This window comes from Fusarium musae, chromosome 4, assembly GCF_019915245.1.
Source record: "Fusarium musae strain F31 chromosome 4, whole genome shotgun sequence".
In the NCBI taxonomy this organism is placed as follows: Eukaryota; Fungi; Ascomycota; class Sordariomycetes; order Hypocreales; family Nectriaceae; genus Fusarium; species Fusarium musae.
The window spans coordinates 2,051,822-2,268,984 of record NC_058390.1 but is presented as its reverse complement, the minus strand read 5'-3'; the positions used below and the strand labels follow the sequence as shown (position 1 = coordinate 2,268,984).

Sequence of the window (217,163 nt, the reverse complement as noted above, 5' to 3'; positions counted from 1 at the left end):
CTTATAGGTATTTCTAGAAAATTAATAGCTAGCTATTCCTTATTAAGTATATATATTTTTAATTATACTTATAAAAATAAGTATATAAAAAGCTTTAAGTTCTTAAAAGTATTTTAAAAAAAGATCTGCTTTTTAAGAATCTTTTTATATATTATAATTATATCTTAAGGTAAATAAGTATTAAAATTAATATTATTATATTTAAAAAGCTTTTTAAAAAGCTATAATTAATTAAATAATATTAAATAAATATAACTTTTTATTTTATAAATCTTTAGCTAATAATATAAGACTTAAGGCTAATTAGGAAAAATATATAGCTTATTATATTATTTATAAATATAATATATATTTTATATATATATAAATTTAAAGAGCTTTATATATATAATTAATATAAAAAGATATAAAATAGTAATTTAATTTAAAATAAAATTAGTAAAGAAATACTTATTAGCTATAATTCTTTTAAAATACTTTTATAAGTAGTTAATATATATATATATATATATATATATATAAGTATATATATACTAGTGCTTTACTTAACTATTATTAAGTTAATACTATTAACTTTTAATCTTTTTATTATATATATTTTTACTATATATTTAATAATTATAAAATTATATTTACTAAACTGTAGTATCTTATAAAAGGCTTTATATTTATAAAAGGTAAAAATAAGCCCTAGCTATTATAAGAATCTTATTACTATAATCTAATTAAATAATAAGTAATATACTTTTTTAACTCTTTAAGATATAAAAGTATTATTTAAGTATACTTTATAATATATTAGCTAATATATTAATATATAGCTATATAATATACTATAAGTATATATTAATTAATATATATATTGTAATCCCTTAAGCTTTTAACTTATTATAAGTATTAATTAATTAAATAAAGTTAGGCTTAAGTACTATCTATTTAGTTTAATAATATTATATTATATTTTATTAATTAATTATATTTATAAGTATAAAGTCTTAAAATACTTTATATAATATATATTAACTTAAAAATAGCTATTTTTACTAAATATAAGTATAAAAATATATTTAATTAAATAATTAAAGCTTAGTATTTAGTAAGGTATTATTTTTAAAAAACTAATATAATTTAATAAGTTATTCCTTTTTTTACTTAAAGGTCTAATACTATAAAAAGCTAAGGCTTTATTATATTTTAATTAGCCTCTTATTAGTTATTATAAAGCCTTCTTTTTATAACTATAAAAGGATATTTTTATCTTTAAAAATATTTTTAAAGAAAAGCTTTTTAATATAATTATATAATACCTTAATATTTTCTATTTAAGCCTAGGTATTATTAAATATTATTTAATTTAATTATTAAATCTAAAGATATTAATATAATATTTTATAAAAAGTAAAAATATTAAATTTAGTTAAAATATATTATATAATATTATTTATAATTATTTAGTTATAATACTTTTATTATTTAATTTAAATATAAAAAGTATTAAAATTAATAAGAAAGTAGCTTTTAAAGCTTATTATAAAATATAAAAAAGATAAATATAAAATAAAAAAAAGAATTTATAGTAAAAAGCTTAAAATAAGGCTTTAAAGAATAATATATAGCTTTATACTATAATATATAGCCTTATAATATTATATATAAATATATTATACTAACTATATTTAGTAATACTTAAAAAAAACTTAAAAAATAAATATTATAATTACTTATTATAAAGTATTATAGGATATTATAAAATACTATAAAATATTATATAAGTATATATCTATTTATAGATATATAATTATATTTTAAAAATATTTTTAAATAATAAAGTAAGTTAATAAAAATATTAAACTTTTATTATTAAATATTATAATTCTTTATAATACTTTATAGTACTTTATATATCTTATAATACTAGTTATAAGTTATAAACTATAAGCTATATCTTTATAAAAATAAAAACTTAAAAACTAAATATAAGTAACTAGAAAAAGTTAATATTATTTTAAATAGTTATATATAAAATTAAAATACTTTATTTTTTACTTTTTACTTTTTTAAATTTACTTTTAAATTTCTTTTTCTTTTTATAATTAATAATCTTATAAAAAAATTAAAAGAGTTTTAAGTACTACTTTTAATTAAAGTCTTTAAATATATTTATAAGGTCTTTTTTATTATTAAATAAAGAGCTATTACTATTATTAAAGATAGAAATAGTATTAAATTAAGCTTTATATTTCTTAAAATAGGCTATTAAATAAATTAATATAAAAATATATTAAGTACTATAAATATATATACTTAATATAGCTATAGTTTACTTTTAAATAATTTTAAAGATAGTTAGTATAGCCTTTAAATAGATTTATAATATAATAATAAGTAAAAGTACTATTATTAGCTTAATACTTAATATATAAAAGTAATTAAAATAGTATACTTTTATATATATAATAAAGTATAGTATTAGTATTTTATTATAAAAAATTAAATATATACTTAGCTTTAAGGTTTTTATTTTTCTTTTTATATAAAAAAAGTATATTAAGCTTTTTAAATAACTATATAAGTTAATATAATATAATATAAAATAAAAAGTAATTAAATAACTTACTTTATTATTATTAAACTTAATATATTTAAGGCTTTTATAAGAATACTTTTTTAATATATTTATATATATTTAAATAATTAACTATAGGTTTATAGAAAAGTATTTAGCTTTATAGTTAAAAGTAAAGGTAAGAATCTTATTAACTTCCTTAACTAGATACTTAAAAGTATAGTTATTAAAGTTATATTATAAAGCTTTTTTTATAGTTTTATAATTTATATTTTTATTATATTAAAAGATATATAATTAATACTTAAATTACTTTTTTTTTTTAATATAGTTTTTTTTAAGCTTTTTATCTTTTTATTTTTTTTTAACTTTAGTAATTATAGCTATAAGTTTATTATAATATTATTATATTTTAGCTTACTTTATTTTAAACTTTTTAATAATAATATAGTTTACTTTAGCTTTTTTTTTTTAAGTAATAATATAATTTACTTTAGCCTTTTTCTTTTAAATAATAATAAACTTAGCTTTAAGCTTCTTTTTATAAGTAATATAATTAGCTTGAGCCTTTTTTTTAATAATAATATAATTAGCTTTAACTTACTTTTTAATAATATAAGCTTTTTTAGCTTTTTTAATTTTATATACTTTTTATACTTTTTAAGCTTTTATACTTTTATATACTATAATATTATAAAATAGTATAAGTATTTATAATATTTAAATAGGTTTTTTAATTAAATATTAACTTAAAATTACTTATATAATATATTAAAATATAAAAAATAGAAAATAAAAGAAATATTAAAATAAAATACTTAATTATATAACTTTAATTAATATAATATAAAAGTATAAAAAGATATTAAAGTAAAATAAAAAAAAAGTTAATATAAACTAAAGCCTAGTATTTTAATAATTAGGCTTTAAATATAAAATAAAAAAAGAAATATACTTTAAATTATTTAAAAGTAAAATAAAAATAAAGCTTTAAAGTATATAAGTTTAATAAAGTATATATTAAGTTATAAAAAGAAATTATAAGTAAATATAATATATTAAAAATAAGGATTTTTTATTTTATAAAATATAATAAATTTAAAAAATAAAAATAAAGTTAAATTTAAAATTAATAATAACTATTATAAAGTTATATAAAGTTATATAATTTAGCTAAGTAAAGGATTTTAATTAGCTAGATTTACTTATATTTTACTTATATTATATTATAAGGAATATTAACTATAGAATTATATAGTATAGGGTTGGCCTACTAAGAGATGAATTTTAGTATAGATATTGATTTAGCCTTCCGTAATATACACAGAATCACCGAAACAGAAACGCCCTGAGCTTCTGGAGGACTTTTCTTTTGGCGGGGCGTTTTCAACTAAACTAAACTAACGTAGACCCCTGCTATGTACCTGGAGGTCTGTCTGTAGACTGTACCACCTTGGGTGCAGAAACAGTGCCTCCCCCACGCATCTCTTTTATGTATGCAATCAGGGGCAGGCCATTTGTTTGTTGTATCGAGATGCTGCACGTAATGAGTGGGATGCAGGACAAGAACAAGGATTAAAAGTACGAAGGGCCTCGATGGCGTCATTGGTCTTCAAAGTCGCTCAACGCTTCTTTGCTGAAGAGGAACATGCAGTAAAGATTAAGAGCTTCATGGTATTGTATATATGGATTTTGTATATAATTCAACTCCGTTTGGGGAGGCAATGCTTCTAAACATCCAGAAAAAAAAACGATTGTGAGCATGCACGTGTTTTCCTCCTTTCCTTTTGATCCAATATGTACTACAGTATGTATGCTCAACAACCGTGAGTGGTATCTCCTCCAAATCCCTCCATGTCAAACAAGGAAAATTGAGATCCATGATTTTTGTGTTCAAAAACAACAATAACAATAATAATAAAATCATTTGCCATATGAAACAGCCATGCAATGCAAATCTTGTAATGTTCAAAAACACAAACGACAGGTAAGCCTCTATAAGCAGAAATCAATAAATGACCGGCCAAACCAGTAAACATCCGCCGACGTATATACAACAGGATTTGTGTTCGAGATCGGGGTTTGCATCCCAAGAAGGTGTTCTTTTGCTGTCCACTGCTAGTGATACAGTGCACAAGAGCGAGCCGAGAGAGGGCGTTGGATAAGCTAGAACCGATCCAAAACACCCGTGCTTGACATGGATAGCGATGCACCCATGTTTGTCCTCAGTCGCCATTGAAAAAGGCGCAATCCATGCGCCTGGGGGTATAGTCGCTCTATCCGTCGAGCCCATTGCGTTTGACTGAGCGTCTAATAACTACCTGCCAAAACAATGGCACTCCTTCGTGGTCTCTCATGGCGCGTATGAATCAGTCCCCAAACGCCACGTCATCATGATGATTATAAATGATAATGAAAGTCATCAATATAGGTCTCCCAGTCACGGCGGCAAATATCGTCGACTCCATCACTGCCCGTGTGAGGAGTTCATCTGTAAGTGATGAGGCATAGATCGTGGGTGTCCTTGATCGCCCATCTGATGGGGCACCTGAGGCGGCGCAGCCATGGGAACAGGTCTTGGAGTGTGGTAGCCAGGTGCGCTTGTGCCGCTCGAGAAGCTCGAGTTGGTCCTCGGATCATAGCTGAAAAGATCTCTCTGTAAGCCTTCAAGGATGTGCATGTCAGTTCGAAGTGCGCTCGTTGCCGTTGCCGACTGTCGCAAAAACTGGATCGTCTTGTGGAACAGTGTTCGGAGCAGTTCCTCATCAACATATGTGTGAAGGATTGGGTCACGGAATGCAGCAGATAGAATCAACAGGTTACCCCATTGGCTAGAGTGTGGTCAGCTTGAGGCCCATCAGTTGAAGACGAAAGACTTACGCGTGAGCTGTGCCGAAAACATTGGTGATGATCGGCCTCCTATCTCCCAGACCGTGGAAAGCACGGGTGCTTTCAATAAGCGCTTTGATACCCTTCTTAGCCAACTCAACGACTTGAGGATCGATATCGCCATGCGTTCTAGCCTTGGGGTGAATAACGGGCGCTGTGATGTCTTGTCGAAATTCGGAGCTGACGCTGGGAAAGTTGGGGCTCGATGCATGGTTCTTGATTGAGTGCGAGAACTGTAGAATCTGTCGTATGAATGGGCGATAAGTGATCACCTGAGCTCCCCAGTACTTTGCCCGCAGTCTTGCTGCCAGAATATCGTCTGCAGGGGGATCATCCTCTCTGAATGCAAAGCTAGGGGCAACCCAATGCATACCCGAGACAGCATCAGACACGACGCCGACATTGCGGAACTTGTCTTTGCCAGGTTTGGCCGGATCTTCGGGGGCGTAAAACATTCGATGGATGCTGTTGAGGTGGGTACGCAAGTATAGCTGACCTGGGTAGCTGTCCAAGATGCGCTGGTTAAAGCCTTCCAGGAGACTCATGTTAGGGTGAGGCATGTCATCTTCATATGAGAGTAATCCTGATGGGGGAAGTTGCATCTCTGCAATGAGATCACTCTCGAGCTGCAGACAAGTCCAGAACGTAAGAGCAAGTTGGTTATACTTGGTTTCCTGGATGAATTCGCTGTTGCGCTTGATTCGTCGCATCTTGTCCAGGCTCCTGCAATATTGTTAGTCACTCCCGATCTGTGCTCTACTAAAACTCATAGCACTTACGGTCTCATGATGACTTGGAGCTTGTGGCTGGCCCTGTGGATGAAGGCAAAACTCTCCATCGGTCTGCCCAGCTGACCATGATACAGCCCGGCAAAGATGTTGGCGTACACATTTTTCATATTGTTATACGCGCCGGTATGGTTGCCAAGGATATCCGTAGCGTATGCAAAGTACTCCAGGCCAGGGATTACCTCGTAGTTCTTCTTCAGGCTGTAGCCAGAGCGGAAAGCACCTGTGCCATGGATAGAGGATCGACGACTATGAATGTTCCGGTCTTGCTCTTTAGGTGATGGCAAACCTGATGAATGGGAATGAGATGAGTACCCCGGCGGGGAGCCCTGATTGGGCGATGGCGGAATGACTCCATTGCGGAGGGCAGGGCTTCCGTGGGGAGGAAGAGGCTCTGTAGGATGGACGACATCCGGCACGTTGTCGCGATGAAGGCAAACTTTACCCAAAGCCAGAACCGTGAGGACTAGAGCGGTATGGATGGACCGATCTGGTCGACCGATACGTTGTGGCGCCGGTGTGGGTGGCTCGGAGCCATCTGGTCCTGGCGATCGTTTCCTCTTTGAACCTGCAGCTTCTGGTGTCGAAGAGCCTCCTCCAACCGCGAAGGTGGGCTTCGATGTTTGTGGCTTTGCTGAACGTGGCTGTGATGCAGGAAGGTTATCCAGAAAGTGCCTAACCCAGTAGTCCAACAGCTTTGGTTGAATGATAGGGTGCATGTTGAGAATGTTTTCCTTGAAACTTTCGACGTACGCCCACACTTTCGGCTCAGAGAAATCAGGGTTACCATCAACCAAAACACCTCCCTTGTATTCCACTTGGTCTGGAGGGCTAAGCCCACCAAGCTGGCCCCAATCAGCCGCGGGCGAAGGAGATGCCATATCGGACGAATCGTCGGCCATATCCAAGTTGCCATGGTCGGTTGGTTCTCTAACATGTCGCGAAGGGTGGGAGTCTTCACCTCGACCGTACACTATCAGAACACCCCTGTTCTGTTCTTGGCTGATGGGATATTCGCTAATATAACGCACACCTTCGCGCTCAACGTGATGTTTTGTAAGCTCCCGGATGGAAGGCCATTCCAAGAGCAGACCTGCCAAAGTCGTATGGTTGATGGGAATCGCGGGCTCGCCAGGGGGAACGGGTGGGCCTGGCTCTACCTCCATCTCATCCTCGGCCATCATACGCAATGGCATAGGCTCTGAGGATGGGTGATCGCGATGGGCGTCGTTATAGTACGGGTCCACAGAAGCGCCATTGGCGACGTAAGGCGATGCTGGCGCACGTTTGTACTCGTCCTCCACAGAAGATTCTGTCTTGAGAGCTGATGTCGCAAGATGTTTGGGCAAGAGGGATTCCATCTTGATCAATCTCTGATCAAATCGGCCCAGGTGTGACATGATCGAGTTAAGTGACGTCTGAACGGAGCCGAGACCCTCTAGAATGTCGGCTTGAGCTTTATCCGTCCTGCAATAATTCTTAGTTTTCTGCTATCAAGCCGATGTGAATCTCTCAAAAACCTACGCCTTGGGCACCGGATCACGGTATTTGCATTCCACGCCTTTTTCCTTGCAGGTTTTACATGGCTTCGTCTCGTCGCACTTGGCCTTCAGCTGCCGGCAGCTATCGCACGCCTATATCCAATTAGAACTTGCGCGCCTCCAAATCACAATAGGGTCGTACCTGAGAAGCTCTCGTGTTCTTCTTCTTAGCTGGGACGGACGATGAATAAACACTATAGAATGGTTCGTGAGGGGTTGAAGGATAGCCTCCATGTTGCTCGTAGGGCGTCTGATGGGGCACGGGAGTAGGCGGCGGGAAGCTGGGCGCACGGTAGCCACCCGGTGTCGGGGGCATAGAAGGTGCGCCTTCGTAATTCATGTGTCGTGGTGGGTTATCTGGGTATGCGCCAGGAGGCGGTGGTGGTGGCAGCGAGGTCGGCGGAAGATGTGGTGTTGACGACATCCCTTCGGGCGCATGGCCCGTCGAGTTGGGTCGGCGTTGATCCTCGGCTGGGTCTCGTTTTATGGGAGGATCTCTTGGACCGTAAGGCGGGTATGGGTGATGCGCTGGATGCGCCGGCGACGGAGGTGGATGTGGGTGCTGCTGCTGAGGGTGCTGTTGCGGTGGATGTTGATGTTGATGCTGCTGCTGCTGTCGGTGGTAGTCTTGAACGGGAGGATAGGGCTCTGGCTCATGATGGCGACGATCGGTGTCGTGAAGCGATTGCGCAGGCGCAGCGTGAGAAGGCGTCGGCGGAGCTGAGGAATGCTCGATGGGTCGGGGAGGGTAATGCTGATACGGGCTCGGTGGAGGATGAGGAGGATGATGTAGAGCGCCGGGCGGAGGCGGAGGCGGCGGTGGAAGTTGATGAGCGTGAGGATGTGGTAGTGATACTCCTTGTTGAGGTGTGCCGACTGGCCACGAAGAGAGGCGTGGACGTTTACTATCTGGAGGTGCTGGATCCATGCTTGAGTACTATATATGTATGGTAGTACTTGCACACATAATCAGGAACAAGGCGAAGAGAAAAGCAGGGACCACGTAGAGGCGGTGGCCATGGATAGGTACAATACAATAGTAGAATGGGATAGGATAATGGCAGAAGCGAAACAAAAGACGACCCGGGGAGTGAGGTGAAGCTTCCAGCTGCTCTGGAAGCTGGAGGGGCGGATGATAATTGGGCCCTTCAGTAATAGAGGTAGAGGTTGAGAGGCATGGGGGTGGGTGTGTCTGAAACGACTGGGTACAATTACATGTACGTGTACGAAGTACTGCACTGTATGTACCGGAGGTGAAAGGTGAAGTTTTGGAGAGAGATTCGGGTAGGTAGGCAGGTAGACAGGCAGGTATCCGTAGAGAAAGAGATGGGATGCCGAGTAGACTCTTCCAGCCAGCCTGAGCCCCAGTGACGCGGTGCGGTAGGATCAGCAGTTGGGCAGAGACGAGATGGAGATTCGACAAGCTCTGGCTCGCTCGCTCGCTCGGTACCTGGGAGATGGACAACGGTGGGGGGCACAGACACAACGGCGGTAGCGAAAGGACTTTCGAAGGATGGGATCGGATGGTTGGGATGGCGGGAAAAAAAAAAGGGACGCGCTCGAGACTGAGAGCTGGAGATTGAGGGAAGAAAGGCGCAAATTTGGCGAGCGAACGGATCGGTTCTTGGGCAGGTATGATGTCGACTCGAAGTCGAGCGCAATTCTGGGACCGGCAGCCTCAAACCTCAAGGCACAAAAGACGGTCTGCCGGGGGGTAGGCGGGCCTGGCGCAGGCAGTTTTGGAGCCAATTGACGAACCGACCCTGCCGAGTTGACAGTCGGAGGAGGCTAAACAAGGCCAGGGGGTTTAAGGAACCTTGATGCTTGACTGGGACTGGGGGGGATGATGTCGGCGAAGACTTTTCTTTTTTCTTTGGCGGACCCCTGCTGCCCGTTTTTCTCTCCACCCCTGCACCTAAGAGACTACCTGGAGAACAGAGCAGATTTTCCAGCAAGATGGAAGTCACTGTACCGGTACCTGGAACCGCGAGTTCGTTCTGCGTTGCTGGGTGCGACTGGTACGGAGAAGAGACTGACGTCGGTCGCTACCCGCTGCCTTGGTTCGGGCTTGGGGTTGGTCTGGTTTGGTCTCTAACATGTTGTCCTCGCTGCTAGACAGGCAGGCCCTACCTCTCTTCTCTGCTAGAAGGATCCTTTTTCTATGGCTGAGCGAATATTGAAGTATATACATACAAGTCCGCCGGTTGGAGACTACCACATATGGTCAACAAAGCGGGCGGAGGTGTTGCAGTCGCCAAAAAAAAATATGGGTGTGAGAACAGATCAAGCTTGCAGAAGCACGTAATGGCAAGAACAATAGTACAGCATGTGCCAGTAAAAGCAAAGAAGCGCGGTAGGCGAACAACTCAGCACCGCAACTTTGCTGATACGGTACCCGCGCCGTACCGTACCGTGCTGTAATGGATGCTCACGAGTAGCGGACAAGTGAGAAGTGAAAAAAATCAGACCTTGGGTAAAGTATCTGGCCATGCGACGGACCGCCCAAAAGGTACAAGCTTCAGATGGGAGATGATGGCTGGGTGGAGGTGAACGAGATTGTGGTGGTGCGCTGAGTTGAGAGTTGAGTTACAGTGGAGGCCTCGTGGCCGCAGCGTGGAGCCCAACACCTCGGAGGCGTCTAGTAGCGCACGACGGATTTGCTCTACTCAATGTCTGACTAGCCTGATTCTCACAAAGAGATTTTTTCTGAAACTCCAGTGGATACTTTATTAGCTTGGGAAAATCATACAGCTGACTTGACTGTAGGGAGGCTCCAGAGGCATTGAGTGTTGTACGTACGTACGCAACTCCAGCTCGATTCAGTCACAGTGACAGTGCACTCGACTCAAGATGCAACGACTCGCCAGCAACAAAAGTACTCCGTACATACTACTCTTAGAGTCCCAGTACGTCAGAGTTTAGGTTAAGAGTCCCATCCATTCCTGGTTGAATCTCGGTTACTGAAAGTCCATTCTCGGTACTAGAGTTTAGTAAAACATCAAGCGAGAATTAGACGGATAAAGTAAGCTCAAAGTCCTACTTACTGTTAGAGCTCCTGGTCATTCCCGACCAGCTGCAGATCATGGAGAAGAAGGTTTTGCCGGTCCTTGCTTCCACATCACGGGCCGTTAGAAGAGGTGAAAGATAACGGAAATCTTGATACCCAACGCCAATGCTAACCAGCAATGCCCGGACACGCCGTCTAAGTAAGTAAGGTATGGATATATGTAGGTACTGTAAAAGCGAGCGAGTGAGTGTAAGTGAACGAACGTATAATAATGGACTGTGGGCGGGCGTAATAGAGAGCATATACAGAGGAAGCGGTTAAAAGTTTTATCTTAACCCCTGGCTTATAACAGGGGCTATAATAAGAAACTATAGTAAAGTTAGAAAAAGTAAAAAGTTAATATAATAATTCCTAACCTATAAACCTTTTATAACCTTTTTATAAGCTATTAACTAATTTTTTAAAGTTTTTAATAATTTAATAAGTTTTTAAATAATAGCTTTAAATATAGATATTATAACTTAAGCTTTTATTATTTCTTTTAAAGTATTATATAATAAAAAGTTATTTTTTAAAATAATAAAAATTATAGGACTTTTAATTTATTAAGTTAACTAAATATATATTTATATAATTAGTAATGGGTTTAACTTTAATCTTAAATTACTAATTTTTAAAAATAAATATTTTAAAGATTATATTTAATTAAAGTAGTTAATAAAAGTAATAAAAAAAAATAAAAAGCTTATATTTATAAAAGTATAATATAATTACTATAAAAAAGAAAAAACTTATATTAATATTATTAGTAAATTTAATAAAGTAAAAATAGAAATCTTAGCTTTAATTATCTATTAAATATTTATATTTTTAAGATTTTAAAAAATAAAGCTAATAAAAAAACTAAGCTTAATAAAATAAATAAAAGCTAATTATTTTACTTAATATATTACTTACTATAATTAAACCTTAAAGGATTAAAAGTTAATAATTTAATTAAATAAAACTACTATAATTTTCTTATATTAGTAAAAAGATTATTATATTTAGTAAAAAGTAAATAAGTAGTTTTTTTATAATTATATTTATAAGTATTAGAAAGGTATAATAAAGTTTATATTTTAAAGCTACTTTTTTTATAATAAAAAAGGTCTTTATTATTACTAGCTTTTAAAAATTAAAAAAAAAAGGTAGATTTTAAATTTATTATTAAAAAGCTTAATTATAAGCTTAAGTTAAAGAAAAAAAAAGAATAAGAGCTAGAAATAGGGATTAAAAGAATAAGTTTAAGAAATCTATTAAGTAAAAAGCCTAAATAGAAATAAAATAAGAAAACTAGGAAATTTATAAAAAAGGAAAGAAAAGAAGGGATTAACTAGTAGTAATATTAATAAAAGATTCTTATTTTAAAATTACTTCTTTTTATATAAAAATATAAAAAAAAAAGACCTAATATAGTTATTTAAAAAGATAAGGTATTAGTATATAACTATTATATATAGTAATAGGTTTTTAACCTTACTAATATATAGTAATTTCTTTAATATAAAAATAGCCTTAATTTAAATATAATTAAATTAACTTAACTTTATTTAAAGAAAGTAATAATAAAAAAAGATACTTTAAAAAGTAAAAGTAAAGCTATTTATAAGTAAAAGGTAGTTTAGTTAGATTTATTATAAGCTAAGATCTAAGCTTAAATTAAATATATATTTTATTATATAAAAAAAATTATTAAGCTAAAAAGAGAAAATAAGTACTTAAAAGGTAGAGGTAAATAGGTATAAAAATTAAAGATTTAAAGGTACTAACCTACTTTTAATAGTACTAGTTATTTTTAACCCTGCTTAGTGTAGCCAGGGGTCGAGATAAAACTTTTAACCGCTTCCTCTGTACTGTAAGGTAAGGTATAGTTAGGTACTTTGAGGGGTCAAAGTCCCCCAAGTACATTGCAGTAGGTACAGTACCACCAAGACCCTTGAAGATCTTTGAACTTTCCTGCGTACCTTGCCAGGTTGTCTATCCGTATTCTCGGTACATTCAAGCCCGACAAGTCTCAGATCTCTGTTGTTGAACGTACACGTACATCATTGCGCTCTGGTAAATTGCTTCAGTACCTAAGTACCTCGAAGATGCAGAATTCCCTCAATGCCCAAAGCTCGGGATTACTGTGTCGATGAAGAAGCGAAGGAACATGTATGTATGTACAGCACGGACAATGATCACCATGACGGGACCTAGGTACCTACTAACTAATGCACAATCATTGATCGCAGCAGCAGCGCAATGCAACGAAACTCACCAGCAGAGCGAGCAGCCGGCAGCCTCGTTCAGCCACTAGGTGAACAGTGATCCCCCCCTGTAATGTCTGTACGTACGGATACCTCCTGCGGAGCAGTTTCTCGGCCACGTGAAAGGTCGCAGGTGACTCTTGTAGTAGCGGAAGCAAGCATGGATCGATATGACGACCAATGATGGGGGTTACTTTTTTTCTTATGATCTCGTAGGCGGACAGTTTCCGCCCCAACTTGCAAGTGAGGGAGGTTGGCAGGGCACTCCAGACAGAAGTGAAAGTCGCAAAGAACCTTCGGTCAACAAGGGCAGGTGATTACTTCAATATCAGTATCCGCACATGAAAGTACTACGTTGCTATTATCATCATCAATGCGAAGTATGTATATGTACAGTAGATGCGGTTATCCTCGTTTTGAGCAGTGGCCACTCGTTGTCCAATGCTATCCCAGCCGCCTCTCACTCACAGACTCACGTTGGCATCCTGTCCAAACCTGCCAGAAACGTCATTTCCTTCCTCTGTCGGACATTAAGTTGTTGACAAACATTGAAACCGGGTCATGTCAACTTAGCAAGCACAAGCCACCTATCATTCAGTAGTCACCTGCCGGGAGGTTGTAGCAAACGAGATCGTCGATTTTCGTATATATACATAAAAGGAATAATTGTGAGAGTCTCTGTACCAGTGTAAATTTGAATCCAGTCTCCTTGTGAACGTGATTGATTAAGGTAACAAGAAGCAAAAACGGACGGATCACTTCTGGGGTACGGAGGACAGATTAGCCAATCATTACTGACCTACTGCATCAACAGCCGCACGTTACAGCTTGTGCTAGTCGCTACCCATGCTTATCGATCATCTGTCTGTCACCAGTCTAACTAGAATGCAGAATACCGTAATACTTTTACCAACCGCCAACTTCTTAGGTAGCCTTCGGGTCCGAGCTGTTAGTTATAGCAGATCTGACTCAATGAACCAAGAGTCATAACATCCGAGCAGACTGCCCAGTTGTGCAGGCCTTATTTCTACTCTGTAGTACACCTTACTCTTCGTTCCGATGTGACAGAATTTCCTTATACTCAGAGGCTTACATAGGTACTATGTATGTATGTCGAAACTTGACTCCAGATGGTTGACAGATCGACCAACAGTCCATCCACGTTAGACTACCTTACTGTACGTTTTGAGTTCGTGCTGCTTCGAAGGAACACTTGGGCCTTCACTGTCACAAGCTGTGTCATGATGACGATCTTCAGCAGGACGTTGAGCACTGCCATGTAGAGTATATCCATATAACGCTGATGATCTGCCTCAAGTGCCGGTAAGCAGAAACTTGAGTTGAAATAATGTAGTATAGGTACTATGTAACCCGAATGTCCACATCGTGTCTCATATGACGCTGTATATTTGGCGAGATTTGATGGAACTCCACAGGACAGACCCCAGGCGCGACAATTTGGATCAACCAGGGTCTTTTATTCTACTAGTTCTTCTACGAGTCCTTCCAATATTGGACATGATTTATTAGATACAGAATCCGCTCAACCCAGCCAGCCCGGGCCGTCCAGCGGCTCTAACGTCTCTTATTGATGAGATTTGCTGAGAGCTAACGTTTATTATGGAATCAGAATGCACCCAGGGCCAGGCGATGACACTGAATACCCGCCTAGGTACGGAGTACCTTGAGCCTCGATGTAATCAGACAGATGCGAAAGCCACTCTAGTGACGATCCAGAAGCTCATTCATCCAGGCCCACGCTTTGACCTGTCACACAGCGAGCGAGCAAGCGTTTATGTTGATCCGATCAAGATTTTCAATTACCGGTCTGCCATTTAATTATTCCTATTCTTGCTTTCGCTTCGAAAGCCAAGCCACGAATGGAAGTCGAAGCACAATCCTCAGCTTCTATGCTCTCGCGTTGACCGACAAAGTGAGATAATGATGGGCTTGGGATGACCTAAGTCGCCAGCTAATGCGCAACTAACAAGATTGATGCTCCTCTCGATGCATGAATACTTGGTCACGATGAAGCGACGGCCGTCACCGCTTCTTGCTTGTGCCCTTCACCTATTGATGTATGTACAAGTATGGATGGATGGATGGATACGGTGAATCTCTTCCTCGGTCAGTGGATCCATCTATCGTCACAGGTAGATTTATTATTACAGTCCGCAGGGGTTATAAATGTGCATTTCCGCGATTTAAATAGGTATTTTTGCCACAATAGAATTAAAGAAGACTAATAAGAGGTAATTATTCTTATATATAGATAGAGATAATACTGGAGTAATTAGTATAGATTAGCTATTAAGAATAACTAATCTAAGTACTTGTAATAATATTTATAACCCCTGCGGACTGTATAGGTACGCATAGGGCACGGTGCACCTAAAACTGACTTTCTCTATAGAAACATAGGTAGGTACCTATAGAGGAAGGATTTAAAAGTCCTCGCTTACTAAAAGGGATTAGCAACTACCCTTATAAGCCTTAATAAAGTATTACTATTAAATTTATTAGCCCTCTTCTCTAAGCGATTTTCTTATAATTTTAACTTTCTTTAACTTATAAAAATAGTATTACTAGATATTATAACTTAAGTAATAATTATAATACTAAAAGCTTTTATAATTAAAAAGAAATCTATACTTAAAATCTATAAAATAATAAAAATCCTTAAATATATAATTAATAATATATATATATAAGTAAAGGAATATAACTTTAATTTTAAAAAGTATCATTTTTTACTTATTAATACTTAGCTTAAAGATAAAGCTTACTTAAAAAGGCCTTTTAAATATATACTTAAAGTAAGTACTTTAATTATTAATAAAGTTAATAAAAATTAATTTAGTAAAAAAAAGACTATTATTAATATTATTAATAAGCTTAATACTAAAAGTATTAATATTTTAAAAATAATAATTTTAAGATTTTTAAAAATATTAAAATATAAGAAAATAAAGCTAATAAAAAAGCTAGGATTAATAATAATAATAAAAAAAGAGTAATTTACTTAATATTTTATAGCCTTAACTTAATAATAATTAATAAATAAGACTTAAATATTTTAATAATAGCTATAAAAGTATTAATTATAAAGTCTTTAGCTAGACTAAAATCTTAATAAACTTAATTAATAAAGTTACCTTTAGGCTATAGTATTTTAAGTAACTTTAATTAAAATAAATATATTACCTAACTAGCTAAAAAGCTATAAAACTTAATTAATAAGGTCTATAACTCCCCTATCCCTAGTTTAATTACTGTTTTATTATTAATTTTACTTTATTTACAGTTTAGATATAAGGGCAGTTAGTTATATGCCTAGGCATATATATTTAATTAATAAAGTTATTATTAACTTTAGGTTAATTTAACTTCTGCTAACTAACCTACTTAAAAGTTAACCTTATTCTTTTAATTCTAACTTTAATAGAACCTTTAGTCTAACCCTGCTATTACCCTGCTTTTACTTAACTCTATTTATAGATATGCTTTAATTTTATATAATTAAAAAGATATAGTATAGATAATTAGCCTTAATAATTATATTCTTAAGTTACTCTTTATATAAAGCTAAACCTATTAATATAGTAAGGAAAGCTATCTTTTTTATATTAAGAGGCAGGCTTTCTTTTATAGCCTTTTTTAGCTTATTTAATCTAGCTAGCTCCCTAGCTAGCTAAACTAGATAAATAAGATAACTTAAGTAAACTAGATCTATATAACTAATTAAATTAATTAAAGTATAGTTAAAAATAGCTATCTTAACTAAGCTAGATAGGCTTTTAGATAAGAAGTTCTTCTTAATAGCTATAGCTATTATATAAAGCTTATAATAATCTTTACTATTAGCCTAGCTTAATATTAATTTAATTATAGTAATAAGGTTATAGTTAGTTATATAATAGCTTTAATTAGGCTTTAGGCTTTTATATATAGTAGGTATTTTACTAGTAGCTATAATTAATATTAGTAACTGTAATTAATAAGGAAAGTTAGATTAGTAAATATACTTAAGTATAATAAGTATACTAAGCCTGGTATTAGGGGTAAAGGAAGAAGGTTAATATAGCTACTAAAGGACCTACAGGTAGTACTTATATTACTTAGTTAAAGTAGTAATTGCACTACTTAAAGTAAATAAACCTTAATTAATATTAATTCCTATAATTCTAGCCTACTATAGGGGCCTTACTATTTAAGCTATTATATAAAAAGTTAAAAGCTTAATAGCCCTAAATAAGGCTAATAGTAACTAAAAAAAAAAAAAAATAACTTTTCTATAACTTTAACCTTTTTTAATCTATCTATTACTTAATAAAGTTATTATAATAATTATAAAATTATTAAAGAATTAACTAAGCCTAAGTTATTTATAAGTTCTTTACTTTAATTATATTAAATTAATACTACTAACTTTAATTATAATTAAAATATTAAACCTAAATAGCCTATAACTTTAAACTATTAATTAATTAAATATATAATCTTTACTTTTACCTAGCTATAGCTAAAAGATTAGTAATAATAATATTATAAACCTTATTTAAAGTATAACTCTAAAAGCTAGAATATAAATATAAAAGTTAGTAAAAAAAGTATTTATAATTAGCTATAATAGTTAAATAAATAAGTAGTTATTTAGCTTAATTAAATTTAAGTATAAAATACTTTATTACTTAAACCTTAATTCTAATACTATTTAAAGTTAATACTAAAATAAGATACTATTTTTAAGTATTAAGTAATAATATACTAATACCTTAAGCTTAATAAATACTTAAATTATTAAATTAAAGGCCTATTATAGCCTTTAGATTATAATAATTATTAATCTTATAATTATAATCCTTATAAACTTAAAAGTATACTTTCTATAAGTAATATTTAAAGTTTATATATAATAGAATTACTTAAAAAATTCTATTAAAGTTAATTTTATAAAATAAAAAAGATTTTATATATAAAAAAGAGTTTTATTTAAAAGTTAAAAAAGCCTTTTAGTAAGTAAATAAAGCTATAATTAATTAAATAGAATTTACCTAATTAAGTATATTTACCTTATAAAATAATAACTAATACTAAGGTAATAAATAGTAATATTAATAGTAAACTTACTTAATATATTACTTATAAAAATTAAACCTTTAAAAATTAAAAAAATATAATTTAATTAAATAAAATCTTTATTATCTTTTTATATTAATATAATAGCTATTATATTTAAAGGCTTTTATATAAGTAATTTCTTTATAACTATATTTATAAGAAATAAAAAGGCTTTAGTAAGTTTATATTTTAAAATACTTTTTTTTATAATAAAAAGGGTTTTTATTATTACTAGTTTTTAAAAACTATAAAAAAAAAGTAAAAAGTAAAAAAAGCTTTAAAGATTATAAATATAAAACTTAAATTAAAAAAAAAAAAAGTAAAAATTAAAAAATAATATAAAAAAACTAAGTCTTTAAAACCTATTAAAAAAAAAACTTAAATAATAATTTAAAAAAAAGATTAATAAGCTATTATAAAAAAGGAAAAAAAGAAATATTAATTAATAATAATATTAAAAAAAGATTTTTATTTTAAAAATAATTTTTTTTATAAAAAAATATATAAAAAAAAGGCTATAGATTATTATTTAAAAAGATTAAGCTTTTACTTATAAATATTATATTTAATAAGCTATATATAATATTATAAATATTTAATAACTTTTTTAATATTTAAATTTACGAAATCTAAATATAATAAAAGTAACTTAACTATAAATAAAAAGATATATAATAAAAAAAGATATTTTAAAAAATAAAAAAAAAACTATTTATAGGTAATAAAATAAGTAAAAAGAGCTTTTATAAGCTAAAATTAAAGTATAAATTAAGAAAATACTTATATATATAAAAAAAATTATTAAATTAAAAGGTAGAAATAAGTATAAAGAAAGCAGGGGTTTTTTAATATAAAATCTATTAAAATTAAATACCTAATTATTTACCTTACTTTTCCTAATTTTAGCGCAAGTAAGGACTTTTAAATCCTTCCTCTGTACTTGCATCTTATACGTGATTATGCGCTATCTTGCCCTAATGTTCTTTCAAATTCGATCGTCCCGAAATGCTTGTAGGGTGCCCATGTGGTTAGACAAGCAGTCAATATCACTTATTTATCAAGGACCATCCGTCCCCCTTAGCCACAAAAAAAGCTTCTGGAACATCGGGTTGTCTTATCTCCCTCCACCAAGGCCCCATTAGCATGCAACTGGGGGACGGATACATATAGTTAGCTAATGGACACTTCGCCGGTTGTCCGATACTACTGGAAAAGGCAATTGGCCTGTAGGAAGAGCAGTGTCCCATAGTTTCCTGCATATAAGGTGCATGAGGCTACCTACATACATCTCCCGCTAAGTTTTTTGGGTGTTTCTTTTGGGGCATCCCTGACTGTACGCGGATTAATCAAGGGAGGACGCGATGAACAGATACATGTTACCGCCGACTCAAAGGCGCGCTGAATCTGACTCGCCGAACGATTCAAGACCGCTTGCTCCGTAATAGCCTCGACCTGGTTGTCAAATCGGCCGAGGGGATCGCATGTATGTACGGAGTACTGTACATCTGGAGAGAATCATCCCACAGCCAAGCAGGCAGGTATGTATGTACTATGTATCTCTACCTGTACCTTGCATGGCACCGCGCCTGGCTGGGATTGATCCCCTTCCTTACTGTAACGTCGCCTGCTAGCATTCATGGATAGTACTTTCGTCAGTGAGCCTGTCGGGCATTCATACCCAACATTTGCCTCTTGTCAAACAAGACACAGATTCGATCTCGAACCGAAAAAGACATACAGTACTCCATACACATCCAGGGAGCACTGCCGTCTCCATGCTTCCAAACCCAATTGTGGCCAACATGGAGAAGGGTGTGTGCTTATACATGGTTTGACTCGATGGAATGGTTTTTCTTGAATGCCACTACTCCGTATTTTGTGTTACGATCCCTCTATTGAGATGTCACACCGGCTTTTCTGCCTGTCTTCGGCTTGACATCCGCTTGTAATCGCCAATTGGCCCAGCCCTGCTTCTCAAGTAATATATCAAGTTCATGTCATGGTCAAACCATTGATCTGAGGATTTGATATTCTTGGCTGTGCTGTGCTACCTTTGTAGCATCGATCTCAACATCCATTGCTCAAAGCTCGGGCGACGTCAGAGGCGTGGCAATAATCAGAGCGATGGATACATAGCCCACAGAGCAGCGAAATACTTAATACAGTAGCTACGTTAACTACGGATACCTGGCATACAGGTTACAATTATTACTGGTTACCAAGGTTGCTGGCAATTTGCCATCAACCCAGTCGTTGGCGAGCTCAGGTGTCAAACCCTGGCTGAAAACGGTGAGAGACGACCTCTCTTCAGAGCTTTCCAGATCGCCGGGACGACGCTAATGGATCAACTCCCTCGGGGTTCGTCTGGCAACGTTGGCGTCGCTGAATGCGACGTCATGTGTGTGCGAAGGCAGTGAAGCGATGCAGGGGGATCGCTCCAGACATGGGTAACCGTATGAGAGAGTCCCAACACTGCTGAGCGGACATGAAATGTTACTGTTAGTCAGTAGGTCTAAACCGGTGACGTCCCTACTGCAGACACTCACACTCTAGGCATGTACATACCTTGGGTACTGTAAGGTTTGAGAGGCGGTGCGGTAAAAGGTATGGTACGGCACCATAGGCGTATGTACAGTACTGTACATAAGTAGACGTGGGCGTAGTCTACAATGAGACAAGCCACCCACACACCGACAGACCACGACGGGCACCGACAACATGGAACTGGGTCAAGCTGACCTCTCAGAGCCGTCACCGACTACACAGCAGCAGGGGGTCGTAAACGACTGGGAGAAAAAGCAAAAAGGCCACGGCAACGAGTCAGTCGCGGCTCGTCGGCGTCCCCAAGTGACCCGGAGGTCAAACACACACAATTCACAACTTGGAAAGTTTAACAAGGGGCTCGGAGCCGCCTGCGGGCCGGTGCGGACGCGGAATCGGCTTATTCACTTTCCGTCCGTACGCTACCCAAGTACATACATACAAAGTAGTGGACTGGACTGAAGGCATCGTATCGTATCGTATCGTATCGTAATATCGTAGATGCTCGTGGTGATGGAGCAGCGCTAGAACAAAATAAGTGCAAGATGGTGACCTCCAGTCACGTTGGATCTAAAAGTATCCGTATTCCACCTTATCAAGGGCCAGATCTTTCTTCTGACGACAGGCCACACTTAGTTATTCGTATGCTTATTTAGCACTTCTCAATCTCCCTCTCTCTCCCTCTCTCCCTTACGCCGGTTGGAATAAGCTAGTCAGTCTAGCCGTTTCGTGAAGCTCGTTCATTTCTATGTACGACAGAGTAACATGGAGATACAGATTACAGTTGATCCTCCCACAAACTTAATGACACCTCGCTTATTTCTATGTGTTATTCTTGGTTGCCCTGAAACCTTCTTGGAGCTTTGCTGCCCTTGCTTGAAACTCAGCAAAGCAGGGGGCAGCCAATTCTTGAATCGAATCGAGACCCATTCAACCCGCTGAGGGCTGAGACACTGCAGGTGCCGTGTCCATGTCGTCGGTGACAGTAGAAGCCGTCGCTTCAGCATGTCATCGTCTCGTCTTCCTTGCTCGGCCACCAGGCCCAAGATGGCTCTGCGCCGTGATTGTATCCAACAGTGTTCACCAGTCACCAGTTGTTCCTCTTGGCGGGTAAACAAGCCTGAATCGTACAAGTAATTGGGGGTAACATTGGGGGGGGGGGGGGCGGGGGCTACAACAACACGAGCTGTGTGTCTGTCTGTTCTTGATGTTGATGGCCCCCATAATAATTCTTTTACCCAAGTCTACGTTGTTACCCTACATTTCAGAGCTACGACATAGATTCGCAAACCCATACCTATTCCAGTGATAGTAGCTATTAGCCGCCTTGCACCGTCTTTTCTTCGTTGTTCTAGAAGACGCACTTTTATGACCTATCGACTCTGTTCAGCTCCCCCGAATACAGTCAGTCCTGGCGTGTGTTGACGCCGCTATTTACCAGCCGGGCATCAAGCCCGACTCCGCACAACCCAGCTTGTACATGGAATTCTTGTCAACATTGACCCAACTTCCATTATGATCAGTGATTCCTTCAGATACATCCATTTGGGCATGGCAATAGCAAGCCCAGTTCTCAAGTACGTATGTAGTATTGAGTTGGCTTACTCCAAGCGCTGAAATATCAATGGCTGAAATGAATGCCCTTGCCCAGATCCCAATATCCGACATACGACATACGGAACGTGATAACAAGTTTATTACGGAGTACCCTAAGCAATATGCAGGTTACCAATTGCAAGTATATCATTACAATACTAGGGCTGAGTTGCTTTCTACACATACAACCCAACGAGGTCATGTTCGTGTGACAATATGTAACTACCTAACCGGAGCTTCAAATCATGGTGGAAATGGAGCTCATAATCCGAAAGCGTCAACGGAGTTTCCTGTGCCGTTGGTCGATTTCCTTGCTAGGGACCCTCAACACTCATTAGAGTCAAATAAGACGAAACCATGCCACTATAATAGACGGGTGCTATCAGCCCAGGTACCCGACGCCACGCCTATGGAGGGGGACAGATCAGTCAGTACTGGGACGCGGATCTCAATCGCCATCTCTCTGGCTACGGCATTTGATATTTCCTGACTGACAAGCATATGTATCATCATCATCCGCACCGTGTTACTGCAAGTCACGAGAGACAATTTGCACACCGATGCGGGGAAAGTCTTTTGTTGGCACCAGTCACAAAAGTTGCAGAGCAGGGTTCTGATAATGCCCGCGGTGAGGGCCTGCCTGTTGATGTATGAGTTCCAAGTACTGCAGTAGTTACTGTGTTCTGTACGGATACAGCATATCGCGTTGTTATGATCAGCAACCACATGACCCTGAGATAATGCCCAACACATGCAAACTGATGCCAGTAGAGGTGCAATAGCGCGGGATGAGAGATTGATATCAGGCCATCTAAAAGGGTCCGAGCGGTGACCAAGGTCAAGATCGTTTTTATCAACCATATCAACCAAAGCAAATCAACACATGAGGGCTGGCACTCGCTGCTGAATCCTGATGTCTTTACTTCATGAGCAGATTTTGCAACGATTTGCTCCAGTGTGTGCCTCTCGGCGTGTTCGTGTTCAACAACGAGACAGATAGCAAGAGTAAGAGTAAGATGAGATGAGATGCCATATCGGTCCACACAGACCACGCGACGACGTGGCTAGGCCAAGGTTGCAGCGCCAGATTGATCGTATGTATGCGACCTTGTTTCGGCCGCCTTTTGTTTCCTGCCATTTAACTCGTCGCAGCTATACGAAGTCCTGGCGATGGTATCTGTACCACCCATTTCAACGTCCCGAGCCTGCTGAGCGAATAGCTACAGCACAATTGAGCAATGTTCATGGTATGGTTTACACATACACATACACATACATACATGGTCAAGGATCTCGGATCAGGTCGCGTGGCGCGCCAGCAGCCCACAACGCGGCTGTTTTCACCGTTTCCGGTTATGTCGCTGAACCTAGTGCCACGAACCGAGATTGAAGAGACCCTGATGATATGATAGCGATAGCACCCCTAGGCACTCTGTCGCAAGCCATTCGTGTGATCCGAAGTCATAGTGAAAGCAACGTTCTGCTGATGGCCTCTAGATGATTGGTGTTTATCTTGCTGAATGGATTGAGGCTTGCTAGCTGATACACGCAGTGCACGCACCAGTTCCAGTTCCAGTTCCAGTTCCAGAGTCCTTAGCATCTAATACACATGAAAAGAAAACTTTGTGTCGATCATGAGCTGGAGGGGTTGGAAAGTGTAATAACTCTCTGAGGACCTTGGCCTAGAAGCTTTGCTGGGGCATGAGCGGATAATGAGCCGGTCTTTTGTTCACCACGATGTATATCATCATATCGAGATTGAGAGACAGCATAGCCTCGCGAAACCTTCTCGGAGATAACCTGTGGCAACTAGACTCGACCTCGACAGCCCGATGATACAGTCCGCAGGGGTATCAAATGTGCATTTCTGCGATTTTTTAGGTATTTTTTGCTACAACGGAATTAATAACACTAATAAGATATTATATATTCAGTATATCTATAGAGATAATACTGGACTAATCTATAAGCAGATCAGTTAAGATTGGCTATAAAAATCCTTAGTTAGAAGTACCGATTTTACATTTGATCCCCCTGGGGGCTGTATCGCTCCTTTAAGGTCAATGCTACATCATCATCGTCAAGCGTTGAAATCGCCGACAAAAGGTCCGTGCCAGGCACTCTGAAAGCTGAGGCTTGCTTCGTTCCATAGACCGTTCTTGGCCGAGACGGAAGTAAATTGCCTCTGTTTGTTTCACGTTCAGGGTCAAGATGACCTGCTTCTTCGGTCTATAAGTTCAAGAGTTAATTTGGCTGTACTATGTACAACAACTGCGGCCGCTGAGTACAACAACAATAACGGCACAAAGATGTCGTTGGCAGTCGGTCCTTTTGCTCCATTGATTTCAATTGGCGGTTGTGACCGGAGGTTAGGAAACAATCGGTGACGACGACCTGCTGGTACATGTGTCGAATTTCACAGCAGGGATACTTTGTTCCAGTAATGTGAACCGATCGTCGAGATGTCTTGAGAAGATTGACCGACTTCCATTTTCTGAAACGGAAAATTCGTTTCTGGGGGGCCAATTCTACCAGTGTGATGACTGCCAAGCTGTTCCCCCGGGCTTCAGGCTGAACTGTAGGTCTGGGGATGAGCCGACAGCATCTGGTAGATCTGGTATGAAAAGGGAAGTTTCATGAATAGGCAGCAACCAAAGAAAATGAAAGCTACAATTGCGTTACCCAGGAATCCGGTTCATCCCAACAAGCCCAGTCAGGCTGGAATACGATTATGATTCTTGTATCTCGTAACTGACAGAGCTAGACTATTGTTACTGGAAAGCTCGAACCTGCAAGGCAAAGGTCGAAATAACGAATCTGCTCCTGATATCTATTTCTCTTTCGGAGTTTCGCACCTGTCCTGGCCTGGGCTGCGTGGGTGACATAGTTGTGTGACAGTTGTGATTAAAGACTTCCTTAATGTCACCCATCCGTCGTCTCGTACTTCGGGGCCATTTTGCCTCTTCAAACAAGGTCCCTTTGCACAAGGCGGTTCCTCGGCGCGAAGATGCGACTCGGCCGTATGATGATCCTGTTTGTGAATGCTCATCGCCTTCCCAATGCGAGCTGTTGACGTTATATTTTGTGTAACCAAACTGATGCTACCTGCCCATGCCGCCATAGTTACACAGCTATAGGTAGGTAAGAAGGGAAGTTGATAAACCAGCCCCATGTTTCGTGTCTTTGGCTGACAATTGACGCGAAGTATATGCCAGCTGTTGGTATGTTTATTCCACCACTGAGGTTCAGTGACTGCAGAGTGCACAGCTTTTCGGTTCGTGGGTCAGAGTTTTTGGTATGATCCGAGCTTCAAGCTCAGACTTGTAAAGCCATCCATTATCCATATTTGCCAGTTGTCTGGCGCAACAGATGATACTATCTGAAGATGGGTTCCCTGGCGGGGTTTGTCGTCCAAGCAAACTCCCCCCTTGCGAGAGCTTGGACAGACAGTATGCAAATGATGGTCCACGTCGATCCTCAAGCTGTACAGTCGTTCAATGCTGGAATATTACCCCGTGTCATTCAACATCACTTGCGCCAGTCTTTCTCCGCTTAGGACGTCCCCGCAAGGAGATGTCGTGATGCCCAACGAGCCGGGTCTCATCTTGGACTGGCTCGGATGCATCAACAGGGCCGTCATCTGCACCTTCAGTGAAGACTAGGTCGCCTCGTCGACCAAGGACCTCCTTGCCAGCTTCTTCTAAGAGGATACCAAACGCCAAGAGAGCTGTCTCATCCATGCTCCGTTCAGTAATGTTTCGGCTATCCGGAGGTTGGCGCTCGCGGTTTCTGACGCTGTAAAAAGCACTGGTATAAGCGTGAATGGCTTTGAGGAGGTCACTATCTGGCAGGACACCCTGCCCCCCACAGGGCAGGTCGTGTTCATGAGCGTAGTAGATGTCGTGCTCCAAGTAACGCACGGGTGCATCTTTCCGCCTGAATAGAATTTCGTCAGGAGCCAAGGGGATATCTTTTGTGGAGTATCTGATTGCCTTGGGGTGACGAGCTGTATACTGTAACTCTTCCGGTTCCGTTACGGGACCTTGGTCATATGAGACTTTGCCTGATTTTTGTGAGCTTTGAATCGGACGATCACGGGAGAGCAAGATACCTGCTACAGCATCATAGACAGTTGCATGTCTGCGTTTTGATCGCTTATTAGGATCCTGCTCGGTAGCCACAGAATCTCGTTTGGACGAGACGCCACTTTGATACAATGGTGCTATACGTGAATCGCTCTTTGAGATGTCCATGATGTGCAATGAAAAGCTATTGGAGGTTGATGTTTAATCTGTTGCTCTCTACTGTTTCAGGGTGAAAAAGGTGTTGAGATTCTCAGACGCTCGAGATGTGCGCGCAGAAGCATTGTTTGTTGCGCAATATCGAGGATGTTGACTGAGGCGGAATGGAAGATCTGAGCGGAATGGATAGTGAGTCTGAAAGGCTTGATAGGCAGTCCGGTGCTCACTGTCAATGTTAAGTTGAGGCTACTAGACCTTGATGAAGATGGAAAGTTTGGATATCTACCTTAGGTAGTTCAATTGTGGGGTAGCTGCAGACATACCTACCTAGGGTAGGTGCCTAGAAGTACCTGGGTACCTCAGGTAGTGAGGTCCTTTGCAAGTTCAACAAGCACGTCTTGCATCTGACATCACCACCGGCTCCAGGCTGAAACCACATTCCATAGGCTGCAAGATTGTGACATTACTGCCATTATTCACTCCTTTACATTGTTTTGGTTTATACTTCAACTTGTGATATTGTCTTTAAACTGTCATCGTCTTGGCACAGATGAATGCAGTCCAACCTTCTCGCTCGTGAAACGGGCGATCTCCGCCATGAAGACTTTACTCGGTCCATCACTTCTGAACTCTTACGTTCCTTTGCGCCGGCTCCTCAGCACCGCTTCAATGGTGAAAGAACGTCCAAGCATAGCCCTGCAGATATAGACGAGCGTGCGCACAATATAAGAGCACATGGCGCGGGCGTTAATACACTCGCCCTTGAGAAGTTCGATGGACGTATCCTTCTCTCTGGGGGAGCCGAAGGAGGCATCAAGGTCTGGAACTTGGAAGACGCTGGAAATCCCAACAAGTTGCACACTTTCCGCCCCGTGAGCAGCATCGCCAGGTCTACGAGAGAGGAGTCTTCCCCCGGGCATAGTCACGGTGTCACTCATGTTGCCTTTTATCCTTTCGATCCGGATGCTTTTCTTTCAAGTTCTTACGACAAGAAGCTGAAGCTATGGGCGACTCAGCGTTGCACTCTGTCGGCCACCTTCGACCTGAACGCAACTATTTACTCCCACTCCACAAGCCCTGTAGCAGATCATCTTATTGTGGCGTGTGCCACGCAGAACCCAGCAGTTCGTCTGGTGGATTTGAAATCAGGGTCTGCTGTACAAGCTCTTGTAGCGCATGGCGGCCCTGTTTTGTCAACTGCATGGAGTCCGCGCCACGAGCATATTCTTGTCAGTGGCCATGCAGATGGGAAAGTCAGAATATGGGATATTCGTCGTTCTGGTGGTGTTGTGGCACTGCTCGACCAGGAAGACTCGCTGGGTATCGTTCACAAAATGAAGCATCTCAGTGCCGCAGGGGTGGATTCCAGCCAGATCCCACACTTCCGTAACTCGGCACAGGCGCACGATGATGCAGTGAATGGCTTGCAGTGGACTGACGATGGGAAATACATCATCTCAGCTGGTCTCGACCGTCGCATTCGTGTTTGGGACGCTGCCACGGGGGCCAATACTCTCGCCAGTTTTGGCTCCCTTATTCAGAACCAACACGCCAAGACAGCAAGTATTTTGGTTTCTCCGGCGCATCTCACAAGTGGCAATAATCTTCTCTTCTGGCCAAATGATCAGGAAATTCTTATCCTCGATCTTCACGATGGCCATGTTGTGACACGGCTCCGGAGCCCTGGTGTGACGAACCCTATAGGGCCACGAGGGGGCGAGATGGGAAGAAACAGGATCACGAGTATAGTTTGGCGCGCATCAGGGGGGACGGGACGCCCAGTTGGTCCTACTATGGGTGGCGGCAACTCGGTTGGGGCCGTATATAGCTCCCATATGGACGGGAAAATTCGAGCTTGGTCACCCCAAATACCTGGGCCTGAGGATGTAGCTGCGGAAGAGGAGACGCATGAGGCAGAGGAGGCTAAACAGAAGAAGAGAAAGGCTGTCGACGATGCATATAGAAGTCTTATGGGCAAGAAGATCACCTTTACGTAGTGTAGTTATCATGTCCGAGCCTGGAGCTTGAGCCTGTATGTGTTAGTAAATTCCCAGATATTGATTGGATCGAAGACGCAGTCTATCATGTCGCAAGTACGGTTCTGGAAGCCAGTGTTATACGCTGCAGAGCCAATGATAAGGACAGTCCCTAACGCCAACCATATGCCCTATTCGCTAAATGAGCCCAGTATCCATCACAGCACAATAACAACCAGGCATATCCATCCGTCGGGGTATGAGGCTTCCCGCATCAGTTCCTCTATGGGTGCATCAAATGGCACCCCAGCTCCGTGCATCACCACCTTGGCGAGAATAGGATCTCGGCTATTTGGGAACAGCTCTGGCAACATCTCTTTGAGAGCCTGACCCAAGATTTTAGGGCGGCGGTCTGAATTTGTCGCTGGTACAAGAGACTGGATGACTTTGAAGGTGGCCTGCTCGGAAGACGCTTGTGACGGCGAGTCCGAGGCGGTGGTGGGGATGTAGACGCGAATAGGGACATGTTTGAGTGCTGTTGGTGCGTTGAGTAGATGGCTATTGATACGGTTGAAGGATGATTGGTCATTGTCAATGACAGCGTTCCAAAGTTGGGTGGTGTTGTCTTTTGACATTTTCATGATTTGGTTTGCATTGCCATTGCGGATGAAGTCAGCCTAAGCGAGTCAGCTCTGCGTTGTCTTGAGATGAGCAGTTCCAGATCTCCGATGCGAACATACACACCGAGAGTATGTATCTGGCTGCAGGCTCGCATGTGGCATATGAAACTCACCTCTTTCACGCAGTTGAGAAAGGTATCCGCAATGTCCCAGCCTACTCCATCGTTCACGGTCAACCTCCACGGCAGGCGGGGTTGATACAGGTCTACCAGCAATCCCACAGCCAGGTTCCTCAACTGCACATCTTCAAAGTGGAAGCTGGAGCAGGGCGAGTTAAAGAAAATCGACAGTCTCGGGATGAGAAGAGCCAGGTAGCTGAAGCGCGGAATACTAGTGATGAAAGGCGTTGTCGGTGAGGCGGGATGAGTAATGTGCAGTGGAATCCGGGCGTTCCATAAAGCTTGTGGGATGGAAGAGGACATTATGGCGAGAGCATGGTGAGGGGAGTGAGATGTTGTGATGCTCGGTGAAAGTGTCGGTTTGGTGAGTCAAATCATAATATGTCTGCGACGTTCGGTGCCTACCTCAGGTAGGCATGCGTAGGGTAGGACTCGCTCATGTGATTATTAAGCAGGCGACCTACTATGATCCCTTTCAGTCACTTTGAGTTGTGAATAACCTGCGAATAGGTGAAAAGTGATGGCAAGTGATCAGTGGTGACATCGTTCTTAGATAGAAACGGTTTGCAAGTTCAGCCGTTTGTATAACCCCAAGTCTAAAGCCTTCGTGATTGTTCTTGGTAGAACCGCTTTGAGTGGTGCAAGCAAGCAGGCATATGACTGATGGTTAAAATCCCGAATGGTTTGGTCGCCCAGGTCAAACAAAGTGAAACCTACTCTAGAGTTTCGGTTCATGATATATCCATTTATCTCATTAAAGTGTGAGAGAAAGCAAGCACAGCCCATGTATCCTCTCTCAGTGTCGCTTCATTACACAGCCAGGTTGGTTGTTAGCACATTTCGGTGTAGGTAGCAGTGCCCAATCATGCTGGAAAACTACAAGCCTCATATCTGTCGTCATCTCGTCACGAAGGAAGAAGCATTCGGAATGTTAAAGTACAGGAGACAGGCTTATGGTTCTGTTCAAACAGCGTCACATCGTATACTCGTTGTTCAGCTATGTTAAGTCCAAGCGCTACCGATCAGCAACAAACTTTTGAAAGTCATGATCGTTTCGTCAGCCTAGAGGTTGCATGAGGTTAGGCAACGTCAAGGTTCTACTAAATCACAAAATTCTGGTTTATTCATGAGGTCGTCACGAAATAAGAGCCTTGGACGATGCAAGCGGCTCAAGGGTAGCCTCCTTGGCATGATGCGTGGCACGATTGGTGGCATCTCGGCACCTGAAGCTATGATTTCTTCCAAGACTCAGAAGCTCAGTAATTGTCCAGTCGGGTCAAAAGGAGAAGGGTTAAAAGGCCTTGGCCTGCGACATCATTTTTGTTTCAGAACAGAGAAGGGGTCCTTGTCGGGCTGCGATACAAGGTGAGGACTATCGAATGGCAGATGTTCACGCTCACCACACCTTAGCTGAAGCCTGGTCCGCATGACCTCATCTGGCAACTCGTTGTGCTGGTGACCTGTTATGAGCCACGGTAGACGTGTCAAAGAGCTTCAGGACCAAGGAAACGGTCTCAAACAGGCTTCGTTGGATTTTCCCTTTTTTTTTTGAGGGAGGGGCGTCATCGTCATGTGGTAGAGAGACCCGTGAGTTGTATTGCTGGATATCTACTTGTAGTATCTAGATAAATAACGAGCCTCGTCCCAAGGCTGTTGCTTGTAAGGAGAAGACAGACAGATAAAACAGTTTAAATCTCAACTTTGAACGGAGTACCACAGCCCTACTACACCAAACCTCTCCTGCAAAGTAGCCATGGCTCTCGATCGTGTCGTCAGCTTGATCCTGCGTGCTGCAGAGCTGGTATTTGCAGCCATCGTTGCAGGCGTTAATGGCGAATACCTGCACAATGTCCGCGGCGCAAGCTCCTGGCAGCTCGGCCGATTCATCTACACCGAAGTCGTTGCCGCGCTGGGAATATTGTTCTCTCTGCTGCTCCTCATTCCATTTTCGAGCACTTTCGTTCACTGGCCTCTGGACATCTTCATGTCCATCAACTGGTGGATTGTCTTTGGTCTGCTTGTCGATGTAAGTCACAACCTTGTTTGATACTCTACTCTACTCTACTCTCGGTAGTTGTGCATGCACTAACGGCACTCAAAAAGCTCATTGGAAATTCTTGCGGCCGTGTATTCGACTGGGACAACGTGCATCCAGTTCACGGAGATCAGTGTGGGAAGACCAAGGCCGTGATCGCCTTTAGCTTCCTCTCGGCACTTCTCTGGCTTGTTTCGGCTCTCGTAGGCTTCTTCTGGGTGCGCCGACGTGAGCGTACTGTTGCTCGTGCTGAGGCGGCTCACCACAACCGCCGCCGGGGCCCCTGGTTCCGCAGCCGTGTCTAAGAGCAGATGCAGGTAGGCGTGAAGCACTCCAGCTCTGCTGAAGAACCTCTGGGAGGGTAGGGTAGTTGCTGGCTACTGCTACTTAGTGAGGAAGAGGAAGAGGACGATCTCAGTTGGCGATTTGTTGGTCTTGGCGACATGATTGGATTGCGTGGAACATTCCGAAATGCCGTGTCGGGTGGGAACTAATACGTGAGATGTGGATGGATGATTTCCTTGTTTTGCTTTTTGTTGTCATTTGAGTTGGAACTTGGCGTTGGACGAGGCAAAGCAAGCAACGTGAAGCTGACGGGGGCGGATCTGGATATCCTTCGATACGATTGACGGTCACATCAAGTCCTTACTGTGCTTATTTACCTAGGCTGGAATTAATTAATGTATACTTTGCTGCTATTTTTGTCTCGTCTATATACGGAGTATGCACTACCTACTCCGTACTACCTAATCGATCAACGTGGGTGGATGAGATTTGAAACTTGTAATAGTTGGATGCTCTTGATGTATTTCGACGTCATTTGTGCGAACGCAAAGAATATTTCAAATATGAAACAATGGGGAACAGTGTCATGATCTGCAACTCAAAATGGACAAGGGAATCTGATTTGAAGTCCCTGATGATGTCTGTTTTCCATATTTGTACGCGCAGCACAGTATACAGTCACCTGTACCGTACAGTCCATTTATGAGATGGGTGAGATTTGGTCACAAGCACCGTTTGATCTTCCTCTGGTCGACCTAATTATCATGCAGGAGATGTGCCTAACCGCGTCAACTGTTACTGTCCGTCTTGTTTCCATGATCATCGAGATCTACAACCAGAGATAACTCCTAGTCCCGTCCTAGGCACAGGGGCAGAGTACGAGGTTAACTACCTACCTATGTACCTACAAGCCTGCACCGCCTGCGAAAACACAAGCCACCATGGCATGCATTCCGCACAACAGGGCTTCCTTAGTCTGCGCGACTCAGGGCTGGATATTCCCGTCACTGTGGGACCTCGTGATCCTGGTTTTTAGCCGTGTTGCGTTGCAGAGGTTCTAGACCGGCCATGGCCAGAAGAAGAGCTCTTGGCCCAGCAGATTCAAGGCCTGGAGAGGCATCAATGTTGTCATAAGTCGATTTCTTTGTCTCGTTGGCCGGAAAAACGGCCTTTCTCTTGGCGTCATTTTGCTTAGGTTGCCTGGTCTGGCCTGGCCTTGGTGGCTAGTCGGACGGTGGACCTGCTGCCAACTTTGAGACTGTGAGCGCGGGGTAGCTTGGTTTGAGAACTGGGGGGGGGGGGGGGGGGGGGGGGGCCTCTCTGGACAAAAAACATCAGGGCTCGCTTCCACTGTGAACCACGCTAAAAGTGTCGCTAGATTTCGCCGTTTTCTGTCACCTTCTGGGGTAGCTGACGCCACGCACTACAGCCATGATACACGCCACAGGCCCTAGCTTTGCATCATCTTCTTGTAGATCTCACTTTCAAGCCACGGAGCCTCTTCGTCATTCTCTTTCACATCCCGTCTCCTGCTCCACAACATGAGCTTGGCGCATTGGAAGAGCAAGAAATCCCATGTTCGATGCTTGCTACCTTTGTTGTTTTCTTTCTCATGTGCTTCTGCCCTACGAGTCGTCAACGTCATATCTCGCGTGGCATGACGCTAGATTGTCCATGCAACAAGCCTTCACCAATCGTCGCCAAGCTCAGGGCTAGACTTCTCCAAAGATCGGGGGTAAATGCTATGACGCAAAGTGAGGTCGGTGGAAGGGAGAGGAGAGGAGAGGAGAGGAGAGGGGAGAGGAACGAGGAGATAGGTCGAGATCTGAGGATCGAAAGAGCTTGGGCCTGCCAGGTTTGCTGAGGATGGCATCGAGATTGAGGCTCCGGGATGACAATCTGCAACTATATAAGATTCATGATGTCTCTCCTCGGAACTGTTCTTTCTTCTCATCATCAAACAACAGCATTCAAAGATACCCAAAGCATCTTCACTTCAACTCAACTCCCACACACACCATCTTCAAGATACCCAACCCCTTCAAAGCAACAACCCAAAAACTACATTCATCATGTCTGGTCTCATCAACAAGGTCAAGGACGCTATCCACTCCGACAAGGACAAGTCCCACGAGCAGCCTACTGGAACTCACGGCGGCCATTCGTCCCGTGCTGCCAACGCTGCTGATCCTCGATATGATTCGGATAGAGACCATCGTGCGAACCCTGGCACCACAACCACTGGTGGCCTGGGATCTTCCACCCACAACGCTGGCACAGCTGATGGCTTGACTGGAGGCACCTACTCCGAGAACATGCCTGGCCATACTACTGCCGGACGCACTGAGAACCTGCCTGGTCAGACCACTGCTGGCGGCATCGGCTCTCATTCTTCAGGTCTTCCCGAGGGAACCACGGGGCCCCACGGAAGCCGCCTTGCCAACGCGGCAGACCCTAAGGTGGACAGTGATCTTGACGGTTCTCGACGTGTTGGTGGCTCCAATACTTATGGACAAACTACTACTGGAGCTTCGGGTCTTTCAAGCCACGGTGCTGGTGCTCATGGTGGCATTGGAGGCACATCTGCTGGTTACAGCACTGGTCCTGGAAACACTGTTGGTCCCCATTCCAGTGATATGGCCAACAAACTTGATCCCAAGGTGGACAGCGATCTTGATGGATCCCGAAGACTTGGTGGTTCTAACACCCACGGTAGCCAGGGCGGTCTCGGCGGCGGCTCTGGCACTTACAGCCAGACTACTACTGGCACTTCAGGCTTCTCCAGCCATGGTGCTGGTGCACACGGCCCCACTGGCACCCACACCTCCGGCTTGGGCGGAACTGGCTCCACCGGTACATACGGTTCTACCGGCACCGGACCCGGCCCTGCTCCTAACACCGCTGGCCCCCATTCTAGTGATTTGGCCAACAAACTTGATCCAAAGGTGGATAGCGACCTTGACGGTAGCAAAACTCTTGGCAAAGACAAGACTTTCCAGCAGTCGTAAGTCCACCTCCGACGATCTCGAAGCTTGGGACGTTTCTCATTACTGGCGTCCCGTTACAGAAACAGCAACTATGGTCAAAAAGATCCCACCGATGCTGCCCAGGTTCCTCCTTCTGTTTTACAGAAACACGTTCCTTCTGAGATCGCTCACGATGATCCTCATAGTGACCACAGTCGACGACACAGCAGCACCCACCAGGAGACTCACCGGGGTCTGTAAATAGGAACCGAGGGCTTAATGATGATTTATGGATATGTACAGCAGCATTTCTTTAATGATTATTAATGAATTATCTTACATGACAAAGCGTGATCGTGTGACTTGCAGAGCCAGTGATGTAATTGGATTAAGAAGTGTATGCAATTGACTATGGACTGACTTGTCGATAAGAGAATCGGACAAGAAGTTGAAGAGTATTTTATATCATGCGAATGATGGCCAAGAGTACCTAGCTTAGTGCCTTTCAAACTAACGCATATTCAAATTTTACTGCCAACTGGTATTTTTTAAACCGTAATGCATTCTGAATATCTTTAACTATGTGTTGGTTCACTACAAATATCCTGAATAGTCTCCCTGTCGATGGTGGCAGAACCGCTCACTGAGTCGCCTATTACACTGATCCTGAAATCGTCAAAGATATGCCCAATGTCGGATCTACTGCCACATTCTTCATGGACGCCGAGTATAGCGATCGGCCCGCCGCTGATAGTACTCTCGTAGTTGAGCAAAGTGAGTCAGGCAAGGGGTTTCTCGTCACCTAGAGGTAATATGGAGGGTGGTCAAGAAGATGTCGTATTTCTCGAGATCATTCTCGCTGGGTTTCCATGTAGAGTATTCATCACGCCAAACAACAGCTCGTATGGACGTATTGAGCAGTCTGGACGCACGGTCATCACGCATCTCTTGTTCTTTGGCAGCACTGGCTAGTAAGGCGACAGTGTGATGCTCGGCACTAATGAAGAAGGTAGAGGCCTTGTTTGGACGATCAGGTCGGTCATCAGGGTCGATTGGGCCTAAGTTCCTGAAGGCCAGGTCCGCGTAACCGTAACGACTATCCATAAGATAGTCTGCGTATGGTTTGGTGAACTGCGTGACATCAGCGAGGATATCTGGCCAAGAACGATCAAATGATTCCTCATGGATGAACCGTGCCTCAAAAGATCCCTGGCTATTCTTTCTGAATTGGCTAGCGACGGCAGAAGCGATGTTCTGCATGACAGGAGGATACAGTTTGAGATTGCGTTTAAACTCCAAGTTGTCAATGACAAAGACCTCGGACCGGTCAATGTGAATGTGAAGATGGCGAACTTTCTCAGCCGCGAGGTGAATGTGGTTGACAGGGTTTGACATATCAATATCCTCTGAGAACATCGGATCCCTTGACATAGTTCGCGAGCCCCGAGATGTCGATAGCATTGAGCATACGGAGAGGTGCGAGAGAGTTCATGTTATCTGCATTGATGCTGTTGAGAGTGATCGCATCAACAATGTAATCAAGGGGGACGATTAAATCCATGAAGATCACAGGTCTACCATCATTGCGGATGCCAAACTTGAAATGAATATGTGGCTGATGAAATTTCCTGACTATGATTTCAAGACGGACAACGAGGCCGGCACAAGGCCCGACGCCAAGTCGTGCAACGGTGCCATCATGAAAGCCCAGGAGTAGCTGGCAACCAGCACTGAGCAGATTATGGAACCAACCGGTGGCTTAATCCTTCATGTTAAAGGTGATTTGATTGTCTCGGTCCTCCTTCAATTGGCCGATGTCAAGTCCATGTGAAGCTGGACCGAGAGGCTTTTCGGCAAATGGGTGCTGCATGATCACAGCAGTTGCAGGCATACGTCTCTTGCAGCTAGTCTGGGGAACGTGAATTGTTTTGTGTGCTTCTTTGACAATATCCACAATCAGATCACCGATATCTTTATCGCTGACCATGTAGCTTTTTTGAGAGCGCAATATCTTGAAACTAGGTCGTCGACACCGTGCTCAACAAGGTCATCTCTCATAAGTGCCATGAGATCGGCGGCTCTGATCACTGGGTCCTGGGGAGGAAAGGGAAGGGGATGGTGATGCATCGGCAACATCGCGAGATGAGGGCGAGCGGTTGACATCGGATGCGGAAGTAGTGTAATATAGAGCGAGGTAGAGGGAAGTAAGTGAACTTGAGTGATGCGCGGCTCAGACTTGTGTTGTGAAGTTCTATGCAAACGCGAGCGATGATGATGCGCGGGTGAAGAGAAGAGGAGAGGAGAGGAAGCAAGAGGGTGGTGATTTCGAACAACGCGGTGCTCAGGCAATGATGAGTAAAAATTGGAGTGTAAACAATAGCAAGAAGGGGAATGAATCACTGCAAGGTGAGGGAATACTAAAGGCTTCAGTGGTTGACACTGTCGGGCAGCTGGCGGCTGTTGACAGTCATGATAAATGAATACGGCCGTCAACCCCTGAGGGCCTCTCCAGGGGAGGGTGCAACTGAAGACCGGCGAGGATCTCTCATACATCACGCCCGAATGTATGCCCTAATTATCGCAGTATAGCATCTCAAGGCATTTTTGGGGTGATGCGTTGCTGTGGTGAAGCTATTCCAACATTGTGTCTCTGCTTCACCCAGTCTCGGTATCTGACGTACTGCATGTAGCCCAGCTGATGAACATGATTGGGGTGACGGCCCACGCTTGGTTTGGGTAGAGTAGCTGCTCAATTTATTCCTCGAGACAAAAAGGGACTCGAAAATGAGAACAAACAATACCGCTGTAAAGTACGCACAGGGCCTTGGTTCGAATTTGACAAAAGGGAAATAAATATATGACCTTGCACTAGGTACATAGATTCAGACGTGTGTGCAAAGACTACTCGGGTGGTAAACTGCGGGAGCATAAGTTTATCATAAAATTATCCTTAGGCTCGTCATATGCTCCGGTCAACGTTGGGATTGTGGTGCTCAACAACGATGGGACGAGGTTTCGTACAGTGTCTCCAATCGCAGAGATGGGATGGGAGATCTCGTTGTGACCCATCAACAGGTTTCGGAAATTGGCGGGTGAATGGTCGACAGACAACCAAAACTTTTTCTTTGTAGGTCTGTTCGAAGCGGTCTCGAGTCGGCGATGCGAAGATGGGCACTGAGGAAGGCGGGTTCCCATCAATCATCACTGCGAGCTGAAGTGGGATGCTGCGTTGACGTTCGCTCCGGAGTTTGAGAACGCAAGCAAGTTCATCAACCGACATGTTGGATGAGCCACTGCCCTGAGAAATTGCCATCATCTGGGCATATTCTGGGCTATCAACAAGAGACTGAAGGTCAGTTTTTGTACGTCAGATCAGTGTACCTGGAACGAACGTCGGTAAGGTATTCCGCGTACGGGTTTGTGAAGACCTGAAGATTTGCGAGGATGTCACTTCAGTTATGGTGTTCGAAGGATTCTCAAGGAAGAAACCAGATCTCCAATGATGACGAGCTCTGTTCCTTGAAAGTTGCACGGACAGCGGTGGTAATTTGTTGTGTGGCAGTAGGGTGCATCTTCTAACGTTGGTTGCGATCAGACTCCGTGTTGTAGATGACAAATACCTCACTCCAGTCGAAGTCAACGCGAATGTGACGAACTTCGGAAAAAGCATCGCGAACATGCATCGCTGGCTCTTCCTAACAAGGCCCCTATCTTGCAGGTTCTCGCCTAGCTCGTCTGATCCTTTGCCATGATATCCAAGTTCAGACAAATCCATGACTTCAAAAGCATGAAGGGTTGACAGAGCAATTTCATCGTCAGCGGAGACATCGGCGACGGAGATTTTGTCGAGGATGGTGGCAAGTGGGATAATCAACCCAGAGATCTTGTCGAGAGATGAGCCGTTGCGAACAAGAAACTCAGTGTGTACATGAGGTGGGTGAATCAGATCATAAATGGAGACCAGGACATGGCCCAACGCCAAGACGAGCGACAGTGCCTCCATGAAAGCCTCCATGGAGTTGGCCACCAATACTTGACAGGTGATGGAAATGGCCAGTGGTCTGACGCTTCATTGCGAAAGAAAGGTTGGGGTCTGTCTTGGTGGACATTGGCTGACCAATATCCTTTCCGATGAGAGCATTGCCGAGCGACCCTCAGCGACGGCCATTGCGGCGTTGTCACGAACCCAAGTGCTCAGGCGCTTGTACCAGACGAGGTTATCTTCTGTCTGGCGTCGGAGCTCTAAGGTCGGCGAGCTAGCAACAGCCAAGCAGAGTGAACAACGTATATATATATATATAATATGCCCCGAAAGTTGCTAAGGTGAAGTCAGAAGGAGGGGAAACCTTTGATTATATGCTAAGAATGCTTCCTCCTTGCATACCTTTGTGTTTGTGGGGGAGTTTGTTGCTGCTTGTCACTCTGCTAGAACGTAGCAAACTGATACTTTTGATGGCCGTCAGGGTACTAGGATCAGATTATCTGTGTGAACACTGGCTAGAAGTAAACAAAGAACTATTATCGTCTTGTGAAGAGTTTAGGTAAAGAAGTCAGCGTTTGCAAAAGTTTTATGAAGAGTTTAGGATGTGGCTGGATGAGTTACCTAAGCCATGTTTGTTATGTTATATAAGTCACACATAATAGAAGCAAAGCTGGCAAGCACTGACAGACACTGGCAAATAAAATATATAAATGAGCTTTGCTAAATAGGTAAGGTAGGTAGGTAATGCTAGAGTGTCGGCCCTGGCATAATCCCCCTGAAAGCTCACCGGGGGGTTCAGATGAGCAGCAAAGCTGACAGCTGCCAACACTGACCTATTGTTATACTAAAGCCCCTTAAAACAACCTATCCAAACAATCAAGGTAGTGAAGACCAAAAGATTGTGGAAGATAAAAATCACAGACTTGGCTTCGCCCTTCGCCATCTTTTCCTCTTCGCAACTTCCAGGTGCCAACGCCACTCACTGGTTGACATTTTCACCAAAATACCCAGCGTTTCCTATTCCCGGATTGACTGATGGCCAAATGAGATTCAAGGCTGTGTTACAGGGTTGCACTCGTGGATTTGCTTGCTCACATTGAAGGCATCAAGGGTTCAGTGTTCCCGCCCTCGATTCGGTCGAGCCATCATCCTCACCCTCGCCCTACTCTCCTCATTATCACCTCTCAACCTATTGTCACTTTTCACCAGAGGTCTCGGCTTACGCTCGTGGCCTCAAGGAGTTTTGCGTCTGCTTCTAGTATGTCTCAAACGAAGGCAAAGTTGGGTCATCCGCTGATGTCTGACGCGTCTATCTAGAAATCCCTCCTCAGCCATGGACGATTACCCTCCCTTGTCGCTGGCGGAAGATATCCCATTAACAAGGCTGTTTCTTGCCTTCTATCCGGGCTCGACAGCCGTCACCGATGGCATGAGAAGGGGGCTAATGCGGGAGATCTACCGAGATTATAATCCCTCGAAGAACAACCTCATCTTACCCCCTTCGAAGCCAGCGTCTCCAGGTATTGACGGAATTGGTGTCAAAGCCAGATTCTGGAATAAGGATTTGAAGCCATCAAAGCATCCTAATGCATATGGAAAGAAAGAAATGTGAGTGTCCCCTTGGGAGTCGAGCACTCTGTCACTCGGACCTCAATATCTAACACTCGGTAGACCATCCAAGGCCCAGGAAAGAAGAGCCCAAAAGAGCGCTGAGGATGAGGCAGCAAAAGCCGAAGCTCGACAAAAGAGAAAGACTGCCTATTCACTGTCAATATAATCAAAGGAACCACCATGCGTTTCCAATGGAAAGACAAGAAGGGGATCATCAGGAGCGTTGATGATGTCACATTCAAGCCTGGCTGTGACCTAGACTGAGCCGAATTTGAGGCTAAGCTGGCCTACGACACGTACTGGGACCCTGAGAGTGAACAATACAGACATCTGGGAACCCCTCCAACACAGACTCCCTCACTGACAAAGTTGCTTGGACTGCTGGTCAGAACAAGCTCGCGGCTCGCTGATGATGCAGTTCGTCGCTCAGCTGCCAAGTTTCCAGAGAAGGTTGTTGCTCGTGTTCTCCCATAGAACAAAGGAGGTCGTCAACCTTTAACGCGTGACCAAATCTGAACCTTTCAGCATCGACGTCTCGCTCCAACCAACCGCGGGCAGGGGCAGTCGCACACTAGCACAATATCTTAATGCTAGCAACGCCCGAAGGTTCGAGAATACCAACCCTTCACGTGTATTCGGATCCTTCTCTGAGTGCGCTCGCAACATTGTTGAGACCAACGAGAAAGAGTGGCTGGCGTTGTGCAGGCTTGGAAGGAGAAACGAAAGGACCCGGACACATACGCGGTCAACATCACCAAGCACAAGGAGGCGTTTCGCAAGCTCATGGAACATGCAGTCTCTCGCATCGACCTCGCTATTGCGACTCCTGCGTCCCTGGTTGAGTCTGCATTAAAGTGTACACTCCTAATCTTCATCCCCTATCAGGGCTATTACAGTGTGCGATGGCGGTCCCCAAGGCAATGGCCCTCAAGGCAACGGTGGTCATGAGCGCCCCCAGTATATCGATCCAGGGCTTACTCAAGAGCATGTCTTGAGCGATATACATGTGCTGCCCCATCGGCCCGCTGGTCAACATGTTACAAAGCACGCACAGATGACATCCCACGAGAAGGTCATGCTCTCTTGTCTTCCAACGGCTCCGAGACACAGCAAACCCGCCTTATCGACTGACTGTGAGCGACTGGCAGTCTTTCCTCCACGCACTTTTTGACGATTGGAACTCCCGCTTTGATCCTCCTGCCGACCTGGAGCTACCTGCCCGACAGGGGAAACAAACTCAGTTGGAGGCGGCCACTCTCAACCAGGATCATCCTCCTTCCATTGCAAGGCAACTATTCGGTGATGTTGAAAGGGGCAATGTGCGAAAAAAAAAGCCGACAAGGTCTCCCTTGGGCTGTCACTGAATTACGAAACTGGTTCAGTCCCGTGGACATGGTCCGACTCGCAAAAGCAGGGCGTCAGCCACCAGTATGTGACTCTGGACCGTGGCAAAACTGAGGTCAACATCCGCCAGGCACTCATCGGGCAATATGGCTATTGGGAGCGCCAGCGTATCAAACAGTACACCAAGATCTCCTTGTGGCATGTTGCCGCCGAGCCATCAAGCGATGGGTCCATGATGGCACTGGGTGTCTGAGTGTCTTGGACTCCGACGAGCACCCCAAACTGCAGAAACTGGTTCTTGCCTGCGACATTGCGCGCTCCGATGCTGCCCGACTGACAGAGGTCTCGCGACTGGCTGATGCTAGTGGGCTCGGTTATGGAAATATGTGGTAGTTCTGAGTGCACCAATCGGTGCGGTTCCATTCTCATCTGGCTGGGCTGTGACAGTGAAGGGTCGATGAGTGCAACGGGCCATGTAGAGGGGGCTAATACTACGAGACGGCATCTGCAATGTCATCCCTTATCTGGAAGTTAGCCTAGGTCAATGAACCCTATACATAACTTGATGAGCTCTCTGGCCGTGTGGTTGTTGTGATACTGGTTGCAGAGTGAAGCTCTGAATGGCTGTACGATCTTTCACTATACTACCTAAGTTACATACTTGGTTTACTTTTTCAGTCACCTTCGAGAGAATGGTCATGGGGTATTTCGAGTAGAGCCAGAAGATGACTCGGTGATGTTATTCGACTCATCGTCCATCAAAATTCAGTGCTTGGTTCCTCTACTGCCAAGATCATACGGGTGCCAATCTAGCGACGACTTCAGAGATCTAAAGAACAGTTTAAGCCAGCCAGGCATAACCTGGTAAGACGGCCACTTGCTCTTGAGTCTTTTCTCGAGTAAGTGAACGGAATAGGTCAGATTGGTGATCTGTTCGGCCACGCGCCTTGACTGCGGAACACACTTTGCGCTGGCATCGAAGTGTGTATTCTTCAATTTGACTCTCTCTCTATCACCGGCATAATCACAGACAATGCGCCACCAACTGCTTTCACCTCATCATCTTCCTCTTCTATCCTCTATGACATACGACCAATTAAGGTACTCTCGAATCCACTCTCAAGTGAATAAATCGGCTATATTTATTCGACTACACGCATTGGCAGCTGAAAACACTCTGCGCTAGCATCATAGTGTTTACGCTTCAGTTTTACCCCTATATCACTGGTACAGCCGCGAGTCACAGATCACACAGCCAACTGCCTTCCCACGATCACTTCCCTCTCGGTCACCACCAAGGACAAAGACTCTTCTCCGATTTCGCTACCTTCGAAAAGAAAGAGAGAAAACTCTTCCCCAACTTGGCTGCATTCCGATATCGCAAAGAACTACCTGCATGTGCGCTGCCAGCTGCCAGCTGCGAGCACCTGGCAACTCTCAGCAACGCCCTGCCACGAAAAAGCCCTTGGCTTCAAAAGAGCTTCGCCCCGAGTGCCCACAATAGCAAGACAATAGGTAGGAAGCAGAAAACACCCTGGGGAAGTGAAAACTACCTTAGGTGCTTAAATCCTTGCCCTAATTCCATCTCACCAGAACCTTAAAAGAAAAAAGAAAACCCGGCGCATTGGGCTATTCCTGACATTGCGTGCCTTCTCTTCACGAGTCTCTGGACTTTCTCAGAGCCTTTCTTTATTCTCAAGCCTCGCATCTCTATTGAATCCCTTTCCTGCCTTTCTTGCTAGCATGCCGCCCTCAAGCATTCTATCTATGCCCAGCCACCCACTTTCACCTTAGATCAAGTCGGAGAGTGGTGGCTCTGAAGCAGATATTTCTCACCTGGATGAGGTCGAGGTACCAGCTTAGGTAGGGAGTTATACTTCGTGATCATCCGGGCATTGAAGTTATCGGTGAACGTCGGAAGGCACCAGAGTTCCAGTCCAAGGCTGGTCAGTCAGTTGAACCTGAACCCACTCCAACTTCCGCAAAGGTTGCTTGGATTGCGAGCCAGAACAAGCTGGTAGGTAGACGATGCTGCTCGCCGAGCATCCAAGGCCTATCCTGGCAAGGCGGTTGCCCGAGTCCTACCATGGAAGCGAGAGTTCGCAAATCTCCAACGCGTAACCGACGCAGAACCTGCCGTGACTCACACCGAGGGTCACTCTCTCGCCTCCAATGTCGACATGGCGGCAATGGCTCACCATCTCGACGCCTTCCGAGCTCGTCAATTTGAGAACAGCCACCCGTTATGTGTCTTTGCAACTCTCTCAGAGCACGCTCGTGGCATCGCGCAAGCTGACAAGCAAACTTGGTCAGAGGCTATCGCAGCCGGGAACGAGTAGAGGAAAGACTCTCCTAAGACTCTCCTAAGACTCTCCTAAGACTATTCTAAGACTATCCTAAGATTATCCTAAGATTATAAGATTATGGCCCTTTAGAATACCTTATGATGAATTTTGTTCTAACTAGGATGATGTCCGTTACATTTGACATGACGCTGGGCTTGATGCAGGAAATATATCGAAACGAGCATCCTTTGGGTGTGAGCCCCGTCTATTTTCCTGCGGAACCTCGATCTCCTTCGATAAACCAACCGGATTGGAGTGCCAGCCAGCGTTTGGAGTGAGTGAAGACTTGGGCATACCCAAAACATCATCTATGCAATATGCATCACGACGCCCCAAAAGATATGTACGCATGTGTATATATTAATTAGCATAGGTACCAGCTGATTATCTGTAATCCCGTGTACCTGTTCACCTTTACCGTTTTTAGAAAACTCATACACATCACAACATTGCTTCCGTCCCTTTATCAGCTGATGCCATCATCAGCTCCCTAGCTGCCTGCTTCCTCATTAGACACAAGATCGACCTGTTCATCAGTCCCAAGATCCTGAACGTCTTGGTCCTTCCTGACCTTACGAAGCGCCTGCAGAGCATTGCGATAGGCCTTTCGCACTGCGTCCTGGTGTTTGTTGGACTTAGCAAAAGCTTCCTCACGAGAGGCGCTGTTCTTCTTAGATCGCCTCGAATCGGAGAAGTTGACCCGCGGAGGGTTGAGAACATCTCGTTGAATGCCATCTTCAGCAGTGATCGGTTCGGATGCGGATGCGGAGATTGCGTCTTCCTCCGTGCGAGGACAGTTGCGAGTCGCATGGGGTGCTCCATCGCACCGAACACACTTCGGCTTGAATTTGCAGTCGGTGGCAAGATGGCCAGTCTTACAGCAGTTCTGGCACATCAAGCACCAACGGCAGCAGCCCCTGAGACTGATAACTGCATTTCGTTCCTCGAGGAAAGCAACGGGGTTTTTCAAGGGCCACTCAAGGGGATTCTTCTTGCCCGGATTAATAATGAACTGGCCAAGACGAGCACGAGTCGTAGCGACATTCATGCGAGGGGCCTCGTTGATGAAACCCTTCTTTAGAGTGCGCACTTAGTCGAGGATGACGAAGTCCGCTTCATGGCTGGGTGAGTCGTCAACAGTTCGGACTTCAGCCAGATCCTGAGGAACTTCGGCCTTGGTCAATTGTCGCAGCAAGATATCATATAGGTGTTTCTGCCCTTTGTATGGAGTCGGGATGAGAACAGACGCGCGCTTGGAGAAGTCACGAGCGTCGACAAGAGCTGCATCTCGATGGAGCTGGACGACGAGCTGCATTGCGAAGTTGGCGTTGGCGGGGTTTGCGAAACTGTTCCCGGTCTTCATCTCTTCAGCGTTGTCGGGTCGAATCATCAACGTTGTCGAGAGACAGCCCCATGAAGACACCTGAGAAGCATGTGTCATCGTCCAGAGTGGCATTCAACTATGTATTTCAGCGAGTTGAGCCGAAGGGATCGAGTTTCATTTGCACCTCTGCCTGAAGATGGACAATCCAATTCGTAGAATCTGGGCTTGTCCCTTTCATAGAGATCGTTAAGAATGATTGTGATTTGTGCTCTTCTGTTGTTGCTCGCGAAACCAGGGTTTTCTTTTTCTTTTTCTTTTTTTTTTTTTTTTTGCCTCTTCAGCCCACTCGATCACGCAGAGGTTCTCGAGTTCTCTGAGGATCACGGCCTTGTGGGCATGACTGGCTTTGACAAGGACAGTACTGTACGTCAGAAACTCCTCGTCAGAATCAACGCCGTTGAAACTGCTTATGTTATCTTCGAAATTTTGGTTCGCAAAGTTCCAGCTTTACGGCATCCTTTGGTGCGCGAGACCTTTGGACGAAAGGATGGTGATGTGGTAGAAGCTTGTGATCTTTTATCAGCATTGAACTGGCGTGCAACTTGGAGGCCCCTTTCAGTTCAAACAGAGTCATCATCCACACCATCGTTGACAGTCCCCAGGATAGATTACTGGAGCTCGCATCGGCCAAAAAGTTCAATGTTGGCTGCCATACACCAGGAGAGGTCGAGATCCGTTTCTTAAACTTGGTTCTTATGGACTGCACCTAAGGTCTCCATGTTCCTGTGAGTTTCGGCTTCGAGAACTCCAGAGGAAAGGATCAATTTCTAGTTTTTGACATCATATTTAGAGTAGGTGCAACTTCAGTGCCATCACGCACCCATTTCTTGATGGCTTGGCCGCTGTAGGGGATATGAAGCTTGTGGTTAGACTCGACAATTGAGATGTGCTCAGAGTTCAATCACGGCGTGGCGCGCCTCGAGAAACTCCCCGAGATGACGGATGGGGTGGACGAGGGAAACTTTGCTGCCCGGACCGATGAAAAAAGAGCCGACTGTGCGCGAGAGGCTGGCACATTGATTCGCTGGGCGTTCTTGAGGCACCCGTGTTTGACAGTTCGAGTGAGATCGATAAAGACGTAGTCAGCCTCGTGATTGAGAGAGTCATCAATGGTACGAACGTTGATGAGTGACTTGGGCAGTTCAGCAGATGCGACCTGATCCAACAAGAATTGGTCATCATGCATCTGCGAACGATAAGCTGCGATGGTAGGAACTGAGGCCCTTCGCGACTCGTCTCGCACGTGGACAGGCTTGAACGGTCGATAAAACTGGATGATCAGCTGGATGGTCAAGTTTGCGTAGCCATCATTATAGAACGGGGTGCCGTGGGGTGCCTCCGAGCAGTTGTCAGGTCGAATCATGATGGTGGACGACGTTGTATGGAAGCTTGCAAATTCCTTTGCCAACCCAGTCAGCGACGATTCGGGTGGCCAGAGTATGGTTGCGGTTCACCACTCGTTGCCATAGAATATGTTCTGTGCGTGGACGTAGGCACTAAAGTTTTGGCGCAGTTGGAAAGTGATTTTCCCAGCGCTCTCCATTCGATGGAAGAGGCTGGTTTCTCTTTGATGAAAGAAGTCTGCTTTGAAATCATCTTGATCAACAATGAGACCAATGGGCCCAAATTGTTGGGTGTCGCCGATGAAGATGCTTAAGGCAGAGAAGCGGACGCCAAAATAAATTTAGTGAAGACTCCCCTAAACTTAGACTAAATTACCTAAGTCTTTTCATCACTTAGGATAAAGGGTGCAAGTTTTCTTGCCTTCCCCTGAAAGGCCAGCGTGCGAACTTCGGGCTGGCCTCACAGTGTGTTCGGTGAACCACAGTCATGTTGCCACCATGGAACATGTTTTGGGCCCATGAGACAGCGTTGACACGCGCATGACAGTTTCGACGGAGGCGTGCTAGGATTCTGCCAGCATTTTCTATACGATGGAAAAGGCTGATCTGCCTCTGGTAGGAGTAGACAGCCTTGAAGTCAGGCTGCCTAACAGAAAGCCCCATAGGCGGCAATTGCTGAGTATCGCCGATGTGTATAAATAATGCAGACTGCCATTCTGCTTAAAAGGCGAGCGATAGATCCTCAGTCGGGCGAGTAGCTTCATCCACGACGATCAGCTGTAGGGCGAAATCGGTATGCTGAGCAAGCTCGACCAGAGCAACTGGAGTGCCGACGACAATGTCAAGTAGTGGCACTGCATACACCCTCAGCGTGCGAATCTCAGCAGGAATGCGCTATGAGCCGCTCCATTGACGACCTTATTCTGAGCAGCAGTCCAGGCAACTCTGGGTTTGCTGGAGCTCTGATCAAATGATTCGCCGTCGTCATCCTTTGCAGATATGAGGCCTTCCGCCTGTTTGTACTCGCCAAGCTTGGGCTCTTCATACTCCGTGAAAGGTGCAGATGCTTCTTCATGTCCATCGAGAGCAGGAACACTGACCAGGCCTTCGACGTGTGTCATGCTTTCGAGAACTTGATCTCCGCGATGAGCCTTTGTAGAAGGCAAGCTTGAAGTGAGGAGCTTCACACCAGTGAACTAGTTCGAGTCAGTGTCGAAGAACTCCACGGCGTTGTCGTTGTGGATCCAGATTGTGGTGCAATCATGGATCTGTGAGAAAGAGCACCTATAGCTGGGCACGCTAGGGTCTTAATTCTAAATGACAAAAAGACTTAGGTAACTTAGCATAAGTTTAGCATGAACTTAGGATACCTTTTGCTGAGTTTGTTTTTACACTCTTTATTAAGGTCTGGTGTGGCATTCTCCTGACGATGACATACGAGGCACACTGGAGGCTAGCACCACTTGGAGTGGGCACAACTTCATAACGAGGGATCGCTGGGAGATCAGACTTGTCATCAATGTGTGCATCCGAAGTGTCAGACTCATCACCGATGGGAGGTTGAGGAGTTTGCCAGTCATCCGTAGCAGGCGGTGGTTCACCCCAGCCATCGTCAGCAGGAGTATCAGAAAAAGTCCCACTCTTCTGGATATGAGGATGCATAGTACAGAGCTATGTTTGCCTGGCGCCAGCAGGGTTAGGAACTCGAACTCCATGGTGCTCAAGGCCTCTGTCCATAGCTGCACTCTGGAGAAGACAACATCAAAATTACTCTCTTTCTCTCTCCGCTTGAAGTCGTCGTGAAACTCTTCCGCATCATATAAAGCGTGCAAGAGCTAAGAGCCGACCTATCGTGGTAGATCAGATAGTGCTCTCGAAGCGTTCCGGGGAAAACTTACCATCGAAATCAATTCTCGCCTCAGAGAGGCAGTGCCGCATCAATAACTCTTCGTGGACCACAAAAAGCTCCTGGCCAGCAAGTCCCCCACCGCCGAGTGCAAGAGGTCTCTGCTCCAGGTACGAGTTCCAGAGGATATTTATGTCATCCCCAATGTTCATGGCAATAAAGACGATGAAATGTTTTGCTTTGAGAGGTCAGTCCACAAATAAAAAGAAGAGATATGGACAGGTGAGAAAAAATCAAAGGCAAAAATCAAAAGCAGAAAGTGGGGATGACGCGGCTTTATAAAATCAGAAGGCATTTGCTTGCCAGTGATTGCAGCTGGCGATTCACCCAAGTGCCTAAACACAATATAGCGACTATAGGTATTATTCCAATGCTGGGTCGGTACCTTGCCTTGCTGACCTGCCTGGCACCCGGGGCATAGGAAAACTTCCGATATTGAGCATAGCCTGAGTGGAATCATTGAAACATATTGGGAGCCAGTGGCCTGAGCTTGGGGATAAAGCCATTGAAAGATGGTCGGCCTCTTAAAGGATATCTGTAGCTACATATGCCGATGGCAAACCAATACGGTACTCAAAACACACAAACACATACAAGGAACCGAATGTGATCAAACCAAGTCAAATATCTAGGCGCGGTGTGCGCCAGAGTGACTAAGTCGTATGGCGTAGATATAGCGATTCCATGATATCAATCTCACACAACCAACATTCAATCCTTTCGGCCGCCCTTCCAAGTGCAAGCCTAAGCCTCGTACTAGTTTCACAACCATATATTCCCATTTTAATCCGCCGTAACGCCACGCGCAATGCAAACTGAGCCCAACAAACTCGGGATATAATACCACACACTTCGTGTCTATCTATTAGAGGGTCCCGACCATCAGACTCTCGAGCATACCTCCGGTTTGGCATGCTACCTGAGCTCTCTCCACCTCGACCCTAACTCGGCGGTGTAAAGTCCTAAAGCCTTCATGCAGCTCTGCTGAACCACCTACGAACTCTGCGTAGAGCTCGAGAAGGTGGAGGCCAACTTCTACGCAGACACTAACATATCGAGGGTCACAGATGTGACTGCAAACCCATTTCAAGATCGGCTGAACTGTGTGCTCGTCTCGAGACTCCAAGGCATCTTGGAGAGCACTGCGATGGCGAAGGGCCAGGAGAAGGGTCAGCACGTTGAGAGGTGAATGCTCAGGTGAGTCTTTGTCGAGGACTTGATCGAGTGCACGCGCATATCGAGCATGTCGTAGGTCACTCTGCCACGGGCGCTCCTTTTTCTTGTAGGCGCGAGACTCGTTTGCAATGACAACATCGGCCCCCTCGCCAACCATATCCAACTTCTTTGCTGCGGTAACTCTCCTCTTCCGCTTCTTACGTTTGGCATCATGGGCTTCAATGGTTCCAGCAACCAGAGCAGCCATTTCCTTCTCCCGTTCGGCTTCTCTGTTGGCCTCGGCTCCAGTGAGGCGGGTTCGCACACTAAGAACACCAGACTGCATACCAACTGCCAGATGTCGGTCGCTTGAATCGGCATCATCACTAGACGGGATAACCTTGACGGACAGGACGGGAGATTGATACTTGGTGCTCGAGACAACGTTCCATCCAGTCGTTTCGAACACTTTAACATGACCCTCCAGGCCACCACTGACAAGTCGTCGGCCATTGGACGCGAGGCTGAGAGAAGTGACTGTCTTCTGGTGGTTGGTAATCATGTGCAGAGGGCGCGCGGCAACAAGGTCGAGAACGCTGATGGATTCACCCGCAGCTGCAAGAACTGCGGTTCCAGTGGGCATAGACAGCACATCTTCAATAGGCGCAGCATGCTTGAAAGTCATGACCGCACTGTTGCTTCCTGCCCTGGGGTCCCAAAGCTTGACAGTCGAGTCATAGCTTCCTGAGACAATCATGTTGGACATGGTGCCAGGCATGAAGTTGGCGCATCGAACGTAGTCTGAGTGACCAACAAATGTAGTCGTCGGGTCGTTGCTTGGGAGATCCCAAAGTCGAACAGTTTTATCGTCGCTAGCGCTCAACAAGGTCGTCAGCTCAGTCGGCGAGAACTTGGTTGTCCAAGCTGGCTGCTTATGCTGCGTCCATGTCTTGAGGATCGCCCTAGAATTGACATCGAAGACCTGAATCTTTCCCGTATCATCACCAGCCGCCAGTACCCTTCCATCTTTCCTGATCTCACCGCTACGTGCGACGTCCCCAAAGCGCGTAATAGTCTTTTGAAGCTTGCGCGTTCGATTCGAGTAGATCTGAATGCGTGTGCCTGTGGTGACTGCGAAAGAATCGTTATTGGCCGAGATGTGAACGACGGGATACGATGTTGGTGACGGAATCAGAAGCTGGTTCTTGAACGTCTTCCAGTATCGTTGTTCGGCAGTGATTGGCGTAGGGCCCGAAGGCAGCTTGAGCTGTGGCAGAGGTCCCACCTGAGCAGCCATTGTCGAGTATCGCAATGATGGGCTTTCACAGTGGTGGTGTTTAAAAGTCAACTTCCTTGAAGGTCGCTATGATTTTTTTTCAGAGCCTGATAAGATAAAGAAATTCTGATGGCCAAGGTATCTAGGTACTTGATGATATTAGGTGAAGCACTAACCCTTTTGGGTTAACATTGGATCGTTTAGCATGAGCTCCAACTGCCTGTAGACCTACCTAAGTGTACAACTTTCTTGCGACTATCTCCTGACAAGAAAGCCCAAGCATCTAATGGAGATACGATGTCAATGAAGAGGGAAAGAAGCAAGTACCAGAGGGATTATAAATATTTTATCTTGGGTACTCTGAGGTGTTTGTACAGAGCTTCTAACAGGGATTCATCATTAGATCCTTTGTCCATATCACGTAGTCTAGTCCTTGTGTTTGGTAGCCGTTGAATGAAAGAAATCTAATGGTATATATATGAGAATTGGTTTCTAATTTCGAACAATTTTGTTAACATGAATGCACAAAACTCCAATATTACCTTACGCATCCTCCCAAATGTTGCCTTGTCCAACGCCGAAATCAGTACCACCGTGGATATAATATTATACACATTCCCTCTGGGTCTCGTTACCTTCGTTGATTTAGTATCCTCCCCTGCGTCGGGACCTGCCTGTCCCAATATCAATTCGCTGCATCTCCTGTACTAATGCTAACTCCTGCCCCGTGCCATTGGCACCGCTCATCATGGGCAGAGGGATCTTTGCTGGAATGGGAGGACCACCATATGCACCCCGATTCTCGTCTTCAAAGTCCCATGTTCCTGCACGAGGTAGGCCGCGAAGCGAAGCATTTCCGTATGGAGCCCTCTCCTGGTAATTATCCTTAGAAATTGGAGCCAGTGGACTGGAGGCTGCTGGGGAGTTGCCAGCCGAAGTGCGGTTAGTGCGCTTCTGAAGACGGGTGCGACCGGCCTGTGGGGGTGTGCGTGGTTCGTCGGAGAATGAACAAGATGGATTGACGGCGGACATCGAATGACGCCCACTACGAGGTGGCCTTCGAGTGCTTGGAGGCATTGGTTGTGCCCCTGATAAGGGAGGTCGTGAGCGTATTTCGGTCGGGGTAGACTCCGGTTGCTTCTTTTCCGGTTCAGGGGCCCATGTCTCCATAGGAAGATGGTCAGAAGGATCAATCTCCCGTCCGTCGTATGTGATGATTTTCTTTGGCTCCTCGTCCAAGAAATCCGGTGACGGGCTTGCTCCGTCTTTGGACGAAACAAGGCTGGGGTTCAATGCATCATATGAGTCTGGTCCAAAAGGAATATCTGACTTTCTCCTCTGATCTTCGAGCGGTGGTGCAGGACTGACCGATTTACGCTTGATCCTGTGTTGTGTGTTGGGGCTTGTGCGTGGATCGGGCGAGACGGCTCGAGGCTTTACAATTTGTTGCTCCGGCAGGTTGTAAGTGATTGCCCGCCGGTTGTACGGCTGAACAGCATAGGCATGCTCGGGTGGCGGCTGGCTATATTCTTGGAACGACTCGTCCCTCGGGCGCCCTCGAGGAGGCGTTTGCATACTAGACATGCTCTGAGAATGCTGCCTTCGGTCATGTCGGCGGTCCTCATATATGAGATTCGTCAATTCCTGAGACTGGCCTGCATCCAAACCCGGCACGAGAGCTGCTGGGAGAGGCGGCGGAGCATAGTTGTGTGGGTTTTGCCTATGCGCGACAGTCATGTCAGTCGAGTGGCCTTGGTAATGGCCTTGGCCATTCTGGGGATAATAGGAATTATCCCCGGCGTTTCTTGAATAGCCTCGGCCATGAGATGGTGACACTGTCACCTGCCAGTCCTCAGGGTTGTGGTAATCTTGGGGCGCGTGCGATGGCGAGTAATCGTCCCGGAATGGAGCCGGAGCAGGAACAGGAGATCGTCGCAGGACGAGAGGTGCAGGGCTGGGGTTGTCATCGAAGCAAAGCTCATCGGAACGCTGGAACTGTGAGCCATTTTGGGCAACGTTTTGACCAGGTGGACCTGAGGCTTCAGGGACATCCTCAACTGTGGGCTGCATAGATCTGTAATGGGGATCATAACTGGCGTCATAAGAGCTATGTCTGGGCAAAGCATCATAGCTGTTTGTGTTTGGCGGGGTGGATTGATTGGCGGCAGGGGCTGAATCATATGCCCGAAATGCCGGGCGTCCAGGATAAGCCACCATTGACTGTCTCTGGGCCTCATGTCTCAAAACGTCATGTCTCATCTGTGGCATCTTGTTTGGTGACGTATCAAAGCTTCCTCTGGGCACAAGTTCCTGGCCTGTGCTGTTGTGTCTGCTTCTGTGGGCGGGTGGTGGTGGAGGACGTTCATTATCTACTGGCGAGTACTGCCTGGGATCATCTGGCAGTGGCGGATGCTGCTGGTAGGGGTCCTGTTGGGGAGAGTAATGGCCTCGAGGATCCATCTGATCTGGTTGAGGAGAGTATTGAACTCGAGGGTCCATCAGCTCCTGTTGTGGTGTGTATCTTGAGCTATACTCCCGCTCATCGTACTGCGGGTGAGCTCCCTCATAAGGAACCATCGACCTCCGCGACTGGCGGGGTGCCTCACGACTTGGTGTTATATACTCCTGTGGGACAGACCCGTGTGGAGAAGGGGGGTATTGCTCCGTGTGACGGCGCGATGAGTGTGACGGCGGCGTGTTGTACTCGACAGCTTGCAAAGGGGACTGTGTTGGGACAAAGCTTCCTGAGTGTGAAGCTTGTTTGCCGTGAGTTCGTAAAGGCGTGCGGTGATCAGGACCACTAGGTGCTGCTGTAGGCGCCGGTAAGGGAGCTGGCTGGGGTGCTGTCGTTGGAGCTGGAACAGGGGGTGGAGGAGTCACAGCTGGAGCCTCACCAGTAACAGGATCGGACGGCAAAGGACGTCTCTTAACGGGCGTTCTTTGCTTAACAGATCCCTGGTCGGGTTCGCTGGGTGCAATCTGCTTTTGTTTCGGTGCGGGCTTGTCTGGCTTTGGTCGAGTATCGTAGAAAGTGATTTCAACTCGGATCTCTCCAGCATATTTGCCTTTGCAAGTTAATGTTTGCCAAAAGTCATTTTGGCCGCCCCCAGGCACAATGATTCCTCTGAGGTCTATCCAGGATTCTCCAATCAGATCTGTCCGCTTGTCGTCTGTGAAGATAGATAACTTGAGTTGGTAGTAATCCGGGCAGTCATGGACTGTGAAACGAAGTTCTTGATCCCTATTGCACCGATTAGTCTCAACTTGCCTTCGATTAGCTCCGCGGGTGCAGCTAGATCTTACCATTTCGGTGTTTGTCCACCTCTGATATCTGTCGTTGTCTTTCTGGCTTCCTTTCCTAATCTGGCTGCGCAGTAAGGGTCCTGCTTCCCGATCGTCTTGCGATTCGGCAAGTTCTTGGCCCGATCGACGATAGCGACCAGGGTTCCAATCTCTGGGCCGTCCACCGCAATATCGGCAAAGATGCCCGCAGTGTGCGCTGCACTCATAAGATTCTTGACTTTGGCTGCCATTACAGCTATACGCACCAGCGCCCGGGCGAAAAAGCAATGGGAGGGTTAAAGAGTGAGGTGGTTGCTAAATCCAGGCCAGGTTTGTTTATATGAACAATTGCTGCTATTGATCAAAGACAGCTCGATTTGGGTAGCTCGAAAGTTGGTTGGGTTGGTGTCAGTGACGACTGACTAATGGACTAGCGCAAAGCAAAGGCAACGCCTGGTAGAGAAATCGAATCGAACAAAGGTATTGGAAAGACCGGAAAATAAAGAGTTGAGAATGCGAAGGGTAAGGTTTGAAACGGAGCAGAAGGCGTTGACTGACAGAACCAGGCGAGGCTAGGAGAAATTCGCGAATGAATGATGTGGAATTAAACTTTCGAATAGTGAACTTTCCGCTCCAGAGTGTTTGGGTTGGGTATGAAATTAATCGAGTCCAGACTGGAAAACAACACAGGCCGAGTAATGCAGCTCGAGTGATGACGGAATGATAGGCAGAGACAGAGCTGCTCGCGATTAGAAACCGCTCCAAACCGAATTACACTTGAGAGCCTGAGCAATCGGGAGTATTGTAGAGAAGCTGTGACGTTAGTAAGCCCTTGGATAACAAGAGAGTGTGTGTTGAGAGCAAGAGAAGGAAGAAATCTTCTCTCTCTGTGACAAATGAACAGGAACGCGATGAAGCAGGATATCAAGACGTTGTATACGTCTGACTTGCGTGTGGTTGGGGGCCGAAAGCGGTAGTCCAGTGGGGCTCTGTGGAACAATTCGAGTGGAGCCTCTGACGGGAGGCTGGGCTTGGGCTGGAAACGGGGAGGCTGGTGCAACTGCTGCAGGGGATGAATCTACCCCTAGGGCCGCCCATTCGCCAAACACCTCTGGGGGATTTACAGGGATCTATGCCCAGATTAACAGGGGCGGGGAGTTCTAAAGTTTTGGCGCGTCCAGGGGACTGGGTCCTTGGCAGTTGTTGATAGTGACAATTGGATGGCAGATGGCAAGCAGAGACGGTGAGGTCGCGTCATGATAGGACAGAGTCTACAGGTATTAATGCAATGCAATGCGGTCCAAGTCGATGCCGGTGTCGATGTCTCTTCCGACCTCCCGCTCTCATCCGATTCAGGGGATCATGGATCATTCAGGGACGGAATGACTGAGGTGAAGTGGCTCCCGTCCCTTGGACAGTTCAGGAACAGGCACTGAAGACGGGCAGACCCAATGGTTTCAACTGAATACGTTACCTAGCTCGCCTCGCCCTAAAGAAGACCAGTCGAGCTGAACTCATGATCCTCCAATGGCTACACTGCCTTTGGCTCATTTTACCACACCACATTCGGGAATATGTAGAAAATGGAAATGGTACGCGCGTGTTTGGCGAAGCATGGTCACAGCCACACAGTTATTGCGTACATCCATCCAATCCTCCAGAGACAGACTCCCTCGGGCTCGCGATTGCCAAGTCCGCTGACGTTGACGTTCCACTCGCTCGATTCATTTCCATTTTGTTATAGTTGAGTTGAATAATGATGATGGATCTCCTGACATCCCTTGGTTGAGTGCTCAGACCATGATCGATACGGCGTTGGTTGTTTGGTTTTCCTACCAAGATCGATTACCAGATCGATTTTGCAAATCGAGTAATCCCGCTCAAGCAAACAGGAACCAACCTCAGGACCTTATGAAAACATGATCGTGCGCTCCAGCCCGAGGCCCATCTAGACTGCGGGCCCAAGGGCAAACTGCTGAGGCGCCCTTAAACCCAAAAGAAGAACCGGGATAATGGGCTGGACGTTGAAAGACCCCTGCTCCTCATGAGCATGTCACTATTTTATTAGTTGGCCCTTGTTTGAATGTTGGAATAACGGTCCTCAACCTCTTCGAGTCCAATTGGAACAGCTCTACCGATTGACCCACTGACTGATGCCACTAACTTAGACTCTACATCATCCTGTTCCTTGGCTGGCTGAATTAGCTAGAAACAACTTATTTCAGCCTTTCATCATCATGATACCGGATCGGGTTTGATGTCACAGAATGATTGCGGCGTTAAAGGGACCCTGTTGCCATGGGAGATAAAGATAGTGTCTCACCCCTACTGTCTCTGTCTCGAGTATGAAACCCTATGTAAACTACTACAGAGTACGCACCTAGTGAATCCGTCACTCCAATTATGCCGACGGCAGCATGCCCATGTTTCACGCAAGAGGCATGTCATGCCGTAGCGCTCCAAGGTTTTTGTCTTCCACCAGTGTCTCCGTTTCTGATACAAGTGGGTAAGAAACAGAACTGGGTCAACAATAGACATGCAGTATTACCTTACAAGTAGCAATGATGACGGTTCGAACGCTACCTCCAGGGCGCAAATCAACACAAACTCAATTCCAAACAGGGAAAAGAAACATCTACGAATAATCCAGCACAATTTTGACGTTGGTAGTTCTATCTTATTGCTTTTGTATAAAATCGCTACCAGTCACAGCTCTTGGCAAGGAGAGCTGCCAGTTGCTCGAGATGGACCTTGTCAACCTCGTCAAACCCATTCAGCTCAGCGCAGTCGATGTCGATGATAGCCACCAGCTTCTTCGAACCGTCGTCCTGGGTAACCACAATAGGCACGACGATCTCACTCTTGCTGTCTCCATCACAAGCAATATGTCCCGGAAACTCCTCCACATCTTGAACTAATTGTGTCTCTTGGGTCGCTGCCGCTGCTCCGCAAACACCTTTGCCGAACTTGATGGTCTGGCAGGCAACCTTTCCCTGGAAGGGCCCCAGAATGAGTTGCGGATCTTGGGATGATTTGTCAAGCACGTAAAAACCTGTAGTTGAACACAACATGTCGTCGTTACTACTTGTGTCTGGGGCTTGGGGTTTGTGACATACCAGCCCAGTTCACATCCTTGCTCGGTGATCCCAAAGATTTATATGCGTGCCACAATAGGGAAGCAGCATTTGAAAGGTTACTATTGAACTGTTAACCATGGCCTGAACCAGCGAGCTCTCAATCTCCATACCAGACCTGTTACAAGAATGAGTTAGAGGGTAAGTCCAATAGTTCCGGCGACCGAGATTGTTTTACGAACCCAGTTACGCTGGTCGGTGATCAGGCCCTCGGCCTGCCAGAGCACTTGCTCATAGGCGTCCTCTTTTGTTATGCCGTCGGCAAAGTTTGATGCATCAGCATGAACCTGCAAGAGCAAAATCAGTTAACCATGTGTCTATGCTTGACTAATAAATATGGACTGTGAACAAACCATCTTGCCGGTTGGAACTCTCAGATAACTTCCTCACCACGGGATACTACAGATCAATGCAGCTTTCAGGGGATTCGATAGCATAGATGAATATGTTCTAGAAGAAATTTCGAAGTTGGTAATCAGAAACTTGGTGGAGTTTACGGGACTTGATCGCCAGGATGAAATTGATACACCCCGCTAAAATGTGCGTGTCGTTTTAGCGGCTTTGGTGCTAGCAATTAGACTAAACCAACAAAATCGCAGTTCGATAATAAGCCGCAAATATCACATATTTCCATGCCTAATACGTTCTGTAGCTATGTACCCAGATATAAACTTGATGAATAAACCCAGGATATAGTTACAGTTATATCTGGGGCGGGACGCCAACTGGAAGACATCAAACAACCTCGGTTCCATTAGATCTGGTAGCTGATAGGCCCAGTAGTCAGGTAATAACAGGTAGGTATATTGGATAGCGAAGCTGAAGTTGCAATAATTAGGTAGGTAGGCATTACGACTATGGTGGCTGGTTCAAACTCTCCGACAATACAGCGTCTGCCGATCCTTTGTCTTATAGACTCTGATCGCACTCTTCAGCTTTCTCAAGGCTGCACTCGAGCCATGCTTCTCAAAAAAGCCGGATTTTCCCTTACAGTGGCAAAATTTACTCCAAGTTCAATACTGTGTGACACTTGCTTCAGGATAGTCCAATTGTTGAGCCGGGGAAGATGATCCCAAAGTAACCCATAAGTGTAAATCGTGTGTGAAAGTCATTTACTGATCGTTGTTTTTCATGCTATGAGAATTATTTTTGGTTGAGAATTTATCGTAAAGTATTTAGGTTGTGTGAATTGAAATACACAAAAGCTGCACTCATGGGACAAAGGGACACAATTTTAAGACAGAGAAATAGGGGACAAGAGCCAAATTGAAGTCTATGGAGCATGCAATACCATGACAAGATTGCTATGGATGCATTCCCAACTTTAGGCTGGCCAATGAAAAACTGCAGGCGGATTGTCTTTTTTGATAATGGTTCCTGAAAATCGATCAGACCATAACGTTAAGGGAAGAAAGCCAAATTCGCCGACGTCAAATAACAGCCTGGCCAATGACGCAGTGCATTTTGGAATTTCCGACTCTTGGCCGTCAGGGCCCATCCCCAGCACACCTAGACTTGTCTCAACCACAAACTCCTTGAACATGAGCTCTCGAGCAACATGGCGACTCTGTGGGCGTAGTCAGAACACACGCCATTGGCCACTCCTGGCGACAGTATCCTCTACACAATCGCCAGCTTTGCTACGGATACAGTCACGTCCCATCCACAATGACGGTCCAAAGAGCTTGAATCCGCTGGTCAACCCACCCGATGTCACGCGACCACCACCGCTGACGCTGCCTCGACGCCGAGACTTTGAGTCGCCGATAAAATACTACTTCGAGCTGGGAAAGGGATATCTAAAATTCTACAAAGGGGGCATAAAAAATGTCTGGACGAGCCGACGTCTCCTCCGCGAGAAGCTTCAGCGAACTCCAGTCGATGACCGGCCATCGATATTTAGACCGCACTACGTCCCAAAGACGTTTTCCAGAGCAGACTGGGTTCTTCTCTGGAGGGTACGGCATGATATGATCAGACTTCCTCTGTTCGGGCTTATGTTGATTGTCATTGGGGAATTCACTGTCCTGGTTGTTGCCTACGTCGACAGTGTAGTGCCGTACCCTTGCAGGATACCAACGCAGATCTTCACGGCGCTTGAAAAGGCTGAGCAACGTCGCAAGGCTGCTTTCGATGAGTTGGAAGCGAGACATCCTAATGGTGTCCTTAGCCCGCGCGTCACCCAGGCAATTGCTCGGTCTCACGTCCTCAAGAGCTTGCATCTGAGCGGTGCAATCTGGGACCGTCTAGGCTTCCTACCACCAGGAATGTGGCAGGCCAAGGGACGATATCGTATGGCGTATCTAGAGGGTGATGACAGAAATATCGTCGAGGATGGTGGACCCATGGGACTGCACTACGAGGAACTCAGAATTGCATGCGCAGAACGAGGCATTGACACACTCGGGAAAAGCGAGACTGAGTTGCGGGGGTGGCTCGGCGACTGGCTGCGTCTGACAGCCTCCGACGATATCGATGAAAGGAGGCGACGCATGGCAGTGTTGTTCCTGACCAGGTATGTGCACCTTATGAGTATGCGTCCGTCTTCACTAAGCACGACTAACACTGGAACCAGACCAGAGAATTGGCCTCAGCATAGAGATTTTGGCGTGCCTGAATGGCAACTATGAAATGTAATGTAGCATATGAAGTTAGGAACAATACAAAGGACCAACGGGAGCAGTCAATTGATGTTGTCGCGTGTAAATATTAACTACTTGACCATACGCTTTTGAGTGACTGGTCCCAGCTGTTTGGAACGACTTGGTTTGAAATCGCCAACAGTATCTTGGCTGGTGGGTTAGTAGCCAAGTCGACAATGCGCCCATAGAGTATAGGTATTAAGGGAAAAGGACTATATGGATCTGTACCTACCTGTATACGGAGTAAGAATGGATCTCAAGTATCATTCTGAAAAGCATGTCATAATAAGCTGGACCTTGGCTTCCTGTCCATGTCATGTCAGCCTCATAACCCACGCACGTACGGAGTATTTGAGCCACAGATGGAGTCTAGGTTCCGAGTTGGTCGGCTGTAACATGGCTGATCAATGGCTTGGAGGATAGTTGGCGAAAAGCACGTGGTCAACTTCTGCCGACGACTGACTCGGCCATTGAGTGTTTCGGAGCTACCCCCGCGTACTCCGGATACTGTATACCTAGTCTAAACCGATTGTGTGAAGCAGTTTGTGGGGGAGAAGAGAAGACAGACATGTGGATGATCTCATGGCAGATCCGCCGAGGTTCACGTCACATGCAATGGATCCAAATACCTATTGCTATCACTTTAACGTTGCAGCGCGCCCCCGGCCTCTTTGCAACTTCAATCCATCCACGACTATCTGTCGCATTTAAAAACCTCGCTCGATTCCCATACGATTTCCTCGCTTTCCTTTCTTCCTGGCTACTATTTTCTTCTGTCTTTTTCATCCGTCAATCTCCTGTAAATCTGTCCAACCCTTTAATCGCAGCCATGTCTCTCAAGAACGGTACGTCAGAAAAAGCCACCCTATCAAGATCAGCCTTTCGGGAACACAAGCTTCCCCAATTCCTCGTCTTTGATACCCACAGGAAACTGACTGCAAGCCACAGACAAGTTTCCCGCCTCAGCCGCCTTCGACGCCATCCAAGCGGCCATCAACGCCAGTGATGCCGATCGCAAGGATGCCATCAAGCAGGGCAACGGCGTCTACGCCTTCACCCTCAAGAACGCGAGCGGCGATGAGGCCAGCTGGCACATCGACCTCAAGGAAACCGGCAAGGTCGGAACTGGCACCGGCGCAAAGCCTGATGGTACGTCGCGACTCTATCGCGCTCCAGCGCTGTCGGAACATACATGACTGACTGAGATGCCTCCAGTCACACTCATCCTCTCCGAGGAGAACTTTGGCAAGCTTGTCGCTGGCAAAGCCAACGCTCAGCGTCTCTTCATGGGCGGCAAGCTCAAGATTAAGGGCAACGTCATGAAGGCGACCAAGCTTGACCCTGTGCTTAAGAAGGCCCAGGACAAGGCCAAGCTGTAGTTTAGGCGTGCTTTTCTGACGTCTGGATAGCATTTTTGTTTATTTTTGTATGATATCAACTTGCTTGTCACTAATCGCTCCGTACCACCCGGATGCGAACGTATAGAGGAGTATTTGCGTCAAGGTCAATCTATCATTTTATACTGTGAGACAGCCCGTATATATGTCCTCAATTGTCCAGATAGCTCAGCGGAAAATGTCTCATTCTGAGTCCATGTACTAAACGAGACCGGTCGCTCTTTGAAGCTCACACCGAGCCTGTTCACGTACTTCACGAACAATCTCACCCGTAGGCTGGACCTTATTGATAAGCCCGACGCCAGTTCCCCTGCTCATGTTAGTTTAAACATAATTTACAAGACACGGACTACTCACGCCCAGGTATTAACGAGATAGCGAGCCTCCTCCTCTGAGTAGTCCTCTTTGAGCCTCCGTTGACATTCTTCCAAGCTTGCTCCCGCGAGGAACCTCTCATGGATAGGGCCAACGATGGCACGTCCGTCGTAGAGGGGCCCCCAAAGAGGACTGTTGACTATCCTGTCATGGAACGTGGACCTAAATCATATCAATCATCGGCTCATTCTCTAGGGCAGATTATAACCATACTTGAAAGTTGACACGCCACCATCCACAGCCTCAAGGACTTTCCTCTTTCGTATCTCGGGATAGTTTGATTCGGGCGCAATAGTGAACTGCAAATTAGCCTAATAGGTAACACGAGCCGTTCCAGCTTTCACTTACTTTTGTCCCCATAACAACACCCTCGGCACCTATATCTCATCAGTCTGTCTTTGTAAACCATGGTGTCAACTTATGGTACTCACCCAGAGCCAATGCTCCAGCAACACCCCGCCCATCAGCAATACCTCCTGCAGCCACGATGCTTATTGGTCTGTCAGGAAACTCTCTATCCAGCATATCTCTGACTTCAGGAACCAGGCTCACAATGCCGGATCCTTGACGAAACTGGTGGCCTCCAGCATCTACACCCTGAGTCACGAGTACATCGGCACCGTCTTGGACTGCCTCTCGCGCTGCAGCAACATTTCCAACCTGGACAAACACAATCGGAGGATGACTCAGAGCCTTTAGGCTAGGGATTATCTTGCTATGAGGCCTAAGGTCTCCATCTGGGGCAAACAACCATATTGCAGCAGGACGATACTTGGCTATAAGAGGCAGAGCCGTCTCCTCAAAGTAGCTCAAGGAGCTATGACTTGTTATGAAGCTAGCCCCGACACGGAGTGGCCCATCAAAAGGCTGGTCGACTCCCAGAAGTTCCCGGACTTCATCAAAGTGGCCAATAAGTCTATTGATGTGCTCCGAGTTTGGTTCAATGTATGCCAACGAGGGGAGGAATCCTGTCGTTGAATGTCAGGCCAGCTTGGAATGGTTTGAGGCACATATTTTGGGGTGAGAATACCAAGGCCGCCAGCTTTTGTGACCTCCGCCGCCATGAGAGGCGTAGCAATGCCGAGCATGGGCGCATTGCTGATGAGGGGACTCTTCGCCCAAGGGAAACGGTTGAGAAGCTGTGAAGAGCTCATTTCGACAATCCGATATGCTGCTGTAAACTCGAGCTTCAAGATTCGACTGCAACTGGGTCATGTACAAGGAGCGGTCCAGCTGCAAGTCATCTTTTGCAGAAAACCGAGATGTAACCTCGGCTGAGCTGATTTGTAAGACGCCGTGAGTTAATATTGTTCGATCTCTCTGTTGTTACGCACATGCATACAAAAATAATTAGACTCAGCTGGGATTTAATCATTTCTTATGAGCAATAATGTCCCAATTTGTGAGTACGGCCATCGCGTGTATTGTCGCCATGGTCAAGTCAAGTCAAGTTAGTACTTAAAACCGCTCTACAACCTCAGGTGGTTTGTTGTTGAGAATCACATCAATCTCCTCCAAAATCTCTGGAGTCAACTTTCTGACAGCAGCCACAGCTCTGACGTTCTCATACACCTGCTCAGGACTGCTAGCGCCCGTTATAGCAGAGCTGGCATTCTTATTGCTTAGTACCCAGGCCAAGGCGAGTTGGCTCTGTTTGAGACCAAGTCTATCCGCGATAGGCTTCAGTTGGTTGACCTGCTCAATAATCGCCGTCCAGGTATCTTTCCCTGTTTGCTTCCAGAAACCATTAACCCATTTGATCTCTTCGTTGGTGCAGCGAGAGTCACCAGGAATGCCGTCATTGTATTTTCCGGACAGGATGCCTTGGCGCATAGGTGAGAATACAGTCAGACCAAGGCCAACTTCACGATACAAGTGGACATATTCCTGCTCTACCTTGACTCGATCCAGTATGTTGTAAGCGTGTTGCTCCATAATTGGGCCTATCAGACCCAGTTTGTCTGCATATCGCCACGCCTGTGCGATCTCATCGGCATTCCACATCGAAGTTCCCCAATAGAAGGCCTGTCAGCCAAGTCAGTCAGTCAGTCTGATGCAGCCAGCCATCACAGGTGAAATGGTCGGTTGGTCTTTAATGTGATTGAACGCACGAACGATCTCTTTCATGGGCGTTCGACGATTAGGCCTGTGTGCATAAATGAGATCGACATACTCGAGATCCAACCGCTTGAGAGCACCATTAATCCCCTCGACAATGTGTTTTCTCGAAAGTCCCTTGTTTTTGACGAGGTTGTCTCCAAATGCTCCTCCCCAGTAGAGCTATACGGGGTTTCTTAGTATCATTACATGATGAACCATGCATCTATGGCACAAGTGCGGTGGGTTACCTTGGTAGAGACCACCAGGTCATTTCGTTTCCAACCGAACTTCTTGATAGCCTCGCCCATGACAATCTCGGATTCACCATTGGAGTATTCTTCGGTACAGTCAAAGAAGTTGACACCGCAGTCATAGGCGGCCTTCATGCATTCAAATGTACGTTCTGTAGAGCTAGTCAGCTGATGTCTCCTTGAGTCTGTCCCTTTGAATACGAACCTTTATCGATATGGCCACCATATGTCAGCCATCCTCCGAGGGAGATTGCAGACACCTGAAGACCTGAGCGGCCCAGGAAGCGGTACTCCATCTCGGGGATGTCTTCTGGCTTAGCCATTGCCGTAATATATAGTGATAGTGTTGCAGTTTTCTGTTTCAGCGTAAGCCCATCTTGCGTCTTTGGTAGGATTTAGAGCTTTTTGTCATATCATCAGTAATCAAGCTACAACCCTTTTAGGTAGACCGATACTGCCGACTGTCCTTCTACTTCTGACAGCTGTCACACGCGGGGCACCATTTGCCATGATTTCTTCTTGATGGTTGATTGTGAACTCAACTTCATAGAGTCGGAGCCAATACCTCGAAGCATGCGACAACAAACAACACAGGCACAGCATTTACTCGACAATCGACACCACTGATGGGATGATCTCATCCTTTTAACAATACGTAACTATATTAGCTCCTCATGACGTTGAACGTCGCTGTTGTCTCATGTCAATAAACTAGTCAATACTCACCCTGGTTACCCTATACCACTGAAACGACACCTCGCATTATCACGACGGCAATAGACATCCTTTGCTACTGATATCGGTAGCCGAAATTTGACCCAGTGGCTTGGGCATTAGCATAGAACGGAGTTTATTACATCCGAAATACGGGGTCTAGAACCTGATGCCAGACCAGACGTTATTTCGTGAAACCCAGCTCTTACACGACAAGTTAAGAACTCCAACTAAACTTCATGTGTTAACTCGGCAATACTGCAAACCGACTACAGTGGTGTCACACCCATGGTCAAGCTTTGATTCGATGGCAGTGATCGATGAGACAAATGATACAGCTTATGGCATACGCATGCCTGAAGCACACCCAAAGTGACAACTAAAATCAGGGAAATAAAGCTTTGAACTGGCAAGAATGAACAAATTTACCGTGTTCGAGATTATCATTGGCCGATCTTGAGCTGAAAGTACGAATGACAGTGAACATCTAACTTCTAATTGGACCAAACTGAATTTATACATGTACCTATTGTTAGTGCTAGGTTGGTATTTCGGAGATTTCGCAGGGAAGAGGAAACCAAATCTCCGAGTGACGAGTGACACGCCTGTTTCTGGCAGAGAGAAGAAGACAATAATTAGATCGCCTGAAACAGGGAACATCACTGATGACGAAGTTCTCTAATTTCAAAACCCAGGTTGTGTATTCTGAGTGGAATGCCAACGCCATACCTAGGACCTAGTTCGGCACTCAAACTATCGTAGGCATGAAGTAGTGACTGACGTCGTGACACTGACCAGGCAACGGCTTCAAGAGGTGAACCCAGCCTCAACCACGTAACACGATGTGGTTCATACATACTTCACTCTCTACTGAGCGCCCAAGGGGCCGTTGAATGAGCTTGGTGTGGCGAAGATTTACGCGTGCAGCGATTGTGTGCTGGCAACTGTGGCGAGTGTTGACTCGTAAGAAACCTGCGATTACTGAAAATTTACGGATACAGCTGACAGACTATGGACACAACACATCGATAGCGCAGCAAGGGACACACGACACAGGAGAAAAGGGAGGTGGATGCATGTTGAGATCCGAGTTGATGAGGACAAGCCGACAGGGCATAACAAGGGAAGAATTAGAGCCGCTTCTAGCGGGGACTCCTAGTCAAGATATCTCTTTTTTAGGCCAGTTGCTCTGTTGGGACTGGGGTAGCTTAGCAAACTTGCATTATGTATTTTGCTGTGACTTATTGGATATTTAGTCTCAGGATTGAGACCTTGCTCGAGAATCACATGGTGGAACATGGACACAAATGCCCAGAACACCAATTCTCTGCAGAAGACCACAAAAATACATTCATACAGAGTCTATTGCTTCGTATACGATAAATGAAGTGAGGCAAAATAAGACTGGAAATAAGGATTGGGAATTTGGACCGGGTGGATGGGCAACGGAACTATTCCACCATGAGCCAAGTGCCATGAGCCAGTCTTGTGATAGACGGGCGCTAACAACGTCTGAACTCTTGGTGTGGCTTGTTGCCTCCCGTCGTGGATGCATGCTTTTCTTCAAAGTGTACTCCGTACACACTAGCAATATCCTTTGGCAGGGAGAACAGTCGAATGAATCGCTAGGCTGGACTGTAATAGCAGGAGAGAAGAATCTCAAACAAACGAACAGACCCGAAGTTTGAACCTTGATATCCACCAGGTAGGCACATAGTCGAGGCTGTCGGATCTTGCGGTCAAGGGCATTCATTCGTAGAAGCGCGGCATTTTGATGCGTTGCAACGACGAGTCTTGCCTTGTGTTGTACATACACGAAATAGTGCCAAACACACCCGCAGAAGCACATGTCCATATGTACGCATACACAAGGATACACAAGCAGGACAAGCTCCCCATGCACAAGTCGTCGATCTATTTGCTCTCTGGCCATGCTCGAAATTGGACTTCGTTTATTGACCGGCTGCAGGGTCTTGAGTGACGACGGCCAGAAGCAGTTTCTCGCCGACAAGAACCTTGAATCTCAACATCCAAACCCATGTCGATAAAATCACAGACCAGATGATGGGCAGCCAATGTTAAAGCAGGGTACCAGGCAGTACCTGACCAGAGGCTGGGAAATTGCTCTTGGGCCAAGGTAGAGTTTTGTACCCCGGCTCTGCCGTTGGGGCATCCCGAGTACCCACTGTCTAGTGGCCAGCGCCGAGTCAAGTCCTTTCATTCATTCTGCTGTAAGAGCACAGACGGACGCCCGGAGCGGTAGGGAGTTGGACGGGACGAATGTTGTGATTAGTTCACATCGAAAGACTTTTGTTGTTGCAAGAGCGGACGGACGGTCTAAATGATTCGGTGACCAGTCCTCAGGACATCCGGATAATCTCTATCAAGGCCTCATTGAAGCATCTGCTTCTGAAGCGAAGACGCATGAGCTTGAACAACCAAGGTAGGTTACTCACCGTCAACTTGACGTCGACGGCTGCGTGTCACTCCCATTGCCATTGTGCAGGTGATGTATTTAAGGCACTCGCTGGCAATAAACTTTTCATGCCTATTGTCTCTTGACCTGCGACTCGAGGTAGGATTGGTTACGACTATTGTTGCTTTTTCATGCTTGGGACCGAAACAATACCATTCATTGACTCAAGGGAAGGGAACTAGAGCTGCAAGAGAGGCTCACGGGAAGGGTTAAGAGAGAATCTAAACTCGAGTTGATTTAGACAACTTTTAAATCAAACCCTGCACAGTGCTACTATTGAAGAGTTTAAGGATAATACCTCCATATTCTACGGAGTACTCTATGAAGCTTGAGTTTTGTATGGGCTGGAGCCCAGACGATGCTCACAGTGCTGAACCTTGAGCCTTAAAAACAACGGACACTCCTTACCTACTGAATCCGGCTGGTCTTGGTCTGGCCTAGACCCTCTGGAAGTCGGGGCTGGCAGCCAAATTGATTGTCGACTCCTGGTTGGCGTATGCTTTCAGGCCCCTTCGCTTGTTTCTGTAGCGTTTCCCATGCCTGTGGCTGGGGGCCGGGGGCTCCCTAGCAGTGGAGTTGTCGCTGATTTCTTTGAGGTGAGGTGCCTGGGCTAGCCTGGCCTGGGCTTCTCGTTGGCTCAAGTCAGGTCAGGTCAGGTCCGCGCTTGGGGGGCCCGGGGGCAGGTGCTTCTCTCTCCCTCCCCGTCCCCGTCCCATCTCTTGCTTCTCTTTCCCCTTTCCCAAACTTGATCTCCCCATCAACGTTACCGACGTCGCCTTCGATCTCTCTTGGGGCTTTCCCCTTCGACCGCCTTTACTTTCGACTCGAATCGATCGCCTCTGAGCTGCCTGATTCTATTCTTTTTTGGCATCTCTTCTTTTAATTGAGGTGAGTCAATTTGATTTTGACTTCGATTTGCTGGAAGTGGTCTGTTCAGCATTGTTGTGGTCCCTCCGACAAGGAGACAGCTCCCGAGCCGTGGATATCGGGTTGGCTGCAGCGTCTTGTTGTGTGCAGCAAGTTGCCAATTCTTTCTGGCCAAACCGTTGCATTTCAATTCTCTCAGCATACTTGGAACAGCATGCAGCGCTTGACAGCTACGTCGCCTCATTTCTTATACATTGCGTCTAAAAGGATCTTCTCGGCGGCGCCTTTAAGGGGCTCTACTGCGGCTGGCGGCTGTGCCCTTGGACTGGCGGTGCCTATTTTACCGCGCCTCCAATCAACATCCCAGTACCATGCCAACAGGACAGTCCAACTCTGTCAATTCATCGCCTCATCCTTCAGTCGTCCAACCGCAAGCAGCGCCACAGCTTTCGTTTCTTTTCCTTCTTCATACACTCGCGTGCATGCTGCATCGCCACCATCAGTTTCATCAAAACTAACCGCTGCCTCGCGCACATTCTTAGGCATCGTTTTATTGCGCCAGTTTCGACATTAAGTACGAGTTACGCCTCTATCCTAACGACCAACCCTCCTGCATCTGTTTCGATATATTGCCGCGGTGGTCCTCTGACCGCCTTCCCCGCCTAAATGGCTTCGTCATCATCCAACGTGGTCGGTGTTCACTACCGAGTTGGCAAGAAGATTGGAGAGGGATCTTTTGGTGTAATTTTCGAAGGCACCAATTTACTCAACAATCAGCAAGTCGCTATCAAGTTTGTTAGTACAGCAGTAGCCCGGCGTTTCTGCGCTGCCATGGTGTTGGCTTTTCTGACATTGTATTAGGAACCTCGCAAGAGTGATGCCCCCCAACTGCGAGATGAGTACCGGACGTACAAGATCCTTGTGGGCTGCCGTGAGAAGACCCGTTCCCAAACAGAGCAGTTCGCATGTGCTAATACAGATTCAGCTGGTATTCCGAATGTTTACTACTTCGGCCAGGAGGGTCTCCACAACATTCTCGTGATCGACTTGCTAGGTCCTTCCCTTGAGGATCTTTTTGATCACTGTGGCCGAAGGTTCTCTATTAAGACGGTTGTCATGGTTGCCAAGCAAATGCTTTCGAGGGTTCAGACCATTCACGAGAAGAATCTCATTTACCGCGATATCAAGCCCGACAACTTCCTCATTGGCCGCCCTGGCACCAAAGCTTCCAGCGTGATCCACGTGGTTGACTTCGGCATGGCCAAGCAGTACCGTGACCCGAAGACGAAGCAACATATCCCATACCGCGAGCGAAAGTCCCTTTCTGGAACTGCACGATACATGAGTATCAACACCCATCTTGGCCGTGAGCAGTCCCGCCGAGACGATCTCGAAGCTCTTGGTCATGTCTTCCTGTACTTTCTTCGAGGTGGTCTTCCTTGGCAGGGATTGAAGGCGGCCACCAACAAGCAGAAATATGAGAAGATTGGCGAGAAGAAGCAGACAACTGCTATCAAGGATCTCTGTGAGGGTTTCCCTGAGGAATTCTCCAAGTATCTGACGTATGTCCGAAATCTGGGTTTCGAAGACACTCCTGACTACGATTACCTCCGGGAGCTCTTCACACAGGCTCTCAAGAACACTGGTGAGGTTGAGGATGGCGAGTATGACTGGATGAAGATTTCGAAGGATTCGGGAAAGGGATGGGATTCGAAGAACCACAGCGGCGCGTACCTCCACAACCCCAACGTGCGGCCTGGCCCCTCTCAGATGGAGCTGCACAGCGGCCACCGTCCCGGGAATACCACCTCTCACCAACAAGCACAAAACCTTACTGTCGGCCGTTTAAACGCCGCGCAACCCCCTCCTCCGTCTCCGATCAAGCAGATGGGCAAGCAGAGAGATCGGCCAAGCGCCCCCGGCGCCTTGTCAGCGCAGAGGGGGAGCGGGGTTGGGGGTCTTCGGGACATGGCCACACCCACTGGCTCGACCCAGGCTCAGTTCCAGAACAGTGCCCAGAACCTGCCTCAGCAGCCGAGGACGTCCCAGCAAGGCCAGGCGACTCAGGCCGCCCAGGCTAGCGGCCAACAGGCCAATCCCCAGCCCAGTGGCTTCCAGAAGTTGATGAAGACCCTATGCTGTGGTTAAGCATACTCTGGTATACGGCTAAGAATTTTCTTTGTTTCTTCATTGCTGCGGCGTTGTGCATCAAGATCTGTATTGTGTCAACAGACTCCGGTTCAAGAGGATTGCCCAATTTACTCAGAACCGGGTCGTGGTTGATGGTTGAAATGCCCAATTGAAGCTCAGTCCAGTTTATAGATGCATGAGGTGGTGGATGCATAGTAGAGCTTACCTCGACCGAGTTGGTTCGAGTCACAAACGAAGTTCATGCATCTTGGCCACCTTCAGAAGCGCACTGTTTTCGAACACGAACCCATCATCTCGGCATTATAGAGCCCTTTGGCCGCCTACGAACCGTTCTTGGGAGTCGATATACTTGCCTGACACCCCTTGGAGCGGAAGCAGATCTCGTTTGGGACTACGGCGGAGGGCACTCCTTTCTCTTGTCTGACAAACCATCACGAAATATACTAAAACCACGTTTAATCTTCAGCGCAGCGCAGCAAGGCGCAAGGAGACGGTGCAGGGCAGCATTTCTGGGTTTGTCTGGGTTGTTTCTTCTCTTTTTTCTTATGACGCTATCCATAATAACTTTGTGTAATCGCTCACGAGACGAAAGCCATCATTGGTGTGCCTGATGGCACCCAGTCTTGCCTGGTGTAGATGGAGAGATCATCTAGCGTGGGGATGAGTTTGAGGTTTACAGGCTTGGTGATTTGTTGTGAAACGAAGATAGAGCACTATAGGGAGTTCTCGTTCTTTTGGCAATTTTATAATGGGAAAAGAAAAAAGGCGTCGCTATCTTTATCACAGTTCTCAGTTCCACTCTTTCGAGTATTCATTTGAGTAAACCTTATAAACTTCATCATGTGCATGTAACATTACACAGCCATCTTGAATGAAAGATGACTTCCCCGCTGTGGCTTGGATGCCCACCGATCTCTTTTATCCTTTTCTTGTACGCAATCCATCGACACCCGACCCAATGAACGACAGTTGGCTCGTCCTGGACCACTGAAACCCAAGACTCAACTCGCAAACAAAAAATGATCGACCAATCACTCTAGGTGAGCTTCTGCTTGATGAAGAATGATCGAAGGTGGGAAAGCTGCCAGGTGCAGGTGATGCCAAGCACGATGAGCTGGATAATGATCCATCGAATGACACGGGCGTTTGTAGACTCGGATTGATCTCGGAACTCGGCCTCTCGTTCCTGTGCACACATAGTCAGTTTCCTGCTCTCATAAAAAACATGTTTACGGTCGCACATACACGTTGGAATACTTGCTCTCTGCGGATATCAGCGAGACGAGCATTGAGGTCCTTGACACGTGATGTGATATCCTGGATCTTTCCCTTATCGCTGCTCTCGATTTGGTTGGTCTCACCAATGACCAAGTCAAGAGTCAACTTGATGCCGCCGTTGGGGTTCTTGGCGGAGAGCCACGAAGTGCGGCCAGAGCTGGACGAAGGGGTGAAGCAGATCTTGTGGTCGCCAGCGTCGGCGGCAGAGAAGGTAAAGCGGCCAGAAGCAGCGCCGCGCTGAGAAACGACGCGGTGATCGTTGTCGAATATTTCCTGTGAGCCATTCTTAGTAAAAGTTCGAGAGACAGTGCAACATGCTTGTGGACAGCTGTCCATGAAAAACATACGTCGACGTTGATGTAGATGCTGATGCCGTCATGCTTTACCCAAGCTGATACTCGGTCATCCCACTCCTCAGCAGTGTAATGTCCAACGACAAGTGTATCCTTGGGCAACTCCTCGTAAAAACATCTGGGGGTTGTGCCGTCAATGAAGAAGTGCAGCGCATTCGTAGCGGCGCTGAGTGACAGGAGAGGAAGTAGGAATTTCATGATGGCGACGGCTACAGGACTGATGTCCTTGGGGAAATCGCACGGGTCGGTTTATTGGTAGGTCCTTGAAGAGAAGTGTCGTTGATGGGAACAGAGAACGATCTGATAACGTGACAAGGTCCAATGCTTGAAGTTGTTGTAGCTGTTCCCACCTTTGACTCTGCTTCGACGTTGGCGCCCGCGAAGCTGCCACGTTCAATGATCGGCTTTAGGCCAGGGGGTGATCTAGCACTGTCACGTGCAGATAGCGCAACCCGTTCCAGATTCTGATCCTGGCAAAGGCGGCGCATCCTACCATGTAATCCCAATCAGTTACTCCGTGCTCCGAATTAATTCAAGTCAACGCCAAATTTTCAGACGCGTCAACCAACACCAGCGGTTCGATCTCCACGAAGAGCATCAATAAGCAGAATACGGACCGATGAATTATTGTTAGGAGTGGACCCCGTACTTGAATTTGACGACTTTGGTGATGGAAGCTCGAGTCTAAAGGATTATTGGACCAGTTATACTTGTCCTTTCTTTCCGACAACCTATCTCCGCGAAAAACCTGCACGATGACCTCTTCCGACGTCCGTGATGTGCTAAATCTGGGTGATGGCGTATCGGGTCCGAGGCCGAGCAAGAAGCAAAAGATTGCTGCACCAAGGCCAAACTTGAAGGGTTTGGCTCGTGAGGTACACAATCTGGGGGGCGATAACCCCATTGCTATTGTCCCTGAAGTCACACATTTCAAGAAGCGACGCTTTGCAAGTCGCAAACCTGCAGCGAGATGGGAGATGCGATCGTTCAAAAACTCGGCGCGTACGGATTCGGATTTCACTTTGCGGCACTGGAGGAGGAAGGATGAGAAGCAAGATGGTAGCGACGTATTACCGGAACAAACGAGCCAAGGAGAACAGCCACAACTATTTAGAGATGGAACAGAGGACTCTGCGTTTGCAAAATACAACGTGCAGGTCTCAGTCCCGCAGTATAGCGAAGGCCAGTACCAGCAGTCATTACAACACAATGACTGGACCAAGGAGGAAACGGATTACCTGCTAGAGTTGGCGCGCGACTTTGACCTTCGATGGCCTCTAATCTGGGACCGCTACGAATGGAATCCTCCCGCGACGAACGGAGAGGCTGACGCCGATGGTGACGAGAGCAAGGCCATCGTTCCAGCAACAAGGCCACGTTCTCTGGAAGACCTCAAAGCAAGATACTACGAAGTCGCCTCCAAGATGATGGCAGCGCAAAAGCCTGTGCAGTATATGACACAGCCCGAATTTTCTTTGCATGAACTCATGGCGCATTTTAATCCACAGCAAGAGAAGTTAAGAAAGGAGTTTGCGCTCAACGCATTGACCCGGTCGCGCGAAGAAGCTCGTGAAGAGGAATCGCTCTTGCTGGAGATTAAGCGTATTCTGGCACGTAGTGAGCGGTTCAATGAAGAGCGTCGCGAGTTATATAATCGTCTCGATTATCCTCGGGCGGACACTGATATCAACGCCTTCAAATCTTCTGCTGGCTTGCAGAACCTTCTTCAAAACCTAATGACTGCCGACAAGTCCAAGAAGCGCAAGTCGTTGATGCCTGGCGATGGTACCAGCCCTTCTGGCACCGCACCACCGCAAACGGCGGCTGCTGCATCTACCGCAGCAACCGCCGCCGCCGCAGCGCAAGAAGCTGGGAGGCGGGAAAGCACAGCTGCATCCACAGGGCCTCGCGATTCAACTGGACCTGCGGCTACACCGACAGCCTCGAACAACAAAAAGGGTCAACAACAGCAACAACAGGAGCGCCGTAAGCTTTCGACACAGGAGGAGCTATTATACGGCGTGACACATCATGATCGATTAGGCTCTGGACCGACTTTCCGAACTGAGAGAATCAACAAACTGTTCTCGCACAAGTCTAATCAGCAACAGAACCGCATCACAAATGTTCTCAACGAACTGGACGTGCCTAACAAACTTGCCATGCCGACCGCGGCTACGACACATCAGTACGAACAGCTCCTTGCGGCTGTCAATAGTCTGCTTGATGCCCGCAAGGTATCGGACAAGCTTGATGCCGAGATCAAAGTTGAACAGGCCAAAAAAGCAGAACGGCAAAAGGCTATGGCTCCCCCTGAATCTGATTCCACCGTCGAAAAGGACAAAGCAGGCCAGGAAACAGGGGCCGGCATCAACTCAGAGGCAGGAGATGCTACTGGAGCGACGGCCGGGAAAGCAGATGGCGACGTCACATCTGCACCCGGAGATGCAAACAAGGATGCCTCAGAAACGACAGTCCCTGCTATTGAGGCCTCGGACGCCTCGAGCAAAGAAACAGAACTGCTCAATGAAAACGACAAGGACGGGCGTCCTGGTAGCAGCGGTGCCGCGCACAAGAGAAGTGCCAGCGTTCTGAGTAGTGTCAGCGATAAGAGCAATAAAAGACAGAAGAAGTAGGGCAATGTACATGTATCCTCGAAGTACCACGGTACATGACTCTACGCGCCAGTGACTTGCTGCAGGCAACGTTCCTGCAGGAATACAAGCATCTCTGCACCGACCTGATGGCTAGATCTGCCAGGGCCGGCAGTTGTTGGTTCGAGATATGTCAAAGCATGGACAAGGGCTCCAGCGAGACAGGGTTGCACCTAATTTTGGATGTGTACCTGAGATGGGAGATGTCTACAGGCCAGGACGTTATACAAACCATCTCTTTAACATACTTTTGCTGTGCTGTAGCGCCGCCTGTGGAGCCAAGCTGTGTGACTGTTCAAGACATTGCATAACCCATAACACAGATGTGCACCTTTTGAGGAAGAACCTGGGATGTGGGCATATGGGCGTCTCGGCCACGTGGGGGAGGAATGATATTGCATCTGCATCTTGTGTTTGCAAACAAGTGCTTCGAAGGAAGGACTTGAAACGGCCAGGGATCCGCGCCATTAAAGCATACCGCGAGGGATACAATGGGCGCTAGGAAACATGATAAACAATAGGAATGAGGTTGTGTTGAAGAACATGCAGCTCATCGGCGGCTACAGTGAGGCTGCATCCTAATTTAGCAACATGTTCCTATTATTATAACTCTAGCTCCCTGGACAGCGACCCGTGTCCCTGGTAAAAGACGACCCCTAGGGCAGACACGATACATGAACGACCAGGGCGTGTAGGCCATCCAATGCCTTGGGCCCGTATGACTTACATACGACTTGCTTACTGCCGACCCTCGACTTGCCTAAACGAGCCCAGGAGCGCCAATCGAGTGGCTCAGATCGACTGAGATAGTGCTGCCGCTCCTCTGCAACCTGGCTCTTTGGCGCCGGAGACAAGTGGATGTTGATGTTGATGATGGGGTGTGTTTTTGGAAAAGGAGAGTGTGCATGGCCTCTAGATCACAGGAACCTCGTCGAGCAAGGGCCAGCGCTTGCGAAAGATGAAGTCATCTCGAGCGAGACGCCCAGTGTTATACATACTTGCATGCTGCATGTTGTGGTCGGGCGTCTATGGTCCAAGAATAGACTCAACTCGTGGCATCCCGACATGCAGGTGTAATGATTCGCATCAAAATATCTGATCTAAGATTAGATTGACCCCTGTTAAGCACCAAGATCTTGGTGATTCTGGAAAGCAGCGAAATAGGATGCGACGCGAGGCCGGCGCTTAGCTGGCGGCTAGCTGTGGACGTATGAAGCATTATTGGATACTGAGCACGTGGAGTTGGCATAGAATCGCTGCCGATGTATTTTTAGATGAAACAAGTGTTGTACAATCAGAAGTTCACTTGTCGGGATATATTAAATGGTTCATGACTTGCTTCATGGTGTTGAGGCTCTTTGAGTGACGTCTTGAGCATCCACCTTCACAACACATGATTGGCTGTTGTAATATGCCGGTTCCTCATGGTGCAGCCTGTCGTGGAAGCAGGGTCTCTGATAAGTACTGAAGACCCAGGCAATTTGAACATATAATTCAGGTATTATAGGGCTAATTTACGTGCCTCTACACATGATGGCGCTGGAGCACGCCCAGGCATCAAGACGAGAAGAGACAAGACCAAACAAACATCAGCGTTAGTCTGAGGGTGGCCTCGACGTCCTACTGAATGTTGTCTCCTTTCTCTATGCCTTTCCAGCAGGGATATATCGATGCATTGGGACAAGAGGCGAGAACAGCAGTGCGTGCTATTCAGTGCGCTACCGGCCAACATCATGCATCTCACATCATATGCGCCGCCGCGGCGTGATGCTACAAAGGACAGCGCAGAAGGCAGTATTCGGTGCACGATAGTGGCAGAGTGGCATATTTCAAGATAAGGCTTCATAGAGGCCACATCCGATCCAACAAACCCATCGCTAACAAACCATTCAAGGCTATCCATGGACTTGGCAAAGCATTACGTGAAAGAAGGGGTTGGCTTCCGCCTTGTTGGTCTTCCGGGATCTCATAGTATGCCGTTGACTGCTTGCGGCTTGGCTCCGACGTGTACGCACAATCACGCCACGCTTGATCATGATAGTTACTTCAATTGCACGTCTTCCGCGGACGCCGGCGGTACATACCCTCGAGGACGTTTGTGTCAAAATAACAAAGCGCCTAAGCACAGGTCTTGAATCCAACAGCCAGGGTCGGGTTTCCTAAATCCTGACTCGAGCTCAGAAGTAATGTCTTCCTCGGGCAGTGTTGAGTGTTGATGGGCTAGGATGCAACTCGGCAGTCAACTACACTTCGGCAGCCTTCAGAACCACATTGGCAACGAGAACAGCCCCAGTGCTCGCTATGTTCCGGGCTGGTTACATAAAAGAAAGGGAAAAAAGCTAACATGCCGTAAAACATGCAATGATCGCCAACAATGCTATCTTCCCAGTCACAGGTTGAGCATGCCTATCATATTACCCGCAGGGGTAGTATTCGGACCCGCTGACGGAGTTATTTTTGCCATGCAATGGATGGATGCTCCTTTGGCTTTATCGTGCCGATCAACCACTAAACCTCCGGCCTGCTCTGCCCATGGATCAGATTGGATGACGGATGAATCACCTCGAAACTGTTTCGCATCATTAGAGAAACTTGGCGAAAATGTGACCTGGAGTGAACACCTTGCTGATTGCCCGAGGTTTGCCAAAACCCCTTGTCAATGGGATGAAGTAGGTGAGTGAGTGGAATACGATGCCAGAATCAGCCCTCCACTTCCCCGCGCTTTCATTTCGAAAGTTGCAGCACCGCTGTTGTGAGGTCGCAACCAACACGGCGGTGTGCCTAGGAGAAGACAGAGTGCAGTAATATAGAGCTGGCTATTACCTGCTTGGCCATGGGTTTGGAGATAGAGGCGCTAAAATTCCATCATTCCGTTCTTGGGGCATTAGCTGTCTGCTGTGACAATTTTAGTCACGACGGGCCAGCCCCTTGTCTTCAATAATGAGCCAATCGCAGGTAGGAACCGGCTTGTTTCCATCACAGTGAACAAGGAATAGCTGATAGCGTCCCTACCTAGCCATTGGCGGCACAGGAGTCAAAACGCACAATAGGTGAGTTAGATACTGCAGCTAGATTGAGGCGTGGCAAGCACTGATTTAGATCTGGCCCCAAGCGAAATGTGATGCATGCACCGAAAGGTCAGGCAGGGAGTTTAGCATTGTTGGTCAATGATGTTCTGCTGGCGGAGAGCAACAAAGACAAGAATAGGAACATCGGCAATCGATGAGCCAATCAAATTCTTCAAGTCTGGGGCATCATGCCGTTAACCATGACGTGAAATGTGACCAGGCATTCGAACTCAACTAACGGGGCGCAGATATTGAAATGTGACAGAGCCCAGGGCCCATGCTGGCTCACTAGCTGAGACTGAGGATGCTCTCCAAGAATGGGCTGTTTTGAGGGATGTATGCCGGTGCCCTTTTGCGCTTAAGATATTTTTGGTGCTGCTTCAGTTGGGCCACTCATCGCTGACAGAATACGGGCGTGCAAGATCCAGCTGAGCAACTCTCTTGGACATTCAGGAAAGGGCCCCAGTATCTCTAATAGGGTTATGAGTGTTGGATGAGGCCGCCAAACAAGGGTGACCTCCTGCCTCCCCACACAAATGTATCAACTGTAGAAATGATTTGAGCTAGACGCAGGACCAGCTTCAATTATGCCAGGAACGGACTGGGATATGATACTGGCATACCCCATAGCACATACGTACGCCCGAGCTGTCATTGCGCGCCTCAGTAAGTAGATTATGTCATATAGAAAGCTCAATGTCCTGTCTGGCTCTCGCATGTCATTCCCAAGCATCAATCGGCTCACACGGGTTGAGGGTGTCCAAAGTCTGTCCGGTGAATTGGAGACTGGGCTAGGTCCTGGCACAGCCGCGGACGGCGGCGATTGTCCGCACGAGACAGGTCTTAGCGTGTTAGACGCGGCGTTAATGGCTCTGTCTCGCCTAGGGTGCCTGGACAGCCACATCCTTGTAAATGCCCTGATCTGGTTCCCGATAGAAGCTGCTCATTGGCCCTTGGGGCGAGGAGGCGCACAGTCCCGACACCACATCCGCCGACATGCGGTGGACGGTAGGATAAAGATTTGTGGTTGGCTCGGGAGACACAGTTCGCTTTTCGAAGCCGGTGTTGTTCAAAGTCCAGCCATGTGTACAGAGAAAGGCCTCTCTGATCTCTCGCCAAGTGAAAGTGGCCGAGAGAGAGGACAACAGGCCCGTAATGAGATTCAGGAGACTGGAAAGCCGTGGTATAGCGACAAACTTGACTACCTTACGGATACATATTACAGTTAACTACTGGACCCTGTGGACTGAAGCTGAAGTTCAGTTGGACGACAAGTGGAGTAGCATCTGGTGTGGTTGCCAGTGCCGCGGCAAGAGCGAACGGGGCGCCGATTTTCTCCACCCAACCAACCGTATACCGCAAGGAAGGGGCCCGTTAGGTTAAGTTTTTGAGGCTAACTCCAAGGGTACTAGCGCTGTTTCCCAGTTAGGTTGGCAGTTCGTCGTCGTTTTGAGACTGTACGAGAAAAGCAGGTGCCAGTTCCTCCTACCATATAGGCAATTTGTATACTATTACTTAGAAGTTCGCAAAAGGCTAACTTACCTTGTGCCCTGGAGTTGAGCTTTAGTGGGAGTACGGTAGAATCAACCAAGGTAGAGAGAGAAGGAATATCATACCAAGCTCGACGAGGAGAAATGTCTTACGATTATTTTAAGTCAATAAATAAATATATAATGAGAATGCTTACATCAATGTCCAGGCGCAATATGCATACGGAGTACATCTCAGAAAGGTATCTATCATATATGGCTTCATCAGCAATTCTACGTTTTCCCAGAAGAGTATGTACTCGAAGGCATGGCACTCATAGGGATCCATGGATATCTGATACAATAGAACTCGTCGAGAAAGCGAGATTACATCAGAGGATAATCAATGATATGCGCTAAAGGATAGCTCCTGTGGGCACGAAGGATTTAGGAAGACAGCCAACAGCTTTAGTTTGCTCGGTTAGGCTTGTTTGGAGAGTCGCGCGACTAGGTTGGCGTCAGTTACAGGATTACAGGAGTCCAACACGAAGTTTTATCTTGCTAGGCTTGTATGCATCCCTCCCTAGCCTGGGTAGGTATTTATTTCTCTCTGGAGTTGATCTCTTTGGAGGCATACAAGGGTCGCCCATTGGATCCGGGAGTATTACCCCAAGGGCGATCCTGGTGCGGGTACTGTACACGCTTGGGGCTGTTGCCGCGTAGGAGGCATCTGACTGGACTGCTATTATCGAGTGAGGTGAAGTGCTTCTGTCAGAGATCGGTCGGCAGCGGATGGTATTCCTTGTTTTAAACCCAAGGTCTGGGGTTTGGCGGCGGCGCCGACAGTGTTATGGGTGGTGATGAGGATAATGGAGCAGGAAGAAAAGCTTGCGAAAGGCACATCTCGAGGTGGAGTGCCATGCCAAGAGGCGTAAATTTACCTAGGTGGATGGGTGCTCGCGACACAGTCTTCTGAGTGCTATCATTGTCGCGCGTGAGATAGACGAGATGACTCAGATAATTGAAACGACCAACAACTAACTACCTTACTTCCCTAAGGAACGGTAATTACTAAATTGCCATATCCTAGAAGTTAATTCGGGCATAACTCTAGTCTCTCAGAACGACCTGGATAGATTCAAATTTCAAGTCATTCCATTTGTAGCATGCTCTTGACTTTATCTCGTCTAATGCGCTTAAACGAATCGGCATTGCTTGTGTTTATGCTACTCTAGAGGTACGATATTGCGAAGTTCGCTTTTCAAAGCCGCCCAACCTGAAGAAAGACCGCGGCAGAGCAACGCGCGGTGCGGTCCTCGATCCGCACCCGAGGGTGTCTGGCTAAACACACACCGCACTAAGCGTGGAGGAGCCTGTTAGCGGCCCTTGTCACTTCTCGACTCTACCTTACCTAAGTGGTCTCTGGGCGGTCGAGGGCGGCGCCGTCGTCACCCAGCCAGTCGCGCGGCCCATGGCGACAGTTGAAAAGCGCCCAGTGAAAGTGTGAGCGCGCCAGAAGGATCAATAGTGCGAGAGGAATGCAGCGCGAGAGTCGAGTTGAAGATGAAAGGGCGGACTCTGAGGATGCTGAACGCTCTGCATACCTGCAGGCGATACGCCAACGCAAGCGACAATACCAGTTGCAGTGAAGAATGAAACAGGAAGTGCAAGTAGTTGATCGGAAAGCACGGTGGTAATTCAGGGCGGACAGATTCCGTACTCAGGACCTTAATTGTGCGTGTTCGTTGATATGGATGATGAATGGATGGATGAACAGACAGGTACAGAGTACGGGTCTGTCTCATCCAGGGTTATGGCTGGAGATGGGTTTCCAACATTTGGATCCATCACAAAAGACTCCTTCTGATTCTGGGCGATGGAGGCATTAATTGATTTACTAGGAGGATCGCCCTCGACCGGGTAGTGACGTGATATGCCCGATCAAAGTCGGGGATGGACAGCATTGCGTAGGTATCGGGCTGACTTCGAGGTTGACAACGAGGTTGAGGTTGCTCAGACCCTTTGAGGCGAGCAGAGCCATCCCTCCGCGACCAACTCAGACCGACCGACCAGGGTACGCACTTTACCGTACTCTGCAGTTCCGGCGCAGGTACCTTTGGGGCCGTAGGTACTTGAGGTCTCGTAGACGAGGTACCCGATGCCGACCGCACCCAGTAGGCGAGTGACGCCGTAAGAAGCGCCACGCCGCCGCGACTTCGGAGGAGTTGGACACTCAAGCACAGAAGCATGATGTGGATAATTGGTGTTTTTATTTTATTTTTATTTTTATTTTAATAGTTTTCAGAGAATGGCCTCGTTGGCAGATACGAGCTTTATGATGTATTGACTAGAAATGAGAAGTGCTGGCTGTCTGCTTCTCGTTATGGACAAAAAATCCCACCATGGATCCTCATCATACCAGAGATGATGTTAGCCGCATCGAAAGCAAGCACACACTGAAACCTGCTCCATTCACTCGTTCGGTAAAAGACTAGAGCAGCCAACTGATGAGCCCGTGGATGGGGATACTGCACATCACTGTACATACTGATGGTAGTTCTTAGTTCAAGTGGCTGTTGGAATCTATCCTGCTAAGTTATACGACCACCATCAAAGTCCATCAATCACCAGCAGCACGAGGGAGGCCACAATGCACCAGCACAAAGCACCAATGCCCAAATGCTAACAATCCAATAGATACACTAACTACTACGGATACTACAGTACTCCTACGTACTACCAACCGCGCGCCCCGGCTACTGTAACTTAGCTTGCCTTCCCACGTCTCCTCCACTCTTCTTCATGGGTCCATTTCCACGTCCAAGGGTCCCCCCCGGCCCCCAGTCTCCTGATTCATCCACCCCCTCATTAGTGAGGGTGCGGTGTGAGCATTCGAGGTGTGGGATGTTGTGCTTTTTCTTCTTACAGCGAAAGTTCTGTTTCGAGTCTCAAACTCCACAAGGCTCTCCTTCTCTCTCCCAAGTTGCCGCACTGCACTTCAATTCACATAACCTCAGTTCAAACAGAGTCGGCCTGTTAATTATCCTCTTCTCAAGTGATGAACTCGTTGATCGATGTGGCTAACGTGAGATGAAACAAATCTGGACTTCTGGTGTTACTCGAATCTAAAGTGAATCTCGCTGTCTGTTTGTCCCTTGCTTGTCTTGTCTGGCCATGCTTCCAAGACTGTCAGTCACCGTTCAATGTCCCTGTCATTGCCGCCGTCTCTCTCTTAGCTTGACTTGACTTGACATGACTTCGACTTGAGCCTGGCTTCTATTCTAGCTTTCGTCTCCTCGTGTTGCTGGCTCCTCTTACTCTAGAGGCCCTGCACTTGTCTCTCTCTATCATATCCTACCCGGGTTCCCACACCCTCACTTCATCTTGGATCTCATTCTAATCTCGATCCTTCTCTTCCTTTTCCTTTTCCTCTTCCCTCTTCATCGTTCAGTCTTTTTGACTTCGACACTTCCCCTCCCCTCCACCTAATCCCAAGGACCCCCCTCCCTCCTCCCTTTCTCCTCTCCCGTCCCGCCAGGCCAGCCCAGGCCTGACTGATCTGAGCTCCCCGCCACGAACACCCCCAGCCAGGCTCTTTTTTTTCTCGCCGATTACAGACGCTCTTCAAGTGTTAATCGCGCGTCAAAAACCTACCGACGCCCCAAGCGCCGTGACTCTCGTCATTTCCAAACCTCAACCACCCGACTTTTCGCAACGGATACTCTTGGAGCAACTACGCTTTCAACCTTACCTATCTTTTATCTGCGAGCGCGCATGTGGAAAAGGCTTTCAGGCCACTAACTTAACTCCGTTGATTCACGCTCTTTTACTTTGGTTATAGCTGCCAAGTTCAATCTCGGTCTCAAGCCAAAATTAGAAAGAGAAATCAGTCTGGCTACTGTCTCATTTCGCCTTCTCTCTACAACCACTGGATCAAATCACCTTACCCGGACTCACCTTCTTTAACTCCCAATCTCAGCGTCATCCAATCCCAATCACAAATTACCTTACTTTCCGCCAAGCACGGCCTCAATTTTGGATCCTAGAATCGTAACCGCAAGGACTGACTGACTGTTGATCGATTTACTTGTGTTGTGTGGTGGATATTCGTCTGAGCCTGCTGCTTTCTCCAAGGCCACTGCGCCACCCAGTTTGCTTCAGCTGTCCCGATCTCAGCGACATCATCCTCATTAATCAACAGGCACTTCTGCCAGTTACATATCGTTCAGCGAGTTCGGTCCCCAGCCTCGCGGCTTTCACGGCCACCTGCGGAACGTCCGGAGTGGCTTCAATTGCGCCTCGTCTCCACGTTCTGGAAAACCGCTCTGAGTTTGCAGGCTTCTAGGCTTGGCTGTGTGGCCTCTTGGCGCCCCTACGACTCACTTGTTCCCTTGTGCTGTGCACCGTCGGCGAGTCGTTCTATAATGTCAACTTTCACCGCCCTTAATGGGGGCTCACCCAGAACTACCGATCCGCCTACTGTGACGATAGAGAAGCCAGCCATGGAGGAGCGCGCACTTAGCACATCGACATCTCAGCCTCCACCTACACCAGAAGTTTCATCAAATCAAATTCCCAGCCAAAGTTCGGATCGACCACCGTTTCAATCACCCGGTTATCCTGACGTAGAAGGATCTCACAAGCGAAAACGATCAGACTCTGTTGAAATTCGTCGTGAGCATGCAGTGCATGCTCAGACACCGGAATCCGCTCACCCTCATCACGAATCGCGAGAGCCTTATGGAACCCCCTCAAGAGATTATCGTCCTTATGGTGACGAGCACCGAGACAAAGAGTCTTGGTATTCTCATCAGGCACGCGATGAGCGAAGTTACGACTCACAGCAAAATTCGGCTACCACTCCTCATGGCCAAACAGAGGAGCAGATTGGCGATGCGCTTCGCAGGGCTACCGGTCAGATGGACCATAATGATTACTCAAATGCCAGTCCAGAAGGTGATGACCATTCCATGATATATGGTAGCCAATACGGATCCGAGCAGAGGCGTGACGGGGTCTTGCAGCATGATCCCAAAAAGAGAAAGAGGAACTTCAGTAATAGAACCAAGACAGGTTGCCTGACCTGCCGGAAGCGCAAGAAGAAATGCGATGAGCAGAAGCCCGAGTGTAAGTCATTTATACATAAGTTATTTGATCCATGACTGACAAAAAGGTAGGTGGAAACTGCCTTCGCGGAAGTTTTGTGTGTGCAGGTTATCCACCTCAACGCGGGCCAGGATGGCAGAAGCCGGACAACAAGGCTCCTGCAGTTCCCCTTGAATCTAAGGATCCAACGTACATTCCCCCGGGAGCTTATGGGATGCCGCAGCAAAGCCCTTACGGCAATCAACCTGTGAAGCGCGAATCCCTGCCACCTTATCGTGGCCAGGCTCTTCGCATAGACCCCCCACAAGGCCGCCCTTTGGTGACCGACGACGACCGGCCAACGGCATCAACATTGCCCAGCGCGTCTGTGGCCAGTCCTGAAAACAAACTCTCTGCTCTTCCTTATACTCCTGCAAACGTTTTCCCAACTCCAGTCAGCGCAAATCCTCAACCACCGCCACCTTTTGGAGAAAGGATGACAAAGGAATACCAGCGTGTGCCTCCGCTGCATGATCTCAGCAGGACGGAACCCGAGTCTGCCCATTTAGGGAACCAGCTTCCACAGATCAATATACTTCACCCGACAAGAACCAACAGTCCTGCTCCTCCCCCGCCGGCACCGACTTCAAATGCCCAAGTTGCTGCTCAGCTGGCTTTATCGCACTCGCAGTTCCCTCAGAGGCGAACTCAAAAGGAGGAGATGTTGTCTGGGCGACATTACTATCCTTTCGACAAGGAGCTTTGCTTGGAGCGTGAACGTTGCTCTGCGGCTTGCTGGAGGTTCAACAACCTCACTCCTCCTACTAACGGTGTATCTCCCGAAGAGCGCGCTCGCCTGTTCCTCGAAATTCTGCAGCCTCGTGATCCCGTTCGAGTTTCTCCCACAGAAGCTTCCCCAGTCACCAATGTTGGCCGTGTAGGCAGGCATGTTGCTGTTGAGACACCCTTCATTTGCGATTACGGGTACAACATCACTATTGGCCACCACGTTGTCATTGGACGCAACTGCACGATCAATGATGTATGCGAGGTCAAGATTGGTGACAACTGTGTTATTGGACCAAATGTCAGCATTTTCACGGCAGGGCTCCCCATTGACCCCAAGAAACGCCAGGGCGGTCAAGGACCTCAGATGGGCAAACCTATCACCATCGAACAGGACTGCTGGATTGGCGGAGGTGCCATTATTCTTCCAGGGAGGACCATCGGCAAGGGCAGTACTGTTGGTGCCGGATCAATTGTCACCAAGGTAAGCTTACAAAGACAGGTCGGTAATAAAAACAGACAGCAGCTAACTTATAGTAGGATGTTCCTCCTTTCACCATTGTAGCTGGAAACCCTGCGAGGGTCCTACGTGGCATCGCTTCTTAATGCTTATATTTGGCGTTGCCTGCTTTTCTTTCCTTTTCACCTTCAGACACGATACCCAGTGTAATCGCATGTGTAAAGTTGGCACTGTTGATGGCCCCCGGCTATGAGGTTACAAAACTGTCAACGTTATACAGGTGGAGCGAAACGTTACAAAAGCCTCAGCATTGTGTTTATTACGGATTTTTCTTTTCTCTCTCTGTCTTTTTTGACTACATTGGAAGGATTTGCTATTGGAGCGGGAGCCGAGTGTGGCGGGAAAAGCAAATATTGAATGGGGGCGCCATGAGTTTTAATATGCGGAAATACGGGCCGCTATAGGGAGGTAGAAAACCTCATGTGACGAGACGGAGCGTCGGACGTGCTGATGAATCGGGATGGTTGTGTTTGTATTTTTCTTTTTCTGGTTCGTGTTGCATGTGCTACGACTTATGAGAGATAAACAAGGCGGGTCGAGACCTGCAGGAAGATGATATCCATCTATGTTATTGAATGTGCGGAGTAAGCATTTTACAATTTAAAATGCCTCTTGAGGCTTATTTGATGCACCTTGTGCTCCCAATCGGTGCACTCACTAACTTAGGTGACCAGCGTGAGCTATCATGGTGTAGCAATAAGACCTTCGTTCAACGATGGCTGCAAGATGCGACCTGTTCCTGGGCCATTCGCGATGACAACAATTCCGCGTCCTGACCCAGCTCTTGTTCTTGGCCGGTTGCCATAGTAATTGATCGGTGTTTGTGTCTGCATGCGACCGTGTATGCAGCCTCAGGATTGACCGATGGAAAACTTGTTGTTGTTAGTGAGCACTGGGGAGTCAAAGGGCGTACGTAGGTTTGAACCGGAACTAACCCATTCGAAGCCATCATTAGGGCCGAAGAAACTGTTCAATGGGAAGAATTCTTCACAATTGGTGGGGTAATTGAAATCTGCCATTGTAAAGTCTGGGATATCACTGCCTGAAGTCGACTCGCTGTGGGAGTCTGCGATGTTCATCATACCTATAGTCTTCACTTTAGATGTCGTACTTGGTGTCGTGATGCGATTTAAAATCGCTCTGATGACCTTTGCGCCGTGTCGTGCGTCTTTGGAGTGGCTCGCTCGAGTTTCCCAGGTCTTGCAGGTGTCTTCCAGTATCTGCGTGCGTTGTCTTCGGTCTTGTGGTCTACGGCTTGAATTAGTAGTCATGCTCGGAGATGGTAGGTGGAGGATGTACGTTATGTCGGCGGACTCGTGAAGGTCTAAACATAAAATCATAGACGCGACAAGAAAATCATGCAGAGTCAGGCTCGATAGCAAGAAGCGGTCTTCATACATGCGGCCTCCTTCTCGAATCTCATGCTCAAACTCGAGATGAATCTCGATAATCCGAAGAGCGGCAGTTCGACAGAGTTCACGGGATGCTTTGTACATTTCCTGATTCTTCTCGGCCGCAAGGTAAGGCCGGTGGAGGACACAAATTGTCTTGAGATATGACACTTCTATAATTAACCTGTGCATGATGGTATGGGCCGGGATATCAAATGGAGTGGCGGCGATGGGGCGAACGCGCAAACATTCGGGGACACTGTTGTGGTATACTTCCAACTCAGCTTGGAGAGCCATGGTTTCTTCATAAGGCGGGGACTCGACTCGAAGAACATGCCGGAGAACGCGGCGTAGTAAACGGCAGAGATGAGATTTTGTCTGCCATGCCAACATGGGAGTGGGATATGTTGGGGGGCGAGACTCGGGTACTTCAGAATCCTCGTCAAAGTCATCATCTGATAAATTTCGAGGATGTCCAGCGTCGCAGACTTCTGGGTATACCATTGGAGGCATACCGAGCTGAAAGGAGAAAAGCAAATCTGAAGTCTGTACAGTAAACCACGTCCGCCTTCTCATCTCAGCCTCAAATGGCTTAATATTCGGGGACACTCTCGCCGCGTCGAGGTGGTAGCCTCTTCGCTGAGCAAGCCGAACGGCGAGTGAATAGAGGGACCATGTGGTAGCCTCCGAGTCCTTTCTCTTGGCGTTGACCGCATGAGCATATAGGGTGAGTGCCTCGACAGAATATGGTCTAGCTTTGAGGTACTCCCCCGTAACCAGACATTGAGCAGAACGCTGTATGTAGAAACCTGGCCCTTGAAGCAGCGCGAGATGGGGCTGCTGGATTTTGCACACCATTGTACCGAGACTGAGAACAGAGAACATTATACTCAGCCATAAGAAGTTGGCATTGTGAGGGCAAGTCCAGAAAAGTTCATAACGCCGCCAAAAATGACGCTCGTGAATGAAGGGTACAGCGAGGAACTTGGCCTGGAAGTACGATTTCACGAGAGCATTGGCCTCTTGACGAGATGGGACGCTGTCAATGATCTCGCTCATAGCGATTGGAGAGATTCCCCCAGTTGCAATGTCTGGCGCGGTGGATAAATTCTCAGGCTCGCCGTGATGATCGGGGTCATCTTGTGTACTGAGAACACTCTGAATATCATGTATGCTCTTGAACACGGCCTCCCAAGACGTTTCACCGTGGTATGCAGCATCAGACCCCTCTTCAACTACCTGCGGAGAGGGCAAGTTCATATGCTCCGCCATTGCAATGCTGGGAAGGGCGTTTGAAGCTTCTGAAGCCTTGGCCAGACGCATCACTATTTCCTCAAGTTGAGCCATTTTGAGTTGCATCTCTTGCTTGTCTGCGAATCCATTTGCATCTCCATATACGCACAATCTTGGATCGCCACGCTTGTGGCAGGCACCGCAAGTTGGCTTCCCACGGTCACATTTCGACTTGCGTTTCTGACACGCCATGCACGAGACAGGCTTTCGATTGCGCGTGACTTTGTGGTGGCCTGTTGCTCGGAAAACTCCGGTGAGATGTTTCATGTTGGCTTCAGGCATGTTTGAAGATATGTCCAGATAACGAGCTCTGATGTATCTTTCGACAAGATAGAATAGTTCCAATGGTGAGCTTAGCAAAGAGTCCAGATAGTGATGTGAGGGCGGTTGATTGATAGGTTGAAATTGACATGGGCTGAGAGAAATACAGTGGCTTCCACAACAACGCTTGATTGAGGCTCCCCGAACAGGGCTGTCTATAGTGCTTCTCGTCTCGTCTCGTCTTGTTTTGTCCTGTCGTAATAGAACGTAGGTTGACTCGAGATTAGATTGGATGCTTGAATCGAGCGGGGATAGCCTCCACTACAACAACGATTTCAATCCGTTACGCCACACCAAGCCTTCTCTAGCGAGGGCCATGATAGGTACAGATGCTATATGAGACAAAACAGAGTGAGTAACCCAAGCAAAGAAGACATCGAGTTGCGCTTGGTAAGTAAATGCTCGAGCTACTAGACTGATCAGGTCGTCGCCTAACAAGCATGATCAAAGCCGATAGTAATGGATCTCAATGCCTATTCTATTATACAAATACGATGTTCCTATTTTCAGAAATTCAACCATAAATATGCGGCTTCCAAAAAACAAATGCCCATTCTCCAGTTAAACACAAAACCCTCCCTTGTCCACTCGTACAACTAAACGTCCCGAAATAGTATGTCAAGGTCACATAATATGCCAATAGTAATACATGTTGTAATCGTGAATCCGCACCATCTCAACCTCGCTATACTATCGTGTTATCGAATCATTGAGAGTGGTTTTGCTCCAGCCTCTTCTTGTTCTCGTCAATAATCTTTTCCATCGTTTCAAGTGCCCGAGTCTGATCCTTCAGTCTCGAAAACGCCTTGAAGGTATATGCGTCAGGCTTGTACCCAGCCGCCTCAAGGTCCTGTAGTGTGCCCACCGTCTGTGACAGATTCTGCATTGACGCATAACCCTTCACGAGGGTATTCCAAGTTACGTCGTTGGGCTCCAGATTGTGCTCCCGCATGACCTGGAGCATTTGCTCCCCTAGCATTTTCTCTTTTCGCATCAAAAGACCATGCAAGAGGATAGTGAATGTGAACAGGCTTGGCGCCGGGTGAGCCTGTATGCCATCAGGAGGCGAGGTTTCTTCAATGCCCTCTTCCTTGGTCTTGGAAGTCAACGTGCCGCGAAGCATGTCACCGAAAACCTGTAGCGCGGGGCGTAGTAGAGACTTTTGCCCGAGCATGACCTGGATCAATGTGTCATGGACCACGCTCCCTTGATCTTCCACAAGCTCTCGACCCCAATTCTTTTCAGCCCCATGCTCCTCTAGACGGGATTTGAAGAAGCTGTAAAACGACAATAAATCATAAGGTCGGTAGAGGGTCTTGATATATGCACGTAGCATGATAGCTAGAGTCTCTGCATTAGGCTTCTGTCGGGGGGCCTCGCGCTCGAAAAACTCATTCACAACAGGAACAATGGTCGTCCTAAACCCCCACTCTCTTCTTGGGCCAGACCTGAATTTCTCAATACCGTCCACATCTTCCTGGCTGAGAATCAGGGGCAGAGTGTCTGGCAGCAGCCATTGGAGAGGCTCCAGGTTGAATTTCTTGGCATAGATGCGAAGCATGGACCCAAAGATGGGAACGGTCCATGGCGAAGGATACTGCTTCTCACGGCTCTCCATCTCTGCAAAGTAAAAGATAGAATGGAGTGTGTTGTTTAGCACATCAACATATGGTGCTTTAGCCGCTCGAGCGACGTCGAGTGCAAGTTGTACGTTGGATGCTTTAAGGCTGGCCTTTGCGCCTCTGAAAACAGTGGTATAGCACCGTCGATCCAACTCAACGCCGTTCTCTGCGAGCAGCAACGGAAGCCGAACTGCTTCTGCAATGTCCCCCTGCAAGCAAAGGGATTCAACCAGAGACGTGAAGTTGATCAGGTTAGGGGAGAAGCCGCGCTCGAGAAAATACTCAAGAGCCCGCTGAGGCGGAAAACTTTCATCAGATGTGGACCATCCATTTTTCGCTTGCCTAGAAAGTAGCAAAGTCGTGACAACGCTCGCGAACCCAGCCGAGTTCAGATCGTGGCCCTTATCTGCGATCTCGCGAAGAAGCTCAAATGCCTTGGATTTGTATGCACTGCTACTCGCAAGGTTTCTTGCAAAGTGCAAAAGCGTATTTCGATGTAACTTGATGCCTGACTTTTGCAAAATCTGGAGCATCTCAACTGCTTGCTCAAGGGGCAGATTCTTCCCGAGGCGACCCAGGGTAGACTGACGGATTGGAACGTGGCCAGGGGGGAGATCCTCAATGAGCTTTGCGAAAAGCTCGAGTACCTCGTCAGCCTTCGTAATACGATCTCGCATATTCTTGATGTTGTTCAATCTGAGATTCGAGATGCAGAAATGGGCAACATCGAGGATTGCATAACCATGGGGTAGAGGATCCAACGTTGACTCAAGGACTTGGACGGCCTTTCCCGGACATGAATGCAGAGTCGATAGCATTGCAGTGGGCCATATCTTCTTCCGAGATTCCATGTCCAATTCGTGCCAGGCCCTTCTCATGTCTGACGCACTCTCCAGTCCGTACAAGAATTTCCCGTGGTCGAGCCATGTCCATGATCTGGGCTTTGAAGGAGCCTCAAGCAGTTCGATTCTTCGCTTCCAGATGTTGAACTGCCGCCTTACGGCAACCAACTCATCTCCAGAGTATTGGTGACGCAAATAACCCCATTGTTTATATATTTCCTGCGTCCTCTTCCTCTTCCTCTCTATGGCCTTGCGTTGCTCTTCGGCAGTCTTTCGAGTGAATTCCGGGATTTCCCGATGCCTTAGTTGATGGGAGTGTTCGCTGCGCGAGCGTCTCTTCCTTAGTGAGAGTCTATGTCTATGATTAGATGCACTATCCCTTTCTTGAATCTGTTTGCGATCTCGTAGTGAGGGGGGAGTGTATGTTTGCGTCTTGAAAGGGTTCGAGGCTGCATTACGAGGACGCAGTTGTGATAATATTTGAGAACCGACTTCCGGGACGGATATGTGCGTATCGAGATGGTAGGAGCGAATCAATCTTGGACAACTTTTCGTAGTGTTGTATCGTAAGGCAAGAAAAACAGCTCTTCGAGTCCATGCTTGGGGCGTTATAGGAAGCTCAAGCCTTGCACAGGCGCGGAGTACAAGGGCCGTTGGCATATCCTCCGAGTCGGCATCAACTTGAGGCCAATCGTCTGCATAGTGATCACTAGACGAGTAGCGAATTCGCCGTAGTCGCTGGTAAGAGCTGAATGTCGAGGTCGCTAATTGCTCTTGATTGCGAAATTTTTCAGATTTATGCCGAAGTCGCTCAATGCGCCTCTATAATTTTAGCTCTCCTCTGCGCTTAACGCAGGGATCCAATGGATGTTTCTTAGTGGAGGGGCTTATTTAGTGGCAACCCCTACAGAACTCTTTCCAGTGAGTGGCCCGGGCGCTTGATTTGAATCGTAGCGGCTCTGCGGGTGTAGAGCAATGGATAGACGCGCTTGAGAAATGTCCATCTTGAATTCCCACCTGTTTCGCATTCGCCAACCTCGAATCTCCATAACAAAAATAATACTCCGGCTTCACCCCGGTTTCACACTCTCTCAGCGCCCGTATACTGTTTCATGACAATCTGACACCATGTCTTCATCACACGCCAGCCTCAGCGCTGCCTCAGACGACCGCAAAGCCAGGCTCGCGAAGCTGAAGAACCTCAAGCGCAAGCAACCTGGAGACGAAATTGTTGCACCAGAATCAGAAAGAGCCCAATCCCCTCCAGTAGAGCCAGATGTCTCACGACTCCATGTCTCTGGCCGTAACTACGACCCTGAAACCAGAGGTCCCAAGCTTGGCTTTGAACAGGATCCAACCCTCAACCTCGACAAGCCAACGCTCGAAGAGCAAGCTGCCGAAGTGGAAGCGGAGGTCAAGCAAAAGGCGGCAGAAGAAGCCCAAGACGATCAAGGTGTCGATTTATTCAAGCTACAGCCAAAGAAGCCGAACTGGGACTTGAAAAGGGAACTTGATAGGAAAATGGAGGTTCTCAACGTTCGGACCGACAACGCCATTGCGCGCCTAGTCCGCGATCGTATCACGGGTGCACAAAAGGCTGCCACGAAGAGAGACGCGGTCGTGGACGCGCAAGGCACTGGAGAAGCAACCGGCATGGATGGTGTGGCATTGGTAGAAGGCTTGAGGGTCAGGGAGAAGGAGGAGGAGGAGGAAGAGCGTCGCGAACGGGAAGAAGATGCTGCGCTAGGGGTATGAAAAAGCAACATCTAACCTTTAGATGTCGAGGTTCTGCCTCGCCGCCCTTTTTATTACATCTTAGGGGTCTGGCGCATTGTGCGATGACGGTTACACTATATTTACATTTATACCCAACAATTCATTATCTTCCACCCTTCATGGCTTGCGTCATAGCTAACCGTTGACTGAAAGGACTCAAGCTTCGTTCTCGTGCTTGATTCTCAGGACCCGAACCTCCGTGCCCATGTCTTCTGTCATCAAACCTTCCACGAGGTGGCAGTCTCTCACGGTCATGCCTAATCCTGGATCGATCCGGTCTCTCATCAAGTCTGCCTCTCGATTGGGGCGACCTTGGGCTCCCAGAACGTCGACGACTAAGGCTATGTGGGCTCCGAGATTCTGATGGATTCTCCCTAGGATGCCTCGCTGGCGCGATCCTTTTGACAGAAGGTAAAGGGTCCCGGGACCTGTACTGGTCGCGAAGGTCAAAATCTTCAGGAGATGAGCTGCGACCAGAATGGGAACGCCTGTGCTGAGCTTCCACACGAGGGCTTTGGCTACGTTTCAGGCTAGGACTGCGGCTGCGACTGCGACTGCGACTGCGGCTATCAACTCGCCTGCCACGCTGTGAGCCCTCTGAATAGGGGCTTCGACTTCGTGGCGACTGGGCAGGAAGTCTGGCCCTGTCTTTACCAGGTGATCGTGATCGCGAAGCGCCAGTGGATATGGTAGAAACTGAATGAGAAGACACTGACCCTCGACGTTTTGCGTTTGGCTCAATCAGCTCATCGTCTCTCTGTTCTCGCTCGCGCTCGCGGGCGCGTTCGGCTTCTAATTTAGCCAGCTCTTCATCCGCCACACCTTTCCTGTATGGCTGTTAGTAAGTAAACAGACCTTTGCTACTTTAAACCAACTTTTGCTCGAGAGGGTTCAATGTCTCATTTGTGAGCTTAGGCACCAGTTTGGGATTTCGGAACTGCTGAGATCGCGATGGACGTGACACGTATGGACGCTCTTGAGCAGTGGCTTTACACTCATATGAGTAGTGGCGTTCTGGGATGGTCAGCATGATTGCAGAATCACATCGAGGTCAAAACATATCTCTCTTCAAGCATTTCTGGCACTGGACGCTAGAAGGTGTCGACCGGGATGGGCCACCGCGGCCTCTGTAGGTGAACATCGGAAAATCGGAATGGTCTCTGTGTAGCGGAAAACCTCTCAAACTATCGTGTACGAACGTGTCAAAAATATGGCGCCTCTGTGGGTATTATGAACGGCAAAAGAACTGATGTAATTATTGAGTCGTGATTGCTTGAATGGCCTCCTGGTGATATCTTTGAGTCACGTGACGCATACTCCTAAACTGAGGATGCGTGATCAAAGCTTGAGTAGACTCCATTCCAAGGCACGTAGCAGGAAGAACAGGTCAGGTAACATTTCAAAATTTCCAGGCATTCTAAAGGTAGATAAATACCTTATTAATAATTATCGCGGGCTTCCTTATTGCATTGAGTGCCGTCAACAGATTCCCGCCCAGAATTTCTGCAGCCTCCACTATAAAAAGTGACACTGACCTGTGACTGGTCCGCCCCCTTTCATGTCAGGCGGGACGCATACGATCTTTAGTGATTCTTCCAATGTCTCCCAGCGTATCCTCTCGCTGTGCCCTGCCGTGCCGCTCGCTCCACAGCGAAGTAGCAGCCCAGGGCAGGCGGCCAGACTGACAATTGAGACGCCGTCCTTGAGACAACCTCCTCCCACGGGTCCCTCCAGAACTTCAACTAACCAACTACATCCAATCCAGCACACCAGCATCACATCACATCGCATTGCTCGTCTTTGCTGCCTTGTGCGCCTCGGGCCGCCTTTCTCAAGAATTGGCTGTCGTCAATTTTCAGTCGTCTTTCGCTTTTCCGCCCTTTAGCCTTGTTCGGAACCTGGGCGGTGCAAGGATATTACTTAACTTTCCTCTTGACCTCCATTCCCCGATTTCTGGTCCTGTCTCATTGCAAAGAAAGAGGGCCGCACTGCAGTATCACAGGTTGGGCAGCCAAAAAGGCGTACGACAACCATCATCTCTTCCTCCGAACAGAATCAGTTGGGGAACAATGCATCTTACTTTACGACGATGAGCACCAAGACTCTGTTTTCTTTCTGCCGGTCCGCTTCCATTAAATTCGCATCCTGATTTTCCTGATACTGTCCTTTCTGTTTCTGTCATCACCGGTGCAGTCTCAGCCGCAGCCTCATCTCGTACCTGGTCAACCATTGCTCCCAGTCTTCTGTCTCATATTTTTATCGACATTTCTACCGCCTGCACTACTGGATCGGCCTTGTAACATTGACCACAGCCCATCATGACTACTACCCAAATGTCTCCTGATCTTCCCAAACCCTCGTTTGCCAAGGTAAATACCACACCGTGCTTGGCTCCTCTATAAGTGGTCCTTATTTGTCAAAGGAGCCATTCTTTTTCCTACCCGGTACTAATTCATGCTACTTGGCAGGTCGCTGCCTCCGTCTCCAAGGACTCCGCACCTCCAGCGATTCGGCGGATAGCCACACCATCTAAAGAAGGAACCATGAGCTCGACGACAATACCATCCACATCCACCGCGCCCGTAATCGCAAACGGCCGATCTGGCAAGGCTCCAGTCGCAAGGTTGCCCTCGCCGCAACGGGAATCAAATATCAACCTGACCAATATCGGAAGCGGTGAAGACAGCCTCGAGAGATCTTTAAAGGACTTGAGCCTAAGGGATAAAGCCCCTAACCTTGTCGTGAACGGTAGTGGACCTTTGGCTCCCGAGAGGCCTGCAGTCGTCGTTGGTAGAGACAGCGGATCCGACGATTCTCAACGAGCTGATTCGAGTTCCGAACTCGGAACTAAGCCTCCTAGCCTGGATGGAAAGAGCATCACTTCAGGCACAACATTTGCACTCGATGAAAAGGAATCGCTAAGACCTGACGATAGCGCCAGTGTCAAGGCCGCTGCAGAAGATGACGATGCTTTCTCTGTACGCGGTTCATTAGTTGCTGGATCTCGCATGGGCTCAGAGGTAGCCGCACGAGCTCGAATGCTTCACCTGGGCGATATTCCGGAGCGAAGGCTACCACAACCAGTTCCAGGCACCGCAGCTCAAGGAGTTCTGACTCCCCAGAGCTCATCATCTGAACAACCCCCCGGTGCACCCATGGGTACTCCTGGCTCCTCAGATGCCCTTGGTGTCATCTATCGACAGGCGCCGGATGATAAACTTCTAGAAGCCATGGCATCGCCCAAGGACAGACTCTTTCTATTACGGCTGGAGAAACAGGTCATTGATTTTGTGCAGGATTCCAAGTATGTATATGATCACAAATTCATTCATTTTGCACTAACCATCTTTTTTTCTTAGAGAGCCCTACATGGACCTTCCACCGTCCAACTCGTTCTGCAGAATGCTAACACATAAGCTGGCGGACTACTACCATATGACACATTCATTTGAGCCTCACGTGGGGTCTGTACGAATATTCAGGACGCCATTTTGTCGAGTTCCCACCTCATTGGCACTTATCAACCCCAGCCCTACTGTGCCAAATAGCAGCACTCCGCCTCCTGTTGTTCTACCCAAGAAGATTATGCGACGCGGCCAAGATAGTGAAGGTGGCCCAAGTGCTAGCCCCTCGAAGCCAACTTCTGAGACAGGCAGTGATGCTAAGGATAAGCCCGCGGCGAACCAGAAGTACGTACGAGTCCATGATGTGTTAACAGTCACTCGAGCTCACCTGCTTTAGACTTACTAGGGAAGAGCGAGAAGAGCAGTATAAATTGGCACGTGAGCGCATTTTTGGTAACTCAGAAGACAGTGTCACGGGTAAGTAATGAAGCAATGCCAGTGAGGAACACTTTTTGACAGGAAAAATAGAAGAGGGCGACAATGGCGTTTCAAGAGCCAGTTCAGTGTCTGCCAAGGACAAGTCCAATATCGGAAAACGAGGTAAAACTGGTAAACAACGACGTGATGATTCGGACAGCTTCGATTCACGACATCAGTACACGCCCTATTGGGGACCTCAGCAACAGACTTGGATATCCCAACCGCAGTACATGCCGCCCCCCAATACTCAATACGGCGCACAAGCACCACCAGGGCCAGTATACCCAGGTCAAGTCGCACCTGTCTACACACATCAGGGTCCCGGATACCCTGCGATGCCAGCTATGCCACCAAATCAGGCATATCCTCAGTACTCAGCCCCTCCGGTAAGTTCCATATGAGAACAACATGAGCAGAATAGCGACTGATCTGTCCCACTAGTATGCCCCTCAAGCCGCCCAACAGCGCTATCCTTCTGGTGGAAGCCCTATGACTAACTACGGTGCACCTGTTCCTCCGGTTGGCCCGCAGCAACCTGGTTGGCAACCGGGCCTTGCTCCTCCTACTCAATACCAGGCGAGGGGAGGCACCCCAACCGGTCCTCAAGGGCATATGGGAATCCCTTATGCATACGGGCAGCTCCCAGCAAATATCAACCCCCATGATCCCAAGAGCCAGCACCCAATTCCCGGTAGTTATAATCGCAACCACGCCTTCAACCCAAAGACACAATCGTTTGTGCCTGGTGGTGGGGGTGGCATGGCTCCTGTCCAGCCTCCACAGCCGCCATTCACCGCTCCCGGATCCCATCATGGCAGTCCTCAAGTTGGCTCACCTCATCTAGCCTATCCTGGCGGTTATCAACAGCCAATGTCTCAGCCTTATGGGGGCGGATATGGTATGGTAAGGCAGGGGTCTAGCAACTCGATGCCTGCATATTCTTCTCCTCGCGTTGCTCATATCCAACACGCACCGCCGCCGCCGCCGCCTGTAATGCCGCAGAACCCCCCACACATGGCTCCCCAGCCTCTGCCCCCTCATTATAGTATCCCCAATCGACCTAACATCCCACAAGTACCTAGCCAGCCCTTCTCGCATTTGCCAACATATGGCAACCCCGCCACTCTACCCCAGAAACCAGCTACTGGAATTTAAACATTGTCATTGTAAAAAAGGGGGGAGCATGACGTGGTGTTTACAAATTGGGAGAACCACAAGGCGTACACGGTATATTAAGCATCTTGGCGTTATCGGTGGACAGGATGGACGACATGAATTTGTAGGCCAAGGGCCAATTTACTAGACGAGTTCAATACCACTTTGATATAATTCTTGGCGATGAAGATAAAACCAATGGCCTGGCGGAGAAGAAGATAGTTTTATATGACGATTGAATTCGATTCTATGGCCAGGAATGCCAGAATTTTCATGCCTACCACAACGCCATGATTTTATTGAAACAATTGACCCATGCTTCATCTCACATCCATGCATGCCAGGGGGAGATATCCTAGACTTTCCTTGTCTTCGGGACATCGCCTTGCTCTAACCTGGACTCCAATATCTAGTTCCCATTTCTTCTTTTCACGAAACCTCTCTACTCAGCAGGCTCCCGAGGTTCCCTTGGCTCTCGGGGTTCACGCTGCTGGCCACCACCTCGGCCACCACCTCGGCCCCCTCGCTTGCCTCCCTGTCGGCCACCCTTGTCCTCCGATTTGCCCTCACCCTCCTTCTCGTTGCTGGTCAGGTTGGCAACAGCCAACCGCTGTGACAGGTCGATCTGAGTGCGAATAGTGTTGGCCAAGTAGCTGACCATGAGAACGTCTTGAATGTGGTTGTTGAAATCATGCTCGATCTGAGAAGGATCAACCTTGGGGGCGAGAGACAGAGCGTTGAGAAGGTATTGGGCAACAGTGTTGTTGGGTTCCTCGTCCTCATCCAGAACTCCGTTAATCCACTCACTCGCTCTGTCGAGAAGGCTGATGGTCTGCTCAATTGATCGACCGAGACCCTCAATGTCAGAGACAAGAGGTGCTGTTCGAGACTCAGCGTCCTTTGCGCTGGCGATAGCCTCGAGAGCACTTCGGTCGGCGTCGCCGTAGAGAATCTTGTGGGGGACCTGGATGAAAAGGCAACTGTCGGCAGCACGCTCAGCGTTCACGGCAACGGGAGCGCTGATATAGCATCGAGATTGTATGTCCTCGCCAGGCTCGGTAGAAATGGTCATGTGAATGGCGGGGTGGGGGAATGTGCCGGTGTCAGGGCTACCGAAGAAGTTCTGGATAAGGGCGCTGAAGCTGTTGAGCTCATGAGAGGTGGTGTACCAGCCGAGAAGGGACTCGCCCCTGTTGGCCTTCAGGGTCAAGGCGAGCATGTTCTTCTGGTATTCGACATCGACCTCGACCTGGTCCTCTTCCTCGGTATGGGGGATAGCGAAGCACGAGCGAACCTCGACTTCGGTGCCATCTTCAGATCGGGTGCCGACAAGGGCGCCAATAACTCTGGTAGATTGCGTATCTCGGATGTCTCGTCGAACGGCGTGGTCGAGGATAGAGAGGACAGCCTGTTGGGCAGAGGGCAGATCATGTTAGCCAAAGTATATTCCCTTTGACGAATGTTCTGATCTCAGGATAGAACACAGATAGTCAACCGGAGGGGGGGTCATCGCAATCGTACCTGAGGCTGGATGTTGACAGTGAGCGGGGCAAGGTTAGTCTGGATGCCCACGGTGTTGGGCGCCAGAGGCCTCGCCAGGTGAATGAAGCTCTCAGAAGCAGCAGCGGCCATAGTGGGCAACTTTGAAGCTGAAGCTATTGGGAGAGGAGTGTAGATGTCTGCGGAGAAATGGGTGAGCCGGGCCGGGTCGTCTTGGGTCACTCTCGCGAACCTGTCCTATAACAAATTTCGCCGATTTTGAAGAATTGCAGGTTTGGCGGGACGCCGCTGGGGTTGTGCGCGCTAAGATATGCGATAAGACTGTTCGTGGCGTTTGCGCTGAGAACCCCACCAAGCCGTGGCTTGACAATGCAAGGCTGAAGGTAGCCTCATAACTTTTTTTAACCATTTTTTTGTTTGACGCCGACAGGCTCTTCGGCGCAACTTGACCGAACTCTTGACATTTTATAACGTTCCAACAAATTGAAATCTGCTGGTAAACAGGATAATGCCGCCGCGCGGAAGAGGTGGAAACTTTAGAGGCCGTGGTGGTCGTGGCAGAGGAAGAGGTGGCCGAGGAGGTAAAGCGACAAGCCGATTTGGACCCAACCGAAGATTCGACGGAACTCGACTTGCCGACAATGATGAGTATGGGCATAGATATAACTGGTGACTGGGAAGTTCACTGACGCATGGTAGATCCGAAAGTTCTGGGTCAGAGTCGGAATCTGCGCCTGAAGACACAGTCATGGAGGACATCGATTCAGATGACGACGATGATGAACATACAACATCGTCAAAGCCATACATGGCCCTTCTTCAGAGTTTCAATAACGAGAGCAGTGCCCCAGATGCAAAACGACGAAAATTGAACCACAAAAATTCCACTCAATCTCAACCTGAACAAGACTCCTCTAGGGAAGAATCACACGCAGACGACGACACTGAAAAAGATATCGATCGTGCTGAGGACGAGGCAGAAGAAGAAGTCGAAGAGAAATTGGATGATGATGAAGATTCGGAAGACGAAGAAAACCCAACAGATCCCTTCGACGTGCATTTTGCGCACCCCAACGACGATACCGTCTCTCAGAGAGTCAAGTCCGTACAAAACAACGATTGGGCAACGAAACGAGCATTACTACAAAATATGAGAGCAACTATTTTGTGCCCAGGGTCGGATACAGGGTCTGAAATACCAAAACCCATTGCTGGCTTGGATGGCCTACAGCTCAAGCAGAAGCTTAGAGAGACTTCCACTCGTAAGATTGGAGACTTCGATGCTCTCCAGCGCAACTTGGGCCCTTTGATCTTCAATTATTACGATGTACTGTTTTGCGATCGAACAGTAAGGAACTCAGACTCATTGCGAGAATTGGCATGTCTACATGCTCTCAACCATGTCTTCAAGTGAGTCGATCAATTTGACATTTCATATAATCCCCAGTCGCTAATCAAAGAAGAACTCGAGACCGTGTTATCAAGAATAACTATAAATTGGCCAAGGAGGGCCAAGATGCCGACCTAGAATTACGAGATCAAGGCTTTACCCGTCCCAAGGTGCTCTTCCTCTTACCAACACGTAACTCAGCTCTTCGGATGGTGAACATGATCCGTGATATCTGTCAGCCAGATCAGCAAGAGAACCGCAAGCGATTTGACGATGGATATGTCGACAAAGAGGCCAAGTTTGGCGCCGATAGACCGGCTGACTTCAAGGATCTTTTTGAGGGAAGCGATGATGACATGTTCCGTCTGGGCATGAAGTTCACTCGCAAGACAATCAAATACTTTGCGCAATTCTACAACTCAGACATACTCTTCGCCAGTCCTCTCGGCCTTCGTATGGCTATCGGCTCTGAGGAAGACAAGAAGCTTGACTTTGACTTCCTGAGCTCTATTGAGATGGTCATTGTCGATCAAGCGGATGCACTTCTCATGCAAAATTGGGAGCACGTCGAATTCATCTTTGAACACATGAACCTCCAGCCCAAGGATGCACACGGTTGCGATTTTAGTCGTGTTAGAAACTGGTATTTGGAAGACTGGGCAAAATATTTCAGACAGACTATCATCATGTCTGCCTTCAACACCCCCGAGCTGTCCGAGCTTCTTCGATTACACTGTCACAACTGGACTGGAAAAGTCCGGCTGCAGCCCGAGTACCCAGGCATGTTGTCGCACCTTGGTATCAAGGCGAAGCAAACCTTCTCTAGGTTCCAGTCCAGTTCGGTCGATAAGGATCCTGATGCACGATTTGAGTATTTCACTTCTGCCATTGTTCCCTCACTTGCAAAGCGGGCAAAGGATGCGACGGGAACACTTATTTTTATCCCCTCCTATCTGGACTTTGTCCGAGTGAGGAATTACTTTGCGACGTCAAGCGCGGTCGAAAACGTCACCTTCGGCGCCATCTCCGAATATGCAGACGTACCAGAAGCCTCGCGGGCGCGGTCACATTTCCTCAACGGGCGCCATCGCGTTCTGCTCTACACTGAGCGAGCGCATCATTTCCGACGATATCAGTTCCGTGGTGTGCAGCGAGTCATATTCTACGGATTACCTGACAACCCCATCTTCTACACTGAAATTGCGGGTGGGTATCTTAGCAAGAGTGAGCAGGATCTCAGACTTGAACCTGGTCAGGGAACTGTCAAGGTTGTGTTTTCAAAGTACGATGTGATGAAGTTGGAACGGATCGTGGGTTCCAAGAGAGTTGGTAAGATGATTCAGGATCGCGGCGATACCTTTGAATTCATTTAGATGCATCTTGTGTCAGGGAGCATAATTGTATGGTTGAAAGGTTATTAGAGCCAGGACAGCGTATCAAGTGCGCCTTTTTGAAAGCACCATGGTTTGGCAAAAAAGACAATCATGTCGTGATGCAAATAATTTATACAGATTTTGTACAGAGTCTGGCCCCCTTCGTAATATGATATACATGTCGCTTCTATGGCGAGTTCTTCCGTTGCGCCGCCTTTCTCACTGACTCCGGTACGATGCCAGCGGCCATTTCCTTTGCCCGCTCAGCATTCTTGTCTGCCGCCTTCTCGGCCTCAACTTCGGCCAAACTACTCTCATCCCGTGATGGTCCAGTCTTCTCACCAGTCTTCAAGATCATAAACCTCCGCACCATCTCCTCAAACGGCACCTCGCCGCGGAACTGTGTGACTTTCTTGATGTTGGTTCTGGTGACAGGAGTATGCTCTTGCCCCAGCATTCGGTCGCGGGCAACTGTCTTGGCAGTCATCATGAACCGTGAGTCCTTTGGGCCGTCGACGAATTCAAGGATGGCGCTCTCGCCCTGATCATATGTGTTCTTTGACTCGGTGCGCACGACGCGAGTATAGCCTCCCTCTCGGGTCAAGTATCGATTTCGCAGCTCGCCCAGCAGTTTAGGTAGGGTTGTGGTGGGTGTCTAGCGAAGAACCTTACTGTTAGCATGGCTTCTCTGAATAAGCCCCTGTGGTATACATACATATAGGATACCCTGTGCTGATCTCCGTGCAGGCTCGTTGTCCCTCTTCGCCAGTGTGATGAGCTTCTCTGCCATGCGCTGGGCTTCCTTTGCCTTGGCGTAAGTTGTGTGGATATGTTCGTTTTGGACGAGCTGAGTAACCAGACCGCGCAGCAGGGCCACACGGGCTGCTGAATTGCGACTCAGATGTCGGTACTTGACAGTACCACCAGCCATTGTGACGGATGGTTATAGCGGTAGCTGGCCGGGGAAAGGTAAAAGCGGTGCTCGAATTATTAAAAGGTTTGTTCGATGGTTCGTCGCTTTGCACGTGGGCAGCTCTAAATCCGTCCAAGATACGGACGGTATCTTGGTGGTCAGTTTTTGGTGGAGGGAAATTTTTGGTTGGGCCTTTTTCGGAGCCGGCTTGTCTTGTCCGCCGACAGAGCCTTTGCACTACGTCAACCCACCACCAACAGAACCTCTTCAACAGCTCTCCAAAGGGGAAATCGCACGCGTCACGAGGGCAATTGGGCTCGCGCACGCTATGAAACTCTGTATCTAAGCTTCATTCGACCCTCACTCCCGGATTGGTCGTCTCTGATACATCAAGAACCCGGCAAATTACCGCATCTCAGTCAACCGGGCAAAGGCTCTACATCATGGGCTTCACCACCGGTTTTGTACGCAACTCGATGAGCCATGCATGAGATTGTATGCTAACTTCGACTATTAGACCGGCGGCGTCACTCTCACCCTCTCCCTCGCCTACCTCTCTGTGCTTGCTCACCAGCGCACCCGTGAGCAACAAGGCTCTGCCCTTCGCGCACAAGCTCTCGCCATCCAAGGGTTGATCGATCCTCTTCCCCCCCTGCCTCCGCCCACACGGTCTGAAGTCGCCGCTGCTCAGAGGGCTCAAACCGTTGAGATTGCCAAGGATCGATGGAACACCGAAGTTGAAAACGCCGTGCGATGGGTGCAGCACACTGACTGGGTTCAAGTGCGCGAAGGCCTCGAAGATACTGCCTCACGGCTATGGGCCCGAGCCTTTGGTGTTAGCCCCTCGGAAGCTGTTGGCGAGGCCGGAAGAAAGGTTGCGGAGGCTGAGCGGCAGGCCAAGCCCATCGTAAAACAGGGGGCTGCTAAGCTTGGTGATGCTAGCGGAAAGGTAGCGGCAGCGGCCAAAAGCGCTTTCCAGAAGGCCAAGGCCGAGAGCAAGGATTTCGCCAGTGTTGTTCTGGATCACAGCAAGGATAAGGAGAATGTCGATATTGCTCAGGAGGACGGTACTCTTTCAGCATTGACTCCCGTGGAGAGGGCGCTTCAGCAACGATTCGGCAAACCCGAGGACAAAGTGAACAAGACAGTTGAAGAGGCGCTGAATGACAGATACAAGCCCATGGACGCGAGGGATAACACTCAATTGAGAGGAGTCTAAAGGAAAGTCGTTGAACAAAAGGTTGGCTGGTTGACGATGAGTGGGTGAACGGTGTGAATATTTGTTGTACATTGCTACCTGTACCACCATTTCTTAGAGTCACTCGAATAGAAACCAGGCTTAGAAATGCTTGGTATGATAAACTGAGTTGTTGCGTCAAGTGAGTAATGTGACAAAAGCTACTGACCACCTCTCAATGCGAACTACCTTTATACAGACCCCCCTTACTTGCAAACAACTCCTCTTTCTATGCGGTTAATTGCGGCTTTCCCTTTACACATACCAACAGTCATATATTAACACTGAACTTTTGAATGAAGGATCAATGACTGGCGATGACTCCAAAGGAGCGACAAGCAACTGCAAAAGCCATGGCAGTAAACGCCAGCATAGCAGCAGTCATGCCGAGGGCCACCACAACAAAAGTCATCATGATAAGAGCAGTAGGCCGGATGCAGGCACCATGGCCACCGAGGACTTATACGGCATTGAGTCGGGGGCAACGAAAAAGAAGAAGCGCCGTCATCGTCATCCCAAGCCTAATCCGAGACTCCCAACTGACTTCCTTGCCCTTCTGTCCTGGGATTCTTGGCTCCCGTGGCCAATTGATTCCAAGAAAACCCATATGGGCAAGACATCGCGCAAGCATAAGAGGTCTAGGAAGAGAACATCTCACTCGGGCACCTCACACCGTGTGCAATCTTGGGTTCAGGAGGTGACTTCTCAAGTGACGCTCTCCGAGCCCCCAATACCGCCAACTGTGCCATCTCTAGCACCATCAACCCCCCCTTCACATCCAGTTTCGTCATCCCCCGGGCACCAGCAGGGAGCAGAGGTCGAAGCGGCTGAAGAGGCTGAAGAGGCTGCTTCGAATAGCGGTAAGAATATGGTTAGAGGTGCACCCCCATCATGTAATACTAACTTTAGTGAAAAGGGCGGACCAAAAAATAACTCAGCACCAGTGCCATTGACTCTAGGAGCGCACAACGGCTTGCAGGTCAAATGGTGGTCTCAAACCATGGGCCTAGCTCCTGATAGAAAGAAATGGGACCTCGAAGTGTCTTCTGATGCCCAGGATGATATGGATGTGATAAAGTTCGGAGAAACGACCTTACAGCTGATCCTTTTGATGACAGGACTTGCCTATGCGAGAGAAGGGTGTTTTTGGATATAAGTTAGTAGACATAAAAGACTGTTACAGTTATTTTTGATCAGTAATATTATGTTACTCTAATATAAGTAAGGTAGTCGGATATTAGGGGTAATAAAATAAAGTAGATACTCTTTTCTACCTTTAAACAGATATCTAACCTCCCCTTCCCGCTACTAATGATATACCGGATAACGCTGATCTAACTTTAGGTAAAAGTATCATTCATGGCTTTGCTGGTTGATGCCTCAGGTAAACGGCCGCAACGGACCTACCTAGGTAAGGTACCTCACCTTCTGACATGAGGTATGTGTTTTTTAGGTATTCTCAGATATTTGCTTGTCTTTGTGCTTCATCCATTACTCACCAATAACATGCTTTTCGGCACACAGAGAACCGGCCTTGACGTGCTGTTGGAGCGTCCACGCCCCAACAAATGGCAACAGTTCTGGTCCAAGCCGTACATCTTTCTTGCACATTTCTTCTACTCTCTTCGCCAGATTACCCACGAGCCTCTCGCAAATCCCATTTCTATTGTGTGCATATCAGACACGCACAATTCTCAACCTCGTCTACCATTTGGAGATGTACTCATTCACGCCGGAGATCTTACATAGTCAGGGTCATTAGGAGAGCTAAAGGCTACCATCGCTTGGCTCAACTCTCAACCACACACACACACACACAAGATAATCGTGGCAGGAAACCACGACATACTGCTCGATAAAGGCTGTGAGCTTCGAGAGGAATCAACGGCTGAAAGACAAGGTCTAGATTGGGGAGGTTGTATTTATCTTCAGAATGAGACTACAACTATCACCTGCAGCAACGGCCGAAACCTAAAGATACATGGAAGTCCTCTATCACCTCGCCACGGGAATTGGGCATTCCAATACTCGCGGAGCCAAGATGCTTGGTCAAATACTGCTCCGAACGGTATTGACGTTCTCGTCACTCACGGCCCTCCTTTCGCTCATCTCGATCTAAACCTCTGGTGCCATTATCTTCTCAAAGAGTTATGGCGCATCCGTCCTTTGCTGCATGTTTTCGGGCATGTACATGAAGGATATGGTCAGGAAACTGTGTTTTTTGATAGATAACAGAAGACATATGAGAAGGCTTTATGTGACGAGACCTTCTGGAGCTTAATGAAGGTATTCAAGGAGTTTTTAAGGTCTCTCCTAATGAGAAAGAAGCCAGCGATGACGAGTTGTCAACTTGTGAACCCAGCAATGGTCGGTGGGCTTAGGAATGAAGAGAAGAGAAACCCGATCCAAATCATTATTTAATTATCTTGTCAAAATGACTAGGAGAGTACTTAAATATCTTGGGCTCAGTTCTAACAAAGGCCACATGCAGCCCAGAAACAATTAGACTCATAGCCAGAAACTCAGCGCTTCGGGGCCCGACCTTCGGCTTTTCAGCAGAAGAGGTTTGGATGGCGGCTTGGTCATCTAGACGACGTACAGCCATGGCCCAGGGTGGTTGAAGTTCAAGAAACCCTTCACGGGTAGTTCCAACTCAGCTTCTACGCCGGCGATGATTGCAGGACGACACCGTGGTAAGCCTCTTCCGATACGTCGGCTGAAGGCCGGCCTTTGCGAGGCAGATCGCATAGCGGGCTGGGTCCGCATCTTGGGAATGCCAAGATGGACGAAGTTCTCCGGGCCATTAACGATTTATATGCGAAATCCTCTAGAATCAGGGCTCCTATCACCTGAAGATTTGCAAACTGATAAAGCTAACGGTGATGATATTGACACAATGAAGCTTTGCTCTCTAAGGAGCAATGAATGTAAATTATACTAGACTTTAGAGATGCCTGGATACATCTTTCGAGGCTGACTTAGAAACGATAAAAAAGGAAATTCTAAAACTCAGAGATGAAATTAACGCACAGGCAGAGGACACTGAGAAGCATCGCTTATTCATGAGAAAGTAGTCCACCTATGATTCCACGATCCGAGGAGATACCAAACATTGGATCACGCGATCAGGAGCTCGCTCAGGAATACGGCTGCGAGTTGACCTTGATGATAAAATAAATATTTAGGCGATTTAGTCTAAGTTTAGGGGGCTCTTTGCTAAGTTTATTTTAGTACCCTCTTCCCAAGTCTTAAGCTACCTTAGCTCCCCAAGAACTAGGTATATATGGCATGTCTTTGCGGTGACATCTCCGGAAAACCCCCCACTTGTTCCGGCCTAGGTACCGGCAACGGCCTGAATGATGGGGGCATGGACGGAATTAGAAAAGTCGGGACCGTTATTGGCTTGCGGGGTTGAGGGCTCGGCTGGCAGTTTTCCACGGCTTCTCCTCTTAAAAATGAGTCAATGGATTGATCTAGGCAATGGGTCTATGGAAGGCTTTAGACAAGTTCCCGGACATATATTTCAGAGATTCATCAAACTTGAGACTATCATCTGGCGGCAATTGGTCGAATTGTCTTACCCATCAGAACGGCCACTCCGAATCTACCTTTGTAAGAAGAAGAAAGAAAACCCGGGTCTCTCTGCTGGTTCGATGGCAGTGAAGCGAGGTCGGCAGTCGCCGGCGCAGCTCAGCTAAGACAGTTGAGGAAATTTTCCAGTGGCAAGCGCATGCGATTGGACAATAAAATGGAGTCAGTGGGTGATCGTACCTTCTGATTGGATGGGCCACAGACTTTCCGAACTTGACCGATCACGCCGCGTGCACATGCGCAAGACGGAAATCGCTGACGGGCTCAGTTATACCAACGCTCTCATTGGCAATTGCTGTTCTATCTAAGATTCTGGTCCCCGACGCTCAACCTTTATCATCTCTTCTCCCCAACGGTCAACTTACACCTCTTGTCTTGCTCTACTCCTTCACTTCAAGTCCTCTCGATACCCCTTGTCTCGCTGTTCGTGATTTGCGTTGTTTCGTCTTCCAATTGTCATCCTTCCGACCTGTTCCGCTCATCACAAGGACCCCCAGTTAACCGTCCGTTGAATTTTTGGCCACCTTACGCCCGAGGCCCGCCATCTATCTGTTTCGCCCTGAAACTTTGGCCGCTCTTCATCCTTTCAAGATCAACCATCGTCTCTCCAAAACACCATCAACCGTAGTCGACATCATGTCTTTCTCCAGCCTTGTTCAAGACTTGAGCCTTCGCGACTCCAATGGCGCTCGCCGCCCTCAGATCCCCGGTCCCCGCTCTTCCGTCTCGACTCTCGATGACCGAGCTTCACACGTCTCGCGTGCTATGTCCTACACCAGCACTGCTGCCACCAGCGTTAGCATTTCCGGCGACATTTCAAGCCAGCTTCATGGTGGCTACTTCCACCCTCTAGCCCGTTCATGGCAGGCCGAGCGTCAACTCACAAAGGTATGGAGCGTAATTGAGCCCTTAGTAATTGAGGCCGAGGTGTCTAACATGATGTATTTAGTCCATGCTCATCTACCCTCTCTTCGTCACCGATGGTGAAGGCGACATGATTCTCGTTCCTTCTCTACCTGGCCAGCACCAGCTTAGCTGTGACAAGCTGATTCCGTTCCTCGAGCCTCTCGTTCACAAAGGCCTCCGCTCTGTTATGCTCTTCGGTGTCCCCATGCAAACTGGCACAAAGGACGCGCTAGGTACCGCCGCCGACGATCCCGAAGGACCTGTCATCAAGGCCATCCAAATCATTCGCCGCCGTTTCCCACAGCTCTTCATCTGCTGTGATGTCTGTCTTTGCGAATACACTTCTCATGGCCACTGCGGTATTCTCCGTGATGATGGCAGTCTGAACAACCAGTTGTCTGTCGACCGTATCTCTGATGTCGCCATCGCTTATGCTAAGGCTGGTGCTCACTGCGTGGCTCCTTCAGACATGAACGACGGCCGCATTCGCGCCATCAAGCTTAAACTGATTGAGGAGGGAATTGCCCACAAGACAGTTCTTATGTCGTACTCGGCCAAGTTCTCAGGCTGCTTGTATGGCCCCTTCCGAGATGCCGCCGGTTCAGCACCTTCATTTGGTGACCGCAAGTGCTACCAGCTTCCTCCTGGTGGTCGTGGCCTCGCACGACGTGCCATTGTGCGAGATATCAACGAGGGAGCCGATATTATCATGGTGAAGCCTGCTAGTCAGTATCTGGACATTATCAGTGATGCCAAGGACCTGGGTAAAGATCTTCCCGTGGCTGCATACCAGGTCAGTGGCGAGTATGCCATGATACATGCCGGAGCCAAGGCTGGAGTCTTCGATCTCAAGGCTATGGCTTTCGAGTCAACAGAAGGCATTCTTCGAGCTGGCGCTACTATTGTGGTCAGCTACTTCACCCCTGACTTCCTCGACTGGCTCGAAAACTAGGGTTTGCAAATTATACATGATATACACTGAGATTTATTTCAAGGCGTTGGCAGGTGTTTGGGACGAAAATATGGGCGTTTCATAAATGAAGAAAGGGAGCAAGGGATTTGATTATATTATGTCAAAAAGGACTATACGATTGGAAGCAAGAATCACTCGCTAATGAAAAACAATATATACATACGAACTTGGTGTTAAAATATCGAATTTGTGTCACTGGTGCTTGTTATACATGACGACACCCATGATCTCAGCAACTTTCAACAAATGTAGCTAGGTAATGGATTGACAGCAGTGCAGGCTCGTTGAAGATGAAATACAGATTGTATAGCGCGGTGGGCCATGACAAGGAAACGAAGCGTATCTGCCAGGCTTGACCAGTGCCACTGAGATTCGGATTTGGGCGAATGACAAGCACAGATGACGTGTCGTTCGTTCAACTCATATCCAAGATGAGGTCGACGAGAAACTAGATGGCTGGCAATGAAGCGGGATAGTGATAGTCGTGTCGATCACAGCACACCTTGAGGCTTGGGGCCATGAGGCATGAGCAGAAGCAGGTCCACAGGGCGATCCTACAAGATTAGTATCCGTAGATGCGAGACAGGACCTGGCAAGCTTATATGTTTTACGGCACGAGGTAGCGAGGGTTGGTACCTTATGATCAGTTACTTAGGTACTTACAGTATTTTGCAGAGTGAAGCACATATGGAATGATCAATACTGAGGTATACAGTGCATAGCACCTCATGCGTGAATTCAAAAATACGGTATCAAGATGCAACATGAACGCTGTCTGTCTATTCGCTAGCCCCTATCGTCTACGTTGGAAATCTGGGTCCTCTTGTTTTTGTCGTCGTCAGCTGTGAGCTCATGATGCGCCGTGTTGACGCACCGGTAGCCCTCTCTCTCTTCCCTGAAGCAAAGCCAAGTTTTTCTCCACATGAGAGTTCAGTTATCGTGTCAGAGAGAGCGAAGAGGGAAACAAGCTTTATTGTTAGTTTCATGTTGACAATTGAGATCGGTCCCAGAGAAGAGGATGTGAGATCGAAGTCTGGACGAACCAACAAGTTTGCCAAGTATTGATCGACTATGCGCCATGCTAGTATCCTCAATGATCTCTCGGTTCACATAGAGCTTGACTCAGCTCGCCGCATGAGTTATGCTAGAGGTTATACATAATTAGCTCTTTACGGTTTACTAGGATGGTGTTATGTTTGAGTTACGCTTCACCGGGAATTTAGTCGAGCTGTAACGCCGGGAATACTACCTTGTATGCGGCCGACCGTTCGTCTTAGATGGCAGCTTGAAGTGGTGCAGACGATAGATGATGATGGGCCGTGTGCTCATCAGGACGGATTTCCCATCTTGCAAAACCGAGGATGTGCTGTTCCTCAATGGCTCTGTCGTAAAGTCGAAGCCGGTTAGCCGTGTCAAACATTTACATGTAACCCTTGAAGCTGTGTACTGTTCAGATGAGACAATATCTGGTGCACTGTTGAATGCCTGCACCAGATTCCAGGTCTCCATAGCAGTTAAAGGGTATGGGAGGCTATAGTACCTCACGTACGCGCGTTTCTAAGGGAGCATCCCAGTATCTGGAACCCTACATGTCGTAAATAATTGGGCCTGCAGGGACATTATCATATTTGTGTGGTGGGTCCATGTTGAGGCCGGTTCAACGTCAAATGCAAATGAAGAATAATAATAGAGCCATTGGACTGATTGGAAAATATCTGAGAGCCTATAATTGCTAGAGTATGCAACAACAATCAAAGTTTATAGTATTAAGAAGTCAAGAATCATCCTACGAAAACAGGTACGTACCTAGTTAAAGTTACCTATCCAATAGATGGAAATCAAGAAACAGCTAGATTTACAGGGGTTAAAAAAAAAAACCTTGGCTTTTTCTTAGCCAATGCTTAATTACTTACCTGAACTGACACCCCAGTTTTAAAATAGATGTCTCACCTTAGGTTGGTGTGGAAAATCAAGGTACAGTACCTACTGTGTCATGGCATTATCTTTGTCAGCGGATGCCGTCGGAAACCTCTATCGTCTTTTGATACACACATGATGTTTTAGGTGTGTTTCTTTAAGCCACATTATCCATCCATCTACCTGTCTTATACAACGATAAAACGTTTTGGAATTCTACTATCACGACAATTTCTATTTCATGCTTAAACTAATATCTGAGAAAACTTGGTTATCGGCATCATATCAAGCACTTGTCATGCAATCATCAACCATCTTTTGCTATACAAACTCCACAGAGATGCTGCAGATCTCCATTCTTTGCCCCTGGTCCTGACTAGTATGCGGCTTGAACTGTCGAAGATCGGTAGTTGGTTGGGCGCAGTGTGGATATGCATTCATGGCATTTATAACCAGTGTTATACTATTATGTATGCATATGAGGAAGCGAAGCAGGGCGTTTCAAGGCGAATCAAGACGTTGAAACACAGCATGTCTCCATTGATAGACGTTTGGCTCACGGGACGGTGCAAGTTGATAGGCTCCCTCTATCCGTTTGAGTGAACAACTGGAGCTGAAGCTGGAACTGGAACTGGAACTGCAAGTGTCTGTCACTTGTATAGTAGTGATACTGTGAGATACTGTATGACCCTGACTCCCAATCCCAACCCCAACACTATGTATACCATAGTCTGCCGTTTCCCTGTTTCCTTTTCTTCTACCTCGTCGCCGCCGTCGTCGTCGCCCTTTGTTCTCTACATCAACGGCCGTGTTTCTTCAGTACCTACCTACATACAAGAGATCCCCTGGTGGCCATCTCTTGGCATCTCTAGTCCTCGCTCTCATACTCGTTTCCTCCTCCACAGCTGATCTCTCGGCAAACACTCGTCCAGTTCCTCCAGTTTTTGTTTTACTTTGGTCAAAACTGTTCCGTTTGTTTCCTTTCCTACCTACACCGGTGATTGAACGACTATCACGCTCCTTCCATTTCTGTCGTCTTCTGTTCCACGCTTTCCACTTGGCTACCCATGCCCTCTTTCCTTCCCTCTTTCCTTGCTAGGCCACTTCCTTCCTCCTGTCGTTTTCCCATCTCTACCAGACCAGGACCGTCCAAAACGTCTCTCTGGACTTCCATTTCAACCATGAGTCGTCATTCTCACTCAATACACTCACTCTCTGACGAGGAGAAGATGGGATTGCTCGACAACAGGTCTGTCTCCGACGTTGACAGTGACAGCGGTCGAGATGATCAAGACCACCATCGGCTTCACTTTGAGAAATGGGCCGGCCCCATTCTCGCTCCCGTGGACTACGTTCGTTCAACCCCTTGGAGAGTTTACCTAGTTCGCTTCGCTTGGTTCTTCGTTCCCAGTTATCTTCAGGGACGACATGCTCGGGAACAGATTCGACCGGCCAAGCTCGCTCCTACAGCCTACCTCGACGGCATGCGAGGCGTTGCCGCCCTCGTCGTCTTTTTTTGTCATTTCTTCTACCAGGCATTCGTCATCGCCAAAGGCTGGGGCTGTGACGACGCCCACTACAACATCTTGAAGCTACCAATTATTCGACTGTGGTACCAGGGTCCTCCAGCTGTCTGTCTTTTCTTTGTCATCTCGGGTTATGCCCTCTCCTATCGACCTCTCAAGCTCATCCGGGGCAGGAACACCCAGGACTTCTCGACTACCATGAGTTCTCTAGTGTTCCGACGAGGCATACGTCTATACCTTCCAACCGCTATCTCCACCCTAATGATCGTTTGCTTCATTCGCCTGGGTGTTTACGAATGGACCAGAGAGTTTGCCATGGACCGTACCTACATGAGGAACGTCAGAGAACCTCACCCCTCACGTCTCTCCACAAACTATGCCCAGTTCACAGAATGGGCAAAGGATATGTTCGATTTTGTCCATGTCTTCGGCTGGAAGACCCACGGGGGAAGTACCAGTAGGTCAAACCACCCGCTTAAATAAATCCTACTAACCATTCATCTAGACTATGACCAGCATCTGTGGACCATCCCTGTTGAGTTCCGTTGCTCGCTGTATCTCTTCCTCACCCTAATAGCCACTGCTCGACTTCGAAGTCAGTACCGATTCATCACAGTTGCCGTTATAATGCTCTTTACCTACCGAAATTCGCGTTGGGAATTTCTCATGTTCCTCTGCGGCATGGTCCTGGCTGAGATTGATCTTGTCCGCGGCGCCCACGTCTCACCTCCTGCTCTCCCCATCGAGGAGAAGACCCAGTCTAATCAACGCCGTTGGTACCAGAGCGCTTTCTGGGCAATTTTCAGTGTCGCGAGCTTATATCTTATGAGTCAACCCGATGAGGGCGGTGATCGAACTCCGGGCTGGATCTACCTTACGTCGCTGATTCCTAAGTGGTGGGCGGCCGAGAAGTACAGATACTGGCAATGTACGGGTGCTGTTATGTTTGTTCTCGCAGTGAGCCGCTCGTCTAACTGGCAGCGCGTGTTCAACTCTGCTTTCGTGCAGTACTTGGGCAAGATCTCTTATGCCCTTTATCTTATGCATGGACCCGCCATCCATGCCGTTGGATATCATTTCGAAAGATGGTCCTATAGTGTGACAGGTACTGAGGGGCACCGCTTCACTGCTGGTTTCGTCCTGAGCTCTTTCTTTGTGATTCCAACTATCTTTTGGTGGGCTGATATATTCTGGCGAGCGGTTGATATCCCAACAGTCAAATTCGCAAAATGGTGGGAAAACAAGCTTATTGTTAAGTCGGACTAGAGTTCATGGCACCAGAAGAAAACTGATTCGTGATATTCGGCGTTTGAGGTTAGCGTTTTGCAAGCTTTGGTTCTACAGAGGCTGGTCTTCGGGACGAAGACCTATTCCGCGGCGTTTGGGTGTTTGATTTCTATCGCACAAGAGACAGAAGGGGGGAGTCCATTTCTTTCACCCCGGGAGAGGTCTATGAGATGTCGTGACTTGGTGGCATCCACACGTTCCGTTCAGTTGCTAAAACAGTACCATATTAAAAGAACTGTTAGATCATTTTGGGTGCGAATATAGGTGCAGAGAGGTCAACAAAACACAACTTCTATTTCTAGCTTTGTCATATGTAACCTCGACAATACCTTCTAGATGATTTTTCTATGGTAAATAGGACCGGAAATCTAGCCATGGTTAGATCGTGCATATACTTTTTTGCCTGCCACCCATGTCTCCTTAACTTTTAGGGTGCGTAAATCATCTATATCATAAGACTCAATAGGTCTATCAAGGACAACCCAATCAGCCAAAGCACCGTCCCGGATGACACCGGCGCGACTATCAAGGAATGCCCCATAAGCAGGAGCTCCAGTGAATCCCCACATAGCTTCATCTAAGCTCAATGTCTCTTCTGTGTGCCAGCCATCAGGGCTATCGTCTGTTCCACGACCCGTATGCGGGCTTCGACGGGTTACGGCGGCGTAGATGCCCTGGAATGGGTTGGGGGGCTCGACAGGAAAATCGCTACCCAGAATCGGATGGGCAGAAAGAACAGAACGCATCCGGTAGGCGGAGGATGAGAGACGGTCTTTACCGAGACGAGCAAGAGCATACTTCATGTCTGATGTTGCATGTGTGGGTTGGATAGAGGGGATGATGCCAACCTCCCGAATCCGTTGCTGATCATCAGGGTGAATTATTTGGGCGTGCTCAATGCGAAAGCGATGACGAGCTTGACAAGCAGCATGTGCTTCAATCTGGTCGGGAGACTCGTTTGCGGACTGGTCCGGAGTCGAAGGGTGTGCACCCTGAGCAGTAGCTTCATGAAGACACTGCTGGGCAAGAGCCGCCTCAAGAGCGTCAACAGCGTTACGATTGGCAAGATCACCGATAGCATGGATATTGACCTGGTATCCGTCGGCAGCCCAGCGCTTGGTCACATCAGTAAGAGCAGAGGCGTTGATAAGGAGCGAGCCCGAGGTCCACGGGTGATCGGAGTATGGCTCGAGCATGGCGCTGCCCCAGCTTCCGAGAGCGCCGTCTGTATGAGGTTAGTCACTGCCTTGGATGATTTGGATGGAGAAACGTACCTGCAAATAGCTTGACACTCTGAACTGCAAAGCGATCATCGTCTCGGGCAAACTTGACAGCTTCCTCTGGGCAGTACGAGTTACGCTGAGGACATTCCAACATTGCATAGACACGAAGAGTCCAGTCGTCTCCCGAAGAGAGCTCGTTATAGAGATTCAAAGTATCTGGAGTTGCTCCAGCATCGTGCATACCAACAAGACCAACCTCGTTAAGGCGCTTCATGGCGGACTTGACTGTAAGAGCCTTGAAGTCCCGGCCAGGTTGAGGCCAAATCGAGATGACCATTTCCATCGCGTTATCGCAGAAAACACCGAGGCCAGGGTCACGGATGATCTCACCTCCCGGGACAGTTTCAGGGAGGTCTGATGGAAGGAGATCGAGAACAGGCTGGGAAACCCAAGTGCAGTGAACATCGATGCGATCAAGCATGAGATAGATGCTGCTGAGCTCTGTATCATGCGTGATATCTGCCTGTGAAACTTCTTAGTGTGTGGCGGGAAGCTGATAGATATGAATGAGTGTCTTACAGCTGTGGGCATACGCCCAAAAAAGGTCTGATCCCATCCAACCCCGCGAACCCAATTGTCTTTCGATCCGGCCCCAGGGTTGGCAGAGATATAGTCTTTGATCCTCGTACGCACCTCCGCGAGAGATTTGGCACCAAACAAATCAACCGAGTGGAGGAACTCCCCGTACTGCAGCAAGTGACCATGTCCGTCCCAGAGTCCTGGGATCACATAACCATCTATCACAGACTGATCAGCGTCTCGTGGGCCAACAGCGGTAAAGGCGCCATCCGCAACAGTGAAGCATTGAGCTTCAGCCTGCTCAGGATCATGTGTTCGGATGGAGTTATAACAATATGTTGCTGAATCTCCCTCGTCCGGAGCTGTGAGTGGCTGTTGAAGGCGGTATGCAACAGCAAAAGCGACAACTATGAGGGGCAGAACTAGTCCCCATCTGGCCAAAGAGGCTGTGACAGCCATGGCCGAACACGTGGTTTATAACTGAACTGCTTCTCCTGATGTAAATAATAGAGCCCAGTTCTGTAAAGGCATTAGATCTTTTGGAGATAGTGATTGTTGGGGGTGATGTGGGAGCCATGATTTGATAACTGTGTGTTATCGATAAGGATTTCATCGATCTTTGTGGGGGAAGCTGCATGGTATGTACCTACGTGAAAAGAGGTTTGCGTCTCAAAGTTTGATTCAGATAGTACGCATCATAGAAAAGAAGATATTATTTATTTATCTATAAGATATATCTAGAATTATCGTATGTGAAGGTGCCTCGCTTTCCATTTAACTTTACCTATGAAAAAGATGTGTGTCAGCCAGGGATCCTTACCTAAGTGCATCTTGATCGTGACGGGAGCTTACTTACCCCAGAGTCCTGGGTTAGGTAAGTTAGTAGCTAGCTCTCCACATTAATTCGTACCTTAATTGACATCACTACCTACCTTAGGTTCTCTTAAGCTCTTATTGATTTCACAACTGTTTCCCCGTGTGATGTACTTTTAAGGATACATATACAAGTGCTGCGAATAGCAGCTCTATGGCTCGCTCTCAAACACCAAACTCCACTGGTCTTAAACGATAGGAGATATAGACTTGGGGTCACCGTTTGTGATGGCTTGCGATAACCACTGGCTGAATACGGGAAAAAGGATGTTGCTGTAGCTGATGCACTGAAGATGTAGCCTATCTATATCTCTAGATGCTTACCTAGGTAGGTAAGGTATCTAGAGCTGCCTATATAACCGCATGGCACTGGCAGACTTGACCCGACAGTGTCAGCTTGAGTTTCTTTCCTACCTATCCACCACTATCATATCAGCAACAACAGTAACGAACGATAGTTTCCATCTTTACAATTTCGCCATCTACAAAGAAGAAAAGGCTAAACCCAAGCATGACTCTCTCGCGAGCTGAACTTGAGTCCGTCGCGGCTGTCCACGTTCGAGAGCCCCTTCCAGCCGACACCCTCACGGCCGCTTTCAACTCCAAACCTTTCATCCCTATTGAATCTATCATCAACCTCCGCGATCTAGGTGGTGTCCCCGGCAGCGCCATACGCCCTGGGTATATCTTCCGTTCTGGTATGCTTGACGCCGCCGCCGCCGACCCAGAAGCTATGGCCTGGATCACTGCCAATGTCAAGACTGTTTTTGACCTTCGCAGCAAGGAGGAGCGAGCTACGTATCCCAGTCCAGAAATAAGCGGCGTCAATTTTGTCTTCTGCGAGCGCGTTGCTGAATATCCCCAGCCTAATGCCGCTGACTTTGCTGTTGATGATGGCAGAACTGCTTGGAGGGAGCAGCTGATGGCAGTCATAGCGGCGTACAAACCCTCTATCCGAGCAGTCCTCGAACACGTGAGGGACAAACCGAACGAGCCTTTTCTCTTCCACTGCACTGGTAGGAAAATAAATCAAGTTTGTGCTCAAAGGGTTGTGAAACTAATCGTAAAACTGAGCTGCAGCTGGCCGTGACCGCACAGGCGTCATGGCAGGGCTCCTGCAGACCCTTGCCGGCACCAAGCAACAAGACGTCATTTTCGATTACATGCTATCACGGATTGGTATCGAGCCAGCACGCAAGCGTCTACTCTTGTTCGTATTGGCAAACATCGACGTGAAGAGCACTGAGGAGTCTGGCTTTTGGAACATGGTCAGCCTACGCCCGAGCTTTTGGGAGGCTTTTGGTCAAGGTGTCAAAGCCGAGTATGGAGGATGGGATGGCTACGTGAAGAGCCTTGGTTTCTCAGCCAAGGATCTAGAGATCATCAAGAATAACTTGCGGGCTTAACGATGTCATGCCCGATGCTATTACCCTAGAGGCAGGGCAGTATCGTATTGGAGAATGTTTCAAGTTGGTTAAAATGAGGTTTTCCATTGTACAATGTTACGATATCCGTTGGATACCGTGACCTAAGGGATCTAGGCTCGAGGGAAGCAATGGAAGTTGGAAATATTGGATATTTTCTTGTAGGCCATCTGTCATGGTTGATTCCATGCCCATCTCGATCTTGCTCATCATCATCGTCGTCATCCCTTCTCCAAACCTCACTTGGGTAGACAAGAAATAATGAGTCCTATTAATAGATGCAATCATGACCAACTTGAACATACCTACTCATCGTCCCTCAACTCTGTAAAGCCAGTCATTTACGACTGGGTACCTCATCCACTCTAATTCATCTGCAGCCCTATGACATCACCCCCACGGCCATGGGGAGGTAAGAAAACTTGGAGAGCTTTATCCTAAGTGATGAAAAGACTTAGGCAATTTAGTCCAAGTTTAGGGGAGTCTTTACTGAATTTATTTAGGCACCCTCTTCTCAAGTCTTATGTTTTCTTGCTCCCTGGGGACTGCTAAGGCCCCTGTCTGGGAACCCGTTGGACCCTGCATCTTGAACAAGGGTTTACTACCCGCCTACCAATTAAACTCGATTGCATCCCATCTAGTGACGTTTCAGTACATCTTTAAAACGTCAATTCCGCCACTGTCCTTAGACCAACAGCCGATTCGTCCCCAACCTGTTCTGTATTTCCAAGTTTTGCTCCCTCCAGGATCTTTTTGGCCATTTCCCTCTTTCAGGGTCCAAGTTAGAGGTGGTTGATAGTGGTATCAAACCCATTGGATCTGCAGACAACGAGATCCGATGACCAGGTTTCCCTACGTATTTCATCAATGATCGTAATAGGTGATGCAATAATTCTTGGCCAAGCATGGTTCCATGCTCAAGTACGTTTGTTACCTACAGTACCTACTTAATGTTGGGCAACCATCCAAATGTGTATATAATATCCAGTTGCAGCCATTTCTCAATATAGATATCAGAATCAGACTCAGAATCATCAATACACAAAAGCACAAACACTAGCACAAGCACACTCTACTTGACCTCCACATCCAATCCACTATACAATAAACCATTCATCATGCCTCTCACACGAACTCACCGTCACACCGCCCCCCGCCGCTCCATCTTCAGCACCCGCCGCCGTGCTCCAGCCCATTCTCATCGCCATACAACCACCACCACAACCACAACAACAAAGCCCCGCCGCCGCGGAATGTTCGGCGGTGGTGCTGGCCGACGAACTCATGCTACAACCACTGCTCCCGTTCATCACCACCAGCGTCGACCTTCCATGAAGGATAAGGTCAGCGGTGCCCTACTCAAGCTCAAGGGTAGTTTGACTCGCCGATCTGGTGTCAAGGTATGTTCATTCTAACTGCTCTCGGGCCAACGGTACACTAACGTCATTAAAGGCTGCTGGTACTCGACGTATGCGCGGTACTGATGGTCGTGGTGCGCGTCACCACCGTTATTAAACATCCTAAGTAACTTGCTAGTTACCTACCTTATGCCAAGCGGTCATCAAGCAGACCGAGCATACAGGAAATCCTGCAAGTCGAACGGAGTATGGAATCACGGACATTTAACTTATACACAACATGTACGATTATGATAGCGTTGATACCCTCTACTGGGAGTTGAGGATAATAGTATTATTTGTTACACGGCTATACATAGACAAGCATAAATTTGCACTGCCACTACCAGAGACCTTATCCATCACAATCTCGCAGCTCGTCCTGACCACATAGCCTTTTGGCATTCTAGTCATCCATATAACAATGGTTGCTGTTGTTTTTGCCCTTTCGTAAACCACAATTTGTGCCCGTATCCTCACGGCTTTCCATCACCTACGATAATTTCTGACGAATGCAAAGGTTTACTGGCTATCGCCATGTTCCCTAAACTTGCTAATGTAACTCGTCTACATCAGAAGGGGAAACACCAGCTGGACGATAAGGGGGCGCCAGCCGAATATCCTTGTGCAACTTGTCCGAATTTTGTAGCACGTAAGGGCTTCGTATCAATTGGAGCATCGATGTTGAGGAGCCTCGGCGATGATGAACTTTCCCGCACACAGGATCGACCAGTTCGTCAATATTGGTAACCGACAAACGAGCTAAGCTCAATCTTCTCCTTTCACATGCCCTTAGAGATGGGCTTGCGTCCAAAGATTCCATTATAAGCTCATCCATATCGCGCTTGACAGGCTCAGAGACACGAGCATGAGTATACTGCTGGAATTGGAGTTCCAAATTTTCCAGAGCTTCTTTGCTGGGTGACGGGTGTTTCTTCCTCCAACTAGAGGTATGTAAGCTTCTCTTCGCTTTCTCCGAAACTTGTCGAGCTTGAGTGGCCGGATTAGCCAACGCATCGCCACCAGGATCTAAAATCTCATGGCCCGAAAAGTGGCCGAGTACTTTTCGCCCAGTCGTCGATATGGATCCCGGTTTCTCATTGAAATGCTTCTCTGGTATGTGCATATCGCGGCTCGCGGAGCAGCAACCACTGCTCGACGTTGACGTTGATGGACGCTCGACTAGAATCCGAGGGGTTGAAGATCCGACTGGTGTACTGTTCAAGAACCTATCTTCAATGTTGTCGTCGAATCCCACCTCGGATTCGAATGGATTGGATAGCGAAGGGGGAGGCGTCTTTGGACCATCGTTTGCGCCTTGATTCAGTCGGTTTTCGAAACATATTAGAGCTCGCTTGTCAGCTCGTTCAGAGAATGGATCCTCCACAAGTTTGCCATTTCTGAGTGACTTTCCATCGTCTGCTAATGGTTTTCTGTTAACGCGACCTCCAACGATTTGCTGGACTTTACTCTTATTGAGATTATCCCCTTCATTCAAGCGGAGCTCAATGTTACTGATCGGAGAAGCATTATCAGTTGTTGCATGTGAGCGAGGAGTCGGAACAATGCTCCCTCTGATCCACCTATCACCTTGTTCATCGCCTGAGTGGGACAAGGCCGGAGCCTGTGTTTCCTCGTGATTCACGGCTTTCGGATGGAAGCGATCCCAAGCATTCGAGACTTTTGCACGTACTTTCGACGGTACCATACGCGTGAATCTTGAGGTCGAGCAATTGGCTTGTTGTGGCGAAGGCTTGAGTGCATTGGTCGCGGCCAGCATAGCGGCGAGTTTCCCAGTAATCTCTTCACCAGCACACCGGTCTTGGGTGTGAGTAATCTGGCATCCTTCTGCAACTCGATCTCTCGCATTATTGTCACAGGCATCGAGCGTCACAGATGTCGCCACTGCGAAGTCTTTCGTAGGGTGAAATTTGAGGGGGTCATAAGACAGCGATCTGGTAGACGCATGGCGGCGTCGTAAGCTTGTGCTTAGTCGCGTTTGTGATGTATCCCTGTGTCTACCAGTCGTGGCAGCTCGTCTAAGAACCCTTCCCACGGCTTTCGATGGCGAGTGCTTGCCCATGCGAGAGGCCCGAGTGTGAGTATCTAGAGATCTGAGTGGTTTGATAGGTGAAGGGAAATCCAGTGGCGAGATAGCTTGATTGCTATCAATCGAAACCGAGTTCCTCAGTGTAGTGGTCCGTCTCTTTTTTGGAGACAAGTCTTCTCCTTCATTGGAGAGGCGCTCTGGTGTGGAATCGTCTAGTAACCAGCTTGCCATTTCATCCGCAGTTTGCGGTTCAACCATTGCTCTCTTGCGGGATGCTTGCTCAGGGGACTTGTTTATATGGAATTCTGCTTCCGAAACAGTTAGAAGTTGACCAGGGAAGACATGTGGGCTAACATACGCAGCCGGGCAGGTAGTAAAGGTTTTGGTATGGCTCTTTGGCGACGTGTTCCCAGCGTCCTCAGGATACGTCTATTCCTCTTCTTGCCGTATGTGATGGCGGCTGGCATCGTTGGTATATGATGTGATTAGAGTGTAACGAGTGAGAAGAAACGAATCAATGGCCCTATTCAGTAGTGATGAGTTGGGAAATTAGTTATTATCAACTCAGGCCATCCGTTGAGTGTGATAGGATTTGCAAGAGGACAGTGATGGTCGAATGTGGTTGACAGTTTGTCGAAGTAGGGTCGAAATCCTGTACCTGCAATATGTCACTCGAACACCTTCATTTTTCTGCTAAAATGGACTCGTCAGGTCCAAGCACAGGAATTTGATCGAGAAGTGAGGTTGCAAAAGTTTGATACCTGTGAGAGTTGAAAAATGAGTGGATGAATGGGTAAAGAATGGGAGAGGAAGGTTCACTTCATATGGGCCATGCCTAGGTTGGTGCCTTACTTTACTTACGGGCATATGCCGGCAAATGAAGTTGGAATTGCAAGAAAGAGGTACCTTTAGGTTGGAAAGGTACCTTGGTAGCCAGGAGGTATAGGAGCTGCTTGGAAAAGAGCAGGGGAAGAACGCTTGCTAAGTGATATAATATGTAGGTACTGGTTGAGAGTCGATATCACTGCTAAGCAGTGCTCGCAACAGTTGCCTGTGGTTTCTTCAGGCAACTTCCTTGTATTTGACACTGATCTGATCTGGGCCTAAGCAGGTGTCTTTGTATGTCTCAATGTGGAGATCGCGATTCAAACAGAAGTTCATTCCCGTGATACCTCTATGTGTAGTCGACGAGACTAAAACCACGCTCCCTTAATGGATATTTGTGAGCAGCCACTTGCAGCACCATCGCACAATAGCCGTCATACGCCAAGATGCATAGTACTATGGCGCCTCTTCGCTCTTTCCCGAACAGAGTTCAATATGAAGGCCACAGTGCAACGTTGCACTGCATATTATGTTCTCGATGCGATTTGACCATCAGTACTAACTCAGAGCCATGCTACCCCTGACTTACATCAAGCGACTTGGAAGGCGAGAAATGTTTAATAACAACACGAGATCCCCATCATGGAACCGAGAGACGAGACCTCCAAGACACAAAGGGTTTGCTGACTCAATTTTGGCTTGTGTTCATAAGTGTCCAAGGAAGCCAAATACTGAATAATTCTCAGTTGTAGGTTATATTCACCAGCTATGAGTGTCCTATCGATAATACCGCAATACAGTTACATACTCATATATGGCAAAGGTAAAAGATCTCTTACACAACCATCAACTTCAGAATCAGGCAATCATAGCTTGAGACACTTCCCATTTTTCTGCTCGTGCAACTTTGGTAACCTCATCCTGAAAACTGGCCCGAGACTTGGGGGCTCAGACGATGTACTCAAGTCTAAGGAGCTTCGCAAAATCTCTGAAGGCTTTATTCACCCGAAATACTGTTCCAAAACGAGTCACTTGCTTTGCAGATTGAAGGATGGTTGTGGTGAGAAGATCTCAGTTGCTCGCTGCTGTGTACCTACCTACATAATAGGTATGAGGAAACACGTGATACCACAGCCACGAAAACCACTGGTGGCTTAACTTAGGTTGGACTTGATCGTGGCGCAATTCCGCATCATCGTCACCTCGCCGAACCTCCAGAAATTTTCTCTCGAACGACGGGTCGCTTGCTATCAAACGAGTTCGGGAGAAAACGGCAAGATAACCTATTACGGTTTGCAATTTCATTATCAAGAGTCACGATGTTCTGATTATGAATCTGGCTGGTTTCCCCCATCTTGTAATTACTTGAATCCAACACATTAAATCCGAAAGCTCCGACCAGTTACGATTAATTATCGCCTCTCGCCCGTTTCGACCGATCACGAAGTTTCTCAACCACCTTCTCTTCGACTGTGAACCTACGACTCAGGAGGACATTGGATTTTGTGACTAAAACGACCTCATTTGACAATCATGTTAAGGCAACCTGTTCGCGGCGTGCGTGCGCCTTTGCGCGTCTTCAGCCAACAAGCTCAACAGGCAGCTTGGAGTGGCGCATGGAGGAGACTCTTTACATCACAGTCGCAAAACAAGACCGCGCGTCAGCTGTTGAGATGGAAGACCATCCCTTGGGATAGTATGATGGCCAGACTGAGGAGCGCTCGCTTCGGGATCGGTTCTACAACAACGCCAAGCATGCTCCAAGGCGTACTAAGACGCGGTTTTCGATTTACCACAAAGCGCAAGACAAATAAGAAGCCGACCGTTGGCGAAGCCGAGGAACCAAAAGGCCTCACCGCCAAACTCAAGAAGCTTACAAAGGAATACGGCTGGGTAACCGTTGGCGTCTACCTCGGGCTGACCGTTCTCGACTTCCCGTTCTGCTTCCTGTTTGTTAGAATGGTCGGTGCTGATAAAATCGGTAAGATATTGTCGCGGCCTCACCTAGATCCGTTAACGAGGTCATGCGGACCTTTATTCTCAGTGGGTTGCTAATTGATGCCGCTGGCGCATTTTAGGCGAGGTCGAACATCGTGTGATGTCGTCAATCAAGCAGATGATCCCCGATACTGTTCGGGAGGCCTGGCACACCTACTGGCAGTCGTTCAAGAAGGCTGAGGCGAGAGCACTTGGCGATGACGATATCAGTGACAAGATGGAAATGGCCACATGGGGTGTCGAGAAGGCTGAGGAACGCAATCGTACCGATGCTAGTGAGTACTATCATTAGATTTTGCCCCTGGGCGCATGCATTAGATGCTTATCATCGCCCCTAACAGCTCGTGATGTGGGCAGTAGAGGAAGCTTGCTGAGTTGGTGAGAAAGGCTAACGACTCAATCTGCGACAGGTTTAGCAACTCAGCTGGCGCTGGCGTACGCCATTCACAAGAGCTTTATCTTCATTCGGGTGCCATTAACGGCCGCCCTAACACCCAAGGTCGTTAAGATCCTTCGATCATGGGGCTATAAGATCGGAAAGAAGAAGGCTTAGCTGGTCAAAGATGGCATCATAACGGTTCGAGACTGGAAACTCACAAGCCTCCAAACACAGAAACGCTCCATTTCTGAAACGGTTGGCTTGGAGTGTAAGCCACTTACACGGTATTTGTATATTTGTATAACTAGTGTAGTCAGTCCTTGGTGTTGGCTGGAATTGTTGATAAATAGACCTGATTGTATAGTACAACTCCCTACCTCTGAAGCACACATCTGGATCTGAGCGTTTGTTTCCCGTGGCTGAACCACACAGGATGAAACATATTGGCCATAGACAGATCCAGCAAAATCGGCGGCGCCGAGCCAGTGATCAGCCAACAGAATTACTGTAGTCGGGGATCTTATTCAGGAACCGGCTTCGGATGGCATCGAATAGGAGTGACCTGAATGGCACAATGGGAAACAGGTGTGAGGAAGCCCAGACTCTAAATGATGGTCGTAAGAAGCTTGGCGTGCCTTTCGTCCAGAGGAGGATAGTGCGCCGATAGGTCTGCAACCGCAACGTTTTGAACAACGCCATGTGCTCTGATGGGGCTTCGTTTGAGATTGTGTAATTGCCTCGAGATGCTTGGTGGTGGCTAGAACTCCAGAATGGGCCTCGAAACGCCAAGAAGGTCACCACCTCAAGCAGCGAGCGGGGCGTCAATTGTGGACATTAGACAAGACGAAGAAGGGAAAGAAGGCGACTAGAAGTTCTGGAGGCGCCGTTGGTTGTGGATTTGGCAACCTGTCTCAACCGTGTTTGACCCACGGCGTTACGATTCAGGCTCAAGAGTCAGTTTGCTGCTGATTGACTTTACTTTGCCCTGGCCGATGTCATAGCAAAGGCCGAGCGAGTCGCGAAAGGATCCTCATGATTTCGGGGATCTGTAAAAGACTGGAAAGAAACCCGTTCGGGGGAAGTGGAGAGCTTCGATGGTGCGAAAGTAAAAAGATCCTATTGTCTCTGAATATCCAGAACTGGAGCTAGTCCCGGGCGCTCATGTTTCCGTTGAATCCATGCATGACAGGTCAACAAGCAAGCACAAAAAGTCAGGGTTCAAAATCAAGGTTCAGGTAACGTTGACCCCCCTGCAGTAATCAATCAAAGAACCGGGGCGGGCTTTAGCGAGCGGGAATAACGGGCTGGTTAAGTTGGCGATTGTTTCGAGTGCCTGACTCTTAGCGGTGGGAACTTTACCAGGGTTGGCTTTGTTCCCCTGTTTTCGATAAGGTGGGCTTGATGATATGCATGGAAGAGACTTGTGACTGGGCATTGTCCACCTTGGGGTCTGGAGTTTGGAGACAAAACCTGACATTGACAGGCTCACTCCCTTGAATTCCTGAATTTCCCATAGTACATCACCTTCCATGATAGGTACCTACTTAGGTACCTAGGCATTACATTAGGTACCTTACCTTAGGTAGGCAATCGGCGCCAAACAGCCGCTCCGAGAGGCGGGCCTGATACTGTACGTATGTACCTAGTGCGATCCGCTGTTGGCCTTGCAATGTTTAGACGCACGCGAGATGTCATTCACCGTTCGATTCAAACCTTGATTTGGGTTTTTGGTGTTTTCGCCCCTACTCATTTTCTTTTTCTTAGTCTAAGCCCTGAAACTCGAGCCGTTGAAGTGCAACTGTTTGCTTATTGTGGTGGCCTAAAACGGCAATCAATTCGCCGTGAGTAAGACAAAATAAGCTGTCTACCGTAGGAGAACAGACAAAGTCAAATAAAAATCGAGATGCCCAGCCAGGTACGGAGTACGGATAGATGGCATCATGGCAATCAACTATGTATGGGTGCGATTGCCCGTGCAAGAGATCCTTGCAATGATCAACCCAACGGCTCAAACAAAACGTGGAGCATCCAGTTCACGTACGACGTAGTAAAGGCTTAGCAAGCAAACAGGGAGGCAAGCAGTCCAACAAAGCAGGGAGAACAATTGGTGCTCAACAATAGAGTTTGGCGATGAAGCAGCGGTGGGCACGCCTAGCCCAGTAGTGGACGGTCCGTGGAAATTACATGACAGGGCGAGTGGAACTCAGGATAATTAATGAATGAATGGTTGTCTAAGACTGGCAGACAGTTTACAATCACAACCGTCAGCAGAAACTGAGAAAAGCGTCTGGCTCAACCATCAGGCGGCGATTCACCATGCCATGTGGGAAAAAGTGGCTCCTAAGGTATTTAGTACGTATCTATACGGATAGCAAGGAGCACGGCCAAGGCCAAGGTCCTACTAACTTAGTCGGCTACTGTGACATCGACGGTTGTGAGATGTGATGCGAAATCAAACCGAAGCAGGGGGCCAGAGGCTAAAGGTGTTCATCATTAGCCTTTTGATTCGTGACTTTGCCGCTCTACGGACGGAAATCTTATGTAGTTGTCCCGGCGCGTAGCTCGCCAATTCTCTCGTGCTTCAACATGCACCCAGGTCCCAGGACCTGGTCTGGTCTGGTTCAGGTGGATAGCCATAACTCCGAAGCGTCAGGGTTGGCATCGACAATCACATGGATCATGATCCCCCACATGTTTTTCGGGACGGACAAAGAGATCTGGAGTTGGAACAGTCTGTGGACCACTGCGGAAGAGGCCCGGTCCAGCATTCATCCATCTCAGCTGACGATTGGAACTTGGGAAGTGTGTCCGTGTACCAAACTGGGACTTGTAATGACGCTTTTGGCGCTGTTGCACCGCCAATTGACTGGCTACCGGGCCGGCGAGAAGAAAAGGTTGTCTCAATGCAAAGGACGGACATGGCAAGTGTTGGTTGTTGTCTCAAGGGTCACAGGGCACTCTTATGACGATGTTGAGTCAGGCTGCTGCAACGTCGGAGAGAAATGGAAATGAGACTGGGAATAATAGTGCCACTTAGTGGAGGTGTCACTGATCGTTACATTAGCTTGGTGTCTTGGCGATGATCCGTATTAGGCGCCCTGCTGAGAGATTGCAACAACCACGCGCCCAATAACCCGGAACACAGAGTACTGTAGGTATCTAGCGGTAGAGCAATGGAATAGTGGCATTCAGCAGAACTTTCTAAACACGAATAAACTTTGCTGTCCCCAAACGCTGGAACAACCAATACACGAGATGTGTGCTCAGATGGAGTCATAATAAAGTCAAACTTTTGGATCCTCAGAATTGTACGTACAGTTTGGTCGGAGTTTGAATAGGTAAGAGAGCACAAAGTGAATTTTTGCTGTGGGACCTCAGACCATTGATAATGTCTTCACAACTGAGAGTTCATCAAAGCCAGTCTTGAGCCAGCCGGCCGAGCGGAGCCAAATACATTGGAGTATTTTGAAGAAAAGTATTGTGGCATGGCATGGATCTCTTTTCCAGTCGACGCGGCTCGCTCGCTTTATTGCCTGCTAGACTGTTTAAGGTGATAAGGAGTCGTATCACGGCTGACTCAATCATATGGGCGCCAAGGCAGGAAATTCGAATAAACCAAATTACCACGACAGATATAGTTCGGATAGTACCAGACTAGATAAGCAAGCGCCCCATCGTCAGAGACAAGCGCGTGACAGATGTGCGAAGCAGTGCATACTCAAGAAAGTTAGCAACAGTCGGTGAACATTTACATAAACCGCCATATGCAACCTCGATGTGTTGTCAAGTACCAAGAAAGGACAACACGACGGATGGATTGGCCAAACATGATCTATGCCGAGGCTGGCGGAGTTTGCGAGTTTTAGAGTTTTAGGCGAAGTTCTCAAAGTTCCAACCCTTGGATAAGGGAGTCCTCCGAATCCATGCCCGGGTTGAGTGGGGAAGGACGGAGGTTGTGGAGTATGAAAAGCGGAAGCAAATGTAAGTACAGCATTGTAGTACGGACGGGAGTACGGAGTAAGGAGTAAGGAGTAAGGAGTAAGGAGCTCACATCTTTTGTATCTGCCTTGCGCAAAAGAGCTCTCTTCATCGTTAAAGTTTTTGTCTGTCAAAGTCGGAGCGGGTGCAGGTGACAAAGTGCAAAACTTTCTGGTGGGCTAGTGCGCTAGGAGCAGCCAACCTGCATGTTGCAGCCCAACCGTCGTTCAATCATTATGTTAGCGGTTTGTGTTAAGTACGACGTATAAACCCTATTTGTAAAAAAAAAAAAAAATAAAAAAAAAAAAAGGAGAAAAGAAAACCTCTCGTCAGAGGTGAAAGCGCCGGCCGAGTGACAGGCCCTGTTGCCTGCCGGGATTCTTGCCTTCCTGCATGCACATGCATGCAATTCTGTTCACGCTGTCTTACAAGTACATACATAGAGAACAACAATGGCGTGGCGACTGCTGCATTGCATTCCCGGCACATCGCCGTCGAGCTCCCAAATGCTGTGTCGTAATTGGCACTGCACCAAATCTGGATGGATGTCAACAGTGCGTCTACCGTAGTTAGGCCATCTATGGAAATTGATGTGATGTCATAACGCTAGCTAGGTAGGCAAGGTACGGAGTACTGTACATACAATTAGCCCTGAAGTACAGAGTATGATGACACGACACCAAAAGGGACAACCAGAATCAATGGCGTACGTGATGTTGCGAGGAAAGCTTTTCTTTACTGGCCCCACAGAGGCTGAACTCTGGCTGTCTGGGAATTTCAGGAATGGAATCGACAGGGACGAAAGCCACAGGAATGGGCTATAGCTTAATCTGGGAGGAAAGGAGAAGCTTGGTGTTGGTACTAGAAAGAATCCAGAAGCATAGTGGGTATAAGGGTCGTCCTCAGTGACGCCAGGTGGATGGCGCCGTTAACCAAGCGCCAAGGGCTTGGAACAACTTACTGGTACCAACTGTGTAGGACATAGGGCTGTTTGGAGTTGAGCTGACTAGGCTGAGTATGTATCACATAGAACTCTCTCCTGGGAGTGATGAACAACTACTCGATTTACATACAGAGTGCGGAGTAGAGTAAAAGTAGGTATCTAGGCATGCTATCGAGACAAAAGGGTATCGATCAAGGTTATGGGCTGTGCTTCTGGTACGATGTTCTCACGAGATCAGGCATTTTAGTATTTACACGAGCCCGGGAGCATCCATTCCGCCGCTGGCCAGTGTTTTGAAACTTTACTATCCCATAACCTTCACCGCATTTTTATGATGACACAAAGAACGGAATTGTATCCGTAACACCGCACTATTCCGAAGGTTACGGAGCTTAGGTAGCCAACACAAATCATCAACGCGGGAGTATAAGATTCAGGCCCCCATTTCAAGATTCACAAGCTCCAACTGAGGTGCATACGAGCGAGCTCCCTGTACCAAAGTCTATCAGGCCCAACAAGGCAACTACTGCTTCACTAGCGTGGCTCTTTCGGTCATGGGTAGGCGGCATGCGTGTACTTGAGGTTCGCCGCGCTTGTGAGACCAAGAGGCATGTACCTTCCTGATCCTTTATACCAATTGAGTAAGCGCTACTGGGCTCCGTATTGAGCACCCCACGGGGGCTTTTCTGTTTCAGGCATCCCCAAATCGGCGACTGGACTAACATCATGGAACCCTAGTTAAGGCACAGCAGAGAGGAAAAACACAGCAGGGGGGGGGGGGGGGGGGGGGCAAAAAAGCCATATTTCAGTCAGAACACGCAAAGAGACTTTTACAAGTACAGACGGGGGAACCAGTCGGTACTACATACATCCATCCATATCTCGGCGAGACCTTATTACATAGAACTGACTAAGACGTCAGGATCATGCTACCCACTGTACCATCTCCATCATGGACTACCAGAATCAAAAGTTTACCAGCAAACCAGTACATACACAATTACCACCAAACGTTAACGTTGAATGCACATACGGACACTTACATACAGGATGGGCACGACGGGCCATGACGATAGGTCAGACCAAAACAAACTCCACTCCGCCACAACTGACAACTGTCAGTTACATGTCAATCTCAACGTCAACATCAGACCCGGGGCCAGATGCCAGGCGCCAGGGCATGCTCTGAGCGCTGTGCTGTTGATCCTTCTGTCAGCCCCTGCTTTGAACTGGCGTCTCGTAGAAAATGACCTGCTAGTGGTTGCATTATCGACATGATACACAACGGGTCCAAGACACAAAAGCCCGTTGTACCAGTATCGCGCCACTACTGGAATGGATATGTATGTATGTATGTACATACCCAGATCTGAAGCAGATCTACGGCGGTACATCGCGCTCTGCGAGTTGAGTAGTTGAGTTACTAATTCATTAATCAACCAAAATTGACCAGGGTCAGGTTCCCAGGCCACGACTGCTACTCAGGTAGTCCCCAAATTCCTTGCAAGGCCGAGTCACGCTGGAGCTGGTCTCACGAGGGTCTGAAGCCTGAAGTTTGAAGTCTGGAGCGTGCTGATCTCTGGTGCGATTAGACTTCGGGCCTGTCCACTGGTTACTGGTATACATACATACGTATTGTATTTGCAGCCAGGTTCTCGTTACAGCGTAGCCTCCTTTTTTGCCTTCGCTTTTGCTTTGTCTCCTATATTCTCCGTCCTTCCTTGGCTGGGCCGATTTCCTTTCTGGACCCATGGTGTATCATGACACTCCCTCCCTTGTCTACAGTACACCCTAGGCCAAGGGAAGCAAACCTTAAACTAGAAACCAAAAATTGTCAACCATCTGTACACCCAATTCCCTTAGACTAAGTAGGGTAGTCAATACGGCGTACACTTTGCTTTGGCGGCTTTTTGACTTTTTTTTTTCCCTTTCCTTTCTTTTTGACCCCCCTCCCCTTCCCCTGCTTGATTTTGTGATTGTCCCCTTTCTCGTCTATTGCTAGTTGTTGTTATTTTCCCTAACAATTGTCATCCAGACTGGGTCGTTCAGACACACGCCCCTGTGCCCTGGGTCGATCACGGCAGCGACTATGGCGTTGGCGTCGGCGTCCAAGGGGAAAAGAAAAAGTGGAATACGTACCTACGTAACACGCGGTCAATGGCAAACGACGACAAGATATTATCGACACCTCAAGGGTGGCGGCTTGGTGAGCTTGTCGCTCATGAAGCCGAGAAGAGTGAAGCCATGATTCAAAGTTGTTTCTTTCCAGCCCAGTCGGCCATTGCGGTTGTGTGATATGGAGATATCTATAAGAGAAAGCCGCCTACTCCGGTGTTCTGGTTTGATTTCCTCGACCAACCTGTTTCAATACATACATACATACATATATACATACATACATACTCAACCACATTCACCCGTACAAAACACACACCTTATCAACTTACTTTTTGTTGCTCAGCTTTTATCGACGCTTGCAGGGTTGTACTGTCATTTTGTATAATTCAGTTTTGCTGCTGCCCATCCGTCTCAATTACCTTTGATCAACAAGCTCCATCCATACACATATCAGCCACTCTTGCTACTCCCCCGTCATCAGTCACACAGACAGGACGAGAAAGGAAAAAGACAAGCCAAAGCATAGCAAGGACAGGGACATCTACCAGGATCAAAGTGACAGGGGCCTCATCAACAACTCAAAGACTAAGACCAAGTCAAGGCTAGGACCAGGACCGACATTACTCGATCTCTGTTTGGATAGAGTGAAAGCAACTATCTATGCCGGTGTAAGACATTCGCCAACTCAAAATCCCCGAGACGGACGGATCAAACCCGTGCCAGGCCTACCAGTGCCGCCTACAGCACAGCACAGCACAGCACAGGCGACAGACAACACCACTACCATCCTAGAAGAGGACATTCCGCGCATTACAGTTCTTTGGAACAAACCTTGAGGACGGCGTTGACCCCTGCCATAATTCGATCCACTTGAGACCTTGTTCCAGATCTGGGACAGGCATTACTCTCATCACCTTCAGCCTGTCAACCCACACGAGCCACTCGCCCCCCCCCCCATCACACTTCTCCACTCGTCTAAGTAACCTACTTTCCACAAGGGCAGCTCTATTTCCAACTCCCTAGCCTGGAAGTCTGTCTTTGATACATGCACGACTCGCCTGCATCAACCCCATCCACTTGGCCTGCTTATATTAGACGTACAAGTACTACCATGATGACCATCACTTCCCACGATTCTCCTCAGTATCTGCCTTATTGCTTCCCCTCCAACCGCCCTGTCTCTTCCCAAAGGCCACAGCCTCAGTCTCTGTTTCAGCAAGAAGCCCCATACCTACATTACTCCAATATCAACAACGTAACATCCGCCCTTGACTCTTTCAACGCCGAAGACATGGCCGCCGCAACTGTTAGTCACAGACGCCATCATCAAGACGACTCCAGCGTCGCGCAGGCTCTTGAGATTGCTCGTGAAAGCCCTGATGGCTCATCAGACCCTACTATTAGCAAGATACTCGAGAATGCTCTAAAACGAATCTGGTCCAAGGTGGAATTGCAACCCGACTCGTATGTCATGACTCGAGATGAGTTCGCTGTCTTCAACTTCTTTCAGGACCGCTTCGTCAACAGCGTCAACACTAAGAAGGCAGTGGACGCTCGAAAGCGATACTGGGACAACACTCATGCTTGATTGCCCACCGGGTCTCATTGCATAAGACGTCTTTGTCTTCCCGCATCCTTTGTTCTGCTCTTGTACATATGAAGGGCTTCTCTTGCGCATCGGGCGGCATAATACAGCTACACGGCTGAAGGATGATGAGAGACGAATTTTCTTTCCCTTTCTTACCCGACGAAACACGACAGAGAAGAGCCAGCCAGGGTTCCGCCTATACCCTTACCCGTCTGAATATCCACAGAGACAACACGGCTTGGCCCAAACTTGATGCAAACATCCGAATTTCCGACTCACTGCCCATTGATACCTACTGCTCAGCGAAGTGGGCAAATTGACAAGAAGCGAGAGCTGAAACTTGGGGCTCGTATCAAGGACTCAAGTCCGCTACAGAGAAGTGAGGCTCATGAGCCACGAGGGAAATGAGCCAGTAGTCTGTCCCTTCTTCGCCTGGAACACTGGTTTCCCACGGTGTCTTTCAGCGACTCGTTGATGCATTCAAACTCTGCAAGCCAATGATGCCATCAGCAATGTCAAGTCATGTTGGCCAACTTGAACGGACAGGATAGTGAAAGAATCGACGCCACTCACTGGGCAGCCCTGGATGATCCGCCACAACGCTCCAAACCATGGTTCCTGAGCCCGTTAACTGAGTGGGTCTTGCGAACATTCATCGTTCACACGGCGCCCCGCTAGCCCCGCTATTCTGTTCCTTGTGGCTTCAATCTCCGAGTTTCTCTCTAATGGCTGGTGTTGTTACCGTGTTCTATACCTACACATGCAACCCAGTCATCCTAACACTTCTCGCAGGGCCACAGAACCAGAACCAGAACCTCAACCTCGTCGTGCAGTGGCGAGGAGTGGCGCGGCTCTCCAACCTTGGGCTTGTGTTTGTTTCAAGCTTCTTTCAGCCAACTTGACTGGTCAAAAGTCAAGCCCGCGTTGCATCGTCTCAAAACCACGAAGGATAATTCTGGCATCCACAATTTCGTCATTGCGAACTCTGTTCCTGACTCGCTGGCACTTCGTATCATTCACAACCCACACTCGCTCAATTCTTGATATTGTGGTATATATCTTGTTCGGCATTGCCCCTAGGTTCTCTGGCCTTTGCCGAACTCTTTCTTCTCTGGCTGCTGGCAGTCCCGTATCTTTGAAGTCGCTGCACATACTTTTTCCCATTCTTTATTATTAATTCCTTTTTGTCGTGCTATGGTTGATTACCCTTTTGGGTTATGTCTCCGTAGTAGGCAACTTTTATCTTTGTATTTCTTATCATATATTTTTCCCCGCTATTTGTTATGTTGCAAAATGCTTTATACTATAGATATACCAGTAAGCATCTTAGCTATTCGTGTTTGGATTTATGTGTATATAGAACAATTTAGGGGATCGTGCTCTATTCAAGGGGACCATCCTAATAACTTGAATTTGCCCAAGCTGAACTCGTATAGTCATGTTATGTTAGTGCATCTTGTTTAGTATGACGAACGAGCAAATCCCTTGAAGTTTGTTTATCGCCACTGGAGGAATATGGAGGGTGTAATTTAATCAATGAGAGCAAACTCGCTCGGACAGGGATATGAATGCGCGAGGGAAGACGATTACGCAGCATCAAACTCAAACGAATGACCTTATGACAGCATAATAAACGTTGAGAATTAGTCGGGTTGGGTGTTGCGTCTTTGAGTTTGCCCTTCCATCACTAACTCTCGATAGTTCGTCACTAGCACCCGGGTGCAGCACACAGCATGTATCGTTATATACCTACTTACGTGGCCGGTAAGGAGTTAACGTACTCGCCAGTCTGTAGACCAGCTTGGATGTGCTAGAATACGTTATGCTAACTGTGCATATCATTAGCATGTCATCTAATTCAAACGCCATCTAAAGCCCACGTATAGATCTCTGAAATATCGTTAAAGAATAAGTCTCGTTTCATGCGTCCAGGATACGGCCAAGTAGACTATCTCTAACGGCGGTAACGGCGGCAGCGGGAGCAGAAGCCCCGCCGTTATATCGCCCGTGATATTAGGCCTGGGCGTTGATCATGCATCTCTGCCGTATTTCGCAGTGTTGGCTAAAACGTCCCACAATCGTGGCCATGACCAAACCTTGGGAATGCCGTGATCCACTGAGAAGTGCTCGAGAGACCACCCAATGATGACTTTTCTCATAAAGTATGTACCTCTGGAAGACTGTTGCAAGTAGAGACCTATCTTGGGTAAAGGTGCGGTGAATCTTGCGACATCTCTCAGGCTACTCTAGGCAAACGTTTGTGAGGGAATGGATTTATATGAGGCGTTTCACTTCAACATTACCTTAACCCACCAAGGCCATATTCGACAAATGCCCTTATGTGCTGCCTTGGGATATATGTTCTCTTATGGCGAGGCGTAGGCCGATTCCTATACTCTGGCTCGGACATAGTGTACGAAAACATAAGGGATCAGCGTTAGAGGCTGCCGCGAGGCCTCAAACTCGGGTTCACAAAGGGGAGCTGAGCGTTTGTACAACGCCGCTTCAATAACGTCGCGCCACAAGATTGCCCTTTTCAGAGCCCAGGCATCCAGATACGGGTTGATGCTCTTGGAGCAACGTCATGGTAATATCACCGTCAGAGGAAGAGGATGCACCAGGAGCTCCAGTAGTCTGTGAGACTGAATAAGGAACAAACCTACCGGTACTGATAATTCACTTTTTGAGCCACCGATGATCCTCTTTGCACCCTTTAATAGATATGATGAGCAGCGGCCGCTTGGCTGATTGCTTGAAGATGTCGGAGAAAGGACGTTGTAGCGCTCGCGCCAGGAAAGTATATCTCCAGACCATTAGCAGGCCTGAGCCAGACAAACTTAATCCCAGATCTTGACCATCGTGATGCCCAGAATGGCGGACTTGAGCTCCGGGGGCCAGCAGGCAAAGCAAAAGCATCCAGGTCGAGGTCGAGGTGATGTGCATCAAATGCTTGGCTTCCCCAGCCAATATCAAGAAGCCAGTTGAGTGAAACGATCTACTTTGGCATGCAGCACATGGGTGAAGAAAAGTACAGTTGCCCCAGTGGTACTAGATATCGTGTTTGCTTGTTGTCCGTCGCTTCCGGCACCAAAGACAGGTATTCCCGGTTTGAGGCTCGGTAAAGGCACTTAGTTCAAACGTTTGGATCTCGAAATATCACTACCGACAGTCACGATCCCACTACGTATTGTGTTTTATCTGATGTTGTGCCCGTAAAGCCTGTTGAAGCGTAGCGTAGAATCGAGGCTCGGGGAACACCTACTAAGATATGGGCGTCTCAAAGCCAGGCCAAGCCAAGCCCTGTGCCATTTTCGTTGGCAGTGAAGCTTTTGGTGAGTCCGGAAAATTCGATAACTTGATGTTTGGAAACTCTAATACTCGGGGAAGCCTAGTAGAGCATGACGTGAGTGTATCAAGCGAGCGGCTATGGAGGTGAAGATGGGGTTTCCAGAAGACTTCCGGAAGAGGCAATGCGTGTTGATTCAAAGAGGAAAGTCAGGCTGTGCGAAGAGCATGACGGCGGAAGCGAGACCGAGAAAAATGGAATACCTAATAACTAACTCGACGCTAAGCAACTAAGAGTTGCTTCACACCTCTCGCCAAAGGGCGCTGCTAGCCAACGCCCATGTATCCAGTACACCGAGTCCAAACCTGCCGTAAGAGGCCTAGAGAAAGGGGTAATGTCGAATGCGGAAAGTTCTCTGGTCCTGAGCCGCGAGTTTAAGCCCGATACGGCGGGGATGGGCATGAAATATTCCGAATCTGCGGTACGTAAGGACCCGAAAGGTTGGGCGAAGTTGCTAGTGATGCTGACAAAACCTCTATATGGGCGGCAGCTACTAGATTTCTGTTAAGTGGCCGCGGACATGACATGATTAACAAACTTTGTGGGCGAGCCCAGTGGCTCGGTACGTGGGAGCAACGTCTTTTAGTGAATCGAAGCGGTGAGCAGTAACACCGCCGCGCTACTGAATCTACCAAGGCATTGGCATTTCCAAGCTGTTTCTCCAATGCCTACTTATCCGACTGATGAAGTTGATGAGGCTCTTTTTTTGCTGTGAATCATGACAGCGGATCTACCCAGGTATCTTATCCTGGTCGGCACAAGGGATTGACAGTTGCAGCAAGGGTGACCTTGTCCAACAACGAGCGAGCAGCGGTGGGTGTTGCATTGAGGGGAAGAATTACGAGGGATGAATGGATGGATGGCGTAAAGTGATGTTGACCTGGGCTGCTGCTACGCAGTCAGTATGGCGCTATGCATGCCACTGCACTGACCGCCCTTTTTTAATGAACGATGTCTTGCAGCTGACCTACCTAGCTACGACTTGCATCTTGGGCCTTGGTTCTTCAGATTGCTGTGAATTGTCGGGGTTCGTGATCCACTAGATAGGTACTACGGTAGATGGGCTCGTTCAGTCTTACAGATCCATGGAACGCCATTCGGCCTATCTAAAACACAGTGGTAGCACGTCTTTTACATCTGGGGGCATGCATATGTACTGTTTCTGAATCAAGCGCCAGCCTAACAATTAACCCCAACGTCATGGGCGATCTCGTTGGTTACTGAGTTCACACACAAGAAGACATGTTTGATGTTTCAACCAGCTGAATGATCGACAGCAAGCCCCACCCGTCTCAAGCTGAGTGAAACAGTGAAAGACACAATGAGGGCTGATAGACTATGCGAACGTTAGATCTGAAGATGGTTTAACGGGGCAGCCAAGCCGCGAGAGCGGTGAAGGGTTCTTTGTGATGGGTGCGCAGTAGCGAATTGCTTCGTTTTGTCATGCTGTGTTCATCCCATGGGCGTTTTCTCGAGCCGGCTGGTTGGAATGGCAAAGACGCCACCGAGATTCGACAGCCAGATGGTCTTGATGGCGTAAAGATGTATCGATGGGTCCCAGGAGGACGGATGAGCCCATGTCGGATAGCAGTGCCTCCTCCATCAGCGGAGAGAGAAATTCAATTCAGTGGCCCAGAGTCATAATGGCTTCACCAAGGCTAGCTGAAGACGGAGGATGTCGAAACCTTGTCTAAGCCATTTATCTGGCTGAAGGCGAGATTTGGTATGTAAAGTATGCACCTATCCTGAGACAGGCATGGATTACGATTGGGCGATGCTAGTTGTGGTTTCGAGAATGATCAAAGGTTTGAGTACTACATATGCCTTGGTACGTATGCAGATGCGCTCAGACATCAAGTATTTCGACCAGTGGATGGATGGATAACGGGGAGGACTGGGAGTGGGAGGGACGGAATTACCCTTGTTCTTAGTTGCACCGTGTTCGGACTGGTGATTTAGGTAGCAGACTGACTTCTTTGGAGCTTAGTAGGATTTCTTGAGAACAGTAATAGTAGCTAATCGTTGCATCCGATGTCTGATTCTGTCTTGTGATCATCACCTGTCATATTCCCGAGCACGGCCACGGGACGTGTTGGCCGCCCGTAATCAATCACTTACTTCCGCGGACTATCAGTGGTCTATCCGTAGCTACTAACCTTAGGTAAGGTATTTACATCTACATATAAATACATCTGCCTGGTTCACCTGGCAACCGTAACCGCCATGATTGGTGTCATGCGACTATAGGGCACAGCACAGCATGGACTTTGTTTGGCCAAAGATTGGATCAACATGCAGACAGAGCGTTGAGCTTTGCTGTGAATATATATGAACCGTTCATGGCACAGCTGTTTGAGAAGAATGCGGCAAACATATGATCCAATCGACCATGTTTTTTCCAATTCAAAGTCGGGCTGACTCAATGCCAGCGGTTATGGAATGTCAACTCATCTGCAGGGCATGCGTGGTTTTGATTGGTTCACGCCGAATGGGTACAGTTGGTGATGATGCAACAGAAACTCTGACTTGATCAAACGTCTGCAAACGAATTGTATGAGAGTCAGTCGTCTGAGAATCTGGTTTCATGTAGTAGCGTATTCGTATCGACAATCAATCGGGCGATTAGAACAAAATAATTATGTGAGAGTTTTAAACATAACATACGTAAGGTAGATAGATAGATGATGCCCTTGTCCCCTGCAACAGCTCAGCTACCCTTGCTGAGTTTATTCAACGGTTGCTTGGGCAATGCGCCAACAACGATATAACCCACCACGACCCTATCGCCAGACGCCTCGAGCACCGCATCAAAACGACTCAGTTCAACTCCACATGTAAGGTATCCTCCACCGGATATCGCAGCCTTCTGAGGTAACTAGACATCTTCATCCCCGCATTGCTCCAGCTTTGCTGTCGATCAATCATAGGTTCAGACTGCCTTCGCAAATCACCACTTCCATCACTCGCATCAGCTCCTTGGACAAGGTGCATAACCATAGTCTGTGCAGTCGCTTCGACATCTGTAATAGTGCTACGGCTGTTGTGCTACTGCTACTACTACTACTGTTCTGCACCTCGTATCAACCTTACCAAGCACTGCTATCCAGCATCCGTTGCCCACCATGCGATACAACCTCATCCAAATGATCCTGCGCAGCGTCGCTCTGCTCATGACACTCCTCCTAACGGCTCTCATCGGCAACGTCATGGCGTCAAATATCGACGCCGCAGGCTCTGCAACGGCTGCCGTCAACTTTATCATGTTTATCGCCATTGTTTGCTGGATCGTTTGCATCATCGGCCTTCTCGCTTTCTTTGTTTCAGCTCTCGACAAGCCACTCATGCAGCTACCGTTGGATGGCATAGCTGTCCTCTTCACCTTCATCGGTGCCATTGTTCTTGCGGCAAAGCTGCGTGTCGTCAACTGCGGAGATATTAACCCCAAAGCTCTGCCTGGAGACTGGATCGGCTGGGGCTCAGGGAGTGATGAGGGACGGTGCCGTCGACTGCAAGCAAGCACTGTCTTCATATGGTTCCTGTTCGCCTGCGTATCTGGAAGTCTCCTTTTGACCATCAGAACTGCACGCAATCAGTTCGGCTCTCTTCGCAGTGCCGCTTCACGGCCATCAATGTCTCAGATTTCTTCAAGCGTCTGATGAGCACTAAACACATCAGAAACCCATAACATAGCGGCTCAGCCGTGTTAAAGGGGTCCGGTCATGATCTTGTTGGTTCTTTGCTCTAATACCATCAGCGCGAGCGTCATGGCCACAAAACTCTGTGGAACACGATGTATGTGCTTCCCTGAGCTCCGTTACACCAAAACCGCCCTAGGGCATCACCGACTCTTGAGTGCCGGTATCAAGTTGCATTAGGATATAGAGAGCGTTCAGCATTAAGTATTATTATACCAGGATTGTTAGATGTATTAGTATTTTGGAAGGGGAGTTGGGACGGGTAGTTCATTCAGAACAGGTGTTGGATCAAGGGCAACGATCATGCAGAAAATGAAAGTTTAATACAAGGACGGCTTTGGTTTTCAGCATTTCACTGGGATATCTGGTTGTTAGTACAATGGGTTCGTGCTAGAGTCTCTTGGTTGACAGGAGGAACAAAACAAGCGTATTTGGAATCATATATTATTGAAAGAAAGAAAACATATGCATATTTATACCCCAACACCTTATGAAAGCCATGCATGTTATTCAGGTCATCCATTCATATCGAGATCGGATCGTCTGGTTTGAAGTATGTCTATAACGTTGCCGCTGTTTCCACAACGCCCGCCGCCTTGAAGGTCGCCTTATTTGTCAATCGAATATCGACGTTATGCGCCCACTCCATGTATCGTGACCAACCTAACAGCAATTGGTTAGAATACTCCTCATCTTGGATAGATGGTGATATAAGTCAGTAAACAAATTACTCACTCCAATAGGCGAATTTGCGACCAAAGTATTTACCCATCCATGGCACAATCATCATTGTCAGTATCAATTGTAGTTGTTCGAGGCTGCGCTCCCACTCCGCTTGAGCATCAGTATCGGAGGTATCGGAGTAAATGTCGTCGGTAGATATGGATGGGAGCGAGTCCAGATCGTCCTTGTCATCAGACATGGAAGCATCATGGAGGTCAACAAGGGAGGAGTCGGCGGCCATGTTGACAGTCGATACGGGAGTAACCTGAGTACAGACTCGCTCGGCCAATTCAGCTCAGGATATGTCTGTAGGCCACAGGACGTTGAGGATGTCTTCGGAGGTCGTGGGCGGATATTAGGCGTCAGGTTGAGTGGTAGTTGGCTATTTTAGAGTAACTTCTTTGTTCAGAGACTGCCGAGTCCCAAGTGTTCCAAGTATAGAGGAGCAAACGGAGCCCGCTGCCGTATCTTCAGATGTAATTGCGTTGCGTTGCGACAAGCAGCAATGGAACCTCGCGTCGATAGAGATGATTGATAGTCGTTAGGATGTAGAGGCCGTAGTCGCATCGGGGCCCGGAGCTAGGCTCCGACAGGAACTGGGGAGCTCTGACAAGCTTCCCGCTTGATTGGGTGCAGACCACTTTGTAAAGCATCACGTGGGCATTCCCGTGACTCTCTACCGTGAAGCTTGGGGGCCGCCTGCGCTATGGTTTGGGCTCTGGTTGACTCAAGGTATCGCTCACCCGGCCCATGACGTTGGACTGATCTCCCTCTACATCCTAAACCCACAACTAAATCCATCAGAAGAAGCATACCAACAGTGCGCGCAAACTCTGCGATCCAAGAATACAAACGATATATCATTGCGCGAGAAGCCCCAAGCCAAAGATCTTCGCAGTACCTTATACGAAGAAGCCGCCCATTTGCGACACCCACATCCAGCAAAAAACCCCAATAAACCAGCAACCGGCCATTAACGGCAAAAATCAAGAAGCAGCCACATAGCAATCATGGAGGGCGAGGTGAGTGACAAGCCTGCAACAAATTGCACATACCTGTATATTTCCTTCCCACCAACCCTTATTGAAGAGGCTGCTGGGACATGACACGAAATACGACCTACTACATATACCTACCTACCTACCTACCCACTACCATACAGGCCTGCCTGGCTTTGAAGTTCAAATGCTTAGGTTGTGCCATGCTTTTCATGGCCTGTCTTGTACCCTCCTGACCACACAGGCCCAATCTTTTACCCCTCCAAAACCCTCGAGTGCTTCATCAACGAGCCTATCAGGTCTCTCTTGTCGCCTTTTAACCCCCACTACCTCTTGTTGGTGCGAAAGTACCTCTGGTATTGTCGACACCACTTTCTGGGGGGCAGCAGGCGATTCAATATCGATTTATTTTACTGTCTAGGCCTTTGACTCACATTTTCCCAACCGCCACCTTCACATCATCATCTATCCTCCACAGCCACAAAACAACACCGCGTCCCTCAATCGAATTCTTTACTAACCCGTTTATTCTTTTTGTTTTATTTACAGGTACCAACCGAACGCAAATCACGCAAATCCGTTGCCTTCACCGACGAACAAGTTGTTGTCGACGCTGACGGTTCAGTGACCATGGTTAACGCTACCGAAGAACCCAAGGATTCGGCTCAGTCCCACACGCCTCGTACGCCGCCGCTTTCTGCCGCCCTTGAGTCCTTTACTGATTCGCAAACGACAGCCGCTGAGGACCTTCCCCCAGCTGAGGATGGTGGTCTCGACCTTTCCCTGCTCAAGAAGAAGAAGAAGAAGTCAAAGAAGGTCGACGATGCCGATGCCGATGCCGACGCCGACGCTGCCCCCGCTGACGATGCTGCCCCCGCCGAGGATGGGGGCCTTGACCTGACTCTGAAGAAGAAGAAGAAGAAGAAGGCCCCCAAGGGCGACGATGATTTCACCAAGCAGCTCGAGAAACTTGAGCTCAAGGAGGGCGAGGAAGTCGAGGAGGTTCCCCAGGAGCAGGAGGGTGATATGAACGAGGGAACCGGCATTTGGGCTCACGATGAGACCAAGACCATTGGCTACAGCATGCTCCTTTCCCGCTTCTTCCACCAACTCACCGAGAGAAACCCCGACCACACTTCCCCGGGAACCAAGAGCTACAAGATCCCTCCTCCTCAGTGCATGCGAGAAGGCAACCGAAAAACTGTCTTTGCCAACATCGCCGATATCTCCAAGCGTATGAAGAGAACCGAGGAGCATCTCACTGCCTATCTTTTTGCCGAGTTGGGTACCAGCGGTTCCGTTGACGGAAGCCGAAGGTTAGTCATCAAGGGTCGTTTCCAGCAGAAGCAGATCGAGAACGTTGTCCGAAAATACATCAGTAAGTTTTTTCACTTTCACGACTGCGGGTTTCTGTTTGCTAATCATCGCCTCTTTCAGTCGAGTATGTTACCTGCAAGACCTGCAAATCTCCCGACACCGAACTCAACAAGGGTGAGAACCGTCTTTACTTCATCACCTGCAACAACTGCGGCTCCCGACGAAGTGTTACCGCTATCAAGACTGGTTTCTCCGCCCAGGTCGGTAAGCGAAGAAAGATGCAGGGCTAAGCTGCTCTACGATCTTCTCTTCCTTTCGATACTGCCCCGCCCGTTGCCAACGAAATTCTTGGCTTGTAGTTTTGGGGAGGGCATATATCTTGGCAGTGTTCAGTTCTAACTATGCAGTTGAGTCTATGCTGCAAATGAGCGGCTTCTTTCTTCAACTGTGTAGTCTCGATGACGGATGCATTTTTCGGTTTTTGCTTTAGGCATTGCCAATGGCCGCCTATTCCGCAAATTATGGTCTTTGGGGTCAAAAGGAGTGATGCTGGACCGTACAACGGGTACCGGGCTGATGATGTGGCGTATGGATTATGTACATGATGCCGAAATGAATCAAAACTGCAGCCAAAACCACAAGTCGCTTATGCAGGAGTGACAGCAACGAAGATGCGTATTTGAATATGTTGAGTGCCATGGCTTTATAGAGACGTGGGGTAGATGTGTACACAAAAAGTATGGAAATACATTACATACCGAAAGGTCTTTATTAACGCGAGAATGGCGTATTCCACACGCCTTGATGTGGTAATCCAACCACGAATTCACCCCTTACTCCTATCTCTGGAAATTTGAGAACTAGTATTCACACCACTAGGGTGTGAGAAACAGCTTGTACATAAAGGAGAAGCTCTGTAGCAACAGATGATTTCCCTCAGACGCAAAATAAGTACATAAAAACGATGCCCCGGTTATCCCCCTAGGCCAACAATAAAATCCCCTTTTTTGCTGTGCATGTATGCGTGTTGCGTAGTAATGTGTATAGAAGTCATCTGCGTTGATATATGCCGTAATCATAACACTGGCAGCCATTCATGTCTTAATGCCTCTTCGGGCATATCTTGAATGAGCCTTGTACTGTACAAGTGAGGAGAGATATGAGAGAGCGACGAGTCGAGCATCAACCTCCCCAGCAGCTGACCCAGAGCTGCCCATGAGAATTGGCGAGTTAGCTGCCATAATCGAATATTGAGCCACTCATTACAGTATTGTGCTCAGCAACTTGGGGGGCGGCAGCAATCTTAGTGGCGTTATCCAGCGTGCTGTCTAGCTCTACTCGAGCGGCTTCGAAGGTAGAACGGACCCATTCACCGAGACGATGCTTCTCCACATGCTGATGGAGAATCTTATCCTCCAGCTTCATGATATCGATCAGCTTTGTCCTGAAAGATGTCTCAAAATCGCGGAACCGGCGGTCGAGGTTCTCGGTAAAAGCACCAAGAGCCTCGTGCGGAGATAGAGGTCGGAAAGGCTCATGTGGATCTTCTGTATTCAAGTCAGAATGTGTTCCCCAGAAGCTAGATAAACATTTCACTTACGGAAGCTGATGCAGTCGGTTAGCATTGAATAGAGCTCAGTCTCTGCCAATCTCTCAACCACCTGACGATCATCCTTGAGCTGTGTGTCGTTGATCTTAGCCCAATCATCGCGTATAAATAGTCGCCTCCAGATCATCCGCTTAGCCTCTTTGACCTCGTCACTGTGACAGCTACTCTCGGCGACCAAAAGAGCTAGCCAGAATGGATTTGGAATCTCAGCGCGGGACTCAGGCTTCAGGTAAATCAAGGTCAAGAGGTCAATGAGTGTCATTGCGTCCAGGGCCTCATGCTTTAGAAGCCGCCTCATGCCATCTTCAAATATCTGATGCTGGGCCTTCTGACGCCGTGGTATGTTCATGCTATGAACTTCCATTGCGAAATTAAGCGCTGCTGCGTCATCCACAGCGTCGTATGTGCTGGGGAGAACCTGGTTATATAGTTGATCTTGGATCCTGATGGCAACTAACTCTTGGTCGACCTTCTTGAGCTTCTCCTCAGCACGCGCCTCGTCAGCGTTCACCTTGAGGCCACCCGAACCAGTTTTCTTGTCCTCGAGCTCAGCAAGAAGAGCAAGCTTTCCGAGACTCAACTCAATCTTCTTGTTCCACACTTGCTGTTCTTTGGTAAGTGCGAGGGTCACGAGAGTGTCTGCGCTGTGGCCGACGTCCTTCTCTTGCTGCACATCGTTGATCCACGATATTCGCGCCAGTTCAGGCTTGCTACGCAGAAACTGGGTCTTATAACCCAACTTGTCGAGATCAAATTCCAGGACAGCTTCAACGCCATGTTTTTGGAGCAGGAACTCGTATGCCGGGAATGCAAATGACTGGCCGTAGACGGAAAAGCTGTTCTCCAGCTTGGCCTTCTTGTTGTCCCTCAGTCGTTTAAAGGTTTGCCTGTCAACAAGTGACAAGTCTGGCTCAGCAAGACGATCTTCGAGCATTTGTATATGATCCAACAAAATCATAGGGAGAGCACGGAGACATTCGTGCTTCTCAGCGATAGAGGCTCCCTCTTCCCACCTGCCTGACCGCGCTAGGGCAAGGGGCTTCTCAAATGAACTCGTCTTGTATAGCTTGGCAAATTCCTGGGACATGGTCTTCAGCTCAGGGCGCGTTGCTGACCAACGGGCATATTCCAGAACCGAAGTGAGCATCCCATCGACAAGTGTTGGCATTTCTTCAAAAATCTTGGACTTCACCTTATGGTCCTGCTGATTTGAAGCCCTGGTCGGTTCACCTGCATCTTGATCCTTAAGCAACCATTGATCTGCGAGATCGACCAGACGTTTAATGTTGTTGGCAACGAAATGAGAACCAGTCCATGGCTCGGGAAGGTCGTCGTATCCGTCGCGAAGAATACCTAGGCGCAGTTCTTCAAAACCAAGACCATAAGCGCCTAAGTTGTTCTTCCGGAAATCGAGCGCTGCGACATGCGTGCAAGTGTTGATTTGGATGGCTTCGTGGAGCATGGCAGTTAGCTTGGCCTCGTCAAGCAAATGCTCCCTATAGAGCGTCTTGATGACTTGATACGCCCAAGCTACAAGTATCTCGAGACGGAAAACATCCCGTGTAAACCAGTATCGAACTCGATCAACTTCGCCAGCCTCAGCAACAGGGTTGTGTTTATCATCTTGGTGAATGAACTCGACAATATAACCAATAAGGCTCTTCTTGGCATTCGCTGGTCGTGATGCAGTGAAGGCTTCGTGTCGTTTCCAGAGCAATGTAGCCACATGCATCTTCTCGGCATCATATAGCAAGCTCCAACGTGTCTTGCGATCGAGGTCTGCCCCCATAATGTTAAGCTGAGCTATCAATCTCTCAAGTGCAGTCGACCGAGCTCGGAGATTATCCTCTAGCGAAGCCGGGAGAGTAGAGATAAAAGGAGTGTTTGAGCTCAAGATCTCGTGGCTAACTTCCAGTGCAGCATGGGCAACTTCTTCGTTGGAAAATTTGATTTCTTGTCGTCCGTCGAAGGCCAGAGGATTGTCTTGTTTAACGCCGTAGAAGACGGACTGTTCGATCTTGCTCTTCGCAGAAACCTCCGGGGGCTTGTCACTAGCAAACTTATCCACGTCAGTTGTCACGATTCGCACTACGCCGGCACCTCGAACCATGAGAACCACAGCGGGATTCTTCGTCCTGGGTCGATGAAGTCGATGCTCTTCATGGCTAAGGGCAGGCGAACCTTCTTCAAACCCTGAGCCGATGATTTCGTGTACATCATCTTCGCGGAAATCGACAACATCTTCGAAAGCGGCAGGTAAAATGTGACTGTCGGTTTGGAGCTGTGACTCAGGAGACTGTGGTGGGACAGCAATGGATGCGATGACAGTGGCGCGATCGAAGACGACGAAAGCAACCAGGGCAGGGCGAGGAAGATATAGACGTGGCCGTGCGGTATCGGAGGGTGAAGATGGTGCACTATATGAGGTAATGGGACGAATCATCCCTATTTGGCATCCTTGGGGCGTCAGGATAGCTTCAACTAAGGCGTACCGAGCCGTGCTTCGCAAAGTCAGGCTGACAAGTATCAGAAGATGTTGTACCGAGGAATCGTCGGTGGCCATAGCCTCGCTGAGCCTACTCAACTCAAGGTACTTGGATTCCAAGCCCTTTGGCACGTAAGTAAAGTCAACTGCCTCGAAAGAATCATGGGGGTATTCCTGGGATGCGGGATCGGTCTCCTGGAGCGCGGCGATGATGTTTTCACGCACGTCTGCGTCGCCGATCACCTCGTTATGGCCTCCGCGGTGGACTCTCCATGCATGCAGTCGGCCTTTGCTGGTGAGGGCCACAATGTTTCTCTCGCCTGTTCGAGAGGATCGGTCCGCACGGACAGCTGCAACATCTCCTTTGAGAGACAAGTGTTGAAAAGCATGTCGAATACTGCCAAAGATTCCACCTGTGGAGGGCGACAGGCTGTTGCGAAGAAACTGTACAGAAATGGCAGGGCGACCTTGGCCGTCACGCACATTCATGTAGGCAAGGCGGCCAGAGTTGAAGGTGAGAATGAATCCGGCGGATTCGGCGTTCGTGATAGCCACAACCTTTTCCCCAGTCTGCATTCCCGATATAGTGTACTCGACTCCAGTCCGATCCTTCTTCATGAAGACAAATGTAGCCGCGCTGGCAATTGACTCCCAATAGACGACTTTTCCACTACCTCCCATGACCACAACCAGTCCAGGTTCCGCGGATGACGCAGACGGCGATACGAGGCATCCTACAGGAAGGGAATCGTTGGGTTTGGACGTTGATGGGAGGTTGAAGGAAAAGGTTTCGGGTGACTGTGATGTCGATGTGTAGGGCCAGACAAGGGCGTGTGTTTGGGTGAGAGAAAGAGCATAGCCTGTGGAGAAGATGTCGGCAGTTTGGTAGGCTGTGATGATACGGATGAGTACGTTTTTTAGGACCAAAGTTGTGGTATTCAGACTTACCTGACCAATCTGTACGAATCCTGTCAGGTAGAGCTGGGAGCTTGCTGACGCTGTATGCGTTTGTGCTTGTCTAGATAGTCTCACTGTTAATATGCAGCATCATCGAAACAAAGAAAACATCAAGCCTTACCAAAACAAGACTTCCGTCGCCTTTGTTAGCGGCGCGGTCGCCATGCTTTGCCTTCTTCGCGCGACCATTCAATTCCTTGCGCAGCACTGGGCTGGGGCTCTCGGGAGGAGGCTCGATGTTTTTGTTTTTGTTTTTGGCGGGTAGAGTTGCGACCTTGGCATCGGTCTTTACCTCGATCATTTCCTGCTGGGCATCGGGGTTGACAAAGGTCTGCTCTGTCAAGGGAACTCTCTGCCTCTTGGCTTTTGGCTGCTGAGCGACATGTTCGGAGCTCAAGGGACGTTGGCGGCGGCGTGAACGAGTTGCCGTCGCAGGGCCACCCTGAGCGACAGATGGAGAAAACATTTTGGGTGGATCGCAAACTGAACACGGAAGAGGTCGATATCGATGGTTGTAACAAAGAAAAAGGTCGCGAAATAAAACGTGTAGTGTTAAAATGGCGATGGAATCAGCCGCGTGTTCATAGAAGCATCTTGCGGCGTCAACGTGACGGATGGTCGTGACGGATCGTTGACGTGAACGGAAGAGTGTGAGCGGTGGACTTTGTGATGGATGGATGGAGAGAAAACTGGCGCGGCCGATGTGCTGGTCGAAGCCTGTAGAGAGCAGTGACGAAGCGTGTATCGGGAGCCAATCGAACAACAATATAGCTGGCTGGTTAACCTAGCTACGGAGTCTGGCGCGCTATGATTGGCTCAAAACTGGACAGTGCTTTCTCGAGGTGTGCTAGAGCTGCTACTATGAGCTGGCATTGCCTTGAAGCCCCTTGAAAGCTTCAGTTGGTTAGTCACACAGCTACCAATCAGAGCCTTCATGTTCAGCCGCTAGTCTTATGTACCCCACTGGAGATCGCATGCAGAAGGTTTGTTGCAGAGCCTCTGCTTAAGGTAGGTACCTTTTGGCTTGTGGTACCTTACCTTAGTCAGAGCTGAGGTTGAGACAGCGCCTTGCGCTCAGGTATTTTTGGCCTCTCGATACATTCATTCTCATGTACTCCAACTCGACCTTGGGTGTGTGTGCAAACAACCATCATGAATGAATTAGTTCTTTCTGTTCGGGTCACAAACGCATCTAATCAATTTACAAAGGTTTCCTATTTTTTCCTTTTTACTGATGACTTCCTTGCGAACATCCTGCTGTCTTACTACATGTGGAGGACCTTGATGTAGTAGACTACCTATGCTGGGACATTGTTGCAAAGGAAGTCTTAGGGGCAAAGAAAACTTGAGACCTCAACAGGGGATGCCGAAATAGACTTATAATTTCCTAATTTTGTAGCAGTTTGGCTAAGTCTTTCTGCCATTTGGGGTCAATGTTCCTGGTTTCTTACATCCCCTAGGTCAGGTACTTTAGGTATCAGGCAGGTCACTGGTAGTCTCGTAGGTAGGGCTTGCAATTATATCTTTCATCAAGCCAGGCTGTGATAAGATCTGGTTATGATGAGATGTCTTGATGGAGATTGCAGGCACAGTAGATACAGCAGGATTCTTCATGTTATGATAGTATATATTTAGAACCCTTTGAACTGTGTGGGATGTGCTGTCCATGATAACTTTTATATCTCTAGGGTAAGGCACCTAAATTTAAGTCGATGATGCACATGGCTTTTCCGATCTGATAACGACCAAATCGAATAGATGATCGTGAAATTCACCAATCACCACATGGCAGAACGCCCAACGGTTTCATCTTCACTCCAACGTACAGTTTCCATGTAAATTTCCAAAGTTTATATCTCTACCAACGTCTGCATCCACAAGATTGAAGCCTCAATCTCCAGCGAAACCACGCGGCCAGCAAAGATCCTGTTAAATGCCTACCCTGTGCCGAAACCGCTAGATCCATCTACTTATTAGCTCATCATTCAGCGTTCATGGTGGCAGGCTGATAAAGACCTGAAAATGAGACGGTTTTCCACAGCGGTAGTCATAACTGATCCACTCGTCAAGTATCAGGCTCATGTTGCCGCTGGCCTTTACGCCCCTGACCCGTCTCAACATAGGCTCGCACGGCACTTACACAAGATATACAACCGAATCAAAGACTACACTCCCCAGGCAGAGTACCGCCAGCGCCTGAATCAAGTAGCCCGCCTTACAGAGGCAAAGCCTGAGGAAGAAGTAAAAGACGATAGTGGAAATATCCTTGCGTTACGGAATCACTCAATATGGCGGAACCCACTGTTTAGGCACCTCCTCTCGACACCCGAAGGAAGAGAGAGTCTTGCTTTGACACGGACACTCACAAACCACGAGTCTGCCATTGAGATAGACTCACCTCGGGGATTATTCTTATCAGGAGAAGTTGGTACTGGGAAGTCAATGCTCCTTGACTTACTCGCTGACGGCCTGCCAACTGAGCGGAAGAGGAGGTGGCACTTCAATACATTTATGCTATACACTATTTCACAACTCGAGCAGCACCGAAAGACAACTTTCAGAGCCAGTGAAGGCGAAACAGACTACTCTATCCTATGGATGGCAAAAAAGCTGGTCGACGAATCCCCAATACTCTTTCTTGACGAATTTCAGTTGCCTGATAAAGCAGCCAGCAAGATTCTCAGTCATCTTTTCATCTCATTCTTTCAGCTTGGCGGTGTACTTATTGCATCCTCTAACCGTATGCCGGAGGAGCTTCAAAATGCAATTGGAGTTGATTACACGCCCGCACCGACAAGAGGACTGATTCGCAAGTTCTTGGGCAGTGCAGTTCGGGCCCGAGGGGAGCTATATGGATCTACCAGCGACTTTGCAAACTTCCTTGAAGTTTTAAAGGCTAGATGCGACTTTTGGCAAATGGAAGGAGCTAGAGATTGGCGAAGAAAGGAGGAAACGATCAGTCCGCAAGCTGTGATTGGAGATGCTGTCGAAGGTGAAGCCGGCGATGAAGCCGGCCTGCAAGAAGTGCTTACTCAGGACAAGTCTGAGTCTGGAGCCAAGAAGCCAGTCAACTATTATCTATCCAAAGGTGAAAAGGACCAATGGCGAGAACGAGTCGAGTCGGCTGTGGCGTGGACGGGGCCTCAACCATTGCCATGGGAGCCATCGATTATAGTGGTATATGGTCGACAGGTACACACCCCTAGACATTACAACGGCTATGTATTATGGGACTTTGAAAGCCTTGTGGAAACATTCGGCCCAGCTGATTACATCACAATGGCCTCTACTTACCATACCTTCATCATTGATAATGTTCCCATTCTCACGCACGCAAAGAAGAATGAAGCTCGGCGTTTCATCACGCTCTTGGATGCTCTATACGAAGCTCGCTGCAAACTGATAATCCGAGCTGAAAACCCACCAGATACTCTCTTCTTCCCAAAGATGAAGACCCCTGCGATTGACAAGACAAACAGTGCAAACGAGCCAGACAACCTCATATCCGAAACGATTGCCGAAGTCTATCAAGATCAAATGTCTCCATTCCGACCGAATGTTGCTTATTATGACACAAAGTCGAGCACCTCCTCATATGATCCTGACCAGGACTCTGATTTTGGATTACAAAACAAGGCGGTTGATTTTGCAAACACCAGTGCTTTTACTGGAGAGGATGAGCGTTTCGCGTATAAGCGAGCAACCTCTCGTCTATGGGAACTATGTAGTGCACAGTGGCATGCCAGGACAGGAGATTGGTGGCAACCGCTACCTATCGAGGCTCGGCACTGGGAGGGAGGTGAAGTCTCAAAGCGCCTTGAACATAAGATCGGCGCTAAGCGACTGAGCGAGAATGAAGGCATGGGCCAAAGTTTGGAGGTTGAGGAGATGGCTGGGCTATCAAAATGGAGGGTCGAGGATCTCAGGAACTCCGACAAGAGAGCGTAGAGCAACACCACCCTGCTGAATAACAGAGAAGATATGCACACAGTTACTCCAAAACAAACAGACATAACTCATTCCGTGAAAAATCAGTTGCCCATGCAAGAGCAATATCTAGGTAGTCTATGACCGGATATACCGTTATGCCAGACTCCAAAACGCCATGCACCTGTATCTTGCTTGGTCTACTCATACACTACCCAATCCAAGCTGAACTTAGAGGTTTGTAACGCCCGGGGTCCAGCCCTCTCCTATCCTCTTCATGTCATCAGCAAACTTGCGACTTGTGATCTTCTTGCCCCCTCTCCCGCCCAGTGGAGCATGGTCGTCCGGGTCATAGAATGGGTTCTGTAACAACTTGACATATGCATGCTGCATGGCGCGAAAGACGGGTTTAAGCTCAGCATCGCGTAGACCTGCAGCAGCGCCCCGACTTGCAGCTACGGGGGCATTGCCATCGACACGCCGACCGCGCATATCGACAAGACAGACCATTCGGACGCCTGTGTTGGTCTCAAAGCCGTAGGCGGCAAGGCGGTCATCGACAGCGTGGAGAAGTCCAAAGTCTCCCGAGAGGCCAACCCCTGAGACTGCGTTGGTCTTTGCGCGCAGATCAAAGACATCGATAGTGGAAGAGAGCAGGAGGGAGAACTGGAGAGGTGTGCGAATCGGAGCGAACGTATTTGTTACTGGATCGAGCGAGGGGAAGATCGAGATATGGAGGGGGTTGTTCTGTGTGTAGCCATGGCGCGTCAGCGGATATTCAGTGAGAACCATAGCAATTTGGTGTTTTATACTAACATTTCGGCCGATAACGCCTAGGCAGGCGATTGAAGGTATTGCGGTGGACATGGTTATCACAGCTTGTTGACGAAGATGAAGGTTGAAAGAGGAAGCTCGGCTTAGTGGGAGCCTCCATGCTCGCTTGGTGCCTGCGGGCAACCTTAACTTGTAATCCCCACCAGTCTCTAGAGTCAACATAATGAACACTCTGCAAGGCAAATGAATATTTAGATTGTAGTAGATATGAGATTCATCTCTGATCTCAATACTGGAAATGTCTATTCTAGTTATAGTCCCAAGCTGGAAGCATGATGAGGCGGCTGGAGGCTGGAATGTCTCTCTTTAGTTCGATTGTCTGAAACCGGCCATCAACTGAGAAACCATTAATTGTCCCTCCATACATGGATGTCTATTATTCTTCACAGGATGGGTAACTGAACAAAGTCTTCAAGTACGTATATAGCACTGCTTAGCATCCATATGTTTATGCTGTCAAAACAATTCAATAATAGTGAAAATTCATAATCGCTTGCTTGATGCAGCATATCCCACCCTATTAAAACACATCCCGAATTCATAATAGGTAGTGAATAGTTCCCAATGCAGAACTATGTGACTACTCACTCAAGGGTTGTTCAGCCGTCTCCTATATCCCGGGCACAAACAAGCTCGTGCTTTTACTCTGAATACTCATCATCTTCCATGAGATTCGCCGTATCTTCAAGCCCTCTCAGAACCTCCTCAACCTCAGATGGATCTGTAATAGCCCATACGCCCCCTCCCTTCACAAGGTCCTTGCCACGCATGCCGACCTCTTTTCCGACAAGATTACGGCCGACCTTTCCAGGTCCGACGCCCACCCATCGTCGTATGCGCGCCTCTTGGTCTAGGTATTTGATGCTATCCCACCAACGAACTGTATCCAGACAGCCGCGGGCCAGCAAATCCTTGAGTTCCTTCTTACAGCAAACTGGCCGCGCAGATACGTTGCTCACGATGGGCAATATGCCTGGGAACGTCACAACGTCCTCCTTTTCACGACCCTTCACCCTGCTGGGTTCTTCTAGAAGCTGGCGCATTACGGTGACTGCTGGTTGCATGATGGGACTGTGAAAAGGACTGTCGGCTTTGAGACGGACGGCGCGCGGGTCGTAGCCAAGGAATTGACGGACATGGGCGATGAGCGTCTTTATACGCTCGATATTTCCACTCAGTACAATCTGATTCTTGCTGTTTATGTTGGCTATCAAAACTTGTTCAATCGGTGGCAGGTCGGCCTGGTCTTCAGCTGAGATGTTGACAAACTCTCGAATGGCCTGAATCAGGCTGTCCATGTGTTCCGGGTGAGATATAACTGCCACCATGCCATACTCGCCACCATAGTTTTCAATTGCATGTTTCGTGGCGTCCGACATTGCCTCTGCCCGTTTACGAACGAGGTGTAAACTGTCCTGGAAGGAGATGTAGCCGCCCGCGACGACAGCGGCAAACTCACCCAGTGAGTGTCCCAGCGTCACATCGAAGTGGTCGGTGACTTTGAAGTTGAATTCGCGTTCGAGGATGCGCAGGATGAAGATGGACGTAGCCATGATGGCCGGTTGCGCATTAGGTGTCTCAGTAAGAACCTTTGATGGCCCGTTCTGAATTATGTCGGAGAGCTTGTAACCCATGTATTCGTCGATCTCGTCCCGTAACTGCGATGCCGTCGAAGGGAAAGCCTCGAGCCATGGATTCAGCATGCCAACCCGCTGAACGCCCTGGCCGGGGAAGAATAGGGCTGTCCTGGTGCCGCCGCGATGTGTAGAACGCCATCTTTGTTGTGACAGTTGATGCTTTGGTTGTTGTTGTTGTTGGTGGTGGTGTTGTGAAGCCTGCAATGACGGTCGACTTGGGCTTTGTGGGAAAACGGGAGAGCGAATAGGGTTGGCTATCGTGTAAGTGCGACAGCACCGCATCGTGGACATCGCGAGCTTGTCCATTGCCGTCTGAGCGGCGGGGCAGAAGATAGAGGTCAGGATGGACAAAGTGAAGATCTCATGCTGAGGTGAAATGCGTAGGCAAGCGGGACACAAAAGAGGTCACAGGAGGAGAAAGAGCATCCCTACTTGCAATCAACGAAGTGCCTAAGAAATCAGTCCCAGGTCCCAGACCAAACCCACGAGACTGATCACCCTTTGGGGGCAGTCTTCTCGGTCTAGGTCTGGGGTTCGGGAGTTTGCGTGACGTCGGGGTAATGTTAGTGGGACAGGGTACGTACTGATTCCTCGGAATTGGGGGAGTTCTTGAATTGTCGTGAAAATCATCGGGACGGGTTCCCCCTTCGTCCATCCAATCATATCGCGATCGCATTATCCGTTGCGTGATGCCTGGGGTCCCGGCCCCACACTTAGAGCCGATGCCCCGACCTCATACGGCTTCGGAGCTCCGTCGCTCCTTGGGAGGCTCTCCGAGACGATACTTCCTAAATTTCCCTTTCTTTCACTCCCGCGGCAACGAGCCATTGCATACATACAGAAAGAAGTACGACAGGACAGGTACATACGTTCTTTTTGCTTTTGTCATGACCTCTACCTCTTCTCCTATTGGCCCGCAAGTACGACTATCGAGACACCTGGCTCAGCACAGCATCTTTAAGTCTATTGCTCATGTTTGTGTGTTTCCCCGTCTCCTTAATTAACATCGTATTTCCACACCTCCCTTGCTGATTGTCAAGTATTTGACACCCTTGTATGGCTTGACACTATCTCCTAGGCCCTTACTCTTGCGTGTGTCGAGTTGAATACTCTCGACCTTCAGACCACTTGCCAACCATCCCTTGACCGAAAAGCTTACTGAGGCCGATGTGGGCATCAGGATTTTGTTCTGCGCGATCTTCTTGGCGTCCTTGTCGTCGCCTGTGCTCCCCGAGTTCTGCGCCGCCTTGGCAACAGGTACGCTCTGATATGGCCCGTCAAATGTGTAGTCGGTTCCAAATCCAAATCCGTTAGGATCGAATCCCCCATCACCCTCCTCTGTCAGCGGCCCCACCACAGTACCTCTGAGTCCAAAGTAGCTTGTTCCGCATGAGAGCTCCTTTGCGGGAATGTACCATTCCAAGACTTTCTCTCCTGGATTAAAGCTGGCGTCGCCCTTGCTAGGCCGGATCTCAGATAAGTTCCTGACATCTGCTGGGAGGGGGATCGTCACAGTGAGGTCGTCCATCAAAGGTGCTCCTGGTGATCCAGGATGAGGCCCGCCTAATCGGCCTCCACTGCCGCCTCTTCCCAGTCCCGATGATGCTGGCGAAGGTGCTCCAAGAATCTTGTTGACCTGTAATCGGACTTCGAAATCTGACCCTGTCGCACCTAATCCTGTTTTTACTTCCATATTAATCGGTAACTTGAGGTTGTTGGAGCTGAGACTTCCGCTCTTCCCGCTTGAAAAAGGCAGTAAGTCAACTTCATATCCTGCCAGGATAAATCTTCCATCAGGGGGAATGAAGCTGAGTTCGCCTGGTCTCTCTTTCCACCGGTTGAGCCGCACGCACGGGTGGAACACTGGTAGTTCCATGATGCCCCCGAGGTTGTGTTTTCCTGATGGGCTAGTAATATTAAGCGTAATATCAGGAACACCTGATACCTTTGAGGTGAATGCAATCGTTCCATTGGCAAAGGCAGCGAGAGGTCTTCCTGATGGAGCAAGCGTTACTGACAATGTTTCGACGATATCTGCGTACATCTCATTGGACGTGTGCCGTACGTTGGCTCGCCTCCATGGTAAAGCGGTTGAGTTCGAGGGCAGTATGGATGGTGTGCTTGAATTCGAAAAATTGGCGCCCAGAGGAGCTTTTCTGGCCACAGGTTAGCTCAAATACCCCCACAGGCTCAATGGTTCACGAACCCTGGAAGATTGATGCTTCCCAGTAGTTTTCCAACCCAGCCTTCTTGCTCCACCACTTCACGTAGGGCATTCGGTTCTGTTGTGCTTATCGTACCAGCGTCACACATCTCCGTTAGGAGCTGTGCAACTATGTCGTAGTTGTTCTCGATCTTGACAGCCAGAAGTGGCGCGCCAAGAAAATCCTCAAATGCATCTATTATACGGTGTAGGAACTCAAAGACTAACAAGGGTTCGATTTCGGTCGACGATGTAGCAAGAAATAAGAGGTTCGCGTGCGTCAGACTGAAGACGAGCGTTGGGGGGCTCGTATTGGGGAGGTAGATCAGGTTCGGTCGCGGTAGAGGGTGTTCTAGGTAGAGGGGCAGGAGATGAGTTGCCGACAACGGCCTCCCTGCGTAGGTATGTGATAGAATAGGGTTTCTGCGGGAAAACGTTAGATAAGTAAGGTGCCTGATCGTTCAAACGCTTCTACGAGACATACCGGTTATCATCGTAAATGTGAAGTGCCTCAATAACTCCGTTCATGGTGATGACCTCCCTGGAAGTCAGTGCGTTAGACAAGGTAAGTACAGTAGCTTCGCTTTGCGCCGACGAGAGTCCAAGCAATGACGAAACTCACACTAAGACCCAAGACCCTAGGGCGGCTCATACCCGCACAGCCGGCTGTGCGATTAGTGTCACGTGCTTATCTGCACAGCTGGCCTAGTATTTTACTTTAAAGCTATTTATCTCTTTTAATTAGGAATATAGTATATATATATAATATATTAGAATATAGCTTAAAAACAGGGCTATTTATTAATATATATATTATAATTATATTAGCTAATATAATTAAAATATAAGCTTTTAAAGTTAAATCTTACTTAAATATATAAAAAGTTATATTAATTATTATTATATAAATTAAAATAAAATATCTATTATATAATTTAACTTTTAAAGTATTTAATAAGATTTTTTATAAATATTTATTATCTTAATATAAATAACTATTAATTTATTAAATAACTTTTTTTTAAATAAATTATATATAGCTTAATATAATAGCTATTTATATAAAGTTTTAAAATTAAAATCTATAAAAATTTAAATAAAATTATAAAAAATCTATAATTATTATATTTAAGTTATATTAAGTTTAATTATATTAATACTTTAATTACTTATTATAGCTTATATAGCTTATATATAATAATTATAGATTTTTATTAATTTTTTTCTATTTTTTATATAATTTAATTTTAAAACCCTATTTTAATAGCTATTTTATTAAATTTAATATAATTAAAATAACCTAAATATTAATTAGCTATATTTACCCTTAATTTATATTCCTTATACTACTCTATATTACCTTATAACCTAATCTAATCTATTATTAACCCACTAAACTAGCTTTAGCCTACTAATATTTACAGTTTTTCCCTTAATACTAAAACCTTTATTTTATAATTTACCTTTTTATCTTTCTTTTCCCTTTTACTTCCTTTCTTTTACCTTATAATAGCCTTTAATTCTTATAATATAATATTTATACTATTAATTTAATTACTTTAACTATATATTTTAACTTTATAAACTATACCTAATATTAGCTATTACTACTACCTAATCTAATAACTATAATAAAGGCCTATTACTCTATTAATAAATCTTAATCCTGCCTTAAGTAATTAACTAGGTCTTCTAAGGCCCTTAATTTACTTATAATAGTTAATATAATAAATATATTTTATATATCTAAAAGCCTTATAGTATAATTAAAGATTATAAAATTAACTTACTATATTAGCATTAATTTATTAATATATAGTAAGTCTTTACTTATAATATTTAAATACTAAAAGAAAGTATATAAATTAAAAATATTATTAATATTAAGATTATTAATATTAGTTAGATTACTATTTATATAGGTATTAATTACTATAATAGGATAGTTATAGCTATTAATATTAATTATATAATATAATATCTTTAGATAGTCTTTATAGTTTCTAGCTTATTTAGAATTAGGCTTTTAAAGTTAAAGCCTTAGTATTAATTACTTTAATTAAGTAATAATAGAGAAGGCCTTTAGCCTACTAAGGCTAAGGAAAATATCTTTTTATACTTATAAATTAAGGCTACTTATTTAGTTAAATTATAAAGTTAAAGGCAATACTATATAACCTTAAGACTTACTTTTAAAGTTATTATATTTTTTAGTATTATATATAATACCTTATATATAATATATTAAAAAATAAGTATTATATTATATTATTTTTATTATAAGACCTTATTAGCTATACCTTATATATTACTATAGAGACATTTTATCTTTTTAATAATTAAAATAATATTAAAGGGCTGTGCAAATAAGCCTTTAGTCCTTATTCACACAGCCAGCTGTGCAATAAGCACGTGACACTAATCGCACAGCCGGCTGTGCGGGTATGAGCCGCCAAGACCCTAGACAAGCATGACTCAGCAAACAGCCCGAAGTTCATCTGCCCATCTGCCCAATCAAAGTTTGGTATCACGCGGCCTCAACCTTTGTACATAGAAGTTGAGATTAAATCAAGCGTCTGTTTGTACGAAAACACCCAAAATGTCTGACAAAATACCGACAGTTCAGGCTCTTGAGAAGCCAGAGAAGCTTGAAAATATCCTGCGCCAGGACAGAGGAGATGATTGTTTGCCTTGCAAAGTCGTCGGTCAGTTTTTGGAATTTGGCTGTTGCGATTTCTTGCATTTCAGAATAACCTAATATAATGATAGGAAGCGGCGCATTCTTTGGCCTTGGAGCTTACAGCTACTTTTCCGGAATGTCACAGCTTGATAAGCAAAAGGAGCTGATCCTACGGAGCAAGTCGCCATTCGGTATGAGAAGTCGCAAGTTTGGAATCACATCTATTTCGCTTGCTCTGGTGTGGATGGGACTATGGCGAGCTTTCAAATAATCAGAAAATACCCACAATACGAATCATGCAGCGAACTCATCTCAATTCCAATACGCATCCCCTTGTATGATCTCTCCCGGTGCGGCTCCCTTCGGCCAGCTCTGGCTTTCCAACTATCTTCTATTTCAGAAAACCATGTGTTAGTACTATTATGCAAGTGGTTGGGTGCTTGTTTTGTCACCCAGTCTGCGTTACTGCACGCGTACCATGCATATGCCCATCTTCGTACACTAGTAATTAAAGCATAAGGAGCAAGAAGGGGCAGAAGGGGCAGACATGATGATTCAATGGTGTTTAATAAAGTGCAACATCTTACGGTACATACTGCGAAACTCGTAGCTTTGGTCATTTAGTGTCGAGTCACTAAGGCCCTAGAATTAGTTAATAAAACGAAACTCCCAAGAAACCGAATAGAACCCTAGTGACAGTTTACCAAATTACAGTTGTTTTAGGTCGTTGATGGGTTGACGTTGTGTCGCTGGAGTTCCGTATAAGCTGCTGCGCTGTGTCCTAAAACACTAAAATCTCAACTTGAAAGCCCCACATCGAATCTTTAACCATACTCATTCATCAACCCCAAAAAAGCGACGACAGAGACCGTGAGGCTCACCAACCAGAAACTACAGAATACATCTTGTTGTATGCGAATACAACATACTGAAGGACCTCTTCAAAGCCTTTGTACGGTCATCTGGCCGCAATAGCTAGCTCATACCTTGCTTACCCATCTCGCCATCATCTCACCATGCCTATCACAATCCTCAACCCTCAGCCTCCCACGCCCCGGAGACCACAGGCTGTTGCAGCTACAAATTCCGACTCTGACTCCGACTCAGAAGGCGGTGCTGGTGTTGCGGCCGACGACATTCTCACTCCAGGCGCTGAGATAACTTCAAATGCCCAATGGATGCGGTAAGCTTTCAGCACGTCAAGCCTCACAATTGTTTATGTCACTAACTTCTTCTTCAGTGGACACGGCACTTACATACCGCCTGGGTCATCGTCTATCAAATCTTCTCTTGCTGGTACTCTCACAAAGACAAACAAGCTGCTCTCTGTGCGGCCTCTCCGAGCCCGCTACACTCCGGAGATTGGTGACTTGGTCGTTGGTCGAATCGTCGAAGTCCAGGCAAAGCGGTGGCGTGTCGATGTAGCCGCGTCTCAGCTTGCCATTCTCCAAATCTCAGCCATCAACTTACCCGGTGGTATTCTCCGCAAGCGTACTGAAACTGATGAGCTTCAAATCCGCAGCTTCTTCGCCGAAGGTGATCTTGTTGTCGCCGAAGTCCAGCAGCTGCACCAAGACGGTGCCGCGAGTCTCCACACCCGCAGTTTGAAGTATGGTAAGCTTCGCAACGGTGTCTTCGTCGCTGTCACTGGAACCGGTGGTGGCGGTGGTGTCGTTCGATCCAAGAGACAGGTCTGGACAATGGATGTGGCCAACGCCGGCGGCAAGGTCGATGTCCTTCTTGGGGTAAATGGATACATTTGGATCAGCAAACACATAGAAAGCGACCCGGCCGCTGAGGCAGCGGGCATCAATCGTATGGAGGAGAATGTTAGCAGCAAGGTCTACTCGAGTCAGAATGATCCCATGGAAGTGTCGACCATGCGCGAGATTGCGCGAATCCGCAGCGTCATCCTGGCCCTTGTTGAGAACGGACTCAGGGTGGATGAAGATACAGTCACCAGAGGATACAGTGAGGCAGTAGATATGGTTCGCGATACTACTGACGACGACCTGTACCTGGGAGGCAACAAGGGACAGCACCTAGCAGCCGTTTTGACTGGCCGTTAATGCTTATACACCTATTCCAAAATTCTCTGGCCTATTGGCAATCTAATACAAGATACCATAACCAACCTCTAGTTTTACTAGACATGGAGTTTCAGTCGCGCAATATCAAGCTTTTATTTCATTTAGTTCGAACCATCAACACCTTCATTAGATATATTAGGGTGTACTTCAGGGAGTTTAGATGTCGCTATGATGCTTGACAGAAGCTAAGGTAGGACTATTGATCATTTTACATGTAACCGTACATACGAGGGTATCCTCCGCTCCAATTACCACCGTAACTGCTTTCCTTTTCTCAGCAAACATTGCTAGACCACCGAATCTTGGGGAGCCCTCTTGTTTTAGCAAGGTCTTCTCAAGTTATGTAACTGGCTAATAAGAGGGTGGCATTATCTAAATGATTATCGTGTGAGCAATTGGCTCAGAACACCTTTCTTTGCTTCCAGTATGGCGGCTGCAACCACAAGGACGGCCCACCTGAGAAGAGCGCCCTTGGACTTCTTTGATCCGAGACCGAGGACCAACGCAAGGAAGTATGTGACTCCCTTTGTTTTGTTACCGTTGCGATCAAAGTTAGGCTTTGCGTCGGCAACAGCCTTCATCCGATTCATAACGGGCCACTGGTATGGCATGTATCGCACGCGAAAGAGGAAGTCAGCCCAGTAAGGGACTTCGGCGATAGTACGCTGATGGCTAAAAGTTCTGATAGAGTAGATGCCATGATAGTTGCCCATTCCAGACTGACCAACACCTCCCAAGGGAGACTGTGGAATCTGAGAGTGGAAGAAGGCATCATTACATGTGGCGCCGCCAGAGGTAACATTATCAAGAACTGCAACGCGTCAGGTATACTTTCAAAAGGATTGGAGAAGTCAACGTACTCTTATTGTTCTCGGCCTTGCTTCCAAAGGCGCTAAGAGAGAGAGGTGTCGGGTCAACTGTATTCGCAATGTCGATGGCCTGGTCGAGGGAATCAACCGGCATCATTGCGAAAATGGGGCCAAACGCCTCTTGGGTCATCATACTGTCGTTGATGTCGTCAACAAGCACCGCCGTTGGCTCCATGAAGAGAGTAGATTCGTCCATGGAGCCACCGAGGACAATCCTGCCGTTGGTGCCATCAAGCATCTTCTTGAGGCGGTTGAAGTGGCCAGCATTGACGATGCGGCAAAGGTCAGGGCTGTTTTTGGCGCCTTGGGGGAAGAAGGTGCGCATCTGGTTGTTGAGCTCACCCAAGAATTGAGAAAGAACACTTCGCTCGACGAGGATGTAGTTGTGAGACATGCAAACCTGGCCTGCATTGAGAGACTTCTGCCACAGAAGTCGTCTGGCAGCCAGTTTGAGGTTGGCGTTCTTGGTGACAAAGGCCGGGTTCAAACCACCGAGCTCGAGAAGCACTGGAGTCAGGGTTTCGGCGGCCTTCTGGGCAATAATCTTGCCGACTGCCTTGCCACCGGTGAAGCAAATCTTGTCGAACTTTTGCTCGAGCAGAAGTTGAGTCTCGGGCAAAGCACCATTAACATACGTGAAACATTCGGGGTCCAGGGACTCGTCAAAGATCTTCTTGAGCACCATGGCACAGTTGGGAGATGATTCAGAGGCCTTGAGAACAACGCAGTTACCACAAGCGATCGCGCCAATGACAACAGGGAGGTTGAGCTGAAAAGGGAAGTTGAAGGATCCAATGTTGAGGACAACGCCGAGTGGTTCGAAGCGAGTGCGGTGCTTCATGGCACGGAACTGCAAAGGGACATTGGGGACAGGCTCATCGCGTAGCCATTTTTCCATGTTGTTGACCATGTCGATACATTCTTGCTTGCACCAATCAATCTCGGCCAGAACAGCCTCGTACTTGCACTTGCGAAGATCTTTGATGAGAGCATCCTGCATCAGTTCAGTGTTGTCGACGATGGCCCAGTACAGCTTGCGAATCTGTTTCATGCGGAACTCGATGTCTTTGGTGCGGCCCGATCTGAAGGTCTTCCTCAAGAGATCGACCTTGGCGGCGATCTCATCGAGAGGCGTGTGCTCCAAAGGAGCAATGGTATAGGATGAATTGCTGCCAGCCATGTTGATGAGTGAGCGATGTTGAAATGTGGTTGGTTGGCTGGATAGATTAAGTGCTGACGCCACTGCCTGTGCTTTTGGTTGGTGTCGCGCGCAGGTTGGGTTGGGGGCGATGTATTTATGAGATCCCCAAGATGTGGCTTGTATGATGCGTAAACGCAAAAAGACAACTCCTTGTCCGAGAAGAGAATGGGGACGTTTTCAGTTAAGTAGATTTGGAAATTTGGAACCTTTGGTGATGGATTGTGTTGATGAGTTTGAGAATGCGATGATAGAGGACTTGTCCTAATTAATCAGTGGAGGTTACCTTGCGTAGAAGTCGAGATTGGGTGAGTTCGTGGCTCTAGTTAGGGAGGTAGTATTTCTGCGCAGCCTCAATATAACGGTCATAGACTTCAAGCAAGACCGAAACAGTTGCTGATGCGTCAAAGACTACCTATGTGTGTATGTAGGTAGATGAGATGTAATCAAGAATATAAAGGAGCCAGGACAATCGATTCCAGGGGATGGGATCCAATGCAAATGAGGGGCTCGTTGTATCGAACCCCGGATCGCCTCCCTCGGCAGCCCATCCACATCCACGTGCTGAATCATGCCGAGGCACAGTGTCGTCAAGAGCTTCAAGTCGTAGTACTACGTAGCAGTCTAGGTAGGTAAGGTACCTAGGGGAGATGGGATGAACTGGTTCAATGGATGACGATGACCATCAAATGCATTCCCCTATTAGGTAGGTTCCAGTCGGTGCCCGCGCGCATTTTGGGTGGTCCTGCACGCTCTAAGAGCCACCAGCCCTACATCAGGTACGCCCGCCGCCTGTTTAACTGCTACTAGTGCTTAGTCGGACGGCCGAAACTCATGAATTCAGTAGCTCTTCCAATGGCATCTTAGACCAGTCCTCTCTTCCTGGCGTATAATTAATAAAGTCGACTTCAATATTATCATTGGACTTGGTTATCTCTTCTACCACTATTTTCCTCGGTATGCACGGCTCGAATTAAGTTGACACTTAACGTTCTCGCTGTTGGGTTACTCTGTACTTTAAGCCCTTCCTTTTAGTATAGCACATTGCCACCTATAGTTAACGCACATCTCGCATAGTAGGTCTGAAACCGGCATAGGGTGTTTTTTGGGCTTTGCCTATCAATTATACCAGCATTTTCCAAACCGGCATGATCTTCATCCTTCTGTTGTCGGTACTCTACTGTCAGAAGCAGCCCAACCCGGGCCCACCTTTTAAGCTGGTGATAACCTCACTTCAAGCTCCTCGTGACAAAGGTGACAACTTCACTTATGATCCCGCTCCCATCAACAGGTCTTTCTCGATCCCCTTCCTTTCCAAAACCCTCGCCGCCAGCTCCTCTACCACATCCTTGACCCCGTCTCCCCAAAGTGCTGACACAACCCCAAACTTGGCCCCTAGCAACACCGACAGTTCCCTCCCCTCTCCTAACCCCCGCTCCCATACGCTCCCCGCGGCCTCCGCGCCATCGGCCTTGCCAGCGACCACGGCCGTGGGTGGCGCCGCTTCTCCCAAGTGCGGAGCCAGCACTTGAAGCCGTATGCGGCGAAGCTCTTCCAGGCTCTCGATGGAGGAGCCGTCGTATAGCAGAATCAGAGCATCCGCTTCCGTTGCTATGCGGCGGGATTCGGGAGCAGATTGAATAAATGTTGATGGGATGCGCTCAAGGTTGATGATGGTCGGAATGCCAGAGATGTTTGTGAGACGCTGGTCCCCGGATGTTTCGGTAACAGGATCGTACAAGTCTGTGAAGACATCTTGGCAATACTGGTATCTTGCTCAGCAAGTGCTCTCTCATACTCATAACAACGAACATCAACGCTGCAGTATCTGTTCGTCTTTTTGCACTGAGTTAACTCACTCTCCGTATGAAGCTCTTCTTCCCAGAGGCCGGAGCTCCAAGGATAATAATGTTGACTAGGTATTCTGTCTGCATCATGTAGTAAGTCGCCCTTTATCCTTTGTTGTTTTCTCGAGGAAAGCGAGTAATGAACGACGCTTTTTTTCAATGACAAAAAACGAGGTTATTTAGATGGGAGTCCATCATATGTTTCCTCATAATTGCTTGGCAGTCATGATGCTCTTAGTCAGCAGCCTCAACTTGCATGATGAAATGACATGAGTCTATTGCTTCATAAGGTTGGCTGTGCAGGCATTTTGATCACGAACGTCCTCCTAGACTGGGTGTTCATTCTACATTCGCTCCATGTGCACTCTGGGCAGTTAACTCAAAATCGCCTGTGACGGCTCAATATCCGTGTGCCTTTTGTTAATATCCGCTTATATATACACCTGCAGTTGTACATGCTCCGCCTATTTCGGCGTACGTATAATACATATCATCCCACGTTAAACATTTGAGGGTTTGTCTATTTGTTTCTCATCTCCTCGCACGGCTACCGCCTGCACTCTTACTGGGCGTTGCAGGCACAAGCTCCGCAATCTTAGCCTTCTTCTGATCCTCGGCGGCCCTCTTGATCAGGTACTCGTCGATGGCCTGTGTCCCATCGATCAGCCGACCACTCTCGGCGATTTTAGCATCCTCTATCGCTAAGCGTTGGCGGTGGGCATCAAGCTGTTCACGGCGCTCAGGAGACATGCGCCACTCCTTAGGGAATCGCGGCTTGGGCTGAATCTTATGATGTCGGGTATCAAGAGGGATATCCTCAAATGTGTCCTTGGGGTCTTTGGCCGCAGCAATGAGGTCGTCAACTAGATTGGAGAGGTAGCGCTTGTTCTGTGCTTGGTGTTCAAAGCTATCGCTGCTCATTTTGATGATTTCTGTCTCAGGGTTGTAGCGAGGGCCAGCAAGCTTCTTCAGCTTCTCGGTTTGAACCGGTGTGAGCTTCAGGTCATCGGGGGCGAACTGCACCACCACCTTTTTCTCCGCAGGGTGGAATTCACCCATATAAGAAGTGTACCGCCATCGCAGAACCTGGTTGTCGCTAGGAGGGACGAAGGGTTTGGCATACTCTGCTATAGTATCAGTATAGGCATGTTTTGTCAATTTCAGTCACACTCACTTGAAAGAAGAGGCAACTCCCATACTGCCAGTCGTGCGTACTGTCGCATATCTCGAATTTCGTCAAGCTTGCCATGAGCCATAGATGTTATGTCGTCCTCGTCGAATTCCTCAAGTTCTTCAGTGTTGGTTTCGGGATCCTCCTCGTCGAACCAGAATGACTGTTTATTGGGCCTTTCGCCCTTGTCATCTCTTGTGATATCTTCCAGCACTGACCTATCCTCTGACGCCCAGCCAGGGTGCCATTCCAGCTCATTTTGCAAGTAGTGGTCAATGGAATTATAACCATTCTCCTTGGCCAGCTGATCCAATTGTTTCAGCCCATCCGGTGTAGAAGCCTCAGCTAACGCGGCCTCCAGCTTCTTCAGCTCTATAGGACCGAAATCATCCTCCTCAGCGTCGTCTTGGCGTTGATCTTCCTCGCGCGCCCATCGTATTGTTGAGGTGGTAAATGCCCGTTGAGCATGCGGCTTCGGGCGGATAAGCTGCTGAGGCCGGACAATGTGTTGTATTCGAGGGGCCCGACGGCAAGCCGCGGCGCATAGCCTTGCGGCTATTGATACTGAAGCCATTGCAATTCGTCCAAGAAGGCAATGCCAGCGTCGAATTGTCGTCCGTCTCAAAAGGTGGGTTGGCGGGCTTTCAAAAATTCGGCTGCACCAGCAAGCTCAACTGGAGTTGGCCAAGTTCCGATGATTAGCCGCCATAGCTTCTTCCTCTTACATGAACCGGCTTACCTACCTACCCTATTGCGGAAACATGGTATAGTTTCAAGATTTAGAATCAACAACTTATCTGACTTTCTTTCACCTCTACTGATTTTCTCACGGATATGGAGAGGCCTCGTCTTGACCGCGTGTGTCTTGTCACGGTCGGCGCGACCACGGGGTTTGGAAAACTCGTTGAATCAGTACTTCAGCCAAGTTTCTGGCAATACATGCATTCACAGAGTTTTACTCAACTGCGCGTACAATGCGGCCCTGATCTTGCCCGGGCGAGGAAACAACTTGCCGATCGCAAAGATGACATTCCATCGGCCCTATGTATCGACCTATTTGCATCCAGAAAAAATCTCATGAAGGAGGAAATGTCTCTATGCAAGGACGCTGATGGCAAGAGACAACTTGGCCTTGTGATATCCCACGCTGGTAAGTCACCCGAGTATCTCGTGACTTGAACTTACACACCCAAGGTACGGGAACAATCCTGGATGCGTGGAAGATGGGGTTGCCTCTTATCGTTGTACCAAATATACATCTTTTGAACGATCACCAGACTGAGATGGCTAAACATCTCTCCAAGGAGGGGTATGCAATCATGAGCTCTGGAAGGTATTAAACCCGGACCTTCGACTGAACCTTCTTCTCATATTGGACAGTGCCGAAGATCTTGAAGAAGCTATCCATAAGGTGGGACTTCTCTGGGAGGAGAACAAGACTCGTTGGCCTCCACACGTTATTCCCTCCCAACAACCCAAGAGGCTTCGCTTGTGGGATCTCGCCCCTGAAGACGTCGCCAAAGAACAGAAGGCCACGATGGTGCATGATTAGGGCTTTGACATCCTCAAGCGCGCCGTTGGCCTCTGATCGGACAACAGACCACTTGGCAATGAGACGAGATGTATATACATTACGATTTGGGAGGAAGGCATATGTTTGGTGTTTAGGCGTATCTATTCTCGCACAACTTGTCAAAAGGTGCATCTATCTAATGTAAACTCTGTTGCCCGTGCCACCCGGGTGGGGAAATACTTGCCAGGTGTAGAATATATCTTGTTCAAGGCAAATTCTGAACCTTCCAGATCTTCACGTTGGCATCCCCTCCAGCGCTAGCAACTCTGCCACCTTCGACCCAGGCAACACCATTGACGCCGTCCTTGTGAGCGTTAGCAGCCTTGATTCGCTTACCCTGGTTCTTCTTTTCAAGACACCAGATAAAGACGTTTGTATCAAGACTACCACTAGCAGCGTAGGCGCCTGTGTCGTCCCAGGCAATAGCTGTTACCCGAGCAGTGTGAGCAGACCAGCGATCTGCGACCAATTCCCAGCTCCCAGCGCTGTAAACATAGATCTTTCCGACACTGTTTCCAGCGGCTAGATGCGAGCCATCATTGGAAAAAGCAAGTGCAGAGATAGTGCCAGTTGGGTTACTCAGCGACTTGACTTCTTCGAGCTTACCATTTGAACTGGCGTTGTATATGCGGACGCAATTTTCGTTGGCTCCAATGGCAACAAACGATCCGGATGCCGCAATAGCACCAGGGGTAAAGTCAAAAGACTGCTCGCTGACCAGCTTTTCGCCAGAGTACACGGAGACACCAGAGTAAGTCGCGACATAGACAAGTCCGTTCGCCGCACTTACACCTTTAGGTTGTGCTTGTAGCTTGATGGAAGTGCCCAAGAAGGTCTTGGCCGACTCGTCGACAATTCTGAGAGTATCGTCCCAACCAGCACTGAGTACCTGGCCATCGGCAGTGGCAAACTGAGCGACCTGGTTTGTATGTGCTTGCCCATCGACAACCGTAGCAATCCCTGAATTAACGTCCCAGTGGCATACGCGGCCGTCAAAGCTACCAGACCAGAGGTCAGCACCCTTGCCGTCAGATCCAGTCGACAGAGCGGTTATGCTCTTTCCGTGACCATATACAACGCGGACAGGTTCCGGCTTGCCCTCAGTCAAGTACGCGAGGTTGCCTGAAAGGCTGAGACTAATAATGAGGCCGTCGCTACGGCCAGGAACAAACACAATACCAACTTGCTGGTCACCCACGCTAACATCCTCTCCAAACTTCCAGGTTTGGATGACGCTGCCTGCATCGACATCCCAAAGCTTGACAGTTTGATCAGCACTAGCGGTGACGAACTTCCTGCCATCTGGCGACCATGATACGGCAAATATACTTCCCGAGTGCTCACCCTGCCCAATCTCTCTGGTGGGCTCACCCGTCTTCCCATCATAGAGCTGTATCCTCTTGTCGGCACCAACTGTAACCAAAGAGCTTCCATCAGGGGAATAGGCAGCGCCCAGAACAAAACCGGTATGTTGAGCGCTCTTGTTGTTGAACTTGTATGGGGCTCCATGATAGAAGACCATGTTGCCATCGTCGCCAACCGTAGCCGCACGGAACGGGCGCTGAGGTTTCATTGCGACGGCATTGACAGACTTGGAGTGACCGATGATCTCACCAACTGAGTTACCGCTATCGGCTGTAATGCAGCGACCGAATTGCTCGCGACCATCGCCAACAGCAATAACGCGTTGCGACTCGCCGTCCCAGGCAATATCGTTCAGACGACCAGAGATGATTCCGTACTCGCCCCTGGTACTCTCGATAGACTCGGGCTCCCACACCTTTAGCATTCCGCTTGAGTCGCCACTGGCGACCTTGAAGCCATTAGGAGCAAATCGAGCGACGGTTGTAGGGGCGGTGTGGCCGGTGTATTCCTTTGCGTCTGAAGGGTTGTCGATGGAGCGAACAAATATGGATTTTCCGCACTACATGGGTCAGAGACATCATCTACAGAATGTAGTCTTCTGGCAGAGGGAAGATCATACAGGATAAGCTATCCGTTGACCCTTGGAGTCGGCCGAGATCTGAGTTGGCTGACCACGGTTTGTAACTGGGACTGCCGCAAGGATGCGGTCGAGAGTGATGGATGGAGAGGCCATGACGGAGGCAGCGGCGGTTATGAAGTATAATTGTGCTTCTGGAAGGTAGAGAGGATAGGGACGCGAGACAGATGAGAAAATGCACCCGTATAAAGCCTTGAAAGTCAAAATGCCGTCAGTTTCTAATGCGAAGTTGTTGTAAACGTGGGGGAAACGTTTCTTGTTTGGAGGGGCACTTCTACGTACGTCAACAAGCTAGTGTGGGGCGCCTTACCTACCTTAGGTAAGGTAGGTGTTCAGACTGTGAATGGTCTAAGGTACTCAGTACTCCGTAGTAGTGAATACCTAGACTATTTACTCGAAAAACGGTCTTATTATTGTGACATCAAACTTTTGAATATACATCTAGACGTATGACCGCTACTTAAGCAGGCATTCTTTCCATTACCATGCACCTCCATGTCACTAGTTTGGAATTCCCAATTAACCTCCTTCATGACATACAATGAACTAAAAAGTGAATATTTATCGAGCTGCTTAACGTCTGCCTATCTTACTCTAGGCAATAATGAGAAGCTACACAAATGGGACCATAGCAACAGAAGCGGTCTCTCCTCTGCTCCAAGCCTCTAGGCATCAAGTACCAATATCATGCCTATTCAAATGACTTGACTTTGTAGCAATATCCAATGGCCCGGACGTCAAATGGTGTCACAAGTGCCATCACCTCACAAGTGCAAGCTATAATATGGAAGCTCAGGGCTACATTACCCCAGTTTTCTAGCCAGAAAGAGCATGTACTTTATTTGGATACGATGCTGGCTGCTTGTAATATGGGTGGCATGTTCTGGGCCCCCATCTTTATCCCCAGTATGATACTTGTGCAGGTTGTACTAAAACAATACGAGGCGAGTGAGGCATCCATATGCACGACGCCTGCCATCGAAGGCTGCGTCTGTTTATCTCGTGGCATCACCACTGACTTCTAGTCTGCATTGCTCGATTGAGTACCGCTCTATGCCAAACAAATAGCCCTCCAACTTAACACTCAAGGAACCTGAGCTGTAATAAGTCCACAAAGGCTGCTTATGGCGCGTCAAGATACACACCGTTGTGTCTGACTGGGCAACCGAACTCACACCACGAGAAGGACATACGATGTTGCAGTTGTGCAGACAAAAATAGCCAACTAATCCATCGCTTCCACCCACTCATGAACTGCATAACACAGCATAACGCCGCACAACATCGCACTGGTTCGGTTCAGCCTCCTTGCCCCCCTGAAAGCACGCTAGTCATCTCCCCATCTCCATGCAGGGACATCTCCCGGAGCAAAAGCTAGGATAACAGCAGCTTCAAAGTCTCCCGTTGGAGGAAAACAGACCGAACGACACAGGCGTAGTAGACAGGCACAAGGGTAACATTATTCGACGGTGGCCACAATTACTGGTATGTTTGAATCCCCACTCTGACTGTCGTTACTCCCAGCCAACGCAGGTCAGCAACCCTGCCGAAATCGTAGAAATCAATGGATCTGTACTGAATCGTGTGAATACTGTTGACCGCCACGACTTCAAAGTCATTTATGAGGTGCGACTGAGCATCGGTTGGGATATGTCGGTGAAATGACCATCGGTATGAAGTAACAACAGATAAATAAGGTACCTTAGTAGGTAGAAACAGGACTTTGTCCAAGCTCAAGCCACTAATAATACAAAAGACACGGAACGGCAACATGCAATCAGCCATTTATCCATCCCCCTCAACACTCTATCTCCAACCCAAATTCTTGAGCAAAACCCGAGCAGCCCTTGTCAGCCACGATAACCCATGCCATGTACGGGGTACAGTTCATACTTGTTATGGGCGCGCATTGGTCTCGCCTGGGGGTGGGACGGCAGAGCATCCTTACCCATGCCCATGCCCATGCCCATACAGCACGATGCTAAACAAGACCCTGTTGCTAATATCCCCCGTACTCGCCTGTGTGATTAAAAACGCCTCGGACTCCTCAGTTTATATATATCTGCCCTTGATCTCCCTGTGCCAGGACCCGTCTTTTCTCCTTAACCTCCTTAACCTCCTCTACATTCTCCAGTTCTTCCTACTACATCCTCGAACGTCGACCCTCACGTAATTGCCATCATGAAGTTCCTCTGGTCCCTCGCCCTCTTCGCTGCTGCGGCTTCCGCCCAGTCCTCTACGGACTCTGGCGCTGCTCCCTCTGCCTCTAGCGAGTGTGAGGCTGACTACATCGTCAAGAAATGTCTCGAGACCGAGAACGCAAAGGTCGAGGACTGCAAGGCCAACGATTGGGACTGTCTCTGTGCTGCATATGAGGCTGTTGCTACGTAAGTGGAGCATGCCTGTACACTTTGAGCTGAACTTGTCGTCTAACATATACTTCCAGCTGCTTCAACAACTGCCCAGACGACCCTCGCGTCAGCTCCGCCCAGAGCCAGGTTCAGGTCAACTGCCAGCAGGCCTCTCTCTATGGCACTGCAACCAAGGCCACCAAGACCAGCTCTTCCACAGCGACAGCTGACGCATCAGATGCTACCGCCACTGGTTCCGATGCCCCTGATGCGACCAGCTCTGCTACTGAGTCTGCCGCCAGCGCCGAGAACACCAACAATGCTGCCGACAAGGCACGCAACACTGCTGGTGTTCTTCTTGCCGTCGCCGGTGTAGTCGCCGCTATTCTGTAATTGCATGTTGGACATGGTTTATGAGTAACATGGAGGAGTTTGATTTGGTCTGAGCTTACGGCCGAAAAGCGTGCCATCAATGATCTATCTAAGTAATAATCTAATTCATTAATACATACTCGGCTAGGTAAATCATCTTAGCCGGTTGATGAACTGAATTTCATGTACGATGTACGATGTACGAATACTCAATGTGTTTTGCTGAAAATACTGTAATTCCAAGATCTGCACTACTATTACGCTTTGCCTCTAACCTTAATTAGAGACAAACATTCGTTGTTTAATCCGATTGGTCGCCATCGAGCATTCGCAGGGATTACCTCAGCATGCCCATACCTACCTTGTGTAAGAAAGATAGTAGTCAGGGGTCCTCCGTAGAGATGACCGTTTCTTGACCGACCGACCGGGTCAAGTTGTGAGTCTTCGTAGTCGTGGGGAAGAATTGCTACGCTTTGGGCCTAATTCATCGTGCATTCACACTGCCAGCTTGCTCCCATGACAAACCATGCTACAAACAGTAAACTGCTTGGAACTAAAATCTTGATATAGCTATTCCGATCGTACATGTCCCTTCTTGTCTAGGGATATTCGCTCAACATACTAACAACGAAAACAAAACAGAGGTGCAACAACCAAACTGCATTCCAATAAGAAGTCCCGTTCCGTAGCGCCTCAGTGAATATACTTAATTCTCTAATTCAAACAAGATCGCATGTTTCCCGTACTGTAATCCCACAAAGCGCCCCCAATAGCCTCAATTTTCGTTTGTGACAGACTGAAACCAAGCAGTTGTCGTTTCTCAATCGTGACCTGTTCCCAGGGTTGTTCGTAAGATGACTAAAAAAAATATATGGTTGAAAATCGGTGGTTCAAGAAGAAAGGCGAATCCAATGGTTTGTGACTGTACGGCGTTGGCAATGATGAATCGGAAGATCGGTACACAACGTGTAGATGCTATGTTTCAATAGTTCAGAGTTTACGCGACCTTCGTTCCCTGGCATTACTCTTGACTGGCGTCATCAGAGTAACATGCTTGGGGTCGTCCTTACGAAGCCTTACGGCGCCTGATGCGCCGCTGGATCCCCGACGCAGTGAGCGCGAATCCTGGTCGTCATCCAACGTGATCTCTTCTACATCCGACACTGACTCGGTTTCAAGATGATCACTTGTGCCAGAAACAGAGGAGCCATCATCCGTATCATCGTACTCTCCATCATCACTAACAAGGGAAGGGGCATTGTTGCTGACCATGGTATTGGGGCTCATGTCAACATCTTCCATGTCCAAATCTTCGTCTGAAAGCACAGGATTCGCATTACGCGATCCGCAGTTTGCAGACGTCTTGAAAGCGATTGGTGGAGCACGGCCTTTGCTACTGGCTGAATGAACCGATGCGGCCATGACAGTTGGAGAATGAGTAGCCTTTGCGGGCACGCGCATAACGACTGGTTTCCGCACAGCAGACGGATCTCCCAGTTCTATTTCGTCAAGTGACGTCTCAGCAGGCTCCGATTCCTCACCGGAGGTCATATCGTCCAGTGCGATCTTTGTCTTTGCATCTGCAACCAGTTCACGCAGATTGCCGTCGAACTTCCGACTTTGCAGGAGATGTGAGAGAAAGGGCACATCCGAAGCTCCGGCGACAGAGCCAGTCATTTTCACTTCACGACCACGGGGTTTGCCATGAAGCGAAGGGATACGAGTGACGCCAGGCAGCTTGCCTTGGTGATAAAGCCTAAGCGAATCGGCAATTCTTGATCTGAGAGCAATGTATGCCTGCTGTTCCGTCATACCTGGTTGGGCAAAAGGATGCACAGAAGTGGAAGTCAGAGTTGGGATGATCGGTGTAGGCGCCTTTTCCTCTCCAGCAACCCCCCCTTCTGTTACTTCGATTGGATGACCGCTCTGTACGGCTGCTTCCTCGTGGCTCTTGAAGTCCCTCTTGTGAGCAATGCGGCAGTGGTTGATAAATCCCTGAGTACTTGAAAAGTTCTCCCGGTTGCAATCAAGACACACCAACTTTACCGTCTTCCCATCGGCGCGCTTCAAGATACATGGGCCGGCCTTGTCTTTTGGTTGAGGATAGCCACTTGACAAAGACTGTAACTTCTGGCTCCCAGCTCCACGACCTGAACGGGCCTTGAGCGAAGTTCCAGATTCGGTAAAGCTATTTCTTGTCGTCCGCCCTTCAGCAAACGAAGCTCTCGCGCGTGAGGCTTCTGGAGTAAAATGCCACTCGGGCTGTATGCCATCAAATGAAGGATCAGGAATAAGCCACTTGGCATAGTGTCTGGCATATGGACCATCAACGACACCAAATGGGGGTGCCCACCTTGGCACAGCTTCCCCCGAACGTGTCTGAATAGCAGGTCCCTTTCCGGCACTGACATTCAGCATCTGTTCAGGAGTTGGGCAATTCACGGGGTATGGGATGAGATGACAACGTCTGAGCTGCTCCAAAGCAACCTGGCATTTTGCGAGTTCCTGGTTAATGAGCCGAAGTTCATCATGCTTTAGCAAAATTTCAAGACCAAACTGGTGGCGAATCTCATCCCGGGCATCGTCCAAACTAGATGCCGTGGGACTTTCTTTTGGTTTTGGGCCGGATGCTGAGAAACTGTCGCCTATTACATCTAGGTCTATCTTGGCGCGCTTTATAGGCACGTTCATATCGGACGTTTCATCAGCGACATATACGCTTGGCCGTCTCCGTTTGGGAGGCTGCGCCTCGGGCAACGCTGATATCTCCGTTTTTGGTAACAGAGGTGACTGAAATGGCTTCAGTAGGTCTGCGATGGGTGGTGTTGCCGGCACCGTCTTGTCGCTTCCCCGTGATTCAGATGTCCAGAATCGAAACATGAGGATACCTCGACAAGAAGTCAAGGAGAAGACCAAAAAGTCACGACGGAAGGGCCGTAGCAAGCTTTTGTATCAATGTGATAGGCAGCAGCAGTGTGTGGATTTGAAGGCGGGTGAAAAATTATGGGAATGGGTGCCAAATTTGTGGCGCAGGTGAGGCTGACGTAATTGGAAAGTAGGCTTGCGGATCGGACAATCGGAGTCGGGCGCAAAGGGGTTTGATGATGTGGCCCTCAGAACAGGCCAGAACCGAAGAGGAGTTTGGGTCAACCAGCGACAGTAACGACAAGTACTCAAGAGTGACAATGTGCCGGAAGAGAGGGAAGAAAGAAGTGATCGAGCGCTAGCGAAAGCCTCGACTCTGTGGCCTCTGAGAGACAGCAAACAAAGAAGTGTTTTCTTTGAGAGGGAGAGTGTGTTGTGAATAAAGAGGGAGGGAGGCGAGACGAGATGGGAGAGCGTGTAAGAGGGAAGATTAGGTGGGTTGTGGTAGTGAAGCAGCAGCAGCAAAGAGAAAGGTGGGAAAACGGGGGTGCAAGCGCAAATGAAGGTGCGAAGAGGAAAATCGATAACACATGGGAGGGAAGGTGCGTCGAGGGGGGAAATGAAAGTACAGAAGTACAAGTAAGTGTTGGTGCAAGCCCGTGGAATTGAAGCTTTCTGTTGCGGGAGTCTGACACGACTCGAGGGAAATGGGGATAAAGTCAAACTGGAAGAAGGAGAAAGTGGGTGGTGCAGTCACTGCAGCGTGCGTGATGGGAGCACCTCAACCTCAGAGTTCAGTCCTTCACAGTCAGTCAGTACCCGAGAGTGACGCTTGGGTCTCGGTCTCTTGTTTTGGTGCTGCTTGTGTACTGGGTTTCCTCCCTGATTGAATGAGCGATCGGCCAGAGACTTGATTTGATTGACTGGCCGATTGAGTGCCCACAAAAAGCAGACCTGAGGCGAAGCCGTCGAGCAGGCTAAAACAAGCCTAGGAGTCAAGGGAGTCAAGTGTTGGCTGGCTGTTGGTGGGTACCCAGGGGCGAAATTGGGGTTTCCTGTCTCCTTGGGGAGTGGACCATCAGCCAGCCAAGCATGGAAGGAGCCAGGGGATTGTGATTGCGGTACGACGACGCCCAGAAACTCAGAACCACCATCCACTAATAGATACGATGCAAGCTGGAACCCTGTCAGCATTAACTATTAGAAACATCGAATCTTGAACTCTGACTTATCTAGTACATACATACATGCCTTGCGATCCCTACCAAGACTGGTAGATAGGCTATCATAAAGCAATCCAAGAAACATAGGGTTTTGTGGTGGTCAAGTCAGTTGTTTGTTGCCTTGGATAAATTTCGCCGTTTGTCTCCTGCTATAACCCCAGTCACTTCCCGGCTTGTTAGCAGTGATAACAAACGAGTGCCCAATTAACTCAGGACTGGACAGGAAGAGATCCGTCAGATCCAGTCGATAGCCTAGTCCGAGCTAGTGCAGACTGTTGCATATGTAGAGACACTGCTTCAACGTATGCAGTTTCAAATACTACCAGTATGCGCTCCTCAAGTAGTAACGACAAACAGCCCGGAACAGCCTGGCGCTGCCTGAGAATGTCCTTTACGACACCTTTCCAGGTACAAAACCCCACCGTAGATACTTCTAATCAGAGGATTTGGCTGTAACCCTAATAACTCGAAGTGCGATGGTGAAGCATGTTCCAAACCCAAATCCATCTTATCTCGCGCTTGGCAGCTACACTACGGAGTACTAGGCACCTAGCTACTAGGTAGGCTTGTACCTCTCTTGATCAGATTTGACAGGACTGTCTTGCTCATTAGTTCTCTTGGGCCTTGGAGTCCTCCTTCGCGTGTCTGTATCACCCGTCTCTTATTCCCATCACATGCTACTGGTTTTGCATCTGGGCAATCAGTCCTACACTTGACTTCGGGACGAGTCTTGGACGTCTGACAATGCAACCATCAGTGAGACACATTTGGTTAGAACAGAGCAGGATGGTGTACCTAGGTTGTGGGGCTATCTTTCTGTAAGTTGCTGCAGCCACTTCCAACCAGCTCGCTTATATTCCACTTGGCTTGGAAGCCAAGCTGCAATTGTTTAGACTGTGCTAGTGTCCTGTGTCTGTACCTTAACATGGATGAGTGTCTTTTTCTTAGAAGCCTCACTCTGGTTGGTCATTGTGCGCCAATCTGGTGCAAGCTCCTTGATATTTTCAGTTGAGAGCATCAACAACAATGCAATCCCGGGCTGTATCCAGTTACTGTCGTCCGGCGAGCGCTATCTGAGAACTTCGTCTGTGTCATGCAGAGGCTGCAGATTGAAAGCTAGGTGATGGGGTATTTTGAAGCGCAATGAGGTGATTCTCTCGAGTTCCTGGGGAGCTACTCCGTACCCTCAGCCCCACTAGCGACTACGGTCCAAATCGTCATCCATGACATCTTCAGAAGGGAGTGCTGCCGTAAGTGCTCATTCATCTGCTCATTTCTGTTACAAGATGATGGAGGAAATCTGAGATGAATAGCTTTGTGAGAGATATCCAGTAATATTGACAGTATGTCGCCTGAGGTGCCTAAGAGTTAGACTTAGATAAGTCGAGCGAGCTGTGCTTATGCATTCAAGATCTCAACGCAACTTTGGAGTTGTGGCGCAAGCCTCGCCAGCCACTTTTTACCATGTTCCACTCCACAATCGATACCTAGCCTTAGTCAGCTGTCTCTCAACCTAAGGTACAGCCATGTGCTTTAAGGTTTTGGACATTTCAGGAAATCACCTTGTAAAGGAAAAGAAGAAAGAAAAATGGGAATCTCATGATGCCTTACCAATGAATGGAACCCTTTGAAGGTGCTCAATTAGACTGCCTACCTAGGTATCTTGTGTAGTGCAGTCTGGCAGAACGTTCAACGAGAGGTTCATGGAAATTATTATGTGTTAAGCAAGCTAGGTATAAAGTGCCAAGCGTTTGATCCAATGAATAATGTCACTGCACTCCAAAAGTACGGACTTGCATGTGCCCGCCCCGCAAAGCTCAAATCCTGGACCGCAATTGTTTTATCCGCTAGAGACACCACGTTCTCTTCACATCATCACTCACGAAGATGCCCACTGCAACATCCAAACATGCCTCAGGCAAAAGGAAGCCAGATACGAATGCCTCCAAAGACGCCCATTTGACGAAGCGACCTCGAAACAACAATCCTAAGACTCCAACACCAGCTCTGCTAGCTCCCCACGAAACCATCATCGCTGAGCTCAACTCCAAATATGACATCCTACCTGCTTCAGTTATCTCATCAACGAAAATCAAGAAGCGCATCATGCAGGCCACAGATCACATAATGACTCAAGGCGACCGACCTCGAGTAGCACTGCTGTATGCGCGAACCGCCGATGTTTGCAAGCTTATCACAGTGGTGGAAACATGCAAGCGGATTGTCAGTGAGGAAGGGAAAGCATATTATCAATACAACCAGCTATTTGACCAGCCAGAAAGGTCTAAGAGCAAGGATATTGTTGAAGAGACAATTCTCGAAAAGAACATCCAAGAAGACAATGATTCTGACAATGACGACTTCGAGGTTATGCACAGCCGTTTTGAAGACGCAGTGCTACCTCAGCCCTCGCCACGACCTTTGAAATCAATGAGGGTTTTCATCTCGACTATGCCCATACAGGAATTGAAAATAAAGAAGGGTGTTACTGTCCAGTCTGGTACAGCCAAGCAGGCTTGATACAATCCAGATAATTCTGTTCAGGCCGTTTTGTCTTCCTTAATTTTTCTAACATACTTGACTGAACGATTCAAGAGATAGTTCATTGTTGAGTAAGTCGTTTAGCAAATCACAAGATACCCAGCGCATGCAAATAGAACATTCTCTTTTTGTGCCACTACAATCGTGCAATACTGTGTAAAGAAAATCTGCGATGTCCCGGCTCCAACGCCAATGGCCCAGTACACCCTGAGATTCCGTTCCCCGCTGAGCCATTCCCGCCTCTTCCCATATAAGCGGCCCTTGGATGCCGCTGGGTGACTACAATCGCTGTGGTCATGTCCAGTGAGTCTCTAGTTGCCATTGTTCTTGGACTTGTCGGTGATTCGGAGGACAAAGTTGACAATGACGGCCAGTAAAAGAATAATGGCCAGAACGGTGGGACCAAAACGGTCATCAAAGCCAGCCTGACCCTTCATCCTTATAGACTTGGCTCGCCAATGGTACGTCACCAATGCATATATCATGGTCAACATAGCGACACCAGTGAAGAGGAATGCAGAGATGAAGGCGACTCTATCACCGAAGTTCAGCATGCCGATGGCGAGGGCGCCGAGGATGACGGTGAAGTTGAGCCATGACAGGAAAGTTCGTTCGTTCGCGAAGAAGACCTTGGGCTCGACGCGGGTTGGCAAAGCGATGCGCTTACCTGGGAGATATGTTAGATAGCAAGATAACCAAATGTGAATTGCAAGATTCAATGAGGTTTTGGAGCGGACGTACCGGGAGTGGTCTGAAGGAGAGGTTGGGAAGACATGTCGGAATTGCTCGAAATCGGCGAGGTTTTATTGTTGACAGCTGTGGTAGCGAGTGTTGTGTCCCCGTTGGCGGAGGAGGAGTAGGAGGAGGAATACTGTCAAGTAGAGGGTATGAGATAACGCTCAATCGGTAATCCTGGTGCGAGCGATTGGCGAATGACTTCACTTGACCAAAAAAAATGTTTGTGATAATTAAAGAAAAGGTCTACAGTCTGTTTATGTACGACATGGACTGGAGTGCCGAAACGAGGACGAGACGCTCGCCCCACTTATCGGTGTGTTCCTGTAAGTAGCAAGCTTGGATCCTGCTTCGAAGAGCACGTGGCTCATTGGTTGGACACAATAGCAACACTCGACCGCCCTATCAACTGCTGAAAACTTAGCATTCAGAAGCAGGTACGGATATTTACAGGTACCGCCGGATCTGTCTTGACGTCCTCAGGAATCACCAACTTGTACGATGATGAAAGACCACATTGCAACTTTGTGATGAATCTCACAATCTCATAGACCTCATTGGAATGACGAGTCATTTCAAAGGCCACGATAATTTTGTTATTTCTAGCAACGCTTACAGGTACTAATAAGACATGGGATCAGTGCGTAACTTCGTATCCAATAAGAAGAAAACTGTTTCACGAAAGTTTATCATGAGCTATCATGGCTCTAGCTTCACTAAAAAAAAAAAACCAAGCATTGACGTCGCTCGAAACGAAGCGAAGACTTGAGGTGCTTATAAACATGTAGACACAAGAGTACGATACTCCAGTAATGAAGACCATATTACGGATAGGCATATCAAATTTCATAATAAAATCTTGCATTCTAGATCAACGCCGTTATCTCAGACTGTTTAGCTTTCTAATACCGTAGTTAGCTACTTGACGATGGATGTTGTCTACGATCGATTGCACTCAACATTGATCACGTGTCTGACTGGCTTCCTTATCTGGGTGACAGGTAGCCGCGATAGAAAGACATTCTGACACAAGCTGAGCTAGAATAATCATGATAGTAATATGGTCCTATCTATGAATAATAAATAACTAGATTTGGCTGCCTTGACCATGAGAATTGCTCAGCGAAGCATGATATTGAAAAAATGAAATAATAAAAGGCTGCTGTTACTAAAAGGTCCTAGCCATGGTTTGTGCATGAATACATAACCCGGTTCCTCTGATAACGAGGCTTGTTTTTGTTTACCGACCGTTTTCCACCTGTCCAATCCGATCCACGACGCCATCCATCAAACATTAACTCACCCCTAACCATCCTCTCGACCCCAAAACGACACCAATCTCGACAATGGCCACTCCTGTATGTGCACAATCGCTGGAGCGATCCTATGTCTGTGCAAGAGTTAATCTTTATCTAGCCGATTCCCCCCAACCGCCTCAAGCAGATCGCTACCGACGTACGTTGCCCATCCATCTCTGCTTACCGCCAACAACAAGACTGCCGCTTCTTTCGACACGTACTAATCACAACAATCACAGGCTTGCAACAGCGCGATTGGAAGCGCTGAATTCTACGATCATGACAAGACCGAGCAATGGAACTCAACAATCATTGTGAGTTGAAGACACAACTTTACACAGCCGTGGAAGCTGAAATGCTGACCATGATTGCAGAGCTCTGTTCTGAAAGCCGTCATCTCCGAGTCAACCCCCGAGGGCGCTTCTGCTCCCTCGTTCAAGTTCGCATGCAACAGCACCATCGTGCAGCACCTCGTCCCTACGTCCGCCCTGAACAAGCCCCGTGGTGGCACCGAGATCAAGGCTGAAGAGCCTCACATTTCTACGAGCTCCGAAGCGACTGCCACTGACGGAAAGCCCCATGTCGGTCGGCGAGGAATGCACAGTGCCACAGGCGCCTACTGGGACCAGAAGAAGGACGGCATGTGGACCTTCAAGTATGATGGCGGTGAGGGCAAGGGCCTCGATGTAGTTGTTATGCTCATCTGGGTCGCCATTTGAACTCCCAAACGGGCAGTGGACGGTCAGGTGTTTTCGTCTTGTTCTAGCCCCAAGTCTGCTCTCTGCGGACGTGGATGGCACCCTAATTCAGCTATGGCGTTGAGGGACTTGGAAAGCGTGACATTAGGAATACGAAGGGTATGATGAGGCTTTTGGTCAAGCTATCCGCCGACGACTTTAGTATCCATGCAGACCTGGGATGTAAAAATACGCTGGAGTTGGTAATATTCTCCAAAACCAGGGGGATTGGGATCAGCCAAGTTTCTTCTTTTCATGGGACTGTATGCTTTGCCGACCTGAGGTTGGAATTATATAACTAAAAGACAGTGTTTTCACACACATCTCGATGATCAAGGGTCTTTTGTGCTTCTTTGTGTGCTCGTCAACAGTTTTCTCAACTGTCGCGGCAAATACTCCTCTGTTGTCCAAGAACGTAGCAAAGTTACAAATTTCAGCTCGATTGTGCTTATCATAGGCAATACTCCCGAAACAATTCTTAGATAATTGGAGGTTTGCTACTTGGTGTCCTAGACTATTAACGGATGCTTCCTCAACTCCTGTTCACCAGGACTACACCCCCAGGAAGCATGATGAGCCTCATACGCCAAGGGACAACAGTTCGCTGTCGCCTCGCTCCCACTATGTTGCTTTATTTAGCACATTGTCCAGTATTAAAAAAAAAATGTTCTTCTGTGACTCTGCCAGCGTACAGTTGGCAGACTTTTTGTCAAACATATCTATGTACCGTTCAAACGAGCATCAAGTCAGCACGATCTATCAACAGAAACCTGGAATTATCTTGAGTCTGGTTCATTCTGATCAAAAATATTTTATGGCAACGGTATTTGTTTGTCCAGACGCGAGTGATCACAAGATCACAGCCTAACTCTTGAGGACCACCCGCATAACGAAAGTGTGTAGGCTATGCAGTCACAGTGAAATATAAAGATGCTACACAGCGGATGCTTCATGGATTGGAAATGATCTCAAACACAAAGAACACAAACAAGACGGTATGAGCTAAACCCTGACGTAGTCATCAGTGAGATTTCGGGTCTGATTCGATGCTCAGATCAGATCATTCTGTCATGTATAGTTTCATACTGCAGTGACGCCAGCACCGCCAATTCTTTCTACTTATCCAGGCACCACGTTGTGATCTTGGTGTGGCTTGCAGTCCCGTCTCACGTTGGGAGTAAACAGCCAGGGTTGGACAAAGAATCCAGCTTATTCCAGATGTACCCTTCACTAGAGAGAGAGCCTTGGCTCAGGTTTAACACGACGGACTCAGCAGGTGGTATTGGCCATGTCAACAAATTCCCAACATAATGGCACCTTGTTTGCTGGTATCTGACCTTCTTGAAAGTAGGTCTCAGGCTTGAGCCTAATGTCCTTCCTTTCAAACAAGTGTTAGGCGTCATACAAGGCAGTGTGTGATTCTATCTAGTGTCAGCAACTGTACGCCTACAATCGTCGAGTACCCTGATCAGCGCGAAATCCGATAATCAGAATCAGGAGATCTTACGTGTGTGGTCCCCCATGTCAGCTTGCATCAGATAATCTCACCACTGAGCAACATCATGATCCGTGTAGGGGAGACCTCAGATCATAGCATGCACGGACACACTGGCGGCTCTTGGGCATGTTTCGTTCGCGCCATTCCGGTTAATACATGCATAAATGTAACCCAAGTTGGAACACCAACGATCCATACCTGCATCTTTGTGGTACACAAGGAGCGATGCTTGCTGAGCTCCGATTTCGAACTTAGGAGGCTCAATACGTTGCAAACTGGCTGGAGAGCAACCGCAGACAAGGTTGACTTTGTATGGCTTCATTTTGCACAGAGGGAAGCCGATATCATACGAATTGTATAGTCGACTGGTATATGAAGATGGTGGCAGTACACACCTACCAGTGCATTTGATGTCTACAGCTTCCTGTGCATGTCTTGTGGGGGTCTTGTGCCTTGGTTTCTAACTTCAGTAGATACGAAAGACGGATGAATTCGAAAGAGCCGCAGCACATACGAAGAGGAGAGAAAATAGAGCCAGTGAAGAATGATGCACTGGGCAAAACGACTTGCAAGAGATTCTGAGGCAGTGAAAGGCATGTACATGTACCACCATGAAGAGGTAAAATGCAGCCAGGGATCGGAGAGCCCGACTATCAAGATGATTGTTTTAGTCTCTAAAAAGGACCATAGGCCTTGATGAGTAGACAGTAGTTTCATCTTCGCCATCCGACAGACTGATATTGTTCTTCCAATAGTGAAAAATTCCGCTTCTAGACTCCCGTTTCAACACTCTGTGACTGATTGATCCCTTCGCCAAAAACAAATGTCAGCATCGAGACCTCGCACGACCCTGACTTAAGATCGGTCCCGGTCCGCTCCCAGCGGGGTTCTCCGGCCCCGTGCCTTTGAGTTGAGGGGACATGGCCGGGGTTAATCCCCATAATGACGTTGATACTGGGGTTATTAGCGCTCCCATAAACGTCTTGGGTTTGATAAAGAGTGTGCTTAATGATCAAAAGGCAGACACTCAACAGAGAGTTGGATAAAGTCGATGCCGCTCGTTGGTTGCTACCGCGTTGGACAGTTGAAGCGAGTTGCTGCGAGATTAGTTGTCACCCTTTCCTTCTTTCTGTCTGTCTGCATCATGTCCAAGGCTACCCCTCCAAGAGAAGACAGACTTCTCGTGTGTTCGCGAAGCTTGGAACATCTGGAAAAGGGTGCCTGTCAGGCTCAATCTAGGCATGATTTCCCCCCACATGACACACTGCACGACACGACATCACAATCGTCTGGGGAATGGTTTTCACCTCTTCCCGTCATACGATGATAGACAAGATACTCCTATGTATACCACTGAGTACAGTATACCGGGCCGGCACGCTGCACAAATCTCGAGTTGTGTCTGTCTATGTATGCAATTGGAGTTGGAGTTGGGTTTGGTGTTGCGTTTGATAGACCATATGATCAGCAAAGAGGCCCACGCCCAATTCCTCCATATCCATAAAACGTGGGATCCGTGAAATGATCTTTGAGTTGCCACCATCCATACCTTAGGTACGTACCTATCTATGTAACTTCTTGAATCAGGGTCTGTCCTGTCCCGGTATCGTGGCCACTGGCGGGTTTCGGCATCACCATGTCATATGGCCCAGTAAGACAAAGCTAAAAAGAGGCTGCGAGGTAGAAAAGAGAAAAAGCACACACACAGGCTTCGGCTGTGCCTCAGACAAACTAGCCGGACCAGGATTAGCTTATCATTGTTTTTTCCCGGAACTCTGTGTCCCTAGGGTGCCATTTAACCCCTGGACGGACAAGGACAGAACTCGAATTGGTCGATTCTGGTCCCGGGACCCATCACACCACCCCCCAAAACCAAGCAACGGCATCCACCGACCTTCGGACTCCGACCGGCTCTTGGAGGACATGCCCGGCCTTGTCGTCGTCTAGTCTATCCATCGTCAACGTTTTTATAACCGGCCTGCGTCGCCACTCCTTTCACACTTGCCTCTGCCTGGCTCGTTAAATACAAGAACTTCAACTTACACCCCTTCACTGCTCATGAACGTGTTAGTGAGGCTCTCTCTTCACCAATATACTTACAACCGACACCGGTACAACATCGTCAACGCAACATAAGAGACAAACTTCCTGGAGTGGATCACTTCCCCTCCTAGTTCACCGCGTCTCCTACTTAACGATATTACATCACAGCAATTGTGAATATCTTCAAAAAGGACTGCCATCAGCAACGCGGCTCCCGCGTTTTGACCTCAGCCGCATTTAGCATTACCCAACGGATATATACAGCAGCATCTTTGCCAGCCAACCATGGTTCAATTATTGGCTGATCCCGCATTCTCGCCCGCTGGAACACCAACACATGAGGGCACTAATGGGCCCCTTACGAAGCGTCCTGGTCCTGTCAGGGCTGACTCTTCAACACCAATGACCAGGGAGGAACATGCCAAACGAATGCAGGAGCTCAACAAGAAGAGGGGACTGATGAGGGCACCCAGAAGAGGTTGGTCAATGACTGACTACCAAGGCGACCATGTTGCCGGGTCGCATTCGGGCGCCTCTCACATTGAGCGACAAGCACCCATTCCCGAAAATGAGTCGCCTCCTCCATCCACGCCTCACCAGCACTCAACTCCTGAAGTGCCAGCCGAGGATAAGGTAGCCCAGCTGCCTCATCGACCCAAGCTGCCTCCCCCTCGTCGCTCATACTCCGTAATGGATTATGAACCAGTTCCTCAGACACAGCCACAGCCTCCCAAAGATCACACACTGCTAGATCTTCCTTCTGAGCTCCATTACACCATATTCGACCACCTTGATCCCATTGACAGCGTTTGCTTCGGCCTCACAAACTCCAACTTCTATGAAATTCACCGACGGCTTCACGGCACAGTTCCTCTCTCCAGCCGTTACTCTGGACCAAACGACATGGAGTGGGCTTGGCGAGGAGCTGGCCCCCTTGTCCATCGACATGAGCGAAACCCTGAAAAGGAGGATCCTATGGGGCAGATGCGTGTCAAGGGCCAGGTCTACTGCAGAAAGTGTGGCATTTCACGATGTGAGCTGCATCGTCACCTCAAAGACTGGATGGGCGACGGCTATGAGTACTGCTCCATCAAGGAGGTCTTTGGCAAGCCCGCAGGAGAGGACGCAAAGCCATACTGCTACATGAAGTCGCCGAAAAACCCGCACCGATGTGGACGTCACGGAGGAAAGCAGGGTACACTATAATGAATCTAGACGACAGCAAACTAAGATAAACGATATGATACAATAACTCACCCCCGTGGGGGTATGACGACATGAAAGCAAAATCCAAGCAAGATAAAACCCCGGATTTGCTTTATTCTTTTTGGGACACCTACGGGAGCGTTACGGTTAAAGGACTTTTGATTTCAGGGTGTATTCTCTCTTGAGAAGTAGGCATTTTGGATAATGGATAATGGATACTGCGATTTAAGTCAGATCATGGATAGCAAACATCAGGAGGGGTGGCACCAAAAAGGAAAGTGCGGAAAAGAGCTTCCTCATATCATATCATAACATGACGCAATGAAAACATTTCTGATATCATGAGCCATGCCTTATCGTTACTCCAAGGTTAATGAGCTTTGTGTTGCCTTATTTGCACAGATGACACAGATTACACAGATATGTGGAATTACTGTGGAGTAGCAACTGCTAGATATCGATCTACAGTAATAATTACCACTGCGGTTGACTATAGACGTCATGGACCACTCTTCGCGGCATACGCGCTTCGTCATTGAAATACGGGAGCTTGCATCTGATAATCAAAATCAGTACAAGAAATACATCTAGAACCTCTTACGTAGGCGAAGGGAGAGAGTGTCATTCAAGCTGTTGCTAGTAATACTTTGTACGCCTGCTATTGTCAGGATCAGGGAGATAGAAAGAGAAAGTAGACATATCAATCAGCCTTATCAACTTGTCAATGTCACAAGCAAGGTCATCTTTGCAACACTTTTATCCTTATACACCTGTCAGCTTGCTTCCAATGATTCTTTCGAGGCAGTTGTGTGCACAAGGAGCTATTGGTATGAATATGTTCCCGCCGTATCTCTTTGTCTAACAGTTGTGAACCTGATACTTGCTCCTCTGGCCTGCTCTACTCTAATCTGACAATCCATGCAACAATGCGCCGACCCAATACCCAAAAGAGTAAAATAAATAAAAAGGTGTTCATCTGCATCCAAGACATATATCCCTTTATCACGGTGCAAATTACCCAATTCCTTTAACGCCGATCCCACGAAAGGGGTTACAAAACACCACTCATGATCTTGTTCCACTCCGGTTGATAGTAGTAAGAAATGCACGGCGAGTGCTGTCGTTGTTTAGTCCTTCCACTTTGGTGTACAGTCACCCTTGGCGTCGATCCAATCGTTGATGCCTTGGACAAACCAGCCACTCGTCCACTTCTCTTCCGGCTTTTGCTCTTTGCGAGGCTTGCCCCTCTTGAAACTCCTGGCAATACAGCACACATTGTTGTGGTAACGCCATTGGAAACAGCGGCGGCCAGCGTGCCACTCCTTGTTGCCCTTCTTCTGGCTGTAGCGGGATCTGATCATCTCGTTGCGTTCCTTGTCGTCCTTGAGATTGTAATAATCGTCTTCCGAGATATCAAGGTTCTCGGCCTCGCATACCATAGCACAGTGCTCCTTGGATCGGTGAGCGTGTTGCTCAATGGCATTCTTCTCTTTTTCCTTCTTTTGTCGGCCCTTCTGGTGGTCACTGGCCTTGCCCTGAGCCTCAGGACCGAATCCAATATAGCAGACGTCGTCAGACAAGTTATCCCACTCGTCATGCTCCGCCTCCAGCTGAGGAGCCCAAAACTGGTGATACATTTCTCTGATTTGAATGAAACCCTAGCATTGATGATTAGCTTTGTTTCCGCAAACATCAACACATCTCTGGCAAACATACCTTTTTCTGGCGCGTCTTCTCGAAATGCCAGGCGTCGCTGACTTCCTCGGGATTCATGTGATGCATGGACAAGAGGGGCTCACACCAGTGATTGTTGCCAAATGGAAGGGTCATGGGCTTCTCGCCGTTGAACATTGGGTGTGCTTGTTTCACCTTCTTACCGGTTTCCATGACAGCTAGGGACATGAGGTAATCACCACAGCATTCATGAGTAGCCATCATATCGTACTTGTGTGCCAAGTCAGGGATCTCAACCATCTTCCTCATGGTGTCTCCATGGATCACATAACCACTGCCGCCATGGGCGAATGGCTTTCCCTTAAGCATGGCAACACTGCCGACGTACGGTGTCTCGGTGCCATTGACCCTGTTGCGAAGATACCACACAAGATTCGACCAGAAGACGTAGGTGTCGGCTTCAGCAAACACGTACCACTCCTTGTTGGGACGCATCTCCCAGGCTTTCTCCACCATATGGAGGAACTTGTACTTATCAAGATTCCAGCCTTCCTTCATGTTCTCGGTACAATACTGCTGAGCAATTGGGCACTCGGTTTGGGCTTTGTAGAGGTCAAATTCCTTGCGACCTCTTTTGACGTCATCCTTCACATCCTTGAGGACGTCGTAGATTTGGTACTTGTCGATTTGTTGGTCCTGTCCGGACTAGTTAGCCGCAACCCTCTATGGAACGGTGGCTTGATGTAATTTCATAGGTGGCGCCAAAAAGGGACCTCCCTTGCGCCGCCCTTTGTGGGAGAAGAATGCTATGTTTACTCACCAGATCAGAAAAGAGAAGATAGTCATCCAGACACTGCAGGCTCGTCAAGAGATGGGCCGGGAGCTTGGTAAATGCTTCGGTGGCACCGGTTTTCATGACAAGCATGATACCATCGGTGTTGGGGAATCCATCACAAACTCCAGTCCAGTTCGATAAAGGACCCGAAGGAACATCCAAGTCTGCTGTTTGAGACGGTATGAACTCACTCACGATGCTGGTTGTCGCGATATCTTGATAGACTTGGGTCTTGGCCGCACTATCGCCGTCTCCGTTCTTGTGGTCATTGTTGTTTTGCGACTGATCAGACAACTTGATACCATCAGGTTGCTTGTCTTCCTTGTCCTCGGGTTTGTTTTCATCCTGCTCATGCTTGTTCTCACTCTCTTCGGTCTTGGTCTCGCTGTGTGGAGGTTTGTTCTCACCGCCTGAGGCTGTCTCATCAGCCTGGAGTTTCTTCTCGCCAGTCTGAGGCTGCGTGTTGTCCTGTGGCCGGTGTTCCTTATCTGCCTCACCAGGCTTGTTTCCATCATCTTGCGACTTGGGTTCACCACTTTGTACAGCCTGCGATTCGGTCTCACTACTCTCGGGTTTCATGGTCTCCTTTGGCCCCTCGCTGTGGATCTGGTCGGTGTTTTGAGGTGTATCGTTGTCGCCATGATCAATCTCAAGAACCGCTCCGTCGTCCTCTGCATCGTCTGCCTTCTTATCGTCCTCTGGGTGTTGAGCTCCAGCAGGCTTTTCAGCGCTGCCAGGAGCTTCTTTGTCTGTCTCGCCTGTGTATTGCGGCGAATCCGTATCGTATGGGATCTTTTCGGCAGGCTCCTTAGCAGGCTCCTTGTCGTTCAGTATTTGGTTGGTAGTCGTCTCGTTGAGATTGGCGACAAAGCCTTCTTCGACATCGTATGCGGCACCTTCATGGCTGAGATAATTGGTCAAATGTCCATAAACGCCCGGTGAATCGTCGCTGAGCCGATGGAGGGGTACAACGAGCAGCAAGGTCAGGGCGACGAGTGTTACTGTAATCAGCCTCCAGCCCCTGGGGGTGCTCCAGGCAGAGCTTAAGTGAAGACCCATTGAGAAGGGGAGAAAACTGGTTATACAAAACAGGAACACATGCAAGAAAGGACTCGAGTATGAAAATACAAAATAACACAAGGGAGAGTGGCGCCTAGAGGCTTTAAGATGTAGGTAGGCTCTGAGAAAGAAAGAGAAAGATGATAGACAGACAAGATGGAGGCTGAGGGCGGGACAGGGTAAAAGAAAGTGACGACAACCCAAGAAATCTGTCTACACACGGAACGGGAATCACGCTGTTTTGTGCAGCTAAGATGGCATGGTTCTTTTCAAGAACCTCGCTCGTCTCGTCCGGCCGACGTGTCGATAGATACGATCGACTCCACATCAGCTTATCCTAACTCCTTGGCTTCCGTCGCATACTAGACGTACGTACGTACGTATGTACAGAGTATCTGGTCTACATACATACATGCGAATCGCGAGTTATTTCTCCAAGGAAACAAAAATCAGCCAGGGCCCCTCCCTAGTCCACTAGCTACTAATCGCTAGTCAGGCCAAGGCTTGATGAGGCGTCCCGTACAGGCCGGATGGGATTCATGGGAGGACAAGACGCTAGACATGCCTCCACTGTAGAATGAGCTGAAGGCACATGCTGACAGGAGTGGACAGCTCGCGTGCATACAGTACTGTACTGTACGATTCAGGGGTGCTACATGCGTATATACCCTGCTGCCGTGACAGGTAAGGTAACAGCAGCTTTGGAATGGTCCATCTGGCGATCACCCTTTTCAAGGACCAAGCGCCCGCATTCCAGACAGTTTGAGTTTAATATAATACCGCAATCCATTGCCGGTAAAGCTTCAGAGCTGCGTGCCTGGAACGTTGGGCTTGGAACGCAGCTACACAAAAGCTTTCCGCAAGCAGACACACAACGGTCCGGCTTGGAATTCAAACTCAGCTTCAACCACGCGGCCAAACGGCATTCTGCGCAGATTGCTCACAGCGCCAGGCGTCGCCCCAATGCCAATAGTCAAGGTTGTGGCTGAAAGTCATGGTTTTTACACGAGGCCCGAAACGGGCAATTCGACATTGATAGTCATGACGAAGTTTGTGCCCCTTTTTTCATGGCATGTGGGTGGACATTTGATCTGAAAGCAACCATTGAATATCCGTAGAATAGAATGATTTGAGATGGGGAAAATGAACCCTGGATCCAGACTTCGATAGTTTCTCATGAATATTGTTTCGTTTACACACGCAGCCGCCGATAGTGTCACTATAGCGCCTCTCTGGTCAGCTTTAGAACATGCCAAGCGCTGGCTACCTTGGGGGCTACTAAGGTGGGGTCCTTTGTCCTTTTTTTTTTTTTCCTTTTTAGTTAACCTCTATCTTTCGCAGCTGTTCTACCGTTGTAATGTTTGGCAACAAAGTGCCACCAAGTTTTTCAGCCCCTGAGGCTTGCATTCAGACCCCGTTGGGATCCTGGCTTGCAAGGCACATTATTAGAGCAGCCGCTGAGCTAGGGCTGACAATGTAATTAATTATTGTCAATCCCCCTCGCCTTTTCTTGCAATAGGATCCACGGTACAGAGTAGTCGTCATCAACCTTTCTCATCAGCGGCTGCACAAGAACCCACGTTTCAGACGTGTCTGAAACTTGAGTCGACCTCCATCTGAATCCGTCACAAATCCCAGTCGTGGCGATGATTATTTCGACTAATACCAATCCGGCCATCAAGATCGGGTCTGGACAGCATATACTTTGGTCGAGAAACCTTGCTGTTCAATGGCCAGTCCACATATCAAACATGTTAACATGTCTTTGGATGATCTGGAGAAGCTATCGCGAACCTTAAATGTTCTGATTTCGGCAGATAGCTTAGGCTGTAGCTTTTTCCAGGGCCCAGACTCTCTGACTCACGTTATCTCGAGCCTGGGGACCATCGACCAAGTTGTTGAATACGGCAGTTACTCGAGTATCTACGGATACACTCCATATGGCTTGACCAGGCGACAACGGAACAGCAAACATCCTGTTGTATGCTGCCAGTCCTTGCTGTCAGCGCTCTCACTTGACATTGATCAACAACATCAGTAAGTCAATATCAGGTTTGTGTTATCCTTAAGACAGTAGACACTTGTGATTGGTCATGCAGGCGGATGTTTGATGCACGATGTTGCAACGGGATCTATGTCTTACAGAAGAGCAGTGTCCGCATGGGATAGCACTGCAGGAACATGGGCCCTCGACTGTCTGACAATTCGAGAGGCTCATTTGGGGCACTTATCCGCCAAGTTTGTAAGGGTCATCTCGAGAGGCCGTAAATGGTTGCACAATCCCTCAAAAGTCTAGTGATTGCCTGTCGCAGTTTTCGCTTAGGTCAAACAATTACTGTGATTGATTCAGTAACTTGTGTATTTTGTGCCTTTATTAGTAGTTAGGTACCTTAAGAAACCTAAGTACTTCTAGTGCCAGGTAACCTGTAACTCATGTTGGTCTCTACGAGGGCTTCCTCATCAAGGCATTTCCATTCATAGCCGAGTTGAGATGGGATTGGAAACCATGTCAATCGATATGTATGCTAGATCTCTTATTCACGGGCAATCATGATTGATAAGATGATAAGTAGCCGTCAACGATAAGAAAAACAGCAACGATCGACTCCTTTGGGCTGGGGGAAAGCGCTAAGGATCTCATCAACCACGTGCTGGTATAAGGTAACTGATATGAGTACGGGCAAGAACAACGGTTCTCAAGATTACCCTACAATACCTACCTAAGGATCTCTTCTTCTCCCTTTTCTTGTGTGAATAGCCCAACCTTGTCTCGCCTCCTCATCAATGCAGATATCAGCGACGTTGCTGTTTCAAAAACTCGATAATCAACATTTGTTTAGGGACCTGTCATTATACTTGCTCGACCTGCGTGAGTGACTTGCCGATCGAGGCATCATATCCAGTGCGAGGAAAAGGCCAAGTAATTACGGTCAAACTGCTTTACTCAGCACGGCATTGAATCGCACCGCTTGCGCCATTCACTTAGGTGGTCCCGAGCCGAGCGCTGGTTCGCCCATCGCTCTGCTTCATGGAATCATAGACTTTTGATTCCTCCCTAGACAGGGTCCCGATGCCCCGCCCCCCGTCGAGCAACAATCCGAACAGGAGGACCTGAACCGAGCGCTATTGCGCCATCAATCGTAAATCCGATAACGAGACTCAAGAATCGATGATGGAACGTTCATAAAAAGCCAGGATTCTCTAACGTTGACGAACTCTAAACGCGACGCCACTGCTCTTGTTGTACTTGCAGGACCTCTCGATCTGAAGCAAATATCTGAGGAACTGTCATGGGAGGTTGACATGCAGTTCGGTACTCCGGATAGAGCCGGGCTCCTATCGCATCCACTCAATCCAGGGACTATGTCTAGATCGGGATTCTTGAAGTCGCTCGCAATCGGGGATCACAACCAATTGGACAGACCCAAGCTCGCATCCTCCCCAGATCTCGCTTTCAGAAACGTAAGCTTTACCCATGACTCTGGCTGGGGATCGAGCACTTCAATTAAATATGCAGCCCACCGTTTGTGGTTCCTTTTCTTCAACATCATTTACCATTTTCTCTGTCGGACGTCGAGTGAATTTTGTTCTTCAAATAGGTCTCTGAAGAAACACTCGACTAGTTTCTTGGAGTTCGTGTATGAAAGACCTCTATCTAAATGTGATAAGGCTTTTGTGGGTTTTCCAAGTCATAACAACAAAACTTGAAATAAGACCAGAGACCTTTCACTTGCATATACAAGGCCACCCGCAAGCAGCCATCGTTACAGTAAAGAGGCGCTGTGCCTTGTGAAGGAAAGTTCCTCACTTTCAACTCTGAGCGACTTTCCGCACCCGACACTCAGCTCATGTTCAACCTCTCAACCAGCAACTCACATCAAGGGCCTTGAAGACATGGCAAACCTGTCGCAGCCTGGCCATGGACCAGTTCAGACGAGTGCAGTCGTTGTGCTTGGTGCCTCCTCATGCCTTGCAATACCTCCTCCCTCGCCTCCTACACCATCCTCATCACCACCCGGGGACACCTTCTGTGAACCCATCGATCCATTGAGTTTGGAACGAGAACTGAGAGGAGACTCTCAAATCAAGGATCAGCGTCTGCGAGAAGGGGTTCATGTGCTCAATACAGAGGCATTGGCCTTGAGAAATCTTTTGCGGCTGTATGAAACAGATCCTGTAGCCCGCGACGGCTTCAACTTGTCGGTCCAGGCTATTACCAAGCAGCAACGGGCGAACGGCAAACTCGTTGTTATCGGTGTAGGCAAATCAGGACATATTGGACAGAAACTCGTGGCCACGTTCAAAAGTCTCGCCATTCAAGCCGTCTTTCTTCATCCAACTGAAGCCTTACATGGTGACCTTGGTATCATAGGGCCTAGCGATACTCTGTTGTTCATCACGTATTCAGGCAAGACTCAAGAGCTGCTCATCATGCTGCCTCATATCGATGAGTCACTCCCGACTATACTTCTTACATCGCACACTTCCCCGGACACATGTGAGTTCATCAACCATCGGCCTAACACCATCTTGCTCCCGGCCCCGATTCCAGAACCTGAGAAGACCTCATTTGGCGTTTCTGCTCCCACCACATCGACGACAGTGGCGTTGGCTCTTGGTGATGCAATTGCAGTTACAGCAGCTAAGGAGATCAATGCCAGCATTGCGGCTGTCTTTGCGAAGAATCACCCTGGTGGTGCTATCGGTGCCGCAGCTCGACAACCTCGTACCATCAAAGATATAGCAGTCAGTTGGCGTGATATACCGATAGCACCAGAGTCAGAGGGGGTGAGTCTGGGGTTTGACTTGCTGCGTGCTGGCCTCGATTCGGTCACTGGTTGGGTCAGAGTGCAAGATCGAGTTGCCTCGCCGGGTACAATACGAAAGATCAGTAAAGACGACTTGAACAAGAGTTTGGAGGAGATCCCGGATGCCTCAATACCGAATTCTCTGATGCTTTCGCTATCCTCAGAGACTACTATTCGTCAGGCATGTGATATCTTGAAGAACATGCAACTGTCACCGAACGACGAAGATCTGCCATGCGAGCGGGAATCTGCCATAGCAGTGATGGAAATGGGAGAGATAGTGGGCGTTCTGGAAGTTGGTTGTCTCTTGGATTTTGAAAGATGATGCATCGGAAGACATGCATGGACGATATTTATGGCTCCTTACATTCGGGGCTACACTTATGACTGGAAAGGCTAGATATCGACGCATTATGGCAGCGCATTGGCGATTGTTACTAGGAGTTATCATAGATGACTGCACAGCGCATCTTACGGGGAAATTGGCGTTTTATAGACAAGTCTACACATGCACCCAGACTAAGGGTTTACGAAATGCAGATCCACGTTTTGCTATGAAACATTATACTGAGATTTCGGGCCATTTCTCTACTCTCTTGAATGGTGTGATTGTCATCGGCTTTAGTAGTAGAGCTTAAAAGTGTACTCTAAGTCCTGACGAGCGTTCAGATTCATGTCGAAGGGCCTCCCGGGTCACTGCCAACATGTATCATACTATCGCGTGCAAACATATAATATTAATATGCCCTTTGCCCTAGAGGCTTCTGGATAGCCGTTATTCATATATCTTCAACTTGCTCTTGAGACACTGGACAGTGGATAGTTGGCGATAGAACACATGAAGGAGATGAAAACTACCCTAGAGCATGATGGCTGATTTCGAATACACATGGCTTCGGTAGTATGTATACCCAACTGAATCATGAGAACAGTCTCGATTATCAAGATTGTGTTATTGATTATGGTACTTAATGGTCCAATAAGCTATCGGAATAAACACTTTGCGGAAGATAGGTATAAGAACCGGCAAGATTGTCCTTTCCGGTGATAGAGCAGGCCTCTGCAGATAAGAGTCGAAGAGCCAAGATAACCAACCACCTTCCACATTAGTCCTTTATGATAGTTCATAGCTCACGTAGATAACTCTGACTTGGTTCATTGATAGCGAGCCTGCCAAGTTGGCGCTATCATATTGCTCTAAGCATAACGCAGGAGCTCGATAGTGTAAAAACTGGCCTCGTATAGTGAACCTAAGGACCTTGAGCCTAATAAACGACGAAGATGTTTAGGCAAATTTAGCCTAAGCTTAGGGGACTCTCGACTGACTTCACTTTGGCATCTTCTCTTTGAGTGTCTTTAGGGTTTCTTACTCCTTGAGGTGAACTATTTCGGGAACAATCATGTCTCAGAACCCAGGACCAATATCAGTTCAGATATCACAAGAAGGATCCAGGTTAACAGGTCACATGCTCAGCCATGGAAAGGATCCCCACGGTCCTGCTTCAGATCCATGTCGATTAGGGTTAGAAATATATTTCTCCGGGGGTCGTTACACCGTCAGATAAGCTTGTTTGTTGCATCCCTTGACTCAGATGTTTGACATTCAACGGGGCTTTCGTTTCACACATTGGGCAAACAGTCACTGGACATCTTTCCCATTCTGGACAGCTAGGCAATAATTCAGTAATAACAATCTCATGCATGCAAAACCACGCTGCATCGTGGGCCTTCTATTCATTCACGTGCTTGTCTAGTCAAGTCTGAACCTTGCAAGCTGTTCCCAGCTAAAGCGTACGGCAGAAGTTTCTCACGTTTCTGGTGAATAACAGGATACTTAATAGAGTATTTCAAGTCTGATTCGCGCAGAAATTGAAGCAAAACCAAACAGCATAGGCCCTTGTCTAGTTCTGAGAGACAATGCCGTAATGATTTTGGTTGATGAATTAATAGAAAGGTGCCATAATTGAGTTACAGGTCGCTGTGACAGCAGGGCCCTTGAGTCATAACAGGAGAGGAGCCATGTGAAACACGAATCAAGTTGGCCTGGTGAGAAATCCAGCAACTGGCTACCTCTCTGCCTACGGTAGTGCCCACCAATTCATGAAAAATCTAGAACGTGACACTCACATGGAAAAGAACAATTAGCAAACAAGAGTATAATGTGCCGTCCTATCCGGCCTCGAGGGGTATGACAACTGATTTCGTGGATGCGGGCGTGACCTATTTACCGTTTTTGGGCTACGAATTGCATCTCGTAAACTCTGCGATGCGATGCAATGCAACTCATGCGCACGGGCTGCACATCGCTAGGGCGGCTGAACGGGTTATGGACAGATACAAGGGTTAACTCATGTGGCTGCATACATACCCCTGGATACTCAATTCATCCATCAGTGGCCAGGTAGGGAGGGACCTTTGTACAGGCTATTCACAGACTCTTCGTAAACCGACCAGCGGGCTATCCTATCTTAGTTGGTGGACAGCCCTTCACTCCTCACTTTCAAATCCGAACTGGGGCAGAGTCAGGGTCTGCGATGTTTGTACGGAGTAACGGCATCAAGTCTATCACCGGCAGTGTATCACAAGGTGGGCTTGGGCATGTAACCCACAAGGCGAGATTCAGCGTGTCCTCTTTCGATATCAAGAGCCCTTACTCCGTACGGCATTAGACGAAGAAGCTGCAGACTAGTGCAACAAAATGCATCTGGCCAGACCGAGATCCCAATTCGGCAGATGTGCACGAGATTTACGTAGAAGCTTCAACGACTGCATGCGACTCGACCAATAGCATGTTGTAGAATTTTTCCCTTTTTTCCCTTTTTCCTTTTTTTTCTTTCTTTTGACAACATGACACCCTCCCCATGCAGAGCCGACGATTCGCGCCTTTTTTTTCTTCCTCTGGTTCCCGCGGGGGTTTGATGGCCTCTTTGAGCTGGTGTCGCCCCATTACGCCGAAGTAATAGCAGTTCCTTGAGACGGAATTTACAACCGCTTGAAGCTAATTTGTCGTTGACACGGGAAAGTTCAGTCTTTGGGCTGAGGTGGAACTCCCAAGTGGATATAAGGGTGTTTTAGCTTACAGTCAGTCTCTAGTCTTTAAGCCTCAAGGAATAGGGCCAAAGACCAACAACGTGAAGTTTCTACCGTCAACCCATTGAAGCCACTAGGTACTTACCTAGGTAGTTAGACATTTCATGAACGCCCAACCTGGTCTGGTAGCGACGCTGAGAGAATGGCCTACCAGTAGCGACACTTGGGTATTTTGGGCGGATAAATTCGAAGGCGATCTGCATCGATCTTTGGAAGCAAGTGTTTTTGTCTGTATCATAAATTACAGGCCCACAGTGCCATTCCCGGCTGCATGTCTCTGTTATCCAAAGCATTATATTCTATGGATGTAGATTAGAAGAAGGCCTCTTTGTGCCCCGGCTGCATCAAGAGAAAATGCATTCTGACCACGAAGCACTCAGCTTCTGTGCTACCTAGGTAGTTAGTGAGCAACTGAATTGTGGTTGTTCCTGTCGAGTCGCTAATAATGGAATTGACTTTTGAGTTGGGTGGGCTCTTTTTCGTTCTTCGTGGTGGAGAAGTTTTCTCTGGAACGGCGGCTTAAAAAAAGAGCCAAGCCTCTGTCCAAGGAGAGGAGAAGCGTGAGGGGAATTCTGGAGTGATTATTTATCTACCCCAGCAGCGCAGCAGCCAAAGAAAACTCGACAAGGATGACAGGGATACTGTCATCCCCATGTCCCACAGGCGTTGTACATACATACAAATTCGGGAGGGACCTGCCAAGCCTTATTGTCAACACGACAGAGCCAGTAGAGGCAGCACATGGTCCCTGCTGGTCTGGAGAATGGAGGAACTATACTGCTCTGTATTGCGCTAATATTTTCTAGGCGAAGCACTATGACGGAACAAACCTGGACCCCATGGCTCAAGAACAATGAAGAAGCCGTAGAAGTTGCCCATCCATCATCAGTCAGACCCGACCGGTTTTAGCTGCAGGCCAATCTAGGCCAATGCCTATACTGAAATGATGTTACATCCCATATGAAATCATCCAAGCCCTAGCTAGACCTGCACAATGATGGTCAAGACTTAGTTCGACCGAGAGAATGACGAGGGCACGCCACTGTCCATGCGAGCGAAAAACGATCCATAACATGTCAGAGACAAGGATGCGTATACAGTATAGTATATCCGTAATGGTAATGCATGGGTTCTGTCCAGACTCCTTGTCTGGCGCCAACAGACAGGGAAAAGCTGGACCGAGCCAAGTTTCCACAAGCAGCGGAAGCGAAGCGAAGCCAAGCTAACTAGACGGCGATGTCCAAGAGAAGACATGCGCATGCCTTGAACATACAAGCAGATTCTTTCCAACAACAAGCAATGGAACAAGCTTTCGAGTGAGTCGAGGCTAACTGCTGGCAAATACCACGTAGTGTAGTGTATGTAGTAGTGCACTGTAGTAGACCAGGAGCTGGGTATTTGAGCCGCCTCAAAGGCACTTATTCTGTTTAAAGTTCTCGCGTGACCAGTAACCATCGAGTACTCACTCGGTCGCTACCGACGCTGAGGTAATGCCCGGAGGATCGGAGATGTCTTGCATAGCCCTCTATCTAACTCAATACCACACCGGTAGTAGTGAAAGTGGCCAGTGGCATCACGCAGAGAATCGTTGACGAATGCTATGGTCTCGGCGGTCCTGCACTGTGCTTGTCTTGGTTATTGCATCTGCTTGCTTCTTGTTATGCCGCATGAAAACCTGGGCGCTCGCGAAGGAAGTCTTGATGTTGAAGCTGGTAGGTACTTGTAGCTCCCCAATGCAGCGTAGGCACCAACTTTCTATCTCAAGCACCTGTCATTGCCTCTTCTCTACCTTAGGTTCCGACTTGGCTACGGCTGCGGCTGCGGCTGCGGCTAGTTAATACCCGTACGGCACAGTACAGACAGGTGTGTCGGCAACAACTCATTAATTCTGCACAAGGGTCCATTATCATAACTAGGTAGTAAATTATGAATTAGTGGCCATTGGGCCTCGACTCACCCGAGTGGTTACACAATGTATGGCGGCCACTTGACTTGACAAGTCGTGTTCATGGACCAAGATATGCACGTAAAGAAGGGCGTGAAATGTTTCCTATCCAGGTAACCTGAGGAGGCATTGCTATGTTCTCGCCGGTGCCCTGCCAACTTGTAAGTTACCTATGGTACGCATGTGATGGTAGGAACTGCGCTCTGTATTCACCGAGTTGCTATAGCGCTCTGTCTAGAGTAAAGTTTAAGGTAGGTTGGCATAATAGCGGTAAGGTTGAGCGGTATCTAACCTGGCCAACCGAGGAAAGTATGTACTGTACGGGATGTTTAATTCGAATTTCACTAGAAGGAACTGAACTTATCAACGAGAAACTTGCCTTAGCCGGATGTAGGCAATGATATCTGGTCAAGGTACAGTGGGATGATAGGGTGGCACAGGATGCAAGTTTACTGATACCGACAGAGATAGATATCTTGGTACTTATCACTTGAGGTGAGGTGATTGATTGTGCAGGAACTCAAGAGATGCATAAGTTTGAGGATTTACACAGTAGCTAGTATGAGCTGATGCTTGACAGAATCAATAGAGGTACTTGTTGTATTCATGCGTAAGGAAAAAGATTATCATGTGTCTGTAGACCAAGAGATGACCAAGTAGCTAGGTACCCATGCACATAGTAAGGTATGGATGCTTGTGTGAATGCCGCGGCCACCACCACCACCACAACCACCACGACGTTTCCCAAGCTTCTTCCACTAAACTCAATTTCTAATGTGCCGAAGCCCAAGAGCCGAGACTTGTGTACATGGCCCGACTTTGCAGTTTGACTTGGCCGCTAACTTAGCAAGCAGTAACTAATAATAATAAAGTTCTCCGCGGTAACGACACTGTACCTGTTGCATCGTGATCTCCATATCTTTGTCAACGAGGTATGCACCTGAAGATTAGACATTCTTTTGCTAATGTTTGTTATCTTTACCCGTCAGTGTTTCCTTCAGTGTCCTGTGTGACTTGAAAAGCCGAGGCATGATGAGTTCCCTTCAGATTATTGCCAAAAGGTCCAGATCATGGCAAACGATATTTGCTTTCCGTCTTATCAGATATCCGGTTCCCAACTGTTCCGCTAATCACGACATCGGAACGGAACGACACTCATCAACGTCTGGACGGGGACCCAAAGACCCTTGAGGCTTGAGGCTTGATCCTCTGGGCCCTCCACTCCACTCCACTCCCCCCTCCCTCTCTCCAGCACCCGCCCGTGAACCCACCTACCGCCCCGTCCGTCAGGTCAACAGGGGCATTGTCGCTCGCTCTGGATCGCTGTAGCACGTACCTAATGTAACCTGCTGCAGTGCCCACTGGACTATAGCGAGAGAGAGAGATGCAGATTGCTCTTCGTTACGCTACTGGCCCCTCCACTCTGCTGTGTACGATGGATGGATCATGCCAAGTCCAGGATCTTGTCCGGGTGGGCGTTACCGATGCATGTGAAGCACGAGGTTGAGTGGATGGACCCGACAGGAGTGGTAAGAGGCGGTTACAAGGGTGAAGAAAGAGAGTGAGAGAGAAAGAGGAAAAAAAAAAAAAAAGAGAGAGAGAGCGCACGCGAATGGCTGATTCAAAGATATAAACTTGCAAAGTTTCCCACGCATTGTCGTCGATTCCTTTCTAGATTGTTCGCTTACCAGAACTTTCCAGATCGCTCGCTCGCTCACAACAAACAACAGTCAGTCAGTCAGTCAGTCAGTCAGTCAGTTCATCGACTCGACTCAACAAATCTCACGAAAAGAGGGCAGTGGGTAGAATTCTTCTTCTGGTTGACATCAGGCTGCCTGTAATTGTGCTGTGCTGTCTGATAAACCAAAAGATTTACCAAGAGACCGTGCCTATCCCTGAGACAACACTGCCTACCTACCTAGCCCAGAAACATTTCTGTCTCGGTCGTTGCATATTTGGCGTGCTTGCTTGTTGATTGTGGTGAACCTTTTGACATCTTTTTGTCTTTCCAAACTGCTGAGACTTCTTATCTCAATACGAGCGACTATCCTTGTCAGAGGATTGAGTTCGAGGCTACTGTCTGTCCATACGTACACCATCCGCGCCAGCCACAAGCAGGAGGGAGAGAGAGAGAGAGAGAGAGAGAGAAAGAAAGAAAGACTTTTGGTCAACAGGAGCGCATCTGATAAGAAGCCCGGTAGATCCCGACTTCTTTGTCTTTCGTCTTCGCCCTTGCTTCGCGAGCGAGACAATTGCAGCTGCTTGCGAGGCTCTCTTGTGCAAAGTTCCTTTCGAGCAACGGAACCGTCGCAGCGCCAACGCCCGCAGAAACGAAACTGTTCAGGCCAAGGACTAACTAAACAAACCTGGCTCCTGGCCTTGCGAGGGCGAGGTTACAATCTAGTTAGTCTAGAGTTTGACCCCACCCAATTGCTCTTTGGGCGTTACCACGACAAGCTTTAATCTTTAAATTGGATCTCGAAGCGGGCTGTGTCTCAAGCCAAGCAGGGTGTGCCTACGGATACATACTACTACTTCTACTACTCAGAGTCATATTTGGGTACGTCATTTCCTGCTTCCAATTGACATCGTCGTTCCTCACATCCTCCCCTTGTCTGTCTGTCTGTCTTGTCTCTCTCACAAGACAAACAAGTTACTACTCTGTTTCACTTGTGGATCAAATATCGTGACTGTGTTGGATTGCGCATTTGACTTACAACACTTTCTGCTCTGTAGGTATAAAGATATCAAGCTTGATCCACCTTCCTCAATTGAAGTTTTCAGTTCGGCGTTGAGCAGCATCTTCCGCTCGCTTCTCCCGCCGCCCAACTCACCTCAATTCGACTCAGTTCGACTTGTGTGATCCTTTCTCTACGGCTCGCATCTCATCTGTACTCTAGGGCCTCGCCTGAATACTGTCAAGAGACAGATAGCACGGCGAGCCTTAGTATAGGGGATATCATCATTCGCTCTTTTTCTTCTTTTCTCTCTCTCTATCTCTCTGTCTCTGTGTCACTTTCGTTGACGTCCATTCATTCCCTTGATTGCCGAATTTTTATTATTATTGATCAGACATGAAGTTTGGCGACCATCTCGAAAGAGAGTCTGTTCCAGAATGGAGTCTCCGTAGGTTTCAATCCTCTCCCTCCAAATATTTCTGGTATACTAACCAATCGCTTCTTGATCTAGATAACCTCGACTACAATTCCATCAAGCATGAGATCAAGATGCACACGACGCGCGACCAGGCCACGGCTATGGCCATCCCCGGGCAAAAAGACGAGGCTCTTTCGCGATTCGAGGATGGCTTATACATGGAGCTCGATCGTCAGCATGAAAGACTGCAGTTATTTGTTTCAAGCAAGGCAGATGAGATTTCGCGCCGATTAGGTATGTCATTGACTTGTAGTTCTGCGCCACGTCTCAAGTGGCACACGACCACATACCAGGTCTAACACCCCATTTCTATAGAATACCTCGCCAAGAATATTGATCGTTGGGCATCAAAGAACCACGAACAGCTCGCCGGTGAGTCTGCCATCAAGCACCATAGGCGCTTCACCAAGTACGAGCGCGAATTGGTTCGTTGTGGCAGTGACATTCAATCCCTCGAGCGCTTCGTCAAGGCTCAGACTGTCGCCTTTCGCAAGATCACAAAAAAATACAAGGTACGTCATCATGACTGCTCCGTATGGGTTTGACATCTGGGTCAACGTACTGACCGATCACTTGCTCACAGAAATGGACTGGTTCTACAACCCTCGGTGTTCGTCTCTATGAGAACGTTCTCTCCGACCCCAAAAGTTTCACTCGCCGTGACTTTTCCTCCTTACAACAACGTTATGACGACATCACATGCACACTCAATTCTGCCGCCCCCGTATTGAGCGAACCTAGCTCACCAGAATCACCAGCTCAGTCATACCGACGTCAATCCCTTGCAGGATCTCTCAACTCGACAAATCGTCACGCCACCAGTCGTGCTCAACCTACGTTCGATTTCTTACCTCCACCGCAGATGGAAGAACCTGCCAAGTACTGGAACGAATATGACGACGGGAGTGAATGTGCAGCTGATGATGATGGATATGCTATCTATATAAACCCAGATGAAAGCACCAGTTTTCCGGGATTCGACTATCTGCAGAATGCCCTCAAAGCACCCATGAAGAAGGCAAGGGGTTGGTTCAAGCACAACAACACCCGGGAACGCCAGTCTCTACTCGGTGCCAACCATTCACCTTACCAATACTCCAGCACGACCTTCAACAATAGCAGCGAGTCGGACGCGGAAGTAGGATATGCTAGTTCAGATGGCTTCCCCACGACTGGATATGCCACGCACTATGCCCTTCCCAGCCTAAATCAACAGCAGGCACACTTGTACCGTGAGAAGACCTTGTTTTGGGGTACGATCTGCTCCTTTGCCGTGTCTTTCTTGCTCCTCCTTGTGGCAGGCACGCTTATTTCAACTGGCCGACACAGGCTTAGAGCTGAAGTTGACGCGGGCGTCACCGTTGGTGTTGTTGCGAGCTTGTTCACCGCCTGTAGTGCCCTCGGTATGACGTTATACCGGCACGACCGACTGTCATTTCCACATCTGCTGGCGGTGTGGACTACCTTCGTCGTCTCATGTATCCTCAATGGCATGCTGCTGATTTTGGTCGTGGGAAACTCCCCGTAATGCGTAAAGGACCAAAGGTTATCCTGAATCCATCGAAACTTGATGATCTCGACAAGAACGAGCCACAGTTGAGATGCTTAATGTTTGCATGTGAGCGATTATTTTGACGGATTGTGTTACTTGTTGAGCGATTTCCAAGTTATAGGAGCGATGCTTGGGCATTTTGCTTTCCACGCCGATAGACTGAGAAGCCGGCCGTCTAGTTGGAGATGTTGTGTACTATAATCGCGCCTGTGCTTTGGTATACGCATTTATCTTCGATTGTAAACGAATAGAAATAATTGAAGCCTCGCGGTATGCCAAGCTAGTGAGGCAATATCTCGCCTTGTAGAACTGTGGTATAAGAGCTCAAAAAGATGTCAATATTGCCACAGAGGTCTTGCAATTCGTCCTAGCCAATACCCAATATTTAGCCGTTTCGGTTGGATGGCATGATGTGATAAACATGATGCGTCTATATAGCTTTCGTCGTGGTTGCCTCATTCATCCATGAAGCACCATTGTGTCTCGTCAGCGTCTGCTAGAAACATTTCAACCTTGTTGACAAGTTGTCCTGTATAGAGTCAGATGCCTTTCCACTATGTCGGTTTCTGCTCCGCGGCTCGATCCTGAACTGCGAGTCTTGCTAGTAACTTCAGAACTTACCAGCGACTCCCCATCTCTTAGCAAAAAAGTGCAATGACGCAAATATGTTGTGAAACCTTGTGTCAGCTTCGGGGATTAGATGCTCGAGGTGGCTCAGGACCATGAGGCAGTGATATGCCGAGTATGGCGTGACAGGTGAGCAGGGGGCGAGAAGGTGAGGGCGATGGGCGAGTTGGTCGTTCAAGTCGGTTGTAGTGTCGGCAATAATACGGATTGTGAAATTAAGACCGGCGATGGCTTTAGGGGCGATATCATCGGCGGTCGGAGAAAAGGGCCCTGCAGCGGATATGGTGTTGGCGGCGCGAAGTTGGCGACAGTAAAGGAAAAGGAGGAGGCTAGGTCAATTGTCAGTTTGTTTTCAACTACTAAGTACCTTTGGAAAGAGACAGTGTTTGGCTTTGCTTCATGTCCCAGGGTCCGTCTTACCATGTACAAGTGGCGAAACACTCGTAGAAATCTCCCCAACGAGAAGTCTGCATGATCATAGCCTCGACTAGAGCACGTGTTGCGATATCTAGTTCGACATACTCCTCTAACAAGGCATTGGGGTTCCCTTGGGGTTTCGGAGAATAGGCTCTCGTATAGAGCATTGCACATTGACAATTTCTCTGGAATGGCCCCAGAGGTACCGAAGGGGCCACGCTCGCAGGGTGTCGCTGAACAGAACGCGTGGGCGATTGATTCTGATTGTGCCAAATGAGATTGCTTGTTGGCAGTAGATCATCGGCGGCTGGGGACGGTACTTGAAGTGGCATATGGATGAGAGAGCAATCGACATGGATGAGACGATCGAGGACGAAAAGACTCCAATAGACACAGCGGCGTTCTTCCTCCTCATAAGGAATATTGGCCTCTCGTTCAGCTTCGATATACTTCCCAGGGCCGATGCGCAAGACCATGGCCATGGTATTTGCATCTCCAATACTCACATAGGCACGCATTACATCACCGTGGCCAAACTCAAAGAGTGCCAGCAGGATGGAACATTGGACAAGTTCAATGCTAGGAGCAGAAAGACCACGTAAGACGCTCAGGACTCGTTTGGCAGCCCTGTACGCTGGCATCTCGATCATGTCCTTACCCTCATTGACATTGGTGCTCGCGGCAGCAGCTTCATCATCGTACTGAGAGACGAGCTGCATGCAGACGATTAGGAGAGCAACAGCAGGGTCGCGGGGCCCTTGATCGGCATTGGAGCTGGCCCCTGACCCTAGGTTGTCCGTACGGATGGCAAAGAGTTCTGGATGGATTACAGAGAACCAGGGATTCATAGTCTCAAAGTAGCGTTCGGTTGCCTCGCGCCAAGGAATGTTGCGCGATGACAGCAACGCCATTACCATTGAGCTGGAAACATCAAAAGCAGGGTCAAAGATACCCTGTCCATATGCTTCTTTGGGTGTAGATCCTGCAAGATATCCAGGTTCCACAACAGCGGTTGTTGGGGCCGTGTAGATAAAATCATAGGAGCACGTAGTTGCAAGCCTGGCGAGTTAGTCATAGAAGATCGGAAAATCGAGTTGCAAGGGCAGTTACACACCTCGTACAGCGAGAACAAGCAGGCAATGCTTTATCACATTTCTTTTTGGTACGAGTACACTTTTCACAGGCTCTGTGCGCACGTTCAGGCTCCATTGGAGACTCAGAGCCCCGTGAAGATGACACGGAGCGAGACATAATGGTTCTTCTTCTGGGATCCGTGGTGGTTGATATGTAGCCCGTAAGATGGGCTTGTACTTTGAAGAGGTAGTGTGTGTGGTGGGTGTACGTTAGAAAAAACGACTTATGCTGACTACGCTTTTATTATGTCAGACAGCAAGGAGGTAATGGAAGAATTTGAGCTACCTAGACAGAGTGGTTTGATAGGCGTATACCGTGAGCAGGAGCAGGAGCAGGAGCAGGAGCAAGATGCAGATGTAAATGTGAGTGTATGTATACGTGTTGTTGAGCTTGATGCAAGATTGAGACTGTAGTCTGATACTGATAATGAGACTGATGGTAAGGAAAGAGAGGAGAACCGAGACATCGAGGCCGGGAACGAGGGCTATTTGACGTCGAGTCTCAGTACGAAGAGAACATGATGCCCCCCCGGGCCACAGAGTTGATTAGATGTCGATGGGTCTCTTGATGCTTCCAGGCCTGGGGCCAGAATAGGCCGAGGGGTGGTTGCAGATACGCACTGCAGAGAGACCACAGTAAATGCGCAGCACAGCGGGCGGTAAATAGGTAACTGTACGCTGTACGCTGTGCCGTGTTGTACATACGGCACTCTAGATGGCGAACCCGGTAGATGGGCGCCGGGTGCCAGGTGCAAGGTCAAGATTGACAGGGACCAAACCAAGGATGACGTCTAATCGGTTAGTCAGCCGCTGCAGGGGGGCAATGGTGATGGCACCCAAGGCTGTGAGAAGAAGGCTGAAGATGTTGATTTGAAAGGATCAGGTAAATATTGGAAATTGGGCAAAAAGGTAATGGGGCCTAACTAAAGAAGAAAGCAGACAGCGGAAAGAGCGGGGGCACAAGGGCCTGCCAGCTCAGGGATGATTTCAAATAAGGTGTAATGTCGCAAGTAACCTGAAAGGGAAAGACACAGGAGCCAAAAATCCACGAAGAAATGGAAGCAGGAACATGGACAACACATGCCTGATGGATGGAGAGTTTGGACTAGGTAGGTACCTAGTATGCTCCCTTACCTTACTTGCTAACGCAGGTAGTCCAGGATATTGATCATGGAACGATTCAACTACAGCCCTAACGACCTTAAGAATTAAACCCAGACTACAACTGCATCCTCAAGAGGCATGATTAATCCTCAATACCCACTAACATAGTGGAGAGAGATACAGGGCCTAGATTGATTGACTAGATAGGTACCCAATCAGTAAGTACATGCTGCGCTGCTTGAAATCTGAGAGGAATTAGGTACCCATCTAAGATCGAATCCGTCCATCCATCAATCACATCTCATGCGTCCGAAATGCCGGGTCACGCTGCAAATCCCCCCCTCCCGATTCCCCGGAGAGACCGTTACCTCTCAGCCCAGTGAGGCCATGGTCATGTCATGCCCATGGTGGATGCATCTGCCATCTACAGCGATGTCATTTGCAGGTTAGCGCGCCCGGGCATTACGTGCCACCCTAGCACCCGAGCTTACCTTACGCTTAGAATTAGGTAAAGTAGTTTGAAGGGACGAGCCCTCCGCTACGGGAGTTGTAGTTGCGGGTTGCGGGTTGGCCTGAATTAATCATGCCCATCTAAGCAAGTTTGGTGACAATCTTGAATGGTTTTCTGAAGCAATCAGTCCCTCACATCTCGATCATGCATGAATCGAGTTTACATCAAATCACTTATGAAGCATCTTCAAACTGGACTCTTCAAGTCCATTCTAGCATCAGCTTCGACTGCTCGCGATAGGTATTCTAATGCTTATGACATCACCGCCTCGCTTGTCCCTGGGGTAGCATTGACAAAGATATGTAAGATGCCACCATGCGACCTTTTTCTTTCTCGTACAAACAACACGAGAACCCATCATATTCTAATAAAAGAAACACTGGGATCTGGTGTTTTTTTTTTAAACTAATCGCAAGCTAATACCTTTCCATTCAAACATCAACTGCCTACTACTAATGCACTAACAATGACCTCCCTCAACCCTGGATATTGGCCCATCACCACTTCACTGATGCGATCCATAGCATCCAGGGACCGTGGAATTGACCTTGCTTCAACTACCTGAGACAGGAAAGAGACCTATCGAGATTGCGAATCAACTGACTCTGCCACGATGGATACGAGATGTCACTCCCAGCAGGGCCGTAGACTAAGGCACCTACTTCCTTCGCGCTCTTGGTGCTGGTATAGCCCTGTCTTATCTTTCCATGTCCAGCAAGTCGTTGCTAAATTAAGCCCACGAAACTCTAGTGCATGTCTCCTGAGGTAGCCGTTGAATATTTCCCGCAACACCAGCAGGTTTAGAAGAGAAAAGCCGCGATGTCAGCCAGATGCATGCCATATACACTCCCTAATAGGCGCTTAAGCGAGAGGACCCCTGCTCTCCATGTCAGAGCAAAACCCGAGCGTTTTCGGAATTAACATGAGCTACTGACTCATCCGGCGTAAATCCCGTTATGGCAGCTTCATAGACTTATCCCCGCCTTAGGCCTTGCCTAAATAGCTGCAAATGTCGATTGATATTTGCTTGAGGTGCAAACCTTTCCAGTTTGACCGAAACCAAAGTCCATTGAATGGAGAATATTGTTCGCCAATCACTTGGTGACTACCTAGGTCCATTGATCCCTCAAAAGCAAACCCCCTACGTTAATTCAGCAACTATATATCTACCGAAACGCAGCTCCAGAGGCTGAAGCTGTGCAGTTGATCTCCAAAACACTTCCCCAAGACCGATCTAAGACCTATTTTTATACCGGACTGACACTCGGGTCTTATCACTGGAGTCAATACTCACCTTCAAGGGCCATCATAGCATATGACAACCGCAGAGATGACCCATCACATCCGCCCCGGCACCACTGCCGATCTCACTGTGGCTACAGATCTCTATATGCAGAGCTTCGACAAAGAAACTCTGCTCGACTTCATGTTCCCAAGCCGTCACACCGACTCAACTCCCTTTCGTGAGTGGGTTACTCGGCGCTTTCGTATGCGCTACTGGACGCCCGGCTACGTTCTCACTATGCTGGATGATGCCAGAGGCAGGACTGTGGCATTCACTTGGTGGCATATACCGGACAACTCCCTGTCTTTCCGTGAGCGATGGCTCTCACTTCGTAAGTCTCTCCATTAAATCTCTGCCAACTATTGCATTATCCACTCAAATCCTGCGAATAACAAAACCTGTTTGAAGCACTGACTCATTCAGATGCTTGGGTTGCCCCAATCATGTTGGCGGCGCTGAAAGTACACTCCTACATATTTCCCCTTTGTCACGTAGACTCTCATCGACTCGGTATTTACGATCGCGTTTTCACTACCATTGAACCTGACATACTCAATTCTCCCCGGCGTCGTTCAGCTTGGTATTTGTCTAGCCTTGGGGTCTCTCCTCATGTCCAAGGTAGCGGTTATGGTTCCCTCCTCCTTCAGCATGGTCTGGAGGCGGCCGATCGTGCAGGAGTTCCCACTTGGCTGGTGGGATTGCGTGGGCTCGACAAATTTTACAAGCGTTTTGGCTACGTAGAAGTGGCCAGGGCCAATGTTGGAGAGTTGAAGGACTGGGACGGCGGCATCATCATGTTCAGGGGGGGATTGATCATCAGGACTGTGCACCCATCGCTAGATCTCATAACAGTCACGATCATCTCTCTCCAAAAAAAAAAAAAAAAAAAGAAAGAAAGAAAGAAAGAAAGAAAAGCAGACATCACACAGGGCCATCAACCAGAATCGCATCACGATTCCTCATCGAAATATTGTTCAGATGTGTCATTCATCTATCATCTATCTGGCTACTTATGGCCACTTCAGACCAGCAAGGTTATGAACTTTTATGTCATGAGCCACTCCATAATAGCAAATCCCTATCCCAGACGATGGAGCAATCATATCAAGCAAAAAGTCCGCCCTGTGCCAAGTCCTGCAGAAACATGCCTGATTGTTGTATCGCTGTGCTTCCTCAGGTGCTTCAAGGGGCGATATACTCATACAACGGGCCGGAAATACCAAAAAAGGGGGTAAAGGGGGGCAGGCGAGTGCTAAGAGAGCAATATTTTCAGTTCACCAGTGATGAACAGCCCCAGACGGGGAAGCAACGCAAATTAGATAAAGTCATTAACGTCGTGCAGCTCGTATCAAAAAGAAAAAAGAGGCAAAACAGGAAGCTTCGCAAGTGGCATACAAAGCCAGGCCTCAAAAACTTGCGCTCCCTACCATCATTCAGGAAATCTGTTCCTTACTGGCGATTGCTGTCAGAAGCTCGATCACCGTGGATGTGCTCTTCATCGCCATTGGTTGAAAGATTGTGTTGATAGGCCTGATAATTGCCTCGAGCGAGAGTGTCGTCAAACTCGGGGGGAGAGGCGTAGCCGTGTTGGAATCTTGGACGGTAGGCCATTGCTGATTGCGTGGTTGGGACACCTTCATCAGTAACCAGATTAGCAACGCCATACTCTGGAGCTTCTTCATTAGGGTACTGGCGCGAGGAACGGAGGCTAGCTTGGTCAACGGAAGCCAATGTGTACTGCTGGTATTGGTTCATAGAGCGGCCGATCCTAGTGTTCGACCCAGTCTCGGCAGAAAACCAGTAGGGCTGGTGGATTTGTGAACGCGGAGCATCAGAGTACGAGCGTTCGTCTGCCATGGAATGATGCAGTGAGTTGTCTACTCCGCTCATTCCAAACTGAGAATGACGTTCTTCCGGGACTGGATACGAGTAACCCGCTCCTGAAGCCTGGGAAGGAGGAGTCCCGTAAGAGGGATAGTTGAGCGGCGCGGGCGTGAGTTGGTTATTGACTGTCGACGCAGGGAAGTGGTGGTTGTCTCGGCTGTGTTGGGCAGCATAGCCTGCGGTGCCATACATCTGATCCGCTCTGGCCACCATTGGCATAGCGGCGGTATGGATCGAGAGGTTTCTATCAGTCAGTACGAATCCACTCGGGCCATAGTAGTGACCGCCGCCACAAGACTGTTGGTAATAAGGGGCGTTATCGCAGGAACCTCGGTGATCGGTCATCGGCGCCTGCATATGACGATTAATACTGGAATAGCTCATTGAAGGTGCTGTTGGGTTCTGACTGTCATAGTACCCAAGACTGGGTTGTCGATCACTGTCTGGCCCGATGCCAGAGTTCGCGAGGGGAGACCGAGAGCCGAATGAGTAGGGAGCAGTCCGGTTGGAGATATCGTCGGTATACGATCGGGAGTGATGAACAGGTCGAGATCCGCTGAAAGCAGCAGGAGGTGTGGCCGACGAGGACGATTGCTGGCTAGAATGCTCACTCGCAGATCCCTCTTCTTGAACTGGTTCGAGGGGCGACGATTCCTTGACAAATGGGAGGGGGGATGGAACTGGCTCCCCAACCATCAAAGACGAACGGCCGGATTGACTGCTGGCCGATGTCTGATGGGCCTGGACTTGAGCAGGCGAGTTCGTGAAAGCATCAACAACCTCTGGGAGGAACTCGACAGGAGGAACTTCTCTGAGATCGCCGTGATCGATCTCTTGGCAAAGACGTTCAATGACATCGAGAATCTCATCGTGCGTCTTGCCTTCGCCGAGGCTCTGCATGATCCAGTGAGGGATGGGGTCCCGACTGTTAGTATCCGCCAGGCGCTTAACCTCACGTCTTCGAATCGAGAATGTCCAGGATCGGATTGTTATGCCCTCCAGATTAGTTCTACTGGCATTCTCCAGACCTCGGCTCCAGAAGATCATTCGGATGATCTGCTCGTACACCAGGTTGATTTGAGTGAAGCTGAATCTGATACCGGTTCGGTAGCGAATCCTCTGATAGTGCTTGCGACACATGCAAACCCAGACACGCTCCGGGATGCGACGAGTGCAGACCTTGTTGCGGCCAAAAAGATGAGAAATGACCTTGCGTGGTACCGAATTAGTGTTGCATTCGGGAACTGCCATACAAACGTCACCACCCTGAAGGGGAACGTCGATGGCCACATCGTCCAATGTATGCAATGCAGCAAGCACACGATCATTTGGGTTAGCATGGGACGCTGCCTGTCCAGATGCACCTACATTCGTTAGTTTACTTCAAAAGAGAATACCGGGAAGGGGTAGATTACCTGGAAGAGTCCCGTTGGACTGCATCCTCACAGTCTCCGGAGGCTGGAAGGGAGATCTTGTTGATGCACTACTAGTTGCAGGAGAGCTCTCTCCCGTAGTGATCCAGGGATACTTCTCGATGCCGAGACGATCGTGAGATGCGTTGATCTGTGGTGACAGTTGCGTCGGAGGATGAAGCTGTCGGGACGTAAATTGTGGCAGAGAAGTTGGTGCTTGAGGAAAAGAATGACTAGAGCCCTGGGCGGGGTTTGGTGCAGAGATGGTTCGCTTGTGAACGCGATCTAACGAGTTCAGAAACTGATCTTTTGGCTTCAAATAGCTGAATAAAAGGAACAGAGTCAGTATATTCCGGGTGGGAAATTTATAGGTTGAAAGTGACAATAGACAGCGAGGGGAATGTGCGAGGACATAAGGAGTGAAAGGTGGACATGGGGCTAGAAGAACGCAAGCGTTTTTCAGACTGCCTGAGCAGAGCTATAAACACGCAGTGTGATTCACCGGCTCGAGGCCAAGTTGGTAGTGGGACAATGCTGCTTTCGAGGGCCAAGTTCCTCCCGCTTAACGGACCAGCTTTTATGACTAGACATAATCCATTCAAAATGCGTCTGCAGCTGGCAGTCGTTTTTCTCCTGACAATAGGAACATTGTCTGTCATTCACGAACTGCCAAAGATGCATCCCTGAGGCTTCCATGCAGTTCGACGCTGCTTTACCACCCTTTTTTTCTTTTCCGGGGTGTGCAAGCAAACGATACGTATGCATGGTTTGGACGATTGACAAGGGGCAAACAATGAACGAACTCCGATTCATGCTGACAGCCATCCTCTTCTGCATAGGAACAAAGAGATATTAACTTACGTTTGATCTTCTGACAAGTGGTTGTGCTTTCTTCTCATCATCCTCGCCTCTAGAATCGTGTCAGATGGGCTACCCAAGTACAACGACCCAGCACCATTGGTACGCTGACGAGCATGCGACTTCACAGACAGACCGACTGTCACTGGAGGGAGAGGCGCTGTTATCCTTGGAAGCCGCTCCAACTTTGCTTCCAGGTCAGCGATGCCAGAGCCTACCGTATTGCCCCCGTTGATGGTAGATACCGATGAGAATCTGGAATGGCCAGCAGAGAAGGTCGATGAGCAACAAGATGAGAAACTGCTGCGGCTGTCTGATATCTTATGGCTCGCTGAAGCTGGCGACGTGTTGTATTCCGTCCAGAGACTTGATCTTGATTCATTTTAGTACGTGCACTCCTGCGATTGGCCGCCAGTGTGCAAGATGTCATTCATAACAGCAACACTGATACTTGGCAGGACCGCAACTCACCTTCTCATATGCTGAGAAGCACGGCGCTCGCTGTGGTTACTAGTATTGTTAGTCAAGCTAGATCGTCAAACACCGGCCGGAATATACACCAGCGTGCGAGAAAGGGAGTACCTTTTCGGCGCCCAAGCATCTTGATGGACTTCTGGGGTGGAAGGCATTCTACTTGAAGTAATGTCAACCTCAAGCTTGCCATGCCCGCACCGGGTTGTGGTTTTGAGTTTTCTTACCGGACTGGTAGCGCATATGATCCTGCGGAACCAGGAAGACTTATACTGGCTGATGTATCCATTGATACTTGTCTGGAGTGGTGATTAGATGCATTCTGACGTCTCGCAGATTCCTGCTGCTCCTCCCAAGTCACTGGCGTGAAAGGATGCCGCGAGGAGTTCTTGGGGCCAATATCCCTTGGCAGAGAGTAGCCACCAGCATCCCAGGGCGTACGAGTTCGACTGTCGGATCGCACACTAGATGTTCTAGACTGAGTGCAGTCGGGTGACGGAGTCGACAGTGACAATGACGGGCCTCTCTGTTCCTTCTGCTCATTGAAAAGTTGTAGGCTTTCTCGACTATGTCTCGCTTCCGTGTCAAGTTCGCTGAACTGGTTTAGAATTGACTCAATCTTCATGATTCAGGTCTGTGTAGAGACTTGTCCGAACAGAGGCCGTATTAGAATGGAGTGACTATGGAACCGGCAGAATATGCAATTGGCGCCACTTGATTCGTAAAAAAGACTGGTGGTGGGCGTATGTATTTTGCTTGATTACAGCATCGGGATTCGAAGTCGTCTTTCTGGTAATGGTAGAGGTTCAGGGGATCACAATCTCATGACAACCGCCGCAAGGTACTAGAAACAGGATCAACCTCGTTCCGGATTAATTATCGATTATAATGCGAAGACACTCCACAGATAGGTGAAGGAACAAAGTAAAGAGGATGAAGAGCGAAGTGATTGGAGAGACAATTCGTTTAACTGTCAGGGGAACGGCTGTTTCTTGTACGTCTTCCAGAAGACTGGGGTCTAGGTTCGGTGCAGAGTAACATGAAACTTGGCAGACGGATGCTATTTGTTTTTTTCACGCATAGCGAAGGGGTGAGAAGAGTGACAGGAGTGTCAGATAGATCGAGTCTGACCCGCTGAACCGAAGATTTCAGGTTGCCGATCTTGTCAAGGACCAGGATCAATTACTGTTCTATCGCTGTCAAAAAGGGTCCTCTCAGCTTCAGATCATCGGAGCCGCTTTGATCAAAGGTCCAGGCTCCAATTAGTGACGGAGGAAGACGGGGAGGATACTGGAAAGCGAGAGATCTGATTCAAACCCAGTGGCTATGCCAGGGCTTGGTAACATGCGACAAAGTAGGGGAATGGGAAGAGATGAGACGAATCCACTACGACAGAAAAGTATGTAGGTCGCTCAAAGCTATGACTAGATGGATAACGCATGAAGCGGCCGGTAGGGTTCTGAAGACGGTAGTCGTTTGGGGTTGCGACTGGGGCCGGGGGGTCAAGAAC

General features: G+C 47.8%; 65 protein-coding genes across 65 annotated transcripts; 32 read left to right on the top strand and 33 right to left on the bottom strand.

Moving 5' to 3' along the window:
• Nucleotides 1-5,033: 5,033 nt before the first annotated feature.
• J7337_005640 (uncharacterized protein) lies at nt 5,034-8,208 on the bottom strand (the record flags this gene model as incomplete). The annotated part of the gene is made up of 5 exons (XM_044823315.1): nt 5,034-5,397; nt 5,447-6,178; nt 6,235-7,710; nt 7,768-7,877; nt 7,927-8,208. The coding sequence occupies 5 exons, from the start codon at nt 8,206-8,208 to the stop codon at nt 5,034-5,036; spliced, it is 2,964 nt and encodes a 987-aa protein (XP_044681806.1).
• Nucleotides 8,209-8,300: 92 nt separating this feature from the next.
• J7337_005639 (uncharacterized protein) lies at nt 8,301-8,738 on the top strand (the record flags this gene model as incomplete). The annotated part of the gene is made up of 1 exon (XM_044823314.1): nt 8,301-8,738. One exon carries the CDS (start codon nt 8,301-8,303, stop codon nt 8,736-8,738), a length of 438 nt encoding a protein of 145 aa, XP_044681805.1.
• Nucleotides 8,739-25,858: 17,120 nt separating this feature from the next.
• J7337_005638 (uncharacterized protein) lies at nt 25,859-26,593 on the bottom strand (the record flags this gene model as incomplete). The annotated part of the gene is made up of 1 exon (XM_044823313.1): nt 25,859-26,593. One exon carries the CDS (start codon nt 26,591-26,593, stop codon nt 25,859-25,861), a length of 735 nt encoding a protein of 244 aa, XP_044681804.1.
• A 585-nt stretch (nt 26,594-27,178) lies between these two features.
• J7337_005637 (uncharacterized protein) lies at nt 27,179-28,578 on the top strand (the record flags this gene model as incomplete). Its single annotated transcript, XM_044823312.1, has 2 exons — nt 27,179-27,217; nt 27,241-28,578. The coding sequence occupies 2 exons, from the start codon at nt 27,179-27,181 to the stop codon at nt 28,576-28,578; spliced, it is 1,377 nt and encodes a 458-aa protein (XP_044681803.1).
• A 197-nt stretch (nt 28,579-28,775) lies between these two features.
• Nucleotides 28,776-29,659, bottom strand: ATG5 (autophagy protein 5; the record flags this gene model as incomplete). Its single annotated transcript, XM_044823311.1, has 2 exons — nt 28,776-29,234; nt 29,351-29,659. The coding sequence occupies 2 exons, from the start codon at nt 29,657-29,659 to the stop codon at nt 28,776-28,778; spliced, it is 768 nt and encodes a 255-aa protein (XP_044681802.1).
• Nucleotides 29,660-31,109: 1,450 nt separating this feature from the next.
• Nucleotides 31,110-31,696, top strand: J7337_005635 (uncharacterized protein; the record flags this gene model as incomplete). Its single annotated transcript, XM_044823310.1, has 2 exons — nt 31,110-31,382; nt 31,460-31,696. 2 exons carry the CDS (start codon nt 31,110-31,112, stop codon nt 31,694-31,696), a joined length of 510 nt encoding a protein of 169 aa, XP_044681801.1.
• A 2,052-nt stretch (nt 31,697-33,748) lies between these two features.
• J7337_005634 (uncharacterized protein) lies at nt 33,749-34,903 on the top strand (the record flags this gene model as incomplete). Its single annotated transcript, XM_044823309.1, has 2 exons — nt 33,749-34,680; nt 34,744-34,903. 2 exons carry the CDS (start codon nt 33,749-33,751, stop codon nt 34,901-34,903), a joined length of 1,092 nt encoding a protein of 363 aa, XP_044681800.1.
• Nucleotides 34,904-35,440: 537 nt separating this feature from the next.
• On the bottom strand, nt 35,441-36,073 carry J7337_005633 (uncharacterized protein; the record flags this gene model as incomplete). Its single annotated transcript, XM_044823308.1, has 1 exon — nt 35,441-36,073. One exon carries the CDS (start codon nt 36,071-36,073, stop codon nt 35,441-35,443), a length of 633 nt encoding a protein of 210 aa, XP_044681799.1.
• Nucleotides 36,074-44,414: 8,341 nt separating this feature from the next.
• Nucleotides 44,415-44,972, bottom strand: J7337_005632 (uncharacterized protein; the record flags this gene model as incomplete). The annotated part of the gene is made up of 1 exon (XM_044823307.1): nt 44,415-44,972. One exon carries the CDS (start codon nt 44,970-44,972, stop codon nt 44,415-44,417), a length of 558 nt encoding a protein of 185 aa, XP_044681798.1.
• A 42-nt stretch (nt 44,973-45,014) lies between these two features.
• Nucleotides 45,015-46,671, bottom strand: J7337_005631 (uncharacterized protein; the record flags this gene model as incomplete). The annotated part of the gene is made up of 2 exons (XM_044823306.1): nt 45,015-45,347; nt 46,285-46,671. 2 exons carry the CDS (start codon nt 46,669-46,671, stop codon nt 45,015-45,017), a joined length of 720 nt encoding a protein of 239 aa, XP_044681797.1.
• An 846-nt stretch (nt 46,672-47,517) lies between these two features.
• J7337_005630 (uncharacterized protein) lies at nt 47,518-48,313 on the bottom strand (the record flags this gene model as incomplete). The annotated part of the gene is made up of 2 exons (XM_044823305.1): nt 47,518-47,847; nt 48,080-48,313. 2 exons carry the CDS (start codon nt 48,311-48,313, stop codon nt 47,518-47,520), a joined length of 564 nt encoding a protein of 187 aa, XP_044681796.1.
• A 1,109-nt stretch (nt 48,314-49,422) lies between these two features.
• Nucleotides 49,423-51,009, bottom strand: J7337_005629 (uncharacterized protein; the record flags this gene model as incomplete). Its single annotated transcript, XM_044823304.1, has 1 exon — nt 49,423-51,009. One exon carries the CDS (start codon nt 51,007-51,009, stop codon nt 49,423-49,425), a length of 1,587 nt encoding a protein of 528 aa, XP_044681795.1.
• A 624-nt stretch (nt 51,010-51,633) lies between these two features.
• On the bottom strand, nt 51,634-54,521 carry J7337_005628 (uncharacterized protein; the record flags this gene model as incomplete). Its single annotated transcript, XM_044823303.1, has 2 exons — nt 51,634-54,229; nt 54,292-54,521. The coding sequence occupies 2 exons, from the start codon at nt 54,519-54,521 to the stop codon at nt 51,634-51,636; spliced, it is 2,826 nt and encodes a 941-aa protein (XP_044681794.1).
• A 2,448-nt stretch (nt 54,522-56,969) lies between these two features.
• On the bottom strand, nt 56,970-57,341 carry J7337_005627 (uncharacterized protein; the record flags this gene model as incomplete). Its single annotated transcript, XM_044823302.1, has 1 exon — nt 56,970-57,341. One exon carries the CDS (start codon nt 57,339-57,341, stop codon nt 56,970-56,972), a length of 372 nt encoding a protein of 123 aa, XP_044681793.1.
• A 1,604-nt stretch (nt 57,342-58,945) lies between these two features.
• On the top strand, nt 58,946-60,034 carry J7337_005626 (uncharacterized protein; the record flags this gene model as incomplete). Its single annotated transcript, XM_044823301.1, has 2 exons — nt 58,946-59,919; nt 59,980-60,034. The coding sequence occupies 2 exons, from the start codon at nt 58,946-58,948 to the stop codon at nt 60,032-60,034; spliced, it is 1,029 nt and encodes a 342-aa protein (XP_044681792.1).
• An 841-nt stretch (nt 60,035-60,875) lies between these two features.
• On the top strand, nt 60,876-61,425 carry J7337_005625 (uncharacterized protein; the record flags this gene model as incomplete). Its single annotated transcript, XM_044823300.1, has 3 exons — nt 60,876-60,891; nt 60,995-61,195; nt 61,262-61,425. The coding sequence occupies 3 exons, from the start codon at nt 60,876-60,878 to the stop codon at nt 61,423-61,425; spliced, it is 381 nt and encodes a 126-aa protein (XP_044681791.1).
• A 219-nt stretch (nt 61,426-61,644) lies between these two features.
• J7337_005624 (uncharacterized protein) lies at nt 61,645-62,972 on the bottom strand (the record flags this gene model as incomplete). Its single annotated transcript, XM_044823299.1, has 6 exons — nt 61,645-61,753; nt 61,801-61,980; nt 62,032-62,117; nt 62,167-62,195; nt 62,250-62,786; nt 62,849-62,972. The coding sequence occupies 6 exons, from the start codon at nt 62,970-62,972 to the stop codon at nt 61,645-61,647; spliced, it is 1,065 nt and encodes a 354-aa protein (XP_044681790.1).
• Nucleotides 62,973-63,276: 304 nt separating this feature from the next.
• Nucleotides 63,277-64,492, bottom strand: J7337_005623 (uncharacterized protein; the record flags this gene model as incomplete). Its single annotated transcript, XM_044823298.1, has 4 exons — nt 63,277-63,843; nt 63,934-64,098; nt 64,167-64,321; nt 64,375-64,492. 4 exons carry the CDS (start codon nt 64,490-64,492, stop codon nt 63,277-63,279), a joined length of 1,005 nt encoding a protein of 334 aa, XP_044681789.1.
• A 4,400-nt stretch (nt 64,493-68,892) lies between these two features.
• CKI2 (Casein kinase I 2) lies at nt 68,893-70,374 on the top strand (the record flags this gene model as incomplete). Its single annotated transcript, XM_044823297.1, has 2 exons — nt 68,893-69,021; nt 69,088-70,374. The coding sequence occupies 2 exons, from the start codon at nt 68,893-68,895 to the stop codon at nt 70,372-70,374; spliced, it is 1,416 nt and encodes a 471-aa protein (XP_044681788.1).
• Nucleotides 70,375-71,413: 1,039 nt separating this feature from the next.
• On the bottom strand, nt 71,414-72,206 carry J7337_005621 (uncharacterized protein; the record flags this gene model as incomplete). The annotated part of the gene is made up of 3 exons (XM_044823296.1): nt 71,414-71,563; nt 71,623-71,928; nt 72,003-72,206. 3 exons carry the CDS (start codon nt 72,204-72,206, stop codon nt 71,414-71,416), a joined length of 660 nt encoding a protein of 219 aa, XP_044681787.1.
• A 557-nt stretch (nt 72,207-72,763) lies between these two features.
• Nucleotides 72,764-74,644, top strand: SWC4 (swr complex subunit; the record flags this gene model as incomplete). Its single annotated transcript, XM_044823295.1, has 1 exon — nt 72,764-74,644. One exon carries the CDS (start codon nt 72,764-72,766, stop codon nt 74,642-74,644), a length of 1,881 nt encoding a protein of 626 aa, XP_044681786.1.
• Nucleotides 74,645-83,623: 8,979 nt separating this feature from the next.
• On the top strand, nt 83,624-85,676 carry J7337_005619 (uncharacterized protein; the record flags this gene model as incomplete). Its single annotated transcript, XM_044823294.1, has 3 exons — nt 83,624-84,326; nt 84,413-85,554; nt 85,611-85,676. The coding sequence occupies 3 exons, from the start codon at nt 83,624-83,626 to the stop codon at nt 85,674-85,676; spliced, it is 1,911 nt and encodes a 636-aa protein (XP_044681785.1).
• A 765-nt stretch (nt 85,677-86,441) lies between these two features.
• On the bottom strand, nt 86,442-88,556 carry J7337_005618 (uncharacterized protein; the record flags this gene model as incomplete). Its single annotated transcript, XM_044823293.1, has 1 exon — nt 86,442-88,556. One exon carries the CDS (start codon nt 88,554-88,556, stop codon nt 86,442-86,444), a length of 2,115 nt encoding a protein of 704 aa, XP_044681784.1.
• A 745-nt stretch (nt 88,557-89,301) lies between these two features.
• On the bottom strand, nt 89,302-90,894 carry J7337_005617 (uncharacterized protein; the record flags this gene model as incomplete). The annotated part of the gene is made up of 1 exon (XM_044823292.1): nt 89,302-90,894. One exon carries the CDS (start codon nt 90,892-90,894, stop codon nt 89,302-89,304), a length of 1,593 nt encoding a protein of 530 aa, XP_044681783.1.
• Nucleotides 90,895-92,187: 1,293 nt separating this feature from the next.
• J7337_005616 (uncharacterized protein) lies at nt 92,188-92,814 on the top strand (the record flags this gene model as incomplete). Its single annotated transcript, XM_044823291.1, has 1 exon — nt 92,188-92,814. One exon carries the CDS (start codon nt 92,188-92,190, stop codon nt 92,812-92,814), a length of 627 nt encoding a protein of 208 aa, XP_044681782.1.
• A 546-nt stretch (nt 92,815-93,360) lies between these two features.
• J7337_005615 (uncharacterized protein) lies at nt 93,361-93,865 on the bottom strand (the record flags this gene model as incomplete). The annotated part of the gene is made up of 3 exons (XM_044823290.1): nt 93,361-93,460; nt 93,552-93,662; nt 93,711-93,865. 3 exons carry the CDS (start codon nt 93,863-93,865, stop codon nt 93,361-93,363), a joined length of 366 nt encoding a protein of 121 aa, XP_044681781.1.
• Nucleotides 93,866-95,153: 1,288 nt separating this feature from the next.
• On the top strand, nt 95,154-97,814 carry J7337_005614 (uncharacterized protein; the record flags this gene model as incomplete). Its single annotated transcript, XM_044823289.1, has 6 exons — nt 95,154-95,204; nt 95,304-96,139; nt 96,195-96,524; nt 96,586-96,656; nt 96,708-97,045; nt 97,125-97,814. The coding sequence occupies 6 exons, from the start codon at nt 95,154-95,156 to the stop codon at nt 97,812-97,814; spliced, it is 2,316 nt and encodes a 771-aa protein (XP_044681780.1).
• A 442-nt stretch (nt 97,815-98,256) lies between these two features.
• J7337_005613 (uncharacterized protein) lies at nt 98,257-99,446 on the bottom strand (the record flags this gene model as incomplete). The annotated part of the gene is made up of 2 exons (XM_044823288.1): nt 98,257-99,222; nt 99,336-99,446. The coding sequence occupies 2 exons, from the start codon at nt 99,444-99,446 to the stop codon at nt 98,257-98,259; spliced, it is 1,077 nt and encodes a 358-aa protein (XP_044681779.1).
• A 376-nt stretch (nt 99,447-99,822) lies between these two features.
• On the top strand, nt 99,823-102,077 carry UTP25 (rRNA-binding ribosome biosynthesis protein utp25; the record flags this gene model as incomplete). Its single annotated transcript, XM_044823287.1, has 3 exons — nt 99,823-99,962; nt 100,014-100,724; nt 100,778-102,077. The coding sequence occupies 3 exons, from the start codon at nt 99,823-99,825 to the stop codon at nt 102,075-102,077; spliced, it is 2,151 nt and encodes a 716-aa protein (XP_044681778.1).
• A 187-nt stretch (nt 102,078-102,264) lies between these two features.
• Nucleotides 102,265-103,008, bottom strand: J7337_005611 (uncharacterized protein; the record flags this gene model as incomplete). The annotated part of the gene is made up of 2 exons (XM_044823286.1): nt 102,265-102,732; nt 102,793-103,008. 2 exons carry the CDS (start codon nt 103,006-103,008, stop codon nt 102,265-102,267), a joined length of 684 nt encoding a protein of 227 aa, XP_044681777.1.
• Nucleotides 103,009-103,433: 425 nt separating this feature from the next.
• Nucleotides 103,434-104,209, top strand: J7337_005610 (uncharacterized protein; the record flags this gene model as incomplete). Its single annotated transcript, XM_044823285.1, has 2 exons — nt 103,434-103,454; nt 103,508-104,209. The coding sequence occupies 2 exons, from the start codon at nt 103,434-103,436 to the stop codon at nt 104,207-104,209; spliced, it is 723 nt and encodes a 240-aa protein (XP_044681776.1).
• Nucleotides 104,210-104,672: 463 nt separating this feature from the next.
• On the top strand, nt 104,673-105,383 carry J7337_005609 (uncharacterized protein; the record flags this gene model as incomplete). Its single annotated transcript, XM_044823284.1, has 1 exon — nt 104,673-105,383. The coding sequence occupies one exon, from the start codon at nt 104,673-104,675 to the stop codon at nt 105,381-105,383; it is 711 nt and encodes a 236-aa protein (XP_044681775.1).
• Nucleotides 105,384-108,454: 3,071 nt separating this feature from the next.
• HEM2 (Aminolevulinate dehydratase) lies at nt 108,455-109,676 on the top strand (the record flags this gene model as incomplete). The annotated part of the gene is made up of 2 exons (XM_044823283.1): nt 108,455-108,706; nt 108,768-109,676. The coding sequence occupies 2 exons, from the start codon at nt 108,455-108,457 to the stop codon at nt 109,674-109,676; spliced, it is 1,161 nt and encodes a 386-aa protein (XP_044681774.1).
• A 3,119-nt stretch (nt 109,677-112,795) lies between these two features.
• Nucleotides 112,796-114,406, top strand: J7337_005607 (uncharacterized protein; the record flags this gene model as incomplete). Its single annotated transcript, XM_044823282.1, has 2 exons — nt 112,796-113,597; nt 113,646-114,406. 2 exons carry the CDS (start codon nt 112,796-112,798, stop codon nt 114,404-114,406), a joined length of 1,563 nt encoding a protein of 520 aa, XP_044681773.1.
• A 389-nt stretch (nt 114,407-114,795) lies between these two features.
• On the bottom strand, nt 114,796-116,688 carry J7337_005606 (uncharacterized protein; the record flags this gene model as incomplete). The annotated part of the gene is made up of 3 exons (XM_044823281.1): nt 114,796-115,652; nt 115,702-116,173; nt 116,230-116,688. The coding sequence occupies 3 exons, from the start codon at nt 116,686-116,688 to the stop codon at nt 114,796-114,798; spliced, it is 1,788 nt and encodes a 595-aa protein (XP_044681772.1).
• A 925-nt stretch (nt 116,689-117,613) lies between these two features.
• On the top strand, nt 117,614-118,508 carry J7337_005605 (uncharacterized protein; the record flags this gene model as incomplete). The annotated part of the gene is made up of 2 exons (XM_044823280.1): nt 117,614-118,118; nt 118,183-118,508. 2 exons carry the CDS (start codon nt 117,614-117,616, stop codon nt 118,506-118,508), a joined length of 831 nt encoding a protein of 276 aa, XP_044681771.1.
• A 1,136-nt stretch (nt 118,509-119,644) lies between these two features.
• J7337_005604 (uncharacterized protein) lies at nt 119,645-120,041 on the top strand (the record flags this gene model as incomplete). The annotated part of the gene is made up of 2 exons (XM_044823279.1): nt 119,645-119,926; nt 119,979-120,041. The coding sequence occupies 2 exons, from the start codon at nt 119,645-119,647 to the stop codon at nt 120,039-120,041; spliced, it is 345 nt and encodes a 114-aa protein (XP_044681770.1).
• Nucleotides 120,042-124,331: 4,290 nt separating this feature from the next.
• J7337_005603 (uncharacterized protein) lies at nt 124,332-125,349 on the top strand (the record flags this gene model as incomplete). The annotated part of the gene is made up of 3 exons (XM_044823278.1): nt 124,332-124,779; nt 124,877-125,071; nt 125,207-125,349. The coding sequence occupies 3 exons, from the start codon at nt 124,332-124,334 to the stop codon at nt 125,347-125,349; spliced, it is 786 nt and encodes a 261-aa protein (XP_044681769.1).
• A 7,976-nt stretch (nt 125,350-133,325) lies between these two features.
• J7337_005602 (uncharacterized protein) lies at nt 133,326-133,802 on the top strand (the record flags this gene model as incomplete). Its single annotated transcript, XM_044823277.1, has 1 exon — nt 133,326-133,802. The coding sequence occupies one exon, from the start codon at nt 133,326-133,328 to the stop codon at nt 133,800-133,802; it is 477 nt and encodes a 158-aa protein (XP_044681768.1).
• A 6,468-nt stretch (nt 133,803-140,270) lies between these two features.
• J7337_005601 (uncharacterized protein) lies at nt 140,271-140,804 on the top strand (the record flags this gene model as incomplete). The annotated part of the gene is made up of 1 exon (XM_044823276.1): nt 140,271-140,804. One exon carries the CDS (start codon nt 140,271-140,273, stop codon nt 140,802-140,804), a length of 534 nt encoding a protein of 177 aa, XP_044681767.1.
• A 598-nt stretch (nt 140,805-141,402) lies between these two features.
• J7337_005600 (uncharacterized protein) lies at nt 141,403-141,807 on the bottom strand (the record flags this gene model as incomplete). Its single annotated transcript, XM_044823275.1, has 2 exons — nt 141,403-141,506; nt 141,579-141,807. The coding sequence occupies 2 exons, from the start codon at nt 141,805-141,807 to the stop codon at nt 141,403-141,405; spliced, it is 333 nt and encodes a 110-aa protein (XP_044681766.1).
• Nucleotides 141,808-142,576: 769 nt separating this feature from the next.
• J7337_005599 (uncharacterized protein) lies at nt 142,577-144,171 on the top strand (the record flags this gene model as incomplete). Its single annotated transcript, XM_044823274.1, has 3 exons — nt 142,577-142,588; nt 143,114-143,942; nt 144,002-144,171. The coding sequence occupies 3 exons, from the start codon at nt 142,577-142,579 to the stop codon at nt 144,169-144,171; spliced, it is 1,011 nt and encodes a 336-aa protein (XP_044681765.1).
• A 940-nt stretch (nt 144,172-145,111) lies between these two features.
• Nucleotides 145,112-149,398, bottom strand: J7337_005598 (uncharacterized protein; the record flags this gene model as incomplete). Its single annotated transcript, XM_044823273.1, has 4 exons — nt 145,112-145,428; nt 145,482-148,865; nt 148,924-148,993; nt 149,054-149,398. The coding sequence occupies 4 exons, from the start codon at nt 149,396-149,398 to the stop codon at nt 145,112-145,114; spliced, it is 4,116 nt and encodes a 1,371-aa protein (XP_044681764.1).
• Nucleotides 149,399-150,954: 1,556 nt separating this feature from the next.
• On the top strand, nt 150,955-152,880 carry J7337_005597 (uncharacterized protein; the record flags this gene model as incomplete). The annotated part of the gene is made up of 1 exon (XM_044823272.1): nt 150,955-152,880. One exon carries the CDS (start codon nt 150,955-150,957, stop codon nt 152,878-152,880), a length of 1,926 nt encoding a protein of 641 aa, XP_044681763.1.
• A 210-nt stretch (nt 152,881-153,090) lies between these two features.
• On the bottom strand, nt 153,091-153,726 carry J7337_005596 (uncharacterized protein; the record flags this gene model as incomplete). Its single annotated transcript, XM_044823271.1, has 1 exon — nt 153,091-153,726. The coding sequence occupies one exon, from the start codon at nt 153,724-153,726 to the stop codon at nt 153,091-153,093; it is 636 nt and encodes a 211-aa protein (XP_044681762.1).
• A 608-nt stretch (nt 153,727-154,334) lies between these two features.
• On the bottom strand, nt 154,335-155,469 carry J7337_005595 (uncharacterized protein; the record flags this gene model as incomplete). The annotated part of the gene is made up of 2 exons (XM_044823270.1): nt 154,335-155,439; nt 155,465-155,469. The coding sequence occupies 2 exons, from the start codon at nt 155,467-155,469 to the stop codon at nt 154,335-154,337; spliced, it is 1,110 nt and encodes a 369-aa protein (XP_044681761.1).
• Nucleotides 155,470-156,330: 861 nt separating this feature from the next.
• On the bottom strand, nt 156,331-158,061 carry J7337_005594 (uncharacterized protein; the record flags this gene model as incomplete). The annotated part of the gene is made up of 4 exons (XM_044823269.1): nt 156,331-157,481; nt 157,537-157,612; nt 157,762-157,927; nt 158,018-158,061. 4 exons carry the CDS (start codon nt 158,059-158,061, stop codon nt 156,331-156,333), a joined length of 1,437 nt encoding a protein of 478 aa, XP_044681760.1.
• Nucleotides 158,062-160,132: 2,071 nt separating this feature from the next.
• On the top strand, nt 160,133-160,484 carry J7337_005593 (uncharacterized protein; the record flags this gene model as incomplete). The annotated part of the gene is made up of 2 exons (XM_044823268.1): nt 160,133-160,238; nt 160,303-160,484. 2 exons carry the CDS (start codon nt 160,133-160,135, stop codon nt 160,482-160,484), a joined length of 288 nt encoding a protein of 95 aa, XP_044681759.1.
• A 745-nt stretch (nt 160,485-161,229) lies between these two features.
• On the top strand, nt 161,230-162,282 carry J7337_005592 (uncharacterized protein; the record flags this gene model as incomplete). The annotated part of the gene is made up of 2 exons (XM_044823267.1): nt 161,230-161,396; nt 161,454-162,282. The coding sequence occupies 2 exons, from the start codon at nt 161,230-161,232 to the stop codon at nt 162,280-162,282; spliced, it is 996 nt and encodes a 331-aa protein (XP_044681758.1).
• A 401-nt stretch (nt 162,283-162,683) lies between these two features.
• On the bottom strand, nt 162,684-164,352 carry J7337_005591 (uncharacterized protein; the record flags this gene model as incomplete). The annotated part of the gene is made up of 2 exons (XM_044823266.1): nt 162,684-163,114; nt 163,164-164,352. 2 exons carry the CDS (start codon nt 164,350-164,352, stop codon nt 162,684-162,686), a joined length of 1,620 nt encoding a protein of 539 aa, XP_044681757.1.
• A 1,285-nt stretch (nt 164,353-165,637) lies between these two features.
• On the bottom strand, nt 165,638-166,304 carry J7337_005590 (uncharacterized protein; the record flags this gene model as incomplete). The annotated part of the gene is made up of 2 exons (XM_044823265.1): nt 165,638-166,135; nt 166,230-166,304. 2 exons carry the CDS (start codon nt 166,302-166,304, stop codon nt 165,638-165,640), a joined length of 573 nt encoding a protein of 190 aa, XP_044681756.1.
• Nucleotides 166,305-166,748: 444 nt separating this feature from the next.
• Nucleotides 166,749-167,962, bottom strand: J7337_005589 (uncharacterized protein; the record flags this gene model as incomplete). The annotated part of the gene is made up of 2 exons (XM_044823264.1): nt 166,749-167,344; nt 167,392-167,962. The coding sequence occupies 2 exons, from the start codon at nt 167,960-167,962 to the stop codon at nt 166,749-166,751; spliced, it is 1,167 nt and encodes a 388-aa protein (XP_044681755.1).
• A 260-nt stretch (nt 167,963-168,222) lies between these two features.
• On the top strand, nt 168,223-168,940 carry J7337_005588 (uncharacterized protein; the record flags this gene model as incomplete). Its single annotated transcript, XM_044823263.1, has 3 exons — nt 168,223-168,538; nt 168,583-168,697; nt 168,769-168,940. The coding sequence occupies 3 exons, from the start codon at nt 168,223-168,225 to the stop codon at nt 168,938-168,940; spliced, it is 603 nt and encodes a 200-aa protein (XP_044681754.1).
• Nucleotides 168,941-169,166: 226 nt separating this feature from the next.
• J7337_005587 (uncharacterized protein) lies at nt 169,167-171,059 on the bottom strand (the record flags this gene model as incomplete). The annotated part of the gene is made up of 2 exons (XM_044823262.1): nt 169,167-170,885; nt 170,946-171,059. 2 exons carry the CDS (start codon nt 171,057-171,059, stop codon nt 169,167-169,169), a joined length of 1,833 nt encoding a protein of 610 aa, XP_044681753.1.
• Nucleotides 171,060-173,144: 2,085 nt separating this feature from the next.
• J7337_005586 (uncharacterized protein) lies at nt 173,145-173,707 on the top strand (the record flags this gene model as incomplete). Its single annotated transcript, XM_044823261.1, has 2 exons — nt 173,145-173,350; nt 173,410-173,707. 2 exons carry the CDS (start codon nt 173,145-173,147, stop codon nt 173,705-173,707), a joined length of 504 nt encoding a protein of 167 aa, XP_044681752.1.
• Nucleotides 173,708-174,676: 969 nt separating this feature from the next.
• Nucleotides 174,677-176,377, bottom strand: J7337_005585 (uncharacterized protein; the record flags this gene model as incomplete). The annotated part of the gene is made up of 1 exon (XM_044823260.1): nt 174,677-176,377. The coding sequence occupies one exon, from the start codon at nt 176,375-176,377 to the stop codon at nt 174,677-174,679; it is 1,701 nt and encodes a 566-aa protein (XP_044681751.1).
• A 3,284-nt stretch (nt 176,378-179,661) lies between these two features.
• On the top strand, nt 179,662-180,294 carry J7337_005584 (uncharacterized protein; the record flags this gene model as incomplete). The annotated part of the gene is made up of 1 exon (XM_044823259.1): nt 179,662-180,294. One exon carries the CDS (start codon nt 179,662-179,664, stop codon nt 180,292-180,294), a length of 633 nt encoding a protein of 210 aa, XP_044681750.1.
• A 332-nt stretch (nt 180,295-180,626) lies between these two features.
• On the bottom strand, nt 180,627-181,090 carry VTC1 (vacuolar transporter chaperone; the record flags this gene model as incomplete). Its single annotated transcript, XM_044823258.1, has 2 exons — nt 180,627-180,982; nt 181,057-181,090. 2 exons carry the CDS (start codon nt 181,088-181,090, stop codon nt 180,627-180,629), a joined length of 390 nt encoding a protein of 129 aa, XP_044681749.1.
• Nucleotides 181,091-182,396: 1,306 nt separating this feature from the next.
• Nucleotides 182,397-183,067, top strand: J7337_005582 (uncharacterized protein; the record flags this gene model as incomplete). The annotated part of the gene is made up of 4 exons (XM_044823257.1): nt 182,397-182,408; nt 182,467-182,505; nt 182,588-182,662; nt 182,723-183,067. 4 exons carry the CDS (start codon nt 182,397-182,399, stop codon nt 183,065-183,067), a joined length of 471 nt encoding a protein of 156 aa, XP_044681748.1.
• Nucleotides 183,068-186,911: 3,844 nt separating this feature from the next.
• On the top strand, nt 186,912-187,832 carry J7337_005581 (uncharacterized protein; the record flags this gene model as incomplete). Its single annotated transcript, XM_044823256.1, has 1 exon — nt 186,912-187,832. One exon carries the CDS (start codon nt 186,912-186,914, stop codon nt 187,830-187,832), a length of 921 nt encoding a protein of 306 aa, XP_044681747.1.
• Nucleotides 187,833-188,959: 1,127 nt separating this feature from the next.
• J7337_005580 (uncharacterized protein) lies at nt 188,960-191,400 on the bottom strand (the record flags this gene model as incomplete). The annotated part of the gene is made up of 3 exons (XM_044823255.1): nt 188,960-189,490; nt 189,549-190,202; nt 190,327-191,400. The coding sequence occupies 3 exons, from the start codon at nt 191,398-191,400 to the stop codon at nt 188,960-188,962; spliced, it is 2,259 nt and encodes a 752-aa protein (XP_044681746.1).
• Nucleotides 191,401-195,294: 3,894 nt separating this feature from the next.
• Nucleotides 195,295-196,533, top strand: J7337_005579 (uncharacterized protein; the record flags this gene model as incomplete). The annotated part of the gene is made up of 1 exon (XM_044823254.1): nt 195,295-196,533. The coding sequence occupies one exon, from the start codon at nt 195,295-195,297 to the stop codon at nt 196,531-196,533; it is 1,239 nt and encodes a 412-aa protein (XP_044681745.1).
• Nucleotides 196,534-204,317: 7,784 nt separating this feature from the next.
• On the top strand, nt 204,318-205,927 carry J7337_005578 (uncharacterized protein; the record flags this gene model as incomplete). The annotated part of the gene is made up of 4 exons (XM_044823253.1): nt 204,318-204,369; nt 204,433-204,633; nt 204,715-204,911; nt 204,983-205,927. 4 exons carry the CDS (start codon nt 204,318-204,320, stop codon nt 205,925-205,927), a joined length of 1,395 nt encoding a protein of 464 aa, XP_044681744.1.
• Nucleotides 205,928-206,406: 479 nt separating this feature from the next.
• Nucleotides 206,407-207,906, bottom strand: J7337_005577 (uncharacterized protein; the record flags this gene model as incomplete). Its single annotated transcript, XM_044823252.1, has 3 exons — nt 206,407-206,480; nt 206,573-206,907; nt 206,999-207,906. 3 exons carry the CDS (start codon nt 207,904-207,906, stop codon nt 206,407-206,409), a joined length of 1,317 nt encoding a protein of 438 aa, XP_044681743.1.
• A 4,571-nt stretch (nt 207,907-212,477) lies between these two features.
• On the bottom strand, nt 212,478-216,278 carry J7337_005576 (uncharacterized protein; the record flags this gene model as incomplete). Its single annotated transcript, XM_044823251.1, has 5 exons — nt 212,478-214,276; nt 214,328-214,505; nt 215,186-215,234; nt 215,654-215,683; nt 215,881-216,278. 5 exons carry the CDS (start codon nt 216,276-216,278, stop codon nt 212,478-212,480), a joined length of 2,454 nt encoding a protein of 817 aa, XP_044681742.1.
• Nucleotides 216,279-217,163: the final 885 nt, after the last annotated feature.